Source organism: Salvelinus alpinus, chromosome 1, assembly GCF_045679555.1.
Source record: "Salvelinus alpinus chromosome 1, SLU_Salpinus.1, whole genome shotgun sequence".
Taxonomy (NCBI): domain Eukaryota; kingdom Metazoa; phylum Chordata; class Actinopteri; order Salmoniformes; family Salmonidae; genus Salvelinus; species Salvelinus alpinus.
Window position 1 is genome coordinate 71090705 of NC_092086.1, and position 217434 is coordinate 71308138.

General features: G+C 42.2%; 1 protein-coding gene across 5 annotated transcripts; it reads right to left on the reverse strand.

Annotated features, from left to right (window-relative positions):
• Positions 1 to 455: 455 nt before the first annotated feature.
• LOC139584642 (CXADR-like membrane protein) lies at positions 456 to 130126 on the reverse strand. 5 transcript variants are annotated; one of them, XM_071416762.1, is made up of 9 exons: positions 129839 to 130121; positions 129502 to 129657; positions 74888 to 75005; positions 20039 to 20196; positions 14752 to 14950; positions 6676 to 6843; positions 5567 to 5689; positions 5269 to 5410; positions 456 to 4309 (listed from the first exon to the last, which is right to left on the reverse strand). In XM_071416762.1, the coding sequence occupies exons 4-9, from the start codon at positions 20156 to 20158 to the stop codon at positions 3958 to 3960; spliced, it is 1104 nt and encodes a 367-aa protein (XP_071272863.1). In that variant the 5' UTR covers positions 20159 to 20196; positions 74888 to 75005; positions 129502 to 129657; positions 129839 to 130121; the 3' UTR covers positions 456 to 3957. The 5 variants fall into 5 exon arrangements, with proteins under 5 accessions (XP_071272863.1, XP_071272845.1, XP_071272855.1 ...); XM_071416744.1 differs by lacking the exon at positions 74888 to 75005 and having other exon boundaries at positions 456 to 4243; positions 129839 to 130126; XM_071416754.1 differs by lacking the exon at positions 74888 to 75005 and having other exon boundaries at positions 14821 to 14950.
• Positions 130127 to 217434: the final 87308 nt, after the last annotated feature.

The window sequence follows — 217434 nt, forward strand, 5'->3', positions numbered from 1 at the left end:
TGCCCCATCAAATGTTGAGATGGAATCGTCTGTATTCTGATTGGCTCTGTGGATATTGTCTGTGTCTGAGAAACCCCAGGGGTCAAATTGTAGAATGATCTGAGATGTCAAGGGGAACTCTTTTTTTTAAAATATGTATTTTTTGGAGTTTTGGGGGGGGGGGCAGTGACAGGCTTGAATAGAAGGGAGATACTGAGGCAAAAAGGCCTGGATTCAATCCCACACAGGCAGGGGGATCATGCATGTGTCTGAGTCAGGGGCCTTAACCGCTAGGCTAGATCAACTCCAGGCACTAGTATGTGTATTTCTATACTTTACGGCCAGTTTCCCAGACACCAATTAAGTCCTAGACCAAAAAGCATGGACAGTAGAACATCTCCATTGAAATGGCTTAATGTGTTCAGGAAACCGATATGTGTGTCTGCATATCTGAAGTAGAGAACAATCAAACCAAGTGGCTCTTCATCAAATGCTTTATTACAAACCAAAACAGTACTTATTCAGATAGTGTACAAATATACCATTTTCACTCGAGAGGGAGGTATATATATATGGCCTTTTTGGTTTACCACAACTCAAAGTAACTGCATGGCATTGTCAATCAAAGAAAATAGAGTGAGAGAAAACATATTGTCCTTCTAACAGTGTCGGGGTGTTAAAAGGACTAAATGCAAGTAAAACACAAACAGAGGGGACAGTTTAAGAAAGTGCAAAGTACTTCCGATTGAATACTTAACCCAAACAAAGAAACTCAAAATGAATAAAAAAAATTATAAAACCTTCCTTATTTACAGTCATAGTATTTGTTTTAAGATGACCATTTATATATTTATTGAGGCAAAAATACCGGTTTGTTTTTTCTCTAGTTAAGTATCAGTGACATGCATATCCATCGTTTTTCAGCTTTGGATGGGTTCCTTCTCCCTTTAACGTTCCACTGTATGCATGGTTTCTAACAGAGGTCCCATCACTCAACCCATAGTGGAGGTCTTCAGAGTAGACAGACACTAATGAATGACATCAAGATGCACGTTTTGTACTAGCTAAACTAGGGTAATGTCCTTTTGGAGTCGGCACGTGGTGAAAAGGCAATGTAATGCCTGTGGTTCACGTTATTCCAATTCCCAGCATGGTTTGGAGCAGACGGTCTTTCCATTCCTCCTGTCTGCCAAGAAAGACATTCCAATGAAAAAAGGTGGAAATCTTAATGACTCAGGACGCAGGGCGCTCCGCCACGGCTGAATCAGATGGGCAGCGAAAGGTAGCTAGCAAACCAGGGAAAGAGCCACCCGGAAAACCATTCCCGGTACGTATCACACCCCATCAAACGGCCATAAAAGCTGCATTCAATCAGCCACTAAGCCTCTCTATATTGGCTTTCAGCAGTATTATGGGACATTCTAAGAGGGTTGTGGTGGGTAATCACTATTAAGGAGCTCTCACTCAGGTGTCATCCACTCATCTTGCCACTCATCCATCTCCTGGTTTAAGGGAGCTTTTCAAACAGCATTGGGCAAGCTAGAAGTACTCAAGAGACTCACCGAGACAAAGCTGCTGATTTCTTTTCGCTCTTGGAACTGCCCACGATTCAGGAGATCATTTCACCTTAACAACTGGAGTGACATTATAAAAAAAAAAAATATTACTAAAGGTGAATCTGGTGGATTTCAACCAGGCATGAACCAAAGCCAGGTTAACTTGTAATGTTTTTCAAGGAGTATAGACTCCTGAGTACCCCTGTCCTGGTTCCAACCATTTCAGTGGCCAGAGTGTGAGTGCACTCTTATGCCCTCTGCACTGTGGGATGAGTAGAGCCCGCTCCCTCCTGGGTGATCTAAGATGAGTGTGCTGGTTTATCCTGGAGGGCGCCACAGCATCGTTCACTTCAAATACCTCCTGACATCTCATCCATCACATGAACTGTTTTGCGAGGGAGCCAAAATAAGGGGTGTCTCGCCGGGAGGAAGCAGTCATAATGCTGAAGGACCAACGTGCTGGCAGACAAGAATATCGCTATGCAAAAGTGATGCCTTTGGATCTGAGGAGAGCTCAGGCAAAAGTTGACATTTAAGTCCGATAGAAGGATAGGGCATAATCCAACTTTCAGCCGGGACATTTAATTGAGTTTGAGTTTAAATTCTGTGTTTGGCCACCACGAAGAGACTTTGATAGAATGATTTGAGTTTGGCTGAAACTAGTATGACTACATGGCTAAACAAACTCACTCAAAGCAATTGTCCTTTTCATTCCTCATCTGCTTGAATAGAATCAATCTCAGATGTACCGTACCGTAGCGTTAACCATTCAAAACGGTGAAGCTGTATTCTTTAATGTTTTGTGAATAATACTTTTCTGTAATGTGTTCAATTAAAAAAGGCACTCTTCAGGATCATAATTGCCGTTCCTCTATAATTACAAGGTGCCGAACCAACACATATATTATGATGTGTAATGGCCCTTTGTTCATTTTCCAATAATACAGAACATATTTAGCATGTTTTCAGCTACATACACAGTTCAAATGCAGGGGATTCAACGTATTACTGCAAATCTCTGCTCTTCATTGAAAAATAAGAAGGATTGATCCAATGACTTTATATACTGCAAGATATATCAACACATTCATTAGTTTGTTCATTCAACCGGATTAACGGACATGCTATTTACACAACACAAACAACAACCATTTTCATCAAACATCAACAGTGGCACTTTATCGATAGGGCTTATGTGCATCCATTTATTAACAATCCTTAAACATTCTGAGGAATCTGAGATAAATGACATAAACTATTCTCCACAGCAATACATATCACAGCCATGAATAATCCCCTATGATGACCATAGGGGATTATATGTCATATATTCCTATGGGTTTATATGACACTGTCCATGAACATGGGAAGATAACATTACATATGTCCAGACTTGTTAAGTGCATAGTGCTGGATACACAGAAAACATGGAAGCAGGGGAAATCAATACAGATATGTCCATGTTGCTGCGAGTGACCCATGTGCAGGTATATAGGGTGACAGGTGACGTGTCTATGTGGAGTCTCTTACTTACTTACTTTTACTTAAGCTATATCATCTTTGTACAATAACAGGAAACCATCCCTCTTGCATCAGCAGCAGACTTTCATCCACTCTCATTGGTTTGGCGATCGATTGGTGCTTCCCTCCCTCCTCTCTGAGCCAATCACCATGCCTGCTGGCCTTGGTGTGAATCCAGGGATACATGGAGGTGTGCGATGCCATCAAAGCAGTCTCAGAGATGTTGATTGCTCCGTGTGGCTCGGTCTGAGAGTTTGGCAGGTGTGGTGCCTAGGCAAGCCCGGGAAAGCAGGTGTTTGGAGAGCTGTTTACTTTCCCTGTCTGTTTTTGATTTTTTGTTTTGTCTGCCGTCTCGTTTAATCTGGTCGGAAGCAGGTGGCGTGAGACACCCAGACACCCTGGCCTGTTCTCTGGGGAGCTATGCAGCCCGTGTTTCTCCTTTGTTTATTCTTTTCTAGTCCTCTGTTTGCTCTAATGCCCTCCCTCCGTCCATAACCCTCCCACTTTCACGACTCTGTCAATTTGGTTTAAAAATACCTAAAATCTACTTAGGGTCCTCCCCCTGTTCCTGCCACCTCAGAGTATGATACACATCACTGCCCGCGTTAGCAAAATCAGACAAAAATACAACGAAAGTTCTGTCGTCACGGGAAGGGAATAGTTTTCGCTCTGTATTGTACAGGAGAGGGGGGCAAAAACTCTTCTTAAGAAAATCTTCCCTTCATAAGAATGCTCTCAATTACAATTTTAGATGGCGACTATGAGTAAGGGGGAGTTTTACTTTATGGTATAGCTGGTTTTCACAGGGTCTCTGGGGGCAGGCTGGGGGTTGCTGTCAGCTGTGTATGGGTGCTTCTTGTTTCTGTCTGTCTAAGTCCACTCCTTTGTTCCTCCCTTCCCTCTACACAGTCTGGAAGGCCTTGGTCTGGGCAGGGATCATGACCGGCGTTGCCCCCATGCGGGCCAGGTTCCTGGGGCTCAGTTTGGGGGGAGGGCTGGGCTTGGCCGGGGCCGTGCGGGGCTCTGGGGTTTTGGGAACCACTTGTGTGTAGGCGGGGGGCTGTTGGAGGAAGCTGGGGGGCTGGCCGTTCTCCTTGAGGGTGGCCACGGCAGGCAGGCGGGCGTGGGGCCCCCGGGGTGCGCTGGTGTGAACCATGGATTGGGTGGAGGAGGTGCCTGAGCGGGAGCTGCCAGAGTGGGATGAGAGAGAGTTGGGCTTTACCAGTTTGGCCTTGGGAGCCTCAGCATCCTCCCTGAGACAGAGACAAAGACAGGTGTGGCTCAGAACATCGAAGGAATAATTGGTACTATTAATGAAAATAAAAACCTTCCACATAATGCACAATGAGTGCATTAAAGCACATTTATAATGGTTTTAATGCAATGCATAATGCATAACAATACACAACATGTATGTCAGCATCCATTGTTAACTTTTACGTCTTCATATAATTATTTGACTGGCCAAATACATGGCACTTTGAATGCCTGAATAACTGGTGTCCACTTCTTACAATGAACCCTAGTTAGATCAAGTTACGACAGCACATCAACAACATGCGATTGATCATCACAACGTCATTTGCAACCCCTCACCTTTTCTAAACAGTAGTCTGACCTCAGACCGTGTGTGTGTATGTGTGAATGTGAGTGTGTGTGTACAAGTGGGTGTGTCGCCACTAATGCTCCATATGTAAACAGGACCGAAGCGACTGTCTGCTCTGTGACTCTTCCCTCGCCGTGCCACTCCATTATTGATGCACAGCCATCCCCCCGTGCCTGCATAATTCAGCCTGACACTTGCAAATAGGCAACAGCGTGGATGCTACGCTATCGGCCAAAAATAGCTGCTGTTGTAACAAGCACTGCCAGCAGCATTATCAGACATAATTTAGATGCTGGAATCTGCTTTAAGAGGTGAGGTGCGGCTGTAGTGGAGCTACAGTACCGGCGGGATAGGGAGGAAAGGGGATGGTATACATAGGTTGGAGAGAGGATGCTACGCAGTCGGGTTTAAGTGGTGGTGGTGGTGTAAACCTGTGTTGGTGAACAGAGTGAAGTCCTTTTTTGTATCAACTAGGTGAGGGTTTTTCCCCACCCTATCTGTTTATGTATTTACTTTTTGTTCATTCTGGTTGATTTTGTTCTGTATATTTGATGATCTGGAAATGAACCCACACCAACCTAAATGTGTTTGCGTCTGTGTGTGTACCTGATCTCGTTAGGGGTCTCCTCCTCCTCGTATTTCTTCTTCTCCTTCTTGCGGAACACCAGCCAGATGATGAGGATGATGAGGAGGACGCCGAAGGACACACCCACCACGGCACCTGCCACCACACCCATGCCCCGCACATCTGAAACGCACACAAAGATAAATATGATTCACAGGTTGGGAGAAAGTGATAGCTATTACTGTTTTGAAGTCCAACAGATCATTTTTGGTAACATCTATGGGGTTATAATATGAGGCAGTGTGTGTGTTTGTGTTGGTTATAGCCTGGGCTACTTACAGTGTATCTTGACCTCTACGGTGCAACTCTCCTCTCCCACATCGTTGCTGGCGGTACATTTATACACCCCAGTACTCTCCTTGGTCAGGTTCCTCAGTGTCACTATCTCTGAGTTCTTCAAATCTTACACAAGAAAAAACAACAGGACAAGGTACAGTGATTGTGATGCAATTTAAAGCTTTTCTCAACTACCACATCCAGAAACACCATTGCAGGGGATGGCTATTTGGACAGTGCCTGAACAACCACCGAATTGTGATAGCTAAGAATGTAAACTAATTCAGAGTGACCATCCAAACTGGTGTCTCTACTGCATGTTCCTGCAAGGTCACTTTCATAATGTTTCTGTGGATGTGTGATGAATAGTACTGTTCTCTGTTTCTGATATAGACTACTGCTTTTTGGACCAATGCTCATTGGCCCAATCCCAAACTATTAGGGGCTAGCGGCCCCTAATAGGATTCGATAAGAATCCTATTAGGGGCTAGCGGCCCCTAATAGGATTCGATAAGAATCTGCGGCATTGCATTATAGCTGTACATTACCCTCTGATAGACTAGGGGGAGTTTTCGCCATATTACCTAAACTATCCAATGCTAGAAGATCTACAGTACACAAAAACATAAGGCGTAGGGGCTGGTGTTTGATTTGGGATTGGACAACTCAGACCTTTGCTGTAATAGATGTGACTGTGGCCAGTTTCCCAGAACAGGTACATGTAGATAAGGGATTGTTATTGAATAAGAACTTGGTCGAGTCTGCATGGGAGTAGTGTCTCTCCCAACACTTGAATGGACACAAATAAGGAATTCTTGATGTGGTAGATCTGATTTGAAATTGGTCTGGCATTCTGACACATACTTTAATTACATAAGTATGTTCTGTCCCAAAAGCCCTTAAAGGGGATCTGAAAAAAGAGGATATGGCACAAAAGTGCAGGAAAATGTTTAGAACAGGTATCAAGTTGACATTTGAGTCAGTTTATGACTAAAGACTAATCTGACTTATGACAGACTTGTCATTATGTCTTGAAGCCTTATGGTTGCACCCATGCACACAGCAAATACATCCACACACAGAAAGAGTATACAGTGGACTAGAGGGCTTACCTATGAGGGCAAGTGGGGGCAGCTTCCCTACATACTTTCCCTTGTCCAGCACCCTCTCCCATTTGTAGTTGATGGGGTCAGAGCCGTCTGTAGACTTACAGCTCATCTTAACATCACTACCCTCCAACAGCCGGCCCTCCATCCAACATCGTGGCTTAGAGGGCTTCACTGGAGAGAGAGAGAGAGAGAGAGAGACACACACTTTGAATTAGATAAATAACAGGTCCATATTCTGGTTCATCATGGGCGCAGGGAGAGAGTAGGGGGTTAAAGTTTACGACGAGCAAACTTCACCCTTGACTGACCCACAGACCACCACCCAACCTGACATCTGGACTTAGCTGAAACACCTGAGAGACATGGTGCACAACCTGGGAACGAGCGTGGTGGAGCAGAGAGAAGAGTTGAGCATCACTAAGACTGAACTCACATGCTATAAGAGCCAAGCGGATGAGCTGAAGATATGGAATATAGGTAATATAGTTATATTTTTATGTTATCAATTTAGTGTAGTAAATCATGTTATTAGTAAACCAATAAAGCTGTGACTATATTCTAACTGAATGTTGCCTTAGCCATGGGGACCAGACGGACAAGCAGTGAGAACAGACTGACAGAGAGTTAGAAAGAGGTGGAGGAGCAGAAGAGAGAGAACACAGGCGAAGAACACACTGCTCACTTTGAAATACATAATCATGTCATATTGACCAACAGAAAGCAAAACACATCTTGAGTTCTTATTTATTCTTATTGATACAGCCTGGATTCGAACCAAGGACTGTAATGACACCTCTTGCACTGAGATGCAATGCCTTAGACCGCTGCACCACTCGGGAGCCCTTAGTTGTCCATTTTTCTCCAGAATATTGAGTCATTGAAACTGAAACAGTGCATCCCATATGGAGGCAGCAAACAATGTACCAGGCCAGCTGTGATTTACAACCTGAGAGCAGTATTTTTTGGACTACCAAAAAATGTATTGGTAAATTATAACCCACTGTTCCCCAGTAGGCTGTCATTGTAAATAAGAATTTGTTCTCAACTGACTTGCCTAGTTAAATAAAGGTTAAATTTAAAATAAATTTAAAAAAGGCAATGATCACAAGTCAATCATAACGTGGCTAATAGGTTAGCGTATCTATCTATGTAGCAAGCTAAAAACACAGCCTAACATTAGCTAGATAGCTGGCTAGGAGGATGTCATGTCATGCCATTGGAGGAGTGGGTGAGTGACTGACTTTTTCCCCTGATATCATTTTTCAGTGACTATACACCGCTAGAGATGCAGGTGTCATTTGGTTAGCTAGCAGGAACTTGAATGACTGTTACACAGTTAGCATATCTCTTGCTTTCACAAATTCACTCTGGCTATCTACTCCGATTTCAGAGCAGTCTCATCCGAGTGTGTGAGAGCGCAGAACAACCGATGAATTTACGAACGCGCAACACCTGTTGAATACGTCCGGTGTCAGTAAATGTAGGCGAACAAAGTAATAGTTAGTCAAGAACGCTCTAGATAACATGTAAACAGCCTAACCAGCTCTGCTACAGCGTGTAAAATGGTCAGAGTGAGATCTGCTCTCATTTGTGTCTGGAAGTAGCTAGCTAGCAAGCTTGCCAACTTTAACCAGTTAGCTTGGGTGCTTGGTTGGGACAAGCATGCATTGGCAGGCAAGCAGCAAAAGGATGAGAAGATTCAAGAATCTTAGCTAGACAAGGAAGCCTTGAAATGAGGCGGTAATGATTAAGATCACTACTATCCCCGCCCTTAATCATTGTTGCCTCAATAACTCAAATTTTTTATGTAACATTTATCAGGAAATATTCCAAAAGTATGGAAATCAGCTCTTGTGCTGCCACTCCATAAGGGCCGGATAGTAGTGATCTTAATAATTACCGCCTCATTTCAAGGCTTCCTTGTCTAGCTAAGATTCTTCAATCATTGGTAAATGCCCAATTTGCTATTTTTTATCTGAGACACGTATTTTGAATGTAAAGGCTTTAGGCCTGGGCATAGCACTATTTCAGCAATCACTTTAGTTCATGATCTTGTCAATGCTTTAGACACTAAAATGAAATGTGCTGCTTTGTTTGTGGACCTGTCAAAAGCTTTTGATACTGTTGATCATGCTATTTTATTGAATAAGTTGTCCTCGATAGGCCTGAGCGCTGACGCCGCTTCACAGTTTCATGATTATCTTAGTGACAGAACTCAGGCCATGGTGATTGATGGGGTTAACCAACAATGCAGTTCAAGAAATTGAGTTAAGAAAATATTTACTAAATAAACTAAAGTAAAAAAATGTAATAAAATCCCAAAGTTACCCAAGAAAATTACATAACAATAACGAGGCTATATACAGGGGTACCGGTACCGAGTGAATGTGCCGGGGTACAGGTTAGTCGCGGTAATTTGTCCAGTGACTATGCATAGATAATAAACAGCGAGTGGGGGGGGGGGGGGGGGGGGATGTCAATGTAAATAGTCTGGTTGGCCATTTGATTAACTGTTCAGCAGTCTTATGGCTTGGGGGTGGGTAGAAGCTGTTAAGGAGCCTTTTGGTCCTCGACTTGGAGCTCCGGTACCGCTTGCCGTGCAGTATCAGAAAGAACAGTCTATGACTTGGGCCTATTTTGGGCCTTCCTCTGACACCGCCTAGTATATCGGTCCTGGATGTCAGGAAGCTTGGCCCCAATCATGTACGGGGCCGTACGCACTACCCTCTGTAGCGCGTTACGGTCAGATGCCGAGTGGTTACCATACCAGGTGGTGATGCAACCGGTTAGGATGCTCTCGATGGTGCAGCTGTAGAACTTTTTGAGGATCTGAGGACCTTTGCCAAATCTGTGTTGTCGTGCCCTCTTCACAACTGTCTTGGTGTGCTTGGACCATGATAGTTCGTTGGTGATGTGGACACCAAGGAACTTGAAACTCTCGACCCGCTCCACTTCAGCCGGTCGATGTTAATAGTGGCCTGTTCGGCACTCCTTTTCCTATAGTCCACGATCAGCTCCTTTGTCTTGCTCACATTGAGGGAGAGGTTGTTGTTCTGGCACCACACTGCCAGGTCTCTGACCTCCTCCCTATAGGCTGTCTCATCATTGTCGGTGATCAGCAAACTTAATGACGGTGCTGGAGTCGCGCTTGGCCACGCAGTCGTGGGTGAACAGGGAATACAGGTGGGGCCTATGTACGCACCCCTGACAGGCCCCAGTGTTGAGGATCAGTGGGGCAGATTCCTGTGTAGGTGTGTCCAAACTTTTGACTGGTACTGTATATATATAAAGTATATATGTGTGTGTGTTGAGTATAATGTTTATATTTATGTTGCATATACAGGGCACATTTATAAAAGTGACATAGGCCTCAATATGTCTTGCCTGTTACAATAAAGATATACAGTACCAGTCAAAAGTTTGGACACACCAACTCATTCAAGGGTTTTTCTTAATTTTTACTATTTTCTACATTTTAAAATAATAGTGAAGACATCAAAACTATGAAATAACACACGTGGAATCATGTAGTAACCCAAAAAGTGTTAAACAAATGTGACATGCGCTGGGAGTCGGGAAACACGTTCAGGGAGTGAATAATTTAATAAATAAATGAAAACATAATACAAAACAAGAAACACGAACAACACACAGACCTGAAACTGAAACAATGACGCCTGGGGAAGGACCCAAAGGGAGTGACATATATAGGGAAGGTAATCAGGAAAGTGATGGAGTCCAGGTGAGTCTAAGGACGCGCAGGTGCGTGTAACAATGGTGACAGGTGTGAGCCATAACGAGCAGCCTGGTGACCTAGAGGCCTGAGAGAGAGCACACGTGACAACAAATCAAAATATATTTTAGATTTTAGATTCTTCAAAGTAGCTACCCTTTGCCTTAATGACAGCTTGGCACCCTCTTGGCATTCTCTCAACCAGCTTCAAGAGGAATGCTTTTCCAATAGTCTTGAAGGAGTTCCCACATATGCTGAGCACTTGTTGGCTGCTTTTCCTTCAGTCTACGGTCCAACTCATCCCAAACCATCTCAATTGGGTTGAGGTTGGGTGATTGTGGAGGCCAGGTTATCTGATGCAGCACTCCATCACTCTCCTTCTTGGTCAAATAGCCCTTACACAGCCTGGAGGTGTGATTTGGGTCTTTGCCCTGTTGAAAAACAAATGATAGTCCCACTAAGTGCAAACCAGATGGGTTGGCGTTTCGCCGCAGAATGCCGTGGTAGCCATTCTGATTAAGTGTGCCTTAAATTCTAAATAAATCCCCAACAGTGTCACCAGCAAAGCACCCCCACACCATCCCACCTCCTCCTCCATGCTTCACGGTGGGAACCACACATGCGGAGATCATCCGTTCACCTACTCTGCGTCTCACAAATCTCAGACTTGGACTCATCAGACCAAAGGACAGATTTCCACCAGTCTAATGTCAATTGCTCGTGTTTCTTGGCCCATTGCAAGTCTCTTCTTCTTATTGGTGTCCTTTAGTAGTGGTTTCTTTGCAGCAATTCAACCACGAAGGCCTGATTCCCGCAGTCTCCTCTGAACAGTTGATGTTGAGGTGTGTCTGTTACTTGAACTCTGTGAAGCATTTATTTGGGCTGCAATTTCTGAGGCTTCATGTATTAAAGTTATGATGGACTGTCATTTCTCTTTGCTTATTTGAGCTGTTCTTACCATAATATGGACTTGTTTTTTTACCGAATAGGGCTGTCTTCTGTATACCAACCCTACCTTGTCACAACACAACTGATTGGCTCAAACGCAATAAAAAGGAAAGAAATTCCAGAAATTATATTTTTATTGAAATGCATTCCAGGTGACTACCTCATGAAGCTGGTTGAGAGAATGCCAAGAGTGTGCAAATCTGTCATCAAGGCAAAGGGTGGCTACTTTGAAGAATCTCAAATATAAAATATATTTTTATTTGTTTAACACTTTTTTGGTTACCACATGATTCCATATGTGTTATTTCATAGTTTTGTACTTCACTATACAATGTAGAAAATAGTAAAAATAATGAAAATCTCTTGAATGAGGAGCCGTGTCTAAACTTTTCACTGTATATATATATATACAGTACCAGTCAAAAGTAACAGTCAAAAATGTATTAAATGATCTGAAAATCGAGTTGAGTGTCACCAAGGCTGAACTTCAGTTCACAAAGAACCAGATGAAGGAGGAGACTGAAGGTAACTGTCAATGTGCCCTTGAGCAGGCACTTACCTATGAATCAATACACAATATTTATTTTTGTCATTCAGGTATCTTCACAGCATCAGTGAGAGGAGTCTACTACTTCAGATTCACTTCCTGTGGTGGCATGGATACAATGATGGGTGTATTCTGTTTAAGAATGACCAGAAAGTAATGTTCGCATATGAAAAATAAGATGCTGATCGGTGTTTGGAGTATGCATCTTATGCAGCTGTCCTGGACAGAGGAGGAGGATGTGGTCTCCCTGCCAGCTTCAGGCTTTATGATAATTCCTCATATCACAGTAATTCCAGCCACAGACTGTTCTCTCTGCTACCACACCGCAAGTGGTACCAATGCACCAGTCTGGAACCAACAGGACCCTGAACAGCTTCTACCCCCAAGCAATACAACTTCTAAACAAGAGTGCTAAATAGCTCTTCAAATCTCAATGTGCCAATATTTTATTTTTGATTACATTTTTTTATCTGATCTTTAACTCTGCGTTGTTGGAGAAAAAAAATGTAAGTAAGCAGGTCACATAATCTCCTACTAGATAGATCAACCAGGATAGACCGGTGTTTTTTTTGTATTTTTGGTACTTTTTAACTACTGTCATTGCTGCAGAAAACCACATTGACATCAAAGAAATGTATTCTTGCCAGCTGAAAACAGTTATCCCTATGAACAAACAAATATGATCAAACACACGTACACATAATATACAGATCCCCCCCCCCCATCCACTTCCTGCTCTCTATCACGGACCTCTCTTCCTCTGTTTTCTCCTCATTTTGCTGAGCAGAGCAAATTCTACCCAGGATGAAATTAGGGGGGCTGAGGAGGAGGGGGAGCAGGTGGCAGGGGGCCCTTCATCTTGTTCATGTGTCAGAATCACCTCCCAATGCCACCCAACTCCAATCCCCCCCTTCCCCAAGACCATTATCTTCCCATTGAACAAGACAAATGCTAATGTTTGTCTACCTAAAAATCGAAAGTGCCATTGCAAAGCTGTGGGACAATTTGTACAAATGTATGCGGCGCACTCCCTAAACGTCGTAATGTGGGAGACCGTACGAGGGTAGGACAGCCTGGAGAGAGCTCTATATTAGAGCTATCCACAGCTAGACACTGTATCACAGTGTCAATGATGCTACTCAGTAGTGTAAAGCACCTAAGTAAAAAGAACTACTTAAGTCATTTTTTGGAGTATCTGTATTTTACTTTACTGTTTCTATTTTTTGACAACTTTTACTTCACTAGATTCATAAAGAAAATAATGTTATCAAGGCACAAGGCGAGACCCAAATGCAGACACAGGAGGCAGATGATTGTAGCCGTACAATGTTTATGAATCCGAAGGGGTAGGCAAGAGAATGGTCGTGGACAGGCAAAAAGGTCAAAACCAGATCAGAGTTCAGGAGGTACAGAGTGGCAGACAGGCTCATGGTCAAGGCAAGCGGAATGGTTAGGCAGGCGGGTACAAAGTCCAGAAACAGGCAAGGGTCAAAACCAGGAGGACTAGAAAAAGGAGAATGCAAAAAGCAGGAGAACCAGGGAAACCACTGGTTGACTTGGAAACATACAAGACGAACTGGCACAGAGAGACAGGAAACACAGGGATAAATACACTGGGGAAAATAAGCGACACCTGGAGGGGGTGGAGACAATCACAAAGACAGGTGAAACAGATCAGGGCGTGACAAATCTACTTTTTACTCCATACATTTTTCCTGACACCCAAAAGTACTCGTTACATTTTCAATACTTAGCAGGACAGGAAAATTGTCAAATTCACGACTTATCAAGAGAACACATGGTCATCCCTACTGCCTCAGATCTGGTGGACTTACTAAACACAAATACATATTTTGTAAATTATGTCTCAGTGTTGTAGTCTTCCCCTGGCTATCAGTACATTTTTCCAACAAGAAAATGGTGCAATCTGCTTTGCTGAATATAAGGAATAAAAAATAAACTTTTACTTTTGATACTTAAGTATATTTAGAACCAAATAGTTTTAGACTTTTACTCAAATAGTATTTTACTCTGACTTTCACTTTTACTTGAGTAAGTTTTTATTAAGGTATCTATACTGTTACTCAAGTATGACAATTGGGTACTTTTTCCACCACTGGTGCTAGTTACGCTTTTATCTCTTGTTGTCATTGCACAGTTAAGGATTTGGATCGGTAGCAACATGTGGCAGTGGTCCAATGTCGACCCTTTGGAGTTTGTTTTCGCTTTTACAAGTAAGTCACAAGTAACTGCCATCTTATACTTTAGTGACACCAACAGGTTAGTTAGGTAGTGATTCAAACATCTCACCAACAGTGTTTGTGTGGTCATTGCCAGTCAACCACCTCACTGGGCACAGACGTCAATTTAACGTCTATTCCACATTGGTTCAAAGTAATTTCAATGAAATTACATGGAACCAACTTAAACTCAACCAGTGTGTGACCAGTGGGACAATATGAAGGGATAAGGGACAGTATCACTTCTGTAATTGCTATCCATCACATACAGTAAGCATTTAGAACCATGTTACACATTTTAACAGTGAAATATTGGTGTTGTGAACATCTCTTGAATCTCTGACTAGAGATGCTCACCGCCACCTGTACTAGTTGTGTGAGTGCATCCCTTTTCAAGTGACATAAGTATGATACTGTATTGTGGTGAATTCAGGGTTAGCCTAACCAAACCCAATTCTCTGAGGGTATTTTATGTTCGTGTGACTAATCATGTGGTGGAGCTCTTTATATTACCTTGTGTGGTGATGACTGGTTTTGATGGTTCCTGTTTGATGGGGGTTTTGTTTAAAGTGTGAAAAATTATAAAAATACACAGCGGGTCCAGAACTTACCCAGTACTATGAGGTTGACCATGCTCCAATGGTACTTCCCCCCGTTCTTCACCTTGCAGCTGTACTCACCCGAGTCGCTCAGGGTGAGGTCACTGATCAGTAGGGAGGCGTCCCCCTTGAGGTAGTCCCCGGCTAAGGACAGTCGGCCCGCCTCCGCCTCGTTGGGGTCGTACACCCGGCCCGCAAAGTAGGTGATCACCTGGCAGGGAGGAAGGGACGGAAGGTGGGACGGAGGGAAGAGGTACAGAGAGATAAGAGGTGCTGGCTGTGTATAGCAGGACTTGTCTGGGAGAGTTGGAACTATGGTGCAACAATTCTGTACACATGGTTATCTGGGGAAACGTTGTGGGTGTGTGTAGGTGACACGCACATGGATACATGCATGCACACACATTTTTTTAACGTTTTAGTCATTCAGCAGACACTCTTATCCAGAGCGACTTACCGTAATGAGTGCATACATTTTTCATACTATGTTCTAGCAACTGAGCCACACACACACACACACACTCGCACGCATGCACACAAACACACACACACACACACACAAAATACAGTACAGTACGAAAGGGTGGTGACCTAGGGAGCTCTGAGGTACCGGATCGCATGAGAAAACAAATCCCCTTTAAAGTAAAGCGTTGCATGTATATCATTGCATTTGCATAGTGACATAGAGCAGCAGAGTAGAGGAACTTACAAAAGTTGCACACATGGAGAACATTTTTAGTGACCTAGGGTCCGGGAAAAATGGGGCCTTTTATAAATGCATTTCATGCAATTCTACGTCATTTTACATGACTTGAGACTTTGGCATAATCTTTTTAATGCCGCGTTCAAAACATGGGAACTCGTAACTGGGAAATCTCTGACTTCAAGACAACTGAGAACTGTGGAAAAAAAACTTGTTTTGAATGGTCATCCAACTCAGAATTCCAAGTCGGGAGCTCAGGCCTCTTCCTAGAGCTCCAACTTTCCGACCTGAAGATCACTGACGTCATGATTCGATCTTGTTTCTTTCCGAGTTCCCAGTTGTCATGAAGGCACCATAATACCACACAAATGATCAAAATGACAGGCTACTTTGACACTGACAAACTGAGAATCTGAGATCAATAAAAATGACCTTGTCTTGAATCCATCAATAGTCTAGGCCTAGGTGTGTGCAAATACATATTGTAGCCTACAATATGAGGAAGAAACTATAGTCCTAAAAATGCTTTCCAGCTTCACTGAGTCACCTAATGATGCGGTGCTCACTCGCTGGCGATGGCTGATGTGCTCGTGCCAAGAGCCTCTCTCTTGTTTTACTTTGTAAAACAATAGGCCTTTTAGAAAATGCATGAAATATTTTGGTTTCCTACAGCAGACAGATTAAAGTCCTCCTTTCAGCAGGAGCCATTTGCTTTCCAACCTGTGTTTCCCAGCGATTGTATTTTAAGTATTGCCAAAGGCCTGTTTTGTCTGTATGCTGTTTGTTCACTGACAGATTTGCCGGGAACTTGTTGTTGGGCTACACTGTACAGCTAGGCTTTTTTAAAGAAGAAGCTGATCCTCCGTGGCTAAATGATATGCTTTCTCATGGTGTAGTAGGCCATTCTGAATTATTTCATTTATTTTTTAACAGACAGCAGTAACTCTATAACTTTGGCAAATTTATTTACATTTTTCAGGGGCTCTGCAGCACCTCCAGTATAACTTTGCAAATGTATTTCAATGTATCAGTGGTGCTGCAGCTCCTCCAGAACCCTTCACCCGGCTATGATTCTATAAGGAAATAAATGAGGAAGTGCAACGCTGGAGAGATGAGTTGCAGACTCATTCATGTCTATCAAAGCAGAGAGAGGGAGAGAGATCAGGCTTTGAAATACTTTGCTAGCATCTACAGTAGGCTACACACCGCTGTTTGAGTTGAGTGCTGCGGTGATGCGCGTTGTAGACGATTGAATTCCCTTCATCTGAACATCGGAGTGTCAGTAACATGCATGTCAGTTCAGTGCACACAGCGTAACTGAGGGAGAAACATTGTTGCGGACCTACATCAAAAATGACCTCTCCAGAATACATATGACGGAAATCCATCGCAGTGACGGAGAACGTTAACCCCTATTGTAAATAGAGTTATCATATTATTATGATTATGTGGTTATCATACCACGTGCTGCGCTATATGAGGTTCTTTCGATAAACAAATGGGGCCAATCTGTGACATGGGATCAACATTTCAAAATGGTTTGAAGCAAAAATAAAAAAGTAGTTTACGCAGTTCCACATAGAGGAATAAAAGGTGAATATATGCAAATTGGCCCATAACTCCATCTATACAAGAACATAGGCCTAGGACAATAATACTTTAACCAGGGTACAAAAAGACAATGGCAAATGTTATACAATTGTATAATTTATATAACTCTACATATAGGGACTAATATAGAACCCCTGCCCAAAAAAAGCATGCAAAAAGTGTCAAAAAAGTAGGCTATTACCATTTTAAGAATAATAATAAATGTAGGCTTTGCCAATGCAATGATATTCAAAATATTATTACATTCTAAAATATGAGATAATAATGTGGACATTGACTGACTAAAAGATTGGATGCATGCATGCCAATTTTTCTGTAGCCCAGCGGTTTCCAAACTAGGGGTCGCGACCGCATGTGGGGTCGCCTGATATGAAAATGTGGTCGCGGTAGAATTTCCAAAATCCCCTCCAAAAATGATATAGTACCAGTCAAAAGTTTGGACACACCTACTCAAACAATGTAGAATGTAGTAAACATAAAGGAAACCCTTGAATGAGTAGGTGTGTCCTAACTTTTGACTGGTATTGCATATACAAAAAATATATATACACTTAACAAAAATATAAACGCAACATGCAAAGTGTTGGTTCCATGTGTCATGAGCTGAAATAAAAGATCCCAGAAATATTCCATATGCACAAAAAGCTTATTTCTCTCAAATGTTGTGCAGAAATTATTTTACATCCCTGTTAGTGAGAATTTCTCCTTTGCCAAGATAATCCATCCACCTGACAGGTGTGGCACATCAAGAAGCTGATTAAACAGCATGATCCTTATACGGTGCACCTTGTGCTGGGGACAATAAAAGGCCACTCTAAAATGTGTAGTTTTGTCACACAACACAATGCCACAGATGTCTCAAGTTTTGAGGGAGAGTGCAATTGGCATGCTGACTGCGGGAATGTCCACCAGAGCTGTTGCCAGATAATTTAATGTTAATTTCTCTACCATAAGCCACCTACAGGGTCATTTTAGAGAATTTGGCAGTGCATCCAACTGGCCTCAGAATAGCAGACCACGTGTATGGTGGCGTGTGGGCAAGCGGTTTGTTGATGTCAACGTTGTGAACAGAGTGCCCCATGGTGGCGGTGGGGTTATGCTATGGGTAGGCATAAGCTTCGGGTAAATGAACAAACACAATTGCATTTTATTGATGGCAATTTGAATGCACAGAGATACCGTGACGAGATCCTGAGGCCCATTGTCGTGCCATTCATCCGCCGCCATCACGTCATATTTCAGCATGATAATGCACAGCCCCATGTTGCAAGGCTCTGTACACAATTCCTGGAAGCTGAAAATGTCCCAGTTGTTCTAGGACATCCACCAGCCCATTAAGCATGTTTGGGCTGCTCTGGAGCGATGATTACGACAGAGTGTTCCAGCAACTTTGCACAGACATTGAAAAGCAGTGGGACAACATTCCACAGGCCACAATAAACAGCCTGATCAACTCTATGCAAAGAAGATGTCGCGCTGGAAATGGTGGTCATACCAGACACGGACTATTTTTCTGATCCACGCCCCTTTTTTACATTACAGCTTTCTTCTAAAATTGATTTAATCGTTTTTTCCCCTCAAATGTACACACAATACCCCATAATGACAAAGCAAAAACAGGTTTTTAGAAAACTGAAATATCACATTTATATAAGTATTCAGACCCTTTACTCAGTACTTTGTTGAAGCACATTTCCACAATGACAAAATGTAAATGTTCTACTCAAACCACAAAGCAATTTGGAGCGTATACCACCTGGTTTCCAGTCAATTCGCACATTTTTCATGCGGTTGACACGGAGTAATGTTAAATAATGGTCTAATAGCCTATAGTTTTTTGGGGCATGTTTTATTAATTGTGATAGGCTCACGTTTTACCGGTACGGCGTACCCCCACTATTTTACTGCCTTACTTTTACCCTAGTAAATAGAAATACCCATGAACAATCTCTGTCTACCACAGCATTATCTAAGACCCAAAGACAAAACAAAACGTTCCTTCATTAATTGACTATGTAGGGATGTTTATAAATCAACACATGCAAGGATCAAGACTTCATTTCATAATTTGACCATGTACGGAAATTCAAAAATCAACAAATGCATATGTTTTCCCCCTACAGCACTTAAAGTTTATAACCCCCATTGCAGGTATTACATAACACCATGGATACCCAAGCAGAGCCTGTAAAGTGGGCGAATGAGATTTTATTTCCGCGGATAAACCGCAAGCCTAGTAAACGATCATTCGCCCAAAGGCAAACTGTAGCAGCACTTTTATTAACCTGCAGGGAGAGAGTGGAAGGAGAAAGTAGGCGGACGTATTGGTCTAACGAGCCTGACAGTACCTTGGAGGCTAGATTGACCAGAGGCCAAATGGAAAGAAAACTATGCCCACCTGCCAATTCCCGGTCATAAAAAAGAACTGCAGATGGATTCAGTGAAACCAGAATGACAAAAACAAGACAGCCTGCATGCTGAAAGAGGCAGATCTTCGAAGTTGAGAGAAGTGGAGGAGAGTTTGATTCAGTCCTTTGAGGGTCCTCCTAGTCATTGAGAAGAGGGGGTCCCTATAGACTAATATTGGCCTCAATGAACTGGAGATAGTGACGTACTGTATCTTATGTCATGAAGTCATATGTTATGTCATCTTATGTCATGCGGTAGTAATGCCCACTGCTCTAGCGCTTCACGCTCCCTCCTCCCATATACTTCTCTCTTTCTCCATCCTGTACAAAGGAACACACATATATGCTATAATTTCCTCTGGTTCTATGATACATCTCAATAGTATGGAGTTGCTTTCTGTCCTTGTGTCCTCTCCTACTGATCTGAAAACACAGGGTAGGTGACAGCAATATAGATTCCCGAAACCAGGAATGTTCTTTCGCATGTCTAGTTATGGAGGAAAGGACACAAGGGGAGGAAGACACTTTAGTTAATTGAGATGCACCCCAAGTCGTCAGTGAAGTCAGCCACTCTCACCACTCTCTGCTTGGAGCTGGGCTTGAGGAGGAGCCACTCGATGTCCAGCGTGGGGGCGTCGCCTGCCCAGAACTGGTGGTGACAGGGCAGTGTGGCATTGTCCCCGACAACCCTCTTCATCTCTGTCTGGGCACACACCGTCAACACACCCAGCAGAACTGTGTGGGCAGAGAGGAAAATGAGCTTAGTGACACATTACAGACACGTACATACACCACATGACCAAAAGGATGTGGACACCTGCTCGTCAAACATCACATTCCAAAATCATGGGCATTAATATGGAGTTGGTCCCCGCTTTCCTGCTATAACAGCTTCCACTTTTCTGGGAAGGCTTTCTACTATATGTTGGAACATTGCTGCTGGGAATTGCTTCCATTCAGCCACAAGAGCATTAGTGAGGTCGGGCACTAATGTTGGGCGACTAGGCCTGGCTCGCAGTCGGCGTTCCAATTCATCCCAAAGTTGTTTGATGGGGTTGAGGTCAGGGCTCTGTGCAGGTCAGTCAAATTCTCGCTTTGTGCATGGGGGCATTGTCATGCTGAAACAGGAAAGGGCCTTCCCCAAATTGTTACAAAGTTGGAAGCACAGAATTGTCTAGAATGTCATTGTATTCTGTAGCGTTAAGATTTTCCTTCACTGGAACTAAGGGGCCTAGCCAGAAGCAGGAAAAACAGCCCCATACCATTATTCCTCTTCCACCAAACTTTACAGTTGGTACTGTGCATAGGGGTAGGTAGTGTTTTCCTGGCATCCGCCAAAACCAGATTGTGAAGCGTGATCAATCACTCCAGAGAACGCGTTTCCACTAATCCAGAGTCCAACGGCGGCGAGCTTTACACCACTCCAATCGACTGATGGTTTGCACATGGTGATCTTACGTTTGTGTGCGGCTGCTCGGCCATGGAAACCCATTTCATGAAGCTCCCGACAAACAGATATTGTGTTGACGTTGCTTCCAGAGGCAGTTTGGAACTCGGTAGTGAGGGTTGCAACTGAGGACAGATTATTTTTTACGCGCTACACGCTTCAGCACTCGGTGGTCCCGTTCTGTGAGCTTGTGTGGCCTACCACTTCGCAGCTAAGCCGTTGTTGCTCCTAGACATTACCACTTCACAATATTAGCACTTACAGTTGACCGGGGCAGCTCTAGCAGGGCAGACATTTGACTAACTTACTTGTTGGACAGGTAGCATCCTATAACGGTGCCACGTTGAAAGTCACTGAGCTCTTCAGCCAATGTTTGTCTCTGGAAATTGCATGGTTGTGTACTCAATTTTATACACCTGTTAGCAACGGGTGTGGCTGAAATAGCCGAATCCATTAACTTGAAGGAGTGTCAAAATACTTTTGTATATATAGTGTACATGTACACACACACAGGTGCACAGACACAGACACAGACACACACACACCAGGGTATTGGGGGTAATAATGAGCCCAAAGTAGAATGGACTTCACTACCTCATACACACAGCATGTTGAGAGGTTAGCTTTGTTGTTCTTTGATGCAGGAATCGAACCTGCATAACTCAATAATAACAATAGCACACTGAGCTTAAGCCCAGAAATGAGCTGCGGTGCTACTCACACATGTATTCAGGTCTCAGACAGGTTACTCCTCAAAGAAGGATAATCTCAAACAAGGTTAATCGTCACACAAGCATAGATGGGCGAACCACTTCTGCAAGAAAAGCATATTCCATAATATGTGATCAATGTTCTTTTCACTGCCCTCTCCTTTATGAAATCTATCTCAACCCCACAGCATGTCTCTATCCAACTAAGGTGTACATCTCTCCATTGAAATACATTGTAAACATTTTTGAAGCCTGTTTACAAGGCACTCATTCCAGTGAGAGATTAATGGACAATGCAACACATCTGGGACCTTGGTCTGGATTAACTGTACAATGCATGGATAGGATGGCATTAAAATGGCATCAGGGGGGATTTACACTGAGATCAGTCTCGTCACAATGGATGGCAGAAAAAAAAACGATGAGGAAAGAACAACAGAAATGTCCCTGAGCGGATGATTTTCTGTTGAGCTTCTGGCTGTGTCCCAAATGGCATTCTATTACCAATGTAGTGCACTAGTCACAAGTAGTGCACTATGTAGGGAATAGGGTGTCATTTGGGACGCAGACAATCCCAATTGATTGCAGATAAAGCAAATCACTTCAACTCGGAGACAGGTGAGACCACTAAAAACTGTCTGTCAACAGCCAATTTGTCTCTGTGGCACATTAGGCAATATACGGTATTTGAGATGCTTTAGTGTTGAGAGAATAATTCTATTTTCATTAGGTTCTGTGTGAGAACTTGTTAGAATTATTTATGATTTGTTTGCCATGCCAATAAAGGATTTTGAATTTAGAGCATTATTCAGTGTAATGTCAGTCACAGACTGATGATGAAAAAAATTACTAATCTATAATGGTGAGAGAGCATGGAGTATTTTCACAAGTTTCGAAACAGCAAGGCTCAGTATGGGGATTAATATTATACATTTAATATTGACGTCACATGAGTGTACAAAACATTAAGACACTTTCCTAATATTGAGTTGCACCCCCCCCCCCCCCACAGAACAGCCTAAATTAGTCTGGGCATGGACTCTACAAGGTGTCAAAAGTGTTCCGTGTTGACTCCAATGCTTCCCACAGTCGTGTCAAGTTAGCTGGAGGTCCTTTGGGTGGTGGACCATTTTTTTTTTAAACTGTTGAGCGTAAAAAATAAACAGCGGCGTTGCAGTTCTTGACACAAGCCGGAGTGCCTGACACCTATTACCATGCCCCGTTCAAAGGCACTTAAATATTTTGTCTTGCCCATTCACCCTCTGAATGGCACACATACACAAACCAATCACCTGGTCAGTCTGTCATGGAAAGAGCCGGTGTTCTTCATGTTTTGTACAACCATCAACAACCATTTACAGCGCCTGGTCGAGATTTGTTGTTGTTGTTGTTGTTGACAAAAGTCCATAATCTCATGCTGGGGTAAATATAATTGCAGTCGTATTGAATAAGATGCTATAAACGCGCAGGCCTAAATGTCTAGCACAGCTCAAACGTTTGCTTTATTGATACACATTCTGGAAACTCATGATTGCTGATTCATGTCTATAAATCCAGCCACTGTGTACTTATAAATTAAGAGTTTATTTCCAAAACACTATGTCCACAAATGTCTCCCGTTTGTGTGTTTTCATCAGAAAAGACTGCTTATGGGTAATTTCATGTGTGTGTGAAATATTACTGTTCTCAGATTTTTTTATTCATAGATTTGAGATGTGTATGAAAATGTGTGTTTTTTTTGCAAAATGCTACATATCCATTGTTTAGCTGGAATGGAACGTTTGTATCCTATATATTTGACTGTGATATGTGGTTGTCTCTTCTAGCTATCTTAACATGAATGCGCTTATTGTTAGTCGCTCTGGATAACAGCATATGCTAAATGACTAAAAGGTAAAATGTAAATGTTTTACATATAGATCTGATATTACTGTTTTGATGTCACACATATCTTTGTACATTTCTTTATTAAAAATGTAGTTATTTGTTACATTTGACTGTAAAACCTAGCAGTACTACTTTTTTTTCTCTGAGGTGGAAATATAGCTTTTTGCAAAAAAACATGATTATTTGTCTCACTGAAATGAAACCATCAAGTGAAAGATTTAAACAAATATATGTATGTCATTGAACAACCCCATGCCATGATTAGACACACACACACACACACACACACACACACACACACACACACACACACACACACACACACACACACACACACACACACACACACACACAGTCTTGCGCAGCTAACCTTGTGGGGACATACAATTCAAAATCCTACTCACCTTAACCCCAACCCTAACCCATACCCTAGCCTTAACCCTAACCTTAACCCTAAACCTAACCCTAGCTCATAACCCTAACCCTAAAACTAACCCTAGCTCCTAACCCTAAAACTAACCCTAATTGTAACCTTAACCCTAAATGCCCTAGAAATAGCATTTGTTCGTTTACGATTGTTGTGTGGATTTCTGGTCCCCACAAGTATAGTTAAACACGTACACACACACACACACACACACACACACACACACACACACACACACACACACACACACACACACACACACACACACACACACACACACACACACGATGAAAAAACAACTAAAGTATAATGGTGAGAGAGCATGGAGTATAGTTAAGTATAGTTAAACACGTCCACACACACACACACACTGTCACGGCCGTCGTAGGGAGGAGACCAAGGCGCAGCGTCGTAAGCGTACATTCTACTTTATTTAAAGAACGAACACTGAACAAAACGAACAAAATAACAAAACGAACCGTGAAGCTAATATGGATAGTGCAGACAGGCAACTAAACATAGAATAAGAACCCACAAAACCAAAAGGGAAAATGGCAACCTAAATATGATCCCCAATCAGAGACAACGATAAACAGCTGCCTCTGATTGGGAACCAATTCAGGCCACCATAGACATACATATGCCTAGACTTACAAACACCCCTAGACATACAAAAAACCCTAGACAATACAAAACAAGCATACCCATCCTCGTCACACCCTGACCAAACCAAAATAATAAAGAAAACATAGATAACTAAGGTCAGGGCGTGACACACACACACACACACACACACACACACACACACACACACACACACACACACACACACACACACACACACACACACACACACACACACACACACACACACACACACACACACACACACACACACACACACACACATTCTATTTAAAATGATCCACATAATCCACTGATCACCGCTAATGCTATAAATGATTTATACCCACCATGTGTAAAGGATGTCACACTGCTTGCTTAACGAGTGCCACTGTCTCCTGATTCGGCTCATAATGAGGCTTAAACCCAGGACCTCTGCCTTGTTAGCACACGGGAACGCCCTCCTGAAGCATCTTACCAGTCTGCGCCACGCGAAGAGCTAGCTATTCGCTGCCGCAAGTGGGGAAACTTCAGGCAATGGAGAGAGTTCTACACATCCCGATGTGCTACACATTCACCTTGATTGACACAACAGCCAATCAAGCTGTGTGCCGTGACACCGGGAACGCTAAAGCCATATCACCTCTGCATATCGCCCACTCTCACATATCCTCATATACCCACATGGCTGAACAAGTCTAGGGCTTCCATGACACTAGCATAAAAGCTAATTAGAGAGCGCTAACCGATTAGCCCAACCCTCTTACCCCCCCATACATGACATGATGGTGGCAATTAAGATACAGTATGTAATTAGAAGGAGCTGGAAAGAGGACAACAGGATAATTTCTAATGATTACTCAATATGGGCCTAATTAGATTAAATTGAGTGCCACTCAGAAGCTCGGGGGGTGACAAGCAGGTGAGAACAGGACCCCTTTGTGAAAGTAATGTCTTTGCTCACAAGCCATTGAAAGAGATGCTAAGTCTAGGCAGGCTAGGGCTCTGTAACCAATAAAGACCATAGCTAACAGGCTAACTGGCCTCCTGCTTTTAGAAAATGGTGGAAAGTCAATGTCCAATATCCAGTAGAAGTCATTTCTCTAGCCAACCTGGCAACAGCTACTTCCTGAATATAATAACAAGATGGCCACCGCTAAAAGTGTTGAGTCCCTACTCCCCACTCGTTCCTGGTTTAGCACTGTGTTTCGCATAGCTAATGATCTTTGTGTAGTTAAGAACATACCGGAAGCTTACTCCACAGATAGGTTTCTTCACAACGTTGTCACGGAGGGGGGGTCACGTGTGTTTGCAAAGCAGAGGTCCTGAGTTCGAGCCAGGAATGAGCCAAATCGGTGGGAAGTGGTACTCACTAAGCAAGCAACGTGACAGCCGTAACATTTGCACTTGCCGATGCCGTGTTAGGAGTTGGCAGGGGAGGACCTGAGAGCTCAGCAAGTCTCTCTCTCTCTCTATATATATATATATATATATATATATTTATATGCTTAATTGCTTTGTGGAGAAGAGGCCGGTGTTGGCTGTGGTTCATACATAATACTAATGTTTGTGGGTTATGGCAGAAGCAAGGCAAACTGATGCCGGTTTTACGTAAACATAGATGTGAGCTCATAGTGTTTTTTGGAGCTGTTCTGCGTTAAGCACATCTCTTTCAAGATGTAAATTCATTAATTGTGGCTTCCCTTTCATATGACTGAATACCACGGTTGACGGCTATTGATAGAAAACACATCTCTGGCTGTCATCTCAGGGAGTGAAACACATGGAAGTCAAGCAGAAGGGAAAATTCATGAAATAACTGAATAACTGTTATTCTGAATTAAGTGGCATGAACAGATTTTTTTTAATGATTAAATGAAATATACTATGACATTACACTCCCTTATAACGTTCTTTAAACATTCTCAGAACGTTTTCTGGCTTGAGTGTCATTCAGATACACGGTCATCAGTGGAAGAAAGAAACATGACAGAGAAGGTTAAAGGATAGGTAGCATAAATGTAACCACATGTAACATATGGATTTGCATTAGTATATGCAAAGTTACACCTCACTTTTATATTTTTTGAGTTATTACATAAAAATTATCAGAATTCCGAAGAATGCTGTTGTTACTATCAACACCTAGGCTAGCTTACAGGTACATTCAAGTAAACCAAAGTTTAGCCTACTCACAGAGAACATGCCGAAAAGACAAAACAAAAAGGAGAACAGATGAGGTACTGCACGATTAGAGCACGCAAGTTTGATTTTATTTTTCGTGTTGAGCCCACGGCAAGAAGGCACTAGAGCCTGCCATGCAAACGGGTTCCCACTAGATAACACATCCGTGAAGAGCATTAGGATGCTGCATGGCTGCACGTGCCACTTCTGTTCCTTGTTTACATCACACTCCCTCGTGATTGGTGGATTTTATCTCACCACCGCTAACACTTCTGGAATGTAATTACATGCTAGCACGGCTAGTGGCTAACGTTGCAAGCATACGAACTCAGTAGCACAGAGTAGATTCTCCATATGATGTTGAGAAATAGTGCATTGTGGGTAGTTTAGAAGATATCCGGGAAGTAAGTTAATAAATATGTAATAACCCAAAAACATTACTATGTTTGTACTTATAGGTAACCAGATCGTGACTACAACTAAGTTACTATGTCTTTGACCACACTGTGTTCTTACTTATGCTTCCTACCCTTTAAGCAGGTTACAACTTCATAGAAGAGATGCAAAGTGGAAAGATAGACGAGAGAGGATCCAAGAGGAGATTTTAGCTTACCAGAAACTTACCAGCAGGAGCACAGTATGCATATGCTGACAGTGTAGAGTGTAAAATGACCATGGGGCTATGGATAAAAGCCTAAACGTTAAATTGTTCATCCTTTGGACTGTGAGCATCCGTATTAGAGGTTGACCGATTAATTGGCATGGCCGATTAAATAGGGCCGATTTCAAGTTTTCATAACAATCGGTAATCCTCATTTTTGGACGCCGATTATGGCCGATTACATTGCACTCCACGAGGAGACTGCGTGGCAGGCTGACCACCTGCGAGTGCAGCAAGGAGCCAAGGTAAGTTGCTAGCTAGCATTAAACTTATCTTATAAAAAACAATCAATCTTAACATAATCACTAGTTAACTACAAATGGTTGATGATATTACTAGTTTATCTAGCTTGTCCTGCGTTGCATGTAATCAATGCGGTGCATGTTAATTTATCATCGAATCACAGCCTACTTCGCCAAACGGGTGATGATTTAACAAGCGCATTCGCGAAAAAGCACCATCATTGCACCAATGTGCACCTAACCATAAACATCAATGCCTTTCTTAAAATCAATACACAATTATATATATTTTTATTTAGTTAATATTGCCTGCTAACATGAATTTATTTTATCTAGGGAAATTGTGTCACTTCTCTTGCGTTCTGTGCATTCAGAGTCAGCGTATATGCAGCAGTTTGGGCCGCCTGGCTCGTTGCGAACTGTGTGAAGACCATTTCTTACTAACAAAGACCGTAATTAATTTGCCAGACTTTTACATAATTATGACATAACATTGAAGGTTGTGCAATGTAACAGTAATATTTAGACTTAGGGATGCCACCGATTCGATAAAATAAGGAACGGTTCCGTATTTCACTGAAAGAATAAACGTTTATTTTCGAAATGATAGTTTCCGGATTTGACCATATTAATGACATAAGGCTCGTATATTTCTGTGGGTTTATTATAATTAAGTCTATGATTTGATATTTGATAGAGCAGTCTGACAGCGGTGGTAGGCAGCAGCAGGCTCGTAAGCATTCATTCAAACAGCACTTTCCTGTGTTTGCCAGCAGCTCTTCGCTGTGCTCCAAGCATTGCGCTGTTTATGACTTCAAGCCTATCAACTCCCGAGATTATGCTGGCAATACCAAAGTGCCTATAAGAACATCCAATAGTCAAAGGTATATGAAATACAAATGGTATAGAGAGAAATAGTCCTATAATTCCTATAATAACTACAACCTAAAACTTCTTAACTGGGAATATTGAAGACTCATGTTAAAAGGAACCACCAGCTTTAATATATTCTCATGTTCTGAGCAAGGAACATAAACGTTAGCTTTTTTGCATGGCACATATTGCACTTTCTTCTCCAACACTGTGTTTTGGCATTATTTAAACCAAATTGAACATGTTTCATTATTTATTTGAGACTAAATACATTTTATTTATGTATTATATTAAGTTAAAATAAAAGTGTTCATTCAGTATTGTTATAATTGTCATTATTACAAATATATACTGTATATAAAAATCGTCAGATTAATAGGTATTGGCTTTTTTGGTCCTCCAATAATCAGTATCGGTATCGGCGTTGAAAAATCATAATCGGTCGACCTCTAATCCGTATGGTCTATGATGTTCTGGCCTGGGCTGTTAGTATTGTTTCCCAGTCTGGATGAGGACAGTAAAAAAATTAATATAAAAAATAGGAGTGTGTGTGTGCAGTTTACGTGTGTGTGCACACATGTGTATGGGAGTTTGTGTGTGTGTTTGTGTGTGTCTGCGATTATTAACAAGCCACTTCACTGAGTGAGAGCTCAAAGCAGAGCATCAGAGAGAGAGAGAGACAGAGATAAAGGAGCTGGTTCCTCTGAAGATGCCCTAAGGGGAGTCGTGCTCCAGTAAATTCCCTCCTCCCCACAGCCTCCTCTCCAGTCTTATTATAGGAGCACATAGGACCCAGTGGGACACATCGAGCCCCGTACCCTTCAAACTGTCCAAAGTCACGCTGCCTGTCTGACTAGCCTGCCCGCACACCCGAGTCAGCACATCGCCCGTGCTCCTATGCTCTGCCACAGAGAAATGCTCAGATCTGAGCAAAGAAAACACAGCGACATCAAAGAGAAAACTAAAAGAGAAAGGGCCTAACTTCCGGCTGTGAGCTCGGATTTAATTATTATTTATGTTCGCCCCATCATTGGGGTGAAGTATCCTCAGAATGCATCAGTGGGCCCAAAACATGAGGGGTTGAACGTTGACTAACTGACTGATGACTAACTGCCTGTGTGAGCTGCACGCTGATACAGTTGAAGTCGGAAGTTTACATAGACCTCAGCCAAATACATTTAAACTCAGTTTTTCACAATTCCTAACATTTAATCCTAGTAAAAATTCCCTGTCTTAGGTCAGTTAGGATCACCACTTTATTTTAAGAATGTGAAATGTCAGAATAACAGTAGAGAGAATGATTTATTTCAGCTTTTATTTCTTTCATCACATTCCCAGTGCGTCAGAAGTTTACATACACTCAATTAGTATTTGGTAGCATCGCATTTAAATTGTTTAACTTGGGTCAAACGTTTCAGGTAGCCTTCCACAAGCTTCCCACAATAAGTTGGGTGAATTTTGGCCCATTCCTCCTGACAGAGCTGGTGTAACTGAGTCAGGTCTGTAGGCCTCCTTGCTCGCACACGCTTTTTCAGTTCTGCCCACACATTTTCTATAGGATTGAGGTCAGGCTTTGTGATGGCCACTCCAATACCTTGACTTTGTTGTCCTTAAGCCATTTTGCCACAACTTTGTAAGTATGCTTGGGGCATTGTCCATTTGGAAGACCCATTTGCGACCAAGCTTAAACTTCCTGACTGATGTCTTGAGAAGTTGCTTCAATATATCCACATAATTTTCCTGCCTCATGATGCCATCTATTTTGTGAAGTGCATCAGCCCCTCCTGCAGCAAAGCACCCCCACAACGTGATGCTGCCACCCCCGCGCTTCACAGTTGGGATGGTGTTCTTCGGCTTGCAAGCTTCCCCTTTTTCCTCCAAACATAACGATGGTCATTATGGCCAACAGTTCTATTTTTATTTCATCAGACCAGAGGACATTTCTCCAAAAAGTACAATCTTTGTCCCCATGCGCAGTTGCAAACCGTAGTCTGGCTTTTTTATGGCGGTTTTGGAGCAGTGGCTTCTTCCTTGCTGGGCGGCCTTTCAGGTTATGTCGATATAGGACTTGTTTTACTGTGGATATAGATACTTTTGTACCTGTTTCCTCCAGCATCTTCACAAGGTCCTTTGCTGTTGTTCTGGGATTGATCTGCACTTTTCGCACCAAAGTACGTTCATCTCTAGGAGACAGAATGCTTCTCCTTCCAGAGCGGTATGACGGCTGCGTGGTTCCATGGTGTTTATACTTGCGTACTATTGTTTGTACAGATGAACATGGTACCTTCAGGCATTTGGAAATTGCTCCCAAGGATGAACCAGACTTGTGGAGGTCTACAATTCTTTTCTGAGGTCTTGGCTGATTTCTTTTGATTTTCCCATGATGTCAAGCTAAGAGGCACTGAATTTGAAGGTAGGCCTTGAAATACATCCACAGGTACACCTCCAATTGACTCAAATGATGTCAATTAGCCTATCAGAAGCTTCTAAAGCCATGACATAATTTATTTTCTGGAATTTTGCATCAAAGCTGGGAGACTGAAAAACAGTTTCTATCTCAAGGCCATCCGAAGGCTAAACAAGAATCACTAACTCAGAGAGGCCGTTGCCTACATAGAGACCCATATCACTGGCCACTTTAATAAATGGATCACTAGTCACTTTAAACAATGGCACTTTAAAAATGTTAACATATCTTACATTACTCATCTCATATGTATATACTGCACCTTATACCATCTATTGCACCATGCCTATGCCACTCGGACATCGCTCATCCATATATTTATATATACATATTCTTATTACATCCTTTTAGATTTGTGTGTATTGGGGAATTGTTAGATTACTTGTTAGATATTACTGCACTGTCAGAACTAGAAGCACAAGCATTTCGCTACACTCGCATTAACATCTGCTAACCATGTGTATGTGACCAATAACATTTGATTTGATATGAACTTCAGGCCCATTTTTAACAGTTTTTAGGGGCCATGGGGGAAGTTTGGAGAGTGACGAATAAGAAATGAACAGCTTTAAACATTGAAAGATCAGCGCATAATGTGGCAAAGCACTTTAGCTTGTCACATAAAATTACAGCATGTCAAGCATGTGACCTTTTTCCTGTCGATTCCTTTTTTTGCAGACAATCTAAATGTTTGATTGTGCCACCAGCTCTAAGTGAATAGGCCTAAAGGAGAGAAGAGAGGTGGATGTCGAGGGAAGTAGCATCTGGATGATTCCCATTTTGTGCTCAACTTCCACAAACACAACACTCATCTGTTGGAGTTTTGTAAAAATTCACATCAAGGCAAGGAGATGTTAAACGAACTGACAGACTAAAGTGACATACAAAACATAACATCCACCATCGTCAGACTTTTAACTTTTTTTGTTTGGAGATCATGGCTGTGGTTGCTCCTTCTGTTACCTCATTCATCTACGAGAGGGTCAATTATTGTAAGTGCTCCTGTAATTACTCAGCTGTCTCCATTCCATATACGGTGCTAGCCCTCTACAGAAGTATCTGGCCTGCTGAGATGAGGTTATCAACATTTCCTGCCTATTAACCCCCTAAAATGCCCATAAAAATCTGTCAATTTAAGCTAGATATATCGTTTTTATTGCACTTCTGCACCTGCGGTGAAAGGTGACAGAGCTAGAGCTATGTTTGTCAGAACATGAGACATCCCGAAAATCAGTATTTTAACAAAATCATCTATATCATCTGAACAGTTTGGGCTACATACTAATATGACCCCTTTGTGGAAAGGTGAGACTCTTATGAGTGTTATGCTCTAGGACACCCACAGGCCTCACAAGACTCGTCTGAAGGTCCTCCTTTACTAGCGAAAATTGTTAATGGAAGTATATATGGAGACTGTTTAGTGCCAAAAATAAGTTGTTAAATACAACAACAAAAAAGTATTCAGACCCATTGACTTTTCCCACATTTTGTTACATTACAGCCTTGTTCTAAAATGGATGAAAAAAAAGCTCTACACACAATACCCATAATGACAAAGAGAAAACAGTTTTTTAAACATTTTTGCAAAAACCTTATTTACGTAAGTATGCAGACATTTTACTATGTGATTCGAAATTGAGCTCAGATGCATCCGATTTCTACTGATCATCCTTGAGATGTTTCTACAACTTTATTGGAGTACAGCTTTGGTAAATTCAATTGATTGGACATGATTTGGAAAGGCACACATCTGTTTATATAAGGTCCCACAGTTGGCAGTGCATGTCAGAGCAAAAAGCAAGCCATGAGGTCGAAGGAATTATCTGTAGAGCTCCGAGACAGGATTGTGTCGAGGCATAGATCTGGGGAAGGGTACCAAAAAAATTCTGCAGCATTGAAGGTCCCCAAGAACACAATGGCCTTCATCATTTTTAAATTATAAGAAGTTTGGAACCACCAAGACTCGTCCTAGATCTGCCCGCCCGGCCAAACTGAGCAATTGGAGGAGATAGGCCTTGGTCAGGGAGGTGACCAAGAACCCGATGCTCACTCTGATAGAGTTCTAGAGTTCCTCTGTGGAGATGGGAGAACCTTCCAGAAGGACAACCATCTTTGCAGCACTCCACCAATCAGGCCTTCATGGTCGAGTGGTCAGATGGAAGCCACTCTTCAGTAAAAAGCACATGACGGCCCGCTTGGAGGTTGCCAAAGGGCACCTAAAGACTCTCAGACCATGAGAAACAAGATTCTCTTTTCTGATTCAACTAAGATTGCACTCTTTGGCCCTGAATGCCAAGCGCCATGTCTGGAGGAAACCTGGCACCATCTTTACAGTGAAACATGGTGGTGGCAGCATCATGCTGTAGAGATGTTTTTCAGTTGCAGGGACAGGGAGATTAGTCAGGATCGAGGGATAAGACGAACTGAGCAAAGTACAGAGAAATCATTGATGAAAATCTGCTCCAGAGCGCAGGATTGGCTTCGGGACAAGTCTCTGAATTACCTTGAGTGGCCCAGCCAGAGCCCAGACTTGAACCCTGAACGACCATCTCTGGAGAGACCTGAAAATAGCTGTGTAGCAACGCCCCACATCCAACCTGACCAAGCTTGAGAGGATCTGCACAGAAGAATTGGAGAAACTCACCAAATACAGAGGTGCCAAGCTTGTAGCGTCATACCCAAGAAGACTTGACGCTGTAATCGCTGCCAAAGGTGTTTCAACAAAGTACTGAGTAAAGGGTGTAGGGTAAAAACTCGACGAACACTATGAAAGCTTAAACCAAGTTTATTCTTCCCAGAGGATCAACACAGCTGCATTAGACAAAAACATTTTCACACAAGCACTTATATTTAACCCTTTCTCCTAGGCTGAGTCTTCTCCTACACATCTGAACAAACATTGTATCTTTACAGCTAGGCAGGAAACTAAGTGATACAGGCCATAAACTTTTCTTTCTCCCTTAATGTGACCTGACCCCTTCATCACTAATCCATGGCTCTCTCCCCTTACCAATGCCTGCCACGTGATCGCTTTCCCTGCACTCAGCACATTCCAAGCTGAATACTTTCCGAAGGCACTGTATCTCTCAAATATAGGACAGACACTTTGGAACAAACTTCCTTTTAATTTTTGGGGGACTATCTGTTGTTCCATGTAGTGAATGTGTTATTCAATGCGTTTGTATGGGTTAATAGCAAGGCCAAAAATACTTTTTCATCAAATAATTTCAAAAAAGGTTTTGGGGATACTTCAAGGGGTCTTATAATTCTAAATCAAACAGATAAATAATCCTTGGTATGACCTTCTTAAAACAATTCCATTTAGCTTAGTAGACACCCCGGCTTAGACAGGGCTTAAACTGTTATTGGTTAAAAATATAAGCGTCTGTCTCAGTGACTGCATGCAGCACTTTGAAGAAGCTATCCCACAATCCTTTGCTTCTACTGCTGACAAGGCCAGGGTTCTGTCATTTCTGGCGAAAACCAAACACTGCATTCCAAAGTAAGAACCTCATACCAACGGTCAAGCATGGTGGTGGTATTGTGATGGTTTGGGGATGCTTTGCTGCCTCAGGACCTGGACGACTTACCATTATTAAATTATCCTCTGTATCAGAGAATTCTACAGGAGAATATCAGGCCATCTGTCCATGAGCTGAAGCGCAGCTGGGTCATGAAGCAAGACAATGATTCAAAACACACAAGCAAGTCTACAGTACATCAGAATGGCTGAAAAGCAACACATTTAAAGTTTTGAAATGGCCTAGTCAAACTTACAGACCTACACCTGATTGAGATGTTGTGGCAGGACCTGCAATGAGCAGTTCATGCTCGAAAACCATCACGTCGCAGAGTTAAAGCAGTTCTGCATGGAAGAGTGGAACAAAATTCCTCTGCAGCGATGTTAGAGACTGATCAACAACCACAATAAGTGTTTGGTTGCAGTCATTGCGGCTAAAGGTGGCACCACCGGTTATTGAGTGTAAGGTGGCAAATACTTTTCATACAGGTGCATTGGGTGTTATCTAACTTTTGTATGACATCTGTGTTATTTGTTCATTCTGGTTCCCTTTATTTAATATTAGGTTTTAGTTAAAGTTCCGATAACTTTCAGTATAAAAAATATGCACAAATAGAGAAAATCAAAAAGGAGGAAAATACTTTTTCACGGCACTGTACATTGAGGTCTCTCAGGACCATTTGTAGTCTGGTTGTGGTGTATTAAAGAGCTACTGCCTTTAACCTTTTCACGCGTGAGTTCCAAATATCTTTAACGGTCGCCCCAGCGCGAGTCTTTTTATGCGCTTGATGTCAGAATGCGCTCATTGTTCCAAAATGGGATTGTTACGCAACAGGACAGTTAGCCTGCCCTCAAACCAAGACACACGCTGCCTGCTAATTATCTATAGGCTGTATTTCAACTTGTCAATTAGAAACTATTTTCTAACAAGTTTTATTTTCTAACAACACTTTGACCTGAGGTGTGTTCCCCCTCCTCATTAATTCACATAGAAGTAGCCCATTTCACTGTTGCAGACAATTTATGTTTGATGCTTTACTGAACTGGACAAACTTCTCTCTTTGATGAACATCCAAGCACCTCCCCAGTGTTGATCAAGTATGCAGACATCTGTGCAGTCTAGCACAAACTTTTCCCTCCGGCACATTTTATGGCTGGCGCTCACATTGCCTTCATTGTTCTTTTTCTTACAAATATTAACTTTGGACATGTGTGCGTTCCAATCAAAGGTAGTGCCTTGTTTTCTGTATATCGTGTTGTCGTTTCAACTGTAGCATACCGTATGTATGTATGTATGTATGTATGTATGTATGTATGTATGTATGTATGTATGTATGTATAGAGCACAATGTATTTACTGTTTTATTCATATGTTTTCAGGTTCTGATGACAAATCATGCATTCTGATTCTTGCATAGATTGTAAACGACACACACTTTTTTGAAGGTTGTACTGTTTTTGATGAGCTAATGCTAAGCTATTTGCCAGCTATGTGTGGCGCCATATTTGTTGACATTATCCAATGCATTATGGGTGTCATGTAAACGTCTGTCAGACCAAAGATGTTATAACAAAATGAGGTGAGGGATGTTTCACTCATCTTTCAAGTAAACTTCCGGAAGTGAATGAAGGGAAGTGAATGATGGTAGACGACACACCCCCATGCATACCAAACAGACCAAACTCATCTTGTCTCCTCTTCTTATCTTTGGTTGACCAGAAAAAACAAACATACTGCACTCTAACTGCAGTTACACTGCAAAATTACTGCAGTAAAAAAAACTGTTATTTAGAATGCAGTATTTGCAGCATACTGCAGTTATGCTACACTCTGTACTGCACTCTGACTGCAATCTTTTTTCATAGGGGTCATTTCTATTAGCTAATTCATATTATGGTTTCTGTCAGCTGAGAATTAGGTCAATCTTTCCTCAGTTAGCTCAATCTTTCCTCAGTTAGCGCTATGACGAATGTAGCCTACAATCTTTCCTCAGTTAGCGCTATGACGAATGTAGCCTACAATCTATCCTCAGTTAGCGCTATGACGAATGTAGCCTACAATCTTTCCTCAGTTAGCTCAATCGTTCCTCAGTTAGCGCTATGACGAATGTAGCCTACAACCTTTCCTCAGTTAGCGCTATGACGAATGTAGCCTACAATCTTTCCTCAGTTAGCGCTATGACGAATGTAGCCTACAATCTTTCCTCAGTTAGCGCTATGACGAATGTAGCCTACAATCTTTCCTCAGTTAGCGCTATGACGAATGTAGCCTACATTTCCCGGTTTGGATGATGGCCACTTCTGTGAATGTCTGAACATTGCATCCAAAAATAAACTGGCCACATTCAGGACATAACATTGTAAGGACTGTGTGTGTGCAAAATGTTTCTGTTAAAAAAACAGTGTTACCAGCTCAAAAACCAACTATTGCGTCAATCGAAACTGGCCGTTCTAAATAAGCGTTCTAATCACACCAGTTTGAGCGCAGGGGACCACTGTAGAATGATCACACCTGTGTGTTGGTACACAAAGGGTTAAAAAGCAACAGATCCCTTTGAAAACGGCCTATGTGGCATCGATTTGAGTCAGAAACAGTTATTCTAGCGTCAAAATTGAATACAAAGTATAAATAAGATCATTTTTGTCATAAAGTCAGTCTTGTCTAAAACAGAGTTTGGAACATCTGTGCATCCCAACGGGTAAATGAAGGTTGAGTTTTGAACTGACATTGTCCATTTGCCCAGTAAAATAGAGGGAACAGCTGTAGTAATTGCTCTCTCTCCAAAAGCATAGACACTGAGACAGACCCGCCCAGCACCACCGACTTAGTTTACATAACACGACACTTTACGCGTTGAGGAATACTGCACCAAACACCTTAGTTAGATGTACATTCTTGGTGTTCTTGTCATGTTTTAGCCCTCTTAGCAAATCGAGTTCCAGCCAATGAGCTTTAGCCCCAAGGCCATTTGAGTGACAGCTAGCAAGATGCACACACAGCAGAGCGAGAGAGAGCAATGACATGGTGCACATATCGGCACAATTTTCGGGGCTCTTGAGCGCTACTTTTGGCTCACAAGCTCTACTTTCAGAACTACCGGCTAAAAAGTATACAAAGGTACCGGAGAATCTCTTTATTGTCCAGGTGTTAACATCAGGCCGCTCATAGGATAGCTCACTCCCAGCACGCACGCACGCACGCACACACACCACAAACACACACATACACAAACACACACGCAACACATCCCCCAACACACACACTAACTCGAGGAAAAGCTAGAGAGAAAATTTGTTGAAATAAAGCTGCATAATTAGGCCTGACAAGCGGCAACCTTGAAATCCATCTTCAAAGATATCTGAGATGTGATCCTTGATATGATGGAGTGAAGCTAAGCCTCCCGCTGGTCTCCCACAAAAGTAAAAAATATTCTTATCCAATTAGATTATGGTAATTAGAGCCCTCCTAAACATCACCGGCGGGACGTTACGCCAACACCTGATTACTGAGTCCATGTCCCAAATGGCACCCTATTCCCTATATATATGCAATTCCATTTGACCAAGACCCATTTGGGACTCAGACTCTATCTTATCTCTCGCTTGCATCTGTGGGGATTCTACCTGAAATTGGGGGGGGGGGGGATTTAAACCCAAGTCTTGGAGAGTGACCAAATATGAAACTCTCCTGATGAAAGTTACATTTTATATCAACAACATAGCTCAGGCTGTAGGAAGCTCTCTCATCCATTTATATGCAGATAATACAGTCTTATACTCAGCTGGCCTCTCCCCGGATTTTGTTGTAAACGCTCTACAACAAAGCTTTCTTAGTGTCCAACAAGCTTTCTTTGCCCTTAAACCTTGTTCTGAACACCTCCAAAACAAAGGTCATGTGGTTTGGTAAGAAGAATGCCCCTCTCCCCACCAGTGTGATTACTACCTCTGAGGGTTTAGAGCATAAGGTAGTCACCTCATACAAGTCCTTTGGAGTATGGCTATATTTGTATTTTTAATCCCAGCCCCCGTCCCTGCAGGAGGCCTTTTTCCTTTTGGTAGCCCATCATTGTAAATAAGAATTTGTTCTTAACTGACTTGCCTAGTTAAATAAAGGTTAAATAAAATAAATAAAAAATAAAGTTAGCTACTTGTCTGAGTATTTTCTCTGGCCTTTTGTGGATGCAGGCCTTTCGCGGAATGCTGAAACTCCGATAAATTGGTTCATTCGCTTCAAAAGAAAGATTCCACTGTCAATATCTTCCCTACACAGAGGCAGAGGGGTTGGTGGACTTGGACCAGGTTTCACAGCTTTGCGAATGGATGCGGCCCTGCTTTGTGTGTGTTGAAACACCACTTACTGGTCTCTGTTGTGTAGGGCCCAGTGTTAAAAGCCGTCACCAAATGTCAAGCTGCCTGCGACTGAAGATAAAACCTTGCAGCTGCACAGAGCTCCTCAAAGGGACACCCACTACAGTACATATATACACCATGAGCCTCCCACAACAACTGGCCAGATAATTGACGGAGAGAGAGAAAAGCACCCACGCAAGCAAACGTACCCACCCACGCACACACAAACACATACGCACAAACACAGTAAGTGAACATTGCCTACAAAAAAACTAGACAGTAGCCCCTAATGGCCTCCCAATGAGAAAGAATCCTCTCTTTCCATCATTATTCTCAGTCTAAATAATGTTACACTCTGCCATAAACTGTCTCTCTCTTCTTTCATAGCATCAACTTAATCCTGGGGATGTGATATGAAAAGCTCTGCTGTTGTCTTTAGTTTGATATGAAAAGGAAATATTCATCATAGACATTTCTCCGTGACAGCCTCAATGGTGCTACCCATGCTATCTCCATTCCGGTTGGACATGACTCCAACAGGGTCACCAGGAAGGATCAGCCATAGAGCTCTGCTACCTGACCTGAGGCCGGCGGGTCCCGACATTATACATTGGGTTAGGACCAGGTAGGGCCTGTTTTTTCATCAATAATTAGGGTGCAGGCAGGGATTGGGTATCACTAAATTGATCACTACCATTTTGATGCTGCGCAATTTGCTCGTGCTTTGCTGCACAGTACAGTCATATCTGACTAAGATCATAACATGGTATTAGAAGTGCTTTAACCTCGTCAAATATAAGACAGGACATATTATTTCACCCCAAAAAATTATGTTCCTTGAGTTTTGTCGCAGTTAATGGTGACGAAAAGTAGCTAACAGCTAACTGCTCTCTCGTGTCTCTTCAGTGAGTAGAGCAGCCCAAGCAGAGACGTTGCTATGGTTACTCAGAGACTCAGATCCGCCATGAGCAGAGCGCATGCAGAGCGAGCTGTACGCAGGGAGCAAGTGACAGACAGACAGAGAGGAGCAGCTAATGGATTTACTAACGGAGGAAGTTATTTCGGGTTTCGGGCTAGGCCTTAAATTTGTCAAAGGCAATCAGGCGGGCACGGGTAGGGCTCGGGATTAAAATGAATGCTGATGGATATTTTTCTCTGCTGTAAATGGAGAGACGGGGGGGAGGAGGGGGCATTCTGACGAGTATTTTTCTCCGCTCATACAGGAGCAATAAAGACCTAGTTCATAAATGTTGCGATTTTTTGTTGTTGTAATTATTATTATTCTTTTGTTTATTTCAATACATCAGGGGGTTACCCACAGCAGCCATACTTTCTGCGGCTATGCAACTGGAGCCTAATCGTAGCCTGCCGGCCAGTGATTGGTCTGTGACAGCACGTGGTCCTTTGTGACGACAAATGTAGTAGTCAGAATGGATAACTATTTAATGAAATATCTCGATTTGTAGCAAACTTTAAAATAATTCACCATGGGGAACGAACTTGATCATAATAAACCAATTTTAAAGCCCAAAACGTCCGTCTAAAATGTTTTTGTTAGGCCGTTCTGGCGATTGCAATCTACATAGGCTTTCTAGGGCAGACCAGGGCTTTTGGCAATGTGAGGTTGCTACACAGTAGGAGACCAGCAGAGCTTGTCACTTTACGCTCCAGACTGGAAACTGGGGGCCTGGTTTTCCATTACAGGGGCCTGAAACTCATTCACATCACTGTGATCCAAAACCACACCCATCATTATCATATTTCCCAGTACATAGATATTTAAATAGTTTTTAAAATAATATCTATGTTTGTGCATGTACATCGATGGATCTTACGCTATGCAAATATAAATAACATACATTATTACAGCCGTTACCGAAATGGTTGTTCAAGTTTAGAGGCTTTAGGTATTCTCATATCTTAGTCTTCCCAACCCTGGCAGTCATTGTGATTGCAGGTTGCGGGTGATAAAAAAAATCAAAATGTCGGATATTCCCACTCTGGTTGGATTCCAATTGGAATTATGCATCACTTTGCAAGCCTGCACAATGTGACTTGCAGGCCTGATGTGGCCTGTAAACTGTGAGTTTCAGGCCACTGTAATGGTTTAGGTTGGCCAAAGAGCTCAATATTCATAGCATCTGACCAAAGCACCGGTTCAAATCTAAGTGTGAATGCCATGCCTTTGGCTACACACACCAGTGGTGGTTTTGGCTTTGGAATAAGAATGCATGAGCAGAAAAGGATCCCAAACCTACTGTAAAATATGGTGGTGGATCTTTGATGTTATGGGGCTATTTTGCTTCCATTGGTCCTGGGGCCCTTGTTAAGGTCGATGGCATGAACTTTACCCAGTACCAGGACATTTTAGCCAAAAACATGGTTGCCTTTGCCAGGAGGCTTAAACTTGGCCACAAGTGGATTTTACACAAGACAATAACCCCAAGCACACATCAAAATAATTGGCAACAAAACTAACATTTTGCAATGGCCATCTCAGTCTCCGGACTTGAAACTCATTGAAAACCTGTGGTTTGAATTGAAGAAGGGCAGTCCATAAGCGCAGACGAAGAATATCAAGGATCTGGAAGGATTCTATAGGGAGAAATGGTCTAAGATCCCTCCAAATGTGTTGTCAAACTCATAAAACATTATAGAAAAAGGCTCAGTGCCATTATCCTCACAAGGTAATGTATTGAAAGGTATTGAAAACAATAATTTTTGTCAATAATTTTGACCCCTACCTTTTTGAGAAAAAAAACGATTTCTTGTTAAACAAAATCTCTTTCTCAGAGCAGTTGTATTTCTATAAAATAATATAATTTCAATTTTTTTTGTATACAGTAGCTCAGTATTTGAATTATCTCTTTTATACATTCATTTTTGCTCATCTTTATCAAGGGTGTCAATCATTTCGTACCCCACTGTACATGTCTTTCTGTGCTTTGATCACAAAGATGTCAGATGTTTCACAAGCTCTGTGTCAAATGCATTGTCCATCAGTTAAGTATGCACAGGGCCTTAGACTATTTGCTGTAAAAGTAAGATGAGGGAAAACATTGTCACTAATTTACTGTAATACCACTTTCATATCTATTTTGCTTATTAAGCGTCCTCCTCCTTGAAAACTATTCAGCGATAAAGCGAGGGGGAGCTCACTTTTATAAATAAGCACTTTGAGGTTTCCAGAGGTATGACACAGCACTCAACTCATCCATTGTAACTATGAGTTATCGCAACTGTTAAATCATGCGATCCCCAATTCTTACAATAAAGGAGAATTCCAGCCTATACCACCCATCAGTCCTTTAGCGTCACCCGTGAGCTTGACATCAACTGGCACATTTACTGTCTTTTTATATATGACCCTATCACTAACAGTAGCAGCCACTTTAAGGATGCACTGCTGCTGCTGAAACAGATCATTGATCTTTTTAGATCAATACTTAATACGCTTTTGGTGCTGCCAAGTCCTTTTTGCTGCACTTTGCAACTTTCATGCCCATTAGCTGGAAAATATAGCTGACTGGTGTTGTGCAAGTATGTGTGTGTGTGTGTGTGTTTGCGCATGTGTGTGAATAATGTGCATAAGCATTATGTGTTTGGGGGGGGATGCATGCATGCTTGTGTGTGCGTCTGTGTGTGCGTTCCGTTCAAAAGTTTGGGATCACTTAGAAATGTCCTTGTTTTTGAAAGAAAAGCACATTTTCTTGTCCATTAAAATAACATGAAATCGATCAGAAATACAGTGTAGACATTGTTAATGTTGTAAATGACTATTGTAGCTGGAAAGAGCAGATTTTTTATGGAATTATCTACATAGGCGTACAGAGGCCCATCATCGGAAACCATCACTCCTGTGTTCCAATGGCACGTTGTGTTAGCTAATCCAAGTTTATAATCTTGAATGGCTAATTGACCTTTTGCAATTATGTTAGCCCAGCTGAAAACTGCTGTCCTGATTAAAGAAGCAATAAAACTGGCCTTCTTTAGACTAGTTGAGTATCTGGAGCATCAGCATTTGTGGGTTCGATTACTGGCTCAAAGTGGCCAGAAACAAAGGACTTTCTTCTGAAACTCATCAGTCTATTTTTGTTCTGAGAAATGAAGGCTATTCCATGCGAGAAATTGCCAAGAAACTGAAGATTTCGTACAATGCTGTTTACTACTCTCTTCACAGAACAGCGCAAACTGGCTCTAACCAGAATAGAAAGAGGAGTGGGAGGCCCCGGTGCACAACTGAGCAAGAGGACAAGTACATTAGAGTGTCTAGTTTGAGAAACAGATGCCTCACAAGTCCTCAACTGGTAGCTTCATTAAATAGTACCCGCAAAACACCAGTCTCAACGTCAACAGTGAAGAGGCGACACTGGGATGCTGGCCTTCTAGGCGTCTGTTTCTCAAACTAGACACTCTAATGTACTTGTCCTCTTGCTCAGTTGTGCACCGGGGCCTCCCACTCCTCTTTCTATTCTGGTTAGAGACAGTTTGCTCTGTTCTGTGAAGGGAGTAGTACACAGCGTTGTACGAGATCTTCAGTTTCTTGGCAATTTCTCTTTCAAAAACAAGGACATTTCTAAGTGACACCAAACTTTTGAACGGTAGTGTATGTCTGTGAATTTTATGTGTAAGAGGAATTCCAAAAAGGCATCTTTGTCTTCCATAGACCAATTCTCTGTTCCAGTTGGTTTGGCTGATACAAAAATGTAAGATTATCATCATGCACCCTCCAAGTTAGTTTGGCTTTCATTAGCTGTAATGTAATAGCCTGGAGGTTTGACTGAGCGCCATTTACATTATTTTACCACTTCCAGGGAAGCCATAAAAACCTGACTAAGTCTGCTTCCCAAATGGCACCCTACTCCCTACATAGTGCACTACTTTTAACCAGATCCCAATAGGCCCTGGTCAAAAGTAGGGCACTATATAGGGAATAAAGGTGCCATTTGGGACATATTTTAAACACCCCACAGCAAAAGAGTACTAATTGGAGGTGCAGGCAGCCGCTCTGAACTGTACCCCCGGCCAGCCGTAAACTATACCGGGGACTGTACCATGGCCAACCATAAGTTAACTATGCAAATAAATGATCTCCAGCTTAGGGCTGCAGCAATGCATTTGGTTTGCTAACTTGCTAGCTAAGTGGCTAGCTTGCAAGATCATTGGTTACTTATTGGTTACAGCAGAAACAGTTAATCCCCTCCTGGATCAAGATCCCTGCTGCCTAACTTTGTTTTGTGTGTCAAATTATTATTATTTTGGAAAGTAATAGAGCCCATTGTGTGCACTGCCGGTAATACAGTACACCCCGGTATGGTACATGAACGGTATGAAAATCTGGATAACAACCTACCCTACTGTTGGCCACAGGATGTGAGAGTGAGGGCACCAAGAGCCAGAAAGCTAAACGTCAGGCATTCCTGGAGTTAATTGCAAACAGGCAGCACACCTTCCTCATTCATTAGCCCTTGCTGTTGGGTGAAACCCTAGCTAGCCTAACTGCTACATGAACACACATCAATGACACACTACTTCTTTCACAACAATGGGCCGCTGGGTCCTGAAAAGGAGTATATGTAATATGATGTATATAAAACAGGAGGTGCCATATCCATTCATGTTCCATACCTTTCCATGCCTTCTGTAAACTGGTTCATGGGGTAATAACTGAGCATTTAGGGTTACTGGTTTTAACGGTGGTTGGTTCCTTCAAGAAAGGGTTTGTTTTCAGTGAAACCAAGTGATTGGAACAGGTATCCACTAACTATCAGTAGAATTAAGTGTAAATGAGAAGGGATAGAAGGGATGGTATCTCATCACCATCGAAAGCCTAGTATAGCCTTCTCCTCTAATCTGTGGGTAAGCAGACAGAGATAACACCCAATGGGATGAGTCTGGTCCTTAAAGAGAGCCAGAGGGACAGGAAGACGAGTCCGTGGCTACAGGGCTAGTTGGGTCGGGTTGGTAACACTGTCCAATGCTTTTCTCCAGTACCACACTGACTGAGGCTTCCAGATGGTGTGCTGGAGGATGTCAAGGTTGGATGGTGTCAGTGGAGATGCATGGTGCCACACGGCCATTTCAATACAGTCAATTCAGGAAGTAAACTGACGTTCTTTAAACTATTTTGGTTTGACCTCCTGATTTGACTGAATTGAAATAGAATTTACCCCAACCCTACACAAAGCAGTTTAACAGTAGTCGCCCATAGTGTAGAAATCTCCCGGCAGCCATTTTCAGAAGCTACACAGTTGTGTGTGTCTCTATAGGCATAGAATTTGATAGGAATCAGTACCTTGGTTATAACGTCAGTCACCATGCCTAGACTTCGAGATCTGCACTCATTAGATCTGAACTCATTGGCCAGTGTTACCTAGTGTCGATCTTTCAGTGTAACCTTTCTAGTGTGATTCAGGAATTTAATTAACTCTCTGAGAGTGAAATTAAAACTCAGTGGTGTAAAAGAACCCCAGTATTGGTGTTAATAACCAGTGTGGAGTGTGCTTGTGTCAGTTTTACTCTGGAGAGTAAAACGTTCCCATCCTTATCATATTTCTCACCGTGCTCTACTGCAGCTCAATATTTTATAGGATTGTATTTCATATCTGTGTTTTTGAATGTACATGAATTGATTGATTAAGCATATGCCACACAAAGATAAATAACATACACTTATCCAATCAGTTAGTTCGATTTATTGCGCCCATTACTGAAATGGTTGTTCCAGTTGAAATGGTTTCGTTAGTCTCCTTGTTCAATGTTCATAATAAAACGTCCAACTATTGGATGTTCTAACATCAATTTAGATTGTACATTACTTTAGGTTGTACATCCCTTTGCAAGCCAGCATAATGGGAACCAGGAGTTTCCTAACACCACGGTGTTGGGGTAAAACTTGGCCATCAGTTAAGGCCTTGTGATATATATAATGTGTTGTCATAAACTGTTTAATTTTAATAATAACATTTGCCTACAGTAGGAAATCACTTAGAAAAGTCCACAGAACTGAAAATGTAAAAATTCAACAACCATGTCTGTCACGAACAAACCCAGTCATGGCTGGTAACTCTACAATTCGCTTGAAAAGGCACATTGAGAAAGTATATTGGAGGCGTGGCTTAGTGGGGTGTGGCTTTAAAAAAAAATATATATATTTTTAGCCACACGTGAATGGAAGTAGTGTACCAGTTTAAGAGGTCTATGTTTATGTTAATAACATTTTGAGCATGTCCGCCGCCAGTTCTGAAGTCTCAGTAAATGCTTAGATAAGAGCATGTGACAATAAAGACTTGTAATTATTATTGTAATGTCCTTAACCCAACACTGAGCGACCTTGTCAAGAGATACAGATCTCTTGGTGTAATGATAAAAAATACTATATGAGCTGTTATTGCATAACACCATTGGTGCAAACCTAAGTATATACACTTCCTAGTGTTAAAAATACTATATTGCATAACACTGAAAGTGTTAATTCCCTAACACAGCATTAGCCCTAAGTAGTGTTAATTTAACAATCTAAAGTGTGGACACAGGCCCAGTGTTAAATTGAACACTGTCAGTGTTGATTTAACACTGGAGAATGTGCTGTGTAGAGACATATTATCTGCAGGCTAATGCTTCCTGAGAGATATGAAACTAAATGTATTTGGGTTTGAATGAAGGGATGTGTTTTCATAGTAAAAGGATAGTTTCCTTCAGTTGGGGTTTGGTTTGATTGAATCCAGACCATAGTGACTCTCCAGAACCTGAGATGCTGAGCTCACATACACATAGGCATGCATTCATGAATACACACACGCACAGACTCTCCGCCCCCTACGGAGGTGGGAGACGGAGACTGAGAGGAGATTGGAACCAGATGAATGGTGTGCTTATAGGCTAAACCCCCCATTCGTCCCCTCCCTGAGCTTCTATGTTACATCTCTATCACCTCCCAAAGCCCAGATTAAAACAATGTGGGGAGACATCATGCCAAACACTGGGCTCTCATAGTGTGTGTGTGTGTGTGTGTGTGTGTGTGTGTGTGTGTGTGTACGTCTGTGTGTTAGAAAGACAGAGACAGTTGGACTAAGCCTCTGTTCTCAGAGGGTGTGTGGAGGATTCTGCTTGCCATAATAATCCTACTTCCATGTATCTTGTTGATGGTGTTTTAAACGTTCTTTAAAAAAATATATATAACGCTCTAGAGATAAGCTACATCAGACACATCAGTCAATGTAGTAAGGCGCAAAGTGGTGAATTACTGAACGGGTGGAATAAACATTCTGGCTACAAATGAGCAGAGAAACCCCGTAAGGGGCAATCTGGGATTCAAACAACAACAAAACATACACCCCAAACTTTTTGGGTAAATAGCTGGGGGATGGGAGATGAAGACTGATGAACTAAGCTCATAAGGCATTTCTAAGTTATATTCTTCAATAATCAATGGCTACAATGGCAACTTTCAACACTCTAGAATTTGTTTTATACAATTCCCCAGATACACTACATGACTAAAAGTATGTGGACACCTGCTCGTCCAAAATCATGGGATTTAATATGGAGTTGGTCCCCCCCTTTGCTGCTATAACAGCCTCCACTCTTCTGGGAGCAACACAGTTTCATCACGTTGTAGAGTCCATGTTACAGCAGAAATGGACTCAACCGCATGAATGCCCAGCCCAGTTTCACCCCCCCCCCCAAATACATTATTTAAAACGGTTATGATGTTTTTTTGTTTTTCATGACAGTCTTCATCCATAACTGTCAGTTACACATTATACGGTAATCGTATCAGCACTAGACATTGCATGAATGTGCAGATGTGTTCTTTGGATGTTGCATGAATGTTTCAGAAAGGGTTGTGTGGGACAATACAGCAGGGGGCTACAACCACCAATGCTATCTGACTACCTGGTTGCCCAGAGATCACCCACAGCGAGTGTGTGTGTGTGTGTCTGTGTACATGCGCGTCTGTGTGCGTGTGTGTGTTAGAGTGAGAGAGTGTATGTATGTATGTATGTATGTATGTATGTATGTATGTATGTATGTATGTATGTATGTATGTATGTGTGTGTGTGTGTGAGCGTGTTCCACATAAGCAGACACACATACATTCCCCCTACCCAGCCCGGCACTACAGGGGCGGTATCCTAAATGGCACCCTGTTCCCTATATAGTACGCCACATTTGAAGTAGACCCTTAAGGCTTTGGTCAAACGTAGTGCACTATGTATGAAATAGTTTGCCATTCGGGATGCAGCATGAGGCACCTGAGAAAAATGAGGCCTGCAACTCGGCTGTTGTCATGCCACTCAGGGGACAAGGAAATAAGACTTTTTCTTCAGTAGGAAAAAAAATACTATTCCACCACTCGGAGATCCATCATCTGAGCCTGGCCTCAAAATATACTTTGCACCTCCAAGATGTATGATACTACTAATAGTGTAGCTACTTGCAGTGGTGGAAAAAGTACCCAATTGTCATAATTGAGTAAAAGGATAGATACCTTAATAGAAAGTTACTCAAGTAAAAGTAAAAGTCACCCAGTAAAATACTACTTGAGTAAAAGTCTAAAAGTATTTGGTTCTAAATATACCTAAGTATCAAAAGTAAATGTAATTGCTAAAATATACTTATACTCACAAGTATTGTGAGTAAAAAATGTGTTGTCTGAAGAGATACCATTGAATTGTACACAGCATCGCCTCTCCCTCTACCTTGGTTCGTGCAGGTGACTGTGACCTCCTCAGACCAATTGGCAGTACGCCCAGAACATTATTCTGGGAACCAAAAGGAGTATCTCAGTTTCAAGGTCCCAGCTTTGAGAGAAGAAGCTTAGTGAGGTGTAAGTCAGTCACATACAGTAACCAACGTTAATGATGAATAATGAATCATTTTAAATCATGCTTATAAGACTTGTTTGGATAGCCATATATAAGAGAACTAGCAGGACTGCCCCGGGAGAGCTCCCGACCGATGTGTACTATGGTGCATTAAGTTTGTTTGAACCTGTCTGCAAGGAGACACCGGTGGCGCATTTCAAAGTGTGAAAGCGTAAGGGAATTTCCCGTTTGACCAAAGCCGACGTGGACCTTTACTGAGAGCTGCCCGGAGAAGATACCTGATCCGCGAACCTCTGAACGAGTCAATTTAAATGAATTTGAATGATTAATTTAAGTTTGACTTTAAGTCCCTGGTGGTAATTTCCAAGACAGTATCAAAAGTAAAAGTACCCATCATTTCAAATTCCTTATATTAAGCAAAGCAGACAACATCATTGTCTTGTTTGAAATATTTACTTATAGCCAGGGGCACACTCCAGCACTCAGACATAATTTACAAAAGATGCATTTGTGTTTAGTCCACCAGATCAGAGGCAGTAGGGATGACCACGTGTTCTCTTGATAAGGGCATGAATATGACAAGTTTCCTGTCCTGCTAAGCATTTAAAATGTAACGAGTATTTTTGGGTGTCAGGGAAAATGTATGGAGTAAAAAGTATATTATTTTCTTTAGGAATGTAGTGAAGTAAAAGTAAAAGTTGTAAAAAATTATACAGATACCCCAAAAAACAACTTAAGTAGTACTTTAAAGTATTTTTACTTAAGTACTTTTGACCACTGGTTACTTGAGACAGAAATTAAAGTAGGGAGGTTAGTCGGGAGGATGGGTGGGCAGGTGTCATCTGCGACAAGTTCGAGTCGCATCAGGCACAACTGTAGCATTTTAGCTAACCCTTCCCCTAACCCTTATTCTAAACGTAACCCAATTCCGCTAACGTACTACATAGATTCACCTAACCTTTGTCATTTTAGTTCTCTTCACTGCCAAAGTAAATTCTCCCCGTAATTCTCCTTTGTTTTTCTCCTTTGTTGTTACAGCAAAACACGACCAGGTAAGACGTATGCTACTATTCGTCTTCAAATTCGTATGATATTGTACGACCGCTATTCCCATTCATAATATAACCTAAGTACGTTCATCTCTAGGAGATAGAATGCGTCTCCTTCCTGAGGTCCTGCGTGCTCTGGGAATTATATTTGCATTACTGACTCAAATTAACAAAATTAGTCGAAAGATTCATTATTTTTTACTAACGAGTCGAAAAGATCTGAGTCAGTAAAAATAGCCGAACTGCCAGGGCAATTGAGTCTACCTGGAGTACCAGATAGGCAGGATTTGTACTTTTGGGACCATTCCATTGGTTTCATTACTTGACAAGGCAAGCTAAATCAAGCACAACTAAAGATGTATACTCCCCTCCATATTCATTTGGACAGTGAAGCTTAAACTTTTAATTTGACATTTTGGATTTGAGATCAAATGTTTCATATGAGGTGAAAGCAGAGGTGGCCCCACAGGTCCCTGAGTGGTGGGGTGATTTGTAATATTCATACACCCAAAACATGCTAACCTCTCACAATTACCAATAACTGGGGAGGTTACCATTTTTAGGGTTCTGACTAGAGGAACCTGCTACGAAAAGTAACTTCCTGTAGTAGTTGTACTCCCTCTAGTCAGAACCAATTTGTAGGTGGCTATAATATTTATTTAACTTTCTCACGCATCATTATTCACAATTCATTCATGATTATCCGTAATCATGGAAGCATCCACATTAAAGAGGAACTAATCTCCAATGGGCAGATTCTGCATATAGACCAAAAAATCTGCAGGGACTGAATGGGATGCGTGCGATAACGAACGGCATTATGCAGCACCGAGACAAAAAAAATATCCAATAAAAAACTCAATGCCTAACAAAATTTTGCTGCAACACTCTTCTCTTCACTGCTCAAACAAGACAGGCTGATACGTTGTTTACAAATCATAATGCTACAAATGTTTAAAACCTTTTCTCAATACAGGGGGTGCTGTTTCCACTTTGGAAAATATCGTCTCCAAATTAAACTGCCTCATACTCAATTCTTGCTCGTACAATATGCATATTAGTATTACTATTGGATAGAAAACAATCTCTAGTTTCTAAAACTGTTTGAATTATGTCTGTGGGTGAACCAGAACTCTTTCTACAGCGAAAATCATGACAGGACATGCGAAGGTCTGAAAACTAGGCTCTGTTCTGAGATCAGTTTAAAACTCTGTATGTGCCCTATGGGTCGAAATGAACTGCACCCGCCTTCCCCTGGATGTTAGTAACCAATGAGAAGTGGAATGGAGTCTCTACGTATTTCTCAGAGTTTATAAAACGCCATGGAGTGACATGTACGTTCTTTTGGACGCTCGTCAAGGCGCAAGAGAGGACATCAGAATGGCATGCTCAAAAGCTCTCGTTATCGGGCTAAGATATATCCGTCTGTGATTTAATTCGATATAGGTGTTAGAAACATCATAACGAAGTTATTTTAAACCGATTTATATCAGTTTATGCGAGTATATTGCTATTTTCGGAATTTTCGTAGTATTGCGCTTTGAGGATTTGGACATGTGTGTGCCACATAGCTATTGTTAGCTGCTAGTTCCGAAGTTGAAGAGGACGTTTTACAACAAAGCAACGATTCTTTTGGACAAAGGACACCTTGCCCAAGATACTGATGGAAGCTCGTCCAAAAGTAAGAGCTATTTATGATTTTATTCCGTATTTATGTGGGAAAATGTAAACGCATTTGTCGGCCATTGTTGCGGCACTAGTCTGGCTGTAACGCACACTGTATGTCTAGTAACGTTAATTTTAAAAATCTAACTCAGCGGTTGCATTAATAACTAATGCATCTTTCATTAGCTGTCCAACCTGTATTTTTTTAGTCAATCGAATCGATAAATAATCGTAAACTTAGGTGCATTTCCAAAATGGTGCCGGCCAGAATGCATGCCATGTTTTGACAGATTACATTGCATAACCACGATTTGTGATGCTAAATATGCACATTTTCGAACAAACTCTATATGCATTGTGTAATATGATGTTACAGGACTGTCATCTGAAGAATTCTGAGAAGGTTAGTGAAAAAATTAATATATTTTGGTGGTGATAACGTTATCGCTCTTTTTGCCTTGAATCAATGCTGGGGTGATGTTAGCTCATGTGGTATGCTAATATAACGATATATTGTGTTTTCGCTGTAAAACACTTAGAAAATCTGAAATATTGTCTGGATTCACAAGATCTGTGTCTTTCAATTGCTGTACGCTGTGTATTTTTAAGAAATGTTTTATGATGAGTAATTAGGTAATACACGTTGCTCTCTGTAGTTATTCTAGTCGCTTTGGTGAGTTTTGTGATAGTGGCTGCAATGGTAAACTATGATTTATACCTGAAAAATGCACATTTTTCAAAAAAAAACATATGCTATACCATAAATATGTTATCAGACTGTCATCTTATGAAGTTGTTTCTTGGTTAGTGGCTATATATATCTTCATTTAGTCGAATTAGTGATAGCTACTGATGGAGTAAAAAACTGGTGGAGTAAAAAAAGTGGTGTCTTTTGCTAACGTGGTTAGCTAATAGATTTACATATTGTGTCTTCCCTGTAAAACATTTTAAAAATCAGAAATGATGGCTGGATTCACAAGAAGTGTATCTTTCATCTGGTGTCTTGGACTTGTGATTTAATGATATTTAGATGCTAGTATTTACTTGTGACGCTATGCTAGGCTATGCTAGTCAGCTTTTTTACTGTGGGGGGTGCTCCCGGATCCGGGTTTGGGAGGAACTAGAAGTTAAATGTAGCTAATTAAACCAATCACACGATAGGAACACTCCAGGCCCCTTTCTGTCAGCTGAGTAATGGGATTAGCTAGCAAGCTAGCTAGCATTTACAACAACAATGAAACGTGGCAGAATTTAAGCTTTCTTTAACAAAAAAGACTAACTATGAAATGATCAAACTCAACCAGAAGAAGATGATGATGAGGACAATGTCGGAGATGCTGCTACCGATCCACCTCCCCAGAAAAATATCTACATGTTTTGGGAGGGGTTGCTTTGCAAAATTCAAGTGGCTAGGAAGGGACAAAACTAGTAGTACAATATTCTCTGTGTTCTGTCGAAAGTTTGGAATAATAGCAGCAGGGAAAACGTATTTTGCTACTGGGTCCAGCAACCTAAAACACGAGCCATTGCTAAAACATAACTTAAGTCATAAGCCGGGACAAGTGCCGGGACAAGTGCATCGGGGCAGCATCACTACGTCTACTACCAGGCAGCCGTATTTGACAGGCAACAGGTGGCAGCCCAAGCCGGTCAACAGGCAGAGCTAACTGAGCTAGAGATTAAAAAAAATGTAACACCGCTTACTGCATTGCCAAAGAAGAAATGGCTTTTACAAAATTCAGACCCATATGTATGCTCTTTCCATGACATAAACTGACCAGGTGAAAGCTATAAACCCTTATTGATGTCAATAATAATCCACTTCAATCAGTGTAGATGATGAGGAGGAGACAGGTTAAAGAATGATTGTGTGTGTGCGCCATTCAGAGGGTGAACGGGTAAGACAAAAGATTGAAGTGCCTTGAACAGGGTATGGTAGTAGGTGTCAGGCGCACCGGGTTGTGTCAATAACCGCAACGCCTCTGGGTTTTTCCACGCTCAACAGTTTCCTGTGTGTGTCAAGAATGGTCCACCACCCAAAGGACATCCAGCCATCTTGACACCAATGTGGGAAGCTTTGGAGTCATCATAGGCCAACATCCTTATGGAATGCTTTCGACACCTTGTAGAGTCCATGCCCCGACGAATTGAGGCCATTCCGAGGGCAAAAGGAGGAGCGCAACTCAATATTAGGAAGGTAATATGTGTATATGACAGAAAAAGTAATTATGGTGGGTTGGGGAGAAGCAAAAAAAAAAGGTTATTCTACCAAAACCGACAATACAGTTTTATTGTTCTATTTATTTATATTAATTTCTACTCATATCCACTGTGTCTGTGGCAGAAAGTACTCAGCAATGACAGAGACACTTGCATGTGTGGTTCAAATATTCAAAAGTCATTACACGTACGATAATCTGTCACCCTCAAGTCATTGGCTGTGTCCTCCCACTCTCTGGTATTACTAATCAAACATCATAATGTCATTACTGTTATACTCTTCTATAATATTTCAAGAGCTATACTGTGATGAAGACACAATGTCCTCCTCACATTGATATATGGTCTTGAGCTGACTCAGTGCTGTCATGCTATTTTAATTAGATGGTAAATGGGTGTCATTTCTGAAAGGCAGCAGCAGTAACCTCTATGGAAGAAGAGTCTTGAGACAACACAGTCACGAAAATTCATTAAGAGTTGATATCTTCAAAGTATTCTGACAACCGCTCAAGCGAAAGGGTGAGAGAAAAGCCAGCAAACAGCCCGTTAGTAAGGGGAAAGCCGATCCTGTAGAGGTTGACATGTTTCATTGCTATGACAAAACTAAATTGGCTCAAGTTAACTGTTGAAATGACAGAGGAGTATCTTGCTTGCTCATTGGGCTTAATGTTTGGCGGAGGCTTCAAAACTCCAAGCAAAGTCCATATTTTGACCAGGCTACATTGGGGAGATGGTGATTCATCGCATGTGTATGCCTGTGTGCGCTAGCGTGTGACAGACCACATTCCAACAAAGTGTGTGAGGTCAGTGTTTAGATTAAAGCAAGACCAGAGTCTGAGGGAGATGTCTCGAAGTGGCACAATAGTTAACCTTGGCCCTATGGAGACCCTTCCCCACGCTATACACGCCTCTTATACCCTTCCTCTCCTAATCCTCCTCTCCAGTCTGGTCTTCTACAATCACCTTCTCCTTTCTCCCTTTTTTTTGTTTACCTCTCTTTTCCTTTTCTTGCACTTTCTTCCATCTCCATTCAGTTCCTCTTCTCCTGTCACCTTCTGTAGACTAATGGAGGTATGATGAAAGCCATCTGTTAAACCAGTGTTTCTGAGTCCTTTTTGTACCAGGTACAGGCGAGCTATGGTCTTCCTTAGGGACTCGAAGGATTAAAAATAGCAGTCAAAGACTGACTGAATCTGTGTTAACTATAGTTACTATCTGATGTGCCACTTCCGAGCAACTGACCTGGGCTTGAAAAACACAATGTTTTCATTTCCTCTTCTTCAGCATTCAGTTATTGATATGGATGGATGGAAACAATTGCCATTCAAGAAGATAGTGTTACGATGTGATACCACACTGTACAGCAGTGGTCCCCAACTACATTCAGACGCAGAGAGATTTTTTTCTTGACCCAAATGGTCAAAGGGCCATAACATAATAACAAATAATTTGTACACTGCAAATTGACCGCAAGAAGCCCAAACAGATATAGTATTTGACAAAAACAGAATCATTTCAAACCTCGATTACATTGGGATACAATCACATACACTACACTACCAAAGATTTGTGGACACCTGCTCGTCGAACATCTCATTCCAAAATCATGGGCATTAATATGGAGTTGTTCCCCCCTTTGCTGCTATAACAGCCTCCACTCTTTTGAGAAGGCTTTCCACTAAATGTTGGAAAATTGCTGTGGGGACTTGCTTCCATTCAGCCACAAGAGCATTAGTGATGTCAGGCACAAATTTGGGGCGATTAGGCCTGGCTCGCAGTCGGCGTTCCAATTCATTCCTAAAGTGTTTGATGGGTTTAAGGTCAGGGCTCTGTGCAGACCAGTCAAGTTCTTCCACACTGATTTCGACAAACCACTTCTGTATGGACTTAGCTTTGTGCACGGGGGTATTGTTATGCTGAAATGGGAAAGGGACTTCCCCAAACTGTTGCCACAAAGTTGGAAGCACATAATAATCTAGAATGTCATTGTATGCTGTAGCTTTAACATTTACGTTCACTGGAACTAAGTGGCCTTGCCCGAATCATGAAAAACAGCCCCAGACCATTATTCCTCCTCCACCAAACTTTACAGTTGGCACTATGTATTGGGGCAGGTAGCGTTCTCCTGGCATCTGGCAATGCCAGATTTGTCTGTTGGACTGCCAGATGGTGAAGCGTGTTTCATCACTCCATAGAACGCGTTTCCACTGCTCCAGAGTCCAATAGTGGCGAGCTTTACACCACTCCAGCCGACGCTTGGAATTGTGCATGGTGCTCTTAGGCTTGCTCTGCCAGAGAAACAAATTTCATGAAGCTCCCCGACAAATAGTTATTGTGCTGACATTGTTTCTAGAGGCAGTTTGAAACTCGGTAGTGAGTGTTGCAACCGAGGACAAACGATTTTTAAACACTACACGCTTCAGGACTCGGCAGTCCCATTCTGTGAGCTTGTGTGGCCTACCACTTTGCGGCTGAGCCTAGATGTTTCCACTTACAGTTGACTGAAGTAGCTCTAGCAGGGCAGAAATATTACGAACAGACATTCTGGAAAAGTTGGTATCCAATGACGGTGCCACATTGTTAGTCACGGAGGTCTTCAGTAAGGCCATTCTACTGCCAATGTTTGTCTATGGAGATTGCATGGCTGTGCGCTCGATTTTATACACCTGTCAGCAACGGGTCTGGCTGAAATAGCTGGACCCACTAATTTGAAGCGGTGTCCACATACTTTTGTATATATAGTGTATGTGTGTTTTTTTTTTATGAGTGTGAATACTTGGAAACATATTTCCAAAATTAAAATAATTTGGAGCTGATTACCTGATGTCCAGCAATGAAAATACAATTTGTCCAACAATGAAAACCCTGCTGTACAGCCTGGTTTGTGATCAGAAGTATCCCACCAGTTACAGAAGCACACATGAAATGTTGGGAAACCATATGTCGGCGTCATGTGAAGAATTTACATGAGAATCTTCAAACATGTCTGTTTTCATGTGTGAAGTTGTCAAAACAAATAAAAAAATTGCGATTAATCACGAGCCACCCTGCAACTCCATCACCATTCACCACTTTCAAAAACAATCTCAAAACCCACCTGTTCAGTCTGACTTTCCCCTCAGCTTGCACAAATATTATTTGAAGGCCATTTATGAAAGCATAATAAGTTATCGACACAAGAATGTAACTAAATTACGTTCTTTTTCTTAGCGCACCTCAGAGATATCAGTGTACCTTGATTTAAAACATTTACTTTCTAAGGAATTACTGAAACACATAGATGCAAAAATGTACATTTCAAAATCAAGCCCAGAATTCTTCTTCTTAAAACAACTCAGGTAATTGATATGTTTCTTGCCAAGTAACATTTTAGCATAATACTTCTGATATCACATTCACATTTGGAGCACAAACAACAGCAAGTATTTCAACTAGTCATATATGTTTTAATAATGACTAACTAGTGGGATCTGCACCCCAGAAACCAACGTGCTCAGGAAACCAACGTGTTAACCATTAGACAAAGAGGAATTCACTCTTGGGTCAAGGGTGACCCGATTTTAAGTCACTGGCAGGGCTACCTTATCACAAAAGCGTGAGTCCGACTCACCTCCGCTACACGAACACACTTTATTCTTTCAATTCTGCCCTCAATTCAGAAGAGGACATCCTGGATTCCTTAAGACTACTTATGTCTCAAGGCCATAAGGTTGTTATGTCTCTAAAACACCTTCATACAAATCAACACAACAGGAGGTAGAGAGAAGTAGGAGAGGAGAGGGGAAGACGAATGAGAAAGAGGGAGGGGAGTGCTGAGCTGACAGCCGAGAGATGGGCTTTGATCATGATTGATCTCTACAACGTTTAGCGTTCACACAAGACACACTCCTCCGCACACACACCCTCACACACACTGACGGGGGACACTGATGCAAAACACACGCAACTGTGTGACACAGGTCTGAAAACACCCAACAGTCTCACAGCAGAACCCATATTTGTTGGTCGCAGAAAATCTCTAACTTCTCAAAACCATTCTCAATGAGGTTCACCTTTCGAAATACTGCTTAAGGACTAACGATTCTTTGTGTCATTCCCTTCTGATTGTGTCTGATTGATCTGTTCAACCGCTAATGATGTGATTTGGCATGGTGCGACCGCAGCCAGCTGTAAGGCCTGTTTAGTATTCACTAGATTTAATGAGGACAACAGTGACATGTCATTCCACTGCACTGCAGATGGACTGATATCAACATCATCAGCTACTGAGGCCGTCCTAATATGAACACCGTAATTAGCGGCAGCATCATCATCAGCCCCATTGGTACAGTGGTGGAGTTAGTCATGGTGTAGTCATATGGTGCTGTTACCAACTGTCATATAACTGCGTTTGTCCTTGTCAGTGGTCAAGATGAAGGTAACGGAGGCCACGTCATACGCTGACTATCCACGAAAGAGTGCAGCTTGGTGGAGATCACATGTACTAAATCGGAAGCAAGCTTGATTGTATGGTGCGGGGTGAATGACATTACTTTTCATACAATCTCCATCAAGCTTGATCGTGAGAAATGGGTGCATGACCCCTCCGAGCTTGAGAGTTATTTAGGGGGTGATTAACACAACCTGTACCTAATCGTTGCCCAATCATAGCCCCGGTTTAATAGTGATTTAAGAATGGGATATGCCACTGTACTCCAAATTTGACGTTTATCCACATTGGTACACTACTGCTAGCTAGCATGAGGACGAAAACGGCAGTTTTCCAAGAAACTAGCAGTATGTCAATCTTCTAGATGGAGCAGTGTGGATAAACGTACAATTTGGAGTAGAGTGGCATATCCCATCCCTGCATTGAGGTACATTTCCGACCCATATCTCGCGCCGGCTCCACAGTGTCTTTCTTAAAATAACCATGATTGGGTTCTGACCCCAGTGCAGCTCAGTGCAAACAAGCGTAACGGTATGGTCGGAATCTTCTGGCAAGTCAAAGTCAAATTGAAGCGTAAATCTGCTAAACTCTTCCTGTCCCAACAGTTAACGTTCGCTCCCCAATCAAAAGCCCTGGATTAACACTGAGGTTGGCGCTAAACTAAAGGATAGGGCTACCGCGCACAGGGCTATCACAGACAACCCTGAAGCTACGGCTGAGAACAGGAACAAGTACAAGAGTCCCACTATGACCTCCACAGAGTCATCAAACGAGCAAAAGGACAATATAGGAATAAGGTGGAATCATATTACACAGGCTCCGACGCCCACAGCATGTAGCAGGGGCTACAGTCCATTACGGTTTACAAAGGAAGACCCAGACGTGATCTGCCTCTCAACGCCACTCTACCAGATGAACTCAATGCATTTTATGAACGCTTTGACAGAAACAACATCGTGCTGGGAGTGAGGGCTGCCACCAACCCAGAAGACTGGATGATCTCGCTCTCCGAGGCCGACGTGAGTAAAGTCTTTAACCATGACATTACCCGCGCAAGGCCACGCTGGTATTCCAGGAAGCGTTCTCAGAGCATGCGCAGAACAGCTGGCAGGTACATTCACTGTAATTTTCAGCCTCTCCTTGTCCCAGTCTGTAATCCCCACATGTTTTAAGAAGACCACCATCCTTTCTGTTCCCAAGAACTCTAAGGCTTCATGCCACAATGATTACAGCCCGGTAGCACTCACATCTGTAATCATTAAGTGCTTTGACTGGCTGGTTATGGCACACATCAACTCCATCATCCCAAACACCCTAGACCCAATTTGCATATCGACGCAATCTCAATTTCACTCCACACTGCCCTCACCCACCTAGACAAGAGGAATAGCTATGTGAGAATTCTGCTCATTGACTACAGCTTAGTGTTCAACACCGTTGACCCCGCCAAACTCATCACCAAGCTTAGGACCCTGGGACTGAACACCTCCCTCTCCAATTAGACCCTGGTCTTCCTGACGGGCCGACCCCGTGTGATGGTCCACATGCGCACAGTCGTGAAGAAGGTATGACAGCACCTCTTCCCCCTTCAGGAGGTTGAAAAGGTTTGGCATGGCCCTCAAATCCTCAAAAAGTTACACAGCGGTACAATTGAGAGTGACTTGACTGGCTGCATCATTGCTTGGTATGGCAATAGCACTGCGCTCGATCGCATGGCACCACATAGGGTGGTGCGGACAGCCCAGTACATCACTGGGGCACAGCTCTTTGCCATTCAGGACCTCTATATCAGGCGGAGTAAAAGGAAGGCCTGGAAAATCATTAAACTCCAACCACCCAAGCCATAGACTGTTCTCTCTGCTTCCTCATGGCAAGCGGTACCGGTGCCTCAAGTCTGACACCAACAGGCTCCTGAACAGCTCCCCATGCCATAAGACTGCTAAATAGCTAACTAAATATATAACAAAATAGCTACACAGACTATCTGAGTTGACCTTAGTATTTTATTCTTATTTTTGCACTTTCTCACTACACACTACGCACACTGATACTCTAACACACATCCAAACACTAACTCCATAATTTGCTCACACACACATAATATGCACTAGAGGTTGACCGATTATAATTTTTCAACGCCGATACCGATACCAATTATTGGAGGCCCAAAAAAAGCCGATACCAATTAAATCGGCCGATTTGTATATATATATACACTGCTCAAAAAAATAAAGGGAACACTTAAACAACACAATGTAACTCCAAGTCAATCACACTTCTGTGAAATCAAACTGTCCACTTAGGAAGCAACACTGATTGACAATAAATGTCATATGCTGTTGTGCAAATGGAATAGAAAACAGGTGGAAATTATAGGCAATTAGCAAGACACCCCCAATAAAGGAGTGGTTCTGCAGGTGGTGACCACAGACCACTTCTCAGTTCCTATGCTTCCTGGCTGATGTTTTGGTCACTTTTGAATGCTGGCGGTGCTTTCACTCTAGTGGTAGCATTAGACGGAGTCTACAACCCACACAAGTGGCTCAGGTAGAGCAGCTCATCCAGGATGGCACATCAATGCGAGCTGTGGCAAGAAGGTTTGCTGTGTCTGTCAGTGTAGTGTCCAGAGCATGGAGGCGCTACCAGGAGACAGGCCAGTACATCAGGAGACGTGGAGGAGGCCGTAGGAGGGCAACAACCCAGCAGCAGGACCGCTACCTCCGCCTTTGTGCAAGGAGGATTAGGAGGAGCACTGCCAGAGCCCTGCAAAATGACCTCCAGCAGGCCACAAATGTGCATGTGTCTGCTCAAACGGTCAGAAACAGACTCCATGAGGGTGGTATGAGGGCCCGACGTCCACAGGTGGAGGTTGTGCTTACAGCCCAACACCGTGCAGGACGTTTGGCATTTGCCAGAGAACACCAAGATTGGCAAATTCGCCACTGGCGCCCTGTGCTCTTCACAGATGAAAGCAGGTTCACACTGAGCACATGTGATAGACGTGACAGAGTCTGGAGACGCCGTGGAGAACGTTCTGCTGCCTGCAACATCCTCCAGCATGACCGGTTTGGCGGTGGGTCAGTCATGGTGTGGGGTGGCAATTCTTTGGGGGGCCGCACAGCCCTCCATGTGCTCGCCAGAGGTAGCCTGACTGCCATTAGGTACCGAGATGAGATCCTCAGACCCCTTGTGAGACCATATGCTGGTGCGGTTGGCCCTGGGTTCCTCCTAATGCAAGACAATGCTAGACCTCATGTGGCTGGAGTGTGTCAGCAGTTCCTGCAAGAGGAAGGCATTGATGCTATGGACTGGCCCGCCCGTTCCCCAGACCTGAATCCAATTGAGCACATCTGGGACATCATGTCTCACTCCATCCACCAATGCCACGTTGCACCACAGACTGTCCAGGAGTTGGCGGATGCTTTAGTCCAGGTCTGGGAGGAGATCCCTCAGGAGACCATCCGCCACCTCATCAGGAGCATGCCCAGGCGTTGTAGGGAGGTCATACAGGCACGTGGAGGCCACACACACTACTGAGCCTCATTTTGACTTGTTTTAAGGACATTACATCAAAGTTGGATCAGCCTGTAGTGTGGTTTTCCACTTTAATTTTGAGTGTGACTCCAAATCCAGACCTCCATGGGTTGATAAATTTGATTTCCGTTGATAATTTTTGTGAGATTTTGTTGTCAGCACATTCAACTATGTAAAGAAAAAAGTATTTAATAAGAATATTTCATTCATTCAGATCTAGGATGTGTTATTTTAGTGTTCCCTTTATTTTTTTGAGCAGTATATATATATATATATATATATATTTGTAATAAAGACAATTACAACAATACTGAATGACCAATGAACACCTTAATTTTAACTTAATATAATCCGTAAATAAAATCTATTTAGTCTCAAATAAATAATGAAACATGTTAAATTTGGTTTAAATAATGCAAAAATATAGTGTTGGAGAAGAAAGTAAAAGTGCAATATGTGCCATGTAAAAAAGCTAACATTTAACTTCCTTGCTCAGAACATGAGAACATATGAAAGCTGGTGGTTCCTTTTAACATGAGTCTTCAATATTCCCAGTTAAGAAGTTTTAGGTTCTAGTTATTATAGGAATTATGACGCGTCGACTATTTCTGTCTATACCATTTGTATTTCATATACCTTTGACTATTGTATGTTCTTATAGGCACTTTAGTATTGCCAGCCTAATTTTGGGAGTTCATAGGCTTGAAGTCATAAACAGCGCTGTGCTTCAAGCATTGCTAAGAGCTGCTGGCAAACGCAGTAAAGTGCTGTTTGAATGAATGCTTACGAGCCTGCTGCTGCCTACCACCGCTCAGTCAGACTGCTCTATCAAATATCAAATCTTAGACTTAATTATAATAAACACACAAAACTATGAGCCTTTTGTCATTAATATGGTCGATTCCGGAAACTATAATTTCGAATTTCAGTGAAATACGGAACCATTACGTATTTTATCGAACGGGTGGCAACCCTAAGTCGAAATATTGCTGTTACATTGCACAACCTTCAATGTTATGTCATAATTATATTAAATTATAGCAAATAAATTACAGCCTTTGTTGGGAAGAAATGTCTTCGCACAGTTCGCAACGAGCTGGTGGCCAAAACTGCTGTGTCACGCCCTGACCTGAGATATCTGTTTTCTTTATATTTTGGTTAGGTCAGGGTGGATTACGATAGTTTTTGTATTGTCTAGGGTTTTTGTATGTCTAGGGTTTTGTATGTCTAGGGTTTTGTAGGTCTAGGTATTTGTATGTTTATGGTGGCCTGATATGGTTCCCAATCAGAGGCAGCTGTTTATCGTTGTCTCTGATTGGGGATCATATTTAGCTAGCCAATTTCCCCTTTGGTGTTTGTGGGTTCTTATTCTATGTTTAGTTGCCTGTCTGCACTATTTCATATAGCTTCACGTTTCGTTCGTTTTGTTGTTAGTTTGTTCAGTGTTCTTTCTTTATTAAAGAAGAATGTACGCATACCACGCTGCACCTTGGTCCGATTCATATGACGAACGTGACATGCTGCATATACCCTGACTCTGCTTGCACTGAAAGCAAGAGAAGTGACACAATTATCCTAGTTAATATTGCTTGCTAACATGCATTTATTTTAACTAAATATGCAGGTTTAAAAATATATACTTCTGTGTATTGATTTTAAGGAAGGCATTGATGTTTATAGTTATGTACATTTGTGCAACGATTGTGCTTTTTTCGCGAATGTGCTTCTGTTAAATCCTCACCCGTTTGGCGAAGTTGAAGTAGGCTGTGATTCGATGATAAATTAACAGGCACCGCTTTGATTACATTTACATTTACATTTAAGTCATTTAGCAGACGCTCTTATCCAGAGCGACTTACAAATTGGTGCATTCACCTAATGACATCCAGTGGAACAGCCACTTTACAATAGTGCATCTAAATCTTTTAAGGGGGGGGGGGGGGGGGGGGCAGAAGGATTGCTTTATCCTAGGTATTCCTTGAAGAGGTGGGGTTTCAGGTGTCTCCGGAAGGTGGTGATTGACTCCGCTGTCCTGGCGTCGTGAGGGAGTTTGTTCCACCATTGGGGTGCCAGAGCAGCGAACAGTTTTGACTGGGCTGAGCGGGAACTGTACTTCCTCAGTGGTAGGGAGGCGAGCAGGCCAGAGGTGGATGAACGCAGTGCCCTTGTTTGGGTGTAGGGCCTGATCAGAGCCTGGAGGTACTGAGGTGCCGTTCCCCTCACAGCTCCGTAGGCAAGCACCATGGTCTTGTAGCGGATGCGAGCTTCAACTGGAAGCCAGTGGAGAGAGCGGAGGAGCGGGGTGACGTGAGAGAACTTGGGAAGGTTGAACACCAGACGGGCTGCGGCGTTCTGGATGAGTTGTAGGGGTTTGATGGCACAGGCAGGGAGCCCAGCCAACAGCGAGTTGCAGTAATCCAGACGGGAGATGACAAGTGCCTGGATTAGGACCTGCGCCGCTTCCTGTGTGAGGCAGGGTCGTACTCTGCGGATGTTGTAGAGCATGAACCTACAGGAACGGGCCACCGCCTTGATGTTAGTTGAGAACGACAGGGTGTTGTCCAGGATCACGCCAAGGTTCTTAGCGCTCTGGGAGGAGGACACAATGGAGTTGTCAACCGTGATGGCGAGATCATGGAACGGGCAGTCCTTCCCCGGGAGGAAGAGCAGCTCCGTCTTGCCGAGGTTCAGCTTGAGGTGGTGATCCGTCATCCACACTGATATGTCTGCCAGACATGCAGAGATGCGATTCGCCACCTGGTCATCAGAAGGGGGAAAGGAGAAGATTAATTGTGTGTCGTCTGCATAGCAGTGATAGGAGAGACCATGTGAGGTTATGACAGAGCCAAGTGACTTGGTGTATAGCGAGAATAGGAGAGGGCCTAGAACAGAGCCCTGATTATATGCAACGCAGGACAAGCTAGTTAAACTAGTAACATCATCAACCATGTGTAGTTAATTAGTGATTATGTGAAGATTGATAAGTTTAATGCTAGGTAGCAACTTACCTTGGCTCCTTGCAGCCACAAGGTCCTTTTGATGCTGCACTCACGTAACAGGTGGCCTGCCATGCAGTCTCCTCGTGGATTGAAATGTAATCGGCCATAATCGGTGTCCAAAAAGGCCGATTACCATTGTTATGAAAACCTGAAATCGGCCATCCTCTAATATTCATATACATTTATACTGATTCTACACACACCCACTCAAATAGAGTCATAATATACGCTACTGCTACTCTGTTTATCATATATCCTGATACCTAGTCACCTTACCCCTATACATATCTACCTCTATCGATTCAGTATCCCGGCACATTGTATACATTGTACTGGAACTGACCCTGTTATATACTGTAGTATGCTTATTTTCTTTATCGTGTTCTTCTTGTTTTTTTATATTTTGTGTGTTTTTGTTCTACCTTGTTATATTTACTTTTACATTGTTATTGATTACTATATTTTAACTTGAAACTTCATTGCAAAATAGTTGGGAATAGATTTTCGATGTACCGATTCCATGGCACATAGAGGTATATTTTCCGGGTGATTTAAATATTGACTGGCTTTCATCAAGCTGCCCACTCAAGAAAAAGCTTCAAACTGTAACTAGTGCATGCAACCTGGTTCAGATTATCAGTCAACCTACCAGGGTTGTTACAAACAGCACAGGAAAGAAATCATCAACATGTACTGATCACATCTTTACTAATGGTGCAGAAATTTGCTTTAAAGCAGTATCCAACTCCATTGGATGTAGTGATCACATTATAGTAGCCATATCTAGGAAAATCAAAGTTCCAAAAGCTGGGCCTAAGATAGTGTATAAGAGATCATACAAGAAGTTTTGTAGTGATTCCAATGTTGATGATGTAAAGAATATGTGTTGGTCTGTGATGTGTAACCAGATGCTGCACTTTACACATTTATGAAATTGTTTATTCCAGTTACTAATAAGCATGTATCCATTAATTAAATGACTGTACAAACGTAAATCCCCATGGATTGATGAGAAATTTAACAATGGTATGGTTGAGAGGGATGAGGCAAAAGGAATGGCAAATAAGTCTAGCTGCACAACCGATTGGAAAACGTACCCCAATTGAGAAATCATGTGACTAAACTGAATAAAAATAAGAGGTTACATTATGAAACAAAGATAAATGACATAAAGAATGATAGTAAAAAGCTTTGGAGCACCTTAAATTAAATTTTGGGCAAAAAGGCAAACTCAGCTCCATCATTCATTGAATCAGATGGCTCATTACAAATAATTGGCAAGATTAGCAAACTTAGGCATGACATGCCAGCAACAAACTCGGACACTACACATCCAAGTATATCTGACCAAATTATGAAAGACAAGCGTTGTAATTCGGAATTCCGTAAAGTGAGTGTGGAAGAAGTGGAAAAAATGGTTGTCTAGCAACAATGACAAGCCACTGGGGCCTGACAACTTGGATGAAAAATTACTGAGGATAATAGCAGACAATATTGCCACTCCTATTTGCCATATCTTCAATCTAAGCCTACTAGCAAGTGTGTGCCCTCAGGCCTGGAGGGAAGCAAAAGGAATTCAGCTACCAAAAATAGAATAGTAAAGCCCCCTTTACTGGCTTAAATAGCTGAACAATCAGCCTGTTACCAACTCTTAGTAAACTTTTGGAAAAAATTGTGTTTGTCCAGATGCAATGCTATTTTACTGTAAACAAATTGACAACAGACTTTCAGCATGCTTATAGGGAAGGACATTCAACAAGCACAGCACTTACACAAATGACTGATAATCGGCTGAGAGAAATCGATGATAAAAAGATTGTGGGAGCTGTTTTGTTAGGCTTTGATATTATCGATCATAGTCTGCTAATGGAAAAACGTATGTGTTATGGCTTCACACCCCCTGCTATATTGTGGATAAGGAGTTACAGTACATGTCTAACAGAACACAGAGGGTGTTCTTAAATGGAAACCTCTCCAACATAATCCAAGTAGAATCAGGAATTCTCCAGGCAGCTGTCTAGGCCCCTTACTTTTTTCAATCTTTACTAATGGCATGTCACTGGCCTTGAGTAAAGCCAGTGTGTCTATGTATGCGGATGGCAACACTATACACGTCAGCTACTACAGCGAGCAATATCACTGCAACACTTAACAAAGAGCTGCAGTTAGTTTCAGAATGGGTGGCAAGGAATACGTTAGTCCTAAATATTTCACAATCTAAAAACATTGTATTTGGGACAAATCATTCACTAAAACCAAAACTTCAACAAAATTTTGAAATAAATAATGTGGAAATTAAGCAAGTTAAAGTGACTAAACTGCTTGGAGTAACTCTGGATTGTAAACGGTCATGGTCAAAACATGTTGGTACAACAGTAGCTAAGATGGGGAGAAGTCTGTCCATAATAAAGCTCTGCTCTGCCTTTTTAACAGCACTATCAACAAGGCAGGTTCTACAGGCTCTAATTTTGTCTCAACTTGACTACTGTTCAGTCATGTGGTCAGGTGCCAGCAAGAGGGACCTAGGAAAATGACAATTGGCTCAGAACAGGGCAGCACGGCTGGCCCTTAAATGTACACGAAGAGCTAGAATGAATAATATGCATGTCAATCTCTCATGGCTCAAAGTGGAGGAGAGATTGACTTCATCACTACTTGCTTTTGTAAGACGTGTTGACCGGCTGAATGGTGTCTGTTTAAACTACTAGCACACAGCTCGGACATCCATGCATACCCCACAAGACATGCCACCAAAGGTCTCTTCACAATCCCAGGTCAAGAACAGATTTTGGGAGGCGCACAGTACAACATAGAGCCATGGCCACATGGAACTCATTTCCACATCAGGTAACTGATGCAAGCAGTAGTATCAGATATAAAAAAACAGATAAAATACACCTTATGGAACAGCGGGGACTGTGAAGAAACACACATACACATGATAAGACACACTCTACACACACGTACACATGGATGTTGTATTGTAAATATGTGACAGTAGTGGCAACACACACATTTTGTGGGGTAAAGTGTTATGAAATGTAATATCATGTGATATTTTTAACTGTGTATAACTGCCTTCATTTTGCTGGACCCCGGGAAGAGCCTTGGCAGCAGCTAATGGGGATCCTTAATGAATAAACATACACAAAACGACGCCAGATTCAAAACACAGAATTTTCCAATTGAAATGATTAAACAAAATTCTTGCAACCAATTGAATTGTATATAAATAGTTGAAGTCTGAAGTTTACATACACTTAGCCAACTACATTTAAACTCAGTTTTTCACAAATCCTAACATTTAATCCTAGTAAAATGCACTGTTTTAGGTCAGATAGGATCACCACTTTATTTTAAGAATGTGAAATGTCAGAATAATAGTAGAGAGAATGATTTATTTAAGTTTTAATTTCTTTCATCACATTCCAAGTGGGTCAGAAGTTTACATACACTCAATTAGTATTTGGTAGCATTGCCTTTAAATGGTTTAACTTGGGTCAAATGTTTCGGGTAGCCTTCCACAAGCTTCCCACAATACGTTGGGTGAATTTTGGCCCATTCCTCCTGACAGAGCTGGTGTAACTGAGTCAGGCTGGTAGGCCTCCTTGCCCACACTCGCTTTTTCAGTTCTGCTCACAAATGATCTGTAGGATTGAGGTCAGGGCTTTTTTGATAGCCACTCCAATACCTTGACTTTGTTGTCCTTAAGCCATTTTGCAACAACTTTGGAAGTATGCTTGGGGTCATTGTCCATTTGGAAGACACATTTGCGACCAAGCTTTAACTTCTTGACTGATGTCTTCAGATGTTGCTTCAATATATCCACATCATTTTCCTGCCTCATGATGCCATCTATTTTGTGAAGTGCACCAGCAAAGCACCCCCACAACATGATGCTGCCACCCCCGTGCTTCACGGCTGGGATGGTGTTCTTCGGCTTGCAAGCCTCCCCCTTTTTCCTCCAAACATAACGATGGTCATTATGGCCAAGCAGTTCTATTTTTGTATCATCAGACCAGAGGATTTCTCCAAAAAGTACGATCTTGTGAAGTTGCAAACCGTATTCTGGCTTTTTTATGACGGTTTTGGAGCAGTGGCTTCTTCCTTGCTTTCAGGTTATGTCGATATAGGACTCATTTTACTGTGGATATAGATACTTTTGTACCTGTTTCCTCCAGCATCTTCACAAGGTCCTTTGCTGTTGTTCTGGGATTGATCTGCACTTTTCGCACCAAAGTACGTTCATCTCTAGGAGACAGAATGCTTCTCCTTCCTGAGCGGTATGACGGCTGCGTGATCCCATGGTGTTTATACTTGCGTACTATTGTTTGTACAGATGAACGTGGTACCTTCAGGCATTTGGAAATTGCTCCCAAGGATGAACCAGACTTGTGGAGGTCTACAATTTTTTTCTGAAGTCTTGGCTGGTTTCTTTTGATTTTCCCATGATGTCAAGCAAAGAGGCACTAAGTTTGAAGGTAGGCCTACACCTCCAATTGACTAAAATTATGTAAATTAGCCCATCAGAAGCTTCTAAAGCCATGACATAATTTTCTGGAATTTTGCAAGCTGTTTAAAGGCACAGTCAACTTAGTGTATGTAAACTTCTGACCTACTGGAACTGTGATACAGTGAATTATAAGTGAAATAATCTGTCTGTAAACAATTGTTGGAAAAATGACTTGTGTCATGCACAAAGTAGATGTCCTAACTGACTTGCCAAAACTATAGTTTGTTTACAAGAAATTTGTGGAGTGGTTGAAAAACGAGTTTCAATGACTCCAACCTAAGTGTATGTAAACTTATGACTTCAACTGCATATGGGGGATACAACCATCGCAGCTCTGCAGATTTTGCTGCAAAGAGACAGAATCATTAAATTGTTTGTTTTGGTAGTGTCCATACTGTATGTAGCTTATTTTTGGTTGCAAGTTCAGAAATGGCAGAAGAATTGCAAAATTTACCTAGAGCTAACTCTGCAAATAGCACTACTGGGGGATCTGAAAAGTCATAGTCAATTGATCAATGATATAATAACACTTTGAGCAAAACATTTTATCTTTCATTTACAACCTGTAGAAACTATGAGAATAGAAAGGTTCAGAACTTTTGGGAAACATCACAGCACAGTTGAAAATGATATCGCGAATAGAAATCAAAACTGGATGGTTTTAAGAGATCAATGGGAGGGGTTTTGCGGAGCTGAAGGTTGGGACTAAAAACAACAAGATAGCTCATGTAAAATATACTGGGTCCGTAAAATGTTCGAACAAACTTAAACCAAAAATAACAGGAGGACAAAACTGACAGTGAAGTTGTCCTGACAGTGAAGTTGTCCTGACAGTGAAGTTGTCATGACAGTGAAGTTGTTCTATTTGTAGAACTTTTCATGGGAATCTAATTCCTCTTTTGAAGCCTCAAATTTCTGGCACTGCAGTAATTTGTTGAATTCCAGCCCTTTCTTGCATTCCTTCATTTTCAGCATGGCAATAATTCACTTCATGTTGTTATCATTTTCACACAGTGTCATGTTTCCTTGTCTTTGTATGCCTCTATTCATCAAAAAGTAACCTTTCCTTTGTCAGAATAATTATGATCCTCTGTGAGAATGGATTTACAATGGATTCAATAGCAGTGTTCCGACTTAAAGCCTTTTCTCCCCCTTCCGAAGCTGTCCCAACGTATTCATAAATGAGCTAATAAGTTCTTAGCTGTTAGCAGTCTTTTACTGGTGCTAAAAATGGATGATTGTCATCAAGTTTCATTACTCTATTATGACATTTCACAAACCAAACATTAAAATACTGTTACATAAAGTAAATACTATATAAAACCCACACCGGTCAGTGGATGAATACCGGTTTATTGTAATAAACTATAAACCGCCCAATCCTAATCCCGGCCCAGCTCAAAGTCAACCCAAGCCTAAATCTGATAACCTCTTCCTGTATCTGCATAACCTAGCTTGAAGTCAAACTGAATCATAACCTCTTCCTGTACCTGTGGAGAAGAAAAGAGAACAGGACGTACCCCACAGCCTTATGTCGTGCCTCTGTCTCTGTCTCTGTCTCAGTCAGTATGACTAACACTAACCAACCCAGGGACGTTGGCCAATGCCCAGGGTGCCGTTTGACATTGGCACAGTCAGTGGCATGTTCTCGAGCTGAGTTTGACACGCGGTGAAAAACGTGGGCCGACTCCCAATGGCCGACTTCCTCTCAGAGTGGTTTGTAATGACGCCGCTCGAAGCACACAGCACCACGCCTCACAGGGGTGGCAATAATACATCTCCACAAAGAAGATGAATCAGCATGATTTAGAATAATGAGGTATTAAGGAATATTATGACTTCGGTTGGTGCTGCCTGCCTCCTAGCCCCCTCTCTTCTCCTCCCTTTCAACCACCTATAAAGCTCACCTAGTGTGCTCACAATTATACAAACGGATTACAGATTTTTCTACACAACAAGTTCCTTGTCAAACAATGGCCCACGTTGGGCTCACTGACAGAATAAGCTTAGCTCGTTTTGAACGGCCGATACGCTGATTATTTCCAGCTCCGAAATGAGATCAAATGGATGAGAATTCAAAGGAAAACAGAGGAGTGCTTTCTCCGAACAAATTGGACAAATTAGACAAATGCTTGTCTCTTTGAGTCAGAGATAATGGAGGGAGAGGACTAAGACAATAGAAATGGGAAATCCTATATTGCTACAGTATGCCGGGGAAGTGTGGACAATGAGAGCAAGACCATGCTGGATCTAAGCCAATAGAGAATACTCCAGCCTGACCTGAAACCAACTTTTTACCTCATCTTGGCCAATGAGATGATGAGATGATAGCAAAGTGCAATTGGGGCTTGGGACCGCAATTGAACCGGAATCAGACCATTGTGTTTGAAATGAGTACGGACGGATCTATTTGGGGTTGGGACCGGAGAGGGATCATATTGTGATTGTGTTTTGACCGTATGGTGGTCCTGCTGGGCATGGGGATGAACCCTTGGACAAACCACAATACTAGGAAGTCACAAACCTGGTCCAGAAATGCAATGATATTGGCCGGATACTCCCTGTAGTACAGTAGCAATGTGGAGCTTTGTCAATGACGGTGGTGAATTATTGTGTGTCTAAGCCTAAACTCAATTGAGATTCAGATGATTCATATGGAGATATGATCGCCTTATTTAATCATCCAGGAATTAATGTTGCTGATTATACTTGAGTACTGACCTGACATATGGAAAAGGCAAGTTGGACCTTTTTTTTACGATCAATGACTGTAGAACAGTTCATTAATGTTTGGAGGGGAACAAAACCAAGCAAATCCTGCTCACAGTTTGACATTCCAGTTCTACACCAGTGTCCAGTCCTGCCTCTCCTCTTATTTTCTCTTCTTTCCCCTCCTCTCCACCCCTCCTCTGTCTGCATCCCCTCTCACCTCCACACCCCTTCCCTCCTCCTCCCACTCTCCTCTACTCTTCCCTCCCTCTCCTCTCCTCTGCCTGCCTCTCCTCTCCCTTGATCCATTCACCTCACCTCACCTCCACCCATCCCCTCCTCTCCTCTCCTTCCCTTACCCATCCCCTCCTCACCCCCCTTCTCTCTTCTCCTCTCCTCTTCCCTCCCTTTTCTCTGCCTGCCTCTCCTCTCCCTTCATCCATTCTCCTCACCTACACCCACCCCTCCTCTCCTTCCCTTACCTCCTCCCCCTTCTCTCTGTACAGTATGGTGAGTTATAGGACAATGGATCTGCCTGTTTCCAGGCCTCAGCACTTCTGCTTGCCCCGCTGGCTTCCCTTTATTAGACCCACTCGACACTGTAAATTTGTCCAGACCACATCTCTACTGTTTGATTCATACCTCAAAGCAACGGTCAAGTTATCTACTCCTCAATAATTCAATTCCGCAGATAAAATTTTAAAAAACGAGACATTTTATCAGGGGCGGAAAAGAAGGCAAAGACACTCAATAACCCACCTACTCACAAACTGCCTATGCTTCTGTTTTTTCTCTCTCTTTACATTTCTTGGCAGCACTTTAGTTGAAACATAGTCTGTGCTGCAATGCAGTCCAGAGCCCAACTCCCGGAGAGAAAGCTGAGTAGAGGAAGGATGTGAATGAAAGTAAGAAAATAACAGTAGCAGGGGAGCAGTGCGTCTGTGTGTGAGAGTGTGTGTGTACCTGTGTATTCATGTGCCCATTTGTGTGTGTGAGTGTGTGTGTGCACTGCACATGTGTGTTGTAGGGCTGACCCCATTTAGTCGACTGGTCGATTGTTTGGTCGATATGCAGTTGGTCGACCAAGATTTCTTTAGTCAAGAAATAGCAAAAAAAATAAACACTGATGTTCTGTGTTCGTCGCTGCAGCAGGGAGGAGAGAGAGACAACGGGTGCTAGTCACACAGTCACATGCTGTCATTTCTTTTAACATAGTGCAGCAAGTCTGACCCCGGCCCAGCACAATCAAATCAATTGCGGTCGGACTCCCTCTAATAATTTGTGTGTCTTAATTATTTCATCAAACATTGCGCTTAAAGCATCAGACAAGCTCAGTGCATATAGTTGATTTGATTAAAACACAAAGGATGTGTCTATACAGTGCATTCGGAAAGTATTCAGACCCCTTTGACCTTTTCCACATTTTGTTACGCTACAGCCTAATTCTAAAATAGATTGTTTTTTAAATCCCTCATCAATCTACACACAATACCCCATAATGACAAAGTAAACATTTGCATTTTTTTTTTTACAAGTGTATTAAACATAAAAAAACTGAAATATCACATTTACATAAGTATTTAGACCCTTTACTCAGTACTTTGTTGAAGCCTCAAGTCTTCTTGGGTATGACGCTACAAGCTTGGCACACCTGTATTTGGGAAGTTTCTCCCAATCTTTTCTGCAGATCCTCTCAAGCTCTGTCAGGTTGGATGGGGAGCATTGTTGCACAGCTATTTTCAGGTCTCTCCAGAGATGTTCGATCGGGTTCAAGTCTGGCTGGACCACTCAAGAACATTCAGACTTGTCCCGAAACCACTCCTGTGTTGTCTTGGCTGTGTGCTTAGGGTCATTGTCCTGTTGGAAGGTGAACTTTCACTCCAGTCTGTGGTCCTAAGCGCTCTGGAGCAGGTTCTCATCAAGGCTCTCTGTATTTTGCTCCGTTCATCTTTCCCTTGATCCTGGCTTGTCTCCCAGTCCCTGTCGCTGAAAAACATCCCCACAGCATAATGCTGCCACCACCATGCTTCACCGTAGGGATGGTGCTAGGTTTCCTCCAGACGTGACACTTGGCATTCAGGCCAAATAATTCGATCTTGTTTTCATCAGACCAGAGAATCTTGTTTCTCATGAGAGTCTTTAGGTGCCTTTCGGCAAACTCCAAGTGGGTTGTAATGTGTCTTTTACTGATGAGTGGCTTCCGTTTGGACACTCTACCGTAAAGGCCTGCTTGGTGGTGTGCCGCAGAGATGGTTGTCCATCCAGAAGGTTCCCCCATCTTCACAGAGGAACTCTGGAGCTCTGTCAGAGTGACCATCGGGTTCTTGGTGACAGGTCGACGGTGTATGTAACAGAGAGGTTTGACTCTCTGCCAGGTAAGTGCTGTCGCATGCATACCACAATTGATGCCCAGCCCTACAGTACACCGCAAGTAACGCAGTATGAAGGGAACGGATACTGGGTGCTCAGTCTCATTCAAAATACAGGCACATCTTGAGCTTTACTGTACAATGACTGTGAACTGCCCTTTGTTCTGCGGTATCCTCGATCAATGTGATTCAATTTAATTCAATAAATATTACTAACATTAAATACGTTTAACACTTTATAATAACTTTCATGTTATGCCTTTATACATGCTTATACATTATAATTATGTAATTATTGCCAAGGCAGAAGGAAATATCTTGTCTAACATATCTATCTCTCTACATATACTGTATCTATGTAGATAGATTCCCCCTCTCTTCGATATTCTAGTCAGATAATGTCCCAATCTCTGCCGTATTAGATAGCATAGCAGTCAGATGACAATTGCAAATGACACCCCTATTCCCTATATTGTGCACAACCTTTGAACAGAGCCCATATGGCTCTGGTCAAAAGTAGTGCCCTAAATAGGGTGCCATTTTGTAACCCATTACATGTTTTTTTAGGGCCGCTGTCCTTGCCCTAAGTGTCTAAATACTGCCCTATGGGCCCTTGTCAAAAGTAGTGCACTACATAGGGGATAGGGTGCCATTTGGGAAACAGTCTTTTCTACGGGCCACTGTCCTTGACCTGGGTGTGTAAATACTGTGCATCACCTTGTATTTTAATCAGGCCGAAGAGATTGATGCTCACGGGCTGTCATGTTAATGGTGCGCATCCATCAAATATGGCCCCGGCATTTCACTCCAATCAGCAGGGCTGTAGAGAGACACACTGCCACCCCGTGTTAAGTTAGGAGCATTATACAGTGGACACACACACACCAGCATAGTGAGACACACAGATAAACACACACATGCATGCACAAACTAATAAACACGCGCACACATGTTCACACACATGCTCACACACATAGACAGGCTCTAACATTAACACACACACACATACACACACCCCGACACCACATAGATCAGATCCGCCCAGGCCACATTGACAGGTCATCCCGGGAGACAGCTTTTGATGGATATGGACATTTAAATGAGTGCTTCCCTAAAAAAATCCCCTGAGAAAATCATGTGAAAAACACGTGTAAACAAATCACTTACATTTTTTTTGGGGGGGGGGGGGGGGGGGGGGAAATCGGGATCTTCACATGAGTCAGACATGGTTTTCGGCACGTGTTTTCCTCTCGTAAAAAAAACCATATGTTTTTTTCACACTTATTTTTCACCACTTCCAGCTTCATCTGGTCTCCCTTCCAGGGACCAACCAGGACCAACCCTGCTTAGCAAACCAGCAGTAGGATGCAGGGTTCTATGTTGCTGGAATGAATGTGCCAAAACTTCCAACTAGAAAAAAGGCAGCAAAAGCAAAGGCCAGGGGAACATAACCAAAAATAGGGAAAATTGCAGGAAAGAGAAAGGCATTTTATTCAATTGCGTTATCATAAAAGAATGATCACCGAAAACATGTTTTTTTTCTGCATGCACTTACAATTAATTTGTTCTCGCATTTCTAAATGATTTCCTTGCAATATTTTGTTTTGCTATCAATACTTTTGTGTTTATGTTTGCAATACTAAGAATATTTTTTTCTCAACTGCAGAACTCTTGCTTGATATTAATTCAAATGAAACAAAAGTAACTCATTCACTAGAGGATTGCACAATGTCATAACAATATTACTCTATTAAAAAGGTGTTTAAAGCAGCGATCCTTAATTGAAGCTTTCTCCCCGCCAGTTTCAGTAAAAAGCAGAGGGATGGCGCTGGAGAAAAGCAACCACTCTCAAATCCATAAACTTCGCTACGGATGCAAGGACTAACCATCCATGATATCAAAATGATAGTGTTAACCATGTTTTAAGTGGTTGTTTACATTTACTTTGTTTACAAACATTGGAATAAAACATATTTGGGTTCTGATGGGGTACGACAGTTGAACTAAGCTCAAAAGGCATTTATACAGTTCAATTGAAAGTATTCAGAACCCTTGACTTTTTCCACATTGTTACTTTGCAGCCTTATTCTAAAATGGATTCAATTGTTTTCTTTACACACAATACCCCTTAATGAAAAAGCAAAAATTGTTTTTTAGACAAAACCGGAAATATCACATTTACATAAGTATTCAGACCCTTTACTCAGTACTTTGTTGAAGCACCTTTGGCAGCGATTACAGCCTCGAGTCTTCTTGGGTATGACGCTACTAGCTTGGCACACCTGTATTTGGGGAGTTTCTCCAATTCTTCTCTGCAGATCCTCTCAAGATCTGTCAGGTTGGATGGGGAGCGTCGTGCACAGATATTTTAAGGTCTCTCCTGGCTGGGCCACTCAAGGACATTCAGCGACATTTCCTGAAACCACTCCTGCGTTCTCTTGGCTGTGTGCTTAGGGTCGTTATCCTGTTAGAAGGTGAACCTTCGCCCCAGTCTGAGCGCTCGGGAGCAGGTTTTCATCAAGGATCTCTCAGTACTTCGCTCCGTTAATCTTTCCCTCAATCCTCACTAGTCTCCCAGTCCCCTTGTTTCTCATGGTCTGAGTCCTTTAGGTGCCTTTTGGCAAACTCCAAGCGGGCTGTCATGTGCCTTTTAGTGAGCAGTGGCTTCTCTCTGGCCACCCTACCATAAAGGCCTGATTGGTGGAGTGCTGCAAAGATGGTTGTCCTTCTGGAAGATTCGCGCCGCCTCTGGGTGAGCGTTTTCTTGTTTGCTTATGGCGGAATACAACTCATTCAATGCTGCTTTAGTGCCAGCCTCTGACTGTGGTGGTATGTAAAACAGCTACGAAAAATACAGATGAAAACTCTCTAAGTAGATAGTGTGGTCTACAGCTTATCATGAGATACTCTACCTCAGGCGAGCAATAGTTCACTACTTCCTTAGATATCGTGCACCAGCTGTATGTTGATTTTGTCATCATTCAGCCACGACTCCGTGAAGCATAAGATGTTACAGTTTTTAATGTCCCGTTGGTAGGTTAGTCTTCCTCGTAACTTGCCGTTTTTATTCTCCAAGGTGTGCACGTTTGCTTGCAGAATGGAGGGAAGTGGGGGTTTATTCGATCGCCTATGAACTCTCAGAAGGCAGCCCGCCCTTCGGCCCCTCCTTCTCCACCTCCTCTTCATGCAGATCACAGGAATCGGGGCCTCTTCCCGAGGGAAGCAGTATATCCTTCCCGTCGGGCTCGTCAGAGTCGTGAAAGTTAAAAAAGGAATCTGCTAGTCTGTGGTGAGTAATCGCAGTCCTGATGTCTAGAAGTTATTTTCGGTCATAAGAGATGGTAGCGGCAACATTATGGACAAAATAAGTTAAAACATTTTTTAAAAACAATGCAAATAAACAAAAATACACAATCGGCTGGGGTCACGTAAAACGTCTTCTTCTCTGCCGCCATCTTACTCTGTTTATTATTTTTAATAAATGAGCTGTTTAGCTATAATTTCTAAAACACTTTTTTTTGCTTTGTCATTATGGGGTATTGTGTGTAGATTGATGAGGGAAAAACGCAATTTAATCAAGAATAATGCTGTAACATAACAAAATGCGCACAAAGTAAAGGGGTCTAAATACTTTCCGAAGGCTCTGCATATACGCTACTGTTCAAAAGTTTGGAGTCACTTAGAAATGTCCTTGTTTTTGAAAGAAAAGCACATTTTTTGTCCATTAAAATAACATGAAATTGAACAGAAATACAGTGTAGACATTGTTAATGTCATAAATTACTATTGTAGCTGGAAACGGCAGATTTTTTTTATATTTTTTTAAATAGAATATCTACATATCAGCAACCATCACTCCTGTGTTCCAATGGCACGTTGTGTTAGCTAATCCAAGTTTATCATTTCAAAAGCCTAATTGATCATTAGAAAACCATTTTGCAATTATGTTAGCACAGCTGAAAACGGTGGTCCTGATTAAAGAAGCAATAAAACTTTGTTTCTGGCCATTTTGAACCTGTAATCAAACCCACAAATGCTGATGCTCCAGATACTCAACTAGTCTAAAGAAGACCAGTTTTATTGCTTCTTTAATCAGCAAAACAGTTTTCAGCTGTGCTAACATAATTGCAAAAGGGTTTTCTAACCATCAATTAGCCTTTTAAAATGATACAATTTGGTACAATTTCTGTATAGCTAACAGGCTATGTGTTTGTAGATCGACTGAAGTGAATGAAGCTACAACAACCAATGAGATACTGTCTGGGGTCGAAATAGCATTTTAGAATGTTTTAATTGTATAGAAATGGAGTAATTAAGCTTGAACTCTCTCAAATTTATTTGGACGGGGGAGGGGGGGGGGGAATCTCACCCGTCCGGACCTCACTAAAACTCAGACCCTGGCTATGGCCCTACAGTATTACACTTCTTCCCTTTACAATGACACAAGCCACATTACACCACTGTTCTAGGTGTAAAAAAATATTATAGAAACAAGATGGAGGATAATAGAAAAACCACATAGCCTATTTTCCCCAATGGAGTATGATAGTGTTTAGTTAGTGTTCCTGCAAAACCTCCAGCTGTGTAGCTTAGCGGCCATAGAGCCAGTTATGATGAGTAATACTTTAAAAGCCCTATAAAAGGCTGCTGTATGAGCCAACCACAGCCACATGTGAACTTACAGCCTCTTGTTTATAAGCAAGCAAACAAATGAGTCTGACTCACTCATACGCGTCTGTATATAAACGCAACATTCCCCCCATCAATGTGACATAAACACACACTCATTCGTTCAATTCAGTATGGTTCAGCTCCAGTGTTTGTCCTTTCATTAGTCATATGGGGCGAGCAGTCCACCCTGGCTTGACCATTGCGTGCATCCTAAAGATAGTTGGCCTATAAGGGTTTCAATTGATTGTTTAGGTGTTTCCAGTTCCCTTTTAGACATTCTGTCAAAAAGTGCTATTCAGGGCCTCCTGAGTGGCGCAGTGGTCTAAGGCACTGCATCGCGGTGCTAGAGGCGTCACTACAGATCCGGGTTCGACCCCTGGCTGTGTTGCAGCCGGCTGGGATCAGGAGACCCATGAGGTGGTGCACAATTGGCCCAGCGTAGTCTGGGTTAGGGGCGGGTACGGCCGGTTGGGATGTACTTGTCACATCACGCTCTAGCGAGTCATTGTCAAGGCCGGGCGCATGCATGCTGACTTCGGTCGCCAGTTGTACAGTGTTTGCTCTGACACAGTGGTGTGGCAGGGTTAAGCGAGCAGTGCGGCTTGGCGGGGTCGTGTTTTGGAGGACACATGCCTCTTGACCTTCTCCTCTCCTGAGTCCGTACGGGTAAAAAGTACAAAATCAAAAAACAAAGAAAGTGGTATTCAAATAAGCATTTCTCATTAGTTTGTACCAAATATGAAATAATAGCACAGATTAGGAGAAACTATAATGATAATCAAGCGCTTGTAACAGTAATTGACAGAGGAAGAGGATTGTCTTCAGTCCACTTTCGCCTGAGTACGATCCTCACAGCAAGACAAAACAGGCAGCATGAAAGAAAAAAAAGACAAATGGAGAGAGAAAGACCAGACAGGGTGAGCCAATGACTGACTAACTAACTGAGTGAGCGAGAGAGTGAAGAAGCGAGCTAATGTAATCAATGCCCACTCACCCCGCCTTGCTTTGTGTAACTGCCTAGCGCAGAGGGAAATCGCCACGTGTGCCAATAGAAGAGAAAACTCGGTGAGTTTGTGCCAAGCTTCTTTCTTCCCGACTCTTTTTTTTCTCTCCCTCATGCACTGAGTGTATCTGCAAATGAGAGAGCTGGGCAGGCGACTAACATTCGGTGACTAGGCTGGCTGACCATGCTGACCGCAGCTGGTTTTGTGCTTGGAAGAATGGAAGCAAGCACCGGCCAACCCGTGACCCCGGTAGGCTGCTCACTCATTAACAAAGGCCAATTGGACTGTTTAATAGACTCCCACACGTCTCCTCCACACGAGTCTAAAGCAGGCACACAGGCAGGCAATAAGCGCTAGCCTGGGCCACCAAAAAATAGAAATGCCTTGTCTACTGGAGAGCAACAATAAATCTGTCAGAGTCAAAACCCATTGTGGAGGTGAAGGATTGTCACACCCTGATCTGTTTCACCTGTCTTGTGCTTGTCTCCACCCCCTACCAGGTGTCTCCCATTTCCCCCCATTATCACCTGTGTACTTATACTTGCGTTTTCTGTGTGTCTTGTCTTGTCAGGTCTTACCAGCGTGTTTCCCCGTATCTCCAGTTTCTGTTTTCAAGTCCTCCCGGTTCTGACCATTCTCCCTGCCGTGACCCTGAGCCTGCCTGCCATTCTGTCCCTGTTTGACTCTGCCTCGGTTTACTGACCTCTGCCTGCCCTTGACCTGCTGTTTGCCTGCCCCCTGTTTTGTAATAAACATCTGAGATTCCGATTGTCTGCCTCCTGTGTCAGCATCTGGATCTTATCCTGAGTCATGTCAGGATAATCTTCAAGCGGCAATTAAGCCAAGAAAAAAGACTCCACGTGGATACATTTGTGACCCGTTCCCGTTGAACGTAAACATGAATTTTTTTAATCAAAATGCGTCTTTTGGCAGAAATGCCTTCTGGAATATGTGAACTTTCATGTGCCTTAATAACAAACTTGTATGACATCTGTAAATACAAATCAAATTGTTAAATTACGAGCCTAGTTGGTTTAGCCACAGAAAAAGGAACCCTCCCTCTAGCCATGATTGGCTGGGCCGGACATGCCAAGAGATTAGTTTGGATTGGCCTGCCATGTAGCGTGCTTCTGTCTTTAACACTATGTGTTGATAATCCTTTCTACCGCAGCATTTTCTTTTTTAAATATCATGAAGAACTGCAAAAGTGTTGCTCTCTGACTCTGAAAATGAATCAGACGATATGGAAATCCCTGATGTAGGTAAAAAAAAATTCATTGAACCAGACATTGTAGAGTCTTCTGATGATAGTGATGGGGAAGAAACGGCGATCAACAGTATTGTTGTCACGGAAGAAGCTGACCGAGTTTTGAAATCAGTGGAATGCCCGGTGGAAGCAGGATATGGTTGCAAATGTGGTGGGAGTCAAAAAGAGAACACAGAAGGCTGTTGTATATAACACCTGTCTCTGGATTACATCTTCAAACTAAGGGTAACTATTGCATACATGACAGAGAGGGAGAAGAGTTTATCTATGTATAAGAGTCTAGCTACATTTTAAAATATTATTTGTTTCAAATTTTGTCAGAAAGTTGTTTTCATTGCAAGTTAAAGTGTACTGTTGGCTAGCTTGCTAAAGTTACCTGGCTGGCTCGCTAGCTAACATTACGTGTAAGAGCTGTTTCTAATTTTGTCAGAAAGTTGTTTTCATTGGAAGTTATAGCCTAATGCTAGCTATCTAACATTAGCTAACTATCTAACATTGAACCTAGTTGGTTACCTTTAGCTACCTACAGATTCATGCATGGTACATGGTAGTATGGGTTGGGATTATGGGTCCAAACAAAAGACTCCACTATGCAAGTAACCATTTCACTGTACAGTTTACACCTTATGTATCATGTGCAAATAAACATTTATTTTATTTGATATAGTGTGTGTTTACCACATATGGTAATGTGAAGAACATGACCTGCACCAATGTCAGATTAGGACATAGGCCAAGGACTAGATAAAGTTTATTTTTAATGCTACTTTTTGCTACTACTTTCACCACTTTTAGTATTAATCTTTGGTTATTTTCCACACTACTTTACTCACTCTGTTTAGCACATGGCTTCACATGTGAATCCTTAAAGAGATTGATGGCTTAAGAGGGTGTGAACGATGCTAAATGGGTGTAGAAAAAGAAGAGCTCTCCAGTAGGTGTACCAAAACATTCACAGGCAATTTTCTCAAAAGTGGGGTTACAAGTTTATCAAATTTCAAAGCAGAATTATATTCCCATTGTTCCTCAACTGTTGTGTAGGATATACGATTTTGTAGCTCTGAGTCTCTACTTTTATTCAATATAAAAAAACACAATTTCAAATGTTGCTACATAGGCCCGAATCAAGGTGGTGGGTCACATTTGTTCTATTGAGAGGCTGTACCACATACCCTTTGATGTTGTCCCTAATGTTGTTTTCTTACCCCAGCTTGTGTCTTAGCTACAGTATACATTTTCTAGGCTTGGGCTAAGAATGATATCGTAGCCAGCAGCCATCTGGTGTATTAGGGGTGGTTTCCAAACCATTCAGGGGGGTGAGGGAGCCCAGAAGCCCAGTCCTGGGGTGTTGGACACCACAAGCGAGCAGACTTCCCTCCAGCCCTCAGTGAGTAGAGGGAAGTCCAGAGCCATGAGATAGAGGCTGCGTCCCAAATGGCACATTATTCCCAAAATAGTGCACTACTTTTGACCAGAGCTCTATGGGCCCTGGTCAAAAATAGTGCCCCACATAGGGACCAAGGTGGCATTTCGGACAGAGACATAGAAGGGCTCCATCTCCAGTGCCAGGGCAATAAGCCAGTAGGATATCATGGATGAGTGTCTAACAGTAACACTATGGAGAACTGAAATCCTTGTTTACCTTTGATCCTTTCCAGAGGCATTGTGCCCATTGAAACTGGAATATATTGTTTATTTTGCTTTGTCATTATGGGGTATGGTGTGTAGATTGACGAGGGAAAAAAACGATTTAATAAATTTTAGAATAAGGCTATAACGTAACAAAATGTGGAAAAAGTCAAGGGGTCTGAATACTTTTCTGAATACACTGGATATCCTTATTGAGTAATGAGTGAAAAATCCATTCAGAAGGCGGATCCCAGTTCGCTAATGAAGTACCTAATTTCACAGTCCAAAGTTAGTGGGGACAATGATTAATGCAGATGTGGCATTATATTAAGATCAGAGAGAATATTAATTGAAAAGGGATATAAAAAATATAGAGTGTCAGCAAGACAGCCATACATGATCGTATTCTTGACAAGAGGAGAGAAAAAAAAGAGGGGGCGCAGCAGGAAGCATTGCTCACAATTACACTTAAAATGTAGTGATTAATATTTCACTGTGTTGTTGGTACTTACCACTCTGTAAGGCTACGTTCCAAATAGCACCCTATTCCTTATAGTGCACTACTTTTGAACAGGGCACATGGGGCTCTGGTCAAAAGTAGTGCACTATGCAGGGAATATGGTGCCATTTGGGATTCAAACGAAAAGTCCATGACTGACCACAACGCAAGGCTATGTTAATATTCATTTCGATAATCATGTTAGCATTCTGCTAACACCCAAAAGGTAAAATGACAGGCGTGTAATAAGACAGATATAGCATTCTTACTGCAAGGCCGAGCCTCACAATCACAAACAGGTTCAAAGTACACAAAAAGTAAACACAGTCATGGAGTCCTTAATGGCACTCTATTCTCTATATAATGCATTTACATTTTTGTAATTTAGCAGACGCTCTTATCCGGAGTGACTTACAGGAGCAATTAGGGTTGAAAATAACAGATTTAGACATTGATAAACTCTTAAATTGGAACGCAGTGGCTGTACAGTAACATGCTATACATGACCTCAGAGCTCAGGCTGTGAAGCGGCGCTGTATGGGTTTTGACTGACAGCCGTACTGAACTTGAGCACCGCACGCGACAAGAAGTTGCCCCCATTCCTCAAGCTAATTGGTCAACTTTAGCAAACATTTTCTTGTTTGAGAGAGGGAAATTCTGTATATTAAGAGAAATCTATGTATTTTGAAAGATGAGATGTTGAGGATTATAATAAACACCGATTTGATATCACACAAGCAAGACAAACACGTGAGTCCATATCATAAAACTCATGTCATATACAACGTTTATGATCACTATGTTTGATGTACAGTTACAAGATGACATGGCGTCATACCCTGGGTTGTTCTGAACAGAATGACCCTATGTTTGTCTAGTGTGAACAACATTTGCCGCGGCACACGCACTTGTATGCACTCATGACTCCTTTCAATGCGCACCAAAATTACAATATGTTTCTTTGAATAGCCTTGTGAAAGCCTAACACTGTAAGGTCGGATTTTATAACTTAGCAAGCATGTTGGCAATAAAACAAGCTTTCAAATTATGCCCACCTAACCCAGATTGCGATTTATAATCGACCATTTTTGGATTGCGTAACCAACATCAGTACTTGTGTGATGGTTGGGATGCAGGGCTGTGTTCCAAACAAAACAACTACAAGTATGCTTGCTCTAGTTCCTGAATGGCACAGCTAGGAGAGCTCAAAACTGGACAAACTTTGGATAGGTGTGTACCCATTTGGAGACACCAGTTAATCCTCTCACTCAAACCCTTGTCATTGTATTGCCTTATGTTGCACCTGTATCCAGAGTATTTTCAGATTTTGTCATCCACAAATGTGTCGAAAAGTACAGTAAATATAAAATACACATGAAATCAACAGTGTAATGGTTGGATTCAGTCTTGTGTCAGGTGAACTGTTGTGTCCTCAGCTTTGGTCTAATTATTTTCCCATGATCCCCTTTCAATTGCTACCATGATTACAGTGGCTTGCGAAAGTATTCACCCCCCCTGGAATTTTTCCTATTTAGTTGCCTTACAACCTGGAATTAAAATAGATTTTTTGGGGGGGTTTGTATCATTTGATTTACATAACATGCCTACCACTTTGAAGATGCAAAATATTTTTTATTGTGAAACAAACAACAAGACCAAAAAAAATGGAAAACTTGAAAATCAAATCAAAATCATATCAAATTGTATTAGTCACATGCTTACTTACGAGCCCCTAACTGACAGTGCAGTTTCAAAAAAATACGGATAAGAATAAAAGATAAAAGTAACAAGCAAGAGCAGCAGTAAAAAATATATATACAGGGGCTGCCGGTACAGAGTCAATGTGCAAGGGCACCGGTTAGTTGAGGTAGTATGTACATGTAGGTAGAGTTAATTAAAGTGACTATGCATAGATGACAACAGAGAGTGGCAGTGGTGTGGAGAGGGTAGGGGGGCAATGTGAGTAGTCTGGGTTGCCATTTGACTAGATGTTCAGAAGTCTTATGCCTTGGGGGTAGAAGCTGTTTAGAAGCCTCTTGGACCTAGACTTGGCACTCTGGTACCGCTTGCCGTGTGGTAGCAGAGAGAACAGTCTATGACTAGGCTGGCTGGAGTCTTGACAATTTGAGCGTGCATTACTATTCACGCCGCCAAAGTCAATACTTTGTAGAGACACCTTTTGCAGCAATTACAGCTGCAAGTCTCTCGGGGTCTGTCTCTATAAGCTTGGCACATCTAGCCACTGGGATTTTTGCCAATTCTTCAAGTTGGATGGGTTCAGCTGGTTTACAGCAATATTAAAGTCATACCTCAGATTCTCAATTGGATTGAGGTCTGGGCTTTGACTAGGCCATTCCAAGACATTTAAATGTTTCCCCTTAAACCACTCGAGTGTTGCTTTAGCAGTATGCTTAAAGTCATTGTCCTGCTGGAAGGTGAACCTCCGTCCCAGTTTCAAATCTCTGGAAGACGGAAACAGTTTTCCCTCAAGAATTTCCCTGTATTTAGCGCCATCCATCATTCCTTCAATTTTTAAGTCCCTGCAGATGAAAAAATAATAATAATAATGGATTTCATCGTGCTCCGTGGAATGTTCAAAGTTTCTGATATTTTGTATAATCCAATCCTGATTTGTACTTCTCCACAACTTTGTCCCTGACCTGTTTGGAGAGCTCCTTGATCTTTATGGTGCTGCTTGCTTGGTGGTGCCCCTTGCTTAGTGGTGTTGCAGACTCTGGGGCCTATCAGAACATGTGTATATATACTGAGATCATGTGACAGATTATGTGACACTTAGATTGCACACAGGTGGACTTTATTTAACTAATTATGTGACTTCTGAAGGTAATTGGTTGCACCAGATCTCATTTAGGGGCTTCATAGCAAAGGAGGTGAATATAATTGCACGCACCACTTATCTTTTTTCATTTCACTTCACCAATTTGGACTATTTTGTCCATTACATGAAATCCAAATAAAAATCTATTTAAATTACAGGTTGTAATGCAACAAAATAGGAAAAATGCCAAGGGGGGTGAATACTTTTGCAAGGCACTGTATGCATATGCTTTCCATATTTCTTCTGTAAGAAACATTTCAATTTAGCCCTATCCATATAGGCCAATTTACACGTGTGTAAAGGGTTATTAAGCTTCTCTACGGTAAAATTAACAGCTAGAAAAGTGAAAGCCAGCGAAAACCGCCAAACAAGGAAAACTTTGACTAACCCACTAGGGACAGTGAAAACATAATTTCACTGCTGCAGACATGGAAACTGTGGCTCTGCTTCATTAACTTTGCCATACCCTGTATGAATATACATAATCCCAATGGTCACATTTATAGAAAATTACCCTAAATTCAAGAAAGTAGATACAATCTTCAAGCATAATACCGGTAAACAAAATGCTTGGTTCCAATACTGTTTTTTTTTTTTTACGCATCAGGGATTTTACAATATCTAACAGCCAAAGACGACATGTACAGGGAAAACAAACTCTGTATTACAGTGCTGGTGTACCTCTTGAATGAATAACAGTAAACGGACACTTGCTCTATTTCCTCTATGTACCTCAGCTGAGGCTACCAAACAGGTGGGGAATGGAATATTTATGAGTAGAGAGAGGGAGAGGGACAATAAACAGGAGGGTATATATAGCTCAGACCAAAAACAAATATTAAACTGTATCAAATTAATGCGCTATACAAACGCAGTATAGACCCGGGGGGCATTCCCAACATGCCTCTCTCTGAGCTGGTGGGCGGCTCTAGAACATCTGTCACTCGCCTGACAATGCTGTTGTTCCCACACTGACTTTACTGGTGATTAAGTTAACAGCATGGCATATCTTGACATAACAGCCATTCATGAACTGTAGCATCTAATTGAAAAGACATAGAAAATATTTCAGAATTTGGTGCAGAGTGAAAGTTTAAATGTATTTTATAGACGTCGAAAATATCTCTCTAACCGTCTATTTGAGGGTCAAATAAAGACCAGGCCGTGCTGGCACAATAATTAACATCTGTAGACGAGGCCAAGGCAGACTGACCAAATTTCAACCAATATTCAACATCCGTGGACGTCAAGTGTCAGTTGGTGCTCCCTGGGATTGGCATGGTTTTCTGGAACACAAAGATGCATTAACTGAAATCATTTTATTCATGATCATTATTAACGACTTAGCGTTTTTTGCTCATGAGCGGATTGTCTTTTACTACAAACATTCCTGTCTAAAGGTGTTCCTGTGTGCCTCAGTTGGTGGAGCATGGCGCTTGTGGGTTTGATTCCCACTAGCGCCACCTCAGCCCCACCCTCAGACATCCGGTTTTCAGGGGGAAAAGGAGTGGAGAGTGAGACACGACATGCGCCTCGCTGTTTACTAGCTACAGCACATTTGCTAGCTTGCTCTCTGTAGTTGTTTCCATCCAGAATATTAACAACGCGACACTACATCTCAAAGCAGAACCCTGCAGCGTAGTAGTTAGGTTAACCTGCTTTTCTCTGGTCATGTCTTTACGTTGCCTCCCAAATGGCACCCTATTCCCTATATAGTGTACTACTTTTGACCAGGACCCACAGGCTAGACCATAGTGCTCTGGTCAAAAGTAGCGCACTACACAGGGAATAGGGTGCTGTTTGGGACATAGCCTAGGTGTGCTCTCTGGCATACATCAAGCCCGTAACTCAATCGCAGCAGCTCCACTGGTTTTACATTGATTTTTCACAGATACCGGTACTTCAACAATCAATTGACTTGCGCCAGCACATCTCTTAATGGAGATTCATTTTATTTTTATTTTAAAGCTGCTGACTTAGGAACGGGCGGGCTGATGGATGTGACTGTGAGGCGGTGCAACTGTGACAACCCTGTTTATTTGCTGCCAGCACTTTGCGGGGTAGGTCAACGGAGTGGGGCATAGATAGCCATGGATGTCGAGGTGGGTGATGAGAGGGGGGTAATCGTGAGATGGTACCTTGGTGGATGCAGCCCAACCAATATGTTTCGCCTTCCTGACACACACACACACACGACTGGCCCTCTTTAACCCAATGCCATGCATAAAAATGTCAGAGACAGATAACAAGATTATGCCGTTGTGATGTGGTCTTTATGGTGAATCGACTTTAAGACAAGGGAACGAACGGGCACCACATTTCTGGCCCATTTGTTAAGGTGAGGTGGGGGTGGTTGTGGACGGATTCTGTCACGATGGTGGGGGGGATAGGTGGGTGGCTCGCGGGTACGATTGTGGGGAGTGCGGGGGTGTACAGCATGTGGGTGGGTCGCGGAGCAGTAACTGGTTGGTAACCTGCAGAGGGGCAGGCTGTTCTGCAGAGGGGGCGAAGGGGGATGTGTGTGTATGTGTGCGAGAGAGAGACTTTGTGTGTGTGTGTGTGTGTGTGTGTGTGTGTGTGTGCGTGTGTGTGTGTGTGTGTGTGAGAGTGTGTGTGAGAGAGAGAGAGAGAGAGAGAGAGAGAGAGAGAGAGACTGTGTGTGTGCGTGCATGCATATGTGTTTGTGTGTGTGAAAGAGACTGTGTGTGTGCGTGCCTGCGTGTGTGAGAGTGTGTGTGTGTGAGAGAGAGAGACTGTGTATGTGTGGAAAGGTCCTCCCTGTGTGACGACAGTGCAGCAGTCCCGGAACAGGTCGAGCCCAGAGCAGAGCGTGCCAGATGGATGCAGGGAGGAGAGAGGAGATGGAGATAAAAGAGAGAGGCAGAAACCTGTGCTCTGTAGCTCAGAGAGAGGCTGGATGTGTGCTGACCAGGGCAGACAACCTTTCTATCTCTTCTTACTTTTAGCCTCAATCTATCCTTCTCACGCTCCCTCTCTCCTTCTCCTCTCTTCTCTTCTCTTCTCCTCTTCTCTCCTCCCATCCCATCCCCTCCTCTCCTCTCATTACCTTCCCTCCTCTCTTTCTTCCTTCTATCAGTAGAGCCTGTATTTGGCGTTCAGAGCCCAGCATAACAGCACTACCAGCCTTTACATCCATCAGCTACAGCAGGAGGTTGTAGGGAGAGGCAGAGCTGAGATCTCTCTCTAAAAACACAGAAACATGCACGCACGCACACATAAAAACACTCATACACAGACACGAATGTACGCACACATAAATAAACAGAAACATAATGCAGATACAAGGACACACACACACATACAATAATGAACAAAAAGAATACTGGCAGATACAAACAAACACACCCACCTCTCCGTTTGCACACTTTCCTCATCATCGGAGGATGTCAACAGATTGATGGGGGCGGTTGTCCTGAGTCATTGCTCACATGAGCAGGGAGAGGTGCAGTGTTTGGAACATACGCCTATGTCCCCTTCCCACGGGTCAGAGAGGCAGAGTAACAATGGGGTTGAGTCTATTAGTCTACACACAGGCAAAGTCCCAAATGGTACCCTATTCACTATGGACCCTGGTCAAAAGAAGTCCACCATATAGCAAACAGGGTGTCATTTGGTATGAAACCACAGACATGGAGATGCTTGTCAAGGACAGAGGGAACACAACACACCCATCGATCAGGGACAAAAGAACAGTCAGAGAGTGAGTCCAGCAAAACGTGGTGTCAAGATAAGAGAGCAGGAGTGAGCGAGAGGGACAGAGGAATAGAGAGAAGTGAGGAGAGAGTGAAAAAGACATACTGTACAGAGGCAGAGATACAAAGAAAGAGTGAGTGGCAGGGACAGGTAGATAGGGACAGACTGACAGAGAGAGAGAGAGAACAAGTTGAGTAAGTGTGTGAGTGAGAAATAGATAGAGTAGGTGGGGAAGAACAAACAGAGAGAGAGACAGGGAGAAACAGACAGACAGAGTGAATGCAGAGAGAGAGAGAGCAATAGAGAGAGGGAGAGAGTGAGTTTGGCTGGTGCTGCATGCTGCAGTGAGAGTGCTGTGCAGTGCTCTCTCTCTTTCTCTCTCTATTTGTCTTGGGAAGAATGAGCCCAATGTCACAGTAACAGCTTCATGTTCCTCTGAGGGTACGGGACGGCTAGCGTCCATAATGGATGAGCTGCACACACATACAAACACACACGCACACAGCCAGGCCATGCAGTCCTGGTGATAGAAAAGGAATCAAACCTAACTTGAGCCGAGACAACAATAATAATAATTTCCGTTGTGAAGGTCAAACCCTCTGAACTGAAGCCCCCATACACACAATCACCACTACAGTCAATATTTATTGAGATGTGTGTGTGTGTGTATGTGCGTACATATGTATTTGCAGTGTATTTGGTATTTATTATGGATCCCCATTAGCTGCTACTCTTCCTGGGGTCCGTCAGAATTAAGGCAGTTACACAATTAAAAAAACATTACAATACATTCATTACAGCATTCACAACACACTAAGTGCGACGCGGCAGAGAAGGAGGAAGAGAACACTGCTTTTAGATACCGCTCTTGAAATGTGGACTGTCCCAGAGAGCAAGATGCAGCTGAGTAGTGGACATACATCCGGCCTGGGAGTCATTTCATTGGCATATCTCGGTCTTGACTAGAGTGAGTGGGGAACAATAAGGAATTACCTTCACGACCTGTGTCCCAAATAGTACTCCCTAGTCCCTATATAGTACACAAAAATGGCACACAGGTTCTTATCACAGGATTACAGCAGTAGTTGGACAGGCACAGCAATGTCAAAAACACTTTCAGTATGTTATACATTTGGCCACTACTAAAGCCCTATAAGGCCTGGTCAAAAGTAGTGCACTATAGGTGATACGGAGTCATTTGGGATGCACCCCACTGCTGTGTGTCTTCCCCCTCTGCGATGGTTTCAAGAAATACTGTTTATGTCAGAGGGAATGCACTACTGTAAACCCATGTGAAATCATGGCAATTGAACCACATTGTCAGTGTGGGGCAAAGGAAGCTGGTGGACGGGCTCATTGTAATGGCTTGAATGGAATTAATGAAATGGTATCAAACACTTGGAAACCATTTTCTGATGTGTTCGATGCGGTTCCATTCATTCCGATTCTGCCATTACAACAAGCACGTCCTCCGATATCTCCGCCCACCAGCCACCACTGGTGTAGGTGTGAGGACGGAGGATACCCACACAACCGGATATGAACATGGTTGTGGATGCGAGCATAAGTTAAAAGACAGCAATTTAAATGAATATGGATGCAGAAATGCCTCCCACAACACTTTGCCTCCTTGTGGTTTCCATACAATTTATAATAAATACTTTCATCACTACCCTAATTCGTAACTGATGTATTCATTACCGTAGTGAACTGCCGTCTCAGGTTGGGCTGTAACATCCAGTGAGCTAGCATCAACCCCAGAACACTACACTGAGTCACCAGGACGTGTCGGTAGGTATAGAATCAGCTCCGCAACCATGTCTAACCTGAGATGTAGGTTACTCAATGCAATCCCCAGTCTGTGCGACCCACAGACCCCACTAAGGGCCCCATATCTCCCATTAATAAGCATATAAAAGGTTAGTAACACCCCTGAAAATACTATTTGTGCCACATCTCATAGCTACACCATGACCTCTTCACTTCCCAGGAAACGCAGATGTGGCCATAGTGGTAAAAGAGAGGCTTAAAGGGTGAGAGGCTTAAAGGGTAACTCTCAATGCCAATTTCAGCCTTTGCCCAACCCCTTCAAATACATTTAGAAAATGCATTCAGGTGAAAAGTTGTCGGCTTAAATATTCCTTCTGGGGGTGGGTAAACGTAGTTGTACCTGATCCCAAACACTTTATCACTAAAGCATACCCACCAAAGTCCACTGGCACGCTCTGACAATAAAATGATGTACATTGCAAGCTAATATAGCTCTGGATAGTTAGCACACAGTGGTAAGGTGCCAAGTTTCTGATATCCACTGTATTGCCACTTGCAGTGTAAATTTAATCTCCTATGGGGTGCAAAATAAATCTTTCTAATGTGAACTCACATTTATTGCTGTATTGTGTTAGTAAGAAACGTACAATCATCACCTTGAAAATGAAGATTAGGGGCTCAATTCAATCTAGCCCGCATTGCAGTGTTAAAGCAGTAGCTCTTTTTCCAATGGTCAAATTAACTCACAGATAGGTTTTTATTCACTAAGACTAACAACTACTACCAGGGCGACCCCTCTCACAGGTATGCCTTCACTTTTCAGAATTAGAAGGTTATGGGCACGGGATGAATATTGTGAATAAAGGACTTGAGACGAAAAATCACATTTGCCCCATGTGGAATGAGAACTCAAAACCATTGCACTATGAACAAACTGTTTTAGCAGAATGCACCGCTAATCCTGACAGCAGTTAAGAAAAAACTACACTAAGTTGACACGACCACCATTGTCATCTATTTCTTGTATTTATGATGGATGCAGCCAGAGTTGGGTAGCTTACTTTCTAAATGTAATTCGTTACAGTTACTAGTTACCTGTCCAAAATTGTAATACTAACGTTACTTTTGGATTACCTAAACTCAGTAACGTAATCTGATTACATTCTGTTACTTTTAGATTTTAGACTCCTCTGTAAACTGGTCATCTCTGTATACCCGTCCCAAGACCCAATGGGTTGATGCTTATTTATAAAACCCTCTTAGGCCTCACTCCCCCCTATCTGAGATATCTACTGCAGTCCTTTTTTTTCACCTTTATTTAACCAGGTAGGCCAGTTAAGAACAAGTTTTCATTTACAACTGCGACATGGCCAAGATAAAGCAAAGCAGTGCGACACAAACAACAACACAGAGTTACACATGGAATAAACAAACGTACAGTCAATAACACAATAGAAAAAATATATATACAGTGTGTGCAAATGAGGTAGGATTAGGGAGGTGAGGCAATAAATAGGCCGTAGTGATGAAGTAATTACAATTTAGCAATTAAACACTGGAGTGATAGATGTGCAGAAGATGGATGTGCAAGCAGAGATACTGGGGTGCAAAAGAGAAGAAAAATAAATAAATAAATAAATAACAATATGGGGATGAGGTAGCTGGATGGGCTATTTACAGATGGGCTATGTACAGGTGCAGTTGATCTGTGAGCTGCTCTGACAGCTGATGCTTAAAGTTAGTGAGGGAGATATGAGTCTCCAGCTTCAGTGATTTTTGCAATTCGTTCCAGTCATTGGCAGCAGAGAACTAGAAGGAAAGGCGGCTAAAGTAGGAATAGGCTTTGAAGGTGACCAGTGAAATATACCTGCTGGAGCACGTGCTATGGGTGGGTGCTGCTATGGTGACCAGTGAACTGAGATAAGGCGGGGCTTTACCTAGCAAAGACCTATAGATGACCTGGAGCCAGTGGGTTTGGCGACGAATATGAAGTGAGGGCCAGCCAACGAGAGCATACAGGTCGCAGTGGTGTGTAGTATATGGGGCGTTTGGAGACAAAACAGATGGCACTGTGATAGACTGCATCCAATTTGCTGAGTAGTGTTGGTGGCTATTTTATAAATGACATCGCCAAAGTCAAGGATCGGTAGGATAGTCAGTTTTACGAGGGTATGTTTGGCAGCGTGAGTGAAGGATGCTTTGTTGCGAAATAGGAAGCCGATTCCTGATTTAATTTTGGATTGGAGATGCTTAATGTGAGTCTGCGTCATCCTGTCATCCTGCACATACAACACCCGTTCTGCCAGACAAATTATGTTAAAGGTCCGCAAAGCACACACATCCCTGGGTCGCTCCTCTTTTCAGTTCGGCTGCAGCTAGCGACTGGAACGAGCTGCAACAAACACTCAAACTGGACAGTTTTATCTCAAACTCTTCATTCAAGGAATCATGGACACTCACTGACAGTTATGGCTGCTTTGCATGATGTATTGTTTTCTTTCCCTTTGTGCTGTTGTCTGTGCCCAATAATGTTTGTACCATGTTGTGTTGCTACGATGTTGTCATGTTGTGTTGCTACCATGCTGTGTTGTCATGTGTTGCTACCTTGCTATGTTGGTGCCTTAGGTCTCTCTTCATGTAGTGTTGTGTTGTCTCTCGTCGTGATGTGTGTTTTGTCCTATATATATATATATATATATATATAATATTTTTTAATCCCAGCCCCCGTCCCCGCAGGAGGCCATTTGCCTTTTGGTAGGCCGTCACTGTAAATAAGAATTTGTTCTTAACTGATTTGCCTAGTTAAATAAAGGTTAAATAAAAATAAATAAAATATTACTTTCCCCTTAAGAGGTATTAGAAGACAAAAATGTGTGTTACCAATTGAACGACATCTATTGCAGGATAAATCAACGTTAAAGTTTACATAGCTGGTCATATATGGATGTTAAATTTTACTTTATAAGTTGGTTATGTAAGCTTCTTCAAACTCATCACTTTCTACTATATATAATAATTCAACTATATCTTTACATTAAAAACCAAAGTCTATCAGAATTCCAGTCATTCAAATAAATGTTATACCCCTTGATCATCAAGAATAGGACTTGGAAATATGGAAGTATAGATTAGCCAAATAGTTTTACCTGAGCATAACCCCAAAACTAAGGACTTATTGGCCAGCCCTACTCTGTTGTTTATGATTTTGTTGTCATGGAGGACTGATTAGGCTCATTGATTCGAGTTGAAAAAATCATGCTGCTCTCATGGAATGGCATGCTTTGAGCGCTACTAAAAAGTGCTATTTACATGTGAAAAATGAATGCCATATGCTGCATTTGCTTCAGGCCCATTGTTTACCTTTTTGTTGGTGACACTTTGATACCTTGATAATATGCAGCTGTTTAAAGGGCAAATCCACTGATGAAACAATAACAAAATCACCACCTCGCCTCTGTTTTGGTAAAAAGCTGAGGGATGGGCCTGGAGAAATGTAACCACTCTCAGATTAATAGACAGAGCTATAGATGCAAGGACTGACCATCCATGATATCAAAATGATTGTTTTAACCATGTTTTGAGGCTATACAGTGTTTGTTTACATTTACAATGTTTACAAACAGTGGAGTAAAACAAGCTTTTATGTTGGGTTCTCATCGAGTGTGACAGTTGAACTAAGCTGATGAGGCATTTATAAGTTATATTCTTCAAGAATCAATGGATATATAATTTATAAGTAAATACATGGATGTAGCAACAACAGATTGCCCCTTGAAGTCTATCAAAAGTGTGCGAGTTTGTGCATGTGTCTATTAGACCTATGGATTAATTTCTTTATCAGCATGAATTAGATTGAGCAATAAAAGCCCCACTTTTATTCAATAGGCTGGGATCCGCACTATGCAGATATTGCAAGAGCGCATTTTTCACTGGCTGTCCACTGGTTTCAAAAACAATGATTGATAGGCAGCTTAAACTTCTTCAATTCAACCATTATCGGGTTCAAATAGACATTTAGATTTGTGAACAGCCATCCGAAACAACCACAATCCGTAAGGCACAAAGAGCTAAATGAGAGAGCAGCAGTGTGATTCACATTAATGCGCTATGTAGACATCAATAATAAGCAATATCTGTATCGCCCGTAGGCTACACCACCGCTATCATCCTTACCTCCAAGCATTTATTCATGAATAGTCTTTGGATGCCGACAGCAGTCGCACCATTGGAAGACATACCTTGGACTGGAGCCTACAAAAGCCTATTCCTGCTCCGCAAACATCCTTTCTGAATTTAAAAGTAATCCTTGAAGTAATCATCTAGTTTTTCAAAAGTATCTGTAATCTGATTACAATATTTTTGCTGGTAACATAACGGATTACAGTTACCGTTTTTTTGTAATCCGTTACTCCCCAACCCTGGATGTAGCTATGAATATAAATGTATAATCCTCATAGGCTGCATGTTTTTTGTTCTTCTTTTTAAAAGCACATAGATATGTATGAAGCAGTAAGCAAAAACGTTGAATTTGGTCATATGCAGAAATGTGCCTTACTGCCTTGAGTTTTATTTAATGTGAGTAGTTTAGTCAAGGAAGCATCATGCAAAATATATTGGCACACTCCACTTACCAAGACAATTGGCAAATAAGGTGCGCTGTCACCTGCTTTTATAGTAAGCCTTGTGGTGGTACCTCCCAGCACATATAGAAGGTAGTGTATTAGGGTTGGGCGGATACCGTCATACGTCATACCGTCCTTCTCTCACCCCGGGATACACGGTATTACCAGTTTAGTTCATAAGGGGGAGCCAAAAAAAGTAATAGCAAATTTCCATTGAGGCTGCTAGCTAAATATGCTAATATGCCAATGAACAAATTACAAAGACAGGCAATCTAGATCATAGGTAGGAGCTACCGAATGTCATTTTTGGTGAGTTAGGACATTTACAAAAGACTTTGTGCAAACGATCTAAGTTTTGACGCATGCAGTACTGGCTCTCCAACAGCATGCCTACATGCTGTGTCTGTGTGGAGGAGAAAAACGCAAGGAAATCAATATAGGAGTAGCAGCTGTACAAATAACTAATCCAAAAGGGCTTTGCCTTCTCAGACATGGCAGAAAGCTAATACAATATGATGCCCCATCACCTTCAATTCAGCCACTTACAGTACTTAGATAGCAAGTTAAACTAGGGTTGTGTTAATGCTGTTTTTCATGCCGGAAAACAAGTAAAAACGCATTAGAAATATCTTGCTGTGTTTTGGAAACAAAGATCTAAAATGCTTCTTATTGTAATTTCTGCTCGGCATCAGACTCATTTTGTACTTCAGTTGCACTTCTAAGCTCAGATGAGAATTCACAAAACGGGCATTCTATCAGCAGACTGACTGACGAGTAACTACTTTTCTCTGATCACTGTTGAAGCAAAAAAACACTTTACTTCCAATGTAAAACGCGACACCTGTCAATACACATCTGGACTCACCTGCTCCTGCTTTCTCCTGTTGTGCTATTTACAAAGAAACACGTGACTGATTTCAATGGTAGAGTTGAACCGCTAGGGGCAAAAAGAGCTAGATTTACTACAAAATACCAAAATATATCACTTTTGCAACGAACTGTCATAATGAAGACCAGAATTTACGTATTTCACTATAACTAAGCCTAAAACGTGATTTCCGATGAATTTTATTTTTTTCCATTAAAGTTACTCTAAAGACTGAAACGAATCGACAGCACAGTACGGTATGTGTGCCGCCAAGAGGGATATCTAATATTCGGTGGCTTCATTCTCACAAATAAAATGTAAAAGCACCATGTGCTATTAAGTGGGATGATAGAAATTGAATCCCATCTAGTGCCTGTGATCCAGCAGCTCCTCTCTAAATCCAGTTCCCACTTCTCTCAGTCCGCTGTGCTGTGAAATTTGGGGACAGACACCCAATAATTTTCAACCCAGTGCTATGTCAATCTTTCTCTGTCGGGGTATTACGGAGTTGACATGTGCTCAGTGGCGCTGACGATCAGGCATCGTCTGACCATGCATGCTGCGATTCCTTCCTTTGAGTTAGGGCGAACAGTTAATCCATTCTTAAAACGTATCTGCCACATTCTGCACACTCTATTTCTCCGTTACTTGACTAACACGTCTTTTCCTCCAATAAAGTCCACATGGTCAAGGTCTGGTCAAGGTCACAGAACTTGTGGTAATCTTTTATCTCCTTCATACAACTTGGACCGGATTATGTCTTCTCATTGAAAAATACTGTATGAAACGTGAAATACATGATGGAAAAGAGATATACGGTGGAAAAGGGATTTATGCAAATGTATGAATGGAATACAAGATAAGAAAATAAGAACCTTTCTAGAAGCGGTGACTCGCTGACAGAAAAACACTGAAATGTACATAAGAATTATGAATCAAATAAAATAAAATTTTATTGATCACATACACATGGTTAGCAGATGTTAATGCGAGTGTAGCGAAACGCTTGTGCTTATAGTTCCGACAATGCAGCAATATCTAACAAGTAATCTAACAATTCCACAACAACTACCTAATACACACAAATCTAAGTAAAGGGATGGAAGACCCCCCATACAAGTCATATTTTGGACTAGTCATCACAATTCTATGTCTATACTCTCCCAATCCGGTAAATGCTTCACCTACAGCTCAGGCGTTGCCATTAAAAAGTGAACAAAGAGACATTAAGCTGATCAACGCAGAGTTGTGGGAAAACAGCCAATTATCATTTGTAGGGAGGCTGATCCTATAAGCAGCATCTCCTAAAGATTCCACAGACACTTCTCCTTTGGGTCTTCGCCGTATCTGAGAGGTTCTTGGTGGTTGATGATGGTTTCCACAGAATGCTATGAGGTTGAAGATGTCCTGTTGCCCTGTCTCTGTGAAGTAATACATTGTTGACGTCATCTTTGAAGCATTATGGGGGGGGGGGGGGGGGGCAAATAAAACCACCCGCGGGCCACCAGTTGGGGAACCCTGCCCTACACACTTGGGGCTTTTAACGTTATGGGGTTGACGCCATGCCACAGACATTCCCCATTGTGTAATGTTACAGCTATGATGATGATGCTACAGAATATGCCTCCTTTGTTCTAACACCTCCTTTGTTGGGCTCCCAAGTGGCGCAGTTGTCTAAGGCACTGCATTTCAATGCTAGAGGTGTCACTACAGACCCTGGTTCAATTCCAGGCTGTTTCACAACTGGCTGTGATGGGGAGTCCCGTAGGGCTTCGCACAATTGGCCCAGTGTTGTTATGGTTTGGCCGGGGTAGCCCGTCATTGTGAATAAAAATGTGTTCTTAACTGACTTGCCTAGTTAAATAAAGGTTATAAATAAATATCTACAGAACACTATAGGCAGCAGAGATCAAAGATCAACCAAACCAGGGTAGGAGGAGATTGTATACAGGGGTGGAAGGTTGCCACTAGGCACAACTGTAGCGGGGTGCGTAATTGTCGGCAGAGAAGTCAGGCGCAGGAGAGCAGAACTGGGTAATAACCAGAGATTTATTAAGCAAAACCAACGGTATCCAGAACAATAAGATAAAGGCACAAATATAACCAGTCGTGCGCTCACGGGGAACGTGCACAAGCACTACAATAAACAATCCCACACAAAGACATGGGGGGAACAGAGGGTTAAATACACAACAAGTAATTGAGGGAATTGAAACCAGGAAAACAAGACAAAACACATGGAAAATGAAAAGTGGATCGATGATGGCTAGAAGACCGGCGACCGCGAGGTGTAACAGCTGTCAAATCAGAACGGCTGCTCATGTGGTCATTGTCACAAAGCCACACCCGTCCCACTCGTGTTAGAAGTTCAAAACGAGAAGGTGTAGGCTATATAGAAATCATGACACTCAAATTTAAAATCATTAAATCAAAATAAGGACAATTTCTATCAGCCTAATCGAGGTGTAGATTACATATCACATTCCAGTGTTCAAACTTGTAAACAAGGCTGCGTTGGATTTTTCTTAATGCAACTCCGCGCAGACAATGGAAATGTCCACTTTACGTATAATGCTGGGAGACGCTTGTGGATTTCACAGCTCTAACAAAGTTTCACCTCAGACACCACCAAAACAACCGCTATGCGGGTTTCGGCTAGCACAGATATGATAGAATCTAGCCCAATGTTCCTTCCATACGGGTCAAATGGAAGGAAAGAAAAATCACACTGAAATCAGCAAAAGAAGCTACCCGATTCCTGAATAACCTGGACAAGGAGAACGGTGGAAATAGCGATGAATGAAATGTATGGACTACAGGACAGCGCCTCAACACACAATGTACGACAGACGTGGCAGTGGACAATTGAACTGTTTAGGCTACTGAAATGAGGTGACCAATGGACTATTACACCCCACCACATCAAAGACACAAAAGAGAAGGGTGCAGTATGTGTCGTTAATGCCTTCACTCACACGCCTATTGAAAACACAATCTCAGCACCACTCAAGCGATCTGTCCAGATGAATAACACTTTAATGACGATTGGCTATGCAGCCTAAATGACAACCCATCCATTGGTAGGCTATAGCCATGATCTATTTGTTTAAGTAACGAACTGACAAGTGAACAAGACAACATGATGATTGCTATGATCTGTACAATTATTTTTGAACGCTCCCCAGCCGATAGGCTATAAAGGCCTGAGAGGGTGGGAAGAATGTGAAAAAAGACTGGGAGAGATGAAATGTCATACAGCCTAAGTAGGGATGTGACAAATGTACAATTATTCTTAATGTTTGAACCACCATTTTTTTTTTAAATTGTTTAAACGATAAGAAAAAAATCATAAAATGATGATTCACAATTCAGATATGATCCTGCATATCACCACTAGGGGGCAATGCAGTTCAATCTACCGCAGTCCTGGCAATTTACCAGACAGGGCTCACCTTACTGCAGCACCCCACCCACTCGGCAACGATGTCGGTACATGGGACATCATGTCCCACTTCTCATCAATGTGATGGCTCGTTGCAGTGTCGTATGACAGCATGTTGGTGTTCATAGATGTCCAACAATCTGTTGTTAACGCCACATACGGTGTTTGAGAGCTCGCACTTTGTACTTGCAGAGCAACCGTTGTAGAATTTCTCCATCCAGGCGGTCACGGTTTTTCGACATGGCATCTTGTAGTCTGGTTCTAGATATGCCATCAGGACAGTGAAGCCGACATCCTTTACCATTGACAATGGCTGCATATCAACTGCAATCATTTCTGTAATTAGTGCTGTGATTCTCTCACTACGTCCCTTATCGAACTGCTGCCTGCAACGGGTTGGGTCACTGTGCCTCCCTTTCAGATGGTTAAGCATTGCACCTGTACTGCCACTGTAGCTCAATTCCACCTTGCAAATGTATTTCAACACCTTCAAATGTATACATTAATTGATAAATATGTGTTATCAATGTGAGAAACATGATATCATCACATGTTGATTATACTTTATTTTTATTCTCCCATAGAGAGTACAATGAATAATGTTAATTAATTGGTTGAATGAATGTTGAAGACACATTGTCTCTTTTCTAAACTCGTCAATTGCCAAAGAAGCAGGCAATGTGCGCGAAGCCCACAATTATGCTCCTTTCAACTATTATTTCCAGCTCTTTGTTGGACAGTTATATAGACATTAAGTTATTAACTGAATCGCAAGGTGGAATGTATAAGAAATGTAGCTAGGCCAACTGAACATGTAGCGAATAAACTCGGAAAAATCTAACGAAACGATTTGTCTGTGGCCCAGAGTGGACGGATGTTGCACTGACATTACAAGTCATTTTACTACCCCGCTCTTAAGCCTTGTTCACATTGGCAGTTGAAGAGAATCAAATAAAACATTTTTGCATATCCAATTCGAATCTGTTCTTTTTCCTGTAGTCTGAACATCCAAAAAGCACATGGAATTGGATATTTCAAGTCACATTTCAAACCAACTTCGTCTGAACGGTCAAATCTGATGTATTTGCCCTCAAGTGGTTTGTATATTGTTCTTTGGCATATGTTGTTGCTTGCTAGTTACTCTGTCCACAGTTTGACAAGAACATGTGGTAGCCACCTATGGTTAATTGTTAAAAACAAATGAGTGAATGTGCTAGAAAGCTAAATAGCTACCTAGCTAGCTACAGTAGTTGGCTGCTGTGGCTAGCCAAAAAGGACTTGTTTTGAAAGTTGGATCATCTTATCCTTTGAGACTTAAAAAATATTCTCACACTATGATTTTGAACATTCAAAGCAACTGGGAAACGTCCATGGCAGGCATTGTTGTCACCTTTGCTTGCTACATAACTTTTGAGTGATAGGAAGCATGAGCACCACCACCAATCAGACTACACCACTGCGCACATACCCGTCATTACTATGACAACTAGCATAGCCATGTCAGAAAATGACTACTGTCTGAACACACACAAATCCGATTTGGTCACTTCTAATTTGCTGTTTGGACAGACAATATTCCAAAACGTATTTGAAAAACCAAACGTATTTGAGCATTAAGGCTTGTAGTGTGAACAAGGCTTTAGTGATCTAGTAATCACTACCTTACAAGTTCTACTCAATAAAACATTGTTTCACTACTTATTTACTACATACATGAATGGTAAATCAGTACTGATTATTTTTTTTATTTGAGTTTTGGGACATGCCTACTGGTAAACACACATTTCCTATTCGCATTACTATACAATTCCAGCGTAATGACTGTGGTTTTATTGGGCATTTGGGAATCTACTATGTAATAGCTACGAAAAATTGTCTCGCTTCCGACTGGCAGCTTTAGTGTCGCCGGTCGGGAGAAGGCCGGGTGGGCTGTGTGAGGAAAACTGCACGTGACCCGAAGGAGCAAGGCTGCTGCTTGAAAATCGTGAGCACCTTGTGAAGGAGGCGATTGGCAAAAAAAATAACTATGGAGGTTGTTGCTGAGAAAGTCACATAATGTAGAACTGGTTCCAGTGCAGGATGCAGAGTTGTATCTTTCCCCTTTCATGTGGTACTTCAGGGCCAATTCACCCATGCTCGCAATGTCAAAGTCTGAAGCATTTTTTGCACCTTGCACAGTGTGGGCATGGTTGGGTCCAGGGATTTAGTGGTAAAAAAGGTGAGTAAACTATACTAAACAAAAATATATAATGCAACATGTAAAGTGTTGGTCCAATGTTTCATGAGCTGAAATAAAAAAATCCTAGAAATGTTCCACACGCACAAAAGGCAGGATTGAATCTACATTTGCCTGGCCTTTTAGCTATTGATGTGATGTTTGGCGGCACCTAATCTGTCAGTTCTGTACCTCCCTGGCTGAGTGGGTAGAACGAGCACGCCTGGCAACCACAGCGTGAAACACGAGAGGAAATAAAACTCAGTAGTCTGCCTGGAAATTTATATTTTTCATAAACATATTTGATCATTATCTGTTCTCCTCTCATTTTAATTCAAGTACTTTTCAAGTACCAATTTGAGAAAATGTCAGATTTTCAAGGTATTCCAGTACTTGAATTTCAGAGAGCCAAATTCAAGAACTTTAAGCACCTCAAGCACCTTCCGTGAACCCTGTCTCTTAATATTGACCCTGAGAGGGATAACCTATTCCTTTCCTTCGGCTTAAAAAAAGCAAGATTTAGGCCAATCACACTGGCCAGGAAAAAATATTAATGTACAGTGCATTCGAAAAGTATTCAGACCCCTTCCCTTTTTCCACATTTTGTTACATTACAGCCTTATTCTAAAATGGATTCAAAAATGTTTGTCCTTATCAATCTAAACACAATACCCCATAATGACAAAGCGAAAACCAAGCCCTGAGGACGAAGGAATTGTCCGTAGAGCTCCGAGAATTGTGTCGAGGCACAGCTCTGGGGAAAAGTACCAAAAAATGTCTGCAGCATTGAAGGTCTCCAAGAACACAGTGACCTCCATCATTCTTAAATGGAAGAAGTTTGGAACCACCAAGACTCTTCCTAGAGCTGGCCGTCCGGGCCAAACTGAGCAATATGGGGTGAAGGGCCTTGGTCAGGGAGGTGACCAAGAACCCGATGGTCACTCTGACAGAGCTCCAGACTTCCTCTGTGAAGATGGGAGAACCTTCCAGAAGTACAACCACTTCTGCAGCACTCCACCAATCAGGCCTTTATGGTAGAGTGGCCAGACGGAAGACACTCCTCAGTAAGAAGCATATGACAGCCCGCTTGGAGTTTGCCAAAAGGCACCTAAAGGACTCTCAAACCATGAGAAACAAGATTTAAATCTTTGGCCTGAATGCCAAGCGTCACGTCTGGAAGAAACCTGGCACCATCCCTACGGTGAAGCATGGTGGTGGCAGCATCACGCTGTGGGAATGTTTTTCAGCGGCAGGGACTGAGACTAGTCAGGATCAAGGTAAAGATGAACGGAGCAAAGTACAGAGAGATCCTTGATGAAAACCTGCTCCAGAGTGCTCAGGACCTCAGACTGGGGTGCAGGTTCACCTTCAAACAATACAACAACCCTAAGCACACAGCCAAGACAACACAGGAGTGGCTTCTGGACAAGTCTCTGAATGTCCTTGAGTGGCTCAGCCAGAGCCTGGACTTGAACCTGATCGAACATCTCTGGAGAGACCTGAAAATAGCTGTGCAGCGACGCTCCCCATCCAACCTGACAGAGCAGATCTGCAGAGAAAAATGGAAGAAACTCCCCAAATACAGGTGTGCCAAGCTTGTAGCATCATACCCAAGAAGACTCAAGGCTGTAATCGCAGCCAAAGATGCTTCAACAAAGCACTGATTAAAAGGTCTGAATACTTATGTAAATGGGATATTTCAGTTGTTGTTTTTTTTGCATTATGGGGTATTGTGCGTTGATTGATGAGGGGGGGAAAACAATTGAATACATTTTAGAATAAGGCTGTAACATAACAAAATGTGTCAAAAGTAAAGGGGTCAGAATACTTTCCGAATGCACTGTATACTTTAGAAGGGTCTCATATGTCTCAGAAGGTAGAACCAGCTCTAGACAGGACTCTTTAATAATAATCACTATATTTACTTCACAAACATTGATTATACTATTTGACTGCACATAGCATGGACACATAGTACTAACACTCACTCCGCAGTGGTTGGGAATGGGTATGGGAGCGGAACACGCAGCTCCCATTCTTACATTTTTCGTTCATTTAGTCTAGTTGGGCAAAATATACCTACCAATGGAATCATAAGTCGTATTATCATATTCAATATTTATGTTTTTCTCCTTCATAACCTTACATAAAATAGGAAATGTGTATACAGTATATTTTCTTTGTATTGCATAGAGACTGACCAATAACCTGCATTAAAGGGAATGGCCACTACGGAGCCACCAATAAGGTTGCTCTCTCACCTGTGTAACAGTACTGGACAGATACATGCTGGAAGCATCAAAAGGGAAAGGGTTGGAGGGGAAAGACGAACATGATTGTTGCAACTCTAGACAAGTCATCATCTAAACTATATCCTCTTCCTAACACCTCTAAGGCATCAAACCACAACATCAAAGAGATGGTCTATGTGAACTGTGGAGATATAAACATCCAACTGAAAGACAATACTCCTATTACTCTCACGTCCACAACTCATATTCAAGAATGGACTTTTTTGTAAACTTTCTTTAATTGACTGGATAATGATATAATAATGATGGACCATTGCCCATTGTCTTTCACGTTAAAGCTCAAACCTCTTATGCCAATAGCAAAGACATGGCGACTCAACACAATGTTACTTGGAGTGAAGGGGTGTGCCTCATATCTCAACACAATGTTACTTGGAGTGAAGGGGTGTCCCTCATATCTCAACACAATGTTACTTGGAGTGAAGGGGTGTCCCTCATATCTCAACACAATGTTACTTGGAGTGAAGGGGTGTCCCTCATATCTCAACACACAGATAGACATGTTTTTGGAAATAAATGTAGATAATGAAGTATGCTGAACTTATGTCTGGTAAGCTCTTAAAGCATATATGAGAGGTTGTATCATGTCTTACTCTTCACCTAAGAAAAATAACACCTATAAAGAATAAGAAATACTAGAACAGAAAATTCATGACATGGAAAGAAAACACAGCTCAGATAGAAATGTTGTCACAACCTTCAACAGCTGAACACTTTGAAGCTCGAACATAACACAGACATTTGATCTGCAGAGATTGCTGCCATGAAATCCAAGCAACAATATGTTGAGCAAGGTGAAAGTGCAGGGAAAAAGCTTGCTTGGCAAATTACGAAAGAGGAACGTATTCAAACCCCAGATGGTAGCATAACAATGTATCCGTTCTTTTTTTTTTTACCACAAACTGTATCAATCCGAAAACAAAAAGTTCTGAGGAGGATATGGACAATTTCCTTAATAAGGCCATTTTACAAGTGAACCAGAGAAAAAAATGATATGGATAGAAAAACACTACCCTGGGTGAATTGTTGGAGGCCCGAAAATAATCTACTAAAAAGGAAATCTCCTGGTAATGATGATTCTCAGTGGAATTCTATAGACACTTTTGTCCTAAATTACTAAAGCCCATGTTACTTATGCTCAGAGCAGCTCTAGAGAAAAATTTACTTCCCCAGTAACTGTGTTTGGCTACAATCGCCATACTTAAAAAGAAAGATAAGGGTCAATTGTCATAAATTCTTCAGCCCAGTATGACTCTTGAATGTGGATTACAAAATCATTGCTAATGTATTGGCTTTTCGCATTAAAACAGTAATACAAAAAGTTGATTCACTCAGATCAAACAGGGTTCATACGGAACAGAATGTCTTCTGACAATCTGTTGTTTTTTCAATATAATCCATCATACCAAGAACTTGACTGCTCCAAAAGTGGCAGTATCAATAGCATTTGATAGGGTGGAATGGGCATATTTGGTGGTTGTCTTAAAAAAGTTTGGTTTTGGTCTGGTACAAATCCCCCAAATCATCTAAACGAACAAATGGACAGATCTCTGAATCATTTAAGTTATCAAGAGGGACCAGACAGTAATGTCCTTTGTCTAGTTATGTATCTTCTTTAGCTACAGAACCCCTAGCATCAATAATTAGAACTCATGCCGAGGGCTGTTACAGTGACAGTATTACCGCCATACCGGCGGTCACAAGTCATGAAGGCAGAAATTCCACGTGACAGGGCCTCCCTAGCAGCGCAGCGGTCTAAGGCACTGCATCGCAGTGGCTCTAGCGACTCCTTGTGGCGGGCTGGGAGCCTGCAGGCTGACCTCTGTCATCAGGTGAACGGTGTTTCCTCCGACACATTGGTGCGTCTGACTTCCGGGTTAAGCGGGCGGGTGTTAAGAAGCACGGTTTGGCGGGTCATGTATTGTAGGACAACTTCTTTTTTTTTCTAGGCAAGTCATATTTAACCCTTTCATGTGTGAGTTCCAAATACCTTTAACGGTCGCCCCAACGTAAGTTTTTTTTATACAGGCGATGTTAGAACGTTCTCTCCATTCCAGAATGTGATTGTTACGCAACAGTACATTTAATCCGCGCTGCCCTCAAACCAAGGCAGGCAGCCTGTTTTTATTTATAGGCTGTTTTCAACTTGTCAATTTCAAATTATTTTCTCGCAAGTTTATTTAGTTTGAATTGAGGTGTGTTCTACCTCATTCATTCACATAAAAGTAGTCATTTTTACTTTTGCGGACCAATTAATTGTTTACACATTTCTGACCCGGACAAAATTCCCCAAACACTTCCCAATTGTTTGTGCAGTTCAAGTCTGCAGACATTTGCTCATCTCCCATCCTGCACACACCTGTTCACATTTTCCATCGGTTGTTGTCATAGTTGTTTTCGTTACCAATAATAACTTTGGAAATGTGTGCGTTTCTATTAAAATAAGTGCCTTATTACGTTATAATAGTTTCTGCATGTCGTGTTATGTCGTTTCTACTGTAGCATAATATTTACGTGTATATTCCTTATAACCGCGGACACGCGAGGTAACGTTACTCATTTCATAACCTTTATGGTGTTATACTCAATGCTTAGGTAGCTAGCTACATTCTTCTATTAGCTCTGGAAAACAATGCTAATTGCGTCAGAGAAGTATAAGCATGTGTTGTATTTTGAAGCTACCCTGGCCTTTTGACTCCCAAGTGGCGCAGCTGTCTAACACCTTGCCCAAACCGGCTGCGCGCGTGCGCCATCGTGCGCTATTGTGCATACATTTATTTTGCCCCCCCACACCAAACGCGATCACGACACTCAGGTTAAAATATCAAAACAAACTCTGAACCAATGACATTAATTTGGGGACAGGTCGAAAAGCATTAAACATGTATGGTAATTTAGCTAGTTAGCTTGCACTTGCTAGCTAACGTTAATTTGTCCTATTTAGCTAGCTTGCTGTTGCTAGCTAATTTGTCCTGGGATATAAACATTGAGTTGTTATTTTACCTGAAATGCACAAGGATCTCTACTTCGACAATTAATCCACACATAAAACGGCCAACCGAATCGTTTCTAGTCATCTCTCCTCCTTCCAGGCTTTTTCACCGTTTAAATTATATGGTGATCGCATCTAAACTTTCATTGTATTACCACGACTACCGGCGAAACAGTTAGTCTTTATCACTCACGTGGGTATAACCAATGAGGAGATGGCACGTGGGTACCTGCTTCTATAAACCAATGAGGAGATGGCACGTGGGTACCTGCTTCTATAAACCAATGAGGAGATGGGAGAAGCAGGACTTGCAGCGCGATCTGCGTCAGAAAAAGGAACGACATCTATTTTAGCCCTTGGTGTCGCAGACGCTCGTTGGCGCGCGCAAGCAGTGTGGGTGCAATAATTGAATAACATGGATTTCTAAATTTATTTTGCGACGCTCGCACACGCGACGTGTTCGGTCTGGTCAGCATGTAAGGCACAGCGTCTCAGTGCTAGAGGCGACACTACAGACACCCATGTTCAAATCCAGAGTGACTTATTACGTTATAATAGTTTCTGTATGTCGTGTTATACCGTTTCTACTGTAGCTCACTGTGTGTATGGAGCATAATTTATTTGTGTATATACCTTATAACTGCGGACACGCGAGGTAACGTTACTCATTTCATAACCTTTATGGAGTTATATTCAATCGTGCTTATGTAGCTAGCTACATTCTTCTATTCTTCTGTAAAACAATGCTAATTGCGTCAGAGAAGTATTGGCTTGTTGTATTTTGAAGCTACCCTGGAAAAATGTAAAAATATCTTCTTATACTACTTGGTCGTTTTCTGAGTGCATTCCACAAAGCTGTTTATCATGTCCGCAATATCCACTGCCCCCATTTTGAGGTTATAGTCAAGCACGCAGTCTGGTTAGATTTTTCTCTCTCCCGTCAGGTGGTCCACCTTCCCTGTGGCCGACATGGTTGCTGTATGAAGAGTGGAAAGGACATGGACGACTCGTTTGTCATGCCACTTTACTGCCAGCTGTTGACATTTCTTAATTTGTATAACGGGTCATTTTGGATGGCAGTAGCATGGTTGATGAAATGCAGTCATTGCAGCAGAACTAGGAAGCAGTCTTGGAAAAAGAGGGTGGAAAAGAAGGGAGTTGCAAAGAAGGGAGTTGCAAACATAGGATCTGTGCTCCAGTATTCTCTTAGGGAGTTCTTCTTTTCAGGAGGGGTGAAATGACTGGCAGCATTCCAGCTACCACAGAACTCCTGTACTTCATCCACTGTCGGTCTGCCGCCATCACCAACAGCACCTTCAAAGGGAACTGGGACTTTGTCAGTGGACAAGGGGTCCACAGATTCAGGGTTCTCAATGGCTGGGGGGCAGCTCCTCACTGTCACTGTCAGAATCAAATTCCTGACTTTCAGACTCATTGTCAGAATTTTTTTACATCTCCAGAAGTCCTTTTGAAAGACATTGCTAATGCTACAGCTTAGCTCACTAGCTACAGACAAACAACAACACTGAATGGCTGAGTGGGAGTGAGAGGTTACGTGATTGACTGCCTGCACGTGCAATTGTATCAATAATTCACTATCAGAAAATGTTTTGTGTAGTAATTATTGATATATTTACTGTTTTATTCACATGTTTTTCAATTACCGGTGATAAATCATGCATTCCAATTCTTGCATAGATTGTAATGGGCACATAGTATGTGTTTAAAATACTTTTTTGAAGGTTTTACTGATTATGATGAGCTAAGCTAATTCCAGCTATGTGTGGAGCCATGTTTGTTGACATACAATGCATTCTGGGTTTCACGTAATCGTCTGTCGGACCAAAGATGCTATAACAAAATGAGGTGAGTAAGGGTTCACAAATTTTTTGAGAACTTCAGGAAGTGAATGGTGGGATGTGAGCGATGGTAGATGACACACCCCTTCAACATGCATACTATAAACAGACCAAACTCATCTTGTCTTCTATTATCTTTGGTTTCTGTGAGAAAAAAAGCATGGCTGCGCGCTGAAACTAATCATCGTTGGATTACTTTCGATTTCTAGAAAGTGTTTTACTTCAATGGTGAGCTCATCCGTGATGTGATTAATTATACATAGTAATTGCTATTAGCTAATTCATATTGTAGTTTATGTCAGCGGAGAGTTAGAAAATATGACCGCTTTTGGTCAATCTTTCCTCAGTTAGCGCTAGGACAGATGTAACCTACATTTTTCCGGTTTGGATGATTGTGTTATGCTATAGATACTTCTGTGAATATCTGAACATTGCATCCAAAAATAAACTGCTCACATTCTGGACATAACTTTGTAAGGACTGTGTTTATGTAAATAGTTTCTGAAAAAAGTGTGGCCAGCTCAAATGCTGATTGTTGCGTCATTCGAAACTGGCTGTTCTAAATAAGCGTTTTAAATCACACAGGTGTGATCGTACGCTTCAAGGACCACTGTAGAACAATCACACCCGTGTGATAGTACGTGTGAAAGGGTTAACTAGGCAAGTCAGTTAAGAACAAATTCTTATTTTCAATGACGGCCTAGGAACAGTGGGTTAACTGCCTTGTTCAGGGAAAGAAGAACAGATTTTGACCTTGTCAGCTCGAGAATTCGATCTTGCAACCTTTCGGTCTAACCACTAGGCTACCTGCCGCCCGAAGCACTCGATCTTCACCTCCCGAGCACGTTGGGGAGTTACGATGAGACAAGATCGAAATTGGGGAGAAAAGGGGGGTAAAAAAAAAGACACATGACCGTTTAGTCACGGTAATTAGGCTTCTCCAGGCTCTGATGCTGCTGATGGTCATTAGTAGCCTACCAAACTTGCTAACTTCCTGGTACTCAGCACTCTATTGTCCCTCTAATCACTCTGACATCAATGCAAATGTTTCTTAAACAAACTCATATAAGATAGAAAATTGTGTGTGCTCATTAATAACGGCCTATTCAAACTGTTCTGTGTGTGTAGAATGACCCGATGAGGTCACGTGTTTTGCAGATGCTTGCATGGGGTAGCTTGACTATATAAATGCTCCTGTACTCCGTGTACAGGAGGCTCTCAGTCCATCTCACCTGCATGGGTGGGGCGACCAGCCTCCTTATTATAATATGTTTTTAATAAAAGTAATACCTTGACTGACTGATTATTGACTTTGCCTCTCCTCATTAATAGTTAAAGGTAGAATTTCCACCACACCTACCTGGCATGAAAATGAACCACGGAAAAAGCGTCCTCCATTCGTTATTTAAGTGCATAGATTACATGTATTTTTCCCCCTGTCCCGAGACAGGTGCATGATAAGGGTCCATTCTAAATCAAATCGAATTTCACACATATTATTCAGTATATGTACATTAGATATTTTTATTTTTATTTAACCTTTATTTAACTAGGCAAGTCAGTTAAGAACAAATTCTTATTTACAATGACGGCCTACCGGGGAACAGTGTGTTAACTGCCTTGTTCAGGGGCAGAACGACAGATCTTTACCTTGTCAGCCGGGGATTCGATCCAGCAACCTTTCGGTTACTGGCCCAACGTTCTAACCATGTAAAGACAAGATGAAATCAATAACAGTGTGATGGATGACAATATTAGCCTATCATTTGTGAATTATATATCATCACTTGTGAATGATGCCCAGCATAAGGTGACTTTTTCCCATAGGCTTATACATTTTGATAAGGTTTGTATCACAACAAAAGTCGCCAAATAACTTCTTAATTTACTTCTCTAGGATATGTGGGACGCTAATGTCCCACTTGGCCAAAAGTAAGTAAAAATGCAGAGCGCCAAATTCAAATATATTACTATAAAAATCTAACTTTCATGAAATCACACATGAAAGACACCAAATTAAAGCTACACTTGTTGTGAATCCAGCCAACATGTCTGATTTCAAAAAGGATTTACGGCAAAAGCACACCAAACGATTATGTTAGGTCAGTCGATAGCCACAGAAAAACACAGCCATTTTTCCAACCAAAGGGAGGAGTAACAAAAAGCAGAAATAGAGATAAAATAATCACTAACCTTTGATGATCTTCATCAGATGACACTCATAGGACTTCATGTTACACAATACATGTATGTTTTGTTCGGTAAAGTTCATATTTATATCCAAAAATCTGAGTTTAGGCGGGACGCTACTGTCTCACTTGGCAAAAAACCAGAGAAAATGCAGAGCGCCAAATTCAAATGAATTACTATGAAAATTACTATAAAAATCAAACTTTCATTACACATGAACGTTACCAAATTAAAACTACACTGGTTGTGAATCCAGCCAACATGTCAGAATTCAAATAGGCTTTTCGGCGAAAGCAAACAATGCTATTATCTGAGGATAGCACAATAGTAAACAAAGAGAGAGAAGCATATTTCAACCCTGCATGCGCGACACAAAACGCAGAAATAAAAATATAATTCATGCCTTACCTTTGACGAGCTTCTGTTGTTGGCACTCCAATATGTCCCATAAACATCACAAATGGTCCCTTTGTTCGATTAATTCCGTCGATATATATCCAAAATGTCCATTTATTTGGCGCGTTTAAACCAGAAAAACACCGCTTCCAAATTGCTCAAACGTGACTACAAAATATCTCAAAGGTTACCTGTAAACTTTGCCAAAAAATGTCAAACTACTTTTGTAATACAACTTTAGGTATTTTTTAAAGTTAATAATCGATAAAATTGAAGACGGGATGATCTGTGTTCAATACAGGATTAAAACCAACTATAGCCAGCTTTCTGCTCACGCGCTTCTATCTAACAGGACACTTAATGTGACTCTCGTTCAAGATGGCCGTACTTCTTCATTACACAAAGGAATAACCTCAACCAATTTCTCAAGACTGTTGACATCCAGTGGAAGCGGTAGGAACTGCAAGCAGGTCAATTAGAAATCTGGTTTCCCAATGAAATCTCATTGAAAAGAGAGTGACCTCAAAAAAAAAACATCTGAATGGTTTGTCCTCGGGTTTTCGCCTGCTAAATAATTTCTGTTATACTCACAGACATGATTCAAACAGTTTTAGAAACTTCCGAGTGTTTTCTATCCAAATCTACTAACAATATACATATCTTATATTCTGGGGATGAGTAGCTGGCAGTTGAATTTGGGTATGCTTTTCATCCAAACATGGAAATGCTGCCCCCTATCTGAGAGAAGTTAAGCACATTAATCCGCTTTAACATAGGCTAGTTCTTTTGGTGTTTGTTTGGCCTACTCATCTTGTTGGCTGACGAAAAGTAAATGTGGACAGTTCTTCCAATATCTTGGAATTGGAAAAAGACGCGGGCGGTTGCGTCCCAGATGTTTCTTCACTTGTAGCCTGTGAGAAAGACCCGGTCACGTGAGTGAGAGCCATGTGAGTGAGAGGTGCTTCGTAGCACACAGCACAAAGGGAGAAGGAAATTACAGTTATTATATTTGGCCCAAGGGCACAGCGGCCACTGGCCGCAAAAGACAAAATACATTTTTTTAGGCGTAATTACGGCGCCGCCAGGAAATTCGAGGCATTATCAAGTGCTTGTCAAAATGTGAATAAGAGACTGATGAAGTGTGTACAGCCTGCACAAAAAAACAAAGCAGAGCTCATGCCTTTCATGCAACTTCATGCAAAAAAAATCATCATTAGGGGCGCATCATGCAGCCTTAGAATGTATTAAAAATCTAAACATATAGCCCAATGTTTGTATCACAACTAGAGTTACATAAATAACGAAAAATTAAGCATATAGGAGTACCTGTTTCTTTGTTAACTCTCAACACAGAATAGCCGCATGTGCGCACTCCCTGAAATCATTTGGAGAAAATATCCTTTCCACTTTATTCAGCTTTGTTCAATTGTATTCTTCATACTATAAAATAATGTAATGGAATTCTAAGCAGATATTGTCTGCTAAATGCAGCTCACAGCCATATGGCATAGCCAGATCAGGACCTAACATAGGGACAACTCAGAGTATGCTATTCTGTTCTTCTGAAAAGACTACATTTTCTTCATACTGTATCATGTTTCTTTAGACCTGTCTAAAATAAATAATGGATTTATTGTGAAGGTGTAGGCTATATTACATGGATTTATTAGACTTTTAAAAAAGTAGATGTTCCAAAGGTCTGCACAATTGGCTTGTAGGTTGGCAGCCAAGAGAAGCTAAATGTGTTTATGTTAATTAACGGTCAATTACCGTGAGATTGGCAGTTATTTGCTTGACTGCCACAGCCCTACTCATGCCTCAATCCGGGGCATAGAAATTGGTGGAGATCAACATGTGATATCATTGTATTCAGATGACATATTACTTTATTTATCTGAACCAGAACATTCTTTGTCCTTTATTCTAATACTGTTGGACATATATGGTGCTGTATCAGGATTCAAAGTGAATTGGGAAAATATTTGAAATAGGCATTATCCAAAAAGGCAGATGTGGCTAAAATAACTAACTTCCTATATTCCATCTGAAAAGATTACGTACAATTTACGTAATAAACCCTTTGAATTCACTGATGTCTGTCTGGGGGGGGACATTCAACATTTTCTAGAGTTGTCACCTCAGCTGCCTCATTATTATTTTCTTCATTAATGTATTATTATTATTATTATTATTTGTTTTTGCGTTGAATAATTTATTTTTTAGCATTGGATTTGAAGGTCATTCTTTTTAGTTTTTGTTGTTGTTAATCATTGAAGCTAATACCGGCAGAGGGGAGGGAGGAGGATGTTCATGTGTTGGAGAGGGAAGGGTTTTGCACAATGTGCTCCCATGTAGCATGCGATTATGTGTAGGTGGGAGAAAAAACGGGGTATTATCTGTGTCAGATTTTGCTGATGATTGTTAAATTGTAAAAAAGGCCAATAAATATATTGTATTTTTTTTTTTTTTTAAAGGCATTATTTCAGTTATGACTTCTCAAGCTTAGAAAGTACAATTATGTGGAAATGGACAAAGACACATATGAAACACCTGAGTATACTGATACCATGCAATCTGGAGTAGGCATATAAGATCCAATGTTCATTGAATCCAATGTTCAGAGATCTCTCCCTATTTCTATGTTAGGTAGAGTCAACATCATCAAAATTAATATATTACCAAGGTTGATGTATTTATTCCAGGCCCTGACAGTTTCAATTTCATCCAACTTTTTAAATGAAATAAATGGCCTGCTCTCCAACCATATTTGGAATGGAAAGACCTCGTGTCAGATTGACTGTTTGACACTTACCCTATAAAGCTGGAGGTCTTGGACTACGTCATATGAAGATATATTACTGGGCTGCAAAACTGTATTCACTTAAACAATGGTCAGCAGACTATCCTTGGGCATGGGGGAGTATCAAAGCCATAAATGTAATACCTTATGATCTAAAATATATTCACTACTTTGGGTCCAAGGCATTGAGGAAAAAAAGAGACAATCCAATGATTCTCAATACCATTATTATTTGGGAAAATGTACATAAATTCATGCGATGGAAAGAACCAATATCGCCAGGCACCCCTATTTGGTAATTAATACCTCCATTAATGACAACACCTTTAAGTCCTGGTTCCAAAGTGGCATCATGAATTTTTAACAAGTGTACTTTGATGGATCACTACTGTCATTCAAAGAATTACAAGAACGTTTTGGATTATCCAAGGCCGATTTCTTTAAGTTCTTTCAACTCATAAATCTTATTCAATCGCTTCAACAGAATTTGGAGGAACCTAAGGCATCTAGCATAGAAAGAATACTGAAAGAAGCCGCTAAGCCAAAAAAGTTGATAGCCAAGTTATATTAAGGGTTGTTCGAAAATCTACCGGATGGTTCAGAACCTACAGTATGAGGACAAAATGGGAAACAGATCTAAAGGAAGAAATTGAGGAGTACCATGGGTCACAGTTATGTAAAAAGCACAAAGGAAACCTATTGCATATGCTGTGGTCCTGTGATAAACTGACACCATTTTGGATAATTTACAGCATGTGCTATCATTTCATTATGTCTAGGAATTTATATCCATCCTTCTCCACGATTATGTCTGTTGGTTAATGTAAATATTGGTAATCAATATCAGTGAAAGTTTTGTAATCTAGGTCTAATTGCTGCAACAAAAAGAAAATGTAGGGCCATCAACTGGAAAGCCTCATTTTTACCATAAATAAGAAAATGGAGGACTGAACTATTTAGCTACATCCCGTTGGATTTTGAATATCATAAAACTAAACAAAAACCGTTGTGTTTGACGAAATTTGGAAACCATATGTTGATCACCTTGGGGAATGTGTTGTATAGTGGGCATTTTGTTTTTGTGTTTTTGTGTTGTCATTGTGGGGTGCTGTGGAAAGAAAACATAACAAAACTAATTGTCAAAAGATACAAATTCAACATATTTTTGTCTACGTTGAAAATTGGTTACAATGACGACATCATTTCGTGGTTGAAATTACACTCTCAAAACAACAGTTAAATACTTTCTTCAAATCCAATTTATTTTCCACGTATTTTCACGTCAAAATACATTGACAAATTACGTTAACACAACATTGATTCAACTAGTTGGCGCACAGTGGCTTGGGGGATTGTGGAGGGTGAGGGAAATGGAAGGTCCTGTTTCCTCATTATTTAATGTTAGGAGGGCATCCAAGTGTAGACGTTAATAGAGTGGATGACATCTTCCCCTCCTGACAGGAAATGTTTGTTTTTGAGACGAACGTCTACAGTCATTACCGCCGTAACGTAAGACGGTGGCAGGCCCTTGTTATCTCCTATCATTCCACTGGGAAATAACACAGCTAAAATAATGAGGATGCCATGCTATCTGACTAATGTAATTCACTGGTACAGAAAAAGCAGATACACTACCACAGAAGCTTTGTATTCCAAAACAGGGCACAAAATATGAACCAGAGATGCTCTTTCTAGCATTATAACGACACAATCTTATATGTCACATCTTAAATATCATACCTTAAAATCTACACATTTTCAAAGCAACATCGATTTATTTTTGTTACTCTGACTCCTGTAAATGGCATGTCTTTTCCTAAATGCCACGTTTCAGTGAACACAAAGAGAAGGTAGGCATCTGAGAGGGACCTTAGCCTTTTGTCTTCTCCGGAAGCCATGTACACGGCAGTTAGCCTGTCAGACCGCATAATCACCAAGGTAAAGAGGCCAGGAATAGACACAGGAGAGACAGCAAATAGGGGGGTTGGGAACAGTGGCACCTGCGTTAGCCGCACACGTTTCCGCTAAATCCCAAAACAGGCTCAATTTGTTACTGCTATAAAAAGGGAGCTGCAGTACATAAACACAACCACAATGGCTCTTTTTTTCCTTCCAAGGAGGAAACTCATGTCAGGCCTTAAAATGATGGGATACTCTCCCTGAGGGAGAGTCTGCGTTACCTCAGTCTGGGTCCATTGGACAAAATCCTTAAATGAGACCCATGGAGTGAATTTTGTGAGGTCTGTTAATTATGACTTGAAAAACCAACGGCACTTACGGAGGGCCTGTGCTACGCCTGCCCAGAATCCAACCACCACAACACAGAAACATAAAAACAGCAAAGATACACATCTGCATGTCCAGCACGGCAGAAAAAGTCTACATTTCACCTCAATGTTAAGTCTAACGACTCGTAAAGAAAAAGGGGCGACTGTGAGAAGCCTACTCTGTAACCACGGAGGTTCCCTAACCTAAGCTTAATAATAGGTTCATTAATATCCTAGCACAAACAGGATACATCTTATCCCCACTGTGTTTACCTTTCATTTCCACAGAAGGTTGACACGCATAGCCGATTGGAGCAATCCCCTTCCATGGGGAGTTAATGGCACTCTGCTGTGCATAAAACACATTTCATCATCCAGAAAAGGAAGTTGAGGCCCTATGCACCTTGACACGCCGTGTCACCTTCAAGCTACTGATTCTGAAAGGGAAACTGACTATAACCATGTAAGATATGTATGGTGTCCATATTAGGACAACCGCTTGCTGAGACTATCCAAATATGGACACCATAGATGTGGCTTCAATGAGTGTACTTCTCATCATGCCATGATCTCTTGTAAATTGGTAAAAATAGTCCATAAGCCTAAGATTAAACTTAATACACTGCAATTGACTACACTAGATAATACCCCATCAAATGTAAGCTGAAGTGACAGTGATGTTTTTGGACTAAAGTAAAATGAACATTAATAAACAGAAATGGAATGAATCACCACAAAATTCCATCACCCATTATATTTGACTTTCATGGATATTTACTTCACTAAGTACTTTGGAGCTACCCTGTTTTTATAGTTAAGTCCAAACCCGCAAAAATGACAGTAAATCATGCTATTCATGAGAGAGTATCTAACTAGTCTATAGAACTGCAGGGTGAGGTTGATAATGCAAGACAAATATTTTGGAAATGAATTATCGACCCTATTTTTTCACCATGAAAGCAAGATCTGCATTTGGTTTGAATTACAGTATTCTCAACCCATTCAAAAACATCTCTCAACACTTAAGTAAAGAAGGCAGTTCCTGTTCCTCTGCACTCCCAATCTGGTTCTAATTTAATCACACACAGCTCAAAGTGAGGTTTCCTTAGTGGGTCACAGTACTGCAAGAACAACTTTAACACTAGAACCGCTAAAGCAGTCATTTTGACTGCTCATGAATTTCACTGCCATTGACTTTTCTAAAATAAGTCTATATAACACACTGCTGTTGTTAGAATCGTAATATCACAAACAGTTCGGAAGGTATAACCAGTTTAAGGAGGGCATCTAATTTTTTGAATTGTTTTCCCTTGTTGCCCCTCCTTCTCCCGAAAGGGGAAGGTGCCGTGCCCATTTAATAATCACCCTGATAATGAACTCGAAACTGACCCTAAACTATACCGAAACAAATTTCACACATAACAATGGATTAAATAAATGAAGTAAAATATGATGGGGAGAATGGTTGAGTTGTTGAGCGAGGGGAAGCGAACGATGCAGAATTATGTAATCACCAATTGTGACTGATGAACAGGGCGGGTAATTCTATTGTATTGGTATATTCCAATTATAATCTCAAAATGGTTTGTACCCTAGATCACTCCTACAAATCCAAGCTGTATCAGTCTACTCAAGCCTACTTGGAGTACACAGTGAGAGTTTGTGTAATTTAAAATGGCAAGAAGACCAAGATGAATGGATACACATGATGTATTCTTAGAATAAAGGGTTCCAAAAGGGGTTTTGGGCTGTCCCTATAGGAGAACCCTTTTGGGTTCCAGGTAGAACCCTCTGTGGAAAGGTGGAACCAAAATGATTCTACACGGAACCAAAAAGGGTTCTCCTATGGGGACAGACGATGAACCCTTTTAGGTTCTAGATAGCACTTTTTTTCAAAGAGTATGTGTTATCGCTGCAACAAGATCTGAAAGAAAATGACTCAGATGGTGGGGAAGAAATGAATCATGAAATCTCTGATGATTATTCATCTGATTCTGAGCCTCAGCCTGAACCTACACGTCCGAGGCCTAAGCGCAAAAAAAGCCAGAATGATGCGCACTGAGTAGGTGTCTGTGGCACCATCAAATGTAACGGTCAGACAGGAGGAAGGAACAAGCTGGTGACTATGGGCTGATAATCAGCACAGAATGTAATAACTGAGACAGCAGGCCCTACATCTCAAGCAAAAAAAGCTATGCACTCACCAGCACAGGGAGCAAGAAGACACTGCCTGGGATCTGTCTGTAGATGAACTGGAAGCATTCATTACAATCCTGTATAACCATGGATCATTCGGTGGAAAGAGCGTGTATATGGAGAGCTTTACGCGTTACCTCCATTTTGATGATAAAGAAGCGAGAATGTGACGCATGGAAACAAACAAATTTGCTGTGGTATTCGATGTAGCATATAAATAATTGACTATTTTTGACTGCTTTCATATCGACACTTACAGTGCATTCGGAAAGTATTCAGACCCCTTGATTTTTCCCACATTTTGTTACGTTACAGCCTTATTCTAAAATGGATTAAATGTTTTTTTCCCCTCATCAATCTACACACAATACCCTATAATAACAAAGCAAAAACAGGTTTTTATACATTTTTGCAAATGTATAATAAAAAATCAAATAAAACATCACATTTAGATAACTATTCAGACACTTTACTCAGTTCTTTGTTGAAGCACCTTTGGTAGCAATTACAGCCTTGAGTCTTCTTGCATATGACGCTACAAGCGTTCCACACCTGTATTTGGGGAGTTTCTCCCATTCTTCTTTGCAGACCCTCTCAAGCTCTGTCAGGTTGGATGGGGAGAGTCAGTGCACAGCTACTTTCAGGTCTCTCCAGAGATGTTCAATCGGGTTCAAGTCCGGGCTCTGGCTGGGCCACTCAAGGACATTCAGAGACTTGTCCCGAAGCCGCTCCACCTTTGTCTTGACTGTGTGCTTAGGGTCGTTGTCCTGTTGGAAGGTGAACCTTTGCCCCAGTCTGAGGTCCTGAGCGATCTGGAGCAGGTTTTCATCAAAGATCTCTCTGTACTTTGTTCCGTTCATCTTTACCTTGACCCTGACTTGTCTTCCAGTCCCTGCCGCTGAAAAACATCCCACATCCTGATGCTGCCAACACCATGCTTCACCGTAGGGATGGTGCCAGGTTTCCTCCAGACGTGACGCTTGTCATTCAGGCCAAAGAGTTTCACCTTAGTTTCATCAGACCAGAGAATCTTGTTTCTCATGGTCTGGTGGCAAACTCCAAGCGGGCTGTCATGTGCCTTTTGCTGAGGAGTGGATTCCGTCTGACCACTCTACCATAAAGGCCTGATTGGTGGAGTGCTGCAGAGATGGTTGTCCTTCGGGAAGGTTCTCCAATCTCCACAGAGGAACTCTGGAGCTCTGTCAGAGTGACCATCGGAAATTTGTGGAGGCCACTGTGTTTCTGGCCATTTTGAGCCTGTAATCGAACACACAAATGCTGATGCTCCAGATACTCAACTAATCTAAAGGCCAGTTTTATTGCTTCTTTAATCAGAACAACAGTTTTCAGCTGTGCTAACATAATTACAAAAGGGTTTTCTAATGATCAATTAGCCTTTTAAAATGATACACTTGGATTAGCTAATACAACGTGCCATTGGAACACAGGAGTGATGGTTTCTGATAATGGGCCTCTGTACGCCTATGTAAATATTCCATGAAAAATCAGCTACAATAGTCATTTACAACATTAACAATGTCTACACTGTATTTCTGATCAATTTGATGTTATTTTACTGGACAAAAAATGTGCTTTTCTTTCAAAAACAAGGACATTTCTAAGTGACCCCAAACTTTTGAACGGTAGTATATAGGAATTGGAATTTGAGTTGGATGACCGTTCAAAGCGATTTTCTCCAGTCGGAGTTCGTTTTTTTCCCGAGTTCCCAGTTGTCTTGAATGCACCGAAGTCGTAATTCTGAGATTTCTGAGTTCCCAGTTGTTTTGAACGCAGCATTAGAGAAATTATGTCAGACTAATTTGCAATTGAGTGTCATAGCCCCACATTAAAAGTATGTGATTGTGAGTTGAGAAGACAATCTGCAATTGACTGCCATAGCCCTGAATAAAAAAGTCAACATGGCTGTTAATTACATCATTATGTCCGATTGGTTGGGGTCGCGAGAATTTTCAGATATCAAAATGGGGTCGTGGATGAAAAAAGTTTGGGAACGACTGGCCTACAGTAATATAAAGTAATACAAATGCTATTGTGTTAATTGAAATATTTTCCCTCGTATTCTAATGTTACCTTCATAAACACAAGCAAATTTTTTTTTTTTGCGACAGCATATATGAAATGGATGAATTACACTGTTAGAATGTCACAGTCACAATGACTGCACATTAGCTTGAATGGGGGTCCCCCTTCTAGCGCGAAGAACAGCTAGTCTACTTGGGGTCCACACACACAACAAAAAATACATTACAGACGTAAGACTATGCAGTTGGGTTGACATTACAAGACAGTCACACAATTGACAGCAGTAGACATTAAATACATTTTTGGGACAAGAGGATGAGACAAGAGGAGTCAACAAACAATATACATGTTAAAATATCTAAAAGCGCCATGAAAAAAGAAAAAGTACAGAGCACCCAATACAGATCATCCTTCAAATTGCTAAAATGTATGCAGAGCATGAATTCCAGACCACACATTTCATACCAGGGCAACCATACATGTAATTATGATTAGGTTGCCTAATCTGACAATAAACCATATGGGATGAGGAACAACAGTACACGTGAATGAACTCTAAATGAAAATCTGAAATGTTTTATTCTTTTCACCTACACAATTAAGCTCTTTCAAGACCAGAACTGGCTAGATCAATGAGATGACCTTAAAATCCACTTTATTTCCTTATCTTATGACATGTTTCTGAAGGGAATTTTTTTTGTTGCCTGCCGCTAACATGGAGCCCAAAGTGAATGCTAATTGATTTGGAGAGAAGATGGCGTGTGCGTGAGATGGAGCGCCTCTGTGGCAAAGTCGACAGATATCCCCTGTGTCACTGTAAGACAACAACAGAGCTCCTATCTAGCGCCACTTGACTGCAGCATCCACCCGAGAGACAGGCAGAAAAAGAGGGAGAGGGAGAGAGAACGAGGGAGAAAGAGAGAAGGGGGAGAGCAAAGGAGAGAGAGAAGGGGAAGAAAGAGAGAGAGGACAGAGAGAGAGAAAGAGAACGAGAGAGAAAGAGACAGTGAGTGCCAGTGATTTGAGGCCAGAGCAGCACAGCAATATGTCACTTCCTAACCGCTGGCTCTAGAGACTAGAGAGGCTTGTGTCATCTCCACACTTGACAGATACTTTGCCTGCCCCTGGAGATGCAGTCTAAATATAACCAAGACTAGGGGAGAGATATGTTTTTTCAAATTTGCATTCAACTTGATAGATCACACAAAATGGTTTATACACGTGCATGTAGGCTACGTTGCAGGTAAGGTCATTCTATGAGATATGGTCATGTGCGACCTCTGGGACTCCATTCCTACAAGTGTGACACTTCATATGTGGAGCATTTAGAATGGAAAGAGAAATAGAGTGTGAAATGGCAGAAAGTGACTGGGTGAAAGACAAATCCGAGGGGAGAACTAACTGGGGAGCAACACTGACTGCAAGGAGAAAGGAGACTAATTTTCCCCATTAGCTCTTTGAAACATGAATGGTGCCAGGGTTATTCACCGTCCCAGTCAGTCATCAAAAAAACAAACATTTGGAGGGCACCAGCTTGTTCCAGAAGGGAGGTTGCGAGATGATTCAATGTGAAAGTCTTCTTTAACTGTACTCCACTGTATTTCACTGATCATCTGGGTGGGAGGATATTGAACATAACAGATAATAATAAAATGTAACACTGTTCGGATATCTCCATCCCCTCAGGTGTGACACTATGACCAGCCTTAGAATGAATTAAGACAAGGTCAGAATCATTCTATAATCTTTAGGCTAGCCTATATACTGAAAGAGGTTGTTAGCTCAATCAGATGTACTGTATAGCCTAGCATAGAGAGCATATAGGCTACTGTCAGGGCTTTATCAGAGGCAAATGCGAAATTACTTTTAATGAAAACTTACTTAAGCCTATATACAGTTCTGTGACCATACTCATTAATGACAAAGTTGGATCATACTCATTAATGACATTATCTTTATTTTCTCACTACCTAACCTACTTGTTTTGTTTGAAATGCTCCGAGGCAAAACTGACTACCAAAGCGTGTTGTTTCTAATGCTCGGGCCGGGTTGCATGGCTTGTCTAACTCACTGCCGTAATGCAACTAATGAAAGCTCCGTCTCATCACCCCATGGACAAGCAGGCTAATTGTGGTGGCGTGCCCCGTCCGTCCCGATGGCATGCCCCTTCCGGAGTGTGCCCCATCCACCCCGACAGTTCAGCGAGACTGGGACAACACCACACACACACACACACACACACACATCTCAACCCACTGGGCACAGATGTCAATTCAACATAATTTCATTGAAATGAAGTGGAAACAACATTGATTCAACCAGTGTGTGCCCAGTGGGAAGGCATGATAGCTTAGTTATGGCGTTGGGCTATCAACCGAAACGCTGATAGTTTGAATCCCGAGCAGACAAGTTGAAAAATCTGCCAATGTGCCCTTGAGCAAAGCACTTAACCCTAATTGCTCCAGGGTCACCGTTGATTATGGCAAACCCTGGACGCAACCCCACTCTCTGAGGGTGTCTCAAGGGGAGTTGGGATATGCAAACGACACATTTCCAATTCACACATGCATATTAATACACAATGATACATGTGTGAAATTGGACAAATATAAGCACCCGCCAATTTATTATGATCGACCCGACTATAAACACACAAACAAAATAGTGCGGGAGAACTTTGAGGACGACTGAGGACTCTATTCAGTCCGTTTCGCGGAAATTCAGCGTTCCAGCGCAATTTCAATTTAAAGCCAATGTTCCCGCAATAGCGGAGACTGCATTCACGGTAAACACTGCATACTGGGGATTATTATCTTCCCAAAAATCTAAAGTTTCAACACCGGGAATAATTCATATTTCTCCTGAGAGTCCCGAGAAATACACAAAAAAAATCGGAAGTGCCCGTTTTAAAGGTTTTAAAACCAAGATATGGTCACTATGCCACCTTGTCGGCTTGGCTGTGCCATTTCATGTAAAGATTTCAGAGCAAATGAAACTGATATTTAATATTGATTGAGTAACTATCGCCAATGACATTGTTGTGAACTTGAAAAACAGGACATTCATAAATTCAGAGCGCTATCATGTTCCTCAATTAATTCAGCGCATTTCAGCAATAGGCTATCTCGACACGGAGCGCGCTCCGGATGCACAGTGCACACCCCAAGTATAGAGTAGAGCGTTGTCGAATCATACAAACTTTGTAAATGCACTTTGTAACTGCAGTCAAACAAAAGTAAAATGACTAAAGTTGCTAAGCTTACTAGATAACCTCCTTCAACGAATGACAGAATATCTCCTATATTTAGCTAAATCTAGTTGATGACTATACAGATCGCAGATCAGCTCATGAATAACAGGGAGAGGAAGAGTGGAAATAGTTTAAATATCAAGGTATCTTAATGAGGACCAAAAATCCATATCTACTCTCATACTGTTTGTTGATCACACATTCCCTACCGAAGCTCTCATATGGGCAGCAACTAGGAGACAGTGCAGAGGAGCGGGGGAAATGTTATAGCGGTATTTTGGCATGCATTGGCGAGATAATGCAACCTATGAATAAAGTTTTAATGCGAGACAGAAGTCAGGATTTTGGATTTCAGCAGGATTGGGATTGGATAGGGGAAAAAAATACCCACTGGGCAAAACTGGTCCAATCAATGTTGTTTCCACGTCATTTCAACCAAAAAATGTAAATGTGATGATGTTGAATTAACATGGATAACTGATTGGATTTGCAAAAAGTCATCAACGTAACGTAATTTTTTTCTCACATGCCATAGCTGATTAAATTAGGCTATACAATGTGGACAAATCTTTAAAATAGTCTAAGCCCATACTTCGATAGACCTATAGGCCGTCATTGTAAATAAGAATTTGTTCTTAATTGATTTGCCTGGTTAAATAAAAGGTTAAATAAAATAGGTTAACCAAAGAACCAACTCAAAACCAAAATTATACAAACAAAATGGTCATGTTGTCAACAATCCATAATATTGGCTGATGCAGCCATTATTTCCTCACGTGACACACCAGACTGGCCTCAAATTAGTATTATATGTTACGTTTGGTATGGTTACATAAGACAGAAGGTTACTTAAGCCAAAAACAAAAGGAGGGAGGTTGTTCGGGGAGGATGTGTGGGCATTTTACCTGAACATCTAGCAAACAATGACGTATATAAACCCTGGATTGCTGATGCTATGTATTGACCATTGAGATGCTTTGCCATATTGGCCGACCAGTGGAAATTAATGGAATTCTACAGTATTTCAATTAAATGTTTCAAGGACAAAATGACATGTATTTAAGTATTTTTTGTTGTAGCGGGGACAGCAACATTAGTCAACGCAAACAATATACTTTAAAGAACATTTTATGAATGTTGTCATTTTTCTATTAAGCTCACATAATATAATTTAAAAGTATGGATTAAGGTGTCCGTATTAGAATAAACTTAGGAAAATCGAATGTAGACATTAATAAATGCATTTCTATAGCTTCCAAAATATGTTTTACCATGGTGGGGGTGTGCCAAGATGGTGGCACAGTAGCTTCAACAAGGCACCCTTTATTAGTCATCTAGTGTATATACAGTGCATTCGGAAAGTATTCAGGCCCCTTGACTTTTTCAACATTTTGTTACGTTACAGCCTTATTCTAAAATGTATTAAATAAGAAATGTCCCTCATTGATCTACACACAATACTCCATAATGACAAAGAGAAAACAGGTTTTTAGATTTTTTTTGCAAATGTATTAAAAATTATCAAATGGAAATACCTTATTTACATAAATATTCAGACCCTTTGCAATGAGACTCAAAATTGTTTCTACAACTTGATTGTAGTCCACTGGTGGTAAATTCAATTGATTGGACATGATTTGGAAAGGCACACACCTGTCTAGTTAAGGTCCCACAGTTGACAGTGCATGTCAGAGCAAAAACCAAGCCATGAGGTCGAACAAATTGACCATAGAGCTCCGAGACAGGATTGTGTCGAGGCATAGATCTGGGGAAGGGTACCAAAGACATGTATGCAGCATTGAAGGTCCCCAAGAACACAGTGGCCTCCATCATTCTTAAATGGAAGAAGTTCGGAACCACCAAGACTCTTCCTAGAGCTGGCCGCCAGGCCAAACTGAGCCATCGGAGGAGAAGGACCTTGGTCAGGGAGGTGACGAAGAACCCGATGTCCACTCTAACAGAGCTCCAGAGTTCCTCTGTGGAGAAGGGAGAAACTTCCAGAAGGACAACCATCTCTGCAGCACTCCACCAATCAGGCCTTTACGGTAGAGCAGTCAGACGGAAGCCACTCCTCAGTAAAAGGGACATGATAGCCTGCTTGGAGTTTGCCAAAAGGCACCTACAGGACTCTCAGCCCATGAGAAACAAGATTCTCTGGTCTGATGAAACCAAGAGAAAACTCTTTGGCCTGAATGCCAAGTGTCACGTCTGGCGGAAACCTGGCACCATCCCTACAGTGAAGCATGGTGGTGGCAGCATCATGCTGTGGGGATGTTTTTCAGGGGCAGGGACTGGGAGACTAGTCAGGATCAAGGGAAAGATGAACGGAGCAAAGTACAAGGGGATCTTTGATGAAAACCTGCTGCAGAGCACTCAGGACCTCAGACTGGGGGCGAAGGTTCACCTTCCGACAGGACAACGACCCTAAGCACACAGCCAAGGCAATGCAGGACTGGCTTCGGGACAAGTCTCTGAATATCCTTGAGTGGCCCAGCCAGAGCCCGGACTTGAACCCGATCGAACATCTCTGGAGAGACCTGAAAATAGCTGTGCAAGACGCTACCCATCCAACCTGACAGAGCTTGAGAGGATCTGCACAGAAGAATGGGAGAAACTCCCCAAATACAGGTGTGCCAAGCTTGTAGCGTCATACCCAAGAAGACTTGTTGAGGCTGAATCGCAGCCAAAGGTTCTTCAACAAAATACTGAGTAAAGAATCTGAATACTTATGTAAATGTGATATTTCAGTTAATTTTTAAAAATAAATGTCAAAAGATTTCTAAAAAACTGTTTTTGCTTTGTCATTGTGGGGTAATTTGTCTAAATTGATGAGGGAAAAAAGCTATTTAATAAATTTTAGAATAAGGCTGTAATGCAACAAAATGTGGAAAAAGTCAAGGGGTCTGAATACCTTCCGAATGCACTGTATAAATAATTGCTAGCAACCCAAAGTTTGTGTGTGTAGGTAATTAGTAACTTTGCAACTTCCTGACACCCACTCATCAACTGAAACAATGAATATAGAAGTTGTTATAGCAATATAAAAATGAGGAAGTATGTGACCTAATATGTTTATATAGCCTAATACCTGGAATGTTTACTGAACATAAATATAAACGCAACATCTAAAGTGTTTGTCCCATGTGTCATGAGCTGAAATAAAAGATCCCAGTAATGTTCCATACGCACAAAAAGCTTATTTCTCAAAAAGAAATTTCACAAATTTGTTTACATCCCTTATAATAAGAATTTCTCCTTTGCCAAAATAATCTGTCCACCTGACAGGTGTGGCATATCAAGAACCTAATTAAACAGCATGATCATTACACTGGTGTACCTTGTGCTGGGGACAATAAAAGGCCACTCTAAAATGTGCATTTTTGTCCCACAACACAATGCCACAGATGTCTCAAGTTTTAAGGGAGCATGCAATTGGCATGGTGACTGCAGAAATGTCCACCAAAGTTGTTGCCAGAGAACTGAACGATAATTTCTCTACCATAAGTCACCTCCAACATCGTTTTAGATAATTTTGCAGTACGTCCAACCGGCCTCACAACTGCAGACCAGGTATAACCACGCCAGCCCAGGACCTCCACATCTGGCTTCTTCACCTGCAGGATCATCTGAAACCAGCCCCCTGGACAGCTGGTGAAACTGAGGAGTATTCCTGTCTGTAATAAAGCCCTTTAGTGGGGAAAAACTCATTCTGAATGGCTGTGCCTGGCTCCCCAGTGGGTGGGCTTGGCTCACAAGTGGGTGGGCCTATTCCCTACCAGGCCCACCCATGGCTGCGCCCCTGCCCAGTCATGTGAAATCCATAGATTTGGGCCTAATTTATTTATTTCAATTGACTGATATTCTTATATGAACTGTAACTGTGTAAAATCGTTGAAATTGTTGCATGTTGCATTTATATTTTTGTTCAGTATAATTACGCATAGGCTATTGGATCCCGCAATAGACTGTCGAATGGAAATAAGTTGTGATATTACTCCGAAGTTGTGTTTCATCATCACCTTGAATACCATTTGGAAACAGGAGCTTTGAAAAAGCCTAAAAACACAATAGCCTATACATTTTAAAGTGTGTTCAAAATATCTGTTGGACACTCAAATCAATGAACCTTATGGCATTTTGAACATACATTGGCCCATCCGGGCAAATATGCAAATGTATAATCGATTTCGTAATGATAGTCTTGGCTACATTATTTATCATGATGTTGACTGAGCTTCAGAAAACACAATAGCTAAGTTTTAAGATATGCTTGGGATGAAGGGCAAGGTTCTTCCAATGGAGAGATTTGAACACATCTTAAAACTGCGAGGGCTTTGTAGAAAATGATTTCGATTACAATATCATCTACAATGCTATAGCATAGGCTACTATGCTACTTCACATGTACACTAACATGGATTGCGCTATACTTCAGCAAGTCTTATTTAATGAATATAAAAGCGCGTGGCTCATGTACTGAACTTACCCAGAAACAATGTGTGAAATAAGCCAGACATCACGACTCTCATCTGGAACGAAAATACCACTCTCAGCTGGAACAAAAATTCCACACAAACGAGCAGAAAACGACGTCTTCTTGCTCCCCTAAATGAGTTTAAATCATATACCCGTGCCCTCAAATCTGAAAAAAATCGGAATAGAGCGATTGAAGTTAGTGGGGCAATCTATCTATATAGGTAGGCTACACAGGTTGTCACACACGTTCTCCCAATGTCCTTGTGCTCATTCACAAATATAGCAGCACCTATCCTTATTTCTCACAGAACAGCCGGTAAATTAATTAGAGTTCCACTCCACCTCACCGAGAATACATGACTGCGTTCTTGCAGGATCCGTAATTATGCCCCCTCACTCTCTCTTCATTCGACAGGATACAAAGCGGGTGCAATAGGTATGCGCACAGTCCGCTGAAAACCGGGGACCTCTACAGTTGCGAGTGCACACATGCCCTTGCAGTGCCAGCGCGAGCGGTTTCACACCAATACATATTCCTACCGGACAAGCTGCATGATGATTGGCCACTCCTTATCACATTCGCAGGTACAGTACTACAGCAGCAGCAGCGTGAGGAAAGAGCACTGGAGTTGGAGTGACTGTGACTGCAGTGGAGTTCTCAAACGAAGCTCTCACAAAAGTAGAGATTTGCACAGCATATTATAACATTATGAAAGTGACAAATACCAGGTTATATCCACATGTATGTTTAGGCTCACTTTAAAAAGAGATGTCAATGTCAACGTGACTTCCCTGCAGGGCCGGCGTTATGGGCCTGGCCTGCACTACCTTACCTCCTTGCCCTTCCAAAGAAAATATTGATAATTTATTTGACCGAGACGCGCGCCGACAGAAAGATGCATTAAGCTAAAATAAAGCTTCCGAGCGAGCGAAACAGTGTCCCTCTCACTCCTTATGTGTAAACCATGTATCTGATTATGTCTTGACAAAAGGAGTATGGCATGTCATACTTTTTTTCTGACCAGACAGAATCAGATACATGTGCAAAATATAGTATTGTTTCGCTCGCTAGCTGTTTCGCTCGCTAGTTTCAACAGAAAGGAAGGGGCGAAGCGAGAAGTCTCACTCTCGCGAAAATCTTTCCTGAATAAGTCCAATGCGTTTCTATTGGCATAGTATGCAGAGCTAAGCTTAGTTGTGTTCGAATAGTCATACTATCCCACTAACTGTGCTATTTGTGCTGTAAATGGAGTATGTAGTATGCGTATTGGTCATAGTATGGATATAGTTAGTATGCCAAAAGTTTGCGGATGTCGCACTACATTCGCCAAAATACGAAGTATACAAGCAGTGTACAATATTATCGTGCTTTTTGGGCCCATAATGCAATTGTTCAGAAAACGGGCGTGGCTTCACACATTTTCAGATTTGAAGAAAATTGTGGAAAATATGTGTAACAGTTTTAACTTTACGTCTGTCCCCTCGCCCCGACACGGGCGCGAACCAGGGACCCTCTGCACACATCAACAACGGTCGCCCACGAAGCGTCGTTACCCATCGCTCCACAAAAGCCGCGGCCCTTGCAGAGCAAGGGGCAACACTACTTCTAGGTTTCAGAGCAAGTGACGTAACTGATTGAAACGCTATTAGCGCGTACCCGCTAACTAGCTAGCCATTTCACATCCGTTACATATGCAGCCGAAGTCCGACGAGAGTGGCTACAAATTCATTGCTCTAACTAATTATGACAAATCTTAAGAAATGTTGAGCAATGTAATCAACAAATGACTTTTCAAATAAGTTTAGTTACGTTGGCTGACAATTTGTTAGGCACGCTAGCCTTACGAAACGCATAGCATATCATTACAGCAGTTGCTTGTATGTTCCGGTATGTTAGCTAGCTACCTAACTTTAGTTGGCTACTAATACATCAAACTTGCCAGTATATTAACTATATGCTATCAAACTAACTGCCCAATGTTTATTGACTTGATTATTTACGTCATTCTTAGCTTGGCTAAGTGTTATAGTCATTGTGCGTTCTTAATGGACATTGGTAATGAAGTCGTAAGATATCTAGCTAGTAATTTGTTATGCTAACAAGCTAGCAAGAAGTTGCATAGCAACAGAATCAACTTTTGGTATACAGGCGAAGCGCTAGTACATTCAACTGAAAGGATACCGTTCGTTTACTGTATACTAAAATGAACTAATAGTATGTAGTATGTAGTATATACTCATTAAGTATGTAGTATACAGTATGTTAGTATAGGTATTCAAACACAACTCTTTTCACTCGCATTCCTGCCTTTGGGACAACAACTCACATTGTTAGGGCGGAGACATGAGCATCTAGTCATTATGCATATAATTGGATCACGGTGTATCAATGTGTCCATATGGTTAGAGCGTTGGGCCAGTAACCGAAAGGTTGCTGGATCGAATCCCCGAGCTGACAAGGTAGTTAACCCACTGTTCCCCGGTAGGCCGTCATTGTAAATAAGAATTTGTTCTTAACTGACTTGCCTAGTTTAATAAAGATAAAAAAATAAAATGACAAACAGATCTCTGGTTTCAGACACATGTGAATTAAGCCCAAACGCTTGAACGAGCGTGTACAGGCTGGAATTAGAATGCAAGGTAGTTAATGAGAGAAAACACTATTGTAGCATCAAAGTCTATTTTGTTGCGTCGATGCAAACCAATGCTGGTAAAGTGAGCGGATAAATTGTCAGAAAATAGACTGTTTGTGCATTGTTAGGTCTGGAATGTTGACATTCATAGTTAAAGTGTTCATTTCACGTTGATAAGTTTAGCTGCCAGTGCCAACGTATTTGAAAATAATACCTTTATGCCTACCTTCGTTGATTTTGAGCACAGGCATATAGCCTAGGCAGGCTACAGCTGGGAAACTCGTGGAACTCTGTTCAAGAGAGAATACTGTTATGTAGAAATAACGAGACTAGCTAAATTCTTTATAAACTGCTAGGGATTTGCTAGCTACAACTCTCCTCATGTTCATGAGCTTACATAACAGGAGGCAGGTATGGTGGCTCCCGTAGGTGAGTCAAAAGGAACACACACCAATCATTCACAAGGGCTACATAGCAAACATAACAAATACAATTGTTTATTATGGATTCCCATGACAATTAAGTTGGCATATGCTACGCAGTGTATGTGAATTTAAGCTCTCTACTCTCACATGCAAATTTTGACCTGCCGTATGTTGGCGAGTGCACAGTGCGCTGTTCAGATTCTGGCTTCCCATAAAGTAAATGTATGTTTTGCCAAAATTATATAATTTCTGCCTGAAACATTGGTGATTTACCCAATAAATTACTGGGAGATTATACATAGAGTGTGCGACTCTTGTTATTATTTTTAATGCTTATTCGCCGTTAGTCAGCACCTCTACATAAAATAATTGTCTCTGGGTGTGCACCAGCTCATGTTTTTTAATGCATGTATTAAGGTCATTTACTGTTCTCATTCGCGGAGTGGGAACGTTGTTTGCAGAGTTCACAACCTGCTACACATGCGAGAAACAAGTTTTGGTTTATTTCATAACTATAATTTTGGAGTTTTATCAGTTTCTTAATTTTCTTTTGTTTGGAGTGCTCCATGTGAGCAATGAGCATGTGTGTGGTTTCTCTGTCCTGATAAGGTCGAGGGAGCGCATGCGCCTGAGCATGCAAACCTGCTGAGTTGATACAATGCTGCACTTCACTACATACAGTGGTTCCTCCTTTAAAAGTTGCAAGCTTACACCGCAGGACTTAGAGGTACCCAGCGTCACGGCTTCATTGCCCCAGACCACCGCAAGGGGGAGTTAGAGCACTCATTATGCATTTGGGTCCCAAGGTTTTTATATGACCAATCATATCGAGTGGTTCCAATGACGAATTTGACGTGAGCCATCTGTCGCTGGTGACTTTCTTCCGCAAAGATGGCTGGCATAACATTACGGTGGAAGCAAATGTAAGTAATTATAATGTCATAACGGGTCAAGCAAAAAATGTACAATTGAGAGGAATATGTTAGTTAATGTAGAGACAAACGATTGTGCATATTTTTTGTCATAAAGGTAATTTACGAAAACCGCTATTTAGCAAGTTAGCTGACTAGCTAATATTAGCCAGCTAACATCGCTTATCCCATTCCGTACAAATGTGCGCAACTGCGACATTCAAACGATGTTGCAAAGAAAACTAATGGGACTGTAGCAACTGTGTTGACATCAAAATCTGGGGTGTGAACTACGTTTCTATTCAAGCGTTGATTGACATGGTAATGGCTCTATAGTATCGAAAAGTTGAAAAAAACGGACCCCTCCAACGCTGTATGTTACATTGTGAAGTGTCATGGCGTACAGCACGCATAAAGCAACTCATTCTGTCTTACAGCCTCTCTCCACCAGGTGTAGCACTTCTCTCACCGTTTAAAAACAAGAAAGGGACAAGGTAAGGGGGGATACCTAGTCATTTTTTTGTGTCATCACTGCAAGCTATCATGACTCTCAAAAGCCGCTGTTTACTTCTGAAGATCACTTTAGCACCGCCCTAAAAACCCGATTCAAATTTGACACAAACCTTCAAAGAGATATGTAATGACACATTATATAAACTCTTTATAGTGTTTTATTTACATTTTAGTGGCGATAAGGTGATAAGTTGGACAGATTGAGTGAAAATAGCCGTTTCCCCACACGACATCTTTCCTTCTCATTATCACGCAATATGTTTCGCTTCCCCACCCGCCATTTTTAAAAAGACGCGACGGAGCTCATTGCCTTCTTGAATCATGCAGAGATGGGCACCATGAAGGTATCGTCTTTGATTTTGTTGGGGGAGAAATTGTGCTTTACAATGGTATTGCTATCACAGTTGATCTGGAAGTATTACATTTTTTGGGCGCTAAAATAAGTTCAATTGTACGGTCCAGCGCGATGTACAAAAGTGAGTTAGTTCACGTTAGCTAGCCAGTGTTATGACATGAGTATAAAATTGTAATTCGTGTTGTTTAATGTTTTAGGGACTCCTGAGAAAACCAGCAAACCAGGCTGTCGTCTTGTGAAACAGTGAATGTAAAGAATCTAGCTAGTTTTTACTGCAAATTGAATGTACAATTGTGTAAGCTTGCCTTGCTTATATTTTCCATGCAGTGCAGCTGAAGTAACATAGCTAGCTAACTATTTATTTGCTTATTGTGTAGTGGAGGATAAAAATAACTATGCCTATGGATGTGTAGCTAGCTACAGTATGTAGCCGATCTGTGTATGGACCCTAAAACGGTTGGTATGAATATTTGTTCAGAACCTTTGAACCTCAGCTATCATAGTTGTTGTATCGACTTCAAGTCTGAATGGCATTAATGAAGCCTATGGATTGAGTAGAATATAATAACTTTATTGTGCCAAGGATGCAAGTCCTATATACAGTGATCCCTCGCCACTTCGCGGTTCACTTATCGCGGATTCGCTATTTCGCGGATTTTCATAATGCATTTTTTATTTTTTTTTGGTGCATTGTGCTCTGCATTCTGATTCGCTAAAAACTCACTCCCGCTTCTTGTATCAAAACATGCTACGAATTGTGCTATCATTTTGTCGTCTCGTGCAGTTATGTGTACGTACATAAAACAGCTTGGCAAATTTACATTAAGTTGGCCAGGAAGGAAGGAAGGACTAACGCTTGGTCGCTTAGCAACCATGGTGCGAATGGCCACTGAACTTAAGCGAGTAGCTGAGGAATGGGACCCTTTGATGAGCCGTTCATTACAGTTCTCCAACGTAATCGATGGTGGCATGTCGGTGTACAAGGATCTTTTTGCAAAGAAGAAAAAAGAGCGACAACAGCTGCCTATCACTATGCTCTTCTCCCGAACAAACACACCTGCACCGCGGGCTTCAGAAGAAGAGAACACTGCAGAGCGCAGTCAGGATGCAGCGGCCCAGTCTGAAGAGCAGTGAAACGGCCTACACGTGAGTCACTGTATTTGTATACAGTGATCCCTCGCCACTTCGCGGTTCACTTATCGCGGATTCGCTATTTCGCGGATTTTCATAATGCATTTTTTATTTTTTTTTGGTGCATTGTGCTCTGCATTCTGATTCGCTAAAAACTCACTCCCGCTTCTTGTATCAAAACATGCTACGAATTGTGCTATCATTTTGTCGTCTCGTGCAGTTATGTGTACGTACATAAAACAGCTTGGCAAATTTACATTAAGTTGGCCAGGAAGGAAGGAAGGACTAACGCTTGGTCGCTTAGCAACCATGGTGCGAATGGCCACTGAACTTAAGCGAGTAGCTGAGGAATGGGACCCTTTGATGAGCCGTTCATTACAGTTCTCCAACGTAATCGATGGTGGCATGTCGGTGTACAAGGATCTTTTTGCAAAGAAGAAAAAAGAGCGACAACAGCTGCCTATCACTATGCTCTTCTCCCGAACAAACACACCTGCACCGCGGGCTTCAGAAGAAGAGAACACTGCAGAGCGCAGTCAGGATGCAGCGGCCCAGTCTGAAGAGCAGTGAAACGGCCTACACGTGAGTCACTGTATTTGTATACATGTAATAGTTGCTAATTGTAAAAAAAAAAGAAGTTTTCTATTTCGCGGATTTCACTTATCGCGGGTCATTTTCGGAACGTAACCCCCGCGATAAACGAGGGATTACTGTACACGTACTGTAGTTATTATCACGCATGAGATCCCCACATTGTAGCCTGTACATTGAATATATTCACTGATCATGTACTCTTCATTGGCAACTAAAGGTGTGGTTCAGCTATGAATCTCTGTGAGACATTCTTTTTCAGTCATATCCAATACCAGGTGTATCGAACTCCATTCTTTGAATGATGCTGTGTCTGCATGTATGTATTACAATTATACACTTCAACAGTGTTTACCACTCCTGCTCCTGGGACATCAATGATTACACATTGTAACTATGCAATAGACTAGAAACATTATTTAAGTAAAGGCTGATTTGTAACAATATGACCCCATAGACACTGTATATTGGATAGGCAAACCTACAAACCTCAGATTTCCCACTTCCTGGTTGGATTTTGCCTGCCATATGAGTTCTGTTATACTCAGACATCATTCAAACAGTTTTAGAAACATCAGAGTGTTTTCTATCCACATCTACTAATACATATGCATATCTTAGCTTCTGGGACTGAGTAGCAGGCAGTTTACTCTGGGCACTTTATTCATCCAAGCTACTCAATACTGCCCCCAGCCGTATATCAGGACAGCGATCATTCACCTCGGATTAGACACAGATTTTTTCTTCAACAAGCAGGACACACAGGATATACTGCGAACACCCAACAAGGCCAACATCCTCGTTATTGGCAAGAGAAAGAGACGCAGGTACAGAGGACACAGAGCGGAGTGCCTCGTAAGGATCCGCAGATAGCGAGTGAGAAAGCTGCCGTTACCATCAATATTACTCGCCAATGTACAATCATTGGACAATAAATTAGACGCGGTACGATCACGAATATCCTACCAACGTGACATCAAAAACTGTAACATCTTATGTTTCACAGAATTGTGGCTGAATGATGACATGGATATTCAGCTAGCAGGATATACACTGCACTGGCTAGATAGAACAGCACACTCTGGTAAGACGAGAGGGGGCGGTCTGTGCATATTTGTAAACAACAGCTGGTGCACAAAATCTAAGGATGTCTCTAGATTTTGCTCGCCTGAAGTAGAGTATCTAATGATAAACTGTAGACCACACTATTTGCCAAGAGAGTTTTCATCTATACTTTTCGTGGCTGTTTATTTACCACCACAGACTGCCAGGATGCTGGCACTAAGACCACACTCAGTCAGCTGTATAAGGAAATAAGCAAACAGGAAACCGCTCACCCAGAGGCGGCGCTCCTAGTGGCCGGAGACTTTAATGAATGCAGGGAAACTTAAATCAGTTTTACCTTCTCTCTATCAACACGTTAAATGCGCAACCAGAGGGAAAAAAATTCTACATCACCTGTACTCCACACAGAGACGCGTACAAAGCTCTCCCCCGCCCTCCATTTGGTAAATCTGACCACAATTCTATCCTCCTGATTCCTGCTTACAAGCAAAAATTAAAACAGGAAGCACCAGTGACTCGGTCTATAAAAAAGTGGTCAGATAAAGCAGATTATAAACTACAGGACTGTTTTACTATCACAGACTGGAACATGTTCCGGGATTCTTCCGATTGCATTGAGGAGTACACCACATCAGTTACTGGCTTTATCAATAAGTGCATTGAGGACGTCGTCCCCACAGTGACTGTACGTACATACCCCAACCAGAAGCCATGGATTACAGGCAACATTCGCACTGACCTAAAAGGTAGACCTGCCACTGTCAAGGTGCGGGACTCTAATCCGGAAGCTTATAAGTAATACTGCTATGCCCTCCGACGAACCATCAAACAGGCAAAGCACCAATACAGGACTAAGATTGAATTGTACTACACCGGCTCCAACGCTCGTCTTATGTGGCAGGGCTTGCAAACTATTACAGACTACAAAGGGAAGCACAGCCGCGGCCTGCCCAGTGACACGAGCCAACCAGACAAGCTAAATCACTTCTATGCTCGCTTCGAGGCAAGCAACACTGAGGCATGCATGAGAGCATCAGCTGTTCCGGACGACTGTTTGATCACGCTCTCCATAGCCGACGTGAGTAAGACCTTTAAACAGGTTAACATTCATAAGGCCGCGGGGCCAGACGGATTACCAGGACGTGTGCTCCGGGCATGTGCTATTCCAACTGGCAGGTGTCTTCACTGACGTTTTCAACATGTACCTGATTCAGTCTGTAATACCAACATGTTTCAAGCAGACCACCATAGTCCCTGTGCCCAAGAACATCAAGACAACCTGCCTAAATGACTACAGACCCGTAGCACTCACGTCCGTAGCCATGAAGTGATTTGAAAGTCTGGTAATGGCTCACATCAACACCATTATCCCAGAAACCCTAGACCCACTCCAATTTGCATACCGCCCAAACAGATCCACAGATAATGCAATCTCTATTGCACTCCACACTGCCCTTTCCCACTTGGACAAAAGGAACACCTATGTGAGAATGCTATTCATTGACTACAGCTCAGCGTTCAACACCATAGTACCTTCAAAGCGCATCACTAAGCTAAGGATCCTGGGACTAAACACCTCCCTCTGCAACTGGATCCTGGACATCCTAACGGGCCGTCCCCAGGTGGTGTGGATAGGTAGCAACACATCTGCCACTCTGATCCTCAACACTGGAGCCCCTCAGGGGTGCGTGCTCAGTCCCCTCCTGTACTCCCTGTCCACCCACGACCGCGTGGCCAGGTACGACTCCCAACACCATCATTACATTTGCAGACGACAGAACAGTGGTAGGCCTGATCACCGACGAGGCAGCTTATAGGGAGGAGGTCAGAGACCTGGTTGGGTGGTGCCAGAATAACAACCTATCCCTCAACATAACCAAGAGTAAGGAGATGATTGTGGACTACAGGAAAAGGAGGACCGAGCATGCCCCCATTCTCATCGACGGGGCTGTAGTGGAGCAGGTTGAGAGCTTCAAGTTACTTGGTGTCCACATCACCAACAACTAGAATGGTCCAAACACACCAAGACAGCCGTGAAGAGGGCACAACAAAGCCTATTCCCCCTCAGGACACTAGAAAGATTTGGCATGGGTCCTCAGATACTCAAAAGGTTCTACAGCTGCAACATCGAGAGCATCCCGACTGGTTGCATCACTGCCTGGTACGGCACCTGCTCGGCCTCCGACCGCAAGGCATTACAGAGGGTAGTGTGTATGGCCCAGTACATCACTGGGGCTAAGCTGCCTACCATCCAGGACCTCTACACCAGGCGGTGTCAGAGGAAGGCCCTAAAAATTGTCAAAAACCCCAGCCACCCCAGTCATAGACTGTTCTCTCTACTACTGCATGGCAAGCGGTACCGGAGCGCCAAGTCTAGGACCAAAAGGTTTCTCAAAGGTTTTTACCCCCAAGCTGTACGACTCCTGAACAGGTCATCAAATGGCTACCCAGACTATTTGCATTGTGTCCCCCTCAACCCCTGTTTTACGCTGCTGCTACTCTCTGTTTATCATATATGCATAGTCACTTTAAATATACATTTATGTACATACTACCTCAATTAGCCCGACAAACTGGTGCCCCGCACATTGGCTACCCGGACTATCTGCATTGTGTCCCGCCACCCACCACCCGCCAACTCCTCTTTTATACTACTGCTACTCTCTGTTTATCATATATGCATAGTCACTTTAACCATACCTACATGTAATACTACCTCAATTAGCCCAACTAACCGGTGCCTCGCTACTGTTATTTCCTAGCTACTGTATATAGCCTCGCTACTGTTATTTTTCACTGTTGTTTTTTTATTTGTTTACTTATCTATTGTTTACCTAATACACATTTTTTACTTTAAAAATTGCACTGTTGGTTAGGGCCTGTAAGTAAGCATTTCACTGTAAGGTCTACACATGTTGTATTCGGCAAGTGACCTCTCAACTATGATCATGCTGTGCCCTTTGTATCAGCCAGTTTAGATGCGGGACTGGTTCACCAACACAGCTGATATAACCTAGAGGATTTAGGGAGAAGGGGGAGAGGGATGAAGTGAAGGAGAGAGACTGTTATTGAGAAATAAGGTAGTTAAAGAGACTGTGTTCAACAGGAATCTGTGTGTGTGTAGTCTCACCTGGTGTCCACACTAAGTGGCTACAGAGTACTTTATGCTGAAAAACAGACAAACAATAGAAGATAGTCATTATTAGGCTTTTACATTACCAGATCACAAATCCTAAGGCAACAGCTGGTGAGGTGTCAGGTTCGCCTCTGTACTTAAAGGGCGATTATTCCAACTCTCAGTGAAATGCTGCAGATCTGCCCGCAGACGAGGTAGTAACACATATCCCACACAGAAGAGGTGGATAGAATTCGACAGGTCAAGGTAGCCTTCTTCCTCCAAACTGTGTAGCAAGTTGTAGTACTGACATGTCACAGCACTCCAAACATCTCTCCATAAGCATTCCACTCTAACAGAGAGAAAGAAAAGGTTTTGTGGGGGGGAGAAGCCTAATCTCTGTGGACCTGTGGTCTTCCTCCATGAATAGTGAACACTGAGATGGGTCCGAGGTTATAGAAATGCAAGTTGTGTGTGCCTCTGAGTGTTACTGACTGTATGTGATGCAGACACCTATCTGAGTGTACCTGAAACATTTAAATATAGAGGGCTATGTGTCTCACCACTTGGTTACTGCAAGGCTAACCCCCAGGGAAATCATGACTTGGCAGCAACAGGGGCTTGATAGTCCAGTGAAAATGGCTGATTGTTTATGTGGTGTAAATCTGAAAATTAGTAGCTGACATCTTCTTCGGGATCGGTGTCCCATCCCCGGGACGGTTGAGCTAATGTATGCTAATGCGATTAGCATGAGGTTGAAAGTAACAAGAACATTTCCCAGGACATAGACATATCTGACATTGGCAGAAAGCTTAAATTCTTGTTAAGCTAACTGCACTGTCCAATTTACAGTAGCTATTACATTGAAATAATACCATGCTATTGTTTGAGGACAGTGCACAGTTTTGAACATGAACAGTTATTCATAAACAAATTAGGCACATTTGGGCAGTCTTGATACAGAATTTTTAACAGAAATGCAATGGTTCATTGGATCAGTCTAAAACTTTGCACGTGCACTGCTGCCATCTATTGGCCAACATCCAAATTGCAGCTGGGCTGGAATAATACATTATGGCCTTTCTCTTGCATTTCAAAGACGATGGTACAAAAAAAAAATACAAAAGAACAGTTGGTTTTTTCTTTGTGTTATCTTTTACCTGATCTATTGTGTGTTATATTCTCTGTCCTTCCTTTCACATTTCCACAAACTTCAAAGTGTTTCCTTTCAAATGGTACCAAGAATATGCATTTCCTTGCTTCAGGGCCTGAGTTGCAGGCAGTTAGATTTGGGTATGTCATTTTAGGTAAAAATGTACGTTTTTTTTTACTGAATGCATGTGAGATAGGTTCCATGTACAACAAGACAGGCAGAGAGGAGGAGAGAAAAATAACACAGGACAGTTTAATTACCTCTGGTTATGGACACTTTTGCCAGCAATAAAGCTTCCACGGCCTGTTCCTCGGACAGTGAACATACATCTGGCATTATCTACATTTTCGACCCCTTGATCAGCTCGCACTCTGAAAGTAAAGAAAATTGATAATTTTTTGTAGTTATGAAATCAATAACTGAGATTCGACCGTTCAATCTAAAGCAGCAGATGTCATTACAGCACAGAAAGCTTAACACCAGACTGGTATTGTGGTTGATCATTAGGTGACGGGAAATATGCAATATGCATACATAATAATATACCTACCTTCCTTGAAAATCCATCTATACCGCCAAAGATGACAATGTTGTATCTCAATTAAAAGCATTGGAATTAAAAGTGAAATGTTTAACCTATTAACCTGCTATATTATTTATGTATTACGTTCTCCTGGGAAACCAGGAGCAGAGAACAAAAATGCTGGTTGACTTGACAAACAAGACGAACTGGCAACAGACAAGCAGAGAACACAGGTATAAATACACAGGGGATAATGGGGAAGATGGGCGACACCTGGAGGGTTGTGGAGACAATCACAAAGACAGGTGAAACAGATCAGGGTGTGACAAAATCATTGATAAAACTGCAAATAACTGGCAGCTTGCAGTCTCCAATCATCTAGCCACAACAGAAAGGGGCTGTTTTTGTTCTACCTTATGTTATTTTTAGTATTACATTGTTATTGATTACTGCATTGTTGGGTTTAGAGCTTGCAAGAAAGGCATTTCACTGTACTTGTGCATGTGACATTAAAACTTGAAACTTGAAAACTTGAGAATGATGCTGAACGATGGACACTGTACACATGACATAATTTCATGTCCTCCTATGATTTCCCAAATATAATTACTACATAGCTTCTAATTTCACCCTGTCCGCTGCTGAAGTCTAGCGCCACCCGAATAAACGATACAAAAGCTGAACATGATTTTAAATGTGTGTTGACTGTGAATGTGACTTGAAATAGCAGAGAAGAACAAAGGCTCATTAAAAATGAATCAAGGGTATATCTGCCTTTGTGTTTTCCCCCTTGCTCAGAGATTCTCATTGTGGCTCAATGATGGCAGAGGACATTCACATCACTCCCAATAATGTGTTTCATTAAAGCTGCACTTATTAGAGCAACCATTCCAAAATGGTAAGAACGATGATTACCAATTCCAGCGTCAAATTACTGCTTGGTTATCCGCTACTATTCTTTCTAAACAAACCTAAAAGTCATTAATCTACTTTGGGCAAACAGATAAAACATCGGAACGAAGGACACACATTTCATTCCTATCATGATAGAACACAAAAGTGAAAAATGAGAGAGAAAATATGATTCCTTCATTGTTTTTGTCAAGCGTGTACAACTGTTCTGGACTGGTATAACAGCCTGCCAAAACCTGGGGAGATGAAAAGGGCATCATTGTCAGTGTAATCTGGGGTGAGACAGTAGGCAGCTCTACAAAACAAACTTTCTCTGATAACCATGAGAGAGGGAGGGAGCCAAAGAGAGACTGAGATATACAGACAGAGAGAGAGAAACGGACAGACAAAGACAGGGAGATATTCAAATCTCGGCAGTCTATAGGCAAACCTCGGCAGTCTATACAATGATGATGATCTCTACACTTGCCCCAACTAATCTTAGCTGTACCATAAACACTTGTGTTTACAAACATTACAATTCATAGGATTCTGGAATTGACCATCAAATTTAACAACTGGTACACCACCATTGGTCAAAAACTGTTATACATTGAGTTCTAATTGGCTCAGACAACTCAGCTCAAACTAGTTATCGTCAAACAGTTCTCAGGCTGAGAAGACTTGTCAACCTCTACAGCCATTAGAATGAATACTCTAAGGTGAAGACAGTAACCACTAATGGACATAAGACTAATCTTACATAAGAATAAAGCTATGTCCTACAAGGAACCATAATCCCTAAAGTGTGCTACTTTTAAGTAGCGCACAATTTTTATTTTATTTCACCTTTATTTAACCAAGTAGGCCAATTGGGAACAAGTTCTCATTTACAACTGCGACCTGACCAAGACAAAGCAAAGCAGTGCAACAAAAACAACAACAGAGTTACACATAAACAAACGTACAGTCAATAACACAATAGAAAAATCTGTATACAGTGTGTGCAAATGAAGTAAGGAGACAAGGCAATAAATAGGCCATAGTGGCGAAGTAATTACAATTTAGCAAATAACACTGGAGTGATAGACGTGCAGATGAGGATGTGCAAGTAGAAATACTGGTGTGCAAAAGAGCACAAAAACAAAAACAAATATGGGGATGAGGTAGGTAGTTGGATGGGCTATTTACAGATGGGCTGTGTACAGCTGCAGCGATCGGTAAGCTGCTCTGACAGCTCATGCTTAAAGTTAGTGAGGGAGATGTACGTCTCCAACTTCAGTGATTTTTGCAATTCGTTCCAGTCATTGGCAGCAGAGAACTGGAAGGAAATGCGGCCAGAGGAGGTGTTGGCTTTGGGGACGACCAGTGAAATATACCTGCTGGAGCGCGTACTACGGGTGGGTGTTGCTATGGTGTCCAGTGAGCGGAGATAAGGTGGAGCTTTACCTAGCAAAGACTTATAGATGACCTGGAGCCAGTGGGTTTGGCGACGAATATGTAGCGAGGACCAGCCACTATGTAGGGAATGGGGTGCCATTTGGGGCACATGATTTGGGACACTAGCATAAATTAGATGATTGAGATTATGTTGAGTGTTTACAGTCTTCTGTCCTTGTGCAGGATGTTCAGAGGAGCTAGTGCAGATTATTTTACAGGATATAGATATTTAAACCCTACACACAAACACACATAGGCAACACCCCAAACACCGAAGAAGCCCTTGTATGTTCTCCATCTTGTGATTCTCAGCTTAATGTGTTAGGGGTTTTCTCTGTGCTTGACATCCACATGCTGTTATTGTGCTTAATCAGTGATTTTACACATTTAGATATGTATTTTCAATGGGAGAGATTGACACAGGGAATTGATCCCAAATGTGGCTAAATTGTTTGCAGTGGCTAGTTTAACAAAACCAAATTGTGGATTGCAGTCACTCATTGTCCATTGACAGCTTTCAATGTAAAGAAACATGTGTAAATGTGTAAAATCACTCAACTATCCCTTTAACCTCTATCTTCAGTGAAGGAGCTGGGTCATCCTCTCAACGTATTATCTCCAAACAGATACACAATGCATTCCTCTTCACTTTGTAGAAAACACTCCAATCCAATCGGGGAGGCAGGTAGCCTAGTGGTTATAGCGTTGGGCCAGTAACCGAACGGTTGCTAGACAAGGTAAAAATCTGTCATTCTGCCCCTGAACAAGGCAGTTAACCCAGTGTTCCTAGGCCGTCATTGTAAATAGGAATTTGTTCATAACTGACTTGCCTAGTTAAATGAAGGTTAAATAAAAAATAAAGAAAGAAACGTCATAAAATAGAGCGATAGATAATGTACTGAAGTGTTGACAGTCAGCATTCGATGCATGGCTGAACCGAAGTCATCAGCAAAGAGCACTGACAAGTCGATGTGTCTTATGAACAAAGATGGTTCTGTCATCTGTGCCAACGACACAAAAATTTCATATTATTCTGCAAAATAGAGTGATAGATAATGTACTGAAGTGTTGACAGTCAGTATCCGATGCATAGCTGAACCGAAGTCATCAGCAAAGAGCACTGACAAGTCGATGTGATTCAAAGCAACAAGCCGCACCGTTGATGATATACTGTAAGCCAGGACCAAATGAGAAACAGAGGTTCCTCATTAGGCTGGAAAATGTTAATATTTGACCTCATTTCATGGATTGCCTCCCAAATGGCACCCTATTCCCTTCATAGTTCACTAACAGGTAGTACACTATAGGGAATATAGGGTGCCATTTGGGATGTATCCATGGGTTCTTGGAATACTTCATAATCAGATACTTCTCTCTCTCTCCCTGGATGATTGAACTCTGTCGTGGGTTATTGTTTCTGGAACGTGATGAAAGTAATGAGCACACTCCTGACGTACATCATTAGAACATGTTTTCCAAGGAGTCACCTCCTTTGTTATTCCAAGACGAAAGGCTACAACTGGGCCATTTTTTTTTTTGCTTGACATTTATTTTTTAATGTGAAATCGCATGGCAGAAACAAACACATTTCGGATAGCCAGCTAGTTTGTTTTTAAAAAGGGCCTCTTCTCTAAACATCAGTTGATTAGAGAGGGTGGCGATATTAATTAAAATTGCCCATGGATTCGTTTTTTTTGGCAGCATAGATTTCTTTCAAGTTATGGAATGGACAACATCAAAAGCCTTTCGCTACAATGGCCTGTATTTTATTCTCTTCTCATGAAAAAGGAACACAGAGGGAGGTTGGAACTTATTATCATGACCTGATTAAGGAGAAGAAGAAGAAAAATCTACTGGCAGCAAAACGATAATGCGGCCCTGTCAAATATGACAGCCCAAAGGACTGTCCTCAAGCGCAACGCTATTTTCAAAGTACAAGTATGCACTTGACTGTTTACTATGCTGTTTTTGGAGACGAAGAAGATCTGAAAAGGCTCTTGTTTGTTTAGTCGTGAATGACACAGTGAGCCCAATTTAAAAGCTATCCGTGCGTCATGATGCAATGTTGATTCTTCAACTCGTCTCTCCCAGGCTGCTCCCCACGGTCGATGACAACATGGGGTGGAACAGTAGACTATTTACTGTCGATGTCATTTCTCAAACTAAGACAAAACTGAAGTCACGGATGAAAGTGGGTTTTGGAGATTATTAATTCATGTTCTCAGTTGCAAGACATTTAAGTTTAGCATCCTTATTTTGGTCATTCAGCCTTACCTGTAAACAAGGCATTTAAATAGCATGTCCCCAGGCAAGGGGCTGTTTAAACTGCTTAGCTTATGCACAAATTTAACTCTTGTTTAAGCAACCCAACCTCATGATGAAAATGTGTTTGGTTTGACTGAAAAGGAACATCAGACCTCACTTGTTTTTCATATCAGTGATGTAAGTAATTATTGGGAACTGCTTCACGGTTCTAAACTTTTTGTAGTATTGTTAGATTTTTTTTACTTGAATGTTATCTGTGTGGTTGGTCCTGTATTCCCACAGTGGTACACCAAATTAACCAGACATCTATCTCAACTAATTAGAATATCTAGTGATGGTATTGCAGTTCACTGTCTGCTATTGACCAAAATTGAATTAGGATCTTAGCTGGGGATAAAGTACCCTTACAAAAAAACACAATTTGTGAAGTGTTCCAAAAACACATGTTTTCATGTGATCACGTGATCTTATATTAAGTTAATGTGATAACATGTAAAGAAACATGTGATAACATGAAACATGACGTGAAGTGTTCCAAAAACCCGTTTTCACGTGGAATTTTACGTGAAATCATGTGGTTTTCTGTAAGGGTACATTGAGGGCTTCCAATTAAATTCATTTCGAAGCCTTGTGGCTATACGCTTGAAAAATGGGAGGGATGTGTGTATGTGTGATAGATGCACTGCAGGCACTACCTACAACCTCCTCCCAACCCTTCCCCCACTCTTCTTTATTGCCTGCCGGATGATTGTGTGTGTGTTCAGTGTGTGAATGTGCGTGTGTGTTAACTCACTGCAGGATGGCTGTAGTAAATCTGCAGGCACTCTAGATCAAGCTTTGGAGGGGGACCCATAACTCTCCCATAAGTGTTTGTTAATCAAGCAGCTAAATGAAGCACCCTCCCTGATAACATTGCTGAGATTCCTAACATAATTTTTTTCACCTTACATGTTACTCCCCACACCTCTTTATCAATGAATCCTTCGTACTACTATAGGCTAGTGTGTGGCTCTTCACTGCATTGCGATAGTCAAATGTGATGTCTTGGACACACCCAAGGAAAGCAGTCTATTCTAAATGTAATTTAGTGTTACATCTTATGCCTCTAATTACAGTAGGTAAAACACAAATATTTAATACGAATAAATTGTTACTTTTGAAGATATATGTAGCTAGTTTAAGATTAAATCTGGAAAAGACAGACAATCAGAATGTGAAATGAAAGGTTTTGAAAGTGGCAAGACTACCAATGTATCCCAAGACGTGTTTTCTAAGCTACAAAATGTACAATTCGTTTTTTCCTGTGACATACAGTACCTGTAGAATGACCAAGTCAGATCTGTAATATGAAAAGTACTCCATAGGAATGATGATGTGCAACAGCTTGTGCTAAAATGACTGATGATTGTCACACACAGGCACACGCACACACAAACACATCTTGATATTGCCAAATTGCATGCACACACTTTTACACACACACAAACACAGATGCAGGATCTTAATTTGATCACCCTGTTGCAGGATAACTTCTCAATGAAGGAAATGTAAAACATGTAGTGTATTTCAGGTTTAAAAAGGATTGTAAAGTTTGACATTTCCACTTAGAAATTTCAGACTTGATATTCCAGTACGAAAAATGTATCAACACCTACAAAAAAGTCCATTCCTTACACAGTTTTTTACAATTACCTTGGCACTAATATCAGAACCTTTTTCATTTTTCGGTCTCTAGACACAAAACTCAAAATGGTCATCCATTGTAACACAGGCTGTCCAATGTTCAAAGCATTGCATTGTGCAGTCAAATCTTTAAAGAAACCTTGCACTTGCAGAATCATAGGTTCAAATAACTCATTTATCATGAAATACCATAGGAACATTCATTTAGATCACCCACATACAAGATACCGATAGTGTCACTGTGTAGTTGTTCGTACAATCATTAAATGTTGTAGTAAAAAATATGTGATACGTGTTTCATTATGGTACTACATGTAAATACATCACTGTAAAATGACTAGTAGAGCGAATACTACAAACACAGTGGAATCATTTAACAAAATCTGAAATGTATTGATGAAATACAATAAAATCACAACATAGGTTTCTTTGAATCAAAGCAAAAATAATTAGCTACAAAAAATGTAAAAACTACAGTTAAACGTCAACTGCAGTGTTCCTCACCTGGCTTACTGTAAAAAGCAAAACAAATGTCTTGTGGATTTGGCCACAGGTTCTCATTAACATCACAATGGATGTTTTCATTAGCCAAACATCTTGGGAAGAAGTTTCGGTCAGGGCGAATCCAGGCCTGACACTGGTCTGCTGTGATGTCATTGCATGTGTCATCCATGGGCTGGAAAAGGGTGGCTTGTTCGTGATGGCGCCTATCACATACCTTCCACCTCCATGTGGAGACAAATTCCTCAATCGGGTTAAAGAAAGGAGAGTATGGGGGTAAGTACAGGGTGGTAAATTGTGGATGGGCCTGAAACCATGCTTGCACCACTTGAGCATGGTGGAACCTGACATTATCCCACACAATGACATAGGTCACGCCATCAGCTCTGCAGACCTGATTTAGCTCATAAAGGAAAGTTACAAGAAGAGCTGCATTATATGATCCAATACAAGGTCTGCGTCCCACCACACCATCTTCCGATATAGCCGCAAACATGGTGATGTTGGACCCACGTTATCCAGGTACTTGGATGGTTGCCCGCTGGCCAATGAAATTCCGACCTCTCCTCCTTGTCTTGGCCAGGTTGAAGCCTGCCTCATCCAAAAAGAGGAATTTGTGATGGTTTTCGTCAGCATCCAGCGCCATCACCCTCTAAAAATACATTTTGGAAAGAGAATTACTGATTACAAGGATGTAGAATTTTGGGGGAATTTTTCACAACAGGCATCTCGAAACTGAACATACCTGAACATACTCAGACCTCAGTTGCTTCCCTCTGTCTGCATTTCTTTCAAAAAGGCACACAGTATGGCTGTTTTAAAGACACCTGGTGCCTTTTCAGCATGCATGCAATAGTCGGCAAACATGGCTTCCACATTGTTGAACGTGTTGTCCTTGTCCAAGACGTGCTGCTGAATTTATGTAAGGAGAATATATTTGTCCCGAACCAAATTCACCACCATTTCTTGTTTGCAAGAAATTCTATAGACCTGTTTTTGCTTTGACTTTATGGGATATTGTGTGTAGATTGATGAGGGGAAAAACGATTTATTCCATTGTAGAATAAGGCTGTAATTTAACAAAATGTGGAAAAAGTGAATGGGTCTGAATACTTTCCGAAATCACTGTATGTGGCTCCGATATGAGTCAGAAACCTTTATTCTACTGTCAAAATTTACTACACAGAGTAAGTAGTACCCACATGCCCACAGCTGGCAGCACACAAGTTATCATCAATTTGGAGTGCAGGTGTGCGGGACCTGATCATAATGCCCGTGGTAAATGTTGTTTGACTTTTGATATCTCTATGGGGCTTAATGAACCAAATCTAAAAGAAGGCAAAATCAGGAAATTCATTCACCCTTTAAGATTCGGCATTATTTAAGGCAGACACCGGGCACTCAAACTGTAAAACAATGGTGTGGTCCAGAAACAAACCCTAGAGCGAAATACAGCAGTCTGCCCACAGGTCTTTGCTTAAAACAAGAACCTCTTTCAGCAAACCTTTCTAATCCACTTTGCTGGTTACTTTAGATGTCATGCCTCATGACCACTACAAAGTAGTGCCACCAACCACACATCTTCTAACAGTCGTTTCAATGTGACACAGGACCAATTATGATACAGGTTTATAAGTTGTGAACTTACAGTAGAAGTCTCCTCCATAAGTTGCTGTAACATTCTTGATGTCACTGACAACTTCAACAGGGAAGCTGTATTTACACTGAAAAGAGAGAGGGGAGGCATGTAATCAATAATGACACACTATATATAGTCTTTTGTTTTGTCTGTAATACTTGTCAATAGAACAATGATGGGTTCAATGCCCTCTTGTCCAGTTATTTTCGACATCAGGAAGCTATTTGTGAATTTGTTTACTTGACTGCAGTGTTGCTAAAGGCACTGAAGGCTGAGTGGGGCATTCCAGTTGTTGTTGGTTAGCTAGCTAGCTAGCTACTTCACCCCACATTGACAGTAAGGAGTTCTAGTGACAATACAATTTTAAAACACTTCTCAGAAGTCAGATCCCTCAAGAAGCAAAGCACAACCCCAAAGCATTGGGAGTGGCTAACAAGCGGTTGCATGGTATGAAAACCAGGCATTGCTTACCAGCAAGTCTACATGAAGCTATTTCAGGAAAATATTTTCCTCCTCATATTGTACAATGTGTGTCTCCATATACAGTGGGGAGAACAAGTATTTGATACACTGACAATTTTGCAGGTTTTCCTACTTACAAAGCATGTAGAGGTCTGTAATTTTTATCATAGGTACACTTCAACTGTGAGAGAAGGAATCTAAAACAAAAATCCAGAAAATCACATTGTATGATTTTTAATTAATTAATTTGCATTTTATTGCATGACATAAGTATTTGATACATCAGAAAAGCAGAACTGAATATTTGGTACAGAAACCTTAGTTTGCAATTACAGAGATCATACGTTTCCTGTAGTTCTTGACCAGGTTTGCACACACTGCAGCAGGGATTTTGGCCCACTCCTCCATACAGACCTTCTCCAGATCCTTCAGGTTTCGGGGCTGTCGCTGGGCAATACGGACTTTCAGCTCCCTCCAAAGATTTTCTATTGGGTTCAGGTCTGGAGACTGGCTAGGCCACTCCAGGACCTTGAGATGCTTCTTACGGAGCCACTCCTTAGTTGCCCTGGCTGTGTGTTTCGGGTCGTTGTCATGCTGGAAGACCCAGCCACGACCCATCTTCAATGCTCTTACTGAGGGAAGGAGGTTGTTGGTCAAGATCTCGCGATACATGGCCCCATCCATCCTCCCTTCAATACGGTGCAGTCGTCCTGTCCCCTTTGCAGAAAAGCATCCCCAAAGAATGATGTTTCCACCTCCATGCTTCACGGTTGGGATGGTGTTCTTGGGGTTGTACTCATCCTTCTATTCCTCCAAACACGGCGAGTGGAGTTTAGAGAAAAAAGCTCTATTTTTGTCTCATCAGACCACATGACCTTCTCCCATTCCTCCTCTGGATCATCCAGATGGTTATTGGCAAACTTCAGACGGGCCTGGACATGCGCTGGCTTGAGCAGGGGGACCTTGCGTGCGCTGCAGGATTTTAATCCATGACGGCGTAGTGTGTTACTAATGGTTTTCTTTGAGACTGTGGTCCCAGCTCTCTTCAGGTCATTGACCAGGTCCTGCCGTGTAGTTCTGGGCTGATCCCTCACATTCCTCATGATCATTGATGCCCCACGAGGTGAGATCTTGCATGGAGCCCCAGACCGAGGGTGATTGACCGTCATCTTGAACTTCTTCCATTTTCTAATAATTGTGCCAACAGTTGTTGCCTTCTCACCAAGCTGCTTGGCTATTGTCCTGTAGCCCATCCCAGCCTTGTACAGGTCTACAATTTATCCCTGATGTCCTTACACAGCTCTCTGGTCTTGGCCATTGTGGAGAGGTTGGAGTCTGTTTGATTGAGTGTGTGGACAGGTGTCTTTTATACAGGTAACGAGTTCAAACAGGTGCAGTTAATACAGGTAATGAGTGGAGAACAGGAGGGCTTCTTAAAGAAAAACTAACAGGTCTGTGAGAGCCGGAATTCTTACTGGTTGGTAGGTGATCAAATACTTATGTCATGCAATAAAATGCAAATTAATTACTTAAAAATCATACAATGTGATTTTCTGGATTTTTGTTTTAGATTCCGTCTCTCACAGTTGAAGTGTACCTATGATAAAAATGACAGACCTCTACATGCTTTGTAAGTAGGAAAACCTGCAAAATCGGCAGTGTATCAAATACTTGTTCTCCCCACTGTACCTACAGTAGAAATAGGTTATTGAAGGATTCAAGACGAGGTTGTTTTAATTGTTCTCCAATTCACAGTTTGGCAGTGTCAAAGTAGCCTGTCATTTCGATCATTTGTGCAGTATTAAAAAAGATGAGGGGCTAGATCTACCTATCTATCTATACTGAACAAAAAGAAGTGCAACATGCAACATTTAAAGATGTTATTGAATTACAGTTCATATAAGGAAATCAGTCAAATGAAATTAATTAGGCCCTAATCTATGGCTTCTTTTTTCTTCCGGAGTATATATAATTTTCATAGTCATGAAATGATTTGTTTAGGAGCTATAGAAGATTGAAATCCCCCCTAAATTGTGTTTTACAAAAAAAGGGTGGATTGTTCTCCATCCTCCCCAATTCAGAATATATCATTGTCATAGTCATGGTATGCTTGGTTCAATAGCTATTGACGAGAGACAACCGAATATCCACCTATTTTAGACATCGATATAAAACTCATTTTACCTCAGTCAAAAAACTCCAGAATTTCAGCATTTGTTAGTTTGCTCCTTTTGAAAAACATTGCTAGTGCTACAACTTAGCCCACTAGCTACTGATACTGATGGTTTGTTTACATGGCAGGTTAGGTGAATTAACGTGGCAGGTTAAGAGAATAAGGTTGAGGTTAGGAAAAGGGTTAGGCTTAGCTGCAACGCTACATTTGTCAACAACTGTTGTCCCTGATGTGACCACTAGACAGAACTGTTGCAGGCCTACTCCATCTAATCACACTGGTAGAAATGTAAACAAACCATCTGTGGTGACAAATCACAAGTATCAGAACATCGGTACACACCACTTGTGTCAATAAATCACTATCAGAAAATTATTTGTGTGGTAATCATCACTTTTTTTACTGTTTTATTCATGTTTTCAAGTACTGGTGACAAATCATGCATTTCAATTCTTCCATAGATTGTAATGGACACATGATGTGTGCAACACAAGTATGGGTAACTACATACTTGTAGTGTGTCTGAAAGTGGCAATTGCAAAATAAGTGGGTGGATCAACAGCGATGGGTAAAACTTCAACGCTCCATTATTGGTTAGACCGGTCATAGCCAGGTGCTCTGCGGGTCAGCATAATGTTTACATAGCAGGTTAAGTGAGCTAACGTAGCAGGTTAGGATAATTAATGTGGCAGGTTAGAAGAATGAGGTTAAGGTTAGGAAAAGGGTTAGGCTTACACGGAACCCAAACCGGCTGTGCATGTGCGCCATCGTGCATAAATGTATTTTGTCCCCCCACACCAAACGCGATCACAACACACAGGTTAAAATATCAAAACAAACTCTGAACCAATTACATTAATTTGGGGAAAGGTCGAAAAGCACTAAACGTTGCACTTGCTAGCTATGTTGTCCTATTTAGCTAGCTTGCTGTTGCTAGCTAATTTGTCCTGGGACATAAACATTGAGTTGTTATTTTACCTGAAATGCCCAACGTCCTCTACTCCGCCTATTAATCCACACATAAAACGGTCAACCTGGCAATGCAGAAGCCCATTGGCACGCGCGAGCAGTGTGGGTGCAATAATTGAATAACAGATTTCTAAATATATTTTTCTAAATATATATTGTGTGGTCAGCCTATTAACTAAAATGCATAGCAGGTTTGGATAATTAACATGGCAGGTTAGGAGAATGAGTTTGTGGTTAGGAAAAGTGTTAGGCTTATGCTACAGATGTCAACAATCGACTCATCATGCAGCCCAATCAGCCAATCAAAATGGTCTTGAAAATAAAAACGTCTGTCCTCGGTTACAACACTGCCTCTTGAAGCAACGTCAGCACAAGAACTGTTCGTCGGGAGCTTCATGAAATGTGTTTCATGGCCAAGCAGCCGCATACAAGCCTAAGGTCACCATGTGCAATGCCAAGCATTGGCTGGAGGCAGTGGAAATGCGTTCTCTGGAGTGATGAATCACGATTCCCATCTGGCAGTTAGACGGACTAATCTGGGTGTGGTGGAAGCTAGGAGAACTCTACCTGCTCCAATGCATAGTGACAACTAAAATTTGCTGCAGGAAGAATAATGGTCTGGGGCTGTTTTTCATCATTCGGGCTAGGCCCCTTAGTTCCAGTGAAGGGAAATCTTAATTTACAGCATACAATGACATTCTAGAGGATTTTGTGCTTCCAACTTTGTGGCAACAGTTTGGGGAAGGCCCTTTGCTGTTTCAGCATGACAATGCCCCCATGCACAAATCGAGGTCCATACAGAAATGGTTTGTCAAGATCGGTGTGGAGGAACTTGACTGGCCTGCACAGAGCCCTGACCTCATCAAACACCTTTGGGATGAATTGGAATGCCGACTGCGAGCCAGGCCTAATCGCCCAACACCAGTGCCCGACCTCACTCATGCTCTTATGGCTGAATGGAAGCAAGTCCCTGCAGCAATGTTCCAACATTTAGTGGAAAGCCTTCCCAGAAGAGTGGAGGCTGTTATAGCAGCAAAGGGGGACCCACTACATATTATGCCCATGATTTTGGAATGAGATGTTCGATGAGCAGGTGTCCACATACCTTTGGTCATGTAGTGTATGAGATGGCGAAGGGTATCCTACCATGAGTTTTATGGTGCTTTTAAGACAACTGGGAATTCTGAAAAATACGAGGTCAAAGCACGACTTCAGTGATCTTTAGGTCGGAAAGTCAGAGCTCTAGAAAGAGATCCGAGTTGGATGACCATTCAAAACGATTTTTCCCATTCGCAGCTCGTTTCTTTCCGTGTTTCCAGTTGTCTTGAATGCACTGAAGTCGGAAGTCGGAGATTTCCGATTTTCTGTTATTTTCTTTTCATTACACAGAAAGTAAACCAAGTCTGTTTTTTAACATCCATTGTGAATGACAACAGTTTCTCTTTCAATGCGAAATATCTTTCCAACACTCCCCCTCGATAACAATCAAGCCTCGGTGTGAAACAGAACATTGCCGTGGTCCAGTCAATAACAAGGTTGTGTTTTTAGAGCCAAGAAAATCCCAAAGCAACAGGAGCATGGGGTGATTCGATGAGGAGGAACTGTATTGTTTCACTGCGATTTCCTGAAACCCGTATATGAACGGGAACTGTGCCATCGGTGATTTTTCCAATTGAGCGGCCGTCCAGTGCCCTCGCATCCATGGGAACAGAGAGAAGTACCTAATTCTGAAACTATGGTAGCATCCATAAAACTTTAAATCAGCCCCAGAGTCAATGAGCACCCAGAGAGACTTGGACTGGTCTCCCACAGGAGAATCACAAAAAGAGTTGTGCAGGTGATGGGAATTTGGAGACTCCCAGTCTGGCTCACCAGCGTACTTGTACCCACTAGAGAAAAAGGTTTCTTAACAGGGCAGGTGGTTATATAAAATGTCCCGCACCCCCACAGTACAGACAACAGTTAGAACTCAGCCTACGTGAGCGTTCCCCAATCGATAATCTAGCTCCTCCCAGTTGCATGGGCTCAGAAGTAGCAAACTCACCCGTCGTGATGATTCTCAGGGGACCTCGGGTGTTTTCGGCTCTCCTCGGAAATACACACTTTGGGGATTTCTGGATTCCTTAGAACGTGCGCCAGCATCAGCAGATGAACGAGTGCTCCGGCGTTTTCGTAGGCGCCCATTAATCCTAATCGAAAGGACGATGAGGGAATCGAGGTCCAAGGGTATTTCCCGAGCTGCGAGCTCGTCCTTTATCCCCTCCGACATTCCGTGGAGGAAGGTGTCGAACAGAGCCTCCGGATTCCAGGAACTCTCGGCGGCCAATGTGCAAAAATCTACTGCGTAGTCTGCCACACTACGGGAGTTCTGATGATCCTGCGGTAGTTTTGAGCCTCCTCCCTCCTTGGCACCGGAGAATCGAACACCTTCCTCACCTCTGCCATAAATTCCTTCAGGCTATGGCACACAGCGGATTGCTACTCCCACACAGCCGTCGCCCAGGAGAGCGCTCTTCCGGACATTAGCGTAATTAAATATGCTATCTTCGATCAGTCCGATGGGAACGAAGAGGGCTGCAGTTTGAAAATGAGGGAGCACTGGGAAAGGAACTCCAGGCAGGTACCAGGATCGCCAGCATAACGCTCCAGAGGAGGTAAGCGGGGGTTTCGGGGAGCCGGGGTAGGTTGAACAAATCCACCACTATTAAAGAAGTTACTGAGTGTTGGGAGGTCTCAGATGTGGCGTGCTGCCTTTGAGCTAATTCACAAATTATTCCAATACCACCTTGAACACTTGGTTGTGGTGTTCTGCCAGAGAATGAAGCCCTTTCAAAAGATCCCACAGTAGCTCATCATGGTTCCCAATGGTGGCTCCCTGCAGGGAGACCAAACCGACAAAATGGAGTCGCAAATCAACAGCTCAGACACGAGACGCATGTGGCAGGGACTCCAGACAATCACGGATTACAAAGGGAAAACCAGCCACGTCTCGTAGACTGACGTCTTGCTCCTGGACTAGCTAAACACCTTCGCTCGCTTTGTGCTGAGCCCCCTTCTGTACTCCCTGGTCACCCATGACTCCGTAGCCACATACGCCTCCAAATCATCAAGTTTGCAGATGACACAACAGTAGTAGGCCTGATTACCAACAATGACAAGACAACAAAATATGTTTTATATTTGAGATTCTTCAAAGTAGCCACCCTTTGACTTGATGACAGCTTTTCACACTCTTGGCATTCTCTCAACCAGCTTCATGAGGTAGTCACCTGGAATGCATTTCAATTAACAGGTGTGTCTTGTTAAGTTAATTTGTTGAATTTCTTTCCTTCTTAATGCGTTGGAGCTAATCAGTTGTGTTGTGACAAGTTAAGGGTGGTATACAGAAGATAGGCCTATTTGGTGAAGAACCAAGTACATATTATGGCAAGAACAGCTCAAATAAGCAAAGAGAAATGACAGTCCATCATTACTTTAAGACATGAAGGGTCAGTCAATCCTGACAATTTCAAGAATTTAGAAAGTTTCTTCAAGTGCTGTCACAAAAACCATAAAACAAAACACATGATGAAATTGGCTCTCATGAGGACCGGAGTTACCTCTGCTGCAGAGGATAAGAGTTACCTCTGCTGCAGAGGATAAGAGTTACCTCTGCTGCAGAGGATAAGAGTTACCTCTGCTGCAGAGGATAAGAGTTACCTCTGCTGCAGAGGATAAGAGTTACCTCTGCTGCAGAGGATAAGAGTTACCTCTGCTGCAGAGGATAAGAGTTACCTCTGCTGCAGAGGATAAGAGTTACCTCTGCTGCAGAGGATAAGAGTTACCTCTGCTGCAGAGGATAAGTTCATTACAGTTACCAGCCTCAGAAATTGCAGCCCATATAAATGCTTCACAGAGTTAAAGTAACAGATACACCAACTGTTCAGAGGAGACTGCGTGAATCAGGCCTTCATGGTCGAATTGCTTGGGCCAAGAGACTTGCTTGGGCCAAGAGACACAAGCAATGGACATTAGGCCGGTGAAAATCTGTTCTTAGGTCTGATGGTCCAAATTTGAGATTTTTGGTTCCAACTGCCATGTCTTTGTGAGACGCAGAGTAAGTGAATGGATGATCTCCGCATGTTTTGTTCCCACCTTGAAGCATGGAGGAGGAGTTGTGATGGTGTGGGGGTGCTTTGCTGGTGACATTGTCAGTGATTCATTTAGAATTCAAGGCAAACTTAACCAGCATGGCTACCACAGCATTCTGCAACGATATGCCATCCCATCTGGTTTGCGCTTAGTGGGACTATCATTTGTTTTTCAACAGGACAATGACCCAACACACCTCCAGGCTGTGTAAGGGCTATTTGACCAAGAAGGAGAGTGATGGAGTGCTGCATCAGATTACCTGGCCTCCACAATCACCCAACCTCAACCCAATTGATATGGTTTGGGATGAGTTGGACCGCAGAGTGAAGGGAAAGCAGCCAACAAGTGCTAGCATATGTTGGAACTCCTTCAACACTGTGGTAAAAGCATTCCAGGTGAATCTGGTTCAGAAAATTCCAAGAGTGTCCAAAGCTGTCATCAAGGCAAAGGGTGGCTACTTTGAAGAATATGAAATGTAATAAATATTTTCATTTGTTTAACACTTTTTTGGGTACTACGTGATTGTTGTTTCATAGTTTTTAAAGAAAACCCCTTGAATGAGTAGGTGTGTCCAACTATTGCATAAATTGTAATGGACACCTATGATGTGTGTAAAACACTTTTTTGAAGGTTGAACTGATTATAATGAACTAATGCTAAGCTATTTGCCAGCTATGTGTGGAGCCTTGTTTGTTGACATTATACAATCCATTCTGGGTGTCACCTAAACGCCTGTCAGACCAAATATGTTATAATGAGGTGAAGGAATGGTTCACTCATGTTTCGGGTAAACTTCTGGAAGTGAATGAGGGAAGTGCATGATCATAGACGACACACCCCATTCAACATGCATACTGCTAACAGACCAAACTCAGCTTGTCTCCTCTTATTATCTTTGGTTGACGCGAAAAACAAACATGGCGGCATGCACAAACTACCCATCATTGGATTACTTTTGATTTCTAGAAAGTATTATACTCAATTATTTTGATCAATGTTGAGCTCACCCGTGATGTGATGAATTTTAAATAGTAATTGCTATTAGCTAATTCATATTGTGGTTTCTGTCAGCCAAGAGTTATCTAAATATGATTGCTTGTGTTTTGTCAATATTTCCTCAGCGCTAGGACTAATGTAGCTTACATTTTCCAGTTTGGATGACTGGATTGTGCATGCTGTAGCTACTTCTGTGAATGATGTCTGAACATTGCTTCCAAAAATAAACTTGTCACATTCAGGACATAACTTTGTAAAGATGTGTTTGTGCAAAATGCTTCTGTGAAAAAACAGTGTGGCTTCCTCAAATTCTGACTGTTGCATCAATCAAAACTGGACATTGTAAATAAGTGTTCTAATCAAACCGGTTTGAGCTTACCCTCCAGGGACCACTGTAGAATGATCACACCAGTGTTTTGGTACATGTGAAAAGTTTAAACGTAACTCTTGCAAGAAAACCACATCTGCTGACAATCTCTTTAAGTTTTGAGAACCATATGCTAAAGTCCCCATCATGGAGTCCGTGCACATCCCATGTGATAAATTGTATATAATCAAAGTTAACCTTATCTGTTTCGTTGTTGTGGTGACATGTTCTTTCCATTATTTTATAAAGGATTTAACGGTGCTCCGTGGGATGTTCAAAGTTTCAGATATTTTTTTACAACCCAACCCTGATCTGTACTTCTCCACAACTTTGTCCCTGACCTGTTTGGAGAGCTTCTTGGTCTTTATGGTGCCACTTGCTTGGTGGTGCCCCTTGCTGTGGCGTTGCAGACTCTGGGGCCTTTCAGAACAGGTGCATATATACTGAGATCATGTGACAGATCATGTGACAGATTGCACACAGGTGGACTTTATTTAACTAATTATGTGACTTCTGAAGGTAATTGGTTGCACCAGATCTTATTTAGGGCCTTCATAGGAAAGGGGGTGAATACATATTCACACACCACTTTTCTGTTATTTTAAGTAATTCTTTTCATTTCACTTCACCAATTTGGGTCTACCAGAACAAAGGACTTATTTTTTTTCAAAACTCCTAATCCCCAAAATGGGAGAACTAAACAATATTTATATTTTTGAGAATGTGAGAATGGTCTGTGGACACTTAAGGGACAGTTATGACGAGTATGTTTAATTTGGTGATCTCATGAAGGACAGGAAACACATATGACTGTATCTCTTAAAGTGTACATTTCCCAGCTGTCAGGTTTACATCTAAATATTGTGAATGTATGTGATTAAACATGAAACTATTTGTGAAAAGATGTAATGTGATGTTAACCTTCTAAATGAGAGTATGGATTTTCATATAAAAGATTAACTAGTCAGTGGCCATGCCCATGTGAGCATAGACATTACGTCGGCGACATGGAACCGCCCTTTTCTAGTCCAGTCCTGAAGAAATTCACGTTAGACCAAAGCATGCCGGGTGACGCTGGTGTGTGAAGTGGTTTAAACTACAACTCTACCAAAGGACAAGTCAAAGAATGGCGGGACGTCATCCCCATGTTGGAATGGCTACAATTCTATAGGCCATTAAACCAGACCCGCGGGTCCTTTTGGCTACACAGTTGGAAATGGTTAAACTCTGAGACTATCAATCACTACAGAATAAGTGAGAAATTCTAGACGACAAAGTACTAGTCTGCAGCTAGAAATTACGTAAACCTAGAACGAGAATACCAAAAAGCGCCGAAACATTTATTCTAAGAACATTTCCGAATGGTACTCTGAAGTATCCATCTAACCACCTACAACCACAAACTACTTTGTGACTTCTGGGAAAGTTAACCAGAGACTCTGATGAACTCGACAATTATTCTCGAATGAGCGGCCGTTCATGTGCAAAGGATTAGCATTTCAATGAATATTATTATAGACTGAGTGTAGTGAATCCATTTAGTCTTTTCCGCTCTTTGTCAGCCCCCACCCCTTTCCTTTGTCTACCAAGCCGTCATATCGGCTTAGCCCACTAGGGACTTTTCTATCATTGTTAGTAACCAATAGTGTTTGTTTGTTATGTAATTCTGTGTGATTATTTACTTAGTAAATAAATAATTAAGCCAATTAGTATATTGCTGATTCATTATGGAATCTAGGATTAATGCAGATAACCAAGAATTTTACGATGTTTGGAATGAGACTAATGAGGTAACAATGAATGATTAATTCATAGAAGACTAATTGATCAGATATTAAAACATCTGAAGAGTTATATTCATAAAATTATACCTTTAATCTCAACATTTTCCGTGGTGCCCCGACTTCCTAGTTAATTCATGTTTACATGATTAGTTTAATCGTGTAATAATAATTACACCTAGAGAATTGATTTGATAAAATAACAGTCTTCACATTTAATGATAGTCCAGACACGACACCTCTATACATTAACTTACTCATCCATTCCTCTTCATTCACATACAACATATACCCTATTCCTCTGCACACCCATTCTCTCCCGCCCTCCTACACATACTCATATTCATCCTCCTTCACGCTCCCATTCATATGCAGACACATACACATACACATACCCACACATACACCCACTTTCTTCCTCTCGCCCACACACACATCCATAGAACAGTTATTAACAATTATTGACTTACATGCTATATTTCCTCTTTTATATTGTATTTTCAGTGTCCATGTATCTCATTGGCATCGGCTAACTCTACTGTTACTTCCTAGAGAAGAACAGTTACTTAAGGACAATAGAGTAGGGTAGGCCGTCATTGTAAATATGAATTTGTTCTTAACTGACGTGACTAGTTAAATAAAGGGTAATTAAGAAATAAATAACAATAAAGAGTCTAGATTGTGTTGGGGGGAGTGGGAAGGAATATTGTCACAACTTATGATAAGATGGTCTTGGGCATCACTGTATGCACAATTTTCTATAGCTTCTTCTATGGTATAAGTAGGTGCTCAAAAGCAACTGGTTACTCACAAGCGTCAAACTGTTCATCTTAGTAACTACACGTCAGTGAGAATCTTCAAGAGCGCCACCATGTTAGTACACGTCAATGATTTGACAACTCACTAGCGCGCCTCTGACAGTAAAAATGTCAGGAGAAATAACATGTCAGCAAGGTAGTCAGCTCACTAGCGCCCCCTCTGACAGGAAAAATGTCTGAGGAATAACACGTCAATAGTCACCTGACAGCTACTAGACAGTAGGAATGGAGTGACCTCAGCCAGACTGAAATAATTCTGCAAAGTCTCCAGTCATGTAAAATGATGTAGAATTGCATGAAATGTTATAAAAGGCCATATTTTTCTCAGACCACAGGCTACAAGAAATGGGCCCCATGTGTGCAACTTCTGTAAGCGCCTCTAATCTACTGCTCTATGCCACTATGCAAATGTGATTATGTGCATGCAACGCTTTATAATAAAGGATTAAAAAGAAAAACCTCATGCGTTCCGGACCCTCAGAGCTCCCCAGGTCACCCCCCTATCGCGCTCACTTTTTTTCCCGGCTCCTTGCGATTGACAAATTAAGCACTGAACACAGGTAGTCTAGACTTTAGCTAACCATCATACTGTATACTAAAATATCCACACCAGCCACTAGCCAGCCAGCCATATATCATGAATGAGAAGATTATGAATATTAGGCTATATTATTAAGTTATTATTTAAGAGCATTGAAGATAAATCACAATCAGTAAACAAAAAATACGACTTTTCCCAATGTCAATCATGTCTTTAGGTGTCACGCCCTGGCCTTAGTATTCTTTGTTTCCTTTATTATTTTAGTTAGGTCAGGGTGTGACATGGGGAATGTATGTGTTTTTGTATTGTCTAGGGTGGTTGTATGGTTTAGGGGGTTAAGTAGAGTAGATGGGTTTGTGTTTAGTGTAGGTGTCTAGCTGTGTCTATGGTTGCCTGAATGGTTCTCAATCAGAGACAGATGTCATTAATTGTCTCTGATTGGGAGCCATATTTAAGACAGCCATAGGCACTAGGTTATTGTGGGTAATTGTCTATGTTGTACGTTTGTAGCTTGTGTGTGCACTTACGTCGTTAGCGTCACGTTTTTGGTTTCAGTTTGTTAAAGTGTCCGTTGCGTGTTTTTTTCTTTTTCTCTAATAATAAAAGAGAATATATTTTGCACACGCTGCGCCTTGGTCCACTCTCTCTCAGCAAGACGATCGTGACATTAGGAGGCATTGTAACTTTGCTTACATTTGTGATGAGTGTGAGTGAGTGTGCTGTTACAGAAGTAAATAGGCCTATGCAAAAAATAAATTGCGCTACAACGGCAGTTAGTATGTTATGAATTTTGAGATATGAATTATGAAAGAAAGAGAGTGTCTCATTTTTCATTTTGAGTACCTGCCCCCTTAAAGGTCTGTGCATGGCACTGATGTCAAATGTTTTAAAACATCTTATGTCACTTCTTCACCAACTCTTATTTGACAGTTTTCATATCAGGAATAAATTGGTAATTAATAAAACGTTTGCTGTATAAATCCCATTTATTGAGGTGCATTGACCCCATACAAATTATAATTCAAGTCATTTATATATTTTAGGAGATCAAGGGTCAGTGGGGTGGATATTTATCATTAGAATGTGTGTGTGTGTGTGTGTGTGTATTTGGTGTGGGTTGGTGTGTGTATGTGTTTGTGTGTGTATAGCTTATGCCAGTTGGTGTGTGTGTGTATATCTATGTTTGTGTGTGCTAATGTATACTATTGCATCTTCGACTCTCCAGACACAGGTTTATAAGATGTGTCAATGTACAATTCCGATGGCACGGGGCCAGTGGTGCGGCTTCCCAAAAGTAGATTCTCCACAGCCGGCTACCACTCCCATCTGGATGTGAACAGTCAATCTACAGGACTCCACATGCTTGACCCAGCATTTGGCACAACGCTGTACAATCACAGCAGTCTTCTGCCATCATAGAATACTACGGTGCCCATATTATGACAGCCTCAGTCTCAAGGGTGTCCTAATATGGACACCGTAGACTATCCATATGTAAGTGTAGAGCAAAGGCAACCTCAATGAGATGGGGTGTCTAGAAAACATACAGTACTCCAACCTACTGCAATATTCTGCCCCACTTGCAAATATTAAAACCCAATAATATTCAGAGTAATTCACTTTCTACAAGAGGCAATTATCTTTTTTTGGGGCTCTCGGCCCGTGATCGGAAGATATGTTATAAATATATGGCATCCCTGATGACATGTTCGACATCCATCTTAAGACAAATTGCCCTACGATATCTTTCTGCACTTCTTAAACTGCAATAGAATCAACACCACATGGTGCCATTAGTGTTGGCTGCCATGTTGAATATTAGGAATAAAATGTATCATGCGATATAATTACATCAGCAGCCAAACATATGAGCAGGAAGAGTGGAAGCACCACAATTCCCAGCAAACAACAGTGAAGTTCAAGAAGGCAATGGGACATGGTACTCCAGAGCAGAGTCAGGGTGCATAGTTGCTAGTACTGTAGTTTAATTACCAACCTTGGCTGTATTCACTAGATACCAAACAGAAGAAAACAGAATGAAATGGGGAGGGAATATACCTGCACTTGTCCAATATGAAACTTGTTTACATTGCAACATGTTTTCCATTGCAAAACGATTTGCTACTGTGTGCACTAATGAATACGACCCTGTTCTCACATGATAAATGCACACATACAACTTAAAGATCTAGTAACATTTACAAAGAATAGGTACATTTAATATGTTCCATGGTTGGTAGGTAAAGACAACATAACAATGGACTGCTTATGTAATGCTGAAGACGTTTTTATGTAATTTGTATTGTGTGATGCAAAAGACACATTTCCACATTGCATTGACAATTAAATTGTTCTAGTCTATGTTGCTCTTATGTAGTGTAATGTTATGTAGAATTATGCAAGGTTATACATGACTGATCATTGCTAAATAAACCAACATGGGTGGTATTGGAACCACTCTTTTAGGTTGATAATAAAAGCCAAAACACTATAAATACAAAAGTATGTGGACACCCCTTCAAATTAGTCGATTCGGCTATTTCAGCCACAGCCGGTGTATAAAATCGAGCACACAGCCACGTAATCTCCAAAGACAAACATTGGCAGTAGAATGGCCATACTGAAGAGTTCAATGACTTTCAATGTGGCAACCGTCAATGGATGCCACCTGTCCAACAAGTCAGTTCATCAAATTTCGACCCTGCTAGAGCTGTCCTGGTCAACTGTAAGTGTTGTTATTGTGAAGTGGAAAAGTCTAGGAGTAACAAAGGCTCAGCTGCGAAGTGGTAGGCCACACAAGCTTACAGAACGGGACCGCCAAGTGCTGAAGCACGATGCGCGTAAAAATTGTCTGTCCAAACTGCCTCTACGTCAGCACAAGAACTGTTCATCGGGAGCTTCATGAAATGGGTTTCCATGGCCGAGCAGCCGCACACAAGCCTAAGATCACCATGTGCAATGCCAAGCGTCGGCTGGAGTGGTTTAAAGCTCACCGTCATTGGACTCTGGAGCAGTGGAAACGTATTCTCTGTAGTGATGAATCACGATTCACCATCTGGCAGTCTGACGGACAAATCTGGGTTTGGCGGATCCCAGGAGAACTCTACCTGCTCCAATGCATAGTGCCAACTGTAAAATTTGCTGCAGGAGGAATAATGGTCTGGGGCTGTTTTTCATGATTCGGGCAAGGCCCCTTAGTTCCAGTGAAGGGAAATCTTAAAGCTACAGCATACAATGACATTCAAGATGATTCTGTGCTTCCAACTTTGTGGCAACAGTTTGGGGAAGGCCCTTTCCTGTTTCAGCATGACAATGCTCCCATGCACAAATCGAGGTCCATACAGAAATGGTTTGTCGAGATCGGTGTGGAAGAACTTGACTGGCCTACACAGAGCCCTGACCTCAACCCCATCAAACACCTTTGGGAAGAATTGGAATGCCGACTGCTAAACTAATCAACATCAACATCAGTGCCTCACATCACTAATGCTCTTGTGGCTGAATGGAAGCAAGTCCCTGCAGCAATGTTCCAACATCTAGTGGAAAGCCTTCCCAGTAGAGTGGAGGCTGTTGTAGCATCAAAGGGGAGGCCAACTCCATATTAATGCACATGCTTTTGGAATGAGATATTCGACGAGCAGGTGTCCACATACTTTTGATCATGTAGTGTTACTTGGTGACAATTCATTGAAGAGCAGTTGTTCAATCTTGATCAATATATGGTGGCCTTGGAGTAGGTGCTTTTCTTTTGGTTAGAGCTAAATTGAATTCTCTGAGAGAGGGCTGAATCAAATGATTCATGTCACATTTGATGTGGCCACGGATTGGTGCTCGATAAAAAAAGAAATTTGTACTACACAACACATACATGGATATGCCTGCTCACACACACACACACACACACACACACACACACACACACACACACACACACACACACACACACACACACACACACACACACACACACACACACACACACACACACACACACACACACACACACACACACACACACACACACACACACACTGCCCATCAATAGAGCATGGCATCTTTGTTTGTACCACAGAGGTATTCAAACATGAGTTGAGGTATTTACCCTTCTTCTACCTCTTCCAGTGGATTCGACGGCCCCTCCCTTATCACACTACAAAGTAAACCACCTGGGCTTACAGCACGGCTGCATCTTCCCAAATCAACGACTTGTTGCCTAGTCCTAGTGTAAGAGAGAGAGAGGTACATCACAAGAAAAGATAGGAGAAATACTTATTGTTGCTAACATTGGTTGCTTTAAAGTCAAGTAATGAAAATGAGTGTGTGGGTGTTGTGTTTGTGCGTGATGTGTATGTGTGCGTTGCTTGTCTATGTGTGTGTTGTGTGTGTAGGGGGGGGGGGGTATATTTGAAACAGGGATTTAAGGCAAGTCGGTGGGAGCAAGAGAAAGAAGGGTATGTTTTAAAGAACCTGGTGATTTAGCACTGCATCAGCGCACTGTCGGCTGGAGAGAGAGGCGAGATAACTACGGCAGAAGGGAAAGATAGAGGTAAAGAGAGAGAGTGAGGATAGATGGAGAGTTGAAACCTGAGAAGAGAGAGTGACGACAGGGGGAGAAATTAGAAGAGAGAGAGGGAGACATACATTTAGAGTGTGATAGGGAGGAGGACAATTGAAAGAAGAACAGAACAAGAGATGTACAGTTGGGGGAGAGGGCAGAGAGAGAGAGAGCGAGAGGAATGAGAGATGATGCATTGATATCTACTCTGGGAGACACAGGCACAATCCTCTGGTGGAGTGGAGGTAAAGGCCAGGTGATTAATTTAGCTCTACTCACATACACTCCAGTCTTTAACTTTCCAGCAATCCAAAAGAAATAGGAGCTATCCTTCTGTCCCCCTCCTTTCCTACTCAGCCCAGAGACTGTGACTGCGTACCAAGTTGCATCCTATTCCCTACAGGCCCAGGTCAAAAGAAGTGCACTAAATAGTGAATAGTGTTCCATTTGGGACGTAGCCTGAATGTGCATTAAGGGAAGAATCACTGCAGTATTACATGCATATATCATTATTAAAGGAAACACAGAGGCAGCATGATTTCAAAGACTTCCTTTCATATGACACAGCTAAATGGGATGGTAAACAATACTTTCCAAAGCAAACAATGTGGTATGCTTTTCTAACGAGGATTAAGTTAGTAAATCAGAAACAAGATTTGCACTAATTAACGTTCTGAACGGATTCAATTACAAACACACTTAGGTATGCGACCCAATGAATGGACAGCCTTCATTGGAGCTTATGGTTTTGGGAAAGAACTCATTAGTGTTATTTGAACAAGGTCCAGTGGTGCATTTTTTTTGCCGTCTTCTCAACGTTGTCGAAAGCTGGGATCAAGCTTCCAAGCGGCAGTTTGGACATTCATTGGTCATAGAGGAATACCGCAATGAGTGATGTGTGCATCAATCACTCTGCACACGTGTCATCATTTTAAGTGGTTATTTAAATTAATTAAATACTGCCTTGGCATGGACTTCCGGAACCATTACATTTGCAAATTATGTTGGGTTCTGGCGCCCAATACTAATCCTCATTCATAACCCATATCTGGCCCCCAAAATAGGCGACACACACGCTCCACCTCTCATGCTAGGACATCATCTAGGCCTACTACTGAATTCATGAATGGTGATGCGCCTAACCTCCTACATGGTCTATGATGACAATCATTTGAACATTTCATGGATGGAAATGTCAGCCGTCGAATAGCTGTTTTTTTAAAGTAGTCTTTGAACCCGTGACCTTAGAATTGGTGTCGCTCTCTGGTTCAGCCTGGCGGTGTGGATTATTTATTTTGTCTTTGAGCAGCAAAAAAAGTAAGCCAAAGCGGAGGCGTGACAAACAAGATTCAGAAGTGCACTGGTGCCCTCTTATTTCCAAGATGCAGCAATTATGCTAATATGCTCAGCCATCTGAATATTACTCAAAGCCTGAAATAAAACCTTTCATTTCCCAGTGAAATATGGATGCTAATTTCATTACTCTCACAACAACAGCCTTTACACAAATTATGTTGGATACAATGCATCAAGATGTATTTGAAATTCTATGAGGAACACTATTGAATAGTGAGATGAAGATGCAACATCTGTGGAGGAATAAAAAGACGAACAGATAACACATTCGGGTTTGAATCCTTCATTTCAACTCTTCTACTTGTTGTCCATCAAAGCAGTATAAACCTAACCAGATGTAAACATACTTTCTGACACATTTTTGAAAGAAACTAATGGTTTAAAGTTTTCAAAAGAGCTGGAAAAATGAAGGGGATATGAAGATATGTAATGTACCTTTTCAAATTTAGCACAAATAAAGACTTGGGATTAAACCATGTAAATGTCATATCTATGGTGTCCATATTAGGACAGCCTCAGTCGCAGCAGGAATATTCTCTGACCCTGTTCAAGATCAATACATAAATTAAACAGAATCTCACAACGAATATGTGTTACTCACAAAAATTAACTACACTGTTTTGGAAGAGTTATCTCTTGCTTGCAAGTCCTTTGACACTATTTGAGTGATTAGTGTCCCACTGTCCAGTGGATCACAGAGACCGGCTAAAGAGGACAATAACACGTGGCAAATCTTTGACCCAGATTTGCTGTAAAAGTAAGTCTATGCTAAACAAACTAATTTCAAATCAAATCAAATGTTATTGGTCACATGCAGTTGTTATTGCGAGTGTAGCGAAATGCTTGTGCTTCTAGTTCCGACAGTGCAGCAATATCTAACAAGTAATATCTAACAATTGCACAACAAATACCTAATACACACAAATCTAGGTAAGGAATGGAAGAAGAATTTATAAATATAAATATATGGATGAGTAATGTCAGAGCGGCATAGGCTAAGATGTAATAGAGAGTATAGAATACAGTATACACATGAGATGAGTAATGCAAGATATGTAAACATTATTAAAGTGGCATTATTAAAGTAACTAATGTTCCATTTCTTAAAGTGGCCAATGATTTCAAGTCTGTATTATAGGCAGCAGCCTCTCTGTGCTAGTGATGGCTGTTTAACAGTCTGATGGCCTTGAGATAGAAGCTGTTTTTCAGTCTCTCGGTCCCAGCTTTGATGCACCTGTATGATGCAACCTCGCCTTCTGGATCGTAACAGGGTGAACAGGCAGTGGTTCAGCTGGTTGTTGTCCTTTGACCTTCCTGTGGCGTCGGGTGCTGTAGGTGTCCAGTAGGGCAGGTAGTTTACGCCCGGTGATGCGTTGTGCAGACCTCACCACCCTCTGTAGAGCACTGCGATTGTGGGCGGTGCAGTTGCCGTACCAGGCGGTGATACAGCCTGACAGGATGCTCTCAATTGTGCATCTGTTAAAGTTTGTGAGGGTTTTAGGTGATAAGCCAAATATATTCAGCCTCCTGAGGTTGAAGAGGCTCTGTTTCGCCTTCTTCACCACACTGTCTGACTGGACCATTTCAGTTTGTTAGTGATATGTACGCAGAGGAACAATTTTCCACCTTCTCCACTGAGGTCCCGTCAAAGTGGATAGGGGAGTGCGCTCTCTGCTGTTTCCTGATGTCCATGATCATCTCGTTCGTTTTGTTGACGTTGAGTAAGAGGTTATTCTCCTGACACCATACTCTGAGAGCCCTCACCTCCTCCCTGTAGGCTGTCTCATCTTTGTTGGTAATCAAGCCTACTACTGTTGTGTCGTCTCCAAACTTGATGATTGAGTTGGAGGCGTGCATGGCCAAGCAGTTATGGGTGAACAGGGAGTACAGCAGGGGGCTGAGCACGCACCCTTGTTTGGCCCCAGTGTTGAGGATCAGCGAAGTGGAGATGTCGTTTCCTACCCTCACCAACTGGGGGCGGCCCGTCAGGAAGTCCAGGACCCAATTGCACAGGGAGGGGTTGAGACCCATGGCCTCAAGCTTATTGATGAACTTGGAGGGTACTATGGTGTTGAAAGCTGAGCTATAGTCAATGAACAGCATTCTTACATAGGTATTCTTCTTGTCCAGATGGGATAGGGCAGTGTGCAGTGTGATGGCGATTGCATCGTCTGTGGACCTATTGGGGCGGTAAGCAAATTTAAGTGGGTCTAGGGTAGCCTAGTGGTTAGAGAGTTGGGCCAGTAACCAAAAGGTTGCTGGATCAAATCCCCGAGCTAAAAATAGGTAAAAATCTGTCATTCTGCTCCTAAACAAAGCAGTTAACCCATTGTTACCCAGTAGGCTGTCATTCTAAATAAGAATGTGTTCTTAACTGATTTTCCTAGTTAAATAAAGTTTAATACTTTCTAATGCCAATGTTTGTCTATGGAGATTGCATACCTTAAATGATGACGGAAGTGAGTGCTATGGGCTGATAGTCATTTAATTCAGTTACCTTTGCATTCTGTGGTACAGGAACAATGGTGGCCATCTTGACGCATGTGGGGACAGCAGACTGGGATAGGGAGAGATTGAATATGTCCGTAAACACACCAGCCAGCTGGTCTGTGCATGCTCTGAGGATGCGGCTTGGGATGGCGTCTGGGCTGGCAGCCTTGCGAGAGTTAACACGTTTAAATGTCTTACTCACATCGGCCATGGAGAAGGAAAGCACACAGTTCTTGGTAGCCGGCTGCGTTGGTGGCACTGTATTATCCTCGAAGCGGGCAAAAAATTTGTTTTTTGTCTGGAATCAAGACGTCGGTGTCCGCGATGTGGCTGGTTTTCCTTTTGTAGTCCGTGATTGTCTGTAGACCCTGCCACATATGTCTCGTGTCTGAGCTGTTGATTTGCGACTCCACTTTGTCTCTATACTGACATTTTGCTTGTTTGATTGCCTTGCGGAGGGAATGACTACTCCGTTTGTATTCTGCCATATTCCCAGTCGCCTTGCCATTGTTAAATGCAGTTGTACGGGCTTTCAGTTTTGCGAAAATGCTGCCATCTATCCACGGTTTCTGGTTAGGGTAGGTTTTAATAGTCACAGTGGCTACAATGGCTCCTTTACACTTCCTTATAAACTCACTCACTGAATCTGCATATACAGTGGGGAGAACAAGTATTTGATACACTGCCGATTTTGCAGATTTTCCTACTTAAAAAGCATGTAGAGGTCTGTAATTTTTATCATAGGTACACTTCAACTGTGAGAGACGGAATCTAAAACAAAAATCCCGAAAATCACATTGTATGATTTTTAAGTAATTAATTAGCATTTTATTGCATGACATAAGTATTTGATACATCAGAAAAGCAGAACTTAATATTTGGTACAGAATCCTTTGTTTGCAATTACAGAGATCATACGTTTCCTGTAGTTCTTGACCAGGTTTGCACACACTGCAGCAGGGATTTTGGCCCACTCCTCCATACAGACCTTCTCCAGATCCTTCAGGTTTCGGGGCTGTCGCTGGGCAATACGGACTTTCAGCTCCCTCCAAAGATTTTCTATTGGGTTCAGGTCTGGAGACTGGCTAGGCCACTCCAGGACCTTGAGATGCTTCTTACGGAGCCACTCCTTAGTTGCCCTGGCTGTGTGTTTCGGGTCGTTGTCATGCTGGAAGATCCAGCCACGACCCATCTTCAATGCTCTTACTGAGGGAAGGAGGTTTTTGGCCAAGATCTCGCGATACATGGCCCCATCCATCCTCCCCTCAATATGGTGCAGTCGTCCTGTCCCCTTTGCAGAAAAGCATCCCCAAAGAATGATGTTTCCACCTCCATGCTTCACGGTTGGGAGGGTGTTCTTGGGGTTGTACTCAACCTTCTTCTTCCTCCAAACACGGCGAGTGGAGTTTAGACCAAAAAGCTCTATTTTTGTCTCATCAGACCACATGACCTTCTCCCATTCCTCCTCTGGATCATCCAGATGGTCATTGGCAAACTTCAGACGGGCCTGGAAATGCGCTGGCTTGAGCAGGGGGACCTTGCATGCGCTGCAGGATTTCAATCCATGACGGTGTAGTGTGTTACTAATGGTTTTCTTTGAGACTGTGGTCCCAGCTCTCTTCAGGTCATTGACCAGGTCCTGCCGTGTAGTTATGGGCTGATCCCTCACCTTTCTCATGATCATTGATGCCCCACGAGGTGAGATCTTGCATGGAGCCCCAGACCGAGGGTGGTTGACCGTCATCTTCAACTTCTTCCATTTTCTAATAATTGCGCCAACAGTTGTTGCCTTCTCACCAAGCTGCTTGCCTATTGTCCTGTAGCCCATCCCAGCCTTGTGCAGGTCTACAATTTTATCCCTGATGTCCTTACACAGCTCTCTGGTCTTGGCCATTGTGGAGAGATTGGAGTCTGTTTGATTGAGTGTGTGTACAGGTGTCTTTTATACAGGTAACAAGTTCAAACAGGTGCAGTTAATACAGGTAATGAGTGGAGAACAGGAGGGCTTCTTAAAGAAAAACTAACAGGTCTGTGAGAGCCGGAATTCTTACTGGTTGGTAGGTGATCAAATACTTATGTCATGCAATAAAATGCAAATTAATTACTTAAAAATCATACAATGTGATTTTTTGGATTTTTGTTTTAGATTCCGTCTCTCACAGTTGAAGTGTACCTATGATAAAAATTACAGACCTCTACATGCTTTGTAAGTAGGAAAACCTTCAAAATCGGCAGTGTATCAAATACTTGTTCTCCCCACTGTACGTCAATATTATTCTCTGAGGCTACCCGGAACATATCCCAGTCCGCGTGATCAAAACAATCTTGAAGCGTGGATTCCGATTGGTCATACCAACGTTGAATAGTCCTTAGCACGGGTACTTCCTGTTTGAGTTTCTGTCTATAGGAAGGGAGGAGCAAAATGGAGTCGTGGTCAGATTTGCCGAAAGGAGGGCGGGGGAGGGCCTTCCATGCATTGCGGAAGTTAGAGTAACAATGGTCCAGTGTTTTTCCAGCGCGAGTGCTACAGTCGATATGCTGATAGAATTTAGATAGTTTCACACCCTGATGTTACAATCCCTAATGATCTCTGGAAAGCAACCCTTGCCCTGATTTCATCAACTTTGTTATCCAGGGACTGGACATTAGCGAGTAATATACTCGGAAGCGGTGGGTGGTGTGCTCGCCTCTGAAGTCTGACTAGAAGACCGCTCCGACTCCCACTCCTCCTGCGGCGTTGTTTTGAGTCGGCCTCTGGAATCAGTTCAAATGCCCTGGGTAGTGTGCTTCGGATCTGCTTCGGGAAAGTCGTATTCCTGGTCGTAGTGCTGGTAAGTTGACGCCGCTCTGATAACTAATAGTTATTCCCGGCTGTATGTAATAACACTTAAGATAAAAAAATACTGCAAAGTTTCCTAAGGACTAGAAGTGAGGCAGCCCTCTCTGTTGGCGCCATTTTACATTATGTGCATTTTTGTTTGATAAACCAAAGTGTATTTCGAGTCATCCAATCTGCTCTAAATCCTGGCCTTGGGAGAATACACATCTTATTAATGTACATCTGTCAAGGCTCCCGTCTTTTTCCATTCCACGGAATACGTCAAACACAAGCTCATACTTGACATTTCCAGATCTCTATTTGTCACCACCGCCGTGGAGCTAGTCTCAATTTCAGGCCAGATGAATTAAATGAAGCATGGTGAAAGTCAATCTATCGGGAAGTGGGGAAAGTGGAATATAGACACTATGTCTAAATAACAGAAGAAAAACATGACCCTTAAGACATTGTCTTAAATCAGTATTGTTACGAATGATCTTGGTGTATCAAGTGTATTAAAATACATTTCATTATGCGGCTGTAAAGTGCTTGGATTGGGCCGGTACACACCGTTAGTGCCTTTAATTTTCTACAGCTTGAGCTCCGGGACCTCTTATACTATATTGGCTTACAAATATGATGAGTACTGGCACCTAAATATGATGAGAACCAGCACCTAAAATGAGTACCGGCAGCTTTTTCAGTCCATTTCAAGCACTGGCTGTAAACCAAGTAATCAGTGGTATACAGTAGCACTACTCTAAATAAACTTACAGTGCAGTATCATAATTGGTCAAATATGGGACTGCACTTTCTCCTCATTTGGAAGGTAATGGTGTGAATCAAATCAAGTCTCAAGGGGTCAGTGTATTTCTCTCCCGAACAACTAAAATGTTCTAACTAAAGTGCCGAGTCATTGAATTGTATCCGTGATAAAGTTATTTCCCTTTGACAAAGCAAACACAGTTTAGAACATAGAGACAGCATTATTTTGTGCTTTATTAAACTAAGACATTATTAGTCAGGACCCTTGATGCAATGATGTCGGGCTCATGATCATTAGCTGACTGTAAAAAGGAGTTTTGTAGGTATAAAATGTAGTGACTAGAAACATATCTTCCGCTGATCTCTCGATTGCTGCTCAAAAGGGAAATGCTATTTAAAAGTATATGAAAACAGCGGGGGGAAAACAGATATATATACACTGAACAAAAATATAAACGCAACACGCAACAATTTCAAAGATTTTACTGAGTTAGAGTTTATATAAGGAAATCAGTCAATTGGAATGAATTCATTAGGATCCAATCTATGGATTTCACTGAGCTGGGAATATGTTTCGTCACAGATACTTAAAAAAAGGATATCAGAAAACCAGTCAGTATCTGGTGTGATCACCATTTGCCTCATGGAGTGCGACACTCTCCTTCGCATAGAGTTGATCAGGTTGTTGATTGTGGCCTGTGGAATATTGTCCCACTCCTCTTCAATGGCTGTGCGAAGTTACTGGATGTTGTCAGGAACTGGAACACGCTGTCGTACACGTTGATCTAGAGCACCATAAACATGCTCAATGGGTGACATGTCTAGGAATTGTGTACAGATCCTTACGAAATGGGGCCCTGCGTTATCACGCTGAAACATGAGGTTATCGCGGCGGATGAAATGCACGACAATGGGCCTCAGGATCTCGTCACGGTATCTCTGTGCATTCAAATTGCCATTGATAAAATACAATTGTGTTCGTTGTCCGTGGCTTATGCCTACCCATACCATAATCCAACCGCCACAATGGGGCACTCTGTTCACAACATTGACATCAGCAAACCACTCGCCCACATAAACGCCATACACGTGGTCTACTGTACGTTTGTGAGGCCAGTTAGACATACTGACAAATTCTCCATAACGATATTGGAGGTGGCTTATGGTAGAGAAATTAACATTAAATTCTCTGGCAACAGCTCTGGTGGACATTCCTACAGTCAGCATGCCAATTGCACACTCCCATCTGTGGCATTCTGTTGTATGACAAAACTGCACACTTTAGAGTGGCCTTTTATTGTCACAGCACAAGGCGCACCTGTATAATGATCATGCTGTTTAATCAGCTTCTTGATATGCCACACCTGTCAGGTGGATGGATTATCTTGGCAAAGGACAAATGCTCACAAACAGGGATGTAAACAAATGTGTGCACAAAATTTGAGAGAAATAAGCTTTTTGTGCACATGGAACATTTCTGGGATCTTTTATTTCAGCTCATGAAACATGGGACCGACACTATATCGGTCCACTAATACAGGACCCTCAGCACTGATATTTCCCGCGGCTATGGATGTAGCATAGCCTAATTTTAATATAAGCATATGAACCACTGTTTGCTGACTGGTAAAATAGTTTGACGTTATTCCAACCTAGTGAAAATTACATTTGTTTTATCCCACCATTGAGTGAATTATGTCAGGCAGCTTGTGGGTCCTTTCCTCTCCGCTTGCACCTGGATATCAGGGATATTTGGGAAGGTTTTTGTCGTGACTTTGTCACAGGGAATATACATTATCTGATGCTGCGCTAAACAAACAGATAAGCAAATTGCAGCTATAGTAGAGATACAGAAACGTGGACAATGTCGCGGTTGATCAATTCCCTGCGAATCTGACTTTCTAGACAAGCCTATGCCATCACTTTACAAGTGTAACGTCATGGAACAATGTCTATTTCCTCAAGTGCTTTTGCGGACACAATGTATCTGAGGAGTCGGTAAAGTAACTGGGCCGAGATTGGGAAATCTCGGGATCCCGGTTCCCGTTGTTAATCCCTAGTCATCACAAGATAACAACCAAAATGTGATGCCTTTCCCAGAAGTCTTTTGATTTAGTCAAGAAAAAGACATCTGCGGTTGTAATCACATTATCTGACATCAATTCAACCAGAAAGACCTAACTGAACCAGGAATTGAGCTCCCTGATGGGGTAGAGGTGTTGCCGTGCCTTCTTCACGACTGTGTTGGTGTGTGTGGACCATGACAATTTGTATCAATCTGCTCCTGTTTGATGAGCTAAATGTGTTTCTTGTATGCATTACTGCAATTCAGCTTTTAGCTGCCATAATACTGAAAAAAAACATTACCATCATCACCATCATCATCAAATCAAGTACTTATAACAACCAGTCAGAGTTTAAGAGGTTAGATGTGTATTGACTATAGAGATACAATACATGACAAAAGCTATTCGGAAACCCGCTCGTCGAAGATATCATTCCAAAATCCTAGGCATTAATATGGAGTTGGTCCCCCATTTGCTCCTATAACAGCCTCCACTGTTCTGGGAAGGCTTTCCATTAGATGTTGGAGCATTGCTGCGGGGACTTGCTTCCATTCAGCCACAAGAGCATTAGTGAGGTCAGGCACTGATGTTGGGCGAATAGGCCTGGCTTGCAGGCGGCATTCCAATTCATCCTAAAGGTGTTCGATGGAGTTGAGGTCAGGGCTCTGTGCAGGCTGTGTATGCTATAGTGTTAAGATTTTCCTTCACTGGAACTAAGGAGCCTAGCCCGGACCATGAAAAACAGACTCAGACCATTATTCCTCCTCCACCAGACTTTACAGTTGGCATTATGCATTGGGGCAGGTAGCGTTCTCGTCACAGATTCGTCACATGGTGAAGTGTGATTCATCACTCCAGAGAATGCATTTCCACTGCTCCAGAGTCCAATGGCAGCAAGCTTTACACCAGACGAACTGACTTGTTGGAAAGGTGGCATCCTATGACGGTGCCACGTTGTAAGTCACTGAGCTCTTCAGTAAGGCCATTCTAATGCCAATGTTTGTCTATGGAGATTGCATGGCTGCGAGCTCGATTTTATACACCTGTCAGCAACGTGCGTGGCTGAAATTGCCGAACCGACTCATTTGAAGGGGTGTCCACATACTTTGTATATTTAGTGCCGACCGATACAGATACAACATCCTCTGTCACTCTCTAAGGTATTGACTCTACCAGTATGCAGTCACTGGTTCCACATATCGTCTACAATCCCTTAAATTGGTAACAGTGGTTGGATTTATAGCGGCAGAGTCAGAGTGGTACACGCAAATCTTTATCTTCAAACCATGTACCCGGGAGAATCCAAAGTGACACATTATTTAACACCTGTACTCCCCTTTCCCGGAGATAGCACTGTCACTTCTTCACTGGGTCACTGCCTTTTGCCTATCCTTGGTCAGACACAGTTTTGATCCTGGCTTCACCTTCAACATTTTTGTTTGCTGTTAAGGATTTATTTCAGCCAAAATGTAATACCAGCTCCACCATCAAATTATCTTGTCATTTAAGGAATTACCGAGCTAGGCACCGGCTCACTTTTTACAACGCCGACCAATCACAGCTCCACATTCAATATCAATATTTGATATTAAGGAATTATTTGAGCCTACATTGACCTACTGACATCTGCTAAGCATCGGTTTCAGATGCAGTTTTAGGCTCGGTTCCCCTTCAGCACTTTTGTTTTAGTGCTAAAGAATGATTGACCGACGAATCACAGCTGAACCTTGCAACACTTCTCTGGCATTCAAGGAATTTACGCCTATCTGGCTTCGACAAACACCTTGAAAATGTCAAGGTCTACTACACGTCTTATATGCTGACAACTCACACACAATTTGTGGGTGCAAAAATTGGTTGACATAGGGAAGGTTCCTCGGTAGTCATTACAACCTATAATTATAGAGTTTAGAGGTGAAAACTACTTAGCCAAATATGGCATGAACATGTTTAACAGAAAGCTAACATGTTGTTAAGAGCACTGACATGGTACTTGAAAATATATGGTTCGATCTGGTCAACAACTCAGGTTTCAGAATGTCTCGGTCAGCGACATCAGAATTAGCAGCTAAAGGAATTTCTCTGTCAGCTTGTCCGTGGATGTTTTCAGTGTGGTTTCTTATTTTTGAACAGGACTGAAGATTCCAACACAGTGCATACATTCTAGTGATTTACACAGTGCATGCATATAATATATAGAATATACTGGACAAATATATTGGGTATATATTGGATTATAGTCATTGAGAATATATATACAGTGCCTTCAGAAAGTATTCATACCCCTTGACTTATTCCATATTTTGATGTGTCACAGCCTGAATTCAAAATGTATTAAATATATTTTTTCCCTCACCATATACACACAATACCCCATAATGACAAAATGACATTTTTACACATTTATTTAAAATGAAAAACAGAAATATCTAATTTACTTAAGTATTCACACCCGAGTCAATAATTAGTAGAAGCATCTTTCTGTGTAAGTTTCTTAGAACTTTCCACACCTGGATTGTGCAACATTTGCCCATTATTCTTAAAAAAATTCTTCAAGCTCTGTCAAACTGGTTGTTGATCATTGCTCGACAACCATTTTCAGGTCTGCAATAGATTTTCAAGTAGATTTATGTCAAAACTGTAAATCAGAAACTCAGAAACATTCACTGTCTTCTTGGTAAGCAACTCCAGTGTGGATTTGGCCTTGTGTTTTATGTTATTGTCCTGCTGAAAGGCGAATTCATCTCCCAGTGGCTGATGGAAAGCTGAACCAGGCTTTCCTCCAGGATTTTGCCTGCTCTCAGCTCCATTCTGTTTAATATTTTACCCTGAAAAATTCCCCAGTCCTTAACAATTACAATCATACCCATAACATGATGCAGCCACAACTACGTATGAAAATATGGAGAGTGGTACTCAGTAATGTGATTTTTGGATTTGCCCCAGACATAACACTTTGTATTCAGGATAAAAAATTTATTGTTTAACCACATTTTTTTCAGTATAACTTTAGGGCCTTGTTGCTTCTATTCACTCTGTCATTTAGGTTGGTATTGTAGAGTAACTCCAATGTTGTTGATCCATCCTCAGTTTTATCCTATCACAGCCATTCAACTCTTTAACTGTTTTAAAGTCACCATTGGCCTCATGGGGAAATCCCTGAGCGGTTCCTTCCTCTCCGGCAGCTAAGATAGGAAGGACGCATGTATCTTCGAAGTGACTGGGTGTATTGATACACCATCCTGTCACGATCGTGTGGAGGAGAGACGGACCAAAACGCAGCATGTGGAAAATAAGCCATCTTCTTTTATTATAACGACGAAGATGAACATGAAACGAAACACTTATACAAACTATACAAAAACAACAAACGACCGTGAAGCTACAAACGCAAGTGCACACACAAACTACTTACGTTCAACATAGACAATTCCCCACAACCAGCTAAAGCCTATGGTTGCCTTAAATATGGCTCCCAATCAGAGACAACAATAACCAGCTGTCTCTAATTGAGACCCAATTCAGGCAACCATAGACTTTCCTAGATACCTACACTCAACCATAGACACAGCTAGACTACTATACTAAACATAAACCCAACTACTCTAATAAACCCCCTAAACCTTACAACCACCCTAGACACTACAAAAACCACATACATTCCCCATGTCACACCCTGACCTAACCAAAATAATTAAGAAAACAAAGAATACTAAGGCCAGGGCGTGACACATCCAAAGTGTAATTATTAACTTTATCATGCTCAAAGGGATATTCAACGTCTGCTCTTTTTATTTTTACCCATCTCCCAATAGGTGCCCTTCTTTGCAAGGCATTGGAAAACCTCCCTGGTCTTTGTGGTTGAATCTGTGTTTGAAATTCACTGATCAACTGAAGGACCTTACACATAATTGTATGTGTGGGCTAAAGAGATGAGGTAGTCATTCAGAAATAATGTTAAACACTATTATTGCACACAGAGTGAGTCCATGCAACTTATTATGTGACTTTTTACTATTGAACTTATTTATTCTTGCCGTACTCACACACATGTTAACCTCAATGGTGTAGGGGGGAGTATTTTCATGTCCGGATGAAAAGCGTGCCCAGAGTAAACTGCCGGCTACTCAGGCCCAGAGGCTAGGATATGCATATTATTAGTAGATTTGGATAGAAAACACTCTGAAGTTTCCAAAACTGTTTGAATGATGTCTGTGAGTATAACAGAACTCATACGGCAGGCGAAAACCTGAGAAAAATCCAACCAGGAAGTGGGAAATCTGACGTTTGTAGTTTTTCAAGTGATTGCCTATCCAATATACTGTGTCTATGGGGTCAGATTGCACTTCTTAAGGATTCCACTAGATGGCAACAGTCTTTAGAACTTTGTTTCAGGCTTTTACTATGAAGGGGGAGCGAATAAGAGCTGTTTGAACCAGTGGTCTGGTTGAAAGCCTTTAGTTTAGTCACGAGCGCAGCTGTGAGCACGAGCTCCGTTCCTTTTAATTTCTAAAGACAAAGGAATTGTCCGGTTGGAATATTATTGAAGATTTATGATAAAAACATCCTAAAGATTGATTCTGTACATCTTTTGACATGTTTCTACAAACTGTAATATAACTTTTTTGACCTTTCGTCTAGACTTTGTGCTCGCGCCTTGTGCATTTTGGATTACTGGACTAAACGCGCAAACAAAAAGGAGTTTTTTGGACATAAATGATGGACTTTATCGAAGAAAACTAACATTTGTTGTCTAAAATGGAGACCTGGGAGTCAAAGGTAAGATCATCAAAGGTAAGTGATTCATTTTAACTCTATTTCTGACTTTTGTGACACCTTTCCTTGGTAGGAAAATGGCTGTACGGTGTTCTGTGGCTAGGCGCTGACCTAACATAATGGCAAAGTGTGCTTTCGCCATAAAGCCTTTTTGAAATCTGATACAGCGGTTGCATTAAGGAGACGTTTATCTTTAAATGTATGTTAAACACTTGTATCTTAGATCAATGTTTATGATGATTATTTCTGTAATTTGATGTGGCTCTCTGCACTTTCACCGGATGTTTGTTTGAGACAATGCATTTCTGAACATAACGCGCCAATGTAAACTGAGATTTTTGGATATAAATATGAACTTTATCGAACAAAACATGAAGTCCTATGAGTGCCATCTGATGAAGATCATCAAAGGTTAGTGATTCATTTAATCGCTATTTCTGACTGTTGTGAGCCCTTTCCTTGGCTGGAAAATGGCTGTATGGTTTTCTGTGACTAGGCGCTGACCTAACATAATCGCATGGTGTGCTTTCGCAGTAAAGCCTTTTTAAAATCGGACACTGTGGTTGGATTTACAAGAAGTTTATCTTTAGAATGGTGTATAATACTTGTATGTTTGAGGAATTTTAATAATGGGATTTCTGTTGTTTTGAATTTGGCGCCCTGCAATTTCACTGGCTGTTGTCGAGGTGGGACGCTACCGTCCCACTTGTACCAGAGAGGTTTTAACACCCACTCTACACACGTACACATGGATTTTGTATTGTAGATATGTAGTGTAGTGGCCTGAGGGCACACACTTAATGTGTTGTGAATAGTGTTATGAAATGTAATGTCATGTAATATTTTTTATTGTATATAACTGCCATACTTTTGCTGGACATTATGAGAAATCTAATAAATAAATACAAATAAGAAAGGGTTAAAATCCTTATTGACTCAAGACATTTCAGCTTTAATATGAATTAATTTATGAACATTTTGAAAAACATAATTCCACTTTGACATTATGCGGTATTGTGTAGGCCAGTGACACATTTTTTTTTCAATTTAATATATTTTAAATTCAGGCTGTAACACAACAAAATGTGGAACATGTCAAGGGGTGTGAATACTTTCTGAAGGCATTGTAGATTCAAATTCCGGTTTTCAACGTCCCATGCCAACTTTTTGCCCTGTGGGGTGAGCCTCTTCATTTATGAAGCCGACATTGAGGAGTCCAATATTCCTCTTCTTCTCTCATAAAAAAAAACATGTTGTGCTATCCTTTCCATAGTCCCTTCTTCTCTCCGCCAGAGGTTTCAGTTAGAATCAATTATTCAGTTCAATCACGACAGAGAAACGTTGTGCTCAAAAGCAGTCCAATTCAGTCTTCATCATTTTCTGACAGCAGTTAATTAGAAACAGAAATGCTATTCTTAACGAGTTTACTTGCTCTCGCAATTGTAGCAGTGATTTGGAATGCACTCTTGTGATGAGTAGCCCTGTCAACGTCTGTAGCAGCAATAAAGGGAACCTACTGAGTGTTTATTTGATTTTATACATATTCATACTGTTTGTACTCATTGGGATGAAATCTCTTCTGCAAGATAGAATGTCATCGAGGTTTAAGGGTTAAGATGTTGGCATAGAGCTCAAGAGACCTTGGTTATAATCCCAGAGGTTACACTATGACCGTTAGAATGAAAATGTAAGAGTTTGCGACTTTGAAGGTAAGGATGATGGAATGAAAAAGGGGTTTCGTGCTCAAACAACTGGAGTAAGGATGACCTGAAGAATTAAATTCTGAACAGTCAATAACATTGTTTTCATCCTGAGATACCTCACAAGGTAAAGAGACTCGTGAGTGCATTCAACAGTAAAGATACTTTTTTTGAAGATTCATGTTTTTGTTCCTGTTGTAGCGTTGACTAGTTTGGACTTATGGAGGGGGGAAGGCCGAGACTTTGAAAACCAGTTCAGGCCTCAGGACACATGAAGGCTCATGGACACACTGCCAGGTAGTCCACTGGGATTCTCTGCCTCTAACCCTGTTACAGGGGCTGAGTCACTGGCTTGCTGGTGCTCTTTCATGCCGTCCCTAGGAGGGGTGCGTCACTTGAGTGGGTTGAGTTACTGACGTGATCTTCCTGTCTGGGTTGGCGCCCCCCCTTGGTTTGTGCTGTGGTGGAGACCTTTGTGGGCTATACTCGGCCTTGTCTCAGGATTGTAAGTTGGTGGTTGAGGATTTCCCTCTAGTGGTGCGGGGGCTGTGCTTTGGCAAAGTGGGTGGGGTTATATCCTTCCTATTTGGCCCTGTCCGGGGGTTTCTTCGGATGGGGCCACAGTGTCTCCTGACCGCTCCTGTCTCAGCCTCCAGTATTTATGCTGCAGTAGTTTGTGTCGGGGGGCTAGGGTCAGTTGGTTACCTGGAGTACTTCTCCTGTCTTATCCAGTGTCCTGTGTGAATTTAAGTATGCTCTCTCTAATTCTCTCGTTCTCTCTTTCTCTCTGAGAACCTGAGCCCTAGGACCATACGTCAGGACTACCGGGCATGATGACACCTTGCTGTCCCCAGTCCGCCTGGCCTTGCTGCTATTCCAGTTTCAACTGTTCTGCCTGCGGTTACGGAACCCCTACCTGTCCCAGACCTGCTGTTTTCAACTCTTAATGATCGGCTATGAAAAGCCAACTGAGATTTATTCCTGATTATTATTTGACCATGCTTGTCATTTATGAACATTTTGAAAATCTTGGCTCTCTCTAATTTTCTCCTTCTCTCTTTCTTTCTCTCGGAGGACCTGAGCCCTAGGACCATACGTCGGGACTACCGGCCGTGGTGACTCCTTGCTGTCCCCAGTCCGCCTGGCCTTGCTGCTATTCCAGTTTCAACTGTTCTGCCTGCGGTTATGGAACCCCTACCTGTCCCAGACCTGCTGTTTTCAACTCTTAATGATCGGCTATGAAAAGCCAACTGAGATTTATTCCTGATTATTATTTGACCATGCTTGTCATTTATGGAAATTTTGAAAATCTTGGCTCTCTCTAATTTTCTCCTTCTCTCTTTCTTTCTCTCGGAGGACCTGGGCCCTAGGACCATGCGTCGGGACTGCCGCCCGTGGTGACTCCTTGCTGTCCCCAGTCCGCCTGGCCTTGCTGCTATTCCAGTTTCAGCTGTTCTGCCTGCGGTTATGGAACCGCCACCTGTCCCAGACCTGTTGTTTTTCAACTCTTGATGATCGGCTATGAAAAGCCAACTGAAAATTATTCATGATTATTATTTGACCATGCTTGTCACTTATGAACATTTTTGAACATCTTGGCATAGTTCTGTTATAATCTCCACCCGGCACAGCCAGAAGAGGACTGGCCACCCCTCATAGCCTGGTTCCTCTCTAGGTTTCTTCCTAGGTTTTGGCCTTTCTAGGGAGTTTTTCCTAGCCACCGTGCTTCTACACCTGCATTACTAGCTGTTTGGGGTTTTAGGCTGGGTGTCTGTACAGCACTTCGAGATATTAGCTGATGTACGAAGGGCTATATAAAATAAAATTGATTGATTGATTGATTGATAGTGGGGCCTGCTTCGCTTTCACATGGTTTGACCTCTACACAAAGGTTAATATTAATGCAAGACCATGACATTTTAACTCTCAAGTGACATGAAAGCAAGCTGGTTGGATTCCAAAACAGATAAGATCAAATAACAGGAGAAATCCAGGTTCAGTGAGAGTAAAAAGAAAGGATTCTCCTCTCCAGTCGCCAGCCCACAGCTCTAATCCACACGGTTGCTTAATTTTAGGAGACAGCATCATGTTTGCGGCCCTGGCGAGAGTGAAGCGACCGGGGATTCTCCATTCAAGGGTAAGCAGATGGGCCTTGATCCTTCAAACTGCTCTGGGCAGCCATTTTGATTAGGCACTGAATTGAGCACGTCAGGGGCTGGCTAGATGACAGATCCCAATGAATTTAGTGCAACAGTGAAGAGCGAGGTGTAATTATCGTCAGAGATGTCCCGAGACAGCTCAACCTAGACATCTTGCTCAAGTCACAATGGGTTGAAAACGTTGTCTAAATGGGAGGGCTTGTTTTTGCATCCGTAGCTACAATTAACATATTGTCAAGGAGTGTCGTCAATATATGAATGAAGGGTGACAAAAATTGTCATGATATCAATTAATTGATTGTTAATTAATAATTGTCTATACCGATATTCTCTCAGCATGTAGATTATGGTATAGTACAGTTTACAGCACGCTACATGCAGCACAAAGTGTGGGCCATATGTCACTGTCTGTCCATATTTTCAGCGTAGCTTCATAGCAACGAAGACGCTGGGAGACAGGAAGCAGGTGCAGAAGATGAGTATTTAATAAGGAAAAGGAAGATCAACAAAATAGGAGACGTGTACACAAACCAATACTGCTTGATGACTGAGGCCAAATAAAGGGAGGGTTATCAAGGTGAAGAAGCCCATGTGTGGGTAATGGGGAGCAGGTGTGCATAATGATGATTGCCAGGGCCAGAGCGGGAGTAGGTGTGACAGTACCCCCGACGAGCAGCTCCAGCCGCAGGATGACACCAGCCAGGAGGATGGCCCCAAGGGCGAGGAGCAGGCCGGTCCACAAGGCGGAAAAGGAAATCCCAAATGACGTTGGGGTCCAGCATGTCAGCCTTCAGGACCCAACAGCGCTCCTCTGGGCCGTTCCCTTTAGCGGGATCATTTTCATCAACATCCGCTGAATTGCAGAGCGCCATATTCAAATTAAATTACAAAAAATATTAGATTTTCAGGAAATCACAAGTGCAATATACCAAAACACAGCTTAGCTTGTTGTTAATCCACCTGGCGTGTCAGATTTCAAAAAAGCTTTACAGCGAAAGCAAACCATGCGATTATGTGAGGACAGCTCTCAGTAGACAAAACATTACAAACAGCTAGCAGCAAAGTAGATTGGTCACGAAAGTCAGAAAAGCAATAAAATAATCGCTTACCTTCGATGATCTTCGGATGTTTGTACTCACGAGACTCCCAGTTACACAATAAATGTTCGTTTTGTTCGATAAAGATTATTTTTATATCCAAAAACCTCCATTTGGTTGGCGCGTTTTGTTGAGTAATCCACAGGCTCGTGCAGGTCACAACGGGCAGACGAAATTCCAAATAGTATCCGTAAAGTTCGTAGAAACATCCGTAGAAACAATCCTCAGGTTGTTTTTACAATAAAGAATCGATAGTATTTCAACCGGACAGTAAACTTTTCAATACAAGAGAGAAAGAAAATGTCTCGCTACCAGTGGCGCGCGCATGAACAAATCTAAGGACATCTGGCTATCTACTGACGCGATGTGATCATTCTCGCTAATTTTTCAGAATAAAAGCTTGAAACTATGTCTAAAGACTGTTCACACCCTGTGGAAGCCATAGGGAAAGGTTGATATCTGGTTGATATCCCTTTAAATGGACGATAGGCTTGCAATGGAACAGAGTAGTTTCAGAAAAACAGCACTTCCTGGTTGGATTTTCCTCAGGTTTTCGCCTGCAATATCAGTTCTGTTATACTCACAGACAATATGTTGACAGTTTTGGAAACTTTAGAGTGTTTTCTATCCTAATCTGCCAATTATATGCATATTCTATCTTCTGTGCCTGAGAAATAGGCAGTTTACTTTGGGAACGTTTTTTATCCAACCATCAAAATACTGCCCCCTAGCTGCAAGAGGTTTTAAGTACAGTTCTGGGCATACTCCGCCCATGGAAGGAACTGGGCTCACTCCTCCTGCTGGTCCTGGCAGTGACTACGAAGGAACCTCCCCAGCTCCTGGTTAGTCCTCTTCACCTGCACATTGGACTGAGGCTGGAACCCAGATGTGAGGCTGGCCGTGGCCCCCAGCTTCTCCATGAAGGCTCTCTATACCCACAGCGTGAATTCGGGGTCACGGTCAGAGACGATGTCCTCTGGAAGACCATTGTGCTGGAAGACGTGCTGGAACAGTGCCTCAGTGACCTGGAGAGTGGCAGTGGTGTAAAGTACTTGAGTAAAACTACTTTAAAGTACTACTTAAGTAGTTTTTTTAGGTATCTGTACTTTACTATTTATATTTTTGACTACTTTTACTTCATTATATTCCTAAAGAAAATTATACACATTCTACTCCATACATTTTTCCTGACACCCAAAAGTACTAGTTACAAGTTGAATGCTTAGCAGTACAGGAAAAAGGTCAAATTCACACACTTAAAGAGAACGTCCCGGGGTCATCCCTGCTGCCTCTGCTCTGGTGCACTCACTAAACATAAATGCTTCCTTTGTAAATTATGTCTGAGTGTTGGAGTGTGCCCCTGGCTGTCAGAAAAAGGAATACAAAAGGAATTAAAAGGAAATTGTGCCGTCTGGTTTAAGGAAAGATATATAAGGAATTTGATGTATAGCATTTACTTTGTACTTTTACTTAAGTATGACATTTGAGTACTTTAAATCGGATACTTTTTTGTATTTTACTGGGTTACTTTCACTTGAGTCATTTTATATTAAAGCATATTTTACTCAAGTATGACTATTGAGTACTGTTTCCACCTCTGGAGAGTGGTAGGGAGACCAGAGAGAAGGATAAAAATGGCAGGATTTCGAGAATCTGTCCACAACAGCCATAATAGTGGTCAAACCATCAGACGGGAGATTAGTGATGAAATTTATAGACAGATGGGACCAAGGCTGCTGAGGCACAGGACGGGGGAGGAATTTCCCTTCTGGAGAGTGCCGAGTAGATTTGGTTTGGGCAAATACGGAGCAGGAGTTGACATAGTGGTCGACGTCCTGCGCCAAGGTGGGACACCAGTAAATAGCGGCGATGGATTGAATAGTGCGGGTGATAGTTGGGTGTCCAGCGGCAACAGATGTGTGTGTCCAGGTCATGAGCCGATCCCTTACCTCCGTGGAAATGTATGAGAGCTCCGGAAGGAAGTTAGTAGGTCCCTCTCCAGGGCCTGGCAGATGTTCACATCTACGTCTCAAAGCACGGGGGAAACGACACATCGGGGCACCACAAGTACAGAGCTTGCTCAGGAATGGCAGCAGGTAGGTGTGAGTGCATCTGCACGCACAGTGACGCAAAGACTTTTGGAGGATGGCCTGGTGTCAAGAAGGACAGCAAAGAAGCCACTTCTCTCCAGCAAAAACATCGGGAGAGACTGATATTCTGCAAAAGGTACAGGGATTGGACTGCTGAGGACTGGGGTAAAGTCATTTTCTCTGATGAATCCCCTTTCCGATTGCTTGAGGCATCCGGAAAAAAGCTTATCCAGAGAAGACAAGGTGAGCGCTACCATCAGTCCAGTGTCATGCTAACAGTAAAGCATCCTGAGACCATTCATGTGTGGGTTTGCTTCTCAACCAAGGGAGTCGGTTCACTCACAATTTTGCCTAAGAACACAGCCATGAATAAAGAATGGCACCAACACATCCTCCGTGAGCAACTTCTCCCAACCATCCAGAAACAGTTTGGTGACAAACAATGCCTTTTCCAGCATGATGGAGCACCTTGCCATAAGGCAAAAGTGATAACTAAGTGGCTCGGGGAACAAAACATTGATATTTTGGCTCCATGGCCAGGAAACTCATCAGACCTTAATCCCATCCCATCAGAACTTAATCCCATTGTGGACAAACAAAACCCCACAAGTTCTGACAAACTCCAAGCATTGATTATGCAGGAATGGGCTGCCATCAGTCAGGATGTGGCCCAGAAGTTAAACTTCGTGGAAATTAATATTTGTGTCATTCTCAAAACTTTTGGCCACGACTGTACATTTGCAAAAATGTCAAAACCTGTTTGCGCTTTGTCATTATGGGGTTTTGTGTGTAGATTGCTGAGAAAAAAATATTTTAAATCCATTTTAGAATAAGGCTGTAACGTAACAAAAGGGGACTGTATATGAAAAAATATTGCGTATCTTAATTTCCACAGTTAATGTATAATATGAGTGTTACCCATAACCAGGATTGCCATTACAAAAATTACATTTAATGTAAGCAGTTCATGCGAAGGATTGTTACCTATAACCAGGATTGCCATTACAAAAACAAATTTTTGGCAAGAAATTATTATTTTAGCAAACATTTATTGTGATTCATCCTATATTGTCCCTAACATCATTACCCCATAGCAACAGATATGTTGGGATACACACACACACACACACACACACACACACACACACACACACACACACACACACACACACACACACACACACACACACACACACACACTCCCCACCCTTCCCCCACAAAAAAACACAAGCACAGATGTTCAAAAGTTGTTCCATCCCCGAGCCCAACTCAAGACAGGACTTGATGTGTGAATGCATATACAGTTGTTGCTGTTTGAGAAGGCATGCAAAATGGGGAGATTTGATTAACCAATGCCAAGTCCTAGCTGATGGAGCTCAGATACACCCCCTTCCCCTGAAACATACACACACTGTTTCCCTGTTGTGACCATTTTCCGAAGCATCTCTGTGCAGTCAGATCATTGATTATTTTGTGCCACCAGGGCCACAGTAATTTGCCCCCTCTCTGATTGTCCGAGTGTGACCCCCTCTCCATGGGTTACTGCAGCTAGTGTTGCCAGCACTGCCACTACCTGGGTGGGGGCACCCCACCGGAATCCCCACTGGCTAGGTACAAGGTTGTCAAGGTTCTCATTAGCAGCTTTAACAAATTCCTTGTATAGTATGCTCACCCATCCGGGGGCTTTGCCTTTGTGGAACCAACCCTGCCAGGCAGGCTCAGAATTTATCAAGATAGGACAATAAATAAATATGTCACGATCGTTGGTTGAATTAATGTGCCAAGGCGCAGCGTGCATAGAGCAACTAGACATAGACAAAAACACAAAAACCCTGTGGGAAAAGGCTGCCTAAATATGATCCCCAATCAGAGACAACGATAGACAGCTGCCTCTGATTGGGAACCATACCAGGCCAACATAGAAATGAAAAAACTAGACTACCCACCCTAGTCACACCCTCACCTAACCAAAATAGAATAAAAAGGATCTCTAAGGTCAGGGCGTGACAGTACCCCCCCCCCCCCCCCCAAAGGTTAGGACTCCGGCCGCAAAACCTGACTCTATAGGGGAGGGCCCGGGTGGGCATCTAGCCTCGGTGGCGGCTCCGGTGCGGGACGTAGACCCCGCTCCGCTTGCGGATCCGCCATCTTTGGTGGCGACTCTGGTGCGGGGATCGTCGCCGGAAGCTCCGGACCGTGGATCATCGCCAGAGGAACGTGACCGTGGATCATCGCCGGAAGCTCAGGACCGTGGATCGTCGCCAGAGGAACCGGACCGTGGATTGTCACTGGAGGCTCCGGACCTTGGATCGTCACTGGAGGCTCCGGGCCATGGATCGTCACTAGAGGCTCCGGGCCATGGATCATCACTGGAAGCTCCGGGCCATGGATCATCACTGGATGCTCCGGGCCATGGATCATCACTGGAGGCTCCAGGCCATGGAGCATCACAGGACGTTCCGGACTGGGAACCATCGCCGGAGGCTCTGGACTGGGAACCGTCGCCGAAGGCACTGGACTGGGAACCGTCGCCAGGGGCTCCGGACTGGGAACCGTCGCCGGAGGCTCCGGACTGGGAACCGTCGCCGGAGGCTCCAGACTGGGAACTGTCGCTGGAGGCTCTGGACTGTAGACCGTCGCTGGAGGCCTGGTGCGTGGAGCCGGCACAGGACGTACCGGGCTGGGGAGACGCACTGGAGGTCTGGAGCGTAGAGCTGGCACAACGTGTCCTGGACAGATGACAACCTTCACACGGCAAGTGCGGGGAGCTGGCACAGGACGCACTGGGCTGTGGAGGCGCACTGGAGACACGGTGCGTAGAACCGGCACACACTGTACCGGAACGGTGACACATTTACATTTACATTTAAGTCATTTAGCAGACGCTCTTATCCAGAGCGACTTACAAATTGGTGCATTCACCTTATGACATCCAGTGGAACAACCACTTTACAATAGTGCATCTAAATCTTTTAAGGGGGGGGGGGTCAGAAGGATTACTTTATCCTATCCTAGGTATTCCTTGAAGAGGTGGGGTTTCAGGTGTCTCCGGAAGGTGGTGATTGACTCCGCTGTCCTGGCGTCGTGAGGGAGTTTGTTCCACCATTGGGGTGCCAGAGCAGCGAACAGTTTTGACTGGGCTGAGCGGGAACTGTACTTCCTCAGTAGTAGGGAGGCGAGCAGGCCAGAGGTGGATGAACGCAGTGCCCTTGTTTGGGTGTAGGGCCTGATCAGAGCCTGAAGGTACTGAGGTGCCGTTCCCCTCACAGCTCCGTAGGCAAGCACCATGGTCTTGTAGCGGATGCGAGCTTCAACTGGAAGCCAGTGGAGAGAGCGGAGGAGCGGGGTGACGTGAGAGAACTTGGGAAGGTTGAACACCAGACGGGCTGCGGCGTTCTGGATGAGTTGTAGGGGTTTAATGGCACAGGCAGGGAGCCCAGCCAACAGCGAGTTGCAGTAATCCAGACGGGAGATGACAAGTGCCTGGATTAGGACCTGCGCCGCTTCCTGTGTGAGGCAGGGTCGTACTCTGCGGATGTTGTAGAGCATGAACCTACAGGAACGGGCCACCGCCTTGATGTTAGTTGAGAACGACAGGGTGTTGTCCAGGATCACGCCAAGGTTCTTAGCGCTCTGGGAGGAGGACACAATGGAGTTGTCAACCGTGATGGCGAGATCATGGAACGGGCAGTCCTTCCCCGGGAGGAAGAGCAGCTCCGTCTTGCCGAGGTTCAGCTTGAGGTGGTGGTCCGTCATCCACACTGATATGTCTGCCAGACATGCAGAGATGCGATTCGCCACCTGGTCATCAGAAGGGGGAAAGGAGAAGATTAATTGTGTGTCGTCTGCATAGCAATGATAGGAGAGACCATGTGAGGTTATGACAGAGCCAAGTGACTTGGTGTATAGCGAGAATAGGAGAGGGCCTAGAACAGAGCCCTGGGGGACACCAGTGGTGAGAGCACGTGGTGAGGAGACAGATTCTCGCCACGCCACCTGGTAGGAGCGACCTGTCAGGTAGGACGCAATCCAAGCGTGGGCCGCGCCGGAGATGCCCAACTCGGAGAGGGTGGAGAGGAGGATCTGATGGTTCACAGTATCGAAGGCAGCCGATAGGTCTAGGAGGATGAGAGCAGAGGAGAGAGAGTTAGCTTTAGCAGTGCGGAGCGCCTCCGTGATACAGAGAAGAGCAGTCTCAGTTGAATGACTAGTCTTGAAACCTGACTGATTTGGATCAAGAAGGTCATTCTGAGAGAGATAGCGGGAGAGCTGGCCAAGGACGGCACGTTCGAGAGTTTTGGAGAGAAAAGAAAGAAGGGATACTGGTCTGTAGTTGTTGACATCGGAGGGATCGAGTGTAGGTTTTTTCAGCAGGGGTGCAACTCTCGCTCTCTTGAAGACGGAAGGGACGTAGCCAGCGGTCAAGGATGAGTTGATGAGCGAGGTGAGGTAAGGGAGAAGGTCTCCGGAAATGGTCTGGAGAAGAGAGGAGGGGATAGGGTCAAGCGGGCAGGTTGTTGGGCGGCCGGCCGTCACAAGACGCGAGATTTCATCTGGAGAGAGAGGGGAGAAAGAGGTCAGAGCACAGGGTAGGGCAGTGTGAGCAGAACCAGCGGTGTCGTTTGACTTAGCAAACGAGGATCGGATGTCGTCGACCTTCTTTTCAAAATGGTTGACGAAGTCATCTGCAGAGAGGGAGGAGGGGGGAGGAGGGGGAGGAGGATTCAGGAGGGAGGAGAAGGTGGCAAAGAGCTTCCTAGGGTTAGAGGCAGATGCTTGGAATTTAGAGTGGTAGAAAGTGGCTTTAGCAGCAGAGACAGAAGAGGAAAATGTAGAGAGGAGGGAGTGAAAGGATGCCAGGTCCGCAGGGAGGCGAGTTTTCCTCCATTTCCGCTCGGCTGCCCGGAGCCCTGTTCTGTGAGCTCGCAATGAGTCGTCGAGCCACGGAGCAGGAGGGGAGGACCGAGCCGGCCTGGAGGATAGGGGACATAGAGAGTCAAAGGATGCAGAAAGGGAGGAGAGGAGGGTTGAGGAGGCAGAATCAGGAGATAGGTTGGAGAAGGTTTGAGCAGAGGGAAGAGATGATAGGATGGAAGAGGAGAGAGTAGCGGGGGAGAGAGAGCGAAGGTTGGGACGGCGCGATACCATCCGAGTAGGGGCAGTGTGGGAAGTGATGGATGAGAGCGAGAGGGAAAAGGATACAAGGTAGTGGTCGGAGACTTGGAGGGGAGTTGCAATGAGGTTAGTGGAAGAACAGCATCTAGTAAAGATGAGGTCAAGCGTATTGCCTGCCTTGTGAGTAGGGGGGGAAGGTGAGAGGGTGAGGTCAAAAGAGGAGAGGAGTGGAAAGAAGGAGGCAGAGAGGAATGAGTCAAAGGTAGACGTGGGGAGGTTAAAGTCACCCAGAACTGTGAGAGGTGAGCCGTCCTCAGGAAAGGAGCTTATCAGGGCATCAAGCTCATTGATGAACTCTCCAAGGGAACCTGGAGGGCGATAAATGATAAGGATGTTAAGCTTGAAAGGGCTGGTAACTGTGACAGCATGGAATTCAAAGGAGGCGATAGACAGATGGGTAAGGGGAGAAAGGGAGAAAGACCACTTGGGAGAGATGAGGATCCCGGTGCCGCCACCCCGCTGACCAGAAGCTCTCGGGGTGTGCGAGAACACGTGGGCAGACGAGGAGAGAGCAGTAGGAGTAGCAGTGTTATCTGTGGTGATCCATGTTTCCGTCAGTGCCAAGAAGTCGAGGGACTGGAGGGAAGCATAGGCTGAGATGAACTCTGCCTTGTTGGCCGCAGATCGGCAGTTCCAGAGGCTGCCGGAGACCTGGGACTCCACGTGGGTGGTGCGCGCTGGGACCACCAGGTTAGGGTGGCCGCGGCCACGCGGTGTGAAGCGTTTGTATGGTCTGTGCAGAGAGGAGAGAACAGGGATAGACAGACACATAGTTGACAGGCTACAGAAGAGGCTACGCTAATGCAAAGGAGATTGGAATGACAAGTGAACTACACGTCTCGAATGTTCAGAAAGTTAAGCTTGCGTTGCAGAAATCTTATTGACCAAAATTATTAAAATGATACAGTACTGCGGAAGTGGGCTAGCTAGCAGTGGCTGCGTTGTTGACTTTGTTTGAGAGTGTCGCTGGCTAGGTAACCTCGGTAGCTAGCTATGTAACCTCGGTAACTGGCTCGTTAATTAGTATAAACTACACAATTGTCTTAGATACAAGGACAGCAAAGACAACTATGTAGCTAGCTAACACTACACTAATCAATCGTTCCGTTGATCCGTTGAATGTAATAGTTTCTACAGTGTTGCTATTCGGTGGCTAGCTGGCTAGCGAGCAGTGTTGACTACGTTACGTTACGTTAAAAGGACGAAAAATAGCTGGCTAGCTAACCGAATTAGTCTAAACTACGCAGTTATCTTAGAAACAAGGACAGCAAAGACAACTATGTAGCTAGCTAACACTACACTAATCGAGTCGTTCCGTTGAATGTAATAGTTACTACAGTGTTGCTGTTCGGTGGCTAGCTGGCTAGGTAGCAGTGTTGACTACGTTACGTTAAAAGTTACGTTAAAAGAACGAAGAATAGCTGGCTAGCTACGCAATTATCTTTGATACAAAGACGGCTAAGTAGCTAGCTAAGATTAAACAAATCAAACCGTTGTACTGTAATGAAATGAAATGAGAATGTGAAAATGTGATACTACCTGAGGAGCGAAGCGGAATGCGACCGGTTTCCACTCTAGCTTCCGGACACACACCTCGGGGCGAGTGCGCGGAGGAGACACAGGACGTACCGGACTGGGGAGGCGCACTGGAGGCCAGATGCGTGAACCTGGTGCATATGACAACGGACTGGTGTCACGCTCCTCAGCACGCCCGCTCTGCAGCGCTCTCAACGCCAACACCTCTCTCCGGAATCTTTCGTCGAGTTCCTCACTCGACTCCCTGACTGGCTCTGGTTCACCCCTCGGCTCCGCCGACCACTCCGTGTCCCCCCCCCCAAAATAATTGGGGCTGTCTTTTGGGCTTGCATCCTGGCTGTGAACCCTGGCGTCGTCATTGTTCCTCCTTCGCTGCTTCCGCCTGTTTCCATGGCAGGCTTCTGTCTCCTGCCATTATTTCCTCCCAAGTCCAGGATGTCCTCCACTCCTGGATGTCCTCCCAGGCCCAGGATCCCTGCTCCTCCTGGGCACGCTGCTTGGTCCGTTGGTGGTGGGATCTTCTGTCAGGATCGTTGGTTGAATTAATGGACCAAGGCACAGCGTGCATAGAGTTCCACAAGTTTATTGGATGAAACTCACAGAAAACAATAAAGCGCAAAAAAAACGTGAAACTAATGTGGTGCTCGCAGGCAACTAGACATAGACAAGATCCCACAAAAACCCAGTGGGAAAAGGCTGCCTAAATATAATCCCCAATCAGAGACAACGATAGACAGCTGCCTCTGATTGGGAAACATACCAGGCCAACATAGAAATGAAAAAAACTAGACTACCCACCCTGGTCACACCCTGACCTAACCAAAATAGAGAATAAAAAGGATCTCTAAGGTCATGGCGTGACAAAATACATGTATTTTAAAATGTATATCCAATATCTGCACAAAATGGAAAGCTCTCTTTCGGAACTCCTGCTGGTAGAAACACATGGGCTTGGCATTTGCAACCATTTTCCTTTTTCATTCACGTAACTCCACACTTTTCCAAACACAAAAAAACACACCCCACTCATACCCACATACTGTGCCTTTTATGTCCTCTGTTTGCTGTGTTTTTATCCCTAACATGTTGATTCCTACATAATTTCAGGCTTTTGTTTACTTGTGTGTTCCAGTTTCTTATCTTTGAAGATGTATTATTATCCGTTCTTCTAATGCTGTCTTTTATATATTTATAATTAGACAGTCGAATACTAATTTTTTACAACTTTCCCTTTTCCCTTGAATGGTTTAGCGTATTTGTAGTCTATTTCTTTATTCATTGTTGTATTTTGTTTTCCAATACATTTTTATTCCAATCCTTACCATGGATAGTATTGGGAGTTCCATTATTTGACTCCTCTATGGGAACTTTGTGTCACGCTGGTATAAAGGTTCTTGGAGACAAGCGCAGCAATACACAATAGGGGTTTGTAATACACCCAAAACAAACATGTTTGGGCTGTACCCAAACAAAGGAGCGAGGGTAAACCTTGTCGAACGCCACGGGACGATACCCGTAATACACAATATATATAGCACGCAGCTTAACAGCTGCACCAACGCATAGGTACTCACACCACCAACAGACATGGGAACAGAGGGCACATATTTAACATACTAATCAGGGGAAATGGGAACCACATGTGTGTAATCAGACAAGACAGTCCGGGGTTGATGATAATGAATCCCGTTCAGTGAAGCCTAGAAAGCCGGTGACGTAGACCTCCGGAACTGGTGAACAGAATGAGCATCAGTACTGGGGGGGGATCCGTGACACTTTGTAATATTTAGAATAGCCATGGAGTAGTTTTGGTGTCTCAGAACAATTGGTTATCAATACAGTTTATCGACTATGAGGGCTACACGTTTCCTTTTTAATCTATTCACCTTGAAGAGTGGGTACAGAACTTTGCTCCGTTCTGCAATTTCCTTCAGGAACTGATCCTTCATTTCTATTTTCATGCCAGCAAGTCTTTTACCCAGGCTTTTAACCATTATTTTATCTTTAAAGAATGCACATTTGGCAATGATTGGGCGCTCATATCTCTGTCCGAAATGGTGTACATGTTTTGAGTTTGATTTTGTTGACAGTATCGCCTGGGATCTGTAGCGCTTTAAGAAAGAATTCTTTCACCACACTTTCAGGATCTTCACCCTATTTTTCTTTGATACCAGTAAGTACCAGATTTTGTCTTATAGATCTAGTCTGTATTTCAAGTAAGGCTTCTCTCAGAAACATGTTCTCCTTTCTAAGTTCTAAAACGTCCTTTTCAATCATATTAGCTTGTTTGTTTCTTTCTCTATTGTCACATCTTTTTCGGCACTCATCTCGAGGCTCGCCTTCAAGTCCTTCATCTCTTTATGCCCAGTTTATCATTTATCGACTTTAGCAAGTCGGTTTCTACACTTACCATTCCTGGTGGTGAAAAGCATAAACCGTCCGTTGAGGAGTATCGTTTTCTTCTGGTGATTGGTTCTCCATGCTTACCCTCCGACATGTTTGGGTGTTGATTGATTCCCCAGATTGAAAGTTATTGCCATGAGTGTGTGGAGTGAAGTGCTAATATTTAATCAAACTTACAGATATTGAATATTACGTTTTTATCTTTAGGCATTCTGCACCGAAGTGTTCAGTCGGCCATAACACCTTTCCCTCCTGCCCGTCCCCTAATTGTTCTCTAAAACCTGAAACAATTACTCAAAAGTAAACCAGGCACCAAGTTAACTAAAGGTCTCTTTTCAATCTTCTCTTCTGACTTGCTGAATACCTTATCACCTGGGGTCAGCGGTTATCAGCACATGACGCACCGAAGGAGATCAGTCTTTCCCACTGTCTGTCTCATTCAGCTTCTTGAAGAAGACAGACCTCAAAATGTGTCTGTCTATCTAGCTCGTTGGTCCTGGTCTTGATGCAGACCTGCCGTACAAGCCCATGTCTTGCTTAAACCACCTGGATGACCTTGCCCATGGCCCAGGAGTTACGAGGCACCATGCCATCCCTCGTCCAACGCTTCCAGAACAGGTCCGACATGTATTGGACTTGTTTCCATCTTCTTCAGATTCCTTGAGGCAGGGGTGGCTTGGTCTTGAGGAGCAACAGGTGACTAGGTGTCAGCGCCTCCAGGTCATTAGGTCACTGGATGCCTTGGTAATAGGACAACGATGATATCCTCTCCCTCACACAGAATAGTATGAAAGCCCTTCTCATCCAGGGTTTGTATTCTCAAAGTGGTGTTGAGAATCTTCCTTATTGATCTTATCAACCTCTCCCAGAGTCCACCGAGACAAGAGCCGCTAGGGGGATTGAAAAAAAAATATATAATTCAGGGGGTGCTGCAGCACCCTCAGCGCACCTAATTCCCATTGCTATGCTCTGTCCTGAGGTAGGTAGGCCATCTGTTGTTGCCCTGCAGCACCATTTAACTACCGACAAACACCCTTGGATAGAACTCTTCTTATTGTCGCACCAGGAATCTAATACTTTAGGCAAAGCTCCACCACATGGAGGTCCTTTGACAGGATTGCAGGATGCTGAGATTCTTCTGGCTAGCTGCCCTACTTAGTCTTCCCCCAACTCTAAGGATTCCATCCTGAAGCATGGGGTGGAAGAAGAGACTGCTCTTCACATTCTGTCACCTTCTGCAGGTTAGAAATCTCATCTTTAGACTTCTTCCTCTGGCTGTAGCAGATGATCTCCTCTTCTGGCATAGAGACAGCAGAATTCCTCTCAACTTGAGGATTCATGCCACGGCCTTGAGATGAAACCAGGAAGAGAAATGTTCCATCCCCTGCTGGACTGTATCCACCTCCTCTTCAGCTGTCATCACAGTGTTTCCTTTTGACCTCAGGGTCCTCTGTCGTTAGATCCCTTGAGTAATTTGGGTACTCTGGCCACTACTCTGACTTGTTGAGAAGGTCTGGCCCCAAGATCCAGGCTTCATTCTGTATGAAGTAATGCACCTTCAGTTCTCTCGACGTGTGATCAGCTGGGTTCTTGGCAGCATTGACATATCTCCACTGCAATGGTTCTGACACCTTCAGAATTGCAGACACTCTGTTGGCCACAAAGGAACGGAACCTTGTGGTCTTGTTTCTGATGTACTTCAGTACGGCTGTACTATCTGTCCAGAACACAGAATCTTCAAGCTGCAGCTGCAGCTCCCTTTTCAGCATCTTGCCAATGCGTCCTGCCAAGCTCCATATGGGGAATTTGGGTAGGTTTTTTTGCGAATCAACTCTGGCCTTTCCCATGATGAAGAATCTTACTTCGAATCCTAAGATCGAATAATACTACACCGGCTCTGATGCTTGTCGGATGTGGCAGGGCTTGCAAACTATCACGGATTACAAAGGGAAACCCAGCCGAGAACTGCCCAGTGATGCGAGCCTACCAGACGAGCTAAATGCCTTCTATGCTCGCTTTGAGGCAAGCAACACTGAACTATGCTTGGAAGCACCAGCTGTTCCGGACGACTGTATGATCACGCTCTCCGTAGCCAATGTGAGAAAGACCTTTAAACAGGTTAACATTCACAAGGACACAGGACCAGATGGATTACCAGGATGCATACTCAGAGCAAGGGCTGACCAGCTGTCAAGTGTCTTCTCTGACATTTTCAACCTCTCTCTGACCCAGTCTGTAATACTAACATGTTTCAAATAAATCACCATAGTCCCTGTGCATATAAACACAAAAGCAACCTGTCTAAATGACTACCGCCCCGTAGAACTCACATCTGCAGCCATGAAGGCTGGTCATGGCTCACATCAACACCATCATGCCAGAAACCCTGGACAAACTCCAATTCACATACCGTCCCAACAGATCCACAGATGCACACCTCACTGCCCTTTCCCATCTGGACAAAAGGAACACCTACGTGGGAATGCTGTTCATTGGACTGAAATTATTGGATAGGTGGACTCAATATGGTGAGTGGCTACACCAAGCCCTTCAAAATCCATTACCATGACAATTATGTCTATCTAGGGTCATTTTCAGTAGACCCCAAATGGACTGAAACAAGGCGTGACAACTAGGGATATGACAAATTACATTTTTTATTTAACTTTTAAACTGCCATTTTTTAAAATCTGTTTCATAAAATTCCATGTGAATTCACAATGCATGTCACGTGTGCTTCATCTCCGGCCTCTAGGTCACCAGGTTGCTCGTTATGGCGCACACCTGTCACCATCGTTACACGCACCTGCGCATCATCAGACTCACCTGGACTCCATCACTTCCCTGATTACTTTCCCTATATATGTCACTCTCTTTGCTTCCTTCCCCAGGTGTCATTGTTTATGTTCCTTGTGCGTTGTTCGTGTTTCTTATTTTTGTATTATGTTGTTTATTTATTAGCACTCACTCCCTGAACTTGCTTCCTGACTCTCAGCGCACATCGTTACAATGCAGTTGTGCTGCTGCCAGCAATGTTTTAGTTCTCACAGTGTGTCCCTTTCAGATGGTTAAGCATTCCACCTGTAGTCCCATTACCGTACCTCAATTCCACCTCGCAAAGTTTGCATTTCCTTCTCATTTAACTTCTCAAAGTATTGCCTATAGGACTTCACTGCTGACGCTTGCCTTCTCTGACATTTTTTCAACTGTAAGGACCTAGTGGTGGAGAGTTGACTCCAAAATAATTGATTACTCCTTGCACGTTGATGTCGACACCCATTTCTAAGTGTCAAGATTTGATTGCACTAGGAATCAACTGAACGATAAAGTATTTTTGGAACGGAAGATTGCCGTACTTCCGAGAACAAACACTTGCATCGGCAAGAGAGGGGAAGGGTACAATATAGGCAGGACGGCCAACAGGCAGAGTCAGAACCGTGCACTAGGCCTATCTATCGGCAATCATAAGCTGTATCTCGCAATGGAATGCTGTATCTCGCAATTTCTTGGTTTGTAATGTCTCGCAACTTCAGTAAAGCAGGGCCTATCATCAATTGCTAGGATATTCTACATGCAACCGATCAAAGACTGAACACACACTCACATCATTAGCATGCAGAAAGAACCATGTGCATATGCTTTGGTAATCTGTGTCTTGTTTTGCATGCTTTGCAAATTCACCAAAGTAGCCTAATGTTCGCCACTTCCTCTCTGGTTTTATTGAAATTACAGAACTTTCCCCAGGCCTTTATAGCCTATCATTTAGTGAGGCTATAACGCAGAAAACAATGTTTTGTGATAACTGCACAGTGATTTTTATTTTGTGGGAGCAAAACACCATAGTCTTTCACTTAGGGATTTTTCTTAGCGTTAAGGGTCCCAATTCCATTTTACCATGTAAACATTCACACCCCATGGGACAATTCATAGAGATAGAGGACCCAAAAGCCTCTTTTAGCATGCGCAGCGCCATTGAGGACCTTTACCATTTTGAAGTAGTCAACTGGGTGGGACTTCCTATGGTTTAAGGAAGGGTCACATAATTCCATCCAGGTCACCAGGAGGGATCAGCCAATGAATTATACTCATGAGGAAATATTACATAACTGCAGGTGGCAATAAATCGCCTTTATACCTGTTCAAACAACACACTCTAAGTGGCAGTGTGCAGCCTCTCAGTTTGTTTGCCTACTCATAAAAGTAGAATAACAAGAAAATTGACTTTGCTAAGGATTAACCTTCACCTGTGTTCTCCTGTATCTGTGCTCTGAATTCTAATCAAGGCCCACCATTGTGTGAGGATGATGCACATATCCATCCTGGTTAAATCATATAGTGGAGATATCTTGCCTTTCAAAAAGCCTTAAACTAAAGATTTCACCCATTTTGAATGTTATATCGTTTGTGCATCTCTGAGCGATGTTCTATCCATTCCCGTATGATGTAAAACTCATAAAACCGGCTGTATTTTGGCCAATAGCTCAGATACACATGAAATGACCCCGAGAATCAATAGCACATTGTTCAGAGATGTGCAAAAACAATATAACACAACAAATGGATGAATCGTTCATTTAAGTCTAGAGTAGCATGCCTGACATTCTCATTCAAAGCATGTTTATGTCAATGATGTGAAGAGCCTTGGAATCGTCGGAATGCGCTAGAGCAGATGAACTGCGTTTGACGTATGTAGAGTCAGAGTTGAATGAACAATATTCATTGTTGGGTGAAAGGGACAGTGTACAAGACAGGGGCACGTCCATTCTATGTGATTCAAGCTCTATGCTCTGTCTGTCCCTAGTCCATGTCACACAATAAGAACTTCCAGACCCACAAGCCAATTGTAATTGGCTCGCCTTGCTTTATTGAAAAGATTCCCCAAGAGTGTTCCCCCACAGCCATTCCTAGGCTAGCACATATCGCACCAAATGTAGATCTAGCATTCGTCTGCCAATTATTCAGCGTGTTGTGCGCACTCTGTTTGTAAATTACATTCAGAGGTGCTATGTACTCTCGGCCAGCAAACGGTATTGATGTGTCTGAGCCCTTAAGGTATTTTGAATAGTCCATCTCCTTCACCAGGGGTGCATTTAATTCCTCCAAAGGTTTGCATGGATAAAACAAGGTGGTTCGTTCCTGCATCCTAGCTTTTGCCCTTGCGGTCGTTGTTTCACTATCTGGGCAAGCAGCGCGTGTCAATATTCAATCCGTAACGTCACTTAGGAGATGAGACAATCCCATATAGCGGAGCGTTGCATCAGCACTTTTTGTCAGGCCTGCTCATTGGTATGCTGTGCGGTGGGCTCCCCTGCACATTGCTCCACTTGATCTTCCCTCCACTGAGGCCAGAGCAAAATAAATCTGCTTTAATTTTTCTGCGCTGTATGTCTGTGCATCATCTAATTGTTGTCTAAAGTACCACTGGAACAATAGGCATGGCTAGGAGCAATGTGTATGGAATGTCACTGCATGATTCATTCATTGTGACTGGGAATAAGACATGTACAGTACATAGCAGTTGCTGGACATCTGCCTTCTGATACTGATTTTAGAAACTTGTTGCAAAGGTGATCTCCCTCTCTTTAGCCATATAACACTATTGTTTCTCCTAAACAATATGCCTGCAGGCCTAATGCAAGATGGCACCTATGGGACGTTAACACCTCCAACCTAAAAACAAATCAATGAAAAAAAACAGCCATATCATGGATATTGAGCTACATTGATACAGCGATTACATTTTGGTCTCCCTAAAATCCTGCTAGTTACATGTCAATCCTGGAAACATATGGTCTACTATATAGCAACCTGGAGACTCCAGAAGCTTCCATAGACCAGTGTTCACACCATAGCATTTTGAGTAACCTCATTGGTATACTCAAAATGTCTGACAGTCCACCAATTATTTCCATTCTATTTATTCTAAGTCTATGGTTCACACGAAGTGGCTGTTTGCGGTTTGTCCCTCCATGTTGTGGCAGGCATGGGAAAGATTGGTTTTCGTAGTTTGTTGGGCTGTTGTTGATCCGCTATAAATCAATGTATCCAATGTATCAGTGTATAAAAAGAAAAGTTGGGATAGAAACTATTGCCGTGACTGTGTTCCAGCCGAACTAACTTGATTACAATGCAGCACACACTTTTCATCAAAGGGATATAGCACAATAATGTAACTCCTCTGGCATGAAATTGAACAGCAGATATCATTTTTGGGCATGTGAAGAGAGCACAACGTTGTTGTCTCAATAGATACTGTAACTGATATGGACTGGATTCATCTTGCTGTGAATACCCATTCTTACAGACAATATTGTCATTATTTTTCTTTTAATGGTTGCTCACAATGTAAAGAGCTTTGTTATATATGTCTGTAAATTTAAAAGCGCTGTGGAATAGAACACAGTGCGTTATTTAAAGTGTACAGTATATCCTAAGTACAGCTAATTGAAGAATGGGAAGCTCTTGTAGCAGCTGTTTCTAGTGTTGAGGAGATGCAACTAGGGCTGTGGGGGTCACAGAACTTAGTCAGCCGGTGTCTGTCAAGCAAATACGTGTCGGTCTCACGGTAATTGACAGTTAAAACATAAACACATTTAGCATTTCCTGGCTTCCACAAATAGCCTACAAGCCACTGATGCAGACCTTTGGAACATCTACATCTACAAGTCTAATAAATCCTTGTAATATAGCCTACACTGTCACAATAAATGCATTATTTATTTTAGACAGGTCTAAAGAAGCATGATATGATGAAAATGTAGTCTATTTCAGAAGAACAGAATAACATATTCTGAGTTGACCAGATGTTAGGTTCTGATCTGGCTATGCCAAATAGCTGTGGGCTACACTAGTTCCTTTAGCAGACAAGATTTGCTTAGAATTCCATGGCATTATTTTATAGTATGAAGAATAAAATATAAATGATGTTTTCTCGAAACGATTTGAGGGAGTGCGGAAAAACCGTTCATCAGTGTGCTTAATTTAGAGTTATTAATGTACAGTACATTTAGTTGTTCTACAAACGTTGGGCTATATGTTTAGATTTTTTAATACATTAAGGCTGCATGATGCGCCTCTGATGATTTAAAAAAAGTATCTTGAAAGGAATGAGCTCTGCACTTATAATGCTTAGAATTTCATGCCTAGAAGTTGGCAACGTAAGCACCTCAGCCCTCGTTTTTGATTGAGTTTGCGAGTATACAATTATGTTCACTACGGGGCTTCAATTTGCGATGATTGTACATCCGCAATTTGCGATGATTGTACATAGCCAAAACTTAAAACCAACATTAATATGGAGAAGTATAAGTAAAAACGAATGTAAATAAGTTTGAAATTGTGCTACTAATGCACATGACAGCTCAAACACGTGTCATAAAAGTAATTATGTTTTTGTTTGATTAGCTTTTTGAAACGTTGGCTTGTGCATACAACTTTCCCTGACACCACACTTATACATTGTAATTTTCGATTTACCTGATATAGTCGCATGGTTAACATTCGATGTCTGTGGATGCATTGTCTTCTAGCCAAGATATGAAATGCAATTATAGTTGACTGTAGCGCATATAATGCACACACAACAGCTACTGGTGGTTCCACGATGACTGAAAACACAATTGTGGGATGAACAAGTGACATCTCTGGTCAAGAGCAGTCCATTTAAAATTAATTAATTCTTCCCTCGCCCCTTGCCCTGCAAGTGTCAACTCGTCAGACGTCATGATACATCATCAGAAGTGTCCACTTAATTTGAGGGCTGAGGGGAGAGGGTGTGTCTTAAGTGTTTGGAATGCAGCCTCTGAGTGCTGAGCACTCTGAATAACTTCTCACTCACATGGCTCTCCATCATGTGATTGGGTCTTTCTCACAGGCTACAAGTGAAGACAAACACATTGGGGGACGCAAATGCGCGCGTCCTTAACCAATTTCGAGGTGCATATTGAAGATATTGGAAGAACTGTCCACATTTACTTTTCGTCAGCCAACAAGATGAGTAGGCCTAACGAACAGCAAAGCACTAGCCTATGTCAATCTACTATCATTCATAGTACAAAGGTCAACCTATTCTATTCTGTGTGAGAAATAAATATTCCAAGCATAAACAACTTTTTATGCAATGTGGCTGAACAGAACAGAACATTTAGCTTGAAATGTTGATAAACTATTAGGCTATTTCTTCACATTAGAAGCGCACATATGTGCACATGGTAATAGGCTATAAGCGCAAATGATCCATTAGCGGAAAACACCATTATCAAAAGTGAACGCAAATGCAAGTATGCATGTAGTGCTTTTAGTATAAAGGTGCATTTTTATGGTGAAAATTATCTTCCCCAAACTTGAAACTGACATGCTGCTTATCTGTGCCTGTTAGGTTCTACACCCCTTGTAAAGCAGATTCATGTGCTTACTTTTAAGAAGTTATTTAGCCACTTTAGTATGGACTAGGCTACATGAGGTGTGTGACTATGATTTGAAAAAGTAAAAAAATAAAGCATTGTTTCTTATGCTGGGCATCATTCACAAGTGATAATATATGGGCAAATGGAGGACACTTTTCGCGCGCGGTTCATTTTCATCCCAGCCAGGTAGGCCATATTCCTGTTGTAAACTATCAAAATAAAGTATGTTGCACACTCCATGTATAAACTACTAGCAATTGAATGGGTATTTATCATACTCTTGTTGTAAACATAAGCAATGTGCTTAATATTAGGAAAGTTGAGAAATTAATATAGTAGGCCTAGCCTATTAAAAAGCTGACGGGATCCTCCTCTTTTTAGTAAAGGCCATCACTCTGATTTCTTGCGCAATTGCATAGCCTATAGAAATGTTGCTCAACATGAGCTCATGGGCTCTCATGAAGTGTTTGACTAGATTTTTGATGACATTTGCATTGATGTCAGAGTGATTAGAGGGACAATAGAGTGCTAAGTACCAGGTAGTTAGCAAGTTTGGTAGGCTACGAATGACCACCAGCAGCATCAGAGCTTGGAGAAGCCTAAGAGAAGCCTAATTACCGTGACTAAATGGTCACGTGGATTTTGACTGCTTCCATGACTCGTGACCGCCAAAACAGCAATAGGCGCAAGTGCTGTCGCATTGGAAAAACAAACAAAAATCTGAGGAGAATTCTAGAAAGCCGAATGAGACAAAGGCCTAGGAATGTGTCAGGGCTGATAAACAACTAAAATGAATAAATATAACGAGCGAGAAGGAGACAAAACCAACAACAACAAAGGCGATAAACAAGTATTTTATGTCGGCGCTCTTGCATTACTGCCACCGACAACTGGGACTAATGGTTCTTGCATAATGCAGCCTTGGAGGGAACAAAGCATAATGTAAAACACTAACGTATTCATGACAACAGTGTGGCTTATGCCCCATTTTGTTAAGAACTAAATGTTTCATATGGAGCCCCGTGAATTCTAGTCTTAGTTGATCAGTTTGGTAGTCTGCATCCCAAACAGCACCATATTCCCTATGCTGTGATATACTTTTGACCAGGGCCTACATGGCTCAGGACCCACAGGACTCTGGTCAAAAGTAGCTAATCTGAATCAAGCTACGCTGGTCCTGTGGGAGTCAGTACATCATTAATATTCACAGTCTGCACCCAACACATTCAGCTGATGAATCGTAACGTGCACGTGTAGCAGGAAACTTTGGTATGTGTGCTAATGAAGAATATTTATTAAGAGTCTGACTGAAGTGTTGGGTGGTACATTTTTTCCCAAAGGACACTCACTTTCTCATCATGCTGTACAGTATCTTGTCCTTGGTTCCATCCCAAATGGCACCCTATTCCCAATATAATGCACTTATTTTGACCAGAGTTCTATGGGTCTCGGTCAAACGTAGTGCACTTTATAGGGAATAGGGTGCCATTTGGAATGTTCCACCTTCTCTTTCTTGATTAGGCCTGGATTCCATTAGTATGCTTTGCCATCTGTAGGCTACCCTCCCCGCCTCTCTTTGCCGTGCTACCTCTTTTGATCTGGTTTGTCAGTTTCTGTCAGCGCACAAGTTCTAAAAATGTTCAAACACTCTGGAAAACATGTACTGTTCTGACCTGCACGCCCCATGTTCTCCCGTTCCCTGTAAAATACTAGAGCTACCACCTTTCTTGTCCATAACTTGTCCTACTTTTTCTGTTACTCCCGTTAAAAGAGAATTCCCAAGCTTGCCAAGATTTCAGGTTCTTGTTTTTCCAATGTTTTGTTTTTACTTTTTTGAGGTCTCGATGATGACAAGAATTCTCAGACGATTCTGTCCCTATCGAATAGAACATTGTTATTTTTTTGTAATATTGATCAAACTTTTCAGTTTAAAAAGTCTGATAAAATTGGACCTGAAATCGTATACATTATATTCATAGGAACTCTTCGTGTTAGCAGCATTTAGTATTTGTAGGGCTCTTTCAACCAACGGTATCAACATAGAGGGTATAACTGTGGGATAAGGTAGACGTAAAATAGTGGAATCAAATCAAATTTTTTACATGTAATCATATTTGCAGTTAACTGTTTATTAATGATTCATAAGGCATTTATTACATCTTTATAAACCCTTTATAAAAAATATAAAGGAATCAGTTGGAACACCAAAAAGCAGTCTTGCGGTCTACACGGCTGCCTCCGGAACACATATACAGTACATTCGGAAAGTACTCAGACCCCTTGACTTTTTCCCCATTTTGTTACATTACAGCTTTATTTTAAAATGTACTAAATTGTTTTTTTTCCCTCATCAATCTACACACAATACCCCATAACGCCAAAGCAAATCTATTTTTTTTTAAACCCTTGAAATATCACATTTACAAGTATTCAGACCCTTTACTCAGTACATTGTTGAAGCACCTTGGGCTGGGATAACAGCCTCAAGTCTTCTTGTGTATGATGCTACAAGCTTGGCACACCTGTATTTGGGGAGTTTCTCCCATTCTTCTGTGCAGATCCTCTCAAGGTCTGTCAGGTCGGTTGGGGAGCCTCGCTGAACAGCTATTTTCAGGTCTCTCCAGAGATGTTCGATCGGGTTCAAGTCTGGGCTCTGGCTGGGCCACTCAAGGACATTCAGAGACTTGTCCCAAAGCCACTCCTGCATTGTATTGGCTGTGTGCTTAGGGTCTTTGTCCTGTTGGAAGGTGAACCTTCGCCCCAGTCTGAGGTCCTGAGCAATCTGGAGCAGGTTTTAATCGAGGATCTCTCTGTACTTTCCCTCGATCCTGACTAGTCTCCCAGTTCCTGCCGCTGAAACACATCCCCACAGCATGATGCTTCCACCACCTTGCTTCACGTAGGGATGGTGCCAGGTTTCCTCCAGACGTTACGCTTGGCATTCAGGCCAAAGAGTTCAATCTTGGTTTTATCAGACCAGAGAATCTTGTTTCTCATGGTAAGAGTCCTTTAGGTGCCTCTTGGCAAACTCAGAGCGGGCTGTCATGCCTTTTACTGAGGAGTGGCTTCCGTCTTGCGACTCTACTGTAAAGGCCTGATTGGTGGAGATGGTTGTCCTTTTGGAAGGTTCTCCCATCGTTGTCCTTTTGGAAAATCATGTTTTTGTATGCACTGGGTCTTTAACAAGCAATGCTCAACTGACAGAGCTGTCATGAACTTCAGGATGCCTCGAACCTGAAACTAAATTCAGCTATGAATATTGGACAGTTTTTCTTTAAATGGAGATGTGAAAGACAGAATGCTTGAGGCTTACACACATGCATCTAAAAGACTTGTGTCTACAGTGTGTTTGATCAAACACCTGCATACAGTAATTCCCCATCACGTTGAAATGTCATAAGACTTCAGATTGCATTTAGAGAAAGCTCTGTCAGGTTGCCCTGCACAGGAACATAGGCTGTGGCTCATATCGCTCCCTAATCCCTATAGGGCTGGGAATTGCCAGGGACCTCACGATACACGATACTTGGGTGCCGATACAACATGTATTGAGTCTCACAATTTTATATGTATTGCGATTCGGTACTGCGATTTTATTGCGATTTGATGTTCCAAACATATTGTTCACTATATGTCTGCTGCAGAGAGACGAGAGAGCATGAGAAAATTAGTTTTGATAAGTCATGGAAATAAAAGTGCTGAAAACATGTTGGAATTCTGGCACAGGTACAGGCAACTAGCACTAGCTAATGTTACTGACAATTATTTTTTTACAAAGAGATACTTTGAGTCTAAGTATCGATTGTCACGCCCTGACCATAGTTTGCTTTGTATGGTTCTATGTTTTGTTTGGTCAGGGTGTGATGTGAGTGGGCATTCTATGTTGTATGTCTAGTTTGTCTGTTTCTATGTGTTTGGCCTGATATGGTTCTCAATCAGAGGCAGGTGTCAGTCGTTGTCTCTGATTGGGAGCCATATTTAGGTAGCCTGTTTTGTCATTGTGGGTGTGGGTGATTGTTCCTGTTTCCTGTGTCTTTGTGTATGTCACCAGACAGGACTGTTTCGTTTCGTGTTATTCTCGGTTATAGTTATTTTGTTGTTTTGTTCGAGTATTCGGTTTTCATTAAAAGGAATATGAATACTCACCACGCTGCATCTTGGTCCTCCTCTCTTTCTCCTCACGACGAACGTTACATCGATATAATATCGTCCAAAAGTATCTTGCAATATGTACAGTTGAATTCGGAATTTTACATACACCTTAGCCAAATACATTTAAACTCAGTATTTCACAATTCCTGACATTTAATCCAAGTAAGAATTCCCTGTCTAAGGTCAAATAGGATCACCACTTTATTTTAAGAATGTGAAACGTCAGAATAATAGTAGAGAGAATTATTTATTTCAGTTTTAATTTCTTTCGTCACATTCCCAGTCGGTCAGAAGTTTACATACACTCAATTGGTATTTGGTAGCACTGCCTTTATATTGTTTAACTTGGGTCAAATGTTTCGGGTAGCCTTCCACAAGCTTCCCACAATGGGTGAATTTTGGCCCATTCCTCCTGACAGAGCTGGTGTAACTGAGTTAGGTTTGTAGGCCTCCTTGCTCACACATGCTTTTTCAGTTCTGCCCAAAAATGTTCTATGGGATTGAGGTCAGGGCTTTCTGACGGCCACTCCAATACCTTGACTTTGTTGTCCTTAAGCTATTTTGCCACAACTTTGGAAGTATGCTTGGGGTCATTGTCCATTTGGAAGACCCATTTGCGACCAAGCTTTAACTTCCTGACTGATGTCTAGATGTTGCTTCAATATATCCACATAATTTTCCCTCCTCATATTGCCATCTATTTTGTGAAGTGCACCAGTCCTTCCTGCAGCAAAGCACCTCCACAACATGATGTTGGCCCCCCAGAGTGCTCCACGGTTGGGATGGTGTTCTTCGGCTTGCAAGCCTCCCCCTTTTTCCTCCAAACATAATGAACGTCATTATGGCCAAACAGTTCTATTTTTGTTTCATCAGACCAGAGGACAATTTTCCAAAAAGTACAACATTTGTCCCTATGTGCAGTTGCAAACCATAGTCTGGCTTTTTTATGGCGGTTTTGGAGCAGTGGCTTCTTCCTTGCTGAGCGGCCTTTCATCTTATGTCGATATAGGACACGTTTTACTGTGGATATAGATACTTTTGTACCTGTTTCCTCCAGCATCTTCACAAGGTCCTTTGCTGTTGTTCTGGGATTGATTTGCACTTTCGCATCAAAGAATATTAATCTTTAGGAGACAGAACGCGTCTCCTTCCTGAGCGGTATGATGGCTCAGGTTCCATGGTGTTAATGCTTGCAAACTATTGTTTGTACAGATGAATATGGTACCTTCAGGCATTTGGAAATTGCTCCCAAGGATGAAACAGATTTGTGGAGGTCCACAATTTATTTTCCGAGGTCTTCGTTGATTTCTTTTGATTTCCCCATGATGTCAAGCAAAGAGGCACTGAGTTTGAAGGTAGACCTTCAATTGACTCAAATTATGTCAATTAGCCTATCTGAAGCTTCTAAAGCCATGACATAATTTTCTGGAATTTTCCAAGCTGTTTAAAGGCACAGTCAACTTAGTGTATGTAAACTTCTGACCCACTGGAATTGTGATACAGTGAATTATAAAAACGAGTTTTAATGACTCCAACCCAAGTGTATGTAAACATCCAACTTCAACTGTACATACGAGGAGGCATGCAATGGTATGTCAATTGGTATTGGTACTGTATGTTATGTTGATCAAATTTACCTTCCTCCTCCCTTACCTCTTCGATTAATATCCCAAAGGCCCCTACATTATGGAAAAGGTATGTGTATGAAAACCATTACCAAAACAGTTTTTTTCATTCGAATTCTGTTGTGTGCATGTTTTGTTAATCATCTGTTTCATTACTATTTTTTGGATTCACATGCTTCACCCCCACACCTCTAATGAATATAACATGAAACCTGTTCGATCACCATGCACTGCAAAATCATTCTGGCTATGAATACGGAGAACATCAACACATTAACAAGTCAGAGGATATACCCATTGGACTTGGGGCTCTGCTGGGAGTTTACCTCATATTTAGATTTTTTTATTCTGCTTTGCCAATAAAATCATAATAAACACTGAGAACTAAAATATTGTGTTATTGTTGTTATTGTTATATGTATTATTAATACTATTAATAATAATGGGGGGGTAGTTAAAACATTTACCCTAATAGGTTCTTCAAAAGGTTCTTCGAGGAGCCATTCAAAGGGGATCTTTGAAGAACCCTTTTAAAGCGTTCTTCAAAGAACTTAAAGGGGTTCCCCCACAGTTTCAAATTGAAGTACCCCTAAAGGCTACTCCAGGAACCTTTTATTTTGAGAGTGTACCTCGAAAGCCTACCCAGTATCAAAGGATTGGCTTGATAATCTCCAAATATCATTCAACTTTTTGGTGTTTTGTAACACCGAAATGGCTGCTGCACAGTTTAGATGCTGGAATTATATTTTGGACGAAATTAGATTTTTACTGCAGCCTAGAGTAGAATGTTGTACTCACTTGAAAACAATAATGCAATTATTTATTGCATTGTGATGTTGTAGTCTAGTTTAGGCGGGATAATTGTATTGTCCGGTAACAAGATCAATGGGGGAACCACTGGGCTAAAATGTTGTTTCCACATAATTTCAACCCAAAAATTCAATATGATGACAAAAAGTCATCAACATAAGTGGATTCAGTATTTTTTTCATCCAACTTTTTACCTAAATCCCATGACAGGATGCAATTTTTGGTTGATTTGACATCAAGTTAGTTGACAACTCAACCAAATATAAATCAAAACTAGACGTTGAACGGACATCTGTGCCCAGTGAGGGACGTTTCTGAGGTGCTTTTCTCACTGTTCTTCTATGCGCAATGACGCACATGGCCTCTCCGCTGCCTATCAGCTATTAGTATTTCTTCTTGTGGATTCATATAGAATATTGTTGCAGCTTTGAAGGATTTAATCTGTGTTATGATTGCTAGTTAGCCTATTGCAGATCTGGACAAATTATCCACCTACCACTATTGTCACTATGAATTGTGAATATAGGGCAGGATAGACAATTAGACTGGAAGACTATATTGACGTGTTGTATAGTTAAGCAATAAGGCCAGAGGAGGTGTGGTATATTGCCAATATACCACGGCTAAGGGCTGTGGTATATTGGGTTAGGGTTTGATGCAACGCGGATACAGCCCTTAGCTGTGGTATAGTGGCCGTATACCACAAACCCCCGAGGTGCCTTATTGCTATTATAAACTGGTTACCAAAGTAATTAGACCAGTAAATAATTTTTTTGTCATACCCATGGTATCAGCCAATCAGCATTCAGGGCTCGAACCACCTGGTTTATAAAAATAGCTAGCGTGCGGAAAAGCGTAGTGCATTAGAGAAGTACCAAAACACCTTGATATAGGGGAGTCGCATGCAAGCAGATTAATGAATGTGGCTAGGATGAAAGAAATTATTTAGTAAAATTTGTAAAATGGTGAATATAAACCAGGGAAAAAACGCACTACCCTCCACTGTGCCCATTAAAAAAAACACATAACCCTCCCAAAAAGTTAGACACCCTCCCCTATGTTTGGCCATGTAAACCTTTGGGCACTGTTACACCACAATGGCAATAAAATGATGGCTATGTATCAGAGTGAAACAATAAGCATCAAATTAATAATTTGACCTGCAGAGTTTGCATAAAACTCGCACTAGCCTAACCTCTCTCCTGTCAGGCATTGAACAGTAGGTACAATGTAAGGTGTTTCAGATGGGAATTAAAATGGATAGAGACACACGCTGGATCTCAAATAAGACTGGGGAAAAGTAGTGCACTGTTTAAGGAATAGGGTGCCATTTTGGAAGCAACCTCAACGTTTTGAAATGCCTCTAATGTAAAGCCTATTGACCAACACAGGCGGGCAGGTGAAACATCCATTCAGTCTTCCTTCCTTCTTTCTCTCCTCCTCGCCTTGGCTGTAAATGCTTGGGGAAAGTTTGAATGCGTGGCACACCCGTCAGATAGGATGGATCGATGCCTTGTGAATCAATACACTTGACAAACAGTGCCGTAGATAAATGACTGTCAAAGCCTAAGCTGCTATCACCCAAGTCTGTATCAGAATGAGTAGATTCATCAAAAGTTAATTAAGGGTGGGTTTGGATTTGAATAATCGCTTAGTTTACCCATGGTTAATTCTGTCCCAATTACCGGCATTTAATAGAGTGAATTTGTATTGAGAATAAAACGTGTATGACTACTGAAGCTAGTTATTTAGTGAGACGCACAATGCTGAATGTCTGATTAAGACAGAGGCATGTGCATACAGTAGATAGAGGTATTATTGGAACACATGAGCTCTGGTATTGTTAGGCAACTGATGAACAGTGAAATAGAACACTCATAGAAATAGAACAACTCATTATTTGGTGATTAAAGAACTACATTTCATTCTAGGAAAACACTGCTCATAACGTGGACATTTTGGTCACAGCACGAGATCCATCTGCTCTAAACCTAGTTTTCTGTTTCTGTGGCAACAGGCTTTAGAATCCGATTGGAATAAATGTCAGATTCCAGGAAGTCTATCAGTTGCATGTGTCTATACATTCATGTTAATTCGTAAGGCTTACGAGGTGTTATGATAACTTTGTCCAATGTTCAGTACAGGTCATATGATATAGTAAACATCTCTGGACTTGACGTACTTCGTGATGGTCAGGAGCAGACGGACCAGAAATTGTTGCAGGCATTTCTCACACACCGGACCATTATTTTCTTGCAGCCCATTTTCATTGATGAGCTGTTCCACTAAACTACTTTGGAGCCAGTGTCTGTGAAATTTGACAGCAGACAATTAGCCAAATTATGATTATTCTGCGCAAAAGTTTTCTAATGATGAACTGGCCCACAAGGCATTAGCCCGAACTGCACTATGGCCAGTCTGTCATATGAAGATCTGTTGCCAATAATCTTTTCAGAGATAAATGGCATGCGCATAGGCATGCACAACTGGAATGAAGGTCAAAGCCGATAACATTCTTATGAGCTATAATCTCACTCTGCGCAAATTCAAGGAAAAACATAGCCGTACACTATTTACGAGCTAACATACTTGAACAACTTCCATTTCACAATATGCATTCCTATAGTAATGTTGAACTGATGTGTCATAAATGCCTACATTTAAAGGTATAATGTAGCTGTTTTCATCTCAATATTGAATAATTTATTGGTAACAAAAACTGAAACAAATATCTTCTTAGCGAAGAGCAGTTTCGCAAGAACAAATTTTGCTAGGACCATCTGGGAGTGGTTCGAGTGGGGAGGGGAAAACCGAAAATGAGCTGTCATTGGCAGAGAGGTTTGGAATCCTCTTTCTTGTTGGTCTATTAACAAATGTATTGCATGGTGATGTCACAATGTAAGGCCAATACTCCCATCCACCAAAACAGTCTTTTCAATCAGCTCTTATACTAAAAGACCCAGGGGCATTATAATTTTTATACAATTTCATAGTATTATTCAATCCTCATACAGTGTATTCAGAAAGAATTCACATCTTCCACATTGTCTTACATTACAACCTTATTCTAAAATGGATTAAATCGACCCCCCCCTTCAATCTACACACAATACCCCACAAAGACAAAGCAAGTTTGGACTCTGGCTGGGCCACTCAAGGACATTCCGAGACTTGTCCCAAAGCCACTCCTGCATTGTCTTGGCTGGGTGCTTAGGGTCATTGTTCTATTGGAAGTTGAACCTTCACCCCAGTCTGAGGTCCTGAGCGCTCTGGAGCAGGTTTTCATCAAGGATCTGTCTGTACTTTGCTCCTTTCATCTTTCCCTTGATCCTGACTAGTCTCCCAGTCCCTGCCACTGAAAAACATCCCCACAGCATGATGCTGCCACCACCATGCTTCACCGTAGGGATGTATTGGCCAGATGATGAGCGGTGCCGGGTTTCCTCCAGACTTGACACCTGGCATTAGTTAAATCTTGATTTCATCAGACCAGACAATCTTGTTTCTCATGGTTTGAGAGTCCTTTAGGTGCCTTTTGGGAAACTCCAAGCGGGTTGTCATGTGCCTTTTACTGAGGAGTGGCTTCCGTTTGGCTACATTACCATAAAGGCCTGATTGGTGGAGTGCTGCAGAGATTGTTGTCCTTTTGTAAGGTTCTCCCATCTCCACAGAGGAACTCTGGAGCTCTGTGAGACTGACCATCGGGTTCTTGGTCACGTCCCTGACCAAGGCCCTTCCTTCTCCCCCAATTGCTCAGTTTGGCTGGGCGGCCAGCTCTGGGAAGAGTCTTGGTGGTTCCAAACTTCTTCCATTTTAAAAATTATGGAGGCCACTGTGTTCTTGGGGACCTCTCAATGCTGCAGACATTTTTTGGTACCCTTCCCCAGATCTGTGTCCCGACCCAATTCTGTCTCCGAGCTCTACGGACAATTCCTTCGACCTCATGGCTTGGTTTTTGCTCTGACATGCACTGTCAACTGTGGGACCTTAAATAGACAAGTGTTTGCCTTTCCAAATCATGTCCAATCAATTCAATTTAATACAGGTGGACTCCAATCAAGTTGTAGAAACATCTCAAGGATTATTAATGGAAACAGGATGCACGTGAGCTCAACTTTGAGTCTCATGGCAAACGGTCAGAATTTTTATGTAAATAAGGTTTTTCTGTTTTAAAGTTAATTGATGTTTTTGCTTTTTCATTATGGGGTATTGTGGGTAGATTGATGAGGGAAATGTTTTATTTAATACATTTTAGAATAAGGCTGTAATGTAACGAATACTTTCCGAATGCACTGTATCACTGCAGCATGGTTTCATTTTTTTGTTGTCATTTAACAGACATTCTTATCCAGAGAAATTAGTGTTAAGTGCCTTGCTCAAAGGCACATCAACAAATTTTTCACATAGGAATTCGAATCTGCAACCTTTCGGTGACTGAACCAACACTCTTAAAGGCAAGGCTACCAGCCTCTCTGTCCTACGCAAAAAAAAAGAATACGGACATATATTGTAGGCCTACAACACACAACAGAGTCAGAGTTATTTTGACATATGACAATGGTACAACAATGGTTCACTGCCTCTTTGGCTTATCCTGTGATGTTGTCAAAGAGATCATCTTTTTACACTAAACCCGATAATCTTTCATAATCTGTCAAAACGCTGGAGATAATTAGAGACTAATCGAGATGGAGAGTTCTGTCTGAGATAAAACAGAGGATCTCCTCAGCAGCTGCTGCACATTCGATATCACGTAATAGTGGATTTCCTGAATTTGTTTTTATTAAATCTTTATCGAGAGTTATTTTTCTCAGCCGCCCTATTATGAATTTTTATCGAAATTCCTCCCTCCACCCCTGAGTCTGATTGATCAATACTTAATTCCAAGTGTTT

Coding starts and splice junctions, on each gene's coding strand:
- LOC139584642 (XM_071416726.1), bottom strand. CDS start 129,544: ATGAGAGTCGTGATGTCTGGCTTATTTCACACATTGTTTCTGG. Junction 14,951..20,038: donor CCAGCTCCAAGCAGAGAGTG/GTGAGAGTGGCT, acceptor CCTCCCTGCCAG/GTGATCACCTACTTTGCGGG. Junction 5,690..6,675: donor GCCCCCACTTGCCCTCATAG/GTAAGCCCTCTA, acceptor TTCTTGTGTAAG/ATTTGAAGAACTCAGAGATA.